The 282,955-nt window shown below is 45.4% G+C and overlaps 6 protein-coding genes and 5 long non-coding RNA genes across 31 annotated transcripts in view; 5 read left to right on the top strand and 6 right to left on the bottom strand.

The window, feature by feature from the left end:
* Positions 1-6,615, bottom strand: part of LOC135282942 (uncharacterized) — an 11,668-nt gene extending 5,053 nt beyond the window's left edge. The window contains exons 1-2 of the long non-coding RNA XR_010348906.1: positions 6,489-6,615; positions 1,796-2,581 (exon numbers count right to left, since the gene is read on the bottom strand). This is a non-coding gene — a long non-coding RNA (uncharacterized LOC135282942). The remainder of the gene's footprint in view (positions 1-1,795; positions 2,582-6,488) is intronic.
* MED27 (mediator complex subunit 27) lies at positions 6,611-91,233 on the top strand. 4 transcript variants are annotated; one of them, XM_064393174.1, is made up of 8 exons: positions 6,612-6,857; positions 9,368-9,512; positions 40,727-40,857; positions 64,792-64,885; positions 74,929-75,036; positions 81,233-81,274; positions 88,357-88,434; positions 90,799-91,233. In XM_064393174.1, the coding sequence occupies exons 1-8, from the start codon at positions 6,652-6,654 to the stop codon at positions 90,931-90,933; spliced, it is 939 nt and encodes a 312-aa protein (XP_064249244.1). In that variant the 5' UTR covers positions 6,612-6,651; the 3' UTR covers positions 90,934-91,233. The 4 variants fall into 4 exon arrangements, with proteins under 4 accessions (XP_064249246.1, XP_064249245.1, XP_064249247.1 ...); XM_064393176.1 differs by lacking the exon at positions 74,929-75,036 and having other exon boundaries at positions 6,611-6,857; XM_064393175.1 differs by lacking the exon at positions 81,233-81,274 and having other exon boundaries at positions 6,611-6,857.
* A 15,333-nt stretch (positions 91,234-106,566) lies between these two features.
* LOC135283104 (uncharacterized) lies at positions 106,567-114,497 on the top strand. Of its 2 annotated transcripts, none has more exons than XR_010348996.1 (3): positions 106,567-106,650; positions 106,812-106,971; positions 114,355-114,497. It is a non-coding gene; the product is annotated as an uncharacterized LOC135283104 (long non-coding RNA). The 2 variants fall into 2 exon arrangements; XR_010348995.1 differs by lacking the exon at positions 114,355-114,497 and adding an exon at positions 110,742-111,857.
* A 169-nt stretch (positions 114,498-114,666) lies between these two features.
* On the bottom strand, positions 114,667-122,828 carry LOC135283268 (uncharacterized). The gene is made up of 3 exons (XR_010349115.1): positions 122,657-122,828; positions 120,073-121,885; positions 114,667-116,153 (listed from the first exon to the last, which is right to left on the bottom strand). It is a non-coding gene; the product is annotated as an uncharacterized LOC135283268 (long non-coding RNA).
* Positions 122,829-127,928: 5,100 nt separating this feature from the next.
* Positions 127,929-212,161, top strand: RAPGEF1 (Rap guanine nucleotide exchange factor 1). 7 transcript variants are annotated; one of them, XM_064394081.1, is made up of 26 exons: positions 127,929-128,142; positions 159,478-159,617; positions 163,865-164,043; positions 166,701-166,857; positions 171,233-171,321; positions 171,695-171,847; positions 173,245-173,368; positions 174,564-174,747; positions 175,310-175,825; positions 182,428-182,630; positions 185,096-185,251; positions 194,376-194,657; positions 195,864-195,956; positions 197,566-197,648; positions 198,865-198,976; positions 200,565-200,640; positions 203,586-203,674; positions 205,099-205,187; positions 205,562-205,747; positions 205,903-205,987; positions 206,189-206,283; positions 206,721-206,799; positions 206,944-207,045; positions 207,469-207,566; positions 207,915-208,043; positions 208,570-212,161. In XM_064394081.1, exons 1-26 carry the CDS (start codon positions 128,118-128,120, stop codon positions 208,718-208,720), a joined length of 3,675 nt encoding a protein of 1,224 aa, XP_064250151.1. In that variant the 5' UTR covers positions 127,929-128,117; the 3' UTR covers positions 208,721-212,161. The 7 variants fall into 7 exon arrangements, with proteins under 7 accessions (XP_064250151.1, XP_064250150.1, XP_064250154.1 ...); XM_064394080.1 differs by having other exon boundaries at positions 185,093-185,251; XM_064394084.1 differs by lacking the exon at positions 185,096-185,251.
* LOC135283250 (uncharacterized) lies at positions 128,370-135,363 on the top strand. The gene is made up of 3 exons (XR_010349096.1): positions 128,370-130,340; positions 133,122-133,205; positions 135,301-135,363. It is a non-coding gene; the product is annotated as an uncharacterized LOC135283250 (long non-coding RNA).
* LOC135283365 (uncharacterized) lies at positions 199,303-201,772 on the bottom strand. The gene is made up of 3 exons (XR_010349163.1): positions 201,564-201,772; positions 199,465-199,527; positions 199,303-199,371 (listed from the first exon to the last, which is right to left on the bottom strand). It is a non-coding gene; the product is annotated as an uncharacterized LOC135283365 (long non-coding RNA).
* A 723-nt stretch (positions 212,162-212,884) lies between the features above and the next one.
* Positions 212,885-214,421, bottom strand: PRRT1B (proline rich transmembrane protein 1B). The gene is made up of 3 exons (XM_064394088.1): positions 213,953-214,421; positions 213,657-213,797; positions 212,885-213,570 (listed from the first exon to the last, which is right to left on the bottom strand). Exons 1-3 carry the CDS (start codon positions 214,295-214,297, stop codon positions 213,424-213,426), a joined length of 633 nt encoding a protein of 210 aa, XP_064250158.1. The 5' UTR covers positions 214,298-214,421; the 3' UTR covers positions 212,885-213,423.
* A 1,496-nt stretch (positions 214,422-215,917) lies between these two features.
* UCK1 (uridine-cytidine kinase 1) lies at positions 215,918-220,618 on the top strand. The gene is made up of 7 exons (XM_064393583.1): positions 215,918-216,041; positions 216,223-216,382; positions 217,149-217,245; positions 217,353-217,495; positions 217,575-217,669; positions 218,759-218,807; positions 219,114-220,618. The coding sequence occupies exons 1-7, from the start codon at positions 215,955-215,957 to the stop codon at positions 219,299-219,301; spliced, it is 819 nt and encodes a 272-aa protein (XP_064249653.1). The 5' UTR covers positions 215,918-215,954; the 3' UTR covers positions 219,302-220,618.
* Positions 220,537-235,130, bottom strand: POMT1 (protein O-mannosyltransferase 1). Of its 5 annotated transcripts, none has more exons than XM_064393578.1 (21): positions 235,096-235,130; positions 233,755-233,878; positions 233,021-233,164; positions 232,258-232,364; positions 231,649-231,699; positions 231,188-231,334; positions 230,123-230,234; positions 229,618-229,683; positions 229,402-229,495; positions 228,810-228,965; positions 228,111-228,241; positions 227,794-227,889; positions 226,382-226,474; positions 225,301-225,397; positions 225,121-225,213; positions 224,516-224,636; positions 224,177-224,274; positions 223,555-223,668; positions 222,964-223,090; positions 222,706-222,883; positions 220,537-222,480 (listed from the first exon to the last, which is right to left on the bottom strand). In XM_064393578.1, the coding sequence occupies exons 3-21, from the start codon at positions 233,140-233,142 to the stop codon at positions 222,306-222,308; spliced, it is 2,178 nt and encodes a 725-aa protein (XP_064249648.1). In that variant the 5' UTR covers positions 233,143-233,164; positions 233,755-233,878; positions 235,096-235,130; the 3' UTR covers positions 220,537-222,305. The 5 variants fall into 5 exon arrangements, with proteins under 5 accessions (XP_064249648.1, XP_064249649.1, XP_064249650.1 ...); XM_064393579.1 differs by lacking the exon at positions 235,096-235,130 and adding an exon at positions 233,996-235,025; XM_064393580.1 differs by lacking the exon at positions 235,096-235,130 and adding an exon at positions 234,143-235,025.
* A 297-nt stretch (positions 235,131-235,427) lies between these two features.
* PRRC2B (proline rich coiled-coil 2B) lies at positions 235,428-281,523 on the bottom strand. 7 transcript variants are annotated; one of them, XM_064393570.1, is made up of 32 exons: positions 281,367-281,523; positions 268,129-268,296; positions 267,043-267,220; positions 266,725-266,827; positions 265,733-265,805; positions 263,217-263,360; positions 262,333-262,574; positions 261,847-261,968; positions 261,249-261,391; positions 260,555-260,645; positions 259,963-260,155; positions 259,279-259,594; positions 258,467-258,663; positions 255,870-256,074; positions 254,916-255,135; positions 252,290-254,353; positions 251,964-252,163; positions 251,153-251,298; positions 250,564-250,705; positions 249,908-249,987; positions 249,030-249,221; positions 248,696-248,890; positions 248,185-248,271; positions 247,167-247,271; positions 246,416-246,608; positions 245,117-245,214; positions 244,362-244,489; positions 243,527-243,764; positions 241,965-242,141; positions 241,204-241,295; positions 240,572-240,692; positions 235,428-240,189 (listed from the first exon to the last, which is right to left on the bottom strand). In XM_064393570.1, exons 2-32 carry the CDS (start codon positions 268,241-268,243, stop codon positions 240,052-240,054), a joined length of 6,738 nt encoding a protein of 2,245 aa, XP_064249640.1. In that variant the 5' UTR covers positions 268,244-268,296; positions 281,367-281,523; the 3' UTR covers positions 235,428-240,051. The 7 variants fall into 7 exon arrangements, with proteins under 7 accessions (XP_064249640.1, XP_064249647.1, XP_064249646.1 ...); XM_064393577.1 differs by having other exon boundaries at positions 240,572-240,653; XM_064393576.1 differs by having other exon boundaries at positions 249,030-249,218.
* Between the last annotated feature and the right edge of the window lie 1,432 nt (positions 281,524-282,955).

Below are 282,955 nucleotides of genomic sequence, written 5' to 3'. Positions count from 1 at the left end.
GAAAACAGCAGGTTTCCATGCCCTCATTCAGCCTCCAGCATACTTGCCTATATTTATTTGTGTTGTTGGCTTCCTCTTTTGACAGGTAGAGAAGAAAAAGGGCCTGCAAGAAAAGCAGTAAAGAGCAAAAAACCCGACCTTATTGTTTCAGGATGGTTGGTGCTTTAAGGGGAAATCAGCCAAGTTTCATCTGTTAAAAATCCTGCTGAGATTGATTGGTGTATGGAGAGGTGATTATAAAAGCCAGCAAGTAGCTTAATTAGGATGGAGAGTTATGAGAAGTAGCTTGGCTTTTGTGAGAAGTACTGGAGCAAATGACTCTTGGCAAGTGGCTGGTGGAACAGGGAAGGCTAAGCTCAGGAGTTAGAGGATTGCTGCCTGGCATGTTGCATTTGTATTTAGAAGGAATAAAGCTGAGGATTGCCAAACACATGCTCGAATCTGGTTCGTGTCAGGCCTTATTGTCCTGAGATTACATTTTGCACAAATAATATTTACTAATCAGGGACTTGAGAACTCTCTGAACTTGTCTCAGGGATTTTTACTGTGTCAGGCATTTTAACAAGCCAGGAAAAGCAGCCTCGGCTATTCCAGGCTGCAGGTGAGAGTTTGCTCCTGGCAAGAAGAAAGGCCATGTACTGTACCATGAACTTCATCATGTTTACTCTCTTAACAGTGGGTACAATGCCATCTAAAACTTCCCTGTGCCTGTGCAATGAAGAGCAAGAGCTCCTGGATGTCTCAAGCAGGTATTGAAGGACCATCACGCTCCGAGCTTCCCCTCTCCTGCTGCAAAATCCCTCCACAAGAACCTGGTAAGGAGGAGAATGGAGCATTATGTATTCAACAAATTCTGCTGACTGCTGCTAGGCAGTGAGGCTGGAATGATTGTGCCAAATCCTGATCTTTCATGATAATGGAAGCGGAATTTTCCCCTAAGCAAGCCAGTATCAGAGAGAAAACCCAGGGGACAAGAGAGAGCATTTGAAAATACGGCCTAGGCATTAAAAAAGCCTCAAAACAAATAGGCTTTAACTAGTTAAATTGCAGAATGCACAAATATCCCAGAATTATGTAAAAGCCTGATCCTGCAGTCTTTGAGTGGGGAAAACAATGTTTAACTGACTCTAATACTGCAGAATCATCAGTATAGACAAGAAGAAACAACTGGGTCATTCTGTCTCAGCCACTTGCATATTGCAGAGCTACTTGTCTGTTCTTGCTATTATTTCATCCCTGCTAATGTCTTATTTAACCTGCTCAGGATAGTTGTGATTTTGCAAATATGCAGAATAGATTAAATTTTAACAGCATCATTAAAAAATACATGTTTGTGCAGATCTTTCAAAATGACTGGGATCTGAATGTGTAGGGCAACAGAACACGACTCAAAGCCCAATTTAAAGAAAGTACGTTTTGAGCAGGCATCAACAGAGAGACTGAAAAGGAAGGCAAAAGCATAGGGGTTTTTTTTAGATGTTGAGTGGACTAAATGCAATGTGAATTTATCTGCAAACCATCTGTGATTTCTGGTATTTTTTGGTGCCTTCACAGCTCTAATTTTAAGCAGTTCTGTAGCCTTTAAATAATGGTAGTTTCTTCCTATTCGGTTTTACAGCAGATTCCCCATTTGATCACTGAATGTTTAAAGAAAAGAAGTAACTGAGTTCTCTGCAGATTGCACACATACAGAATAAAACAGCAGCCTTTTTTTTGCAAGTAAAATTTGACATATTTTGGGACAGAATTCCTCATGCATAAAATAACACCACGGGTTTTGCTGGGTATGGTTTACTTTTTGTATTTTGCTTTACACTTCTCATGTAAATTGGGTGCTGGGATAAGGTGTTAAGTTGACATCTCCAAGAAACCAAGTTCCAGAAGCAGCACAACACAACAGCAGATCTCTTTCAATTTTCTTAAAACTGATGTCAAGAGCACCAGTTTCATCAGGCAAGAGGGAATTGAAGAGTCATAATCCAGCCAGCCCTTGGTGGTTCTGCAGACAAATCTGGATTCTCTCTGTGTCATGGGGACACTTTATAACCATAAACTGAAAGAAAACTCTCTGGATTGCTGAATAGCCACCCAAAAATTGTAGTTCCTACAGTTACAGAGACCCCCTAAGGGGACAGGGAGGCCTCCAGGTCTGTTTTCCATCCAGCATGATGTGGGAGAAGATCCTTTGGAATGTGAGCCTGGTCGCCTGAGAGCATGAAACAATAGGCAGCTAACTCTATTCATCCCACAGGAAATCTGATGATAACTACATCATTGTCAGCTCGGTTCATTATTTCACTGCTTCTTCTGGCAGGAGTGTTCAGATAAGATTTTTGCTCACTATTGTTGGATATAGTGGGGGATTCTGATTCAAGGAACAATAGGAAAGAAATAGCACTGAAGAGCAGGTCTCCTCCACATCAGAAAATGTCTTGCCATTCCAGCCTTCTCTGAAGGGAGGCAGGACTCATTCCCTTCCCTTGGCAGAAGCCTCAAACATGAGTCGATAACCCCTCAGCTCCTCTTCTGTTTCAATAATGCATCGTGTAGTAAACTCTGTGGCTAACTGAAGACTGAAAACCTGAAAGAAATTAATAGGAATGTAAAAATAGCAAGAACATCTTGCCAATTGCGTTATTGAGCATCACAATTATTTGAACAACAACAACAAGAAAATCAGTTTATAATATTTATCTGAAGTGCTGTCAAGAATGTAGCAATGAAGTATAAAGAAATGAAGAGGTTCTGGTGATGAATATCAGTCCAGCTTGCCATGGAATAAATATCAGCATTTATCTCTGTCAGAGGAAGATAAAGATAATTTCTTATGTTATAAGTTATTTCAAATATTGAGCCCTGTTCGGATGTTTTGTGAGAGATTATCTGCACTTGCTTTGAAACCCAATAGTGGCCATTAATTGTCTCTCCTGACAACAAAATTAATTTCTCTTAAATGAGAATGCATTTCTAATTTGACACTTTCTTCCCTAACAAATTGTTTACAGTACCTCTGCAAGGATTCTGAAGTCATCCCTTTGCTTTGATGTTGCTGATTAATTACAGCCCACGTGGTTCTTAGAAGCTGCAATTTGAGTAACATACTTTGCTGTGAAATGTTCATCTTAATTACACACTCCCCCAGCCAAGCTTCTTCTTGGGAAGGGAGCTGAACTTCTCTTGCTGCATGTGATGCCAGCCTGGATTGTTACTTTTTATCCCTCCCTTCTCTCCAAGTGAGTTCAGAGCTTCTGCATGTTCCGAGACTGACAGCACCCAAAATGAAATTCTCTCTTTAGCCACAGAACAGATCCAGAGCTGGCAGCTCAGAGCAGCTTTCCCTCTCCCATCTCGTAGTGTCCCTGCTCGGCATGGAGCAGCACTGATGGGGAGAACTGAGCTGGCTGGAGCATCACTGTGTTAGCACAGGGGTCTGCCACAGCTAATTAGCCAGGCTGAGACACAGGGTTAATTAGTGTGGGCACTAAGGGAGCACCTCTCCACATGACACCAAGTTGTGCCATGTGGATTTACCCCCTATGCTTTAAATGTGATTTTTTTTTTTTTTGTGGGAGTTCACCAGGTCCTTGAACTTCTGGTGGAGAGGATAAAAGACACCAGTTCTGCTGCTTGCTCAGGTGTGGAAACCTGCCCATATCGAGCCACCTATACAATTTTGCAGGAGCCCACTCAACAGCTGTCAGATAATAAGATTTTTGGATGTTCAGAACATCAGCTGGATTCTCGCTTTTATGTTTTATTAATGATTTTAAGGCAAGGAGATTTTTATCGGTACCTTGGAGATAATCTGGTTCCACATATTTTCTCTCCATAATGCCCCCTTACAATGCACCTATAATGAAGATGAAATGAACATTCTGCCTTGGCTTGGGCAAGCTGCCAGTTAAGGAATTTTGCTTAAAAGAAACGAGCAACTTCGGCACGGCAATGCCCTACAAATGAGCACACAAAATGATGCAGCCTTTTCCTTCTCGACGTGGCAAAACAGGAGGAGGAACAACAAGAGGAAAAGGAGCTCCTGCTCTCTTCTTCAGCCATTATCTGTAGGTGTTGAAGCAGCGCCTGCCTTAACTCCCCACGGAGCCAGTGGAGCTCTGAGTGCTCTGAATTGCCTGTTGTCTGGTCAGGAGGACTTGGCTCCTCATTTATGCAAGAAAAAGCAGATCCCTGGAGCAAAAAATTGTGAATGCCCTCCTTTGAGTTTCTAAGGCAAAGCTATGTGGTGCACTTTGTTCTATAGGGGCAAGTTCCAAATGGTTCCTTATATATTTATGGGTTTGTTTTTAGGCCACTGGTTTGTCATTTGTTTAAAAATAGTAAAACAACTGTCAAACCTTTTTTTTGCTGTTCCAGGTAGGATGTGAAATCAGAACTCCTTGCATTTGGGCACCACAATGACAGGGCTCTTGGAGATAATTAAAATAATTGCAGTATTGACATAAAAAACCCATATGTTTTAAAGTAGTAACTATTAAATAGAAAAGAATCATCCATTTCCAAGTAATAACACATAAAATAAGTTACAGACATCTGCAATGTGCACTGAGACTCTAAACTTTGTATTGGGAAGAAAAAACAATAATGTAATGCAGGAATGATCTCTCAGCCTGCAAGTATTCCCTTATAACACAATACTTTCTTGATCGATCTATTTCAGTCCAAAGAAAGGTATTTTATGTTTAAAATAACTAGCACTACCAATCCATAAACAGTTTGGGTTGCTGGTCTGGCTGAGATAGTCTTGTCCTTTCTGCCTCTGGCTGCTTTTCTTTGATTCAGTGTTTTTTAACACAAAGAATTATTCCTACCTTGTCCCTATTTACCTTATTATGTGTGCTCAGTCCATTACTGATTCTTTGAAGCACACTGCTGTGTATTTCACTGGCTGTGTAGGCTGAACTCCATTGCTTCAGCCTCTGTTGCTTCCAGGTTTGCTTTACCCCAGTGCTCACATAGAACAGCCTCCCTAAGCTCAAGAGGAACCGCAGCCCTTTCATTTTCTCATTCTTCATGCTAAGTAATAGGGTTTCACTTTCCAATACCTCACATGGTGTTCTGAGAACATTTAATTGATTGGATACAATTTTCAGAATCCATCACTTGACAGACAGAAAAGTGTCACAGAGTGGAGGGCGAAGCTTCGCTTCACTTGGCCACTGACACCTCAGCTGTTCCTTGTTGTATTCATTTCCATTTTACATACAGAAAAAGGAAAATCGCCCATGGCTAAAGAATCTGTGTGGATTTTGCTTACTGAATTTAATTAATACCTTTACAAAAGGGGTTGTTATTTACTTTAGAAGCTGAGAAAACAAAGGACCCATCCCTGTGCTGCAGTTTACTCTGTGTGGAGCGACTATTGGCCTGTGCAGTGCTTCATTTACTTTAGCTCTATTTATTTTAGCTGCATTCTGGGGTGAAAAGAGCTGGCAGTGGCATAGAAAACACAAGCAGCTCCTACAAAATCAAACCAGTGCTGTTCAGTGCTGTGAAAGCACTCCTGAACTTTGCAGTGCTTTGCAAAGGTTGGGCAATGAGGGCCTTGTTTCAGGAGTAATCACAACTGAAATATGGAAACACAGAATCACAGGCTGGGTTGGGTTAGAAGGGGCCTTAGAGGTCACCTCATTTCACCTCCTGCCATGGGCAGGGACACCTTTCACTGCACCAGGTGGCTCCATCACTAAGACAGGAACTATAAAATGGGACCTGCACATCTCTCATCTCCCCAGGAGCATCACGAGGATGGAAATGCTCTTGCCTGCATCATAATTAGTGCAGTTATTGCAGCAGGACTGGGGCCAATGCTTCCCATTCCAAATGGTTTTATTTCTGGTTCTGTGCCTGGGAAACACGCTACAGATGCACAGAACATCCAAGGGAGGGAATAAACCCTACAAATACCTCTTTGTGGTCTGCTGCTTCCACAAGAGGGGAAATGGAGGTGCAGGCACTGATTGCGTCTCTCTGGTGACCAGTGACAGGACCTGAGGGAATGATCTGGAGCTGTGCCAGAGGAGGTTTAGATTGGATTTAGGAAAAGGTTCTTCCCCAGAGGGTGCTGGCACTGCCCAGGCTCCCCAGGGATTGGGAACAGCCCCGAGGCTGCCAGAGCTCCAGGAGAGTTTGGATAACAGGGGACATGGAAGGGTTCTTGGAGTGTCCATGCAGGGCCAGGGGCTGGGCTGGATGGTCCTGGGGTCCCTTCCAGCTCAGCATATTCTGTGATTCCATCATTCTGTAATTTTGTGATTCCAGGCATCTGGACATGGCACTGGGTGATGTGGTTTAGGGGTTACGGCAGTGGTACTGGATGGTTAGAACTGATGATTCACAGATTCACAGAACATCCCGAACTGAAAGGGATCGAACTGACAGGGATCATCAAGTCCAAGTAAATGACCCACACACGAACCCAGTTATTAGCATCCAACTGAGCTAATCCCATTATTTCACAGGTCTCTTCCAACCTTTCCGACTCCGTCATTATTAACCTAACCGTCCAGGAAAAGAAGACAAAAGTTTCTCAAAAATCGCTTCATGGAGATCAACACCCGTCCCCCCACAGGCGCTCGGACTACATTTCCCAGCGTGCACCGCGGCGGCGCGGCGGGGCCGGCGGTGCCGGCCAAGATGGCGGACGGGGCGCTGAGCCCCGGCGTGAACCTGGAGGCGTTTTCGCAGGCCATCGCCGCCATCCAGGCGCTGCGCTCCAGCGTCACCAGGGTCTTCGACTGCCTCAAGGATGGGATGCGCAACAAGGAGACCCTGGAGGGCCGCGAGAAGGGCTTCGTGGCCGCCTTCCAGGAGAGCCTGCACTCCGTCAGCCGCGACCTGGGGTGAGCAGCGGCCCCGGCGGGGCAGCCCCCGGTGGGCAGGGAGGGGGTCCCGGGCTGTCCTGGCTCCTCTCAGCGCCCGGTGGGGCTCTTTTCACTCCAGGGCAAGGTTTTAGGCAAATAAATGCGAAAATGCTTCGTTTTGTTTCTCCCCCCAGCACTGTGCGCGTTAACCCCTTCGTGGTGCTCTGCTCCCGAGTCTCCAAAGGGTTGAATATGCCCAAAATATTTACCTGGCTTTTGTTCTCGTTTTGTTTTCACGAAGGACCTGTTGGTGGGATTGCGTTGACAAAGTGAAGGTGTTCGGCTGCAGGGAGATTTATCTCTATATTTGAAGTTTTATTGTTAAAAATTAAGACACTTTGTAGGTGCAGACTACTCAGTAGCATCACTAGGTGCACATTACTCAGTGGCATCTAAGGGGTTCAAGAATGATAATTTTATTACCAGAACTTGTCAGGCTGGAAAGTTATCCCAGGTAAGCGTAGTTGCTTGTACCAGCAGGTGTGTTTTGTGTGAGCAGAGACACACTGCTGAGGCTGAAGGTGTGGAGGCAGGTTGTGGGCAGAAGAGAGAGGCGGGCACACAGTTTCATTCAGCAATTTTGTGTATTTAAATTGAAAACCCCTACACAGACACAGGAACTGAGTTCTTCATGCACACTTAGGGACAAGGTTTAGTGGTGGACTTGGCAGTGTGAGGTTTATGGTTGGACTTAACGATCATAAAGGTGTTTTCCAGCCTAAGTCAGTGATTGTCCATGTTGATCCCACCACTGCTGGGTTTGGCTTTACCCTCCTGGAGCCATCAGTACTGTCCAGGGAGGTGTCCCCAGGTGCTTAACCACCCCTTCCCAGAACATCTTCTGCTTCGGAGTCTTGTGTACAAGAATTTATTTCTTGTCAATTAAAAGGCCTTGCTGATTTTTAGGGTAATGTAATTTTTACCCACTTCTCTTCTGTTGGGAAAGGTGGTGGATAACCCTTCTCATGAATGATGCTGTACCCAGCTCTAGGGGTAGGTGTTGTGTCCCTTTGGTTTTTAGTTTTCAAGCTGAGGAGGCCTCACAGTTTGCTCCATGGAAGATGAGCTGTTCCTTTGGTTTTCCCTTCTTGCCTGGCTCTGTGGCTTCCTAAAGAGTAATCAGGTATAACCCCAAAATCTCATTCCCAGACAATAACAGACAACAACTCAGGAGCTGGACTTGGATCCTTGTGGGTTCCTTCCAACCCAGGGTATTCCATGAACTGGCCTATTCAAGGAGCAAGGGAATACTCCAAGGTGTGCTGGAGTTAATATCTCCAGTGGACTTTTATGTAGTGAAAATACTGACTGGTATCTCTGTTCAACAAATCCTCAGTTATTATGCCTAGTCACACTTGTTTTATTGTGTTCTTCTGTCAAGGAGTATTAAGCAGATTTGCAAGTGTTCACAGCACCAGAGAATTGGAAAGAATGTAGGCCATGGAAACTTCAAGGAATGATGATTAATAAAGGAGAATTTTGTGTTAGTGAAGTCTGGAAGTCTTTTAACTGTCAGTTCTCTGATTGTTGGGAGTTTATTTTTGTAACCTTTCTTAAATGTAAATGGAGATATTTTGGATTTTTCTTTACAGATGTTTTCATAAGCTCCCTTTTGAGTGCTGCATTTAATTTAGTGGAGGTTCTGAAGTTCAGACTTGGGTGTAGCACTGGGCACTCAGAAGGAAAAGCTCTTGATTAGTCATGTCACTTGAAAAACTGCTTTTTATATCTGTGCAAAGTGGGCAGTCTTTCTTCTACAGTTGATTAATGCAAGTTTGAAAAATTGCTTAACTTTTGTTGTGATTAAATGTTGTGTTTGACAAATGAGATATGAAGCAATGATAGATCATTTCACAGTGAGGGATTTTTCATGGGAAAATGGTGCTTATTATGCTTCATTTGAGTATTTTACACTACAGATATACAAATTGCTCATGGAAATCGGAAGATCCTTCCTTGTCCTGAGAACTTGGAAGGCAGATACTTGATGAGAGTAATCACAGCCTTTGCAGGATTGTCTCCAGGCTTAGGACCAATGCCAGTTCTTGGGTATATTTATATGAGGACAATGTTAATTTGGAGTTCTCTAATGAAATGATGAGGCGTCTGCTTGCTTGGTGGGTAAAAAAATTACTTCTAGTATTGCAGGCAGTGCTGAAGTCAGAATTTTGTGGTTTCTGAGGGGCTGCTTTGCCCAGGAGGTGCCCTGGGCTGTGAGCAGGACCTGCCCCAGTCTGACTCTTTCCAGGTTGTTTTCAAAGACTCTGGACTTGAACTTTCTCTCCAAAGAAGAGCTGAGCTTAACAACCAACAGACTGCTTCACATTGTTTGGGTAATGGGAGGGATTATGTTTGAAATGAAATTTGGGACATATTTAAATCTCATTTAGCTACTAAAATGGAATTGGTGCATGCTGTGGTCCCTGGAGGATTGCACATCTGTGATTCCCAGCTCTGACTCTAAAAAATGCCCTTCTGCTTTGTGCCAGGGAACTGGAACGTCTGAGCAACCTCGTTGGGAAGCCCTCAGAGAACCACCCCCTGCACAACAGTGGGCTCCTGAGCCTGGACCCTGTGCAGGACAAAACCCCCCTGTACAGCCAGCTCCTCCAGGCCTACAAATGGTCAAACAAGGTAACCAAGCACATCTGTGGGATTTAGTTCTGTGTTCCCATTTGGGACTGCCAAAAAGGCTGACTTTTTTTTGGAATTGAGGGGCATAATGCATACCTAAATGTACAAATGTACTTTCAAGGATAAAATGTTGTTTTAATTAAGAGGAGACTTTGCTGTGATACCAAGGCCTGCCCTGGGTCTCAAAGGGGGTATTAACTCCCAAGCATTTCCACATTTAGCATCTTCTGTAGATATAAATTAAAAGTATGTTGTGTCCTTGCATCTGGCAGCAAACACTGCAGTGGGATATTAGAGCAGAGAATCAACAGCTTATGTCACCTCCAAACTATTTCTAGGAAAGAGTCCTTTGGGGAAGTTGTCATCATCAGAAATCTTGAAGCCTTTTCCCTACCATTTTCTGCCCATGGTCTCAAAAGCAGCTTTGTATTCAGCAGCTTTGGCATCCCTCCTGTTTTCATATCGTATATATGGCATTGAATTTTAAGTAGTGTAAAAGAAAAGGCAGATAGTATTAATGTAGTCTTTTACATTTAAAAATTTATTTGTTTTTCCTGAAAGAAACCTCTTTCCCAGCAGCATATTTCAATTTCATAAACCTGTGTGTTGAATATATGTAGGATTTGGATAGGTATGTTTCCTTTTCTACTCTGAACAATCTACTTGTGGGTCAAAAATACTCCTTTCCTCAACTAATTTTCTTAAGTAAGTAAAAGTGGCATTGCAGTTATTGCTGGCCTCTGAGCACTGTTATGTTTCAGGTTGCCTGTTCCCATCCTGTTTTTTTTGAGCATGCCTATTACTTTTTATAGAAATATGAAGATGAGTAAGTATTTAAAACCTTTCTTAAAGTTACATTTGAAATACCTATTAAGTAACTATTAAGAAATATAAAAGATGGATTAATTTCTGTTACAATAATTATCAGTAGTAAGTGTGTCTGGAGTTGTAGCTTTTAATACCCTTATGCAAGACAGCAGGAGTAAGCAGGAATAATAAATCTGAAAATATTTAGAGCATTAAAAGAAACAGTTCCACTTTAAATTATTTATTATGATACATGAGCCAGGAAGACTTTGAGAGTGCACAAATACTTTGTAGGCAAATTCTTGTTATACATTGAGCCAACCATTTTAATATTATTCAGATTTAAGATAGGATTGTGCAATAATGTTTGTATAAATACCACAATATATTTGTACAATAATGGGTCAGAATACAAATATGTGTTAATGGTTTTGAAAATCAGCAGAATTTGGCATTGAGAGAAATTTGGTATGGTTGGAAAATGGGGGGACAGAAAAGATTTTTAAGTGGAGATTTAGTAATTGAGAAAATATTTCATGTTTGCTTGTGTTCCTTGCTGTTAGCAGCAGATTATTGGCACTGAATAAAGAATAATTAATTTGCCACTTTCAGCAAAAGTAGAAGTAGGAGAACTTATAAACTTGTAAGGCAGTTAAGTCTTCAGGGATTTAATTACTTCTTTAGGTCATTATCAGTGTAAACTCAGGCAGTAATGAAATAGTTTTACAGAGCTGTTCTAATGTAGTTTTTTATTAACTTAGAGTGTTATGGAGCTTTGAAGAGCAATTTTTTGTAATCCTGGATTCTGATTTCAGAAAGCTGGAAGTTTCAGCATCCGAAATATTGCAGGAGAAGAAGAGTACCTTTGATTTTAGCTGTGAAACTGAAGTCAGAGACAACAGAGATAAAGAAAAACACTGGCTAAGTTGCAGGAAATGTGTTGCCTGTGTGAGAGTGTGAGCTGCTGGCTTTACCCCCACAGATCCTTCTGTTCCTGCTTAATTCTTCATTGCTAAATACACCTCTGGAATAAGAGTTATTTCATTACTTCTTCTGGCTGCCTTCTGTTCTTGTTATGTGTCTCCTGTTTCCAGCTGCTTCGCAGGGATGGTTTCGAAGTGATGGTCTGTCAATACACTTCAGATCTGCCTGCATTTAATTTTTAATTTGTGACCCCTTTGTGGCTTGCCTGCTTGTATTTTTGATGAGCTGAGATAAGGGCATTTTCCTCTGCCTTTGATTGTTCATGCATTACTGATGGCATGAACAGCCCCATGGCTGCCAGGGGAGGAGACTTCTGGGGCTGTGGTGCCATTCCAAAAGAACATTCACAAAACACAAGGAAAATGAGTGCACAGGCTGTGCTGCATGTCTCAGTGCATTCTGCTTCTTTTTAAGACATGAGGTGACTGTTAAAAGTCACTTTGAGGACAATAATAAGTAAGGTTGGTAATAACTGGGCTACCTGTGAGAAGCAAATGAGTGTTCAGTATATCAAAGCACTGTCCTGTGGTTCATGAGGTACTGGATGTTAGAATAGCTGGTTCTTTCTATTTGCAGCTTTGTTTTGATGTTGGGTCCAGCAAATGCCTGATTTTGTTTGGGTCTTGGATGCATGGACAAGTTTTTGGTTTAAGTAGCAGTGCTGGATGTGAAATGAAGATCATAATCACAGACATAAATGGAAAATGCTGTGTTTAAGATGTGAGTGTTGACAGTGGAGATGAGACTAAGCTGACACTGGTTTGGTTTGTTTACCATGATTAATACTTGTAGCTGTGCTTGGTTATGTATTTTGGAGAAGACCCTCTTTCAGGTGCAAATTTACTGACCCCTTTGGCTGAGTGCAGTAGAGATGAGTTGCATTTAACTGTGTGATTTCACAGCTACTTGCCCTGAACCTTTTTTCCTGCTCCTGTGAGTCACAGCACTGGTTCCTCCATTTCTAATTGTAAGTTTACCTGCTTCAGGAGTAAGAAGAAGTCCAGTGGGAAGAATGAAAACTTCCCTTACAGAAGTGTGTTATCTTGGCAGCGTTTGTTATTTATGAGCACCTGCTCTCCTGATATTTACTTACTGTAGTTTATCCAATAGTTCTGCAGATGGTGAAGTTGTCTGTGTAATGGAAGCAGCTGTTTGGGAACACAACAGCTTGTCAAATGCATTAATTGCATACACACACAGCTGTAAAGGAACTTTCTTTTTCAGGTGTTTAACAGCTCTCACCAAGCCATAACTGAAAAACACAGGAAGTTTATTTTATTGCAAGTAACAGCTAAGTGGTTTTTCTTCTTTGCTTTAACCTATTTTAAGTATCAGTAGAAATCGTGGAAGTCATTTGCTGCCTGTGGGGTGCATGGAGACATGCAGTAGCCATGGAACAGTATTTAGGTCTAGCTGATAAATTTCTTTCCCCCTCCTCTTCAATTTTATTTAAGAAAAGAAGTTATCTTTATTACAATTGAAGTGCTGCTTCCCAGAAGGATCCATATGTACCCTCTAATGTAATACTGAAGATATAATATTAGATAAGGTAAAAATGAGCTATCATTCTGCAAGGTTAATGCAGAGAGATTATTATGGGTAAGATAGGATGTGTGTAGATAACAGTAGTTGTTTTTCTCATGGGCTGTCTCTGTTGAGTCATTGCACTTGAATTCTGGGTTTAGTAGTTATGTACATCATGGCAGTTGATTTATTTTTTATTTTGTTATATACTGTTCTGTCTGAGCAGGTGCAATCTGAGATGACAGCAGCAGCCAGCAGGGCTCCTGGTCAGGGTGTGTGTGGCCTGATGCTGCCTGGAGCAGTCAGGACTGGGTCTGCAGAGGCTCTGCCTTACCCAGCTGCCTGCATCTTGCATTATCTTGGAATTCAAGGGGAATCACCATGGAGCAGAAGGCATCAGCTAAGCTTAGATTAAAGGAAGTTTTGGAAGTCACTTTCTAGACTGAAATACTGATTATTTGTTTTTCGGGTTTTTTTTAAGAGATGTGACCTCAGATTCGTGGTAGATGCTGCAAGAGCTCTCTTCTCTTGCTCTTCAGGATGGTTCTATGCCAGGGCCCTTGTGCCACCCTTCCCTGTTCCCACTGCTGCTTGTTTCCTGCACAAGATGACACCACCAACTCATGAATATCAGCTTCCTTTACTAAGCAACTGCCTGTTTCTCAATATTTATTCTCAATACTGGGTGACAAAGAGGTTTTGTAGGGGAAGAAAATACTTGTTGGTGCTGTGATTAATCCAATATCATACTTCCCCACACATGAAATGTTCAGTGAAGCTTTTGGTGGTGTGGTCACTTGATCCACCTACAGCAATGCTGGTGGTCAGAGCAGGTGCAGCTTTTTGGAAGCCAGGAGTGTCAGCTCGTTCTTTGAGTGGTGTAAACCTTGGGTTTCCATCTGCAGCTTCAGTGAGGTTATTTATGGCCTGCAGTGTGTACTTGCTCATCCTTTGCCCTTGGTGAAGTGTTCCATGCCCTCGCCCTGTGGGTGCCCGAGGCTGTGCCTGTTAAGGGGTTTCCACTGGAACAGAAAACAGTGTATTTTATGTCCACTGAGCAAGGAAAATGCTTTTTTGGGCAGGTTTCCTCTTTCTTGCTGGGATGCTGTTAAGTAGTTCATGCCCCACACTTGAGCTTTAACCCCTGTACAGGTTTTCTGCTTGTTTGTTGAGGTGAAGGGTGTGTGCAGGATGGGTCAACTCCCAAACCAGAATGACTTTCAGCCAGTGAAGGAAGGCTGTGTTTGTTGGAGAGCAGCAAACTCAGTCTCCCCTGCATTGCTGAGTGACAGCAGCATCAGCTGAGTTCACTTGTCAAGCAAAAATAGTCTTGTGCAAGTCATCTTTCCTTCTCCCCCTTCCTTTGCAGTGAAGGGTTTGTGTTCAGACCTTCAAGTAATTTTAACAGCAGTAGAAGTGGGGAAATTAAGAGCAGTTGTAGTCTTGAGCAGGTGATGTTATTTTTAATTTTTTCCTTGATTTTTAACTTCACTGAAGTGCAGTGTTGTATCCCCTGCTGTTTTCAGAGTTGCATTTATCCATGTGCTTTGCTCCAGTTCCAGCTCTTCTTGAACCCACGTGTGGGGGTGTGTAGGGGTGGTGGTATTGTTTTATCTTCATGAGATGCTGCTTACAAAACGTGATAACCATGGGATTGGGAAGGCTGTTTTCTACTGCTTCAAGCAGGAAGCAAAAAAATCAACTTTTCTGATTTAGTAACTTTTTGGAGAAGTAGGATTTATATCAAATTAGTTAATTTACTCATCTGTGAAAAAATTATTCTGGCACCTTGGATAAACTTTACAATATCTGTGAATTATAAGTTTTTTAAGTGAACAAAGCTGGACGGGAGTTGTCATAAATTTATTTGAAAGTAAGATACTGGGAATTACAAAATGAAAAAACATTACTGTTGATCTACATGTGGAAATAGGCTAAAAATATTTGGATTTAAATTTGTTGCTTCATAGCTTCCTCTTGTTTTTACATAAATTTAAAATCGAACTGTTAAGATTAACCATTAATGAGTTAAAATGATTTTCTGTCACATGACTGAAGAGAAAAGGTATAGATAGGATTTGTTTATTAAATTATTTTGATATGTTCCCTGATAAATTATTTGTATTAATTGTGTTTATTGTAGGGCTCAAAAAAAGCAATCAATAGAGCATGTAGAGAAAGACCAGACTTGCTACAGCTGCACTTGGTAGCTTAGTATTGATTAGACACAAATACTGAGTTTAATGACAATAAATGACATTAAATGTTAACCATGATAGTAGAGAAGCACTGCAGAACAGGAAAAAAAATCACTTCATCTTGATTGTAAAAGGATGTGTTCATCCCAAGGAACATTAATTTTGAATTTTGGGTGTGCTCAAACATTGTGACTTCATTGTAGTTTTACAGTAGCATGGACAATGTAACTGGATTTTTGTGTTGGTACTTCTTGGGAGTTTCAGGCAGGTGGCCAAAATGTCCTTTCAGGACTTTTTTTCCTACAAAAATGCAGCATTATAATACTGTGACATCCTGTTATGTGTTGATCCACAGATTCTGGTGCAGTCTGGTTTGTAAGAGCAGAATCAGATCTTCCTGGAGGGAGCTGCATTGGGAACTCCAGCTGTGGGCTCCTTTCCTGTGCACATCAGCCACAGGAATTTCTGTTCCTGTCAGTGGAGAAATGAGTGGCACAGACTGGTGGGTTTTGTACCCTGGACACAAAATAGGAGCTGGGCCACTTGGATTCTATTCCTGCTTTTCTCACTAATTGTTGTAACCTTGAACAGGACACACTAATTTTTACTGTGCCTCATTTTTGGTGCAGATAAAAGAGAATAATATCACTTAACCTACTTCTTGGGAGAGTTTCTAGTCTAAATGTGTCTCCAGTGCATTGGGTTTTTTGGACAGAAATGTTTTGTAGGTGCCAAGTATTATATAGCCAGTGACTAATGTTGTTTGCCTGGCAGTCTGGAAAAAAATGTCCTTTATGGGCTTTTAATTCTGTGTGCTTTTGGGTAAATATCTGGTGAAATGCCCTTGCTGTTCAGAATTACATTAATGTTCTGGTTTTTCTTTCTTTTTTTTTAGTATGACTGGGAAACAGGTGGTTACCTCTGTGCTTCCACCTGCTGCAGTTATTAATTACTGCTCAGTTGTCTGCCTGGAGAATACTGACTTTTTTTATTGCAGGGTTGATTTTAGTGACCAGCCATGGCAGGGATGGCAAATTCAGGTAGTGTGGAAATTATCCTCGATATTATAGTGATGGGGGGAAGAAGCACTGGAGAAGCTGTGATGAGGAAGAAAGTGCTTGTACCAAAATGTAATTTCAATAGTCCACATGTGCTTTAGTGGAGAAGGAAAAAGGTGGGATGTGAAATTTTTTCTGAGGGTCTTTGAGCTCTGCAATGATAGTTTAAAAAAAGGAAGTGAATATAGTGAGAAAATGGTGAAAACCATAAGGAAAACAGGGAAGCTTACAATAATAGCAACAGAAAAGGCAGAATCACCAGCTTGTGCTTGTTAGACAGGGTTTGTTTCCCCTGGAGATCCTGCCTCAAGCAGTGTCTGGGGCACGAGGGGTGGATAACATCAGTGATGTCTTCTCTTTGGAAAGGTATCTTCCCTCCTCAGCTGTGAGCTCCTGCAATCTTCAGCTCTTGGGCTCTCTCTTTCTTTGCCTTTGATGTTAATGTTGGTTTCTGACAAAAGTTCAAGCCAGGGCTATTGTAACTATTTTATTGTTAGCTATAAAAGTGGTTTTGACACCTGATAATGTGACTGAAAGGAATGAAAATTGCCAGTGTGTTTTTTTCCTTGCACTATGGAAAGTTATCGTGGCAGCTGAGAATTTCCTGCATCTGCTGACTTGTGCTACTAGGGAAGTTAGTTGAATTTATTTAACATTTTAGTAGACTGAGATTATTCTGGTTCTTCAGGAAGAGAAGAAGAGTTATGAGGAGTAACTTGTTGCTTAAAAAATGAGAAATAATTAGCCTTTTGTTCTGACTTATTTTTGCTGTGTAGTTTGAATGTTTTATGTCTGTGATCCTCCCAGAGTTATCATAGTAATAATTCACACCAGGATGCTGTTGTGAAATAAGGTTATGTGTCCAAACAGAATTGCCTTTCTTACTGAATTTTTTTTAGAATATTTTGTTTCTAATCTGAAGCAGCCTGAGAGCAATGTTATGGTGTTTTTTCTATTGTTGTGCCTAGTGTTTGTTATTATTCAACAGTATTTTTCAAGGCTCTGATCAAAATAATGCTGTAAGCAGTAGCAGTCTCAGTTTTCCTAATTATGGGAAGTGATCTATCAATAACACACTATTATAAATCACAGCCCCCTTGTCAGCTGGTGGGAATTATTTAATGCTTTGCAACACCTTTATTTGCTAATGAGTGGGTTTTTTCCCCTGTTTCTTTGATAAGTATTAATGTCCTAGCTGTTAGCCTATTTCAGGATGGAAATGATTTATGTGGCTCCCTTTTAACCAAAACACTTCTGCCCACTCCTGGTTCTTCCTCCTCTAACTCCTTCTTTCCCTCTGCAAGAACTCCTCATACATTTCATGCTGGATGGCTCAAATATGTAATTTATAAGACAGTGATCACTTTCCCTTTCTTAGTTGTGTAATGTGGTCATCAAATCAAATTAAAACTGCCTTGCTCTGTATTGAGTGCAGCTAAGCCAGGCACAGACACAGAAATGTGGCCTGGGTCTCTCACAGTACAGCCATCAGAGCAGCAGAAAGGGCTTTACTTGCAGAATCTGAGGAATGCAACAAAGTATAACTGGAAATCCGTGTTGTCTGGGGATTAATTGATGAATATGCAGGACTGCAGAGCAAGAACAGCTTTGAGAGAAAGCCAGCATTCCTTTGAATTTCCAGTTCTCTTCTGCCTCAGCTCTCCATGGCTCAGTCTGACTGCTGGTGAACAAGCCTGACCATCTCGTGGATGGTGCCACCATGAAAACACAAAGAATGTTTTCAGAGACTCAACGTCCTTTCTTGCTTTCTTTGAGGCAAATTAAAGATGTTTGTAGAGTATTCACTGACCTTCATATGAAGGACATTCAAGGAATATGAACACTAATATAAAATAACTGATGCAGGTGATAAAAATCCCACAGGTATTATTTGTATGGAAAAGATTTTTTTGTAGCTTCTAGAGGAAATCAAATAAAATGGAAAATTTAATGATGTCACCCTGTTGCTCTCTACTTTTGTTGTTGTCAGGTCTTTTATTGTGCCTGTTATTTGGGTTTTTTAATGCAGAAGTGTACTCATCTGTGTTCTTCTTTGAGTTCTCTTTTGAAGTTACTGAAGCTGCCCCCCCAGACAGTTCACAGTGGATTTATTTGTTTGAATTGCATATAAACAATGCTCAGTTCTTCCCCATTGTATCTTAATCTCATGCTGTTGATAATTGGGTAACAAAACATGGAGATGGTTTAACAGCTAATAAAATTGAGACTAGTCTGTGTAAGGAACTGTGTAAGCATATAATCAAAAGTGCATTTCTGACCACTGGTTGCTGCTTTGTGAAAATGTGCATTTGGCAGAAAGCTGCCAGCAGTTTTGTGTTCAGCAGGAGTTAATGCTGAGCTGCTGATGTTGAAGGTGTGTAAAGCAGAGGGTCTGTGGTGACCCTTGAAATCTCTTGGGGTCAATGCAAACTGGTTTCTATTTTCCTGGGAGGGAAAAGCAATCCTGCCCTGGGCAGAGGGTGGTGATTTGTGGCTGTGTGACAGCTGAAGAATGTGGATAAGAAATGACAGATGATTACAGACATCAGGACCATTACTGGAGAAGAGCTGTAGGCTGTGTAGCTCTGTGCCTGCTGCCAGGCTTCTTGAGCAGTTCCAGAACCATGTCTTGGCTCTCTGGAATCTCAGTGGTGCCATGGTTGGGCTGGTTTGGGGGTTAATAGGAAAAAGAGAAGAGACCAGAATATGATCATTACACTCAGAGCTGCTTCCTCCCAAACCCATTTGCTGCTGGTGTATTTTCTTGGTATGAGCTAGCATTTCAATCTACTAGAGCTGTCAAATCCTGAAGTTCTGGAAATAAAGACACTTATCAGTACATGTTATCATGTCCTTTGCTGATACAAGATTAGCCCAAGCATTTATAGCAGTTCATTTAATCTAATTTTAAAGTGCCTGAATGTAATGATTCTTGAAGAAGAAACAAAAAACATGAATAAATCTTTTAACCACTGACACTTGTTCAGTTACAGTATGTGTGGAAAAAGATGTCCTCTGAATTAATAAAAGAAGATTTAATGAAAGCTGATTGATTCTACCAGGTGCTAGTCATTCACATTTTTGATCTTTTCAAAGAAAGATCAAAAGTTTCTGTGTCCTGAGCAGCAGTTACCTTGTTGTGCTCTTTTGTGAATGTCTTGGCTTAGTATAAAGCATTCAGTCATGCTTTGGAGCTGCACTGAGTGTGCTGAAAACTTAAGCCCTTGAGTTAAAATGCCTAAATCTGGACTGGGTGAGCAATCTGAGAGGAGAAATGGCACATGGCTGCTGTTGCATGATTGCCTGGTCTTCTAGAGAGTTAAAAATGCGTTTCTTGGGGTGTACATTTTTTTATATGCTCATGAATTTGCTTCTTCTCAGATACCTCTTCTTCAAAAGCCCATCTGCTGAGAAGCTGACAGTAGTAACTAATATCCTTATTAGATGGAATTAGCATGAATCATCATTATGAGAAGTAATGACCATGTTGAAATGCTGAGGGTATTTTCAATATTACCTCAGACTTGGTTGGCAAGCAGGGTATAATGGCTACATCTTACAGCACATAATGAAATCACAGAGGTCTTTGATGTTCAGAGCTGTGCTTTACAACAAATGGTTCTATTCAAAACCAGCAGAGTCTTGATTAATTTGGTTGTTGTATCTGGATTCTCTAAGCTCCTCTAACTGGTAGTGGCAGAGTACTAAAGGTGCTCTGTGTACTGCATGGGCCATTAGACACAAAGGAATTGTATCTCGATGTGACATTTTGCAGTATATTCTAAAATAGATGTATTTACTTCTCATTACATGAAACTGCAATTCCTAGGGAAATCAATATTGAAAATACCCACTAAAAGCCTCCCAGGATCTGCAAGTATGCACAAAAAGGAGCTGGATGCATGTGCTATTACCCACAAGTGGTGGGTTAAAGTGAATTATTTTAATCTTTTCATGTCAACATCAATTCAGTGTATTTTCCTTATTGCACCAGCCCGTTACTGCTACAGAAGATGTAGAGGATGTGGACTGGAGCAGCAAGAGTCCTCAGGTGTCTTTAAACTGTTTTAAGCTGCCCATGGTTTGAAAATATTCAAGAATCTGTGATATGAGCTGTTTGACATTTTTCCTATTCCAAATGCTCAAAGGAATAAATCTACATAAAGAGTGTTAAAATGAGAGAGTCTTTGCGACAACGTCTGGATCTCAGAATGTTACTTTATTTCTCTTTTGGCTGACCACCATGATAAAACAGCTGAATCAAATACATTCTTTTATGTATAAAATACATTTTTTGGGTTTTGACAGCTTGTTTCCAGTTCTAGTCTAATTCAGTTTGAAACAGCTGTTCCTGATCTCTGCAAAACAGTTTTCTGATGGAAATCATGACATTCTCAACTACTGCAGCGTTACTGGGCTCTGTCTCATTTCAGATGGTGGCTTTTCTTTATGGAAAAAGAATTCCTCATTCAGAGAATATGTCACTTTTGTATCAAATAAGCTGCAGTTAAAAAGATAATGGTTTCCTCCTCCCTCCGAGGTTACCCCTCAGTGAGGGTGGATATATGTTTCTCTTTTGAGAAAAAACATCCCTGTGTGTTTTACCATTAGTTAGATTTTTATTCTGATGTTCCCTGCCCTACCCATCTGCTTTCAGTTGGGTTCTATTTAGAGTCTTCTCTGCAGTTGTCTCTGCACTCAGACTTAACAAGTTCTCTGCTTTGCCGTCTGCTTCAGTTTTACTCTGGAGTCAAATCTTGTATTTTCAGAATTTTCTGTGTAGCATTTTCAGTTTGCTCAGTGCCATCTTTTCCCACCCCCCCCCCTTTTTTGTTTTTTGGCTGCACTATTTGATGCTTCTTCCAAAGCTGTTTGTAGAAATTTCATAGATCACAGAGCTGATCAAGTCTGTAAGCTCTCTTGTGCCTGATGAAGCACCAGCTAACCTTTCATTTCCAATTTTCTGGTTCTTTTGGACACCCTGCATGTAATATGGAGTGAAGTTAAAAACTTTCAGCTTAAAAGAACTTGCTGTGTAGCTGACTCTGTGAACACGAGTGTGTGATGTGGACTTCCCAGAACGCTTCTGAAGGGGAGGATGAAGATTTTGGGAGCAGCAGCATTGCCAAGTTTGTCATGGGACTGGAGAGATCCATCCTCCTCTTTCCTCTGGCCTTAGCTTGCTGGATGAGTTTTCACAAGTGTCTTTGTTGTGTTTGTCTTTTTCCATCTGTAAAATATCTAACTCTAAAATAAGGGTTGTGCTACAGAGTGAGTGCTCAGAGAAATCTGAGGGAGATACTGCACATGAACATCTTACTGCACCGACAAACACCATCCTGAAGTCTCTTTTGGGTTGTTTTTTTATTTTAAAGGACAATTTATCAACTGAAATAAAACTCTCATCCAACACAACAGGAAAGCTTTAAAGCTTTACTTCCTAAAGAGCTGTTAAATATGTTTTCTGTTCCAAATTCAATGTTTTGCCTGGCAAATACTTTGGAGTGTTTGTAGTTTCCCTTGTATTTATTTTTTTCCCACAGTCTAAAAAAGCAGGCTTGGGGCTGCATTAGGATTAAGTGAGATTAGAAATATCTTCTTTCCATCTCTCTTGTGTACCTCATATGGATACATCCTGATTGTATTGATATTGCATTCATCCTGCAAGAATCTAAGACCTTTAGTGTCTGCTGATGCTGCAGTTTTGATAGTGTGTTTTTCTTGCAAGGAAAATCAATTCAGACAAATCTTGATAACTTTTACAACAAAATAAAATGACTGTGCCAGGCATGGGAAGTTTTTTCAGCATGGGCATGCTCTTAGATCACACACAGGGTTGTTCCAGCAGAATCGATTGGTTGATCTACTAGATTTAAAGGTCAACTGTAATCACATCTCAGGAAGATTGAAGAAGATATAAAATTGCTACTGTGCTTTTCTGGGTCACATACCCACTTGTGGTGCTCTTTGCTTTTCCCCTGTACATCTTCATTTACTCAGCCAGGGCATCAATACAGAAAGGGCACAAGTCAATGCGCTCGCTTTCTGCTGTCGATGAGGGAGATACTTAGTTGTTATTTCCTCCAAGCCAATACTTCCCTCTGGAAGAGCTGAAGCAGAGAGGATTTGGAAGGAACAAATCTCTCTTCCAGGGAGAAGCTGTGAGGAGAGCTGCAGTTTGGCTGTCTTTTTAGATAGTCCACACAATTGCTTGAGCTGATGCATCCCAGGGATGATTTTGTCCCTTCAAAGAGCAGCGCAGGTGCAGAGTCAGCAAAACTCCCTTTCATGTGTGGGACCTTCAAAAGAACTTCTCATTGCTCCTGTTTTATGCTGCACTTGGTGTCGTATAGATGTACATACAGACCAAGCAGCTGTGGAATATTCTGGTTTGTAAACATGGTGTTTCAAAGTGGCATTTCCATGTAATAGGCAACAATATCTGCGCGCACAGGTCAATAAATTTCCTGTTAATTTTTTTGCAAGAGCCCAAGTAAAACAACTGTCTTGCAATAGAACATTGCATGAATTAAAAGCAGCAGGGACATGGAATATTCACCTGCTTGGGTAAAATTAATTTTCCCTGCAAAGTAAAAGAGTCTTGAAATGAAAAGGGGGTTGATGGGGCGAAAGAAATTTAATTTAGGTTGATAAACCAAAACACATTACTGTTAAAGTTTGTTCCCTCATGTACCATATTCTTGCTATTTCAGTTTGATAGGACTTCATTAATGAAGTTTTGCTCTTTTCTGTACTGATAAACTTCTGTGGATCTTCCGTGGAATAAGAGAGAAGCTTAAAATGGAATAGACTTCAATGGCATGGGAACTGTTCCTGAATCAGAGAGCAGAGCATTGCAGATACTTTTAGCTAATCTTTAATCAAATTTCAAAGTAACTTTATGGGGTTTTTTTGGGGTTTTGTTTTGTTTTGTTTTGTTGTTTGGTTTTTTTTTTTTTTGTGGCTAGTAAATGCATGTTTGCTGATGGTCAGGCTATGAAAAGGGTTTTGTTGTGTTAGCAGAACACAGAAAAATTATTCTCTTTGAGAGTCACAATCCTTCAAAAAATCTGTTGTAGGTCATGTTAACTGTTTTACAAAGGTTATTTGCAGTAGAACTCTGTGAGCCTAAATGAACTCAGAGAGTACTGTCCTTAGTGCATTTTCATATGTGCTAACTTGCAAAATGTAGTAATTCCCAGATGGATGGAAATCAGGGTCTGTGGCTTTTCTCTAAGCATCCATGACCTGTTTTTAAAGCAGACATGGACATACAGCAGTGGCTGAAGGCTCTGCTTGAGTGGGCTGAGGAGACATTTATTGTGCATTTATTTAAGGTGCCCTTTTTCAGAGATTCTTGCTCTGCTGGCTGCCTAAATTCAGTCTGTGTTTTGCTTTGTCAGCCACTGTGAAGTCTGGAAAACTAATGTCTCATGTTCACTACTCTTATGGCAAAGATGGAAAAGGTTTTTTTCCTGAATAAATAATGGACCAGGGAAAGTTTTCAGAGACTTGCATGATCAAACTGGAGTAGCAGCACGTCCTTTGTGGTTTTCTCAGTGGCTGATAAAGTCAAACATGCCTTGACTGAGTGATTTGGTTTTTCTTTCCTTGCAAGTTGCTTAAATCTATTTATTTTTTTAACCTTTGCTGATGTTTGTTTGTCTTCATTAAAAGGGTACTTAGGGAAACAATGAATCTTGTAAAGGGCAGAAGTAGTTTAAGAAGGGTACTGCGAATGCACTTATTAATTTCATGTCTGCAGTTGGATGTCATCCTGACCAGTAGGTTAGAAAGATTTTGCAGGAACTTCAGAGAGGTTGAAAACAAAAATCTGTGACATGTTCATGAGGTTTTCAGGCTGCAGGGAATTGTCAGGTTATAAAAGAATGCTTCTATGTGAAAGGAAGTTTGCAAAGTCAGAAAAACCTGTCAGTGGGCTTGTTAGTGTCATGTAAACTTTATGCCTTTTTCTCTTCTTGTTTTTCCTTCAAATTACAGGACTTTATATCCCTTCTTTCTTCAATTTGGTAATTGTAGCAGCAGATGCTGCTTGGAATTGAAACAGTTTAATATATGATCCATCAGTTGCCAGAATAAAATACGCATTAGAAAAGGAGAAGAATAATCCCTTTATTATCAAGAGTACTTGAACAAAGGTGTTTAATCAATCTAAATGTTTGCTTTCTTGAGAAGAGCAATGCCAGTGGCCACAGTCCTGCCAGGAGGATGCTGGGACTGTGCACTGCAGGTTCTGTTCTAATTCTTGTACAATGTCTCAGGTTTAAGTCTGGAAAAAGAGAAATGTATTTGAAAGCATCTTCCTTAAAAAGAACTTGCTTTGATTTTCTATTTGATTATTACTTTAAAGAACAATAACATTTGGTTACTCCCTGAGAGTGATGATAAACTTGTGCTTTTGACTTTTACAAGCCTACCCCAAGTTCAGGCAGTTGTGTGCTCCTGCTGAATCCTAAACCATTTGTAAAACTGTGTGCAGAGGCCTTTTACCAACATCAGCAACTGTGTCAGTGGGTTTTGATTTAAGAAAAATAATAGACATATTCTACAGTAAAACACTCATTTTGGTGGATTTTTTTTTAAATTAAAACAATCCTCTAGGTGAAACAGGAATATGTCAGCATAATCTGTAGCTGAATAGCATCACCTGTCATGGTGTGCAAGGCAAGATGATATTTTCTCTGCTAAATCCAGCTACTGAGCTTGCCCTTTAAACAACCTGATTTATCACAGGAAACTTGCAGAGGAAGAAGGATCTTATGCTTGACTTTAAATTGAGGCTTTCACCTGTGTTCTGGTTCCATAGTGAGTATATATTTATTTTAAGAGGTTCTTACGGTCAAAGAGTTTATAATGTTTTGGCCTTTCTGAAAAGTTTTGTGCTAGATTTTTAGCTTATTTTAACTCCTTGCATAACTGGTATATTGCTTAGTCACGATGGCCTTGAAATGCAATATTTTAAAAAAATGAGTCTGAGGTCCTTACGCATTTGTCGAGAACTCCTTCGCCCTCTCTTCCTGTGTTGATGTGTTTGCTGATGAGTTCCCTGCCATTGCCTCTGGGTTTGTCCTCAAGCCTCAAACAGGGCCATTTCCATTTGGAAATTCTTGTCTCCTCCAACATGGAGTTGGAAACTTCCTTTGGCAAATTCTGGTTTTGTTCCATGTAAATAAGTGCCAGAAAGAAAAGCAAACCCTAAAACCCCCTCAGCTTGGTAATGCTGCCCGGTGCAGTCTGTGCCATCTCCATGGTTTTGAGCCTTCATTATGCAGCTTGCACTCCACACACTTTTATTTAAAGCAGAGCTAAAAGTAGAACTAAATAGCTGACGTTCGGAGCCGTTGGGTGTGATGCAGAATTCCTGGGAGGGGGCCGGGACAGGAAGAGGAGCTCTGCTCCTGCCGGGTGGATGGAGCTCAGTTATTTGCACAGATCTGTCTGTGCAGGACTCTTGGAAAAACTCTGAAGGAGCCCACGCTTTATCATGGAATATAGGCCAACTGTAATAAGAACTTCTGTTTTCTTTTACTCTCGTTTACTTATCTTTTGTTTTATCCTCTGAAATGATGGAATTTGCTTTGCTGTGGCTGTTACAGCCAGGCAAACTATTGCTGCTGAGCTCTTGCAGCATCCCTGTGCTGACTGCTTTTCATGGAGCCATCTCCATATTGCAGAGCCATCTGTTTTCCTTACTGTCCAGGCATTGGGCTCGGTAGTATAAATTACTGACTGCTCCTCAGCTTTCAATTGTTCCTGTTTGTTCAGTGTGCCTCCAGCAAGGTTTCAGCTCTCCAGCACCATTTTTTAAGTTTTTCATGCTCTTTTATGTTTTTGTGAATGCCTCAGGCAAAAACTATAGTTGAGTGAATTGTCAGTTGTTCATGTTGCTGAATTACTGGCTTGATAAAATAAACTTTGTGAGGTAGGTAGGTAGGTAGTGTCCTCATTAAAAAAGATTTTGTAGCTGGAGAAGTGATGGAAACAAGTTCAAAAATCATCATTTGTGAGAAGCAGTGTCTGGCTCCCCCACCGCCCCAGTTTCCTTAAATGCACACCAGTTTGTCATATTGCTGGTGCTCTGAGCTCATACAGAAAGATCCTTTTTGGTTGTGTAAGTACATGCACTGCTGAAGAGTTGAGAATACTTCTAGAAAACTTAATGCTGAATTTATCAGCTCATGTCTACTTCAAATTTGTATTTGTAATGGAAAATTCCAACTGTAACTGTGATGTAAGTTGCATTGGGTTTTTTTAATGTGATTTCCTCATCTGTTTTCAGGACCAAAAGATACAGGTTTGGGTTTTGTTTTCCTTTTTCTTACATGTGTGATGAATTTTTACATTCCCACTTGCAGTGGTTCTCCAGTGTCCTGCACCCACAGTGCTGCAGTGATAGGCCCCATCCTGTGCTCAGTTCCATAGGGAGTTTGCTTCTGGCCAGCTCAGAACTGTTGGAGAAGGAGTTACTTTAGGTTTTGAGATGAGGAAAAGAAGACTAAGTGAGAATATAAGGTATTCTGTGTCTGTTCAGGACTGGCAAGCTTTGGAAAGTGGCAGACCATATATATGGGATGCATTGAGGTTTTTATGGGAAGCAGTCAATAGGATGAATTTGAGACCAGTGCAGGGTGTTGCTGAAATTTTGGTACCACACAAACTATGTGTAGGGAGGTCAGTGCTGTTTCCCAGAGCCAGATATTGTGATGATTTTTTTTTTTATTTTCCTGCCTTTTATTTTTTCTTGATACTGGGGAACATTCAGAAAAAAATGCCCGTAGTATTCATTTCTTTTGTAGGGGCTTGTAGGCAGCATGGCCTTGAGCAGAGATGGGTGAAGTAATTAAAACAATCACAGATAGTTGTTTATCTTAAGACTGAGGGAGAAAACTCAGCCTTGGTTGAATGAAGCATTGTAAAAGCATTTTCTATTCAAATCCAATGTTATTCCCTCGCTTGTTGTGCTCTGGTCATTAGTGCTTTTAATTTACTTTCCAGTGAATGTGCCAGATGAGCCACTGTGAGCAGCCACATTCCTGTTTATTTTTCTGATGATGGCCATCTGAAGCAATAGATTGATGTCTGCAATTTTTACTTCATTAGTAATGAAGTCCACAAAACAGTGAGAGAAATGTCGGTTTACTTGGTGCCTTGAACTGAGGTACTGATAAACTGCTGGGCTTTGATCTGGTAGGATTTTCATAGTGATTATCAAGATACAGAAATAAGGTATGTCCAGGTTTAAATGAGGATCTGAAATGTCTGTGGGCTAGATGGCCAACATTTAAGTAGTAATTGGATTGTTGAAGAGTGCCTGCAAGACAGCCAGTGCATGGAAAATCAAATATATGTCAGTCTCCTTTGAAATCCATGAAAAATAATAATTTCTATTTTCCTGTAGCTTTAACTGTGTCCCACAGCAACATAAAAATGGCTCAGTCGCCAAGTCTTAAAACCCAGTGATAACACCAGTGCAAATTCCTGGCTAAGTAATGAATCCCTAATGTTTGTAATTTCCAGAAAGTATTTTCCCGATTCTGTAGTGGCAGTCAGTGTTAGGAATCCTGTAGGGCTCGTGTGGGTGGGGACATTTTTTGCTCAGTACAGTGACAGCTGCAAGTCTGGTCTTCAGAAACCTGGGTTTGGCCCTGAGTATGATTCTCCTTCCCCTCTGTTCCTATTTTGAGCCCAGTAAAAAGAAGCATATGTTTTCTTGCATCAGCTACCTCGGTGTTACCTTGTGAGGCATGACAAGGTCATGTGTTTGTATGGCAAAAGAGGAAATCTCAAATTGTCTTTGAGCTGTCTTAGAACTGCTTTTTTCTTGTGATATATTAAAGATTTCCATGATGTACATGGTTAAATTTTGATTCATGTAGGTATGCATGTGTTGATGCTACAGTGCTGCTCCTGAAATTGGTACTGTTATATTATTAATATTGCAGATCATGCCAAGGAGGTGTCTTGCATTTAATACAGAACATAAGAAGGTTTGCCTACCCCATATGAAAATCTCAAATTGGAACTGAAGATGCTATAAAAATTTAAAAGGAACAAGGTCAGCCTGAAAATTGCATATTTTAAAAAGCAGAAAATCATCTATTTTTAACAGCAAATTTCCTTACCTGTTAGTACCTTTACTAATAACATTTTCAGTTATTAACACTTGAAAATGGTTTAAAGCATCATTTTAATTGTAAAACTACCTAGTTACCATTTGTCTAGTGCTCATTAATATGGGATTTTCTAGTTGAGAGGTGTGAGAACTGAGCCAGAAGCATTTGGGTTCCTGTGCTCCTTCTGTATGATCAAACAATTCAATTTATTCCACTCATGAAAGAAAAGATAATGGTGGGGTCACCGGCTTTTTACCAACATCTACTGGGGGGAAAGTGGGTAAGAGGAATCTTCATTATAGCAAACAAACAAAAAAAATCAGTAATTGAAAATAAAAGTTTAACAAATTTGGACTGCTGCTGAGGTGGATGGTTTAAACACCTGTGGTAATTAAGCATGGGAAGAATTGGAGAGGAATAGTCTGGGATCTGTCTGAAAGTTCAGTAACTTTTAATTTTTTTAACTTGATTGTAGAGAATATCTGGCAGGATGTGCTTTGTTTCCAATTAGTGGCCGGTCCAGACAGAAAGTTACAATTAACTGCTCCAGACTAATCCTTTATTTCGAGTGATAGAAGTGGGGATAGAAATTCCAACATTGCCATGACCTGGCTGAAAGCCTCCTCTGGCTGCTTCAAAGACTTGCTCAGCACCTGACTGCAGTCATTATCTATGGAAACTCTACTACAAATATAGTAAATATGTAGTAAAAACATTTAGTGATCTTAAAAATCTGAGATTCCTCAGATCCACGCCCAGCATGAGTGGAATAAGAATTGTGAAGGTAAATTTAACAGTATTTGTAAAGAAGCAGAATAAAGCAGGAAAATATGGTAGAAGGCATCTGAGAGGAGAAGTGTGGGCATTGTGTGAGATCCTGCAAATAACATTCTGTGCATGAAAACGGTGCTGAGTAACTGCCTCTTCATCCATGAGATCCTGCAGACTGTTATAATTGGAGGTCTGGAAAGAAGCACATAATGAAAGTCTGAATCCTTAGCACAGGCAGACTGATTTAGATTGCACAGGCATTATGAAGCATTTCCTCGTTACGGAATTCTTCATTTGTAACCTTAATTTTAATGTAACTTTTTTAGCATACCTAAAAATACATGAAAAATACTACTTTTCTCCTCAAATACACAACGTTTCTTGGGTCAGCACAAAACCTCCCACCTCCCTGTAAAACGGTGTGTTATAAATACCTAAATAAATACAATCAACAGCTTTTGGAGAGGATATCTTCCTTTTGGTTCCAGCGAGAGAGGAGTAAATAAAGTAATTGATGTGCCCTGTTAGCTGTTGAGCAAATTTCACGTCCAAGTTTCGTGTGGTGTCTTTCCTTTGGCATGCAGAGAGAAGCAGAGGATTTTAACACCTCGCCCACAGCATCCACCTCCTGACAGCAAAACTTGTCAATAGAGAAGCATTCAGCACTTCATTATTTCTACAACCTGAGCGCATTTGCAAATTAATTGATGTGTGGGAGGAAAGGCATCTGCTATTGTAGAAGCCCTTAACTGTTGCAGCAAAACTAGAAATAAACTGGTTAGCTGTAGTGAGCTGATATGCTGCTGCAGGTGTTGGAGCCTCTAAAGTAGATCTTGTCCTTTTTTCTTTTTGCTTTTGATATTTAAAAAAACCCAAACAACCCAACCCCAAACTTCTCACTGAATTATGACCATGGAAACACCACCACAGTAAAGGTAATATCTTGTATACTTCTATATGGTTGCTAGTAAGTAATTTCATATTTCTTGCTGGCTCAGCACCAAAAGAGAGTTTTAATTAGGCCTGTAATGAATGACTGGGAGCGTTTTAAAGGCTATTAATCTTGTGGTGTAATTGAGTTAATTATAATATCATTATAAGCTCCCATGAAAATAGGATGAAGTGTATTCCATTTGTTTTACTCTTTAAGTTATTTCTGAGGTCCCCCAGCTTCGTCTCAAATGCTCCCACTGCAAGTCTCCAGCAGAGAAAACTGTAACAGCATTTCGTGTGTCATTGCACCAAACCTTCTGTTGTGCATCATCCCAGGCCTGGGCTCTCTGAGCTGCCCCTTTTCTGTAGCTGCAGGTATCTCCTTGCAGTGCAGAGTGTCTTTAATTTGCATTTCCCAGAGTAGTATTTCCTTGTTTTTCCAGTTTCCTATCAGTAACTCACCCGAGTGTGGCAGATGAGAGTAAGAATATGTGATCTATTTTCAGAAATAAAGATTACAGCAGCTTTCGAACTGTTACTCTTTGTGCTGTGGCAAAAAAATGTGTAGCAAAAGAGGTGTTTTTTTGCAAAGCATATGGCTCTTCACTCGTTCAGACTACTGTAAGTTTGGGATTTGGTTGTAAAACATCTCTGTGCTTTTTGCACTCTCTAGTCAGAGTGTGACATCTCCAACAGATGGACACATAAACTTTCCATAATCCACTTCTTTCCTTTCAGAAGAGGAGATGAGATTCTCATCTGTAAAAGTTGTGGAGGAAAACCTAATCTGTCGAAATCTGTTGTGTGCATAGATGTGGGGATGTGAAGATGTGGTGGATACACAGCTCAGCACGGGAGCTCCTGCTGTTCCTGGGGCTCTCTGTCTGCAGTGAGGTCAGCCCTGCTTTTGTACTTCAAACCTCCCTAGGGCGCTTTCCAGGGAGGTTCAGCTTGGACATGAGGAAGGATTTGTTCACAGAAAGGCTGCTCAGGCATTGGAAGGTGAAGTCACCATCCCTGGACACCTCTGGTTTAGTTGTCACCAGATTGGGCTGATAACACCATCCTGTTTTGCAACCCTGCATTGTCAGGATTGTCTTGGTTTAATGGTTTGAAAGCCTACAACCCAGAGTTTCCAACCTTTACCCTGCTGGGATGGTAGAACTACCTTTTTTCTTTCAGGAACTTTGCTGGTCACACTTTTATGTTTTCCATCCTCTTGACTATAACAGATTTTGTAAATAGTTTAGAAATGCCAACTTGTGATGTATGGGCCTCTTTAACATTTCTTTGATTTATGTGCACTATGCTGGAAAAAAGCAGAGGAAGCATATTATTCTGGAAAAGAATGTTGCCAGTCTTCCATTTTTTCAGTCTTAGTTAAAAGCTACACTTTTATCAATCAAACCTGATAGATTCTTTTTGCATTCCCAAAAACATTCATAACTTAATTCTTTGATGTCTGAAGAGGTAATTTGCCTAAGACTTTTATAAATGTCCACTTATTTTTTGGATGTCTGTCTTTTTAATCTGATTTTTCAGAATTTCCAGACACCTGTGGTGATTCCAGGGTTTGTCTCCGTAAAAGTCCCTAGTGTTACATGGGAAGGATGAGAGTTAAAACCTCTTACTTTAATTAGTGATAGCAATGACCTTAAATTTAAGATTTGCTCTTATTTGTGGATGAATATTTTCTGTGGGTTACTTCATAGTGTCTAGAAAAGATGGATAAATTAATCATGAATATCCTGCAGCTGTAGTGGGAATGTTCTTATAGGGGAATAGGCCTCGTGCATTCTGTTCCAGAATTCTCCAGCTTCAAGCTTTAATTGCTTGTCCCTGACAGGCTGGAAATCAGCATCCCCTGCAGCCTTGCTTCAGGATGCCTGCTGGATGTGAAGAAAGATATTAGCAAAAGTAACCATTTGAGGAAGAATTACCTCCTAATTTGGCAACTTCAGCTCAGTTTAAATATTCCTTCAGCCCCTTCTGCTGTGCTGGTGCAGTGGGGTGGTCACCTGGAGCAGAGGAGAGTGGTGATGTCTGGTGCAGCTTGGCAGAGCCTTGGGATGGACTGTGGAGTTGTGATCTTCCAATTTCCCTTCAGAAAAGCCACAGGAGGCTGAGGAAAGCCAGGTTTCCCTGTGCTGGCAGGAAAACCCTCAGCTGGGCTGTTGTCAGACACTCAGTATGGGTATCTGCCTGAAGTCTAAAGATATTGTGCTTTTTAATTATTGTGCAAGTTGCCAAAGCTAAGGAAGGCATTTAACAGAAGTTAAAATAATTAAATTGAACGGGTTAGGGAAAGAATAAATCAGCAGCACAAGTACTGGGTGTTGTTATTACTGTTCCACTGCTTACCCACTAATGGATTTCCCTCATCTCTGCTTTGGCTGCCCCTTTCTCATTGTGCACTGTGCTGGTTGGATTTACATGAGCTGCACCATGTAGACATTTTATTGAAGAGTATTAATTTCTTGATTTGTCTGTAAAGCATTTTACTGTAGTAAAGGCCCCCCTCAGAGCTGCAAATCATGGCATGGGGCTGGACAGTTTGGGGAGTGCTTCTGTGCCTGATTGCAGCCCTTTATTCTGCCATTTGAGCTTTATCTTCCCATTTTGTGTCTGAGCACCCGAGCACCCCCTGTCTCAGAGGCAGCAGGTCATTCTTCATACTGACACAGCTGCCACCTGAGCCCCTGACACCAAAGATTTAGTCTGGGGCTTTAGAAAATACTCATTTTAGCAGGAGAGCAGTGTCTCCAGAGTTCTGGTGGCTGTTTGAGGGAGCACGGAGCTCTGGGGGAAGGTACTAATTGTGTCCTTATCTTGGAGCTTAATGATGACTTTCCCCTGCTACGGATTGTTTGTTCTATACAAAGATAATGCTTCTGTCAAAAAGGAATTAGGATTTTCTGTCAGATATTGATCATGTGCACTTCTTGGGATTTTAGACTTTAATGAAGTCCATTAAAGGAACGCACAATTGTGAATACACCCCACAGAGTGACACTGAGACCATTTACCTGTTCTGGACAATCTCTGTACTCATCACCTGTCTTCAGCTCAGGGTTACTTGAAAATAACCTGCTGCTGTTGTTTGTTACTGCACCTGGGTTTATTTTGTCATTTAGATGCAGAACACAATGTAATAATTCTACTTTGCTTTTTCTAATTCTGTTCTGTGTTTATGTTGTAGCTGCATATACAATGAAATAAATGTCAGTTCATTTAGTTATCTTTCAGTAAATATGTATGTTCAAACCCTTCAGAATACCTGGAGATATAAACATTTTAAGCATAAAATACAGTTATTCTTCTAAAGAGTGCATAAAGTAGCTTGTAACCCCAGATTATGGTTACTCTGCCTCTTTATCAATTTCAAACACTAGATCCCTTTAAAATCCAGTCTGGTGGCTCTGTAGTGTCCCTTTATATTGACATTATCCAAAAAGCAAGAACATGACACTTCTGTAGCTATTAAACAGATTCCAGAACATTTTTTAAAAGTGTGGAGGAGGAATAGAGGCTTTTGCAGACTTTGACCAGTGCAGGTCATTTTATTGGCAGCAAGGATGCAGATGCTGAAATTTTGACCAATTCCTTGAAGAAAGTGCCATGAGATTTGCTATCTCTGCATGGTTAAAAGCCAAAGACTTGCAAGCAGTATTGGAGTGAGGGAGCATTCATCAGCAGTCATTCATCAGCAGAACTTCTGTGTTTTCGAAAGAAAAGTATGGGAAGAGCACACTTTAGGGCTGAAATCTGACACTAATTAAAACAGCACTCTCAGCAAAAATAGGAATTCAGAGACAATGGAAAAGAACCTGAAGCAAAGACAAGGCATTAAAAGAAACAGGGATGTGTATCAATGCATTTTTACTATCGTGTCATTATATAGAGAAATAAAAAAAAAGTCTCAGCTTGTTTTTGAACTCCCTAGGTCAGGAGGGAGGAAGGAGAGAGGCCTAAGAGAGAAGCCCTGTGCAGGGCTGATGTTCCCAGCCTGCTCCATGTCCCAGTTTATTGACCTGGCATCTCACAGCCCAGGCAGGAGAAGGGACACTTAAGAAAAATGTGAGCTTGTTATTGTCACTGTTTAGTCAGATCAGGGTGTTTGGCAAGAGGGGTAATAACTTTTCCACAGGGATTTAAAAAAGAATGGGATGGGAGCAGCCTTTGTTTCTCTAGGTGTCTCTTGCTTAAATATTCTTGTAAACTGAAAAGTGTTTGGAGGGCATAAACGCTTTAAAAAAATAGAATAAAGTGTCCTAATTAAATAAATAAAATTAAATAAAATAGAGCAAAGACATACTGTCTAGTTTTTCTATTAATTGAGAAGCCTGCAACCCAGCTCAACAAGAGGAAAACCAATGAGTAAAGAAATTGGAGACTCTCCTTTTGGCTTATTGATGCTGTTTTGGTCAAGTCAAGAATTCAGCTGTCCTGAAATGATCAAACGTTGTTCCGAGAAAAAGAGAATTTCCAAACAGGCCTCATTATCTGAAAAAAGCTTAAAAATATCAATTAAGGTAGTATAATTTCTCTCTTGCCTACTTTAGTCTGCAGAGATGAAACTGTGGGAGTGTCCTGCTTGCTTGCTCATTGCTCTTTCAAAAGAGCAAGTAGAGTTTTATCATAATAAACAAATCCCTTTTCATCTGCAAGGGAGAAGTTGTTTAATGATGAGGGGCAGAGCACTATGCATCCTAAGGGAGGCAAATGTGCATCACCAGAACTGCAGTGAACTCAGAAAATGCCACAGAGGGTGAGTATCAGTCAGCCACCTCTCTGAAAGTCATTCCTTGGAGGACTGGAAATAAACTTTACATTATCTGGATCTGAGAAAACATTTTTCAGCTTATATATATGATCACTAAGTATTTACATAAGAATGGAATAATAAATCAAGGTAATGTGATTACAAAGAAAACAATTCTTGTGATTTCACTTTTTAAAGTGTTGGTGTTTAGAAAGCTTTAATTAATGGCAAAATGTAAATGTAATGTGCAGCTGAGAGCTGATGTGATCAGTTACTAATGCTCCAATTGATTGGTTTTTTTTCTTTTTTTTCCTTGATTCTTACCTTCTTTCAACCAATTTTTGCAATGGCCTTGTCAGTAAGTGCAGTGTACTCACTTGTTTGGGCAGCAGTCAGCACATGCAAAATCTCCAGCCCATGAATTATGTAAACTAAAGACCTCTAGACCCAGCTTGATTCTAATGATGAAGCTTTAGTTTTCAAAGTTTTAAATGAGCACTGTGCCCGTGTTTGTGGTTTCGTAACATTCACTGCAAAGTACCCCTACAGGCTAAGATGGAAACCTGTCACAATCTGGTCAGTGCTTCTCAGCTGAACAAAGGGGCCTCTTCTGCAGGGTTCTGGTTGTAGCAGAAGTTTTCTGTCTGCTCCAAATCTTAAAGATCATCTGCACAAGACAGGATTTTTTGGGGCTGTAAAGGTTCTTTTTGGTTATTTTCATTGTTTTAGGAGATATGTTACCTTATTTCTGGTAAGAAGGGTCATTAGAATAGAGTGAGGAAAAGATATTATGTGATTAAGTTCTTTAAAAATATTAATGCTTTCAGTGCTAAATCAGCTCTGTCATTCTTTGCTACACCTTTTTTTGTTTCAATAGTTCCTGTGAAAGCCAAAGACATCTTGTGTAGAAGAAGAAATTGTCCTCCTTACAATTGCAGCTGTGACAAAAGTGACTCCCAAGTGCTCTCTGTTGATGCTTTTCACTTAGTGAGGAACATTAAGAGCTGTTAATATAGGAATATAATTTTCCTATACTCAGAAACACTGAAAATGTGAGATATTAGTGATAGCATTTTGTGTTAGAAAATCTAGCAATGTGGCCGTTAACATAGAAAAATAATTAATCTTGAAAAATAATTTAAAAGTACTCTAAGTTCTGTTTTTATTTAGCTTCATGTAGAGCTTTTGTATGTATTGAAGTGTTACTTTCAGTACCTTTCCTACATTCCTAAGAAGAGTCACTTGATTTTAAAATGTAGAATTCACACATCTACTTGGAACTGCAGTTTTAAGAAAAATATCAGCTATCATGAGATTCATCATAAACCTGTACAAGTTGGCACTGGGGGTATATCCTGGCTGCTAAATGTTGTAAATTGATTTTTGTTGTTGCTGGTTTTGATTTCTTGGTTTTCTGAAATAGATTTTCTGTTTCATCTGCATGTATTGGGGAAAATGGATCGATCTTATTGATATTATGCAGAGAAGTATTCCATTAGGGAAAGTTTAGCCTCACACAAGCCAGGTGGAATTCCCAAAGCTGGAAAACGTGGATATTTGCAGTAGTGATGGGGAATTCCTTTGATAGGGGAATGATTTCCACAACTGCCTAGCACTGCAGCAGTGCTCATTGCAGTGAGTATTTAGCATTGTGCTGGTGTAGCTGGGCACAGTGCAGGTGCAGAGGGAGGTTGTTGGATTTCAGTGAGTGTTCCCTGTGCTGGTGTAGCTGGGCACAGTGCAGGAGCAGGGGGAGGTTGTTGGATTGCAGTGAGTGTTCCCTGTGCTGGTGTAGCTGGGCACAGTGCAGGAGCACAGGGGAGGTTGTTGGATTTCAGTGAGTGTTCCCTGTGCTGGTGTAGCTGGGCACAGTGCAGGAGCACAGGGGAGGTTGTTGGATTTCAGTGAGTGTTCCCTGTGCTGATGTAGCTGGGCACAGTGCAGGAGCATTGGGGAGGTTGTTGGATTTCAGTGAGTGTTCCCTGTGCTGGTGTAGCTGGGCACAGTGCAGGAGCAGGGGGAGGTTGTTGGATTGCAGTGAGTGTTCCCTGTGCTGGTGTAGCTGGGCACAGTGCAGGAGCAGAGGGAGGTTGTTGGATTGCAGTGAGTGTTCCCTGTGCTGGTGTAGCTGGGCACAGTGCAGGAGCAGGGGGAGGTTGTTGGATTGCAGTGAGTGTTCCCTGTGCTGGTGTAGCTGGGCACAGTGCAGGAGCAGGGGGAGGTTGTTGGATTGCAGTGAGTGTTCATTGTGCTGATGTAGCTGGGCACAGTGCAGGAGCACAGGGGAGGTTGTTGGATTGCAGTGAGTGTTCATTGTGCTGGTGTAGCTGGGCACAGTGCAGGAGCAGGGGAGGTTGTTGGATTGCAGTGAGTGTTCCCTGTACTGGTGTAGCTGGGCACAGTGCAGGAGCAGGGGAGGTTGTTGGATTGCAGTGAGTGTTCCCTGTACTGGTGTAGCTGGGCACAGTGCAGGAGCAGGGGAGGTTGTTGGATTGCAGTGAGTGTTCCCTGTACTGGTGTAGCTGGGCACAGTGCAGGAGCAGGGGAGGTTGTTGGATTGCAGTGAGTGTTCCCTGTCTGGTGTAGCTGGGCACAGGTACAGTAGCATTGGGGAGGTTGTTGGATTTCAGTGAGTGTTCCCTGTGCTGGTGTAGCTGGGCACAGTGCAGGAGCACAGGGAGGTTGTTGGATTGCAGTGAGTGTTCCCTGTGCTGGTGTAGCTGGGCACAGGTACAGTAGCATTGGGGAGGTTGTTGGATTTCAGTGAGTGTTCCCTGTGCTGGTGTAGCTGGGCACAGTGCAGGAGCACAGGGGAGGTTGTTGGATTTCAGTGAGTGTTCCCTGTGCTGATGTAGCTGGGCACAGTGCAGGAGCATTGGGGAGGTTGTTGGATTTCAGTGAGTGTTCCCTGTGCTGGTGTAGCTGGGCACAGTGCAGGAGCAGGGGGAGGTTGTTGGATTGCAGTGAGTGTTCCCTGTGCTGGTGTAGCTGGGCACAGTGCAGGAGCAGAGGGAGGTTGTTGGATTGCAGTGAGTGTTCCCTGTGCTGGTGTAGCTGGGCACAGTGCAGGAGCAGGGGGAGGTTGTTGGATTGCAGTGAGTGTTCCCTGTGCTGGTGTAGCTGGGCACAGTGCAGGAGCAGGGGGAGGTTGTTGGATTGCAGTGAGTGTTCATTGTGCTGATGTAGCTGGGCACAGTGCAGGAGCACAGGGGAGGTTGTTGGATTGCAGTGAGTGTTCATTGTGCTGGTGTAGCTGGGCACAGTGCAGGAGCAGGGGAGGTTGTTGGATTGCAGTGAGTGTTCCCTGTACTGGTGTAGCTGGGCACAGTGCAGGAGCAGGGGAGGTTGTTGGATTGCAGTGAGTGTTCCCTGTACTGGTGTAGCTGGGCACAGTGCAGGAGCAGAGGGAGGTTGTTGGATTGCAGTGAATATTCACTGCTGGTGTAGCTGGGCACAGGTGCAGAAACGGGGAGGTTGTTGGGAATGTTGTTGGGAATGCCCTGGGCAAGGCAGGTTTGACCCTCAGCGATTCTGTGATTTTTGGCCATGGGATCTCAGACCCCCCAGAGGTGCTGGAACACAACAGCTCTGCAGGCTCTGTCACCCCCTGTGCCCACAGCCTTCTCCCCAATCTTCTTGCAGCCACCAGCATTCCCTGGATTCAGGATTCCTTGAGCTCCATGTGGTTTCTGTGTGCTCATTAACCCCAAAAAGGATTTGTGTCCCATGAGCTCATGTCAGCCTCCCTGCAGGAGCCTTTTAGCACCCACAACATCCTCTGACAGAGCATTTCAGCACTTTTCCCTAAAGTGGAGACAATGTGTTTGGAAATGGCATTCTCTTGTTAGTAAGCAAAAGTTGGGTGGGGTGTTGGTGTGTTTTTAGCTGACATTTCTCTCATGGTTGATGCTGGCAAAGGTGTTGATTTTTTAAGAACAGGGAACTGAATGGCACCTGTATTATCCATCAGACCATGAATCTCCTGGTCATAGTTCTGATACCTGCACTATTTTTATTCTTGCTTCTGCTCCTCAGAAAAATGATTAAGAAACAATTTCCTGGTCCCTTCAGTGAACACCCCCTGTCCCCAAAAAGGAGAGCACTCTGTGCAGTGCAGTGTGTGATGCTTTAATAATGTATAAATCAAGCTGGACAGAAGCTGCCTGTCAGTTTTATTAACTTTGACCTTTTCTCCCATTATAAAGATGGTTTGGTAAATATTTAATGGCCCTTACAGGTTTTGACAATTGGACCTGCATTCCTAAGAGCAAAGGTAGATTAGAAAGAAATACTTATAATTAATAAAAATAACTTAATCACTTGGGGGTCAACATTGAAGGACAAAATTTTGGTTTAAAATCTATTTCTTTTTTTTTCCTTTAGTAGTTTTTTTGTTGGTTTTTTAATACCTGACCACTAAATGTCACTAGCTGGGAGGTTATGAAATGTTTTTAAGAGGTTACCTTTAAAATCCATCTCTGATTAGTACCAGTGATTACCTCCATCTCTGAGCAAGTGTCCAAATAATGTTGTTTACCTGAAATACCTGCACAGGGAATATCAGTGGATGGTGTCACCAGCACAAAAAGATGCAGGAAGGAAAAGGAAAAGCATATTCCTGGAGTCAATGGCTCTTCTGCCAGAGCTGTCTTTGCCTTTAATTCCCTGCATATTGCACTCCCTGCACATTGAGGTAGTGAAGATTGAAAACTAAGCCCCTGACACTGAAACATGGCCTTTCAAACATGGAGCCTCCATTGCTCTCATTGATTTTTTTTCATTTCAGAAAACTGTCGGAGAAAAACAAATTTGAGCAGAATCCATTGGTTGGGGGAGTAAAATCCCCCCCTTCCCTGGTGGAGCACAGTTCTCTTCCCATTAGGAATGTGATGTGTCTTCATGTTGAGCTCACGTGGCACAAGGAGCAGCCAAGGGAAGCAGGAGCCTGTTAGAAATCCTTCTGGATGTGCTAAGCAGTGACATCTGAGTCAAACTGGCTCATGGACTGCTCCCCTCCTGTTCACAGGTGGTTTTGAGTACATCATTCCAAGCTTTGCTTCCCTCTTTTTCACTCAGCCCCTGCAGAACAGCTTGGTCTAAGACCACTTCATTTTCTGAACATTTTAAAGTCATACTTTCCTGACCGTAACCCTTTTTTTATGTGCAGACCATGGGGTTAGAGGGGTTAACTGTGAAACAATTCATCTTTTTCAGAACAAATCTTCAGACAATGTAATGAACACATAGATCCAGGTGCTGGAATGATGCAGAAAATCGCATTTGTCTGACAATGAATCTTTCTCCCCCTTCCAGTTCAAAAATGGTGAACTCAGAATGTAATTGAAAGTGTTCAGAGGAGAACTTGTTGCACTTGGAGGTGGTTGCAGGACAGGCAGAGCCCTGTAGTTCTTCTTAAATCTGAGAGCTGTGGGAGTGCACTCAAAATCCTGCCGATTCATGTTGTGTCCTTCAAAAATTTGTCTTTTATTGGCAAGGAAAAGAGAAGTTTTGAGGAGAAAGCTACTGAATGTGAATTGTTCTGCAGTGCTGTGGAGATGTACAAGCAGGTATTTTAAAAGCAAGATTTTTCTTTACAGTGATAGAAACTCCTTTGCAAATGTTTTGTGGTTTTATGTTTATGAAGAAAAAACCGAGTGTTATTTCTAAAAAGCTGGTTTATATTGTGAAAGGGTTGCATCTGTCTTCCTCTTATCTTCTTCCTGAAGTGAGAATGTTTAGTCCCTAGAGAGGACAAACAGTTTCAATGTTTAAAAGCAAGCCCAAGTTTCAAGAGAGAGTTGAGAGGAAGTCCTTGATTCACCATCTTACTTGCCCTGATGCATAACTTGCTCCTCATACCCATTCCACAGAGACTTTTTCCATGTCCCTATTGTCTTCCTCCGAGCAATCTATCTGAAATACCACACACTAACTTCCTGACTGGCTGTAACCTGAATCAGGTGCCACAGGTAGCAGAGCTCTGACACAGAGTATTGCAGTGGTGTGTATTTTAATATATATATATGTTTTTTTTCTTATCCAGTTGCAGTACCATGCTGGGCTGGCATCTGGCCTTTTGAATCAGCAGTCTCTGAAACGTTCGGCCAACCAGATGGGAGTCTCTGCAAAGCGCAGACCAAAAGCCCAGCCAACAACTCTTGTCCTGCCTCCTCAGTAAGTAATGGAATATTTGGAAGAGTTTCCATGCTGGGGGGTGAAATATTTCTTATTAACTTATTGGTTTTTTGGTTTAATTTTCAGTCATTGTAATAAGCGACCTCGTGCTTGTGTTTTTGTTCCGTACACGTTCTCTTTGTAGCAGGTCATTAAAAAACTTTTTGCAACACGAGCTTGTCATTGAGGAATGATGCTCACCTGATTGTTATGATTTGGAGCTTCAAGCAGGACTTTTCTGAAGGTCCTAAAAGACTGAAGCCAAAAAGTCTTTGGTGTGAGTACTTTCTCGGCAAACGTCTGTTCTGAGTCCATCTGTTCACCATATGTTAATTTTGCATCAGATCTAAACCTCTTTTACAGGTGACAAGCAATTATGAGGACACTTAGAAACTGTTTGAGGACAGAGAGTATCAACACTTTGAGCAGCCTCTGTGTAGCGATGCCAGAAACACAGAGATGTGCACAACAAAGCTTATAAATTCATAAACCACCTGAAATATATTTAGTTCCGTGTAAGAAAATGATTATTATGTAGAAAATGAAGTGCTAAGCAATTGTTCATTGTGCTGAGCATCCTTGTAGTTTGTGGAAATTGCCTGCTTTTCTTCACAAAGCAAGAGTCACTGATGTATAAACACTGTGCTACCAAAGACCTTGTAGCTGTAATAATAAAAGTCCCTGTTGTTGCCAGATTTCACAGGTCAACATGTAGAGGGTTTTTTCTTAAAGGAAATGTGAAAAAAAATCAGAGTCAATAGAGCTTTTCCCTTGTATATTAACTTTAAAGTGCTGGTAATTCAAGAATCCATAAAATGCTCTATTGTTTCACCAATATATCAGACAAAGGAGAGTGGTTTGAAGGGGGCTCCAGCAGTGGTTTGAAACCCAGATGTTGTTTTATGTGGGATGGAACAGGGGTATTTTGTGACAAACTGGCTGGTTAGTTTTCCTTCTTTGTTGGGGTATCTGCAGCTTCAAATGGACTTCTTTCTCCAGGAAGGCTATAAACTGGAGTACTGGTATATCAGTTATCACAGTTCTTTCAGAGGTCTTAAAGTATTTTGGTGGTTTTTTTGTTTTATTACTTAATCGCGGCATCTCTAGTTACTAGAAATATGTATAAAGAGCTAACTTGTACTTTTGCATAGAAAAATCTGTTCCTTAACAGCTGCAGCTGTATAAGTCTTAATGTGAGATACATAATATGCATATTCATAAGTATTATATGTCTTGTTATCTGTAGATGATTTTCCTTCAGTGGTGCATTTACCTAGGATCTGCACATAGACTGAAATTTTAGTGTGGTAGCTAAACTTTAAGCAGTAGTTGAATTATGTTTCAGTATCTTATTACCACTTCCAGCATTATTCACAGGGAAAATGTGATTCTGCTGAGCTGGCCCTTTATCTGTCACTGGTTGCCTCCTCTCTGGCTCCTCTTTGACCTTTCCATATTTGTTCTTCTTTGCTATCTCAGTGTGTCTTAAGAGAATAATAGTGATATTAAGGCAAATCAAATACCTGTTGGGCTCAGTATCTTGTTTCCAGCACAGGACAGAAGCAGATTATGAAAAGACTTATTGAAATAGGCTTATGAAAAGTATTTAGAGAAAAAAAAAGAAAAAAAAAAAGGTGTGACAAATGGATTTTAATATCTTGATTTTGCTGTAGTTTCATGCAAATAGTGATGAATCATGCAGTGGGGTTTTTTTCCCTTCTTGCTTTATAAAATACAAAAGAAGAAAATATCCAGATGCAAAACTACAGATCTCCTTGAAAGGACATCCTGCATCCTAATATTCCCATGGCAATTCAAGGATTTTTTTTTTTTTAAGCTTTATTAATTCATCAAGAAAGGGATAACTATTTCTTGGTCTATTTTTGCTTTGATGTATGCTATTAAAATTAAGTTCAGTGACAAGTCATTGGGCTGAGTAACAATGAGTCAAGTGTTTATTAAATTGTTCAGAGCAGCTATATTATCTTGAGCTTTTCTTAAACAGAAGTAGTTGAAACCAGCTGTATGCCAAAATGTCACTTCAGGAGAGCAGCTTGGAGTGAATATCAACACTGCAGTAAATCCTTTCTGCCAGCAAAGGAATGCAGGAAACACTTGCTCAGGAGGTAGCAGAGGTGATGATTTGGGCAAAGAATCTCCTAAAACCAATTTATTCTTATGCAGATTTTGCACATGGCTAGTTTAATGGTAAACATGTCTGTATTTGAGTTACAGGTATTATTAGAGGGCGGGTTACTATGTGTTTATTTATGGTCCTTGAAGAAACTGCATGAGTAACTTTTGCTTTTGCACTTCACATTCTCCATGGCAGTGGTGCAAGCTGAGCAATTTTCTTCTTCATCCAGGTCTTTGATCTGTGCTGCTGGGGTGAGACTTGGGTTGTAGTCCACAAACTAAAAAATCCCAAATGGTGTTTCGTCTCATAAAGGGAGTGATACAGCAGAAAAATCAAGTTTTGTTCAGTTCTCTGTTCACTTGAGCCTTCAGTCTCTATCCCTGCTCTGCTTTTCTTCTTTCCCCTCCAAAATGCCTTTTTATTTTTAAAGAAACCAACCAAACAAAGCAAACCCAAGCCTGTATTGGAGGCTCAGCCATCTCTTCCTATTTTATGCTTGCAGATGGAGCTGGAGAAAGGGTTTTAGTGATGGCAAAAGTGATTCTTGGCAGGTCCTCACACTTTTTCCTCCCCAATATTAGGCTGTCTTCTGATGTGCTGTGTTTTGGAGGTAAGAGCCTTTAGTTCTTCACTAGTAAATATCTGAAACAGCAGCAATTTTGAATCCAAAAGATGGTTTTGAAAATGGAAGTTCTCTGTCCTATGCAACTGCTGTGAGGAAAATCTGCATTTTCTCCCTGTTTATTTGAGTAGTTGTAAGGGTGCTGAGCAGTTTTGAAGAGAGGCCTTTTGGCGTTGGGTTTTGCTTTTCAGTATTGGTTTTCCCTGGCTCTGAAAGCGCAGAAAGGAAGATTGGATTGATGTGTGTCTCATTCCCAGCCAAATGATCTGTGTGAGAAAATGACTAACTGCTGGCTGCTTGCTCTGCCTGCTTTGTCCCTCCTTCTGTCTTCTATTAACAAGACATCTCCTGTACGTGCTAATGGATGCGTTCCCTCACATGCCTCTCATCTGGCTGCTGCTTCCTTCCTTCTGTTAAGGAATCTCAAGGCAGTGTTTGCTGAAGTGCTGAGAGCTGTCAGCTCCTCTCAGTGCCTGGGGAAGTGTCTGTGTGCAGCCCTGCTGAAAACCATGGTGGCTGCTCCTGCTTGGGAATCAATAAATAAAGGCAATAGGAAACGATGGCGTGGCTTTTCTTTTCCTCTTGAAATGTAGTAATTGGTGCAGTTAATTAATCTGGTGTTATTTTGCTTGGCACCACATGTCAAAAGCAAATTTGCATTTAGGAAGTTGTCTCTTGAGACCCTGAGGCAGGAGAATTCTTTCAGGGAGTGCTGAGAGCAGGGTGTCCACAGGGGAATTCCTGCTCCTGGACCACCCTGCTGGTGTGACACTGTCCAGCTGGAGAACAACAGCAGGGAGCCACTGTGAGCTGGGGCAGGAGGAAAAGAGGAAGCCCAGGATGCTCTCTGTATTCTTGCAGTGGAGTTCAGTGGCACACACAAGAGTCAGTCAGTTTTAATGGGAATTTTTAGGGGTCTCAGTTGGAAACCCTGTGATTTTGATAGCTGTGTTGTGTGGGGCTTTCTCAGTGCTCCCAGATTGATTGTCTGTCTTCACTGTCTGGAAGAAAATTGCCAGAACAAGAACTTGATCACCGCAGAAGGTACTGAGACTCTTGCCCTTTATGGTGCCTTTTAGGGTCATTTGTTGTCACTTAGTGGTTTTGAAGAAATAAGCACACTATAAACAATAAACAAGTGGAAGTCTTGTTCTTTTTGACAACTTCAGGCTCAATGAACAGAGGTTTGAATAAAAGAAAGTCCAGTTTCTTTGTTTTAAGGCTCTTCAACTTGTCTTGTAAATCTCTTGTGGGCTGATGTATGCCCTGACTTGACAGTGAAAATACTGTAATAGATTGAGTAAAAATCTCTGTAAATTTGTACTCTATTGCTAGGAGCACACCAGCAAAATTACTTTTTTTTTTTTTTTAATAAAGGAAAAGACAGTGCTGCCCATGATACTGTTCTAGATGAATGAGCAAAAAAAATCTGTGGAGATAACTTTTCTTTTAGGAGATAACAAGGACTGGAGGATATAGAGACTCTGGATGGCCACTTTGTTTCTACTTTTTCTGGGTGAGATGGAGGAGGTTTCTGATCTGCTCTCTACCCCTCAGGATTCATCTGGATAACTCTTCTAGAGGAGAAGGATGTATTCAAAAGAAAATTATATATTCAAAAGAAGTCCATATTTTCTGCATCCTTTGGAACTGCATTAGCTAAAGATGCTGCATAGTGAGTGGATTCCATAAAAAGTTAATTTCCTGGCTCAGCAGGTATTTGTGCATCTGGATTTGGAACAGAACTGTACAGATATCCCAAACTCTGTGTTTATTGGAGCTTAATTTAATACCAGCATACTTAGAGTGTTGTTCTGTCACAGCATTAATGTCTTACCTGTTCCATGGTTGTGTCATATAATTAGTACTGTCAGATTCCATTGGCTTTGGTCAAGAGCTTTCTTCAGGATTCTCAAATTGACTTTTAAGGAAGGATTTATTATTAAATTAAATAGTTGCTGGTTTTAACAGCTTTTTTAATATAGATATATATATATATATATAAAACTATACACCCAGTTATCAGATGTGCCAGAATAAATTCTCTGGAACCTAACTTGTATAATTTATCATTTTTGCATTAAGGAAAAATCCTGAACCCTTTGCCAAGAGTTTTTTGGAGGAAAGCATTTTTTCAGCATTTTGTTTTATAAACAGCATCATCTAATTGCTTCTTAATTTCAGGGATGTATGTAAGAAAGGGGCAGATTTTTCTAAAGGTAATGGCAGGACATGCTTAAGCCAATAAAGGTTTGTAAGTTTTGTAATTTTTAAGAGAACTTGTTTAAATTATGCTGTGTTAGTCCTTTCCAACCCAAATTCTGTGGTGAATCTGATTGAGTTCAGTGTGACACCAGGAGTAGGGGTGGGGTTATTTAACAGCCAGTGTTGTTATTGCAGTAATTCAGTGTCAGGACTCCAAGCTTTGGGCCTCTTCCTGGAGTGTTCAGGAGTAGAAGAGTGAAGTGTCTGGCTGTATTTTCTGTTTTGAGAAAAGTCATCAGAAGTTTTGTGCAGTTCTGAAATTCTTCTTTGCCTGTACTGGCAAAGCTGCATTAAGTATCAATATTCATTAAATACCACGGAGATGATAATGTAATAAAGCAATAATCCTCAGACCCACATCTGTACTTCTCTCCAGAAGAGCTGAGGTTGAGAATATAATTAAAGATTAAAACTCTGTTTGCATTCTGGAACATGGAGATATATTTTGTACATGATGGGGAATTGTATTAATAAGGAAGAGATCAGTTTCCAATAACTTTCAAGACTGGGAGCTCATTTCATATCCCTGTTCATGTTTAAGTTTCTCACAGAATTCTTTAGCTTGATTTTAGCCAGACAGTGCAACAGGAACTGTAAAAGAACATGTTGCTGAAACATGTGACCCTTTTGCTCCATAAATTAATCCCCTTTTATATGAAAGGAAAAAAAGATTAAAAATTAGTTCTTTATATTGTAAGACAATAATATTTACAAGAATAAGTTTAATTACTTTGCAGCCATGTACCATGCCAATCGAACATTAATTTTAGTATTTGATGTCTTGTGCACGGTCTGGATCACATCACTGTGCTGTTTTCTTTTTATTTTGAGTAAATTGTTGAACTCCTGTTGCAGAGCTCTTCAGTGAAGCTGTTCCAGTGGGAGTTGCAGTTTATTGCCATTTACCCCTGACTGCCACACTGATTTCAGGGGTTGTAGAGCCAGGTTTTGGGATCCCAAAGCTGGGGAAGCATCTCCCTTGAGTGAACCCATCTGTGTAACAAATGATCAGGGACAGTTCCAGGGTGATGACACATCATTAACCTGTCTTGAGCTGAGTTTTCCCAGAGAACAGCCCTTGGGTGGGTGTTTGTCCTGTCTGGATTTCAGGTGTGACACGAGTGAGTTACCCAGTCCTTGTCATTTGGGTGAGAGATGATTCTGAGCTTTTAAAGGCAGATATTTTTCCTTCCCAGTTGCCCATGTCAGCAGCAGGGACAAATGTATTGTTCCAGAGCTCTGTGACTGGGTGTTGTTTTGTCCTGTTGCTTTGGGTGTGTTTTGTTTAAATGTGGTGAGGGGGAAAGGGTCTGCTGTTAAATGTAATGGCAATCTGTCTCAGTTAAGTGGTATTTACTGTTGAGCACTCAGGATGATGCAGCTGGAAAGAAAAACCTCCACAGTACAGTTTTAATTCATGAAGGGCTTAATGAGGCAACTCCAGTGAGATCAAATCCAGTAACATACCAGGGATATAACAGTGGTCATCTCACAGCTTGTAGCCAAAGCTTTCTGCTCCAGAAAAGAGAGAAGGGGGTAATCCACTTAAAATTTTATTTCAGTGCAACAGGTAAATTTTAAAATAGGTGTTCTTAAATTGTTTGGTATGTTTTCAGTGCTGTTCATTTGGGTTATGTATCATGTTAACTTTGGGACTTCACAGATGCTTTGTAACCTGTGTAGATACCAAAGATGCAGAACATGAGCTTTGCTGCTCTGTGCAGCTTTAGAAACACAATTCTTTTAAACATTCTAATCTTGATTTAATCTTCTAATATGTTGATATATCTGACAGCAGGGGTTTCTGCAGTAATCTTCTTTGTTTTGTTATGCCAAATCAGTGCTTTTTTTTTTTTTGGCTGCAGTTATATGCTGAATTTAATTTAATTCCATTAAGTACTATACAGCTGCATATTTTCTTACAAAGTAATTACAAAAAACCAGCAGGCATTGATCAACATAGATTGTCCAAAGGAAATACTTTGACTGAAACTAAATGTTCCTTATGATATTCATTAACTGCAGAATAATTTCTACCCATACAATACAAAAGGATCTTGGATGTTGCTTTATCTGTAATAAATTACTGAAATATGCATTAAAGAATGACAGAATGGTTTGAATGGGAAGGGACCTTAAAGCTGATCCCATTCCACCCCCTGCCATGGCAGGGACACCTTGCACTGTCCCAGGCTGCTCCAAGCCCTGTCCATCCTGGCCTTGGGCACTGCCAGGGGTCCAGGGGCAGCCACAGCTTCTCTGGGCAGCAAACATTGCTTAGGAGATAAAACTTCACAGTCTGTTTTAACATGGAGAAAAAATCTATTCTATTTATTTACTTTTCAACAGCTCTTACAACCAAGTACTGTGGAAAGACTGCATGCAATTAAGATTTCACAATTTATTGTGTATAGAGCTTTCTCTGCAAGTGTGTTGTGAGCCACTGTGGACTGATGTGATGAGCTCTGTGCATGTGCCTGTCATGGAGCCACGAGCCAAAAAAGCACCTGGGGCTGGTGCTGTTGATATTTTGTTGTCAAATTCCACAAATAATCCCCAGTACAGGATTGTTGTGTGATGTGGAGCCCTGTGTGACCGAGCAGAGCGATTTGAAATCATTCCCATCCACTTTGGGGAAGATTAACTGGAGCAGTGTGTTTGGGAAGAGAAAAAGATGAATCTTTCTGGAGACTCTGGGCCATGTAGCTGTGTTGATCTGCTGTTTCCAAACCATGCACAGATCCAGAGCAGAAGACCCTTAGCGAGTTTAAAATTACTGGGGACCTCAGCTCTGTTGTAAAAGAGCAAATTTCTGACTCTTTGATGTATGTTTGCCTTAAAGGTAATGTTTGTGTGAGAACCGTGCCATTAAAAGGTGGCAATTAATTAAAAGTTGTTCCACAGTCCCTACCATTAGAAGATGCCCTTGCAGCATTTAGAGCAGAACATTAATATTGCACTGTAGGGAATCCCTGTACTTTCAGTAAAAAAGAAAGTCAAGGATGAAGATTTTAATGTGTAATTAAAGATTGCAAATACTAGTTTAACTGCTTGTTTCTGTGTCAAAAAAAGTTAAAAAGAACACAAACTACGTGTGGTTGAACTAATTAAGACAATGAAGAACAAACTAGATAAGAGAGGAAATTTGTATGAACCTAATAATGATATCAAAGCTTTTGCTAAAGCTGTGATTTTATAATAAGATTGCTTTAAACCCCCCCATTTCCTTTTTTTTTTTTTTAGCTTTGCTATTGGGGGGTTGGGAGTTCAATGCTGCTTTACTGCAGCAGACAGTCAGTCTGAAAAGAATAAATTAAAACTGCCTCTTGCCAAATTCAAAAATTATTACAGCAAGTGTTTCCATCTGCATTGGTTGTATATTCCCTTGTCAGAGAGGAGGAGCAGAGCTGGAATAAGGTGGATTGAAAAGGTCTTTATATTTTGGTGGCTTAGCCAGACCAGCTTTATTGTATAATTGCATTGTGTAGGGTGGTATAAGCCCATTGTGAATGCATTAATTAATAACTTTATTTCTGCATCTCTACAAAATAACCTTTGTCTGTCTGAGAGGAAAACTAAACAGCTGCACTGGCAGGGGGATAAAAGTGCTTTCAAATGGGACCCTTGAGGAGAAGGAAGCTCTAGGTGTGTATCACAGTAAAAAAAACTTCAAAAATGCAAATTTTACCTGGAAATAAAGACAATTAAAGTAGATTCAGCAGTAACTCTACAAAGCGGAAGGTTTTCCCAAGTGATGAGCTGCACCATGGAGGTGTCCTGGGAGCTCAGGGGGCTCTTCCCATCCCTGGGACCATGGTGGTGCCAGGCTCTGGCCCTGCTCCTGACATGCAGGGTCTGAGAGGATGCCTGGCTGTCCTTTCTAACTACAGAAAAGAACTGCTTTGCTCTGCTTTCTTTACCTGCTGTTAAAAATAAATGTTATTACTTTTTAATTTCACTGTAGGGCATTCTCTGGGTATTCATGTGTTTACAAGGAATCCTGTGGATGGGTTAAGTGAAAAAAGCTTGAGGTGGCAAATTCCAGCTGATGACTTCATGGTTTTCTCCTCTAAATATAATCTTCACTTAAAATGATTTGAAGTATTTTGGTGCACTTATTTTCTAGTCCCACTTTCCCAACACACAGTGGGAAAAAATAAATAAAATGGAACCATTATAAGTTTCACTGGGTGAAGTTGACTCAGTTTTCATCTCTTTATAGATGCTGCTTTACTGTTATTTCCATTCTTGATGGGTTAATTTTGGAAGGCATTTCTCTGTGCTGTGTAGGTTTTACCTATACAGGAGTAACATCATCCTTTCAATTTCACTGATGTCACTCAGCAGTATGTGTATGTTATTGTGAAAATAACTGTATTAATAATGTGATGCACATTGCTGATTGATATACATTCACCTCATTATTATTATTATTATCTGATTCTTACCTTTGCATGGGTAACACGGAGCAAAACTGCACAGGGAAGACCTTGTTAACATTGGAGACTTGGGTTGTTTTTTTTCTGTGGCTGCACACTGTCTTTATTGTCTGTGAGTCATGGCCAGGGGAATCCTGTAGTAAGCCCTCTAATTTTAGCAACCAAAAGCACCTCCATGCAGCAGGTTTTGCATTGAAATTAAATTTGTGCTTTAGTGTTGCTCAGGATTGTTCTTTGAAACTCAGTTTTGGGAAAGAAAGTAAGAGTTTGGCACGGAGTTGGTGGTAGTGAATCACTTATTTAACGTTTGCTGAGCTTACCTGGAAGGAAATGAAATAAAGTTGTATTCTGTGTAGGATCATCATGTTCCTCTGTTGCCTGTAATGCTTTGACTCCATCCCTCACTAAATGTGATTGTGGAATAGTGTTCAGCCTTTTCATTCTGTGCCATGTGTGTTTGAAAGCACTTCAAGATACAGAGACTCCTAAACAAGTTCTTGCAGAGCAGATTACTGTTTTCTTGAGTTGTTCTGTGCCTCAGTTTCCCCATGGGAATGGTGAGAATTTTATCATCTGGAAGCTGTGCAGGAATGTGGGAGTGAATGGAGCAAGAAGGCATTAACCACAAAGGAGATGCCTCCATCCAGGGGGAGAGTCTGGACTTTTACCTTTTATTTTTGCTTGTTCAAGACCAGGAAATATTTTTTAAAATCCACAGTCTGGGAATGACACATTGTGAGGAATGAAGGAATGACCAGATAATTCCTGCTTGCAGGGCCTGATAGGAAGCTCTCAGTATCCACTGCCAGCATTTGTGATAAGTGAGTGGTGATGTATTATCCTGTATCCTTTGTGTTCTTGCCTTTAGGTGCTCATTTCAGTGATGGAAGGCAAAGTGCCAGCACATGAAATAATTCCACACAAGCCTGGCTGGAGCCTGTCAGTCTGTGTCAAGCTGCCTAAACTTCTGTGGCCTCAAATTGTTGAACTCTTTTGCTGATTGTGGTATTCAGTGTTTGGTATTAAAATCAAATGTGCTCTAGGAGTGGCAAAAAAATACTCTGTGGTTTTGATGTGTTTTAAGTCAGAATGTAATATCTGTGTCCAAAATAGCCCTGTAAAGCTGAGCTCCCCTGAAGCCAAACCCAGGCTTTTCTACTTCCCTATTTTACATGCAGAACCTTCTTTCATTTTGGCTTTTGCATTTTGACAGTTGCTCAGCAAAGATGATGCCTTTGCTCATGACAGATTTGTGTGTGCCATGTAGACACGTCTTGAAAAGAGCTGAGCCCACTTCTTGTGAACCCTTGAGAAGGACAGTTTGAGGGCAGTGGCTGATGGAAGGAGAAAACAGATTTTTTTAAGAAATTACTTTAAGTAATAATGTGGATTGTAGTAGCCTGCTTAAAAATCCCACAGTGAAAAGCTGAGTTAATTGAAAGGAGTGCTACAAGGAGGAGTGCTTGGCATTTAAAATAATAATTGCATGTTTTATTTTAAATCTGAAATTTGGCTTAAAAACAGTTTCTATGTTGATGCTTCCATGATCTTTTCTAGTTTGAAAGTTGCTCTTCATTTAAACAAAAGGTTCCATCTTCAACAAGCTGATTTTACAGCATAGCAGATGATAAGCAAATTTAATGCTTTCTAATCTTAGGTATTCCTAGGGAAGTGAAATGGATTTCTTGACATGACAGAGCAATGGTGGCTCTTGAATCCTTCTTGTAAAATGAGCTTGTGGACAGAAAAATGCCAGGTAGAACTATTTTAACATGTGATTGTGCTTTTAAAATTAAAATTTATTTTCAGAGCAAAGATAGCAACTTTAACACCACAGACAGAAAATCAATTATAATTTTTGCTAGTACAACTAAAATATTATCTGCTGCTGCTAATTTCTTTTTGTTGTTCCACAATTGCTGCCTTCCCTCAGTTTTTTATTAAGTCATCAATAGGGATAAAGATTCTGATATTGAAGCCTGAGTGTTGTAATATCCTTCTTTCTGTCCTGCTCTTTTGCATCTCTCATCAGTGCCATGATTGAATCATCTCTTTCTGTGCTGGTATGTATTAAAGCCAGTTAATTTTTGGTGCCTTAGGCATCACCCTCCATCAAAGAACTCTTAATTCCAGTGAACAGTTTGCTTTTGCATGAATTGCTTTGTTAAAGTGTCAGTAAATAAATACTGGATCTTAAAGGTCTGCATTTTGCAAGTCTTTCAAATACATTCTGCTGAAATTCTCAAGATACCTGAAAATTCTGGTGGGAGGAAGGTACACAGAGAACCTGGTTATTGGATGGTCCTTAGATTTTCAGGTTGTTTCAAATATTTCCTTATCTCTTAACCTGCTCTGGTTTGTTTTGGAGAGTTTCAAGGATGAAATTGTTTTCTCTCACATAAGGTCTCTCCACTGTTGACTCCTGGTGTTTTTAGATCCTAAATAAATAGTTCATTCCTGTCTCCTGAGTGTGAAGGAGAGGATGTACTGAGGAAAGTTCAGCTCTGAGTGAGCAGAGCCTCTCCAGGTGTCAGGGAGCACTAACTGCTGAAATACTGGGTAATGTTTGTACTCACGTGTCCTTTGGGTTTTTTTTTAAACCCATGAAAAGAATAAAATGAAAGATTTGTTTTGTTTCCCGTGTTTGTTTTTATTTTGCTGTTGCTGACTTCTCACCACTTGACTCAGCTGGTGGGATGGGGTGCAGGACACCAGTCAGAGCAGGGAACTTCTCAGTGGTGGATGCAATTCCATTTGTTTTGTTCTCAGTTAAGCATTCTCTTCCAGCTTTCCCATCATCCTTTTCAGAGTTGTTGTGCAGTGTTTGTCTCATTGTGTCTTTTGCCAGATTGCCAAAGGAGGCAAATATTTTGTCTCCTTTTTAAAAATGCCTGTGAAGTGCTCTTAAGAATGGGTTCCATTAGACAAATGCCAGTGTAGTTCATGTTTTGAATCTACAGGAAACTTGATGAAAGCAATTAGGCAAAAAAGTGAAAATAACTAAATGGTGAAAGAAAAATCAAATACAGAAATGCACATCTGTACACTGAGTAGTGAATACAAAGTGGGCATGGCTGGGGAGCTCCTTTAAAACATCTGCAAATTCACTGATGTTTGGGAGTGTAACTGCAGGAAGATTGCACAGCCAGTAGCCACCATTGGGTGATATTTTATCTGCTTCTGTAGGGCATCAGTTTCAACTGGTTGACTCACAGTAGCTATGTGGGAGCTAATTAATCATATAATTTGCTGTCATGTTACTGGGTGAACCTGTATCCTGGTAGCAGCATGAATTGGAGATAATGGTTTCCTAATGATTGAAACAGCCCTAATAGCTCTGGCCCTCGTGCTTGACTTCAGCGTTCCTCTGGTGGCTTTTAGAAAGATCTTTGATGTGAGGTTACCCTTAATGAACATTCTGTCTGCTCATACAGGTAGTTTGCAGCTGTGTGGATCAGATACAGCTGAGCCTCTTTCTCTTCTTTATCCAGTATATTTTTAATTGAAACAGCATATTAATAGCAATAATGCATTGGTATGTAATGTGCATGTATTCAGTATCAATCTGTTCTGCAGGTTTTACTGTGTGCTGAAGAAAATTTGGGTTGTTTTGTTGGGTTTTTCTAATTTTTAATTGGGTATGGGTTTTTAGACATTTTCCTAGGAAATTATAGAGCTCTGTATTGGGTGGAATACTTTGCCCAGAGAGTTTTTAATCAGAAAATTATTGAACTCTTTCACAAGAAACCTTTAAGCTTGGACACTGTAACTGTAATGTAAACAGCTAGCTCAAGAAAAGGAAAAATAGAAACAGGGAGTTTGAAACAGAAAGAAAACAAAAGTAACCTTGCCTTAAAAGACACTGTCATTTATCTCATATTTAAAATTTTGTGTGTGTGCAGGGAATGTCTTTAGTCAGTGTAAAAATCTAATTAAATCTTCTCATGGCAGTGATTCAGAGCTGACCCTCTCTTCATTGGAGCATCTTATTGGAATAATAAACCACTCCCTGCTGAGAGCCACTGGCATTGACAGACAGGCCAGACACTGGGGCTGCTGATCAGAAAGGGTTCAGCAGCCTCGTGTTGTCTGCAGGGTCTGCAAGAAATCTTTTATTGGCCCTTCTCTAGCAGCACTTCCGAGATGTTTGGCACAGCACAAACCCTGGCTTTTGACCAAGTACAGACCCTGGGACAGGTGGGTTATTTTGTACCACTCACTCACATTACAGTGGACAGGATTTAGTTTTTCTTTATTTTTAAATAAAGGACTGTGGATGCATAGACTGTCCTTTTTTTTTCTTTTTTTTTCTTTTTTTTCTTTTTTAATCTGTATCTATTTACTATTAGAAATTATCTAGCACCTTGGAATTTCTTTACTTTGAATAACCAACTTGACATGCCTTAAAGGAATTTGTTCTTCACAAGTTTAGAGCTCGATATTTGTGAAGAGGATTGGGAAACTTATTTGGAACTAAGCTAGGCAGTGTTAATGATAATATTTGTGTTTACCTTGGGAGATCTTCATTCCTTGGATTTCACTTGGGCACTTTCCTCTCTTAGTCTGCCTACATAAACAAAATCATATTATATTTTAGTAGGTTGAGCTTTTCTCCCAAATTGCACCAGACATCATAATTTTGCAGGCTTATTCTACTTTAGATATATTTGGCATTAATCCTAGCTTAGGTTTTATTTTTTAGGGAAGCTCTGCAAGTGATGTCAAGCAGTGCAGCTACAGGACTACACTTCTGAATTTCTGTATTTCTTACTCTGATACTTGGCTTTAGTCCAGCTCTCAGCCCCATGAAAGACTTTAAACTCCAGCTCAGAGGCTCCAACATTTCAAAAGCCACAGTGAACTTAAAACCTGTGTGATCTCTGCTGGGGCTGCACATGATCCTTGTGTGAGTGGAAATAAATAAATGAGAGGGACTCTGCTTACAGGAGTGGGCATTGGCCAGAAAGGAGCAGTGAATTTCTGCTGTCACTTCGTCTGCACTGTGCTCACCAAGCCCAGGAGTTACAGCCATGATGAGCCCTTTCCTTAACCAACTTTCTTGTTCAAGGAGAGTTTTTCTCAGAGAGTTTCCCCAGGGGAATTCGCCCTCCTCCCCCACGCTGACTTTCAGCGGAAGCCACGCAATTAATTTCCATAAGCCCTATAAAAAATCTCAACCTAAGGAACAGCTTGTCATGCTGGAGGAAGAAGTGATGAAAGCATATTTTTTATAAAATAGTGTTTTGAAGGGCTTCTCTCTCCTAAATGTTTGTACTGGAGAGTCTTGAGTTTATAAATGCCTAATTGTTCTTGTTATCTCCAGTTTTTCTACTGAAGTATGAAGATGACCTTGAAGGAGCCTTTTGATAAACCTCTGAGTTGTAAGATAGATTTTTATCTCTGTAGTATCACAGACAGATCGAAGTACTTGGTCAGATCATAATTCTGAAGAGCTAAAAACCAGGACTAATTATGAAATTCCCTCAAGAAAACTTAAAGTAAGTGATCACAAAAGTTGAAATGGGTAGAAGCTTGTGTAATAAATTGCAGTGGGCTGTAGCAACGTTTATATCTCATCTTTTCTGCTTTTTTCTTCACCTTTGCTTCCCTCTTAATTACAGAACAAATTGATCTTAAGGATCCTTAAAGGCTGATATCAAGTATCTTAAGTACCCTTAGAAGTAGTGATGTTAAGACTTGCCTGTTTCTACCACAATTTATAATTTTAACAAAAGCTCTAGACCTTGAAGTGGATGATTTTTTGGAGTGGCTGTTTGAACTCTATTGATGAGGCCTAAAATTTGAGTCTTCACATGCTAATTCTGTGTATTTTTAGTGAAATGGTCTGCTCTGCTCTCCTGTTTTGATATATTAGCTTTTCTCCAGTGGGTTAGATCCCTTCCTCCCAGCCTCTGGAACTTGTGATGCCTTCACTAAGTTCAGGGAGTTGATGTGCCTAACAGAAGTGATCACTGAGATCTCTTCCTGGCAGCAGTGCCTGTCATGGTCAAGCCCAGTGTGTGAAAAGGTCTAACTGGGCACAACATCCTGTGTTTCCTGTTCATCACTCACTGCACCCAAAGGTAACATCTCTCTGCTTCCCATAAGTATGGAATAAATAATAGGTATCATGCATCATCTGTTGCTGTTCATAAAAGGAGGTAAGTACTGTAATTTCTGCTCTGTTGAGGGAGAAATAAAGCACAAAGAAAGAGAGTGAGAAGGCTTTGCTGTTGCAGTAAATCTTCAATAACAGAGCTGAAAATAACATGTTATAAAATAATGAATTCTAGCTTGAGGAGACTGAACTCAAGTTCAGTGACAGTGTGGAGTAATGCATGTGTCAGGGTCCCATCAGGGGGTCAGTGCACACAGTGGGGCCTTTCCCAGATGGGAAACAGCCCCACTCATTTCCCTTGGGAATCTGGCTGGGCAAGAAACCATCCCAGCCCCTCACATTTCCTCGAGGCAGGGCTGAACTCTGCATCAGCTGAACCCCCTGGTCCTCCCTGCAGGGCTGGGGGTGCAGGAGAGGGGGCTTCACCTGCCAGCACTGACCCTGCAGCCCCAGGTGAGCCCCGAGAGGGTGGGGGCATTATCCAGCTTTGGAACACTGTGGGGACAGCTCTGTGTGTGTGCAAGTGCTGTTTTTCCTTTTTAAAGGGCTCTGAGTTTTTCCTGAGGAATTCTGACACAGCTCTGCTGTATGGAAATATGTGTGCATGTGCAAATTTAGGCTGATGTGTGGAGCACAAATTGCTTAAAAAGTTAGGAATAATTCAAGAACCATCTTTGTAGATAAACATTAATGTACTAATTCTGATTCTTACTGAGGCCCCTGAAAATGACTCCTTTTAGCATTTGTTGTTAATAATAACAATATTATTATTGTTGTGATGCAACGTCATGTTTCATGAAGTGGAAATATAAACAAGGCATTTGTGCTGTGGGATTTTGGATCTGAAATTATTTTACCACTGATGCTGAATGGTTATGGGAGGGCTGGTTTTCCTCTCAAGGTGTGTATAAAGGAGTTAATGCTTTTCTTTTTCATAAAGCACAGACCCCAGTGCAGGCTCAGGCAGGATCCTGGTGATGACTGTAAAGTAGATGCATGCTTGTTTTGTTAACCAGTTTTCACACATTCTAATATCCATATTCCTCCCGTGATTACTGCTGTGAATTAAAGGCATTTTGAAGAGCATTCCACATAAGTACAAAGAAAGCTATTTCACTACTATAATAAAATAGCCCTGGGAATTGGACTGCAAGGTCTCTATTTGTAACTTAAAGTTTTCCTTATTAAAGTTCTGCTTTTTAAGGTGGTGCACTGGAATTCAGCATTGTGAAGAGATGTCTTTTTGCTCTGTATTAAAAAACAAAGTATGCACTGACAATGTGTGTTTTCAGAGTGTGTTACAGAGCTGTTTGTTCATATTTAATGTAAATGTGCAGATGCCCAGAGACTGTTTGATCCAGCAGCAGGTTTGCATTCCAGCAGGAGAACCTGTGCTCATTTGTGCCATGGCTGTCAGCTCAGACCTTTGAGGACATTCCAGGCAGGTCTGCACCACGTCACTTAGCAGTGGGCTCACGGTGGCACTGAAGAATTCTGAATTGTGTTTGCTGTATAAACAATGCTGCTTAAGTAACAGCATTTTACCATAAACCAATATTTTATTGTTGTAATAGGACGACCCCAGTGTGCAGCAGTCCTGGCCCGTGGTGTGTGGTGCCAGGAATTGTGCTGGCACACTGTCTGTGCAGCCACACAGGGAGTTGAATCATGAAACTGCTTTAGATTTAAACCAATACTTCTATTTTTTTTTTTTTTTCAAGCCAGCTCAGTTTTGAGCTCCAGCTCCTCCAGCACAGCACAGCTGAGGGGGCTGAATGCTGTGCAGGAGGGGATGTGTCAGTGCCTTATGTCACTATTGCTGCTGAAGCCTGAAAATTGTTGAATCACAGCCTCAGATTTCTAAATTTCTTTGTAAATCCAACCCTTAAACACTCTGTCTTGGCTTCTGGAGAGCTGTCCAAATGATTCCACATGTGTCCTTAAGTGCTGTACCAGGTTTGGCCTTTTGTGAGTGAGAAGTGCAGATGGTGAGTGTTTGATACAGCTCTGTGTGCATATGCTTTTGCAGCAGACCACCCTGTGTTTATATGTAAACACTGCTAGACTATTTAAGCACTTAACTTAATCTTTTGCATCCACTCAGTAATAAAGCATAATTCCTCTGTGACCAAAATAACATCCATAGCAAAGTTGAAAACAGGAGGATTTTTAAGAATCAGTGGAAGTCTGCCTTCTCTCAGGTTTGGATCTTGCATTGCTTCCACTCCTCTGAAGCTGGAGTGGAGTTGGGCAAGAATTTTAGCAAATTTGTTCCATAGGACCTTTGTTCAAGGTGTCTTAGCAAATCAATTCCTTGCAGCCCACACATCCTGACTTCTTCCCACACCTGTGGATTCATACTGCCAAGACTCTCCAGTGCTGAAACTCCTTCCTGCTCACTCTGTGGTTTAGCCCCAAGACTGAAGAAATGTGCACAACTCAGATTTGCTCCTTCTGCCCTCACCTCACCCCCTGGCAGTTAGGAGTCAGTTAGTTATTTGAAAGAACATTTTTCCTTTCTGATGTGTCACGAATGAAGATTTTGCAGCAGGAACAGAGGCATTGCAGGAGTAGCAGAGAATCAATGTGCAGATGAGAAGGGAAGAGAAAGATGAGCCAAGAGGATCCTGGCTGGAATCTTCCACCAGCGAAACTTGGAAATTGGGTGAGAAGAGAGAGGAAACTGCTGAAGCAGTTTGTTCAGAAAGGACAAGAGAACGGTGTTAACAACTGGATGAGAAAACAGCCTGGCAGGGAAACTCATAGCTGGAGGAGAAGTTGCTCAAAACAAGAGAATTCAGTACGGGAGCCAGGAAACCATGAGCATTTTATAGAGGTTCTGCAGAAATGAAAAGCAAGAGCTTGTGTTAACAATAATAATTTTTAAAAAGCCAAGAGAACCTGTGGAATTTGGGGGAGGAGGCAGAGACTTCCAGGATTGTTGTACAGATGTCAGGGATGGTGCCAGCTGTCTCATTTAGTCTTGAGACGTGAAGTCGCTTTCTCAGCGTGAGTGGTGTTGGATTTTTTTTCACGCTCTTCATTGCCTATCCAAGCAGGAAGTGTCATCTCACCAGAGCTGGCAGAGGTCACTGTTTTAATAACTGTTGTTAATTGATGCTTCTGAAAAGCCTTCTATCAACTTGAATTTGCTACCTGCAGAGACTTGCCTAGCAGGTAGCTGAATCAAATTAAAACTTAAATTCCATGATGAATAAATCGCACTAGAACTGTGATTACCCTGTATGTGTTAAAACACACTATTTCTCCAGTCAGGCTGCCTGAAAACTATTAAATCTCTTTGAAAGTCTGTAATATTTTAAATTCTGCTGCTGCTAAAATGTTTAAGTTGTATATTGAGTCTTGGTTCTGACAAAAATAGCTGTTCCATAGGTCTTGGAATGAGTGCAGGCAAATGCTGTCCCCCAGTGCCTCCATCAACCAACCCAACATGTGCAGCAGGGCCAGCTCATGCTTCTGAAATATCACACATGTGAAAAGAAATTATTAACTGGGTTGAAAATATTAGCTGAAAGCCAAAAGAAAAAAAAATTGTGAGCAAGTAAATACTGTGCTAGTAAGTGAGAGGATGTGTGGAGAGTTTCCCCTGTTGCTCTCCAAAATATCATGAATCCAGATTTGACAGAATTGTAGAGTTTATTTTTGTCTTATGTGTGGTGTTTTCTGCTAAGTGTACAGGAAAGATTAACTTCTTTCATGTTACAAATGTGTATTTTTACCCCTTTTCTCTTTATCTCCATCTTCCCAAGATCACTTAGCAAAATGTTCTTTCTTCCAAAAGAAAATTACTATTAATACCTATATTTCTAATTTTTAAATTGTTGTATTGTGTGGAAAAAAAGAACAGCATGCAAGTGAAACACTGTGTGGGAAAAATGCTATTTAAGTCTTGTCTAAGCTGTTAAACATCACACTAACACTGGATTGCTGGATCTAATCCAGTAAAAATAAAAAAAATTAAAAAGAGAGGTCACATTAGAGAGTGAAGCCATCTGTCCAGTGTGGAATTGAAAGGCATTTATAATGAATTACTTTGCTATATTGCTGTCTTTTGGGGGGCCTTTATGTGAATCAAAGAGATGGTACAAGACCATTTATCTACAGAAATGGTTCCTGAATTATTTCTACATTGGCAACCTGATGTTTTAGCATGAAATTTCTCAGTGAGTGTTTTGCATAGCTAATTAGGCCTTTCTAAACAGTATTTTCTAACTGGCTTCAAAGTGTCTTCTACATGTCCCAGGCATTGTTTTTCTAATAAGGACTAAAGGAGTTTTGTGGACACTTACTGGCAAAACAGCAGAGAGATTTTTCAACTAATATATCTACTACTTTATTCTATTTTTTTTCTGCATGTTCATAGCAAGGCTTCATTTGAAGTGTAATATTTTGAATTAATTTTAGTCATTGCTGATGTTCATGAAGTAGATTTGTTTTGACTTTTGTAGTATTAATCTGGCATGTTTGTGGAAAAAAATAACTCTTCTACATTAAAATAAAAATACTGATTTATAGTGTTGACAGCCTTTGAGAGCATCTGACTGGCTGGCTCTGCACATTCAGATGCAAACCCCTGAGTGATAATATTGGGGTTTTTTAAGTAAAGATTTTGTATCTAAAACACAATTTTAATACCTCCTGAAAAATCATGAACCTGTGTCATGAAGGAAAGAAGGAGAAAAAATGGGAGGGGGAAGTTGGTACAAACCTGCTGTTGAAGATGTTTTAAAAATCTCTCCCCCAGACCACGAAAATTACATTGGGGAAAATGTTTTAGTACTTGATGAGGTTTAATGAGATGAAGACCTGTTGGTTGAGTCTTGTTCTTTTCTGAGGAGGATGTTCAGGGATCTGGATTAGAAGGCACTTATAGATCTGGATTAGGAGGTAAATATGGATCTGCATTAGGAGAAACATATGGATCTGGATGAGGAGAAACATGGATCTGGATGAGGGGAAACATGGATCTGGATTAGGAGGCACTTATGGATCTGGATGAGGAGAAACATGGATCTGCATTAGGGTGCAGGTGTTGATGAAGTTACTTAAAGCTTTTTTAAACAGAATGGGACTGACTCAGGATGTTGCAATGTTTTAACTTCTTCTTGCCTAAAAGTTGTTAAATGTTTTTGAGACCTAGGATGGTTCATAATATGAAATTCTGTCTACGAAGAGTTAAAACTCTGTGCTGTAAAATGGGGGTTATTGGGTACAATCTTCAGCAGTCTGGCTTCAGACCTTTTTGAACAACCTTTGCATCCCACAGAAGCAGTAGGGAATTTGTCTAGACGCTCTCTTCAGCCCTTTGTAGGTGGAACAATGCCTGTTCTAGGACATGAAATTTCAGCTTGTATTTAATTCTGAGAATTCCATTAATTTCTTAAGATTAAAATAAGCCAAATGTCTGAACAAATCTATTGCCATTTGCTTTTCCCCGCTTTGCGTAATTTCATCTGGGTTTGTAAATGCTCCTTCCAACCATCATCTTTTGTATGTAGGAGAAAACTGAGATGTGCAGAGGATGTCAGAAGTTAGAAGTGCTTTTTGGCAAAGCAAAATTAGATTTTTCTCCATCCTCAAGTGCTTTGCTTCTCTGAGACTGGGCAAGAGGTTCTGTAACATAAATAGGAACTATCGTATTTTTGAGCTAAAACTGGACAGAGATGTGTAAATTTTGTAAGTGCTTATTTTGGCAGTAAATGTATGTATTTCAGTTCTACAAAACAAGTTCCAGATAGCAGCTTTTTCTCTGACCCTCTTTCCAAACAGCCTCAGGAGTGCACTTTATCTCTTCTTCAACGTGTTCCTCAGTTTTCTCTGAAGTTATCACCACTTACACTTCTACATTACTTCACTGCACCTGATTTCTCATGTCCATCCCTTCACAAGATGTTTTAGCAGATGTCCTCTCAGAAGGACAAATCTACAGAATTTTTCCTCATATAAGGTTGTTTGTAATTTTGTATTTGATACAATACACAATCTAGTCAGGCTAATTGAGTAATTATATATGTATTTTTGAAGAATCTTTGTTCTGATGAGTGCTCAGGAAAGCCTGATGACTACTTGAAAAAAGGCATAGGGGCACAAAACAATGCTGCAAAACAATGCTCCCTGTGTGATGGTCCTGACAGAGCTGCCAAAGTAAAACATCACATTTCCTGGAGCACGTGGTTTTCATTTTCCTTCTTCTATCAACTGATCTGTGAAAAGTGGTACAAAATTAACAGGCATCTAAGCCCAAAAAGTCACAGTAATTCACCTTTACGTGCTTTCAGAAGGTGGTTAATGCAAATTAGGAGGTTTCTGGTTTGCTGTATGTGTGATTTCCTTTAAATGAAAGATTCCACTACCCCGTGAATTCCCTGTTCTGCCTTACACTGCTCACTCAGTACAAGGTGACAGTTGGGTTTGAGTCAGATTTTAAGCCTCGTGGTCAATACAAGTTTTACATTTAAAAATAATCTTTTCTAAGAAAGACTTTGAAGAATTGATTACCTCCAGCCAGCCTGGATCCCATTTTCAAAGGATGAGTGTGCATGTCCACTGGGATTTTCAGAAGGACGTAAGCAGATTGAGTGCCCACGTCCAACTGTTGTTCACATGATTCTAAATTACTTCAATTTTCCTTCCTTAATGCATTGACTATGCCAGTGTCTTGTTTTCTACAACTTCTTATTTTGCTTTAACTTCTTCTTGCCTAAAGCTTGGCAAATTGGAAAATTTAAGCTATGCAAAAATCTGCATCACAACATTTTCAGAACCACAGAATCTCTCCTTGCCTGCACCACAGCCAGTCATCCCTGGTCCCCCACAAGCAAGAGATTAATTTATTTGCAGAGCCTGGAGTAATGGCATTTATGAAGCAGTATAAAGTCTCCTGCTGTATGAAATCAGTCTGGGATTCAGCAGGGTTTGAAATGAGCTGGGTTTGTGCCGTCCATGTGTGGTTGATTGCTCCTGGAGCAGGGTCTGCTGTGCCTCCTCTTTCCCAGTTCTGGATGGTCTTGGCTTTTCTGATCAGCAGCAAGTGTTAATGAGTCATTGCAGTGAATGGGGGAACTTTCTTCTGCACTATGACAAGTGTGGATCAAGGTTTTTGTGCAAAATTGTCATAACTCATTTCATTCTTTGGTTACTTTTAAAAGCTGACTTTACCAGCTGAGGAGGTGTAGCTTTCCTGATTTGATTTTATTTTTTTTCTGTTTTAATCCTTTGCAAAGTAGCAACTGGAGCATAGCACCTCATTGTTGTTCAGGTGATTTTAGCACTAATATTAGAAATTAATTACTTTGAAGAGCAAGAATTCGACTTTTTTTTTTTAATCTGTTAAGCAGATTAAAGGGAAATAATTAGCGCTTTTTTTGAGTTTTACTGTTAATCTAACTTTTTTTCAGAGCGCATATGTAGATTTACATAAAAGCAGTTTTATTTACAAATTCATTCATGGATCTGCTCAAGTTGTAGAGTTTGTAAATGAGGACAGATCAGTGCACAGATGAAACTCTTCTAAAGCAAATATTTGGATTTTAATGGGTCCAAAGGAGTGGCTGAAGTGGCATGTCCATGGCTTGGGGCGATGTGTCCTGGGAAACAAGGTCTCTGCAAGGCTCTTTTTCAGTGTTAATGGAGCTCAGTTCTTAATTTGATCCCAGGGAACAGGACAACTGTGTGCCAGCTCACCTTGGCCTGCAGAAACAGGGATTACACCCAGCAGAAAGCATGTTGTTTTATCTTTGTGTTTGATTGCTCCAGAGAAACATCTGGAATTTACCAGCCAATTTCAGAGTCACCAGTGCATGAAATAAATTGGAAAGATTCAGGGGAAAAAAAAACCACCCCTAAGAATCATCCAAAGACTTTGATAAAACCTTTATCTGTTAAGTTTATCAAAGAGAGAGTAAGGACATGACAGCCTGTGAATTCCTGCACTGGAAGAGTAATTGTAATCATGTGTCCTTGAACCCTGCTGAGGAGAAAGTACAGAAGTACCATGGCAGGACTTTGAAGCTGACAGATTTGGACTAAAATTTAAGTCAGTGCATGTTTTTAAGGGCAGAGTAATTGATTTTCAAAACAACTTGCAGAGGGCTTTGGTTTGTTTCCTCTTATCAACAACTTTTTGAATTGTTGCTTGCATGTGGTTTTGAAGAATATGCAGGTATCAGAGAGAAATTGATTCAGGAAAGTCCCATGAACAGGGTTAAAAAGGATAATTTTTAAAAGGATAATTCCTAAAAAGGATAAATGCTTTTTAAAAGCATAATTTTTAAAATCTGAGTGTGTGTGAGAGAGCCCCTGTGCTGATGCTGCTGTGTGCTTTGGTTGGCAGGTACGTTGATGATGTGATCAGTCGGATTGATAGGATGTTCCCTGAAATGTCCATCCAGCTCTCCCGGCCAAATGGAACCTCTGCAATGCTTCTGGTGAGTTGGAACATCTCATCCCTTGAGTTTATTTTCTTCACAGGCTGAATTACTGTCCCAAAAACGCAGGGTATTAAAGATTTTTGTTTCCCAGAAACATATCATTCTTCATTTGCCACAGCAATGCAGCATCTTTCTTGCTCTTAGGCAAATAAGTGATAAAAATAATTTCCCCTTTAAACAGAAGATCTATTGCTTTATTGTTAAATGTGATTGTAGAAATATGAGCACAAAACTCAAATATTCACTGTGGTTTTTGGCAGACTTGGCAATGAGTGAATCTTAATCATGATAATTAAGAAGGAAGAGAATGTTGTCAAGAAGAAAAGAAGAAGGAAACCAATATGATTTAAATTTGTTCACATTGCTCTTGGGTCAGTGAATTTCTGTTATATGATGAAGTTAGGAATTTGCCTTTGAAGTAAATGAGCAGTTTGAGATAAACAAGTCCAATACATTCTTTTTCAGGCAGACTTATTTCTGCCTGACCAAGCAAGATTTCATTGCAGAGGAACCTATTGTTCACATCCATTTTTACAGGCAGCTGTTGTGCTTACAGCAAAAGAAGTCTTCAAAGCTCTAAGGCTTTAGGTGGAAGAAGAGCCCATGGTGTGGCAGCTGGATGCTGATTTCCTTCTAGGGAAAGGCAGAAGTCACATATTTTGCCAAATTTTAAATAAAACTAGAAGATACACCACATGCACAGATGAAGAACTGAGGCCAGTTCAGTCTTTTCCATCTCACATTTCTCATGGAAATTTCCCTATACAACTATTGCTGTGATTATGTTTAATTTTAAAATATTTTAGTAGTATTTAGTTGTAATTAATCAACTGTCTAACATCTCATTATTAACTTTCTTTGAACAGCCACAAATTCAGAAGAGATTAACTGAGTCAGAGGTTAAAATAAACAGCTGGCATTAAAACATTTAATCTGCAATTGTTGGGTTCACCAAGTGGAAAAATATATTCCAGAAAAGAATGGAATTCATCAGTGCAGTCTTAAGAAGTTATAAGTCTTAGAAATTTTTGTGTTTCCTCTTAAGCTGACTTTGTGTTTTATCTATTTTGCTGTAAAAAAAAAAAAGTCTGGTTTTGCTTCCTTACTTTGAAATGCTTTCCATTCTCCTGGAGCCCTTCTTTGCATACTGAAGTACCTTCCACTTTTGGTGGCTTTTTGAGGTGGTCAGGAAATAGATGATGTTTTTCAAGACTCAGGCACAATTAGGAAATAAGGTAAATTATCTTGGATGTGACTTCCAAGGAGCAAGGTTGGGTGGTAACTAAAGGAAGTGCCTTTCACCAGCAGCAGTAACAGTAATTCCATGTGGCAGTTGCTCTCTAAATCAAGGACATTTTTGCTCCTACAAGATCCCAGCCCCATGTTGAACCAGTGGTGTGCATATTTCCCTTGGATCAGAGATCAAAAAGATTGTTTTTAAAGTATTTTTGTGTGTGATTGTGTGATGGGTTTATCATTTTTGCTTTTAGCCAGGTTTTCCCTCTTCCCCATCTGTCTCAGTTGATGTTGCCAATATGGCACTTTCCATCTGGCCCTGACTGCTACAAAAGCTTTTGCTGTTTTCAGCCACAGATCCTTCAGTGAAAAAGGTGCTGAGGGATGGGCAGTGTGAAGAGCACCTCCCCCAGAAGGAGGGAGCTTTCTCCAGCACTTGTGATTTCTCACTCTGAACTTAGCCCAAGCTACATCTGGAGCTGCTCCCCTGCAGCAGCGTGGTTTACCTCAGAGCCAAAGGCTCCAGATAATGCTCATTTTATCAAAATATTTCACAGCCAAACTGTTTGCCCAGAGTTAATTAACTAACTTTATAATCTCAACCATGCTCATCCTTGGGCTGTTATAGCACACCTGGTGTCTTAGGAAGGTCCTTGATGCAAAGGTCTGGTTTTTATAGCATCTTTAAATACAATTACTCCATCTACCAGAGAAAACCCATGCATTCATCCTCAAAGGCACTGGTAAGCACTATACATACCTTAAAATTGTGTAAATGATTGAAGGGAGATGGGAAAGAAGGGGAAAGGAGGTCTGGGTGACTCTTTGAAACTCAAGAAGCTTTGGGGCCTTTGCCAAACAGATTAGGAGAAAGACCCAAGCGAGAAAGTTTCATCCCCAGACTCTACAACTTCATGAGCACATGGAAATCTGTTTATGTCCTTAGCTGTAGGTGGGACTTGCACCACCAAGATTCATCTGGTGGTTCAAGAAGATGTCTTTCCCTTCAAGAAGAACAAGGAGCTGCTGGAGAGGCTCCTGTGGGAGCACCCAGAGGATCTGGGGCTGGAGCAGCTCTCCGGTGAGGAGACACTGCGGGAGCTGGGCCGGGTCAGTCTGGAGAAGGGATCTCAGCAATCCATGTCAGTGTCTCCAAGAGGTGTCAAGTCAGTGCCAGACTCTCTTGAGTGGTGCCCAGTGACAGGAGAAGGAGTTAGAGCCATAAACTAAAAGAAACCACAAAAAGTTTCACTTCAGCTTGAGGAAGAACCCTGAGATGAGCACCCTTGGTTAGGGCATGGTGCCAGTGATGCCAGGTTTGTGGGTTTCATCTCCTTATCCTTGTGGGTCCCTTCCAACTCAGAATAAACTTCTTTCCATGGAGGGTGGCAGAGCTCTGGAAGAGGAACCCAGGGAGGGTGTGGAGTCTCCCTCCCTGGAGACATTCCAAACCCACCTGGGTGTGTTCCTGTGTCACCAGCTCCAGGCGACCCTGCCTTGGGCAGAAGGTTGCATGAGATGATCTCCACAAGTCCCTTCCAACCCCAGCAATTCTGGAATTCTGTAATAATTAGGAGCTGTGTGAGCCTGTTGGTCAAACTCTGCTGGCAAATAATCCTCGTGCTCAGCTGGGCTTTCCCTGACCAGAAGCTGCAAACTCCTGTGAGAAGAATGAACTGCTGCCTCCAGACAATGAGGAGGTTTTTTATGCTTCAGATTTATACACAGCAATTGTACCTCATTAGTCTGGATTTATGCTACACAGGCCAAACACATAAATAATTGAAACCTTTCAGAGCTGTGTGAGATCCTCAGCTGATTTTAAAAGCGGTTTATTGTGGCATTTCAAGGTGCTGTTTAATCCCAGTCTTCACCAGTGATTTTTCAATTAATCTTTTAATAGCACTATGTAGAAAATAGACTAAACATAGAATTATATCAGCTCTAATAACTGTGTAATGCAAAATTAATTTCCAGCAGCAGCACAGGGAAATGTGGACTCCTTAAGGTTTTTGTGAGATTTTGTTGGTCAGATGCCAGGAATTGTAAATAGATAAACCTTATCTTGTGTATTAAGAAAACATTAACTAATTTTTAATGAATGAAAATACCTAGATTTTTTTTCTTGAATGGTTAGTCGTATCCTAGATACATTGTTTTTCCTACTATAATAATCAAATTATTTTGTGATTGTTTCACATACCTTGTTTCCATTATCAAAATTCAGAATATTTTTGTGTGAAACAAGTCCTGTGTACAATTTACTCATTAATAACAGAAAGATTTTAGAAGGCAGTAAACTTCAGCCCTACTTTTCCAGCTGAGAAATCTGAGTTCCTTAGTACCCAGCCAATCTACTGAGGGAAGAAGCTTATTTTCTTATCTACATCTGGGAATTACTTTGTCTTTAAATTATTTTTGTCCTCAATATTTGTAAAGAACTACTGCAGAAATTACAAGCACTGGTAAATATTTTTGCAGATAATGGAACTGTTTCATGTAATTTGTGTTTCTAAATCATAATGAAATGTATAAGTAACTTCCAACCCAAAAAACTGAATTGTTCTGCCAAACTCAGGTCAGAAATCATGATTTTTTCTTTCCAGGTTATCTTACAAATTTTTGCTTTTAATTTTTTTTTTATAAATTTACACTGCTGCCTAGTTTTTTAATAGATCTGTCATACAAAAATATGAAGCAGGTTTCTATAGAGTTTTATTCATTCTCCTTAAAACCAGACACATTTGCATTTGAACTTTCAGATCTTGTTCCCGGCATTTGCAGCAGTCTGATTGTGTGGCAGTGGGTTGTATTAATTGCAAATAGGCCAGACATCTGTTCCCTGAATCTGAATAATTCCTTGTGTCTCACTGTTGTTTATTAGTGTTTTACATAAAACCTTTATTATTTTTGTTGGGGAAATGGATGCTGAAATGTATTATTTGCTCATTGAGAAAGGCACCAGACTGATTTCTGTGCATGAGAACCTGATGTTGGAGAACTGGGAGGAATGGGGAGGAATTTGCAAAGTGATTTAAAATCAGTATTGATGGTTTATTGATTGGAAACAACTCAGTGCTGTTATTTCCAAAACAATTTCATATTTGAAAGTGCTTTGCAGTGTAAACCTTCCTTCCTTCTTCCCTGTTGGGTGGTTTATCAGGAGAGCAGTGCTCAGGGATGAAAGCAGGCAGGTTCATGGGAGGGGTGTAGCTCTGGTGGTCACCTGTGGTGGCTTGGGCACCTGATTTTTGGGGCTGTAGGATGAATATTCATTTAGGGATTTACTGCCTTGGAGGCAATACTTGGATTTGGTGTTGAAGGGAATTCCTGGAATGGTGTTTAAGGAATCCCTCCTGAGCTCACAGTGACTGCAGTGGCTTCACAGTTTGTGCCTTAAGGTGGAGAACCAGCATTTAAAAGGCATTAAAATCAGCATTTAAAGGGCATTAAGTCAGTGTTTGAGGTGACATGGGCAGGGGGAGGATGTCTTGAATTAACAAAGTACATGAGCAGGGGTTGGCAAGTAAATTGGAAAGTGTTCTCTGCTTGTCTAATGAAGAATGAGGAAGATGAGGAAGAGTCATTTCCATTGGGAAAAGGGAACAAGAATAGAAAAAAGTAGATAAAGACTTGTGAGAAATGTCCTCAGCTTTGCTCCCTCCACAGGGTTACTGTGCCCAAAGCTCTCAGGTGTGTATTGATATTCCCATAGATTTGTAGTGTGGAAGATCACACATCATTTTCATCCCTGTAAAATTCCTGGTATGCTTTAATTTAGAAAGGAAAAAAGAGACAAAATCCATTTCATCTTCTGTAGCAATGCTGGACTGGTGTGAGTGTTCCCAAAGTGTGACTGGCCACTGGCAAAATCTGCCCTTGAACCTCGGAACAAAATTCCTGTGCCAGTTTTTTTGCTTTTTTAAGAGAATAGGGAATGTTAGTGAGGGAGAAGAGCCAGCTCATCCTTCATATGGTGGGAGCATTTAAAGTCCTTCATTTATGTTGACTTTTTATCAGGCACTATTGCAATTAGGTTAGACTAATGAAAGGTAAATTCCAGCCCTTGCATAAAAAAAGAAATCCTTGTAAAGAACCTAATTAGTATGTTTGTTTATTTAGACTCTAATGGCTTAATTGCATCTTATCTTGCTATTTACAAATAGGCATCATTAAAGAATAATGAGCATGTGAGGGAAAACGCAGCCATACCAGCAGCAGATGAGACATAAAAAATGAGAGGAAAAAAATCTAGTTGAAAGTCTGTGTGTTGGGGTTTTTTTTAAACTTTATTTTTAATGCAAAACCTTTTTTTTCCAGCATATATAAATACCATTTCCATGCATTGTACTGATTAGTAAGAAGGATCTGTGAGTGGGAGGCTGAGCTTATGGCTGGTTCCATGGCAAGGAGCAGGTGTCTGGCCTTTTGCTGGAAATCTGTAGCTTGGTTACATCTTTGGTTGGATGTTGCCTTATTTCTGAGGTGAATAAAAACCACACACACACTTGTGCTCCTTTTTATAGAAGCGGGGAGGTGCCCATGTTAACTGAAAATAATGTTTTCTTTCTTTTAGCTCTGCATTGCAGAGCATCTGCAGCTCAAATCAGCAGCAAATTCCCTGGAATGCTGAGGGGAAATCTGCAGCTTTGGGAATTTTTCATTTCACAAAATATGGGAGCTCAGTGGTGTCAGCATACATTTTCCTGATATCAAACTTCAATAAATTTTAAGAAAGAGCATTTGTTAATGTGTTGTTTCAATGGTTGATAAAAGGGCTTTTCACTTGATATTAGTTTCAGTGAGGAGGCAGAATTAAAGGGGGGATTTCAAACTGTTTCCTCCAGGCAGAGTTCTGGCATGGTAAATTAATTTTGATCCTTTTCATTTTGTAAAGTCATGTGGACCCTGATTTTGACTTACTTGGAAAGGTACTTTCTTCTTTGATAATTAGAATTGGTGTTAAATGGGAACTTTCTTTAGCAGTCTTACAAGAAATTATCTAAGTCATTCTCCCTGATTATTCTGTTTCCCCCTCTCCCTTTCTTGGCATACTGTGTCTGTCAGATGCTCCTTGAGATTTATCTTGGTGATAGACAAAATATTTTTAAAACTGGGATATTTCAAGAAGATTTTTATTTTATATGTCTTTGTCAGAAAAGCTGCATAATATTGCAGATTTCAATCAGCTGCCTGTCCTACCTTCTTCTGGGCTTGCCATTTTGGGAAGCAGGGGATTTATGAATAACTTAACTGTCTGAATTTAGTCTACTTTAGTTAAAAGGAAGTTAGATGTACATTGTTATTACACAGCCCAAAACAGAAGCTACAGAAGTATTTAACTTGCAACTGTTCCATTTTCAGCTCACAGAACTGTGGGGCATATTTTTTCATTCATATTAATTGAATTTTAAAGTGACCTTGTACATGTATTGATTTGAATTAAAATTTTCTACATCAAGGACGAGTTGGCATATATCCTTCAGGCAAAATATTAAAAAGCCAAGTGCTGTCTTAACAGGATATCGACAGGAGAAGTTGAAATTTAATAGGAAAACTTGGCTTAGAAGGGAAATTGGTGCCATTTTGTCACAATTGAAAGGTATCTTTTCTGAACAAGGAAGGAAATTTCTCTCAGTTGGTACCTGTGGAAATGCAGGGACATTTCAGTGCCCATTAAATAGGGACCATCTGGGTGAGTCTGGACCTCCAGGAGAGATCTGCACTTTTGGAGCTGGGAGTAGAACTATCAAATTACTGGTTTACCAAAGGCATTAGTGCTTTATTACCTGCTTTCAGGTGATCTGCAGGGACACAGCTGCATGGCTGTAAGTGTAAATTATGTTCCATACATAGATCTGTTCTGAACACAGCCTCCAAGCAGCCAAGTTGAGCAAGGATTGGAATAAAATGATCTGCTGAAAAACATGATTTGTAAAATACAGCAGAGCTGAGCAAAAACATTAAGCCCTGGAAATAGTTATGAATCTTGATTACTGGAGGAAAAAAATAAAGGCTATTGCATTTGCTGTATGTACAATGTGGAATGTGTTTCACCCTGAAAATAGCTGTGGAGCAGAGTTGTGGCTTCCACGTCTCTCAGCATCCTCCAGTCTGGTGACAGGCTGTTGTTCATTCTTTGTGCTACTACCCTCATTCTTTCAGTGCTCTCAAAACCATGAACTGCAATTTCTCTGAGCTGCTCTTTTACTAAATTCTTGCTTCTGTCAGACTTAACTAATGATACAGTCCTACAGAAATCATCTCAGTGACTCCATCTCCAGAGTAAAATCTGCAGGAATCTCTTGTCAAAACAAGAGTGGTACAAAAGAGGGAAATATTTTGTTTCAGTACCAGAGCACTGTAAGAGCTAATTTAGACAACCCAGCCCAAGTTTGGATTTACAAAAAAATCCTGTAAAGGGGGAGTTCAGCTGCTGGACCTTTCTCAGGGAGCTCGCTGAGGTACCCAGCTAGAGCTGGGTTTCCACAGCTCCTTACCCATGTGGAAGACAGGAATTCTGAATTTCTGTGGTCAGGTAAGTGGGTGAGCAAGGTCCTGTCCTGGACATTGTGCAGGATGTGACATTCCAATGCTGTGATGGATTCTGGAAGTGGGGAGTGAGCCACTGGAAGGGTGTGAAGTCAGATCACCTGGAAAAGGGCAGGGAGCATCTGTGCAGGTAAATCATGTGGGGAGGAGGTTTGAGGCCAGCAGGGAGTTCACTCCAGCAAGCTGGAGTGCCACACACAGGATTTTTCACTGCATTATGTTCCACTGTTCACTCTGAGGATTTTCAGGAACATCACACACAGGCTTCAGATCAACCTCAGATTTATTTCTACCTGGCAGCAATGGGAGGTGCTGTGAATGCACAATGGAAAGAGAAAGAGATCATCAACTAAAGTGTGTGAAGGCAATAGGGATAGGAAATATTATACAGAAAGCTGGGTCTGGGTGTTTGTAGGGCAGCCTTATCCTTCTTCCATTAAGATTTCTTTTTCTTTAAAATGTCTTCTTTTCCTCCTTTTAATTTTGTTATGTGTGGTTGATGCCTAGTGTGAAGTTATAAATAAGAGTCCATTCTCTCAGCAGACCAATATCCCACTGAAGTGTCAGTTTTGATAAAGCAGAAAAATAAATTGAAAATTGTTAACTCTTAATGTGCTGGCAACTTTTCTCAAAGTTTATTCATTTGCTTCTCTTAGCAATTATGACAAAACTGTGATTGCAGTGGGTGATCAGCATCATAGCTTGGGCACCTCTGGGTAATGACTTTGCATTTCCAACTTAATTAATACAGTGCCAGGTGCTGAAATAACTCTGCCAGTTTTTTGTATATGAGGGCCAACTAGACCTTATTTATGAGTACCCTGGCAAGATACTGCATTTAAACCAAAATTCACAGCACCTGATGGCACAACATGGTGTTTCCTTACATGTTCATGGTGCCTGGTGTGTGCATGGCTCAGGCCCTGATACAAGTTCCTGTCCTTCAGCCTTTCACATTTTTTTCTTCACAAATTACCCGTTCTTCTGACCCACTTTTTATGTTCTTGCAGCATTATGCCTGGCAGCCTGTCTGCTTGATGGCTGTCATTGTCTCCCCTTCCTGTTCCCCTGTCTTTTCTCTTGTCCTGCCCTGTTGTTCAGACTCTTCCCTGCTGGAGTTCTCCCTGTGCTGTGCCAGAGGCTTGGCATCAGTTCTGTCCAGGGTTTGTGGCTCTGTCCTGATTAAATCAGCTCAGGCTGGGGCTGCTGGTGTTGGAACAGGGTGATGGGCAGCAGTCATTAACAGAAGTTACAAAGGAATAACATCCAACAGATCAATAAAGGTGCATATTGACTGGTTTCTTTAGGTGTGGATCTGTCTGCTGAGGTCAGCAGTAAGAACACATTTGTTTTAGTGGGTGTTAATCTATGCAGGATGAAATGTTGGAACACTGGCAGAAAATGAGCTGCTGCTGGTTGGGAAATATTAAAATGAACTAATTGTTTCTTTTTTATCTCAGTTTTATGTTTTTGTGGGTGAGGAAAAACTCTAATAATCTCTGCATAACAAAATACAAAGAGGAGATTCTTGTTAGACACACATCTTAACTGTATTGAAGTACAACTTCATCTTTGAAATGTAAATTGATTTTTAGATTAAAATGCCTTCATTATTGCATTTTTGTCAATAATATAATTTGGGCTTGTTTCTGTTGTTATACTCTGACTGACCCTCTGTATTTTCCATTATACTAGTTTTATTCTTTGCACTTTAACACTTTCACAGAAGGAAATGAAACCTTTGAAAATGTAACATTTTTACTTTAAGCTGTAGTTTCCTTTGAAATAATTTTACATTTTTATTGGACAGAAAATGTTTTCCATTAAACTCATGGTATGCTTTTACAAGCCAGCATTAGGAGAGTCCAATTCTTCTTTCAAGTTGTTTTTCTCTAAGTGGACTTATATTGGTGAATATCAAATTCATCGAAAATAATCACATTTGCCCATTGTTTTTGACAAGTTACTGAGTTGTGGTGTTAATAAAATGGAGAGAATTGCTTGGCAGTGTCATGTCTGCACAAGGGAATTCTGTGAACTCATACATTTTCAGTTGCAAATGAATGTTTGTTTGTTCTGCACTTTATAGCAGCTCTCCTCCTCAGAACACACACTGCTTTTAGATCTTTTATTTTGGTCTCTCTATAAAATATTGAAAACTGAAATCGCATCAGCTTAGGCTGTTAACTCGATGGTCTTATGGATTCAGAGACACCATGAGCCCGTTTGTGTCCTTGTCGTGCCCTTGCCAGGTGACCTTGGGGAAGGTGCTGAAGGTGATCGTGGTGATGCGCAGCCTCTTCATCGACCGCACCATCGTCAAGGGCTACAACGAGAACGTCTACACCGAGGATGGCAAGGTGGGTCACGGCCTCTCCAGCAGCCCTGCACTCCATCTGTTCATCTGCACTTCATCTTTATCATCTGCACTTCATCTTTATCTCTTTACATGGCAAGAAACTGGGATGCCACTGCGGGCACCCTGGAAATGCAAAACTGGCAAAAGACTCGGAATGTCGGAAGAACGTTCCAGTTTAAATCTGTCTTGTTTTGCTTGGGTTTTGCATCCCTAAAATCTCTGAGTTCTTTCTAAGCTCTGAAGCCTTAGCTTGAATTTCTGATTTATCACCTTAGACCTCAGTTGCTGTGTTTGTGTAGTGTCTGCTGAGAAAACATTTTTGCAGTGTACCAGCACATCAGCAGCCCAAGGTTCAGCTTTCTCTCTTCTGAGAGCCATTGAGAAACCTTGGGCTGGTTTTTTTTGGCTTGGTAAACACAACCGAGAGGATCACTGGTAGGTGCTCCTCAAGAATTTGCTTCCCAGCAGCAGCACATCTTGAACAGCAGCTACTACAGCAAGCATTACCTGATTCCACAAGTGATTTATTTTGTGAACAGCTCACCCTGCTTGAACCCTGAGATTTCCTGTTCCTGCACACACTCCATATGGCTCTCCTCAGCACATCAGGAGATGTTAACAGGACCTGACGGCCTTAGCTCAGCTCAGGTCTCTTTCCAGGGTGGAAGAATCTCTGTTCCCAAGAAATCTGCCAGGACTCTCCATTCTACTAACAGCACTAAATACCTCCATGTTTCACTTTGTCTCTCTGGAGCTTTCTCTTCTGCTTATGAAGCCTATTAAAATAAGAAGTTCATTATATCAAGATGAATATTTGGCACCCATAGGCCATGTTATAATGAGGTGAGACTTCTATTCCTTTCAAAAGTGATAACTGTGTTTCAGCACACAGAAGCACGTTGTGTGCTGACCCAGAGTTCAGCAGCTCTGGGTCTGAACCTCTGTTCTCTGGGAAAGGCCAGGAGCTGAGCTGCTGAAGGAAATAGTGCAGCTCCATTTCCCAGGTGAGACATTCTTCCTCAAAGGGCGGAGGATTGGCCTAAGAAGTCGTAAAATAAAAATTGCTTAATTTTGATTTGCCTTTTTCAGATAGGCAGGTTTAAATACCAGTTTGCCACAGAAGCAGCTGCTCTCTACTCCCTGTATATTTGCATATAAATACAGAGCTCCAGCACCAGCCCCTCTTCACCCCAAGTTCTGCATGGAAGTGAAATGATGGTCTGCTGAGAGAGCACTGACAATGTGTGATGGATTCCCATGTCACACTTCATTTGGGTGTGCTCGTTTTCTCTGATGAATCCAGTTTCCTTTGAAGCTCCCTTGAAATACAATAATGCTATATGTGCTGAAAAGCTAAGTAAGGAGTTCCTTTCTGAAACTCAGCATCTGGCACTGGGATTCTGTTCAGCTCAAGGTGAACTCTCCTGGGAGCTGCACATTGTTCCTCTGCCATCGTTTGCTGCCAGGGGACAGCAGGACTTGCCAAGGCCAGCTCTGGGCACGGGGCACTAACCTTTGCCTGTGTCAGTGGGGAGCAGTTCTGCTCCTCCAGAGCATTGCTGTTAACACCTGGCTTATTTCTTGCTTTAAGCCAGTCTGCAGGGGAGTCTGTTCTTTACTCATTTAGCTTTGTGTCCAACCCTGGGCTGTGTGACTGCTCCTGCAAGGCTGCACCAACCTGTGACCTTTACGTGGCACTTTGCTATTCCAGTGGGCATCCCAGAGATTTTGCAAACCTGAAGGTCTCTGTTTTAGGTATAAATAGGAACATTTCATTTGACTGAAGTAGAATTGGAGTTGGAGCCACTTAAATCATGAGCAAATTTGGCTTGGAAGATTAAATAAATGCGTAGTTTGCTAGTTTTGCCAACTGGAGCACATATTGACAAACAGTGAGCTCCTTTTTCTTCTGTCACTAATTAACTACTCTGGTAATTGGAGAATAAGAATTAAGATTGTGCTCTCACAATGATTTGCTTTCCTTATTGTGCCTGCTGGGAATGAGTGATTGCAGTCAGTTAAGAACAGAGTCCATTGCAATTCCTTCCCTGTCACAACAGATGCTGTTGGGAAGGTGCTTCAGTGAGGTTTCTACACCATTCTGGCTTCTCAGTTGCTAGCCTGATAGCATGAAAAATGCACCAGAATTAAGGAGAAACACACACAAAAAAGTAAGAAAAATATCAGTGAGTATGATCCTTATTAAATAACAGAAATATGGAGAACCCTCAGGAACACAGTAGGCGGTGATAATTTTTCCAGGGAGCAGTTTACACAGTCATTGTTGATTTGGGACTTAGCTTGTGTATTCCTAGGAAACATTTAATATTTGTAAACAAGAGGGAGATGAGGAATTAGGTGCTAACATGCAATATGGCAATGCTGAAGTGCCTCTTTTCTGTAAGGCACGCTGAAGAAGGGACACTGGATAAATCTCCTTTGCACTTAAATAACTGGATGAGGCTCTGTTGAGTTACCCTCCAAACTGCACACACTGGAAAGTACAAAAAGTGAAATTCAGTGGAAGAAGACTTTTTATAAGTAGAGAGGATGTATTCAGTGGTATTTAAAAAAGAGGAACTGGCCATCACTGGGAGACTGGTCACACAGACACTGTGAGAAATGAGCTGTGCACAGAAGAGGCCAAAGATTGCTCTGATCAGAGCAGTCCTCATTTATTACTGAAAATACACTGGGTTTTAGCAAATTCTGCATTGCTGGGAAGAAAAAAGGAAGAGAGAAGTGCTAGCAGCAGAGCTGTTGAGACTCTCTGGTCCTTCAGACTGGCAAGTCTGGCAAAAAAACCCCAAATCTGGGTTTTCTCCTGGTTGTGGAGCTGCACAGTGACACACCAGCAGTTACCCAGGAAAGCTGACATTGCATTTTCCAGGTTGCTTTATCTTGCTGTGTGCTCACACATTGAGCTGTGCAGGTTGACAGGTGATTACATGACAGCCTCACGTGGTCTCTGCTGAGGTCTCCCTAAATTGGGTTCTCCCTCTTACTCATTTAAATACTTTCGAAATTAAGGTGAAAGAGCAGAAGTTTTAAGCTTGCAGTGAGTAAAACAAGACCAGCCATTCTGAGGTTTTATTTTCAAGCTTTGCTTATACAGAGAATCATTGCATTTCTTAAGTGCCTCGTGTACCTCTCTCGTGAATTATTCACAGACCCTGCAGAATGTCTTTGCCAAGCTGCCAGCTGCATAACTTGGACATTTTTGGTGCCACTTTGCAAAAACAATAAGTGAGATCTGGCAGGCTCTGACATGTCGTGGGTGCTGGACCTGCTCACAGTTGATATTGCTCACCATCCTAACCCTTCATGTCCACCACAGACTGATGCATTTTAATTACCCTCATGATTTTAGTGGTGGCACAGTGCCACCCTTAATTTCAGCCTGTGACATGCTTGTTGTGCATTGAAATTTAACCATGGATGGTAATTAATTACTAGTGTTTTCCTGATTCCTGACTAAATGAAGCTATGCAGCTCATCTTCACAGGGCAGCTGAGTCATTGGCCTGCCAACAAAAAAAAAATCATATTGGGATTTTTTGGCATGATAATGCCATGCTTTTCTTTGGATGCAGAGACCAAGAACCACCTTGACAGGGCATGTGGGCACTTCACATCACTGCCTAGCCAAATTCCTATTTTGCATCCCTTAGACTTAACTAACGAAACATAAGTGTCTCTGTTGAATTCTCATGTTCAGGAACTTGGGTTATGTTAATGCTATGGCTTCATTAATTACCCCATATCAATAAGAAAAGGCAGCTTTTAGCCTCCTAGCGTAAGAGAGGAGAAGAAATAGTAGTATCAAAGGAAAGCTTCAAAGACAGGCAGAGCTGTCTCTGGGGTAATTTCTGATCCCTGCATTCTCACCACTTCAAAGCTGGCTCTGTGTGTGTTTGGGTGAAGGGGGGGTTGAATCTGATTTCTCTAATAAGTGTTGGCACCGGACCTGTTTGATATGGGATGCAGGGAACATTCTGGTTTGTTATCGCCTTTGAAATCGCTCTGCGACCTTCAGAAAACGGCCTCTTGTTCCAGCTGCTGGGGCTGGCTGGGGAGAGGGGCACTGGGGAGAGAAAGCCCCTGTTTAATTCACATGCAGAGGATGCCCTGAAATTGTGCTTTCAGCAGTTTTTTAGTTACAAATGTGTGTCTTGATTGAAAGTGAAAAGTTGAAGAATAATAGACCTATAACGATGCATTCTTTAATCTGCCTCTGCCTTAATCCTCAATTTCAGGAGGGAAAGGTGGGCACTCATTTAGGATGTATGCGTGGAGCAGGGGCTAGTGGCTTTTTCTTTCTTTCTTTTTCTTTCTTCCTTTTTTAACATGGATAACATCATGTCTGTAAGACAGACATTCATTACTTTTTCAGCTTTCCCATCTCCATGCCAACTAATGAACATTCAGAACCTGTTGGACTCATCTTAAAGCAGCATCTGAAGTGGACTTTTTTTTGAGCCTAACTAGAGAGGATCACATACTTGGTTTGATCACTGGAGATTAGCAAACCATCTATACATTCCAATTACAGCAACTCTGCAGTCAAAGAAAACCTGTAAATTACATTAAAACAGGAGGGTATTTTAAATATACATTAATTTTTTATTTTCACATGTAGGCTTTTCTAATCTGGAAGTGCAGTGCTGCCTTCCCAGCAGGCCCAGGTGGGATAATAAATCAAGCCTGGGTCAAGGTCTGGGCTGCACCCTGAGCGTTCACAGAGGTTCTTGATCTCACCCCAAGAGCCAGGCAATGTTACAAGGTTTGCAGGGAGGTGCCTCAGGGTACTCCTGTCTCCATCCAGCCTGCAGAAGGCATTGAGACATCAGCTGCCTCTTGTCTCACGGCAAGGTCAGCGGTGCTGAGCCGTGAAACATCGATCCTGGAGCAGCTTTGGAAGTTTTAGCAGCACGTCCTGTCCACTCTGAGCACTGGGGACTCAGGAGTCACTGCTGGGCAGGATTTGGACGTGGGCCACTTCACACTGCTGCTCCTAAAAGAGTGAGAGCTTTTAGCATTCTGACCATTTTTAGCATGGTGAATTAATCACTTGGACTCAGCATCCTTCCCCCTCGCTTCCCTCACCTCCCTCTAATGTGTTTTACTCACTTCATATGACTTCCTTCATTTCAGCCTCTTTTGATGCCTTTGGAGAGGCTTGTACTGTCAGTTAGAAGGGATGGGCACCTAAGGCAGAACTGAAATAATCAGTTGTACCAGAAAAAGAGAGAACCCCCCTTGTGAGAGCACGTGTGTCCAACCATGGTATCAGGCACTAGAGGAGCTAACCCTGCTTCATAAATTCACTCAGAAGTTCTTCTGTCTAGACTAAGACTCCTGAGATTAATGCTTTATCAAACACCTTTCCCATGACAAGTTCTGTGCATACAGAATTGTTGAGTACACTGGGATCTGTTGGAAAAAAAAGTGATTTGCAAGTCTGGGGTTGATGGAAGCTGCTCTTGTTTTTCCCTGCTGCTTTTTCTTGACAGAGTCTGAGATGTTCCACAGGGCTGGCTAAGAGAGCATTAACATGTCAGTAGGAATTGTTAAACACCAGAGCCACTGGGCTAATAAATCTTAAATTTCAATTTTGTACTTCTAGTTTGTGTGTAGCTGAGCACACATTGAAGTCATGGATGTATGCAGTTATCTACAACCTTAAATCTCTCGTAGTGTGATTTTTGTCTGCAAATGTAAATGCAGTTTCCTGAGGGATGTTTTATTTAGCCCCAGTAGACCCAAAACTTTGGCTTAATTCAGCTAAATGCTCTTTGTGTCGTTGGTAACTGAATCACTTATTCAACACAAGACAAGCATAAACTTAATAAAAATGCCCTCATTTTAGAAACACACTCAAGCTGATGAATATTTGCATAGATCAGCCACAACCCCATACAAATGAAGATTTTGCTTTTTTAAAGAGAACTCATTAATTCAACAGGTCTTGTATGTATAATTTTTTTATTGAAACTCTGCTGAACTATGTTCATTCTTCATTGCAATACAAAGGAAATCTTATGTTATTAATTCCCTTTCTTGGACTGCAGCAGGTGAGGGCAAGGGGTCAAAAGAGTGAGCTCAGAGATGCATCTTTGTTGATCCCTTTTCTCTCCAAAGCTGCTTCTTTATCTGTAGTAATAGATAACTTTTTTCTTTTTTTTTTCCCTACTGTAGCTTGACATATGGTCTAAATCCAACTATCAAGTTTTTCAGAAGGTAAGCCTCACCTAATTTCTCTCTACCTAAGGCACATCTGTGGAATTGATTTTAAATATCTGGGCTCTTATGTTAAATAATTCAGAATTTGTTCTTTGTCATCACAACTTGCAAATAGCAAACAATAATCTGTAATGATGGAAAACTGTGAGTAGAAAAGAAGATCACTTCTAGTGTTATTTAATTTGGATTTATTTCCCATCACAGTTCCAGTCCATGGTTTGGAATAGGAAATCAGAGATTATACTACAGTAGACTTAAAATTTCATGAGAAATCTTCGAGCATTCCCTTCTTCAGTTTAAATCTTTTTGGGGAGAAAGGGCTGTTTCAGGTTCATTTGGATCTTGCTTTGTTGTTTTCATTGGGGTTGGTTGCCTCGCATTCCTGTGAGCTTGAGTTTAATAAACCAGTGGAACCCCTTTCCAAAATGAGTTTGGAAATATTTTCCATGACATTATTTTTGCCTGCCCTTTCTCCCACGATGGTGTAAGCAAGAGGAGGGACTTACTGGAATGAATGTTATGCCATAAAGTAAGAGCAGCCTGATGAGAGAATGGCAGCAATAAAAATAAAACTGCTAAGAAGGTTAAAGTGTATTTTAGAAAGATCTATATCTTGCCATTTTCAAGGAAGGGAAGATTTCTCTTTGAAGGCCTCTTGTCAGAATGCTGTAAGTTCAGATTGATCCAAGTTTAAATTCCAGTTTCCCTACCCTCAAGCCCCAGTTCAAGGAGCTGGAGCCTCCAGCTGCTGCTCTGGCTCCTTTCATCCTCCTTTGGAGTTTGTGAAGCAAATGGGGGTCAGGGACTCGAAAGGGCTTAAAAACAGGGGTCAAAACTCTGGCATCTTGGCTGTGCTTGTGCAGCTCCCTTCCAGGATTTCAGAGGCACTCAGGAGGGGAGGATGTTGACCTGGGATGTTTCCCTGCTGCAGATCAAAGGACAGCTTTTGGGGAGCTTGGTTGCTCTCCCTTCTCTGCCTGGCATTAAAGTGAATTTTTGCTGCAGTTGATTCTTTACCCCGGAGATTAGTGGTTTAAATATTCTTTCTATTTTAGCATCAAGTAGGGTAATAGAGCAGGAAGTAAAACAGCATTTGTTTTCAAATGATAAGCTTTAAAGTGATTTTTTGCAGTGGAGTAAATGTAAGGTTCTGGAATGACCTGCATCATCTCAATTTCCCAATGTGCGTGTTTGGTTGTACACTCATTTGGGCATAAAATTGTCCTCCTGGATGTTTTGGTTTAGAATAACTTGAAAGGGTAAAGTCATATTGCTGAAATTTGTGTTAAATGATAATAAATAATCAGGTTTTGATGATAAAATTGTCTGTAGCAAGATAACAGAGTTCAGTAAATGTCCAGTTTGCTTAGATGTCCATGTTAAGGGCTCAGGGTGCATAAATAAGTGGAATAAATTTCCCTTCATGTCCAGGTGATGCTTTAGAGCAAAAGCTGGAAGAGATCAGTGAGAAAACATAAAATACCCCTCTTCCTGCTGCCTCTGTGGCTGCAGTATGGATAAATGAGAATCTTTGTTCTCTTCCTAAGTTCCTGTTGTTCAGTTTTCTCTAAATTAGTAATATTAAACAAAAATTAAATCCAACCCAGAAAGACTTGAGGGAAAGGGTGTTCTGTAACCAGCAGAACAACTGTCTGTGGGGGGTTTTTATAGTAGTTTCATAGATTTTGTTGCTGGCTCTGTCTCTGTGTTACCTTGGACACCTTCACCTCTCTTTGGCTGAGTTTCTCATCCCTCAGGCTGGGGTAATATTTGCTGACTTCACAGGAGCTCTCACTGAATTGGTTGCATGGAGCTCTCAGATTCTTGCCTGAGAAATGTGATAAAAATGCAAGGTGATGGCAGCTTCTAATCAATAGGTGCTGTAGATTGAGCTGATAGTTGAAGAAGTTAAGGCTGGGACCCACGTCAGGTTTTCAAACAGGTGATAGAAAGTGCTGTGGCTCAGCATAGTAAATTCTCTGTGGTGCAGTGCTTGGTTTGATTTCCTCTTTATTCTCTAAAGCTGCACTTGTGTCTATTTGCAATACCCAGGAGTAGTGATTTAGGAGTAGCAAAATGAAGGAAATAGATAAAATAGTGTTACAGAAACTATTACACTCTGTTAGCAGGGTAGGATCTGTACTGCAGGATTTTCTGAACAAATGTTTTCATGCCACTAAAAAATCATGAGTAAATGTGTCAGAGCACATCTGAATGTTCTTGAAATGTGTTTCTCATGGCAGTCACCAGCATGGCAATGTGGAAGAAGGAAAAACAGGGATGAGTAACTGCTGCCCCCGTGGAGGAGGCTGGGCAGCCCTTTCTGCTGCCTTTAAATGTACAGGGCTGTTCCTCTTTAAAACCCCAACCAAAGTTCCCAAAATCTGTCTTTAACGATAACACAGCAACATCTGGAGCTCCCCAGGTCCCTGCCTGGGGGAGCTGCAGTCCTGTCAAATCCCCACAGGGTTGCAGCACGAATTTCTAGGTTAAGGACCAGAGACCTCTGATCTTCAATCCAACCCTGTCAAACCAAGCTAAATTTGTCCTGACTTTTTGTTTGCAAACGTTGGCTGTGTCAGCAAGGCTTTTCTCTCTCCTTCTTATTAGGCAGGGCACCTGGGTGTGTGTGATTTGATGGGGGCCAGCTCCTGGAGGGCCCATTACTGTTCCAGTGTACAGTTATTTTCCCAGTTCCCTGGAGATTTCCTGAATCTGGTCCTGGGGTGAAGAAACCTTACAGGCACTGAATGCAGCAGCAGGGTTAGATCCAGAGAATGGAGCTGGGAAATAAGAGAGGGGAATGCTGAAAGGGCAGAAGCACAAGGAGCAAAGAAAAGGTTTTTCAGGCTTCCATGTTGGTGTGACATTTAAACTCCACAGGAGCAGCAAATGTTTTCATCTTAAACCTCCTAATTTTAACACCTTGTGCCTCTTGATCCACTAAAGCAAGAGGAGGAATAAAACAGGAAATCAGGAAAGATTTTGAGGCTTAAATCCTGGTGTACATGAAGGCTGCATAATTCCAGAAGGTTCAAAATTCTAATTGTAAAGAATGGTGTGCAATGTTCCTAACTTTGCATTCAAAAAAAGAGGGAAGAACAGAATTTTGGAGCTGCTGTGAGGGGATCAGACTGGGAGATGGTGTCAAACAGCTGCTCAGTTAAGAGCAGCATAGCTGGTGTTGCTGGGTTCTATGAGGAGGTTGGCTGTTTAAGTCATATTCAGAGGCTTTAAACCCATATATTTCATTGTGATCTCAGAGTCCCATCCTTATTTTCACCTAAACAGTCTCACCAGTTCTAGCAGTGCCACAAATTGGTTGTGTTTTTGCTTGATCTGCTTCTCCCCCAGGCAGATTTCCACCAGAACTTGGAGAAGCTGTTTGTGAGCTGTGTGATCCCAAAGTGCTGCCATTTTCACCACCACAAGGGCACATAAGTATTGTAATGTATGAAGATGTATTCTTGTCAATAATCTCAGAGTGAGATCACATGCAGGATGAATGCATGCATGAGACAAAGCGTGGGCTGTGCTGCTGCTGCTGCTCAAGGAGAGGAGCTGGGCTGCTCCAGGGTCACCTGCACGGCTGCTCCTGGGCAGGATCAGCCCCTGGCTCTCCTCAGAGACCTCCCTGAGTGAAATAAAACCTCTGTGACCCAGTCCAAGTAAGCAGAACAAGCAAAATAATAGCTAAACTCTGTGAGCTCTGAAAAGAATGGGTAAATCCTGTGTGTCAGAGGAGTGGGGTTTTCCTGAACTGGGAGTGGGGAAGGGTGTGTAAAGATCTGTGTGAGTTCCTCAGTGCCTGTTCCATCCATCATCCTTCCCAGCACCTCTCAGGCACCACGTTCTGTGCTCCACATTCCCTCCAGAGAGGCTCTGATGTGTTCCTGGAGAGAAGATTGAGTGATGGGAATCCTTGGAAATGAACAAAGGCATTCGTGCAGTTTTCCACGCTATGAAAGATCTAAACACTAATAAAACAACTTCCTTCTTTTTCTTTCCCTCAGTGCTGTGATCAGCCTTCACAGCTCATTGCTACAGGCTACTGTTAAGGCCATGAACTTACAAGGGTTTGGGAAAAAAAAGTTTAAAACCTTCCAGGGGATTTAAAAAATCCCTTTGTATTAGATGGAGTTGTCAATGCCATGCTTGAGGGGATAAACCAGTAAGTGGCAGGGAAAGTTGTGGCTCTTAAAGGAAGTTCTGCACTCACTTCTGAGAAGGATATTTCCTGGCAGTGGGATGAATACTTGGGGAGAGCTTTTATAATTCAGTCATGGGATGGTTTTTGTTAAGCCAGGTGTAGCTGCATTCACCTGGTCTGTGGTGGAGCAAAGCTGTGCCTTAGGTCTTTGCTTTTGTGCTGCTTCTCCCAGTTACAGGAAGCACTTGCTCAGCCTTCTCCCCCTGTAAATTGTATAATTTATTTTTATAAATGGATTTTCCAGCTTTGGGAATGCTGTATGACTAACCAGTGTCATCAAAGCCCAATAAAGCCATTTTTGGATGTGTCACCTTTGGAAAACTCACTACTGTTCCAAAGCATTACAACTCTTCTTGTGAAAAATTGAGACTTTTTGCCAAATTTGTTTTTTCCATGTCACTGAAGTCTCTTTTCCTCAGTCTCCAAGTGCTTGGTTAAACAATGGCTATTTTATTTAGCAGAATTTTGCTGCAGGAGATTGCCTTGTTTTTCCTTTTTTTTTAGACAAGAAACACAAGTGCTTTTCAATAGATGAATTGTGAAATATTGAGCTCTTCTGCAAGATCTCTTGAAAATCCATTTCAAGGTCCAGAGCAGAGCTGTCCCAATCGATGTATGCTCCCCTGAATATGCTTCCCTATAAAAAAAAAATACAGAAATTAGAAAGTGACTGATAACTTAGACAGCAGTAGGTAAGGCACAATGATAAAAGTGGAGTTAATAAAATAAAACCCTGAGATGAACAAAATATCATCCTACACCCAGAATAAATTAGTTTCTGATTCCAGCTTGGCTGGGAGAAAAAGTGTGTCCCTTAAGTGAGCTGGCACATCCACAGTTTGTTTTGCTTTGCTTTGCTTTGGTGTGAAATTGTATTGCCATTAGGAAAGCTGGGTATTGATCTTTTGGGATTTTTTTTTTCTTTTCCCCCTCCTCTTTTTTTTTCCTTTTTCCTCTTCTTTTTTAATCTTTTTCAGTTTGTGTTTTCTCTCATTGTCTGTAATCCTGGGGGGGTTAAATTCTCACTCCCATGCCCTGGGCAGTTTTTCCATGGCCCAGCTCTTTTCTGTTTGACATCACGTTCTTTGCTGGCTTGGGAAGGGGTGAGGAGTCATTCCTTGACTTTTCCTCCTCAAATGTGACACCCACTTTGATCTTTTTTAGCTACCAGCTCTTGCTTAGGGTAGAAATTGCCTTTTTTTCAGTGCAGAAGGCATTATTAGTGTTCCAGCAATGCTGGGATGGCTTTCATCTCCCCCAGGAATCTCATTATCTTTACATTACAATAGCAACAGCATATGGGCAACTTTGCCAAAGTGGCCAGTCAATTTAAATTTGTTAATAGCAGTATTTTTTAAGCAACTTCCTTCGGTGCCAAGAGAAAACAACTTTGTTGTTCAGGAGGGAAAAAAAAAAAAACAAACCACAGTTTGTTAGAAGTAGGAATACAGCAGAAGGAGAACGGCTGCTCATAAATATCTTCAGAACTTCCTATTCTTTGACATGTCTGCTACTATCCTGTAAAAGCACCACCTCAAAAAAAATTCAGATAACTGGTGGGGCTTCTGAGCACTGCATGAGATGTGTTTGGAAGAAATGGCTGGTTTGAGTTATGCTGTGCTATTAATGCACAGTTCATCACATTATTTCTCATATTTATTTTTACATGGTAACGTAGAAATGGCTAAAACAGGCCGAGGTCCTTTTTGTGAATATTTTTGCAAACTCACCAGGATGTGCAAAGTCCTGAAAGTTTTCCCTTCCAAATGTCAGAATCCCATGTGAGTCCCTGCTGTGAGGGAGCTGGGTGTGTGAGAATGGTGGGGAGCAGATCCTGGGTCTGAAATAGCAGGAAAACTCAGAACTGGATTCAGACAGGCTGATGTGATGGAGAGCTCTGTGGAGGAAGTTTGTGTGGTGTGAATGAGAGCCTGGCTATGCATGGATTTATTCAGGGATGTATCTTTGGCAGAACCACCTCCCTGAATAGCTTCAAGCACGAGCCTCTCTTGTCTCCAGTGAAACTTGGAGAGCTGCAACTCCCCTTGCTGAATTGGACTTGACTGCAAATGGGAGCAACTGGAGCTAGCTGGGAATAGCAGTGGGAATTTCAGTGGGAATTTCAGTTCTCACATCCTCTTGCTCAAAGTTTGCTTTAGTCTGTGGACTGGCCCTGAGAAGAGTTCCATTTCCCCATGCCAGAACTAGAAAATACAATTAAATCACTCTCTATAAAGTCATGTGTTTTGTTGGAAGCTTTGACATTACTGATGAGGACCATTGAGATTCATGAGTTGAAATCTGTGAAAGAGCTCTTGTGGTTGTGCTGTTGTTTTGAATTCTTTATTGTCCAGCATAAAGAGTTTTTCCAATAATTTCTTGCATTCAACATGGAATTTCTAAGAAGCAGTAAGCTGTTGACTGTGCTTAACAACTGACAGGCTGAATACTGCTAGAAAATTGTATCATAACTGTCAGAAACTGTCCCTTTCAGAATAATTTGAAAAACTGTACTTATTAAAAAATATATATATCTGTCAGCATTGGTTAGTTTTCCTGATTTTTCTTTAATTATTCTTGTTATTATAAATACACATTTTATATGTATTGTGTGCATGTGCAATTCCCAGATGTGTGATCTTGTTATGGCTCTGTCTGGGAAATTAAAAAGCTTTTTATCAGAAATCTTTTAGTAATGCACGTATTTATAAACCATAATCATATTAATTGATTCCTGATGTCAGAGGAAATGAAACTGAGTAATTCTTGTACTCCCTGCTTTGCTACCTCCCTGTGGAATTCATAGTTTTCCTGCTCTGTGTGAAATGGGGAGTGAATAAAGGCATTTTTTCCCTTTGGTCTGCTGCAGGTGACAGATCATGCAACCACTGCCCTGCTGCACTACCAGCTGCCCCAGATGCCAGATGTGGTGGTCAGGTCTTTCATGGTAAGTGTGTTGGAAAACACCTTTTTCCAGCCCATTTTGTGTTTGCAGTGATTGACACCAGGCAGTTCTGGTGCAGTTGGAATTTCCCCAGATCAAACAAGCTGGAGACTCTGATGCTTTGTGTCTCCTACCTTGGAGAATATGTGTTGGAAAACTGAGCTGGGAATGTCTCCTCTGTCCAGGCCTCAGTATTGGCCTGATGATTCCTGTCTGCAAAGGTCTGGGTGATCTGGCACAACAGGAGGAAAAACTCCCTCAACCAAACTCTGTCCTTGGCCCAGCCCTGGATGTACAAAATCTGCTCCACTGGCAGCGCCCTGGTAAAAGAAAATTGAAATTCCCAGTATTAGTAACCCAGCTGGGGAGCTCGCCCAGTATGGGAAGGGATGGGCATTATTTACAGAAGGTTCCATTTTTATCCAGACTTTGTTCCTGTGCAGCAGCAGCTGCTTGGAGAAGCAAGGAAATACAGGAGTATTCAGATCTTCTCTGACTGAATAAAATTAATCCAGTGCAATTCTACCTTGATGTACAGATTTAAGTTTATCCCCTTTAATTCTTTTTGTATTTAGAATCCTGTTTGTGATATAAACTTGCATAAGAAGCAGCCGTGTTAATCAGAGGCTGAATACAAGGAATTAAGGTTTAGAATTCCTTCTACCAAGATGAATTTTGGCAGTGGAGGCTCTTGCAGTTCTCTCTGCTACAGTCAGAGGAGGATTGGGGGAGAGATTTTCTTTACAATTCAGGCTTTTTCCTCCACTTCCTTCCTTTATGTTGCCCCTTCACCTGGAGCAATGCAGCTGAGACTTTGGGAAACAGAAATCTCATTTTGCCATTCGCTGTCTTTAGGAGTGTCTAGCACCATTTCTCTTACATCCTTAATTTCCAGTTGTAATTTCAGAGCAGTCAGGCTCTCCTCCCTGCTGTGCTGGATTGGTTATTTAATAAAAAGGCCACTAAGATGAGACGTTTGCAAAGTGCATCTTAAAATAATAGGTTTTGAAAGGTGAAAGCAACCATTACTGGTCAGATCCATGTTCAACATGGTCCTGAAAATGAATGTTGAGTAGAACAAGTGCTTTGTGTGAGCCAAGGACCTGCTGTATTGATCAGAGAAAACACCACAGCTTCCAACAAAGCAAAACCAGCACAAGTGTCAATATGTTGGGCCTTTCAGCTGTCACTTGTGCAGTCCACATGACAGGATCTTCTGGAGCCCTAATTTTCTGATGGGAATGAAGAACCCATTCCTTTCTTTTCTGTCAACACATGTCTCAAGTGCACTATTTAACTTCATTTACCTATTTTTGTATTATGGCTCAGAAAATTCGATTTCTCGACAGTGCAAGCAAAACCCATCCAGGCTGAAGTAAATAACAGCAATTTACTTGTAGAGTTGTGTTGCCCTTGTCCCCACGTTTACTGCTCAACCCAGACAAGATCTAGTTCTTCTGGAGGAGAGTTATTGACAGCCCAAGGTTTGGTTGCTATAGAGAAGACTCTGATGAAGATGGAAGGATTTGTTTCAATAAACTCAGCTGACCTCTTCTTTAGAGAACAATTTTCTCTTATCGATGTAACTCAATAGGACTTTAAATGACAAGATTCATGTGCATCCTTCACAGTATAAATCTGCTGGTCTAGGGCTTTTTTACTAGTGTATCTCCTTGAGTGGGGAATTGGGTTATGCAATGCTCATTGCTGCGTGTGACGATGGCAACAACCCATTTCAGAGCAGGAACTTTGTGAGGGAACATCTGAACTGACCCTGTGCTGTTCAGCACTACTGGCCTTTTATTTATTTTATATATATGTAGTCATCAGTGTAATCAGGTTTAAAATGGCTCAGTATTTTTATGACCAGGGAGTATTGATCCTGAAATCGCATTAGAGAGGAAGTTCATTAGCTGGATGTGGGAGTCCTTCTGTCTTCAGAGAGCCCAGCCTGCAGTGGGAGTGCAGCAGGGGGTGATAGATGCTCATGGCAAGAGACAAACCAGTGCTCAGCTGGAGAAGGCACCACCAGGAGGAACAATTATATCCCAGTAAAAACGTGAGGCACGGCAGCACTCGCCTCCCCTCACAGTTCTGCAAATGCCTCCTGCTCACAGGGCAGGAATTTCTATTAACAAATTTGCTTAAGTGACTAAAAAAGAAAGAGATGATTAATAAGGTGGGAATTCAGCTCTATAATGGTTCTTGTAGTCTTCAGTGTGCTTGTGTTGATAAAATCACCCTGCACCTCACTGGGGCCTGGCCAAAGCACATCCTCTGTCCTTGCTGCTCCTGTTTGACAAGAGTGATGCCAAAGTGGAACATCCCCATCCAGTTTTCTTTACTTTCTCTCCCTTTTCCTTTTAGACCTGGTTAAGGAGTTACATAAAGCTGTTCCAGGCTCCGTGCCAGCGCTGTGGGAAGTTCCTGCAGGATGGCCTGCCACCCACGTGGAGGGACTTCCGAACCCTGGAGGCTTTCCACGACACCTGCAGGCAGTAGGAGCCCAGAGGAGTCAGCACTGGGGGTGTGGGACAGCCCTGATGCCTGCACCCTGAACCTCCCTGTCCTGAGCAGTGAGGTTGCCCTGAAACATTTGACTCTGGAACATCCAGCTGAGACTGATGCATCTTGGAGGAGAGGCTGTGTGTGATCTGAAATGATCTGCCTGCAAAGACCTGGCAGTAATTACCATTACTCCAAAATTTAATGAAAATATCCACTGTACAGTTTGCGTTTTGTGACAGAATTTGCAATGCTGGGGACTTTTATACGCTTGAAATAAATTTTGTATTCTCAAAATTTGTGCTGTTTGTTTCGTTGTTTGGTCAGCAAAACCTTTGGGTTTGGTGTGGAATTTTCAGTGCTGCTCTTTTCTTTGGGAGAACTGGAAACATTTAAACATGCTGAAATGTTGGGGGGAGGGAATTGTTGCAAGGCTGCTTATCTGAGTGCTGGGGTATTTTTGTGGGAGAGCAGATTATGGAGTTGATTAAACACAGAATTTCAAAGGCGTGTGGCAGCTTGGAAGATGCAGTGTAACTTTCTAATGCGGGGGGGAACAGATGTTTCTCTTTACTGAAATTGTAATGAGAAACGTTAACAAAATCTGCATGTATTAAGTGGTTAGGAAACGTGTGATGAGCAGTGACAGTCGTGTTCTACAACTGAAATAATTCAGCCCTAAAGCAGAGTTTCTGCAGCACAGATACCCAGCGTGTTTCCTAAATGATTTAAAATGTACATGGAACACGCTGGAGAGAAGCAGGATCCCTCCCAGCAATCCCTGAGCTTGGGAGGGATGGCAGAGTTCCATCCTGTGAGCCTTGCCTGGTTTTCCTTTCCCCAGACACAGGGAAAGGTCCCTGGTCCTGTCCCAGGGGGTGTCGTGGGTGAAGTCTCTCCTCTGGTATTTTGCTGACTCCACACCTCCTGTGTCACCCCTACAGCCAATTTGATTAATTCCACTCTCATTCCCAACTTTTGCTGCTACAAACCACCAAGGCTTCAGTAATCAGCTGATTTGGGAGCTGGGAAGGGGAGCTCTGGAGGACTCTTGTCCCTCCATTAATTGTCAAATAAATTGACAGTGCTGCAGAGTCATTTTTGAGGTTCCTTCTGCCTTTGGACACGCTTCTGTTGCAGGACTGGCTTGTATGAAGGAGAGAGAAATTGAAATAAAATGCATGTTTACGACTGTGGAGGCACAACATAGGGTGTGAAGCATGAGAGTGTGTGTTTGAGGATGTTAATAGTGAGATCTATATTTTTTTCACATTAATAATAACATTCCCAGTCACCAAACAGAAGAATTACCATAGCAGTGGGATAATGGCCATTTCAAACCCAGCTGCAGTTGAATTACCTAATGAAAACTTTTTGTGCTGTTACTTGACCCAAGCAGCCTTCTCAGTCCAAAGATCAGCCAAGACAGAACAATGTTTGCATCTTGGATGAGCCCAAGCCTTGGAAATAATCAGCCCCACTCTCCATCCTGTTCCTGTGCTAATTAGAAGGCCTGGCTTTCTGATAGCATAAGCATTTTTTTTTGTTACCATAAAGGTCATAATATGATATCCAACCTGCTTTAGGCACTGCTGGCTGCTCCCTTCTGTTTATGCTTAAATAATGGTGTAGAAAGCAAATCCTGAGGTTCACAAAAGTGTGTGGAATCGTGTCTTGGCATTTGGACATAATTAGTTGCAGAAAACAGCGTTGTCCAAGTCTGTTAATTGAGCCTGAAATTTTAAACCTGTAACTGGGGAGTCTGATGGAGAGTCACACAATTCACTGTAAGCACCTCAGTACAAAAATAATTTGTCTTACTGAAGTGCAGCCCAAACCCCTTTGTCACATCCCTTCCCCTGAGCTGCAGCAGGGGGATCAGGAGGGGCCCTGGGGGGAGCAGGGAGCTCTGTCCCTGCAAGCCCTGAAGGGCAGCAGGGTGGAATATTCTCATGATGGGCACTGGAACTCAGCTCAGGAGCTGCAGCAGTTTGGATTCAGTCTGTGCCTGTCCCTGCTCGCTGTCCTGGCAGTCCAGAGCCTGGTGGCAGGGCCTGGTTATCCCTGGGATGTGGATTCCCAAGGAAAGCAGAGCCCTGGCATGTGGATTCCCAAGGAAAGCAGAGCCCTGGGATGTGGATTCCCGAGGAAAGCAGAGCCCTGGGATGTGGATTCCCAAGGAAAGCAGAGCCTGCTCTGAGCGTGAGGGCTGGAAACTGGGAGGTACAGAGCCATTCTCACAGAATTTCTGTGGTTTTTCTCAGCTTTGCAAACTGGGCATCATTATTTTTGTCACCCTTAGAAAGGATGGGTGACCAAAGGCAGTTTAGTTGAAGAATGAGTGACTTTGCTCTTTACCACTGGAGTTTGTTGCAGTTACCAAAGCAGTCCCAATCTCTAAGGCAAACACCAAGGACTGTGATCCTGGGATGTGGATTCCCAAGGAAAGCAGAGCCCTGGGATGTGGATTAGATTCCCAAGGAAAGCAAAGCCTGCTCTGAGTGTGAGGGCTGGAAACTGGCAGGTCCCTCCTAAGCACAGAGCCATCCTCACTGTTACAGAATTCCTGTGGTTTTTCTCAGCTTTTGATAATTATTTTTGTCACCCTTAGAAAAGATGGGTGACCAAAGGCAGTTCAGTTGAAGAATGAGTGACTTTGCTCTTTACCACTGGAGTTTTTTACAGGTATTAAAGCAGTCCCAATCTCCAAGGCAAACACCAAGGACCGTGATCCACAAGGAGTGGCTGGCTCTCACCTCTTCCAGAGCATCTTCCAGGCCTGCACTTGTCCTTCTCCTCATTTCTGCAAGGCCAGCAGAATCAGGAGTGGCCAAACTGAGCAGAGAGAGAAAAGGAAAGTGATGCACACGCAGAAACGAGAGCTGCAGTGGTGGCTCTGGCTGTGGCAGAGCTGAATCATCCCGGTGTGGTTGTTTCTGTGCAGGATCCATCCAGCTCCTCCTGCAGGACAGGTGCAGCCCCTCGCCCTGGGCACTGTCACTCGGTGTCACCTCCCTGAGCCCAGCCTGCTCCTCTGGCAAGAAATCCCTTCTATTTTCCCTGTGCAACCTCCTCCCGCTGTGCTCGTGGTGCTGGCGAGTGCTAAAGGTTACAAAATCCATCTTTTTGCTAAGAAAGCAACTTAATTAATGCCCACGTTCCTCTGGTTAAAGGAACCCGCAGCAGATTCGCAGCCGCTCCCCTTTCCCTCCCCGCACCCCTCCCCAAACTGCTTTAATTTCTCTGCCAATATTGGACAAATGTAACAGGCTGACTTTTTAATTTTCTACTCCCAGGTCTCCCTTGTCCCCTCATGCATTTTTCATCACAGCTCATGGCTCCCTCCCTGCCTGCCCTGTGAACAATATTGATCGACTGATTAAGCCATCAAGCCATGGCAAACAACTTTAATTTTCTAACCAAAGCCTTTTAGTTCTCTTTCCTTTCTTGTATATTTGTTGCCTTTTCCCAAAGTTTTTAACGTCTGCTCAGAAACAAATACATTTTTTGAATTAGGCCCTGGGTTAATTGGTGCTGTGCAGCAGCCAGAGGGATCCACAGGGAAGTGTTTCCCCAGGAATGCAGTAAGAGAGTGAGTGCTGTTGCTGTGGTCCCATTTCAAAGCTAAACCTTTTGGAGAAAGGCTCGAAGAACACGTGAGAAAGGTTTCCTTTTTCTCTTTGGCCTCTCCCAACAGCTTTAAATGTTAAGAGTGAGTGGAATCCCATCAGCAGTGCAGCAGCCTGGCCACACCAACAGCTCTTGGGCTCTGGGTACCTGACAGGGCTCCTGCAGCTTCTTCAACCCCAAATTCACATCCTTGGCTAAGTCCCCTGAGGGCTCACGGGTTTCACTGCTGGAATTGTGCAAATGTGAGAGCTGGCTTGCCTTGTAGAGCACTTTGAAGGCCTGATGATGATGAATCCCAGGGCTGGCAGGTGGGTGAAAGCATCTTTCTTGCAAACTCAAACGTGGTTTCAGTGAGGCTTGGCAGAATCGCTCCGTGGGTTTGCAAATTGCTTTTCAAGGTAGAAATGCAGCTTAAATATGAGGATATTTGTCTCTCAGTGGCAGCCTCTGGGCTCTGTGTTGTGCTGTGGGGCTGCAGCCCTGGCTGGGGTGAGCAGGACTGGGGGTTCTGGTGTGTGGCAGGATCCCCATCCTGAGCCTTGTCTCCACAGCTTGTGTCTCCAGAGCTGCAAATTCTAAAGATGAGGCAAAACCATCCAAAAGTCCCCTGTCATGGAGGGTTTGCACGAGGGCAGTGCAGGACTGGGCCCTTCACACCCCTGTGCCTGGACAATCCACCAGCATCTACCTGGAATCCCTCACTCCGTGCCAGGACACCCAGAGCTGAGCCCCTGCAGGTGGCAGGTGCTGGCAGGGAGGGGGTGAAGCAGGAGGCTCAGGGTCCCCTTCCAGCTGTCACCCACAATTGCAGGGAAACCTCAAAAGTTCCTCCTGCCCCCCTCACCTCCACTGGTGTGACCCCAGCACGGATCCCTGCATGGGTTTAGTTCACACCCGTGCAAGAGGGGGGCAGATCAGCCTCAAGCTGGCTGAACACAGGTTTCCTCAGAGAGTTTGGCCTTCAGGCCATGTCCTGGTGTGTTGTCCTCCTCCCCAGCACTGAGCAGGAGCTGAATCCCAAGGTCTCCAATGCCCTGGTTCATCACGAATGTTCCACTGCAAGTCAGAGCTTCTGTTCTAAACTCACCTGGTGTCCTTCAGAACAGGAGATTTGCTGCAGGTAAACACAGGAAGGGGTGGCTTCAGCTGGGATTCTGCACATCAGACAGCAGCTGTTTTTCCTGTGGTTATTCCCTGGTTGGAAGGAGGGAATTGGTTGTTTTGTGAGCAGCAGCCCCAAAACAAAGCTGGCTCCGAGTCACTGGGGTTTGTGTCTCCTCTCTTGCTTTGAGGGACAGTGACTGCAATATCAGGTAATTAGTTCCTATAAAGACGTGTGTGTGTCATGAACTTGTTGGAATTTGTGAGGTTGTCTTTCTTCTTCCCTTTTAAAAGCAAAATTATCAAAACCAGACATCTGCAGACTTGCTCCTTGTTAACACAAGGAGAGCAGTGACCCTCTGGAAGAGCAGGGGTGTGTCCCTGCAGCAACCAGGATTTTTTATCAGCTGGCATTTCATCCTCTGTAAAGTTCAACAGCAGCACTAATATTGCTGGGTTTGTGTCATAAAAATGAAAGGGAGATTAAAAAAAAATGAAGTATGGCATAAGAATGTAAATGGCTTTTATTGTCTTTTGATTTGGGAGAACCCAGGGACAGCTGAGCATTTCACATTTTATTTACTTTTTTATGTTAATAAGGAGGCTAATTTAAAATGGGAGTCCTTGCAATAGACAGGATTGTGCTGATTAAAAAGTTGCTCTGAAAACCAGAGGACCAGGATCAAGGACAGAGAAGTTTTGTTATTCAGGTGCTGAGACTGAGCATTTTGGGTCTAAAGTGCCCCACTCTGGTCTTCAACATCTCCAACAGTCCTGCAAATCAGCTCAGGAGTATTGCCAGAAAACAACAAATATGTGAAAAATATTAATGGTGAGATCATTTCGAATTCATGAGAACAAATATTTGCGTCGAGAACGTGATTCCAAGGGACAGTAATGCAGGCTGGGATTTATGTACCCAATTACAATTAACCCGTGCTACCAACGTCTCAGCTGCTGAGTTTCACAACAAGCTGCTCCTTCGGCATCTGCAGGTGAAGAATTATGAGCAGGAAATTTCGGTGTAGCCTTGGTATAAAAATAAAGCTGATGGAGGGGAGCAGCAGCTTGTGCCTGTGCCCTTGTCTCTCACCGTCTGCAATTCCTCCCTGCATTTTGGGTTTATTACAGTATTTTTAGCCCTTTTTCTTTCCTTACTGTTGACAATCCCTCTTTAAAATGCTGAAAAGAAGGCAGGAGTGGTTTTTTGAAGTGTCACCAGCCGTGGCTCGGGGGTGACAATGGGCTGTGGGCTCCCCTCGGTTGGGAACAATCCGGAGAGCAGCCACAGGCAGAGGTGACCCGTGGGCACTGCTCATTTTCTGCTGGATGAAAAACTCTGCCAGCCATCAGTTCCTGGAGCTGGCGAGGCTGGAACCTGCTGGGGGAGCTGAGGAGAAGGGAAATGTCAGAGGAGAATGGGAGCTGGGGGGGCTCTGGCTGGGAGGGAATAAAGGCAGTGCTGGAGGGGGACAGAGCATCCCGCCCGGGCAGGGCGAGCCAGAGCTGGGTGATGTCCTGAGATGCTGAATTTGAGCAAAAATTGCTAAACCACGGCCCTAACAGGAGGCTTAATTAGATTTTGTTTTCTTTCTCCGAGGTTTTACCCAGCTCTCCTATAAATCCTGCTCTCGTGATGAATTCCTCCTGAGCCAGGAGGTGACTCTGATGAAATGCTCGCGCGCGCTTCCAAAACCCTTCTTCCTGAGCTTCCCAAACCTCGGTTTTCTGACAGAAATGTGCTCCCAGCTAAGGGGAGGGAGAGAAACCATGCTGCTCCTTCACATCAAGGTCTGCTCTGCTCAGGCCCCGTGTGGTTCCCTGAGCTTTTGGGTGTTTTTTCTCCCCTGGATCTGTGGATGAAGCAGCTGATGCTGCTGCAGGATGTGCTGCTCAGGTGCCACCTGGGTCTGAGCCCCTGGAAGGTTACAGCCAAATTAGATTCATTGTATTAAGTACTTTTCTCCTACAGAAAAACATGAGGAATTTAATCCCAGAGTATTCAACAGAACACGCCAAGAAGCGAAGCTGCCAAGCTCTCCTGGTTTGCTTTTTGCTTTCACTGAGCCCCTCGCTGTAATTACAAACATCCGTGAAATTAAAACTGCAAATTGCTGAGGCAGGAGAGTGGAAAGGCCGGGCTGGGAAACATTTAAATTGCTGTGACAGGACATTCTTCCATCCTTAAAGCAGCGGTGGGGGAGCAGGAAGGAAGTCCTGCCAAACTCACCTGACAACCGTGTGGATTGTGCTGGGAAAATCCAGGTGAGCTCTCCAATATCAGCACAGCTCATCCCTGGAGAGTTTTTGCAGGTGTGCAAGGTAGAAATTCCCAAACTTCTTCAAGAAGCTTTAAACCCATGCATTTCCTCACAAATCTTTGGGTATCATTCCACACTGGACACCTCAGTTTCCTGTTAAATCAGTTAAACTGGTTTATTTTCTTCTGTTAAAAATCCTTTTGATTGTTTTACTGTTAATGGACTACTACAAAACTCAGCAGAAAGGCTGGCATTTAGTTTTCATCTGTGAATATTTTTAAGGATTTTCTTGGGGGAGAAAGGGTGGCTCACCACTGCTTAAAAATACAGTCAAACATGGGCAAGCTCTGAACTAGAAAACAGCTGAGTTATCTCTTTTTTAATACAAGCCACCTTATAGCACAAGGTGGAGAAATCAATACACCCTCACCCTGGTTATCAGAAGGGCTGAAAATATTCAACATTAAATAGTGGTGATATAAACAAAACCTAACACCTTCAGCCCTTGAGACTAAAAGTGGATTTACTTTATTTTTCCCAAGTCTGGTGCCACCAGGGCTCTGCACGAGTACAGTGTGAGAATTGCTGGATAGAGAAAGCAAAGCTTTTGAAGAGCATTCAAAAGGCAAAGTAATTAAGTTTTTAAAAAATGAAACAGAACAGAAACAAAAAACCCACCTTGAAGTCTCTGGTTTTTAAGCTGCATTTAAATTGGTGCTGCCAACCAGAACTTTTCTCCTGTAAGGCTCCTAGCACCAAGTAATGTGCTTTTGGTCTTCTTGGATGCCATTTGGGTTCTGTTGTTTTATCACCTTTAGATAAAACTGGTCCTTTTAAGGCTCCTATTTCAAAGAAATAACTTTGGGATACCTAGAATTTTATTCTCTTCTCCTGTTATTTCAAGGAAGCTGCAAAAAATGAGAGTTTCTTGTCTTTTCTGTATTGCACTCAAAGGCCACTGGGGCTGGAGAGTCTCCTGGCTTGCAGCATCCTTCAGCCTGAGTTCTGAGGTGCTTCTGGCACACGTGCTCCTCTCTGTCCTCCAGGTTTGTACTCAGATTTCAGCAGCTTTCCCCCTGTGCTCAGTGTCTCCTGAAATCAGCAGAACAAGCTCCTGAGTTTCACCACAACAAGCAGTGCTGGGTTTTTACTGATTGTGGAAAACTGCGTTTCTTTAAAATGTAAATTTTGCAAAGGAGTTGTATTTCTATCTCTCATCCCTCAGGTATCACAGGCTTTACAGCCTCTGTTTAATCCTGGATTGATTGATGCCAATGGGAGTTTTCCACGGGCTTCCATGGATCTTGGACAGGTCCCAGGGTGCAGCAGTGCAACGGGGGATGCAGCAGCTGTTAAACCTCACGGGGTGATGCTGTAGAACAAGTGGAGATGCTTTGTCAGCGTGAATAAAACACAGGGAGATTTTGGGCTGGGTCTGACCCCTGGAGCAGCAGGAGGGCAGAGGTGGGTCTGGGCAAAGAGCCTGGATTCCAATATTGATTTAATGACCCCTCCAAGGGTGTCCTGCAGCCTCTGGCTGAGCTTGGGACGTTCTGAAGACAGAGGGGAGCTGGAGGGTGGCACAGGGACAGGGGTGTGCTCCAGGGGTGTCCATGGGGCTGGGGTGCTGGCTGACAAGGGAGGAGCTGTTTGATGCTCCTCTCAGTCGTTGTGTCGGAAGGGGAAATGAAGCCTGATGTTTCTGAGGGGAGAGAGAAGGGATCCAGACTGATGCCTGAAGCTGTAGCTTTTCTATTTTTCAGCTCAGTACTGCTGTAGTGTGTAACCCTAAAACTCCACAGCCTGTCAGCCACTGTTCTCCCATTTTAATCCACATGAACAGTTCCTCTCTAGCCTGAAACCCAAGGACACCTCACTGTCTCAGGCCCTGAGAAATGTAAACAGTGAATTGGGGGCACAAACTGGGGGAATGGGACTCCATGACCTGAAGCTGTAATTGGACAATTAACAACTTACATGCAAATAAACCAAACTTTTATCTGTCAAAAAACCCCGTGACAGTCCTTCATGGGTGTCATCTCTGCAGGACTCCTGCACTGCCTAAGGTGTACCCTTTGAAAGCTTTTCAGTAAATACCTCCCTTTATCTTTTAACTCTGTCTAGCCTCTGTTTTAGGCACTAAGACCTCCAGAAGAGGGAATTGGGTGATCCATGGGGACACCCACCAGTCTGTGCACTGTCCCATGGACAAGGAGGTGCCGTTCCCCAGAGCAGGCTGGAGGAGCTCTGGCCCATCCTCTTCTCCAGCCAATCTTTGTAGGAAGCTGTTTCTCCCACCAGGATCTGGTTACAGATTTCCCCTAAATGCCTCCACTCTGTGTCACACAGCTCGTTGTGTGGGGATGCCTGGGTTTGCCTATAGAAATATCCATACATGGACATAAATCACATCACTTTTTTGTGACTTGATCAATCTGTGCTGCAGATCCCCCACTCCCCCCATCCATAATGACCCATCCATCTGCAGCACAAGATTAATAGCAGCCCGTTGGAGAGCATTAAGATGACATTATCTGGAAAGAGAGCAAACACCATCTGAAATTAGGATTGCAGTGGGATTGACAGCCCCAGTTTCTGTGGGAAAAGGTGAGTGACTGTTTGTTCCCATCAAAAAGCCCCCAGTGCACAGGTTGGCAGGAATGTGTGGGCAAAGTTTTGCTCAGGGTGGCTCAGCCTCAGGGCCAGGATGGGGTTGAAGGAGCCAAACAGTGGCACAGCTCCACAAAATGCTGGAAATTATCCAGAGCATCACCCAAGGATTTCTGAACACCAGGATTTCACACACATGGGACTAGCAGGTACCTTCTCACGCACAGCCCTGCATGAAGAACTGATGATTTTCTTCCAGAGATCTAAAATCCAAGGGGTGAGGCCTCAAGAGAGGCTTCAAAGCCACCACCCTCCTGTCACACGTGTTCCAGAAGCTCAGTGCAAGGAGTAGATGGAATTGTCAAAACCTTCCCCCCTCTCCATTCCCAGCTCTGCTCCAGGACCCGTGCACAAAGGCAATTCCTCCACGTCCTCTACTCATCCTGCTCTCAACTACTCAGTTGCAGCTTTTTCTTCTGAGCTCGGTGCTAAAAATACTTTAAAGGTAAACCCTGGGGTGGCTCCTTCCACTGGTTCATTCTGCTCCTGCCTCCTCCTTCCCCAGCAATTTCCCCACAGCCGAGCTGGCCCTTTTATCCCGGTGGAAACGTGGAATTGATCTCACCACTTGACAAAGGGAGGGCAGGCACGGCCCCTTTCATCCTCTCCTTGCACAGACTGATCTCCTTGTCCTCTCTGCGTCTGATGACGGGCGGGTTTTAATCCAAAAGGATTGGAAATCTTTGCCTTATCAAAGAATCCCCCAGCTCAGCCGTAGATGGGGGCTGCAGCTGCAGCGAGCAGGTGGAAAATGAGGGAAGCAAAGGGGATGCCCAGCTCAGGAGCCAGCCCCAGCTGTTTGTGGGGATGGCACTGCACACCCAGCCTGGCCTGGCGGGGGATGCTCCAGGTGAAACCCAAACTTTATCTTTGTGTAATGCCCCCCTCCCTCCTGGTTCTTCATTAACTGAGTTGTTTTTAAGCGTGAACAGCGGGGCTGTAAATCTGAGGCCATTTCGCAGGTTAGGTGAACTGTGAAAAGCAGATTTGCACAATTTGCAGATTGCTTGTTGAGGTGAGAGCTAATGCTGCTGACTCACGAGCTGAGCTGATGCTCTTGGCAATCCTTCCCCACTCTCCAGCTATTTCTATGCAGCCCTTCACCCCTCTCGGGCTTTGGCAGCATCCAAAGTTTACTCCAGGAGCAGAACTTTTCTGAATCCAGCAAAACCACCTGTTTTTCCCCGGAATGATGCAAATGCACTGCAGTCTCTTCCAGACCCTGGCCCCGAACATGCTTTTAAGCAGTCTCAGTTCAGACCAGCAATTAGTATTCAGGCAGGAGAGCCCTGGGAGCGGCAGGAATGCCTCTTCTCCATCTTTATTCATAATCCAAGGGCGTGTTTGCTCTCCGGGCTGGGGCTGCTGCAGTGCTGGAGCAGCCGACCCGCCTGAACCCCACAGGACCTCTCAGGTGCTCCAAGGCTCTGTTGGTTTTTAGCATTTCTGGATCATTTCCTGAGCTCAGGCTCTCACCCTGAGAGGAGCAGAAATCCCTCCTGACTCAGGGCTGGGGGAGCTCACAGGGGAAATGCTCGGGCTGAGGGGCAGCAGAACCTCCTGCTGTGTCTGCTTGGTTTTCTCTGCCCATCACACCCACCTCCTGTGCTCCTCATCTCCTCTGCTGGCACAGGGCTGCTTCCAGGTACGGGCTGTGTTTCCATGGATCACTTGGAATTCTGCAGCAGGGCAGGGGAGAAAGGTTTTGCTGTCCTGAGCATTGCTCCCATGGACCCTGCAGCTCCAGGGCCTCCAAAACTGGGCAAAACCATTTGTTCTTCCAGGGCTTGTAGACTGGTATTTGTGCAGAAATGGGGATTTCTTTAATCTTGGCTTCTCACTGTGGTTTGCATCCTCCTCCCAGTGGGTAACGAGCTCTGGAAGTTTAGCAGCATCTCCCAGCACCTGCTGTGTCCTTGGGCTGGGATTTTCTGGGAGGAAAGATGTGATGCTTTTGAGGAGCAAGTTTTGATCTCTCTGGCTGGGCCACCACGGTGTCCTGAGCTGCCACGAGACAAACACCTCACAAACTCCATCCTCACACTGCCCGGGGAGAGGCAGTGATAGATTAATGTGAACAAAGATTGATCAATAATTTATGCTGCTGTTTTCACTCACCTGGGGCTTAGACAGACTTTGATATGATTTGATGGGGTCGGACCCACCCCGCTTTAATTAAACATGATGCTGAAAATTAAAAGGAAAACCTATTGGCTACTGGAACTGAAATCAATCTGTGATCAGTAACAAGAGACTGATTAAAGAGGTGATGCCCAGCAAGGAACAGGCAGGTCCAGCAGACGCTTCCTGAAGGCGAGATTAGCGGGACATATTGAATGTAAATACAGCTATTGGCATTTTGTCACGGCGTGGCCTTTAGCAGCCGAGCTGTTTGTGTGCCTTGATGAATGGCTTTGCACCAGGGGAGGTGCTGCGGGAATTCAGGATGCTGGAGGCTCTCCCGGAGCATCCCGGGGGGGTGGGATGGGGATGGGGAGAGGGGGGAGCAGCAGAGCTGAGCCCCCCTGTGCCCACCACCCCTGCCCTGCAGCAGGGAACACAATTTGGGGTTTTGGGTGTGCAGAGGCAAAGCCGAGCGGGCACGGCAGGGACCTGGTGTCCCGGGTGTGCCCCTGCCCGTCCCTGGGCAGGGCTGGGCTGTGCCGGAGCGGAGCTGCAGGTTAATGAGGAGCAGAGGGTTAATGAGGAGCCGGCGCTAATTGAGCAGCGCTGCATTCACGCAGGGACACGGTGATGCTCCAGGAGGAGCGGTGATACAGGAGCAGGAGCTGACAGCACGAAACTCGGGAAAAAGAGAGATTGAACCCAGTGAGAGCCCTCTGAGAGATTCCCACCCTGGAAGGGGACAGCGCTTCAGGTGCCCCAGCCCCGGGTCAGCCCTGCTGCTCTCCCTGGGGTGATGGGGACAGAGCCCGGAGCACTCCCGGGCACAGCTCCGAGCCTGGAGCAGCCCTGGCTGCGGGGACATTGCCACCTCTCCTTGCAGGGCTCATTTTTCACCTGAAAAGCAAAGAGGAAAAGAAGCTGAAATGTTCCCTCTGTTTCCAACCCACCCTCTCTGCCTGTTCCACACCAGACAGGGTGGACAAACAAGAGCTTTTCCAGCCCCTTGTGTCCCTGTCCTTTGCTCTCCTCTGAACATGCAGCTCCTGACAGAGCCTGGAGAGACGGGACAGTGGGGACAGGGATGGGGACAGGGATGGGGACAGGGACAGGGATAGGGATGGGAACAGAGACATGGACAGGGATGGGAGCAGGGATAGGGACACGGATGGTTCCTTCCCTCAGCTGCTGCAAATACTCTTTTTTCAACTTCCCTGCCCGTTTTACAAGAGGAAAGAGGCTGTGGAGGAGAAATCCAGGATTTTCAGAGTTTCAGAGGGTGCGGGCAGGAGATGGAGTCCCTTGGGGGAGGCAGAGCTGGGGGTAAAGCACCCTTGGGCTGTGCTCTGAGAAATGGCTGCACTTGGGGGAGAAGCCTCCCCGTGTTCCTTGGAATAAACCTTTACCATCAATTATTCCAGGGCCGTGGAAGGAGCTCAGGGATGGGGGTTTTGTGTGATGGGCACCAGGGCCGCAGGGGGACAGGGATGGGGCAGGTGAGGGGCAGCACCAGAGCTGAGGGAGCTGCTGGTCACTCAGGGAGTTTGGAGCTGCTTCCTCACCTGCCTGCCTCGTTGGGGCTTTGATTCCTCACTGACAGCACGCTGAAGGATTGATCTGAGCGGGGATAAATAATTCATGAGCTTTTTTGGGTTTTTTTGAGCAGCTGTGAATTCTGAGACGTGCGCTCTGCACAGCAGACGCTGTTGGGACTAAAAGAACAGTTTGAGGAGAAAGCTGTATATTTTTGTTGTTGTTGTTGTTGTTGTTGTCTGTTGCCGTTTATAATTTTTAATCTCCTTTCTCTTTTTCTCCTTTATTTTTTTTTTCCTTTTGGTTCATTATTTTCTTCCCACACACACAAGGCTGCTCTGTTCCTCAGGCTCTCAGCAGGCTGTGGCAGAGGCAGCGTCCCAGAGTGAGGGGATGGCTCCACCAGCCGAAGGCTCTGGGTGGATCTGCAGCCTCTGCCTGCAGGGAGATGCTGCCCCAGGCTGTTCCCTGCTCACAGGGGCACCTCAGATCCCCCTCTGGAGTCCGTGCTGCTCCAGCCCTGAAGTTCAGGGGGGCTGGATGATGCCTTGGTTCCTGTCTCACCATCAGGTGAGAAAATGAGAGTGGGAGCAGAGCCTGGAGGGCAGAGGGGCTGAGGAGCTTTCTCTGGGGGTGTTTGGGCACGGGGCTAGAAAAGCTGGTTGGCAAAACAGCATCTGCCCAGCCTGGGCTGCCAAAACTGCCCCCAGCCCTGGGTGACACTTCTGTGACAGCAGACAGGTGATTAAATGGTATTTAATGTTTCCCAAGTTATCTGGTAGCATTTGTTAGCTGAGAACCCTCCTAAATCTTTACATCAGTTTAAAATCAACCATGCAAAGATGTGAAGGAAGGAGAATTTCCAGCTTAACCCCCCTCATTCCACTGAACACCCACAGGCTGGCTCCAAGAGATCCCAGGAAGGGAGAATGGGGTTCAAAAGATTTCACAAGGCAAAATTAATGATAAAAATATTCTCTTGCAAGTCAGCCAGAAGTTTCATAGCTGGGCTCCCAGCAGAGGCAGGCAGTGCAGGGAGGCAGCTGCAGCCACATCTGGGGGGATCTGCTAATGCCAGTACGAGTCAGGGTGGAAAAATCTTGGCTGTGGAGAAGTTTATTTAGGAAAACAAGAACAAGAGGCAGCCCCTGCAGTGCTGAGGGCTCTGTGAAGCTGCCTGGGAGCCCCTGAGAGCAGCAGGCACTGCTGCTGCCATCAGCCTGGCACGGAGGGGAGAAGGGAGGTGAAGCAGGAGCTCTTTGCCTTTCTGCCCCCCAAACCACCCCGAGTGCTGCTGTCTGAGCCCAGAAAGCCCTTCCTGGGTGCAGGGTTTGTGGCTGAGCTGCTGGGGGGATTCTGCAGCCCTTGGGGAGAGAAAAGCTGAGACTGGACACGTGTCCCTCATGCTCTGCATGGCCAAGATCTTCTCCAGGGTGCAGGATCAGACCCTCACCCTGCCCTGGAAAGGCCACCTTGGTGGCAGTTTTATGGCTTTCACTCCCCATGAACTTTTCTTTGATGGGCTTTTCTTTTTCCCTACAAACAGCTCTTGCTGGCCAGAGCAGCAAAAGTGGTGCAAGGCGTTGGTGGGGATGTGGCCATGCCCCAGGGAGGGGAGGAAGGTGCCTTGGAGGGTTCTCACCACATCACCTGATCCTGCAGGGTTTCATTTGTTTGCTGTAGCAAACATTGGACCTGGGAGGAAATTTCAGGGACTTTGGGGTCACCATTCCCAGAAGGTGCTGGGATTCCAGGAGCTGATGGAAATCTCACTGCTGGGAGGGAGAGGATCCCACCCTGATGGGCACTTTGGCCTGAGTCTCATCAGCCACAAGTGGTTTCAGGCTGATGAAAATTATTCATGAACTTGTGCTGAATTAGATGAGGACTTGATGAATGGGGGGGTTGGGTTTTGTGTCAAAATGTTTCTTCATAATCCTTAAAAGATGGAGTATCTTGACTCTTTGTTTTGAAATGATGTGAAAATAACTAAATTTGGCCAACACTAATTTCATAGAGAAAGGAGAACACCTACACAGCGTGAAGCATTAGGTTTGGTGGCAAAACATTCTCCATATTTTTTTTCATTTGCTTATTTTGACAAGGGAAGGAAAGAGGAAGCTTGGGGGGATTTGGTTTGAGTTTTTTTTATTTTTCCTGAAGGCCACAGCAGTTTTTCTATCCCTGCCTTTTGCTGGGTGGGTGGAGATGCTCGGGAACAGTAAAGCAATATTTGTTATTTAATTCTTGGCCTGTTACAGAGAGGAGGAGGAAGATACTTCAGCAACAGTAAGTTATCTCCACCATGCCAGGCACACAGGGGCTGTTCTCCTTGATCTCTGCACCTCAGTGAGCACATCTGCCACCTTCCTGCAGACCCAGGCTCCCTTCACTGGTGAGAAAAGCAGCAGAGGAGCCCCTTGGGTTGGACACATAGATAGTTAATCGGCCAATTAATTAATCAGTCTCTGGGATCCAGCTGCCAACGCAGTTTGCTGGGTTTTGTTTCTCTTTGGTGGCTTAATGATGCTCACAAGACCTTTTCCTTTGGACCAGGCTATGGACCTGCAGCAGCAAAAACTTGGTGTCAAGAGCTTGATCTGCCCATTCCCACGTGGCTGCCATGGAGGAGGAGCAGCTGTGCCAAGCAGAGGAGATAAACACTTGAAATGTGGGATGAAGGAGGCTTCAAACATCTCTGCTGCCTGCAAAATAGGTTTGTGTTTCCAGCTCCCTTCCTGAAAGCCACAGAGATCACAGGGAGACGCTGGGAACAGGTGGAAATCTGCAGTGAGACATTACTTATTGATGGCATCACGTGTAATGACCCTGTGAAGAGCTGGCGTGGGGAGGGTCACTGAAATTCGGGTGGATCCTGCTCACAGGATTTTCTCATTTTCCATGTTTGGGTGGATCCTGCTCACAGGATTTTCTCATTTTCCATGTTGGGGTGGGGAGGGTCACTGTAATTCAGGTGGATCCTGCTCACAGGATTTTCTCATTTTTCATGTTTGGGTGGATCCTGCTCACAGGATTTTCTCATTTTCCATGCTGGGGTGGGGAGGGTCACTGAAATTCGGGTGGATCCTGCTCACAGGATTTTCTCATTTTTCATGTTTGGGTGGATCCTGCTCACAGGATTTTCTCATTTTCCATGTTTGGGTGGATCCTGCTCACAGGATTTTCTCATTTTCCATGTTGGGGTGGGGAGGGTCACTGAAATTCGGGTGGATCCTGCTCACAGGATTTTCTCATTTTTCATGTTTGGGTGGATCCTGCTCACAGGATTTTCTCATTTTCCATGCTGGGGTGGGGAGGGTCACTGAAATTCGGGTGGATCCTGCTCACAGGATTTTCTCATTTTCCATGTTTGGGTGGATCCTGCTCACAGGATTTTCTCATTTTCCGTGCTGGGGTGGTGGAGCCTGGCACTGAGCAGGAGGGGGAGTGGGACACTCACGTTTATCGAAGTTGGAAAAACACAGGGAAAGCTCAGGAGGGGTTTTTGTTGGAAAACGCTGCTCGGAACGTGGTTCCTGTGGAAGAGCAGCAGAGGGGTGAAGTGAGCACTCGGAGCCGTGTCCCTGAGGGAGGTGCAGCATCTCCCCATGCTGGCTGTGACCGGGATGCCCCAGAGAGGCTCAGCAGCCAAAAAGCAGGAGGGAGCTCTGTCCCACAGGCTCGGTCCCACATTTCCAGGGCTGCTGTGGGAGCTGAGGGATGCTGCAGGATGCACACATCCCTGGATGTGCTCCTCTCCCCTCTACCGCTCCTCATCCATCCCGCTGCCATTCCCGGGCTCCGGCTCCTCCTCGGACAAGTTGTTCCTCTCCAGAAATGGCACAAAAAACACGGGAAAGGAGTGGGGGGAAAGTGGGAAAGGAGGCCTGAGGTGGGAAGGGGAAAAGGGGGAAAGGAGGCCTGATGTGGGAAGGGGAAAAGTGGGAAAGGAGGCCTGATGTGGGAAGGGGAAAAGTGGGAAAGGAGGCCTGATGTGGGAAGGGAAGAATGGGAAAGGAGGCCTGATGTGGGAAGGGGAAAAGGGGGAAAGGAGGCCTGATGTGGGAAGGGGAGAAGGAGGAAAGGAGGCCTGATGTGGGAAGGGGAAAGGAGACAAGTGGGAAAGGAGGCCTGATGTGGGAGGGGAAAAAGGGGGAAAGGAGGCCTGATGTGGGAAGGGGGAGCCGGCTCTGTTCATCCACAGAGATCCAATGCTCCCGGCCGGAGCGGTGCAATTACGGTGATGAGATTCGCGGGTAGTTAGCACATCGCTGCTAATTAATTCGCTGTGTTACACGAGCTGGCAAAGGGCTGCCGGCGCCGAGGCTGCTGCAATAATTCACCCGACAGAGAAAATGAACCGTAATGAGAGCTGATGGACAGGGAAGGAAGGAAAGGAAGGAAGACCTTTTTTTTTCTTTTTTTTTTTTAGCCAAATCTGTGCTGATTTTTTGGGGAAACCAGCATTTATTTGCTCTTAGCACCTTTTACTTTAAAAATGCCCCATGAACCAACCACCCACAGCACAGCTGTCAATCAGGGACACCTCCACCCTGCAGGTGGGCAGGAATGGTGCTGGAGGTGGCATCCCCACATCCCAAACACCACAGGGACAGGGCCTGTGGGGCACCCTGTCTCCTCTTGGTGTTGCCCAGGCAATATCAACATGTGAAGTTGGATGGACAACATGTGAAGTTCCTGATGTGGTCAGCAGAGATGAGCACAGGGTGTCCATGCCTGAATGTCACCTGAGCTGTGTAAGGTCACCTGTGGTCCTCGAGCATCCTGCAGCTGTCACATCAAATAATTTAAATTTAAAGAAAAAAAAAAAGGAGAGATCTGATCCTAGAATCCTAGATGCTCAAAGGATGTTTAGGAGCAGACAAGCTGCACCTGCATGCCTGGCCATGACCTCTCTGGGGCTCCTGTCCTGGCTGGGACCTGGGGCTGGCTGCTGGCTCTGCCTCCTCTGGAATGGCTCAGGGCCTTGGCCAAGTGCCCAGGCTGCTCCTGCCTGGAGCCAGGATCCCATTAGCTCACAGTCCTACCACGGGCTGGTGCTGCATGTCTGATTGCATTTGTAGTGCTGCTGCCCTCCCTGGGCCTGGGAATTTCTTCTCCACCCAAAAGCAGAGGATGCTCAGGAGCTCCTGTGTGAATCAGTCCAGAGAAGTCCCTAGGTGCTTCCAGGGATGGGACTGGAGCTGGTTTTGGGTGAATGTCACCTTGGGGCAGTGGGCAGCAGCTATCCCAGCTGTCTGGGAGCAGCTGCTCCTTGCCCCCACTCCCAGAGGCTCATCCTTGCTCCTTTGATCAGTTTGAACAGGGAAAAGCTGTGTCCCCATGTGCTGAGCAGAGCTGTGACAGAGCCCAGGTGTGCAGGACAAACCCAGATCCCTGCACAGTTGGGTGCTGGGCCTCTCCATCCCCATGGGATACCGTGGGTCAGGCTGTCCCCTGACCTCAGGTAAAGTCACTCACAAGGGAAATTCAGGCTGGACAGGGCCTCTGGAACAGCCCAGGCTCCTCTCCCCTTCTTTTGTGTGCAAAACTGATACAGAAAAAAATAATCAAACCCCAACCATAAAACCAAATCAAACCCAACCAGTTCTTCAGCTTTATTTGGATGGAGGCCCAAAGCACAGTCTGGCATGGCACAGATGGAAATCCTATCTGGGGCTACTGACTCACGGCACTAAAAAAAAACCTGTTAGTCAACGTTCAAAAGGGCTGGAGCTCCTGAAGAAACCCTCCATGGTCCCCAGGGGGATGCTCCACTGGGGCTGCCATGGGCAGGGCACTGTTCCCTGGAGCTGCATCCCCCTGGGATGCTCCAGGGTGTGTGGAGCACTCCAGGGCTCAGCAGGGCAATGATGTGGATGTTATCGACCAGGATCTTCTCCTCCCCCTCTCCTGTTTACTGATTTCCCATCCCTCCCCAGTGCACTGCGTGTTTTAATCCATCCAGGTCGTGGCCTGCTTGAGTGGGGCCAGCCGTGGGGTCAGTGCTAACGATATGCTAATGAGGCTGGGGCAATCAATTCCTCCTAATCAGGCAATCGATCCCCACTGCAGGTGCATCTGATCCTGGGCTGTGCAGGAGCAGCATTTGATTTTGTTATTGAGGGGTTCTTTCACACTGTTTGTCACAGCAGAAACAGACTTGGAGGAGACTTATAATAAAAAAAATTCAAAAAATTAAAAAGAAGTTTTGGGGATTGGAACATCCTTTTGAATCCAAGAGCTGTTTTGCTGGAGGTGTCTGCTACAAAATCATGGGGTTTTAGAGGGTTTTTGGTCTCCTGTCTGCTGTAGTAGCCACAAGCAGATGCACAGAAGCGAGCAGGAACAGGATTTTTGATCCCCTGTAATATGTTTGAGCCCTCTGATAGATTTTAGTGTCAACTATTTTTAGCTCAGGGAATTTCCTGAGCCTGGTGTTGTTTGCCCCATCTCATTGAGCTCCTCATTCACTCTCCTCTTCAGGTTTTTCCCCACCCTTGAATAAGAATTTCAGCAGCTCAGATGATATGGGGAAAGCCATTTGACCACCTCCAGTCCTTGCACTAGGAAAGGGGAATTAAAATCCCCTGGTGACCTGTGCACCCAGAAAAGGAGGAGCTCTTGGGGAAGGTGACTGCAAAGCCTCCACACACTTCCCACTCCTTGGCTTTCAGTGTCTCATTGCAACTGGAAAGGTTGGAATTAAAGTTGCATGTGCATAATGTCACACAGTCCTCATGTGGGAATAGGGATGTGCATCCACCCCAGGCCTCCAGCACGTGGATTTAATGGGAAACACTCTCACACCAAACCCAAGTGCTCCTCCCTGGACTCATGGTGATGCTCAGCCCCTGGCACAGCCCTGCTCAGCCAGGATGGCACCAGGACCTATTCCTCACCCCAGCAGGAGCTGCAGCACTGCCACCCAGCAGGCTTACTAGATTAATTAGAGGTGTTGGGATTTATGCTTTTGCTTGGGGCAAAACCCTCTCTCCAAAGCAGCCCTGCCTGAATTAAGCTGGGGGGCACCCAGAGCCCTCCATGGATCCTCACAGACAACTTCAGTGGGGCTGGGATCCTGTGTGCTCCCTCTGACATGCCCACTTACTCCCAGGGAAATAAAATAAAGAGCCAAACAGCAAAAAAAAAAATGCACCTCAAAACTGACCAGTGCCTCTGAAGTGACAGCACGTGGGAGCAGGAGGAGCAAACAAATCCCTGGGAGGGAAAAGCTCTGGCACCACCAGAGCTGGGGAGCAGGGGGTGGCCAGAGGTCCTGCAAAGGTGATGGAGTGGGTAATGTAATGTGGTGACAGAGAAGGAGGCAGCTCTGGAAGTCACAGGATTGCCCACGGTGCCAGCGTGGGGCTCCCCAGCAGCGTGTGCCCTGCCTGGGGGCAGATGGGCAGGGAGAGGTTTGTGTTACGGGAGGTGACTCTTGTTGGACACGTCTGCTGGCAGGTCAATTAATTCTGCACCTTTTCTCCCCTGATCAACCTGTCAGTTCCAATATTATCATTAATTAGAGCACATGTCCAGAGTCAGCTAATGCAGCGTGAGCTGGGAGCTGTGAGCTGTGCCATCTTGAGCTGATCCAGCCGTGCCATCCCAGGCTGATCCATCCATGCATCCCGCTGCTACCGGGCACACATCCCGAGTGCCAGCAGTGCTCAGGTAGCCAGGGGCTGCTCCTTGTCCTGCCCGTGTGACACAGCAGCTCCTGCCAGCGCTGCTGAGTCAGCAGGATGCTCGCTCCAGCTGAGTCAGCAAAAGCAAGGTCGGTGCCGGGCTGTGCCCCAGGGAAAGCATCCGGGGGGAGCAGCCACAAACGAGCTCTGGCAAATGAAGCAGTGGCAGCATTGAGATGTTTCTGCCAGCCCGGTGTCACCTGTGGCCACACGGTGACCCCAGCACCAGCACAGAGGGGACCAGACAAGGATTTGGCCCCGCAGGCACTGGGTGACAGGTGATGTTACAGGTGAGGGCAGGGCAGTTTTGGTCCCACAGTCACCCCAGGACTGATTTGCCACGCTGGGCTCTGACTTCCCCACCAGACTGAGTGGTGCCACCCCAGCAGCAGCTGCAGGGCTTCTCAGGCCAAAGCCACCCCCGGGTGGGGCAGGGGGCTCCCCAGACATGGGGTCACTGCAGGCACTGAGCTTTGCACAGAGCAGCCCCTGCCCTGGCCAGAAAGCAATGGGGTTTTTGGGATGCTGAGCTGGGCACAGTCACCTCCCCTCCAGCACTCCCTGTGCCAGCCCTTCCTTATGTCCATGCCCTCCTACTTCCCTCCAGCACCCTTCTCCTGGGACTGGCATGGCCCTGGTCTCTCTGCAGCTTGTCATTGTCACCAGTTCCAGCCAGAGTTGGCATCGCACCTCTCAAGGTCGGCAGGAGCTTTGGGGTTATCTCTGTGCTCTCCCCAGGCTCCACTTTCCCACCACCAGGCTCCCTTCATCAGCAAGAAAACTGTCTTTTCCTAACACTTATTAAGCCCTAATTTTCATCTTATTCATTACTACCAAGTCATTAAGCTGGCAAGGAATTAAATGAGGTGAAATTAAAAGAATTGAAAGAGACCAAAGAGTTTGGGGTGGTTGGGTTATTTTTTAAAAGAGACCAGAAAATAATCTCCCAGGATTAAGCAGGTGAGAGCAACTAACCCTGTGGAAGGGCATGTAAAGACTCTGAGAAGAGGTTTCTAATTAAAAAGAGGCATTGGAGAACCCCGGGGGGTATCTGGCTGCTCCTCCCTGCTCCACGAGGTGACAATGAGGACACCGGGCTCCAGGACAGTGAAACAACTCCTCCTTAACTTCAGTGAAGCTCAAATAAAAGACGAAGAAATGGGGATTTCAGGGGACATTGTGAGGCTTCCAAAATCAGCCTCTGCTAAAACCTGTCAGTGCCAGACTACGACCCTGAGCTTTTATGTGTATATACACACACGTGCATATGGGGGGGAACATTTAGGGATTTTATATATATTATAAATAAAATATATAATAAAATATATTAATGTATTTTAATATATTAATATGGAAAAATAGATTTAATTATATGTAAATAGATTTAATTATATGTCTGTATGTATAAAGCCATTGCTTCCAGGAAACAATCTTCTTCCTCCAGGGCTATTGACTGGCCCTTGCTGGGTGCTTGCTCCAAGGATGGCTCTGGAGGGTGCACGTGGCATTTATGGAATGCTTTGAAATCCAGTGTGGGAAGTGTCCGTCTCTCTGTCCTGTGTGCCCCCAGGGCTCCTGGCACAGACCTGGATCATCCAGGAGGTGCTCACAGCCCAGCTCTGAGGAGAGCTGAGCATCCCACCCCTCGATGGGTCCACACCCCCCCATTCCCCCCATCTCCCACCCAGACTCCCCAGCTGCCAGCCAAACCAGAGGCATCGGCTGCTGCCTGGGCTTGCCACGCCAGTCTGTGGCTTTTTTTTTTCTGTTTTGTTGTTGTTTCCTCAGACTGGATTAAAATAACAGTTCTACAGAGCAATGTCAGAGCTGCCAGAGGAATCCCATCTCTCTGGTGACTTCATTAGCACCAGTGCCTGCAGTCAGCAAAGTCACGGGGCTTTATTAGTGCCTGGTGGCTTTTTTCTCTTGCCCTCACATGCAGAACCCTCATTAGTGGGAAGATGGAGCACTAAAGAGTCCCGTTAAGTTTCCATCCAGATTTGTTTCATCTCCTCCTTTCCTGACACCGAGGCCCTGCCACCTCCATCTCCAGCAGCAGCAGCAGCAGCAGCATGTGCACATCTCTCACCAGCACACCTCTCTTCCCGGCCTGCACTGGTGTCACTGGTTTTAAACACACCTGGGCAGGAAGGTTGGAGTTCCTGAGTCCTGATTCATCCACTGCCCAGCAGGCTGGGGGCTGTTTCCAGCCCTGCTTCACATTCCACACAGCCCTGGGTGAATTGTGGCCCTGCCGGTCTCTCGTTCATTTTTGATGCATTCAGGATCGTAAGGAGCTGTTATTTTATGATGGATTAACGATGCTGTATTTGCTTTTAGCCTGTTTTATGGTGCCCCAAGTGCCTCGGCTGTAACTCTCCTGTTTATTTGTTTTATTATCCCAACAGGCTGCTCATGGGGATCGCTGTGGAAACACCCAGTGTCCCCACACGGGCTGGGGAGATGTCCCACCCCAGGGGAGGCTCAGCTCACCTGGGCTGGGGAATGTGGCTTTGGAGCTGCACTTGGGGATCAGGTGTGCTGGTTGTGAGGTGGGGGCTGCCAGGGAAGGGCAAGGGCAGGAAAGGAGAAAGGAAAGGGAAGGGGGAAAAGAAAGGGAAAAAGGAAGGAGGAAAAGGAAAGGGGTCAAGCAGGAAAGGGGAAGGGGAAGGGGAAGGGGAAGAAAAAGGAAAGGAAAGGAAAGGAAAGGAAAGGAAAGGAAAGGAAAGGAAAGGAAAGGAAAGGAAAGGAAAGGAAAGGAAAGGAAAGGAAAGGAAAGGAAAGGAAAGGAAAGGAAAGGAAAGGAAAGGAAAGGAAAGGAAAGGAAAGGAAAGGAAAGGAAAGGAAAGGAAAGGAAAGGACGCAATAGCTGCTTTAATTCAGTGACTCTCTTGGTGCATCCCCCCACCATGTGCAGTACCCTGGAGCCAGAGGAGCTGCAGCAAGGCGCCAAAGGCTGAGCAGAGGAAGAGAGGAGCTGCCACTGCAGGTCACATCCTCTGTCATCCCCACAGCTGGAGCCCTTCTCCACGCTGGCCTGGGTGCAGGTGAGCTGCTCCTGACACAGGCTGTGCAGCCAGGTGAGGTTTGAAAGGCAAACAAGGCTCGGGGCTCTCCCCATCTTTGGGGATGTCCTTGGGGCTCATCCTATCAAAAATGGGACCACACTCCCAGTAGAGTTTCCAACCTATTTTTAACAATCCCATTGTCCCACCTTCCCTTCCTGGCCACCTCCCCTCTACCTGCCCTGCCCTCTCCTCCCCTCCCCAGGGGCTGGGGGGTATCCAGTGCTGATAACCCACATTACCACCTCAGGCTGGTGGATGCCAGCACCAAGGGCCAGACTGCATTTCACCTAAAAGCCTGGAAATTTCCAGTAGCAATTTCTAGCAATTTTCCTCCTAATTTCCAGTAGCAAAGATCAGTTGGGAGCTTCAGAGATTAGAGCAGTGGGCTGGAGGGGGAAATGAGAAATGAAAGAGGAAAATAAACATAAAAGTCAAACAAAACAAATAGCTGGCAGTAATTCCATTAAATCAGATGTTTTTAAAAGGAAATATTAAAATATTAACTAGGTAATTAAGTATTTATTAATTAAAAGAGGAGCCAAGCCACATTAAGCTGAGCAAGGCCCAAATCATGTGCAAGCTCTTGTTTAGCTCAGCTGCCACCTCAAGGGACATGGGCTCTGTCTCCCAGGGCTTTGAGCTCAGGTCTGTGGAAGGGACAGGGAACCAGATTCCTGAAGTTAGAAGGCCAAATTTTCCATTTTCCTGCTCTCCCAAGGTAAGAGCTGCCCATGTTGGCTTTTTCACTGGTTCCTTTCTGCAGATCCCCAGAGCTGCCCATGGAGCTGGGCTGGCAGAGGGCTCCAGGAGAGGCCAGGACTGCTTCCCCTGGCTGGGCATGGCTGCCACCCCTCCTCTGGTGACATCCAAGTGTTCTGGGACCCCTGTGCTGCTGTCCTTGAGCTGCTGGACTGCAGGAGCTGGGTGTGGAGGTGATCACTGAGGCACAGACTGGGATGTCCCAGCATCTGGTCTGGGAGAGACCTGGGTGTCCCCCTGCCAGGAGCTGGTGTCACCAGGCCTGGAGCTGGTGCCAGGGTCACATTGAGCTCTCCCAGCCCAGTGCTGGGGAGCATGAGCTGTCTGGTGCCTGTGACAAACTCATCTGTCACCGAGTGAGGGCCACGGGCTGCGAGACACTGCAGAAGAGAGAGAATTAAAGAGGGAGAGAGAAAGAGCAATCAATACATTATTTAGCAGCAGGAATGCAAATGACAAAAAATTAATGAGGCCTCTCCCCCCACCAGCACCCTTCCCCCAGCCCTCCTTTGCTGTAAGATTGCTGACAAATTCTCTGGAAAATATCAAAACAGCCGGAGGGTGTAACCTGCCAGAGTGATGCACCATTATCTATTATTGATGGAAACCTTGACAAGTTCCCTTTAAAAAAGGAGAGAGAAAGGCAGGGAGAGATGGGGGGAAAAAATTGCATCTAATCTTTGTTTTAAAGCTACAGTTGCTCATTTTCTCTTCCCTGAGGGTGGCTGAGGAACAGAAGTGGTGTCACCGTGGTGATGCTCCCTGAGCCCCAGCGTGGCCGGGAGCCTCCGGGCTGGGCTGGGCTGGCAGGGAATCCACAGGGTGCATATGGAGGAGGAATATTTGTTTCTTCCCCTGTAAAGAGTCTTTTAAGGCTCATTTAAAGATGAAATAGGGCTGAGCTGGCAGAGACAGCACTGGGGATTGTGTCTGGGGAGAAGTTGGGGGCTTGGGGTAAGAGGAAGGCAGAAGATGATCAAAGCAAACCGTGTGGTAAATCCAGGAGGAGAGAGCAGCTGTGGGACAGGAGGAAGAGAAGGTAGAAAAAGTGACTGGGGAAAAATACCCAGCAAGACCCTGAAGGATAGCAAACCCTGTCCTGAGCAGCAGAGAGGTGAGAAACCATGGTAGCCAGCACAGAGGCACTATCAAACAGGCTGGCGAGTGACACACTGCAGGGATTAATACTTAATAAATGTCACTGGCCTCCTGACAGCTCCTCAAACCAGCACAGCCCTCCAAATGAGCCATGAGGAGCAGGTGACCACAGGGGACATTGGGCTGCAATGGCTGCAGACCCCCCTGTCCCACTCAGCCCTGGGGATGCTGCCAGCTGCAGGGCAGGGGGACAAGCCAACCCAGCTGATGCTACAGGAGCCCCCCAGCATCCTTCCCTCCGTCCCCCTGACCCTCCTTGAGCACCCACCCTGAATTTGGAACCTGCTTTCCTTTCCCTGCTGTGCCCCTGCTGCCAAGGTGTGCAGCTCTGGGAGGGAGAGCTGTTGTTGCAATGTGGGCAGGAGCTGTGGGCTCCCACCTGTGTCGTCGTGCCTCAGTTTCCCCAGGCACAGGCTCTCACTTTGAGGTCCAAGATGAAGGACACCTTGTAGATGGCAGTGATTATTCACTGTTGCTTTTTTTTATAGGTTCTCTAAAGAGTTTCTCTCATTTCACAGCCCAGTCCCTCAAGGATGCTTATGGGATCTATTCCAGGCAGATGCTGAGATCCAGCTCCTGTTTCCCCATCAGTAGCTCTAGGCCTGTCCTCGGGCTATTTAACACTGAAGGTACAGGAATTACCCCCAGAGGTTTATATCCCCACCTCACTGTCTTGTCTTCAGCAGAGTCCATGCCACAGACCCCAGAGGTACAAAATCCTGGGCAAGACAGTTTGTAGCTTATTAAATTTAGTCCTGGCAAACACCAGTTTGTGCCCAGTGGCATTGGGGATCTGCTGAACTCCACGTTCCTGTGACTCTTCATGGCAGGGCACCCTGCAGCTCTGCCTGTTCTTGGTTTGGAAGGTACCCTCCTCTAGCTGCATTGAATGTCTCCTGTTTTGGTGCTGCAGGGGCAAATTTGTGCTCCCAGCCACCTCCTGTGCCTCAGTCAGTGCTTTGTATGCCTCTGCCTTGCCTTCCTTGTCTTCACCTCTATCCCATCCCCTAAAACTAAATAGCCCTAAGTCCTTTTAATCTCTTCTCATGGATTATTGATACTATTTGTTGCAATTCTCTGGATCTTTTCCATTTCTGCTCTGTGCTGGCTGGGGTGATGAGCAGACTCTGCTGAAGGTGAAGTTTATAAAGTCACAGCAGCTCCACTGCTCTGCCCAAACCCGCTTTGGGAAGGGGCAGCTCCTGCCCATCCCATTCCCTGCTCCTGGACCTCCCTGCAGCAGTGCCAGGCTGCTTCCCTGTGGTTTTGTCTCTCAGGAAGAGCCCCCATCCAGCAGCAGAAGGATCTGTGGTTTTCTCTCTGTGTTTTGTTGCAGCAGTTGAGATCCGCAGTTGCGTTTCCCCGGCTCCTTTTTGAGTTCTTGACTGCTCAGCCACTGCTGGGACCCACAGAGCTGTTCTGAGTCCCTCCAGGCCTTGTTGCTGCATGGTCCAGAGCTTCTCTGGACCCCCAGGCACAGAGGTGCTGCTGCTGCTCCCCATGGTCCCTTAGCAGCATCCCTGTGTAAGGAGGAACAACCGTGTTCCCCTTCCTGACCCCCTCCAGCACATCCACAGCCTCAGCAGCTCCTTGTGTTCGCAATTCCAAACCCACCAGGGGCTGATGCAGGCACTGCACAGGCTCCTGTTTAGCTGGGGAGGTGGCCCAATTTATACAAAATTGTTTGTGCCCAAGGGGTGGCAGGCAGGGCTCCCCACTGCCTTCTCTTTGTGTCCTGCTCTTGGGGGGAGAAATCCCCGTTATCAAAGGGTTCTCCCCACTCATCCAGCTCACCTGGATACTTATTAGTTAAATATTATTAGCCAAATATTATTTTTCATTAAATCAGTTTGGTTGGGGTTTTTTTGTTTGGGTTTTTTGGGTTTTTTGTTATTGGAAGGTAACCAGGCTGAATCCCTGATTTCATCCCTTGGGTTTCCTTCAAGTTTGGCTTTTACTGCTTTTCCAGCTTGCTGAGGGGTTAGCTCACTCCTGTTTCAGCCACAAGGAAATGAATCTTGATGTCCATCTGAGATGTGCTGCATGCTGGGTTTTCTGCCATCCTGACCACAGCAGTGTCAATTTTATCAGAAGCTGAGCTAAACCCTGTCCACCTTTAAGCTGGGGAGAAAAGAGGATTTGGTCCCATGTTAATTGTACTGAAGGCTGAGTGACTTTTTTACTCTTTTCTTATTCCTTGGTTAACTCCAGCTGCCCCTAAGCATTCAGGAACCATCCCCCAAATACCTGCAGGGAAGCACTGAAGGCCAAAGCAAGGCAACAAAGCTGCTAAGAGCATTTGGAGAGGAGATTGCTGAGATGGGGCTGCCAAAGAATTGAGAGGCTCCAGCTCCTGCAGTGGGACCCCCCCAGCCCAGGCAGACAAGCTCTCAGCTGACAAGGAAATCAGCATTTCATGGAGCTGAAGGTCACCCTTGGGCCAGCTGTGGGGGGACAGAGAGCAGCCACCGTGGTCACCATGGTTCTGGAAATGTCATGTCCAGCCAGAGCATTCGTTTTGCTTTCCTATTGTCTGTTGTGCTAAAGAAAGCTTTGTTGGCAAATAGACTTCATGGGAAGTTTATCTCCCTGCTGCTGACTTTGTGCAAAACAAAACAAAAAAATAAAAAAGAAAGGAAGAAAGTAATAATAAAAAGAATCCAACATAAATTCCCAGGAGGAATCAGGAGGTCAAGTTTAAAAATAAAATAAAGGAAGGAAGAAAAAAACTGCACCAAACAACACATCAGCAGCAGCTTGAGGATGAAGAGAAGTGCTGTGGGCTGAGGAATAATGGTTTGAAGTTTGCATGATTATCAGAGGGACGTGTCCCACATTTACAATGCTCTCTGAAAGGTATCAGGGCTTGTGTATCAGCATAATGGGAGCAAGGTGGGGGTCAGTCAGTCCCTCCTTCGAGACCAGGAGGGCCAAAATGAGGATTTGCATGAGGCATTGCAGCTTGTCACCCTGCACAAGAGAGACCTTGGCTGGGTGAGAATTGCTGGTTCATGCTCATACCTGTGCTCATTAATGAGGTCCAGAGGTGTCTGTGCCTCTCCTGTCTAATTGCAAAGGTGAAAGGGCCGTTTTACAAAAGGGGAAACTGAGGCACACAGAGGCTGCCCTTGCCCAAGTTACCTTTTTCCACTGGAAGCAAACACGTTCCCTCTCCTCTGTGCACATCCCTGTGCTGGTGCCACTCTGCTCAGAGGCAGTGCTGCCTTTCCCAAGGCTGGATCTCCTGCAGCCCTCAGGATTCAGCACATCTCACTCCTGAGCTGGCCAGGCTCCTTTATTCCCTGCTGGGCTCCCCAGGTGGATTTGCCAGCACAGCTCATTGCTGCCCTGCAAGACCTCTGCTATTTCAGACCAGCTGCCCCAGGTTTCTCTCCTCCATCCTTCCTGCAGCTGCTGACAGCTGTACAGACCGTGTGGAGCTTCAGCAACATGGCCAGGTGACACTTTGGCTTGGGCACAAGGTCTCCCCACCTGGGATTGGCAGGGAGGGGAAATCTAGGCTGTCATGTCCAATTACATTTTTCCCTGGGTGACCTTTGTTTCCATAACGCAATTTTTATTATTTGACTTTGTAATATTGATTTTGATTTCCTTTTTTGATTCATTTTCCTTTCACTCTTTCCTGCAGGGAGTGACTTGGTTCACCTTCAGCATCTGCTTGCTCTGTAGTGTGAGGCAGGAAGGGTCACTTGTCCATGGAAAATGACCTGGAAGAAAAGCAAGGTTTTAAAGAGGGCTTGTGTATGAGCTGGGCTTGCTTCTGGTGCTCTAAATTGGGCCCCTCCATCCTGTCCTTGCTGAACACCCCTTGGCTTTGTGGTGAGTTGTCTCCCTCATCCAGAGGTGGATGGGAACTGCACTGCAATGAAGCTGGGCTGGATGTGGAGCTCCTCCAGTCTTTGCTGGCAGCAGGAGCAGCAGGACCATCTTCAGCTTGGAAAGGAGAGTTTTCCACAGAAAGGTGTCCATCTCCTTGTGCTCCATCTTCAGCAGTGACCAGTAATGATGCTTCAGGTGAAGGAAGAGTTCTGTTGCAGCAGAGCCTAAAGCACATTTCCCACAGTCCTGGTGTCTCCAGCAGCCTGGGCCATGAGAAAATAAATCTTCATCTGCCCTGCCTGCTCAGTGCCCAAAGCTCTGTGATGCAGTGTGGCACTAGGTGATGTCCAAGCCATCCAAAGGGGATGGGACCATCTGTGTCTCTGGGAAGATGTCCTCATTATCTGCAGGTGGAAAGGACTGCCCCAGGTACCCTGTTCCATTATCTGCAGGTGGAAAGGACTGCCCCAGGTACCCTGTTCCATTATCTGCAGGTGGAAAGGACTGCCCCGGGTACCCTGTTCCATTATCTGCAGGTGGAAAGGACTGTCCCAGGTACCCTGTTCCATTATCTGCAGGTGGAAAGGACTGTCCCAGGTACCCTGTTCCATTATCTGCAGGTGGAAAGGACTGTCCCAGGGATCCTGTTCCATTATCTGCAGGTGGAAAGGACTGCCCCAGGTACCCTGTTCCATTATCTGCAGGTGGAAAGGACTGCCCCAGGTATCCTGTTCCTCTAAAGGAGCAGGGTCTTCCCTCCAGTTCTGTCCTCAGCAACACAAACCCCAGAGCCAGAAGGGTCAGGACAGGCTTCAGAGACCCTGCTCAGAGCTGCTTTTGCTCTTCAGGGACAGCACAGATGGACCATGATGTGGCCAGCAAAGTCAGCAGCTGAGCTCCAGCCATGCACAGCAAAGATCTTTATTCAATTATCTGCCACGGTGCCAATAAACCCCGGGAGGGTGAGCCATCGACATGAAGCTCCACGTGTGGGGAGGTGAAAGGACAGCCAGACGTCTGACCACGGGGAAGTGCTGACAGGAACACCCGGGAGTGCCAGACACCTCGTTAGCCAGTGCATCTTGTGCGGGTGATTCACACGCTTGTGTTTCCACTGTGAAATATAGTCCCCAGTAGAGGGAAAAGATTAAACCAGAGAAAGAACCGTCACAGCCTTTTCTCCTTCCACCCTCACCTTCCTAATTACTTTAAATGTACAAAGGGTTTGTCATAAGCTGTTTAATCTCCCTCTCAGTTTTTCTTTTTAATAATCCCAGGGCCTGGGGTTCTCCTCAGATCCACCTCATCCTCCTGAGGCAGCGTGAGGCCAACAATTTTTTTTCCCCCTATTTACTTCTTTTCACAAAGACTAAGAAAAAGACATCAAAAAGCTTTACTTTAAGCTGCCACTTTAACAGATATATGTGAAAGTGCAATTTATTTATTTTTTTGACTAATCCCCCAGTCCCAGTGACCTGATTCTCTGCCCTCCTGCCCACCTGGCTGTTGGTGTTTTACAAGATGGGGAACCCTGAAACATTGAGTGACCCACTCCAGAGATCCAATGGCTTTTTTGGTCTTGTACTGGAGATTTGTCTGGGCAACAAAACAAAACAACAATCCAAAGGTCTGTGACCAAGCAGGGAAGGGACCGAGGTGTTTCAGGGGTGGGATGATGCAATAGGACAAGGGGTAATGGCTATAAACTGAAAGAGAGTCAATTAAATGACATATAAGGAAGGAATTCTTTACAATGAGGGTGGGCACAAGCACAGGGTGCCCCTGGATCCCTGGCAGTGCCCAAGCCAGGCTGGACAGGGTTGGAGCACCCTGGGACAGCGGAAGGTGTCCCTACAACATTTCAGGGGGTTTGGAACTAAATTACCTTTGAGGGTCCCTTCCAACCCTGCCCATTCTGTGATTCCACCTCTCCTTGTCCCACCTGCAGGCAGAGCTCAGCACCCAAGGGATGGCCACTGCTCTCTCCTCTTCCTCACCCCGAGGTTTTCCTTGGCTGGGGCTGCGCAGGGCGGGGTGGCCCCCAGCCCCATGTGCCGGCAGATGCTGCCCTCTAGAGCCAGCACCCAAATCTCGCCTTTTTCAAGGAAAAAGCTGAGAGAAAGCGAGTCAGAAATCCTGTGTCAGAATGGGAGAAGCAGTGGAAACTCCCCTCGGGGTGAGAGTCCTCAGGGGGACCAGCCCCAAGGCCACGGGGGATGCACAGGGCAGCCTTGACAATCTGCCCAGACCAGCAGGTCTCAAAATAAAAAATTTTTAAAAATAAATAAATTTTAAAAATAAAACCACCACCACCAAACAAAAAAACAATAACAGCAGCATTAATAATAACAGTAATAATAATAATAATAATAATAATAATAGTAGTAGTAGTAGTAGTAGTAGTAGTAGTAGTAGTAGTAGTGGCGTCTCTCCCCCAGCACACAGAGTACCAGGGTCTGGCACACACAGCTGGGACCACCATCCAGGTACCATCAGCTGCTGTGCCAAAAAATCCTGAGCACTGACCCTTCCTCCAGGAGGTGAAAGTGGGGATTTCTCCCCAAATGGGAGACATTTGCCCAAAAAAGGCAAATGTCTCCCATTTGCCTTTTTTTCTTTTTCCTCATATAAACTTCGATGCAGATTGCATCAGGTGTATTTTCCAGGGCACTGACACAGAGCTCTGTCCCTTTCTGAGTTTCTCACCCAGAGTGTATCCCCCATGATTTTGCTGTTTTCTCCTTCCCCAAACAATTTCTCTCCTCCACCTCACACTGGGATCCCACTCCTATTTTTTCCACCCCTGAAGACCTCAGAGGATTTGCAGCCATTAACAGCAGATTATAATCTTGTCCTTCAGCTTTAGTTGCTTCCAACACATTTTTTTCCCACCACTTCCCAGTGGCAAAACTTTCCACCCCACAGGTGTGGGGCACATCGGGTCACTGTGGTGTGTTTGTCACTTGGGATAAGTGTTTGTCACACTGGATAAGGTATTTCAGTGAGCTTTTGGAGTCTTAATCAAACTGCAACTATCCTGAGCAGTGATGCTATCAAGGCCAGTGCTGGTGCAGAAGGCATTGTGCAAGAGGCCATTTGGCTAAACTGCATTTCCTTAAATAATTTCCCTGTTAAAATAATAAATTCCCCCCCCCCCCAAATAATTTCCCAGTTATTCCATGCTACTAAAGCCCACTCGGAGAGCTTTTTTGGGGGTGAATAGCTGCTGCCCCCTGGGATTTCTGCAGGGACAGACACAGCAGTGTAGCTATGATATTTTATGAAAAATCCTTTTGCTAGGATTTTTCCCTCCTGAGGAGCTGAAGGCCTCAGGAAAGAAATGTAAACAATAACTATCTGCTGTTGTGGAATGCACCAGGTGAATCTGTGATTGGTAGATGTTAGTTGTTTCTAATTAAAGGCCAATCACAGATGCAGCTGGCTCGGACTCTCGGTTACAAGATTTTGTTATGTATTCTATTTTTGGTTTTTTTAGCCTTCTGATCAATCTTTTCTTTCTATTATTTTAGTATAGTTTTAATGTAGTATTTTAATATAATATATATCATAATATAATAAACCAACCTTGTGAAAACATAGAGTCAAGCCTCGCATCTGCACACTCGGGGTGTTCCCAGCACTGCAGGACCTGAGCCCTGGTGCCACAAACCGGAGGGGAACAGGAGAGCAGGGCTGGGACTGGGGCTGAGCCCTCACTAGAGGGCAGGAGCGCTCTGTAGCTGCAGCTCCAGCCTGGCTGGCACTTCTTGCACAATTTCCCCCGTTCAGTGGGTCAGTTGTACAGCCCAGTGACTCAGAGCAGGAAATGACCCTGTGGGGCTACAGTTTGTGGCTCTGGCTTTCCCCGGGTGCTGCCTCCGGAGAGGGGTTCCACCATCTGCTGAGCAGCTTTTGCTGCCAGGGAGTTTCTCCCAGCGAAGAAATATTTGGGGAAGGAGGCTCCAGATGTTGCCCCCACATCTGGTAAGGTGAACCTTAGCACTGTGCTCTCATCTGATAACAAAGCAGGTACCCAACATATTCTTAATCACCCAACATATTCTTGATTTCTTCTTCCTGATGTAGCATCAGCACCTGAAAAATTGGCTCTTTGTAGGGTGTTCCAGCATTGCTCCCTCTTCAAGACAACCAGCTACTGCCATCCCTTTCCCTGCATCCAAATGTGCTGCAAGAACCATCCCTGTGGGTCTCACACCACTCTGTAACAGCCTGAAAAGTGACATCTCTCTTCACAGATCTCCTCCTGCTCTCCTGGCCACAGCTCTGCCCTTAACAGCACGCTCAGATGGACACAATCAGCTCTGAGGCGTTTTTCCCCAGCTGACTCCAGGGGATATTTAGAAGCATCAAGTTTTCCCAGCGTTGTGAGTTACATCTCAATGCAGAAACCACAAGAGAAACTCCAGCATCCCCCGGAAGGCAACACATCATGGGCACAACGGGGCTTTTTATATCAGAGACTATGAAAAGACCTTCCAATTTAGTAGCTGTTCTGTTCATATCTCACATTATTGCACGCACGCTCCTTCTCCCTTGCCCAAGTCTGAAAACGGGAGGGTGTAAGAATAGCAGCTTGTTACTTCATCTGTCTGCTTCCTGTGTGTACTCCCAGTCGGGTCTGCTCTCATTAGCATCACCCGCTGCAGCTCCTTGTTACTACTGCTCACTAATCCCAGTGAGTCAGCACAGCTCAGCGTGCCTGCAGCAGCCACCATTTACATCTGTGCGAGCCAGAGGAAAGCCTCCACCTAAATCTTTATTTTTTTTTTTATTGGATTTATTAAGCAAATGCGCTCAGGAACTCTCCACGAGCCTCTCAACGAAAAAAATTAATGAGAGAAAAATGCATGCTCTGCCTGTTAGACATTTCCTGCTATACCTTCTGCCCAGCCCTGGGTGTGTGAGATGTTTGAACAGGCTCATGGAGTCACTTTCAAAGTTGTGGGGAATGCTTACAAAAATAGCAGCCTCGTGAATGATTTATTTGATAAGGGAAGTAAACAGCCTCTGACAGCTCACCAGCCTTCAGATTTATTGGCCCACAGCACAGGGCTACCTGTAAGTCATTGTTGAGGTGTTTGCCCCTAATTAAGTTGTAGAAATGAGTTCATTTCCAAATAGGACCATAATTATTTTATGATTGCCTGCAGCCCTCCCCGTGGGCTCTGCTGTCACTTCCCTGTGGAGTGAAGCCACTTGTCCCCAGGGAGCTGCCACTGCTCCCTGGGCTCAGATTGAAGCCAGTGTGTGGTTGGGGTGGCAGACACAGAGTTGAGGGTGCCAGGGAGCAGGAGCAGGATCACAGGGCTGGCTGTGGCTGCTCTGGGGCTTCCAGCAGCCCTGCTGGGCAGCCTGGGCTCACGTTTGGGGTGTCTGTGGATGCTCTGGGGCAGCAGCACTGGTGTCCTGTTGCAGTCAGCTTTGCACAAATCCCACCTTTGCTCCCTTTTCATAGGGTCACAGAATCATTAAGGTTGGAAAAGATCTCCAGTATCATCAAGTCCAACCTTCTAGTGAGGTTGGACTGGCCACTAAACCATTTCTATTCATTTTTTGAACACTTCCAGGGACAGTGACACCACAACTGCCCTGGGCAGCCTCTTCCACTGCTTAACCACTCTTTCCATGAAGACATTTTTCCTAATATCCAATCTGGACCTTCTGGCATAACTGGAAGCCATTTCCCCTTGTTCTGTTGGTGATTGCCTGGGCTGCCCCTCACCTTGCTAAACCTTCTTGCTGACAGTTGTAGAGAGTAAATTGTAATTAATTGATTTTAATTTTGCTGTTGACTGCTCCAAAAGAAAGATTCTGCCACGGCAGTGAATTTGGAAAAAGGCAGAACCTGTGAGGCCTGAGGAGATGCTGAAGGGTCAGGAGCATCAGCAAGACATCCCTGGACAGCTCAGGGTGGGGGTCCCTGCTCCTTCCAGCCGTGCATCCCAAGGATTGTATTTTGGGGGGAAAACCAACTGAGTTCCTAGGAAAAGACTGAGGGAGTTGGGGCTGTTCAGCCTCAAGAAGAGACCACATTAATGTGTGTAAGTATTTAAAAGGGGATGCCAAGAAGATACAGCCAGGCTCTTCCTGGCGGTGCCAACCACTCGGATATGAGGAAACGGGCAGAAACTGATGCACACCAAGTTCCACCTGGACACGAGGAAGGATTTCCTTCACGTGCAATGATCACACACTGGAACAGAGACAAGGAAGGGTGTGCAATGTCCCTCAGCACTGTCCCAGACCCGTCCTGTGCCATGTGCTGACATGACCCTCCTTGAGCAGGAGGTCGGATCTGCTGTGCTCCTTCCCAGCCAGACACATCCCTGGATCCTGATGCCCATCCTGGGATTCCAACCCCATCCCAAGATCCCGACACCCATCCCAACATTCTGATCCTCATCCCAGGATTCTAGTCCTCATCCCTGGATCCTGATGCCTATTCGGGATTCTGATCCTATTCTACGATCCTGATGCCCATCCTGGAATTCTGATCCTCATCCCAGGATCCCAATGTCCATCCCAGGATCCTGATGCCCATTCCTCAATCCCAATGCCCATTCCTCAATCCAAATGCCCAAGCCAGGATTCCATCCCTCTATTCCAATGCCCATCCTGGGCTTCCATCCCTCAATCCTGATGCCCATGCTGGGATCCCAATGCCCATCCCGGGGTTCCATCCCAGAATCCCAATGCCCATGCCGCGATCCCGATGCCCATCCCAGGGTTCCATCCCTCGATCTCGATACCCATCCCAGGATCCCGATGCCCATCCCGGGGTTCCATCCCTCGATCCCGATGCCCATCCCGGGATCCCGATGCCCATCCCGAGGTTCCATCCCTCGAGCCCGATGCCCATCCCTCCATCCCGATGCCCATCCCGGGGTTCCATCCCCGGATCCCGATGCCCATCCCGGGGGTCCATCCCTCGATCCCGATGCCCATCCCGGGGGTCCATCCCTCGATCCCGATGCCCATCCCGGGGTTCCATCCCTCGATCCCAATGCCTATCCCTTGATCCCGGGGTTCCATCCCTCGATCCCGATGCCCATCCCGGGATGCCGGCAGTCCTGCCCGCCCCGCCGCCGGCCCCGCCCCGCGGTTCCCTTTGTGGCCGGGAGGCGGCGCGGGCGCTGGGCGTGCGCGGCGGGAGCCCCGGGCCGCCCCTTCCCGTCGCGGCCCCGCGGAGCGGGCAGGGGGCGGGCGCAGCTCCACGGCCGCCGCTGGAGCCGCTCCCGCACCGCGCCCGGCAGCAGCGGGAGCCCGGCAGCCCCTCGGCCGGCTCCGTGCGCCGCCGGGCCTGAGCGCCGAGCGCCGGCTCCGACATGTCCGGCAAGATCGAGAAAGCAGGTGAGCGCCGGCAGGCCCGCGGGCAGCGCGGGAGGCGGGGACGCGCCGGGCGGCCGCCCTCGCCGCCCGCCCCGCGGAGGAGCCGGAGCCGCCGGCGCTGCGGGAGCTGCGGGAGCTGCCGGCGGTGCCGCGGGCCTGGCGCGGCCCGGCGGGGCGGGGGAGCCGGGCAGGGACCCCCGCGCCCCGGAGGATCCCCGGGGCTCCTGACAGCGCGGGCGGCAGCGGGGCCCGCGCCGGGGCTGGGCCCGGGGCCGCGGGGGATGCTCTGCGCGTCCCCCCGGGGCTGCTCCTGCCGTGCCCCGGCGCTGTTTGGCTCGGGCTTTGTGTCTGCTCCGCGTTTTCCTTTTTCCTCGCTGTTGTCCTCTTTTCCCCCCCTAGTGCGTTTATTTTAATTTTTACGTTCTCGCACCCGTTCCGTCCTTGCCGAGCATCAGCCCAGCCGGGCGCTGCAGCGCTTTGGGGCCTACGCGCAATGGTTGCATTTCAACTTCTCCCAACTTTCCTCTCCTGGTGTTTGTGCAGGGCGAGAAAAGATGAGTCCGTGGGCAAATGTCAGAGGGAACTTGCAGGTTTTTTCCTCCCTCTTCCCCTTTGCCTGGGGTGCTCACAGGAGCCGGAGCCAGGGGAGGCTGCTGAGGTTCCTCCAGCTCTCACAAGGAAACGCTCCAGCACGGATCATATTGTCTCTCTGCGCTTCTGGAGTCGTGCCTGCTTCTCAGTTGTCACTTTAGATGCTTGAATGACCCTGTTTTTCTCTGTAGTGGGAGTAGTACGCTTAAAGATTCAATTAGTGTTGTGCAAATCAAGCAGCGAAGTTACGTAGTTTAATTATGTTGCATTTAATTAGCAGAGAGAAATCGATGCTGCTTTGTATATTTCATGGTGGGGAATAGCTCGGCTGTCTGCTCCTGGGCAGCGCAGGGCAGCAGCCCTGGTGGGGCTGTGCGGAGCATCCAGGCTGTGCGGAGCATCCAGCCTTCCCAGGACAGCAGCCAGGGATGCGGGAGGGATCCCCGGTTCCAAGGATGCGGTCGGTGGCATCGCCTTCTGGCCGTGCTCCTCGCAGCCTGGTGCGCTCCGTGCGTTCTGCAGCGGCCCCGGGGGATGAGCAGCCTGCCAGCAGCGCGGCACCTCGGCGTGCTTCCAGCTCTTCGCGCCGAGTTCCCGTCTAACAAGTGTGCCCCGCATCAGGGGACAAATGTGACTCCAGAAATATCGCAGGTTCATCCCCTGCTCCATCCCTTTCAGAGGATCCCAGCGTAGCTTTGCTCCTGCAGAGTTTTTCCATGCTGGTCCCTTACTCCAGCGAGCAGGGAAGGTGTTAGCAGAGTACACAGACCTCGGGCCAGCTCTGGAATAATTGCCACTTGTTTATGCTGGAGGTGAATTTGGCTTGGGATTTAGTAACTGTAGACAGTAATTACAGACGTATAAATAAGTGATCACGTTTTGTTTATTCGCGTGCAGTAAATAACCCTGGGAGAATAGTAAATAGAGCTCCACACCAGAGAGGCAGCGTGAGGAGTTCAGGCACAGGAAGATGACTCTGGAGACACACACAAACTCAGCACGGTTCCATAAACAATAGAACAGAGAGGCCAAGAAATACCATATAAATATAAATACCATATAAAATGCCATATAAAATACCATATAATAGCAATAAAATACCATATAAAAGTCATACCCTGCACAACCTAGAGACCAGCCACACTGAGCTCCCACTGAAGAATTCAAGGATCGTGCAAGATCCATCCCCAGGTCAGTGCTGTGAGTGCACTTGGAAGATGCAGTGGGAGAAGCACTGCTGCAGGGATATTTGTTCCAGTGGAAGTCTATCACAGTGATGATTTGCTGAACAGAAGAAACTATAAATCTGGGAATCTGTCGTCTTTCAACTGCTTGTACTTTCATTTCTTTAGGAAGGATATTAAAAAAAAAAAATCCAGTCCAAATATAAATGGGAGGAGAAGAGGCAGGAAAGGAGGGCTGGGAGCCAGCTGTTCCAGAGCAGGAGTGTCTCCATCTCTGCTTCTGAGTGTTTGAACTTCTGATTGACACAAACAGTTTGGTTAATAGCGTCACCGAATAAACACAGCCTGTGACACCACAGCCACTCAGGGGTAATGTTTGTCAAAACGTGTACAGTAGCAGAACAAAGGATACACACTCATGAAACAAATGCTGTGAGGTCCAAGGTCTGTGCATTCATGTACATTTGAATTTATTTTTCTCACGAGGACAGAAATTCATGCAATATGTTATAAATAAAAGACTATTGCCTGGTCACAAGCCATGGTGCCAAACTTTGGAGTGGGCTTTGGTTTAACTTGTGTGTCCGTCTAGACAGGCTGCTGGAAAAAATGTGTTAACCCCTTGCAGGGTTAGACCCCCAGAGACCCTCATACATCTGCTCCCTGGGTCCTTAACTGAAACACCTTGTTGTCACTCAATAAAAAACAATAAGAAATGATTAGAGATAACAGCTTCCATCCTGTCCATGAGGGAAGAGCAGACAAAGCTCCCTCTGGAGCCTCTCAGTGCTGCTGTTCAATCAACAGAAGGGTCACTGTAGAGCAATTCAGAGCTCTGCTTCAGAGTGAAGGGCAGCCATCTGGTAGTGCAGGAGAGGATGGTGTATTTGGGGTTTGGTAGTGTTAGAGCCCCTGCTTTGTTAGGCTCCCATCAGGAGACTCCCAGACACTTTTCCACAGCAGAGCCCTCCTTGGCTTGAAGAGCAGGAATGGCCATTGGCTTCTCTTTACTCCAGAACTGTGACTTTTTGTCTTCACTTTCAGAAAATATTTGCTCTCTCCCTTTTTGATGTGAAATCCAAAATAGAGATGCCAAGAAAGAGCAGAGAAGGTCACAGATTCTGCTTTGGTTTCCTGTTACCATGGCGATGCACGAATTCCTGTTTTTATTTACCTGATGGATTACGTGCTGCAGGGAATTCTCCATCACTCAGGGAGAGTAAGGGAGGAATTGGACACCATCAGCTCTGAACCAAAAGCTTGTCGTGAAACAAGTCAAAAAATGCCCTTTTATTGAAACCAAAGAACATATGGGTGCCATATTTTGAAGGTTTATTCTACTTGGTGTTTTCACTCTTAGTCTTGTTATTTCTTTCAGGGTTTTCATTTCCCTTGTGAACCTGCTTTTCCAATAGCTGTCTGCTAAAGGGTGTTTGAGAGAGCTGTTTCAGGTGTTAGCTACCTGGAGTGCAGGCAGTCATCTCTGTTCTGCTCAGGACTCAATGGGATGTGTTTATTCCCAGTAGACCAAAAACACTGTTGGCTTTACTTTTTACTCATAGGCACTTGCCTGATAAGCAAATTCACCTCAAATTCTCACCCTTTAGTACTGGTGGGATAAACATCTAGGGGTAATTCCAGGAGAACTCTGTTCTTAAGAAAATGACAAAATTGAAGAAACGATTCAGGAGGTGACATTATTCCCATCTTTGTAGGAATTTAATGTTCCATCTGGAGTCCTTCATGCCAATTTATGTGATCCTGAATTGTTCATCTACTAATGTTTTTGTACAAATGTGAAGTTTCCTGGAGATTTTGTTTTTGCAGAGGGTATATTTTGAACTGTCATCATGCCTTGGATCATTTTATGGAAATTAGCCTGCCTGTTTTATGTACCTGTACAGTTTGATGCAGTTTCTCTCTGTCTGTCATGCTTAGGTGGGTTACTAGGCAGGACTCTCTCAGTTCTGTTGTGCATTCACAGCTGTACCATATTTCTCAATACTAAGTGAGGGGTTTCAGGTTAGAAAATTTTGCAGTTGACCAGCTTAAGTGCTTCTCTGCTGGTGGTTTTCAAGCAAAGTAGGAATTACCTGCAAATCTGAAAATGAGACCCTTCAAAAAACTTAGTTCTCAACCCCAAAGGCAGTTCAGTTCCAATTCTTCCTTAGTCAGGTTTTAGCACCTCCTGTTTCCTCCTGTGTGCTGCTCCCATAGAAACATCCCACGTGTGTTTTACTGTGACTTCTTTAAACAGCATCAACCATTCAGGCTGGTTTTGGGTAGAGGTAAAATACAGGTACAAGACGATCGCTGGTTTCTACAAAGTGGCACAAGGAGCAGAATTTGACATCTTTTGTAAGCCATTGTAGGTTGACAGGTGGTGTGTTCCAAAATGTAGCCTGTGGGATAACTGCTGCAGGATTGAGATGGTCTTAGCAGTTGTAAGAAGGAAGTGGGCAAGGAGTGGAGGAAAAAGACAGCTGAAGACTGCTGGAATGTGAAGCAGCTGGGCTGTGCCTTAGTCAGTGAAAATCAGAAACTGGAAACAATTGTTAGATTTATTTTCAGTGTAAGCAATCGTTTTCCTTGAACCACAGTGACTAAATATATCTCTTGGTTGTGATTTTTATGTGGTGGTAACTCACTGGCTCTTGCTGACCTCCTGGCAGGCGGAGGGAGGAGTGGAAGTTCACTGTCAGTCAAGATGGTAAAACAAATATCCCTCATTTAGATCTCTTGATTCACTTGTGTGGCTTTGCTTGCTGCAATGTGTTACCTGAGTGGAAGAAACCTGGGTGTTTGTTTCCAGGGAAGGGAGTCAATCTGTAACTTCTCTTTCAGGTTTCCCTGGGGTTTTGTTCATATTTTTGGAAGTTTTGAATTGCAGTTGTTGCTCTAGTAACTCTGTTGAAGGTGCAGATAGATTCTAATGCAAAGGTGTGGTCTTTTTTTTAAAAAGAAATATACATTAAGACTTTCTTTATTCCAAAGTGGAAAACGTGAGGGTGGAATTGGCAAAATGAGCTTTGCTGTTGACTTAAAAATCCTTGGAAGGAGAGCATTCCATCCAGAATCTCAACAGCATTTGCAAGTGAAGGAACACAAAGAGTTAATTTTCTAGACTTCATTTTAAAGAAGCTGGAGAGATGTTGTCCCTTCCTTGGCAGAGGCATCTGATGGCTAATCAGGTTTAATTCAGTCAGTCATTTATGTGTATTATAGGTAGCTCTCAGTTGAGCTAGTGGGAGCTGGAGTTGTTTGTTACCGTAGCACCCAGTTTGGAAGATCCCTTGTACCCCAGCAAAGGTAAGATGATAAAGAACATTTTCTGTCTTTGTGCCAGATAAAACACCTGAAACTATGTTGTATATTAAAAATAACAAATTACATGTCAGAATTACAGGTAAGGTGATTTAATAGCCTCCTTCCTCTCTCCCCCTCCTCACCACACCCATCATTTTGCATAGTTTGAATACATGGAGTGGATATAACTTGTTCAGTTTTCCAAAGCATACAGTCACAACATTTTTTCTACTGGAACTGGAGATTTGGGATCTTTTGCTACTTTGGGAAGCTCTTGTCCTCTGTGTACTGTTATTTAGCATGAAATGAATCCTTCCAGCTTGTGTTCTGCCTGTGGACACATTACATTATCTGCAGAAAAATCCTATGCATGGAGAGGGGTCCTTCACCGTCTCAGATTTGTGACAGAATAGGCTTTTCTCTCTGAAAAGAATTGAAAATTTATTACGCTGTAAGTGCCTGAATACTTGAAAAATTCTGCTTTGGAGTTACATTTTCCCTTTTTGTTTGTTAGCATATGACTAAGGGATTCAGCCAGTGTCTTGGAAAGAGTATTAAAATCACAAAGCTATTGCAAGGATATTAGCTTTGTTATTTGTAATTTTTTTTTCTAAATAACTAAAATTTGGTTACAGTTGAGAAATATTGTAGAACATAATAGGATGAGGGGATGGTAAGGGAGAACAGTGTGTCATTTTCAGGGCTTGAAGTCAAAGGGAGAACAGGTTGAAGGAAAACCAGATTTATTGTCTTTGCAAGTTTGAATTTGCAGCCTCAGCACTCCGAGGTGTATAAAAAGGTGGCCAGAGAAGGAAAAAGGAGCATCACACGTTGATGGAATGGGTTGAAAGATGAGAAAATTGAGAGGATGCCCAACCCACTGGTGATGGGAGAGGAGGGAGCAGGGCTGAGTTGCGTGCGAGGAGAGCAGAGAGGAGAGGACAAGACGGATGGCAGAGGGGGAAATCAGGCAAGGAGGACGTTCCCAACGGCTTTCGTGGGGTCTGTTCCAAGGCAAAGAGACAGAAGATGAATTTCAGCAATCCGGAAAAGCTGCAGGAATCCTGCAGGTTGGGACGTGCTGCCAAAGGAATGTTCTGCAGTTGTGCTGTTCACGTTTTACTGCATCCTGACAAATTACGGCTTTATTCCCTGACCCACACCATCCACTCTTAAAAATACATTTCCAATCTCTTTTTAAGGTGTCTGACACTGGCAGTGACAGAGCAAACAATTTCATCTGTGTGAGAGAGAAATGATGTCCTCACATGTTCTGTGAAGCAGCCTGAGAAGGCTGATGGATCACGTTATTGATCTGCTTTTATTTGGGTTGCATATTTCAGTGAAAGCTCTCCAGCTTGGAAACAGTCTCTTCATGTTAAATCCCTTTGAGCAGCTCACCTTTTGTGGGGTTTGTAAGATAATGTTTCCTTGTGAAAGCAAGGGAGAGGTGAACAGAGACAAGCAGAGGGAAGAGCCTGTATCAGGGTGTTCACTTGGTGCTGTGGGAGGTACAATATTCACAGTATTTGGGAGGGCTGGTTCTCCTACACCTCTTTTCTATTGTATCATATTTAGGAAAGTATCTAAAAGATCTGAGAATTGAAAAGAGCTATATTCTAAATAATTTTTTTGTTCCCGTTTTATAACCACTCTGAGGGTCGAATGAGCATGGGTAGGACTAAAGAAGAGATTTCTTAATTATAGAAATTAGGCTTTTTGAATTGAAAAAAACCACATGTTTTGCATTATATTACTTTACCTGGGTGACAGTGTGCTGCTTGGGTAGAGTTTTTCTGGTGCCATGAAAATCCTGTGCACTTTGTGATGTAAGTTAACATCTTGGCATGGCCATCAGTTCCTCTGAGGAAATCCTAATCCATTATTCTGCCCAGGGAGAGAGGTTAAAGCTTGCTTGCACTCTCATGCTCTCATTCTTTCTCTCTGAAGGCTTCATGGGGGGATGCCCTTTGTTGAGTACTTAACATATTCACTGAACCAGTCCCATTTATATTCTAAACAAGATCTTTAATTTCATCCCTGACGTGTACAAAATCTTGGGGTTTGAAAGAAAATTCATGAGAATTTTCTTTTTTAGGCTTCTGGAAAGAAAGGAAAGAATCAGCGGAGGTTAAAATCAAAGAATAGCTACTCACAGCTGGTAAGGTTGAAGGAAGCAGATACTGCAGCTTGGCTGGTTGATTAAACCTTGATAGAATTTTACTGGGAGACTGAATAAATAGTTCTGTATCCATTCAGCTGTACTTTGCAGGGAGTCTTTAATAATTAAAATGGGAGCCAAAACAATGTGTTCCAAATGCACAGCACATATTGTTTTATCCCTTACCTTTAGATGGGTTTTTTTGGGTCCTGTCTGTGCTGCCCAAGAGATTCTGCAGTAGCCTCAGGAATTAATTCCATTTTTAGAAAGTTTCCTTTACGAACCAAACATCACAAAGGGCACCCAGGGAGATCAATATTGCAGTTCTGGTTGTAGAGTACATTCCAATCAATTGTGGAGAGCAGAGCTCAGTGAATCCATCTGACAATGGGTTCAGTTAGCAGGACAATACTGTTTAAACACAGTTTTTCTTGGGTGTTTTATGATTCTTTCAGTGGTGCTCTAACTATATTAACTTTGTCAGTTTGAGCATTTAGCCCCTTTTTTTTTTCCTTTGTAATGCTTAATGCAGCTTTGCATTTCACAGTTGACAGTGATGTGTGCTGCAGCTTTCATGTATAAGAAAATGAAATATCCCTTTTTGGATATATATTTTCCATTTTAATTTTTTAAGTCTACATTTTCTACTTTTCTTAGTAGAATTATATATAAGAATAATACATTTGAGGAACTAGGGAATTCTGCCAAAAGGTTTAGTTAGAACTCATCTATGAATTTCCAGGGATTTGCAGAAAATGTAGAGCACTGGTTTGTGCAGGAGGTGGTTTGTTTGTATAAATACCCTTGAAAGGTCACATGAAATCAGATGTTAAGGCTGAAGCCAGATTTTTGACAGAGCATGGTAAGAGCAGTGCAGGGCTTGAGTTTAACTTTTACTGCTTGGAATTGCTTCTCCAGAGCTGCTGTGTGGGAAAAAATTGTAGTACCCAAAAGCATGGTGCATCTGAAAGTCACATAACTTTAAAAAACCCCAAAATGTTGTATCGTTATAAGCAATACCTAGAACATAACTGACAAACTGAGGTGGGGCATTTCTCTGTTTTCAGCTTAGTTTTTCAGTTGTTTTTATGTGTGGAGCTGTTTGCTCTTTGTCATTGGAGTCAGTGGCACTTTTGTCCCTGCTCTATCTGGGATGTTGTTTTACAGGAGAAACACTTTGGAGCATTGTGGAACCAGTTAAAATGATGGAGTGAATTTAAGGAATGGTGTTTGAAGTACATTTGGCACTCTCAACTCTGGCCAGTTTTGTGCTATTCAGGTGCACAAAATCCCTTTAAAGAAGAACCAGTGAGTCTTCATGCATAACTTGGCACATCTCTCAGAGATAAGTTTGCTCCTTGTCTGCACCTCTCTTCCTTAATCTGTAACATCCTTACATAAGGCAGTGTGATAGCTCATCCATCCTCTGTTACAGCTCTCAGACAAACTGGCCAATTTCTGTCAAACTTCGTGGAGGAATGGATATTGAAATTTATTTAAATTTCTGCACATTTTCTGAAGAAGGCTGAAGAGATCAAGAGGCTGCAAATAGGGCCTTCATTATGGCAAAATTGAAAATGTAGCTGTCCCAAGTTTGTAGCCATTTGGCAAACGTGACTCGTGAATGGCCTGGAATGGGGAATGCAAAGAAAAAGCAAAATCTCTGGGGAAGAAAGCAAATATGTGTGTTTTGGAGACAGTTCAGAGGAGCCAGTCAAGGGCAGTGAAGGGTGGGTTGCCAATAAAAGCCAGGTAACAATTGCAGGGCAAAGAAACACTTAAAAACCATGCCAGGAGAGAATTTGGTTCTTGTTAACTCTCTATGTCTATTTCCAGGTAGGCATTAAACAAAGATGGTTTTGTTCCTGTGTGTCTCGGGTGAAAGCCCTTGTATAAATTCCCTAAATATTCATTGGCAGCACTTACTCTTAGATTTTTTCCTGAAATACAAGCTGCTTCATTAGACCTCAAAGGTGAGGTGTGTGTTTCACTCGGAGGGCTCCCTGGGGACATCAGGTGCACCACAAGTGATACCCAGGAGAGTTTCCCTGAGCTTCCATTTGGCTGGCAGCCTGGTGAGTGCCAAGCTGCAGGCTCCAAACCCTCCTTTGCCCTGGGCAGAGGAATTTATCTGTAAATCCTGAGGGTCTTTTGGCAACAAGCTGTGTAAGAGTGTTAGTAGCACTAAAAAGGATGTTGGAAGGTTGTTGATTGCTCATGTCATTGTTTGGATACTTCTCAGGCTCCGTGAGGACTTGGGACTGGTATAAATAATTGCACCTAAGGTTAGAACCATTGGTTATCCACTCTGTTGGAGCTCCAGTGGTAATATCACCAAAAAATTCCCCCGTCCACAGTGGGCACAGCTGCTGCTGGAATCATTCCCAGCGTGCATGAGCTGTGGGTCAGCATCCTGATCCAAGCCTGCAGTGCCTGCAGAACACCCTTCTCACCCTCCTCACTGCCAGGCCAGTGCTGTGAGAGGGCTCAGATTTTCCACTGAAAGAGAGGTCAGGCCTTGGAATAAGCTGCCCAGAGAAGTGGTGGAGTCACTGTCTCTGGAAGTGTTCAGGAGATGTCTGGATGTGGCTCTTGGGAATGTGGTTTTGGGGAGATTATGGCTGGCAGTTGGATCAGATCATCTGGAAGGGTCTCTTCCAGCCTTGATGCTCCTGTGGTTCTGACAGCTAACAGGCTGTTAGTTTTATTATTACTGTTAATTTGTTTTTGCCATTTAATTCTTTTCGGATGAGATAATTCACATCTAAAAGCTTTGGCAACATAGTACACTAAGTTTCAAATATTATCATAATGGAAAAGAGTCATACTAGAAATATTAGTACCCAGTTGTATACATTTAATGAAATTGTTATTCAAAGCTTTTATGTCCAAAACAGTAACACTGGTTTGTGTTGATGCTGCATGCTCTGATCTTAACCTTTGGGATGATAACAAAGCTCAAAAACTGGCTCCTCCTGCAATCCTTTGCCCTTGAAGGAGTTGTTTAGTTAAATTCCTTAATATTTTTGCAGCTGTGGTTGTGGTTTATTAACTGATGCTGCCTTGAAGAACAGTCTGTGTCTGCAGCAAAGTTTTCATTACTCATCTGTCAATACTTGCAGAGTAAAACAAATGGGTCTGAGTAGAGGTTTCTCCTCTTCAGTCTAAATAGTTTCTTTCCCTCTATCCCTGCTATTTTACCCAGGACAGGGTAGAGAATAGTTTTGAGGCAGTGAGTGCAGAGTTGTACTCTATTGGAGAAGAAGGTCTGGCCTGCTTTGTCTGTCAGGATTATTTTAAGCCATGATGTTTAGAATTTATTAAATGAACTAGAGGGAATTAAAAACATCTCTTTTTCCCAAAATATTCTCACTTCTACAGCTGTGAAATGCCTTTTATCCTGACTCATACCAGCTGAAGAATCTCCTGAATTCCTCTTTTGCAGTTGGTAAAATATGATTTTGGGCCAGTTTAACAATTTGCTTGTCAGGAGAAATCCAAGTGAGTTTGGTTTGGTTTTGTTTTAACATAGCCCTCAAAATTGAAAATCAGATAACCCAAGACTATTACATCTGTGTTTACTGATGCAAACTACACGTTCTGCAGTAATTGCCTTGGCCTTTGGGTGAAATGCACAAAGCAGTTTATCTGCCTGGGTTTTTATGGGGGTATTTTTGCATGATAACTGCAGATGAAGAGCACATCTTATTTGGAAGGCCCTACAGAACAGGGATGTCACCTCTGGGAGGTGATGGACATGAATTTCGTGCTGGTGAGTGGAGGGAACTGGAGGAACTGCTGTGATTGAGCAGTGGATAGAAAATGCTTTGGTGTCCCAGGGCAGAGCTGAAGGATGAGCTATAATAAGCAGGGGAGAAGCACTTGCAGAATTCAGGGGTCTGACTCACTTGACCACGTGCTTCTCTTGAATTTCACACTTGGCTGTGACAAATATCAAGGGGAGTAGCAGCCAGGCTAGTGAGCAAGTGTGCTGAGAGCAGAGGTCTGTGCTGACCTCTCTGCATGTGGTTTTTTGGGGGGAAAAACCAGAGTCCTTGTGTCCTTCTGTTGTGCAGTGTGGTTTTGTGCTTCTCTCCCACTTCAGAAAATCAGGGTGTGTGAAACCTCACATGGCAGTTCCCTGGGCATGAAGGTGTAAAGAGCTAACCCCAGACCAGTAAAGGTGACTCATAACTGGAGCATTGCTTTCTACCTTTGTACCATGAGCTGTCATCAACTGCATTTTAAAATCTGTCCAGTGGGACAAACTGCTCTGAGTGGAAGGAACCTAAACCTCTGCCAGACCATGCTGGAAGCGTGAGGACCTAGATTGGAGATAAAAACTGATTAGTGGATAATTCCCCCAGAATGAATAATCTCTGCCTTAAAAGATGAGTTGCAGATGGTTTTGGACGAGAGAGGGAGAGAGATCGGGTTTTAAATGTCATTCTTTCAGTAACCTGAATCTCCTGACCTTACGTGACACTTCAGAGATGATTTCAGCCGAGTAAGACCAGGAGAGGCTGGCTGGGGTTGGGTGGCCAGTGCTTCCTGCCTTGGGCTGACCCCGAGCCCCAGTGTTATATTTACCTAGCAGTTTGAGAGATCTTTCACTCCACAAGGTCAAGGAAGGCTTCCAAAATAGAGGGAAGAGCCATTTGTAACTCCCCAAGTGAGGATTAGTATCTGACATGGCTTCTTGAACTATTTTCAGATTAGTTATGTGTCTACTGATCTTTCACCTTTGCAAAGGTGGCAGTACTTGTGTGTTTGCCTGTCCTTGACTGGAAAGGCTGCAGAAAACAAAACTGAAACTTAAAACTAGGTTAAGGACTATTATGAGCAAGCTGTGTCAATAAACGCCATCATTTTGTGTGGCTGTGCAGCTTTTCAAATTACTCCAGCAAGACTCTCTTCACAAATGCTTTTGTATTTTGTCTGTTGACTCATCCATCTCAACACTCACAGTAACATTTCAGTGCAGTCTTACAAAGCCAGTGATTGAAACAAGGCAGTTCTTGGGCTGGTTCATCAACAGATGCAATTAATACAATGATGTTTGCTTTGACACCCTGGCTCACTGGCAGCATTGTGAGCAGCATTGCCACGCGAGGAGATCGCTGTGGTTGAGGACTCCGTGTACAGGCAGCTCACTCAATATTTGTATTCAGCTTAAAGTCAACATTGAAGGAGTTTCAGACCTCTCCTAAGCTGGCAAACAGGCTCACTGGTGCTACCAGTGATGTTAACAAAAGGGCAAATCATAATCTGCAGCACTTCTAATTTATTTACAGTCTTATAAAACCCTGGGTTTTCATTCTGTGGGAGAGCACCAGAAGTATAAAAGGAAGGCTTGGAGGGATTTTCTCCTTGTGCAAGTCTGGGAAGGTGGTGAAGGAAATACGATTTGGACTCAGATATTTATTCTTTCAATAGAACAATGTCAGTCCCAGACCAGTGCTTCTCAGATGTGTTTTACCCTGGGAACTCATGTAAAATGTCTTCCTTTTCAGCTATTTCTTTTTTAGCTGTATACAGGGTGTAACCATTGTTTAAGGGAGTGTCTGTGGCATGGAGCCAGTTGATATCTAAACCCTATCATGAATTGTTTTAAAGAGAGTATGATTTTCTCTACTGAGATATATTGATGACTGTTTTTCAGGGCAGGAAGTACCTGCTGACTCCAGCAGTTGCCAGAGCAGCTGTTCATTATGAGTGAGCCACAGAAAAAATCTTGTGAATATCTCTAGGAAGCAGCTCAAGCTTAAATGATCAGTCTAGTTAATCTGTATGAAGAACTGCTTTCATATTTTCACTTGCCTGGAATTTTATATTGGGAAAAAAAATTCTGGTTCTTAGGGTATCAAAGTCTGTAGGACAGTTTACAGAGAAGTATTTAACTTCAGGCTAGTTAATATTTGTTAAGGCTTGTCTGGACACTCCCCAGACTCTTGCTCCAGGGTACAGATTTAATTGATTTATTCCATGTTGAGTTAATGCAGCAGTTTCTGTTTCTGCAGGTAGGCATCTCTGCTGGCTGCATGGCTTTGAGCATTCTCTGGCATTGCAGCATCCTGTGACCCAGCCTGGGTTTTCACCAGGACCTGTGTTAGGCCAGGCACTCGCTGGAAATGCAGTCAACTCCCTGTCCTGAGCTTCCTAATGAGCAAGTTGGGACTTTTTTTGTTATATTCTCTGTTTTTAATCACAGAGCTGACTTCTGATGAGATTATATACGGATTTCCATAGGTTTCTGCCAAAAGATTTGTTTTGAATTAATGTACATTTTTGTGAATTTCTGTAATTGACATTTTCTGGAAAAATAAGTCCTGATTTTGGTCCAGACCCCTCTGATCAGTGCCAGGTGTGAGCAGCAGGCTCCAGAGAGCTCATCCAGGGTATGGGAGCTTGTAGCAGCACTGCTGACCTTTGGCTCACGGAAAAAACAACGAGCAAGGAGTACAGTGCTCCAGATGTGAACCTGTGTGGAAAGCTGAGCGTGCAGAGATAAGCTGCTGATGGAAACACCCTCTCTCCTACAGCTTCTGCATTGTCCAGGTGAACCCAGTGTCATAGCTCAGTCTCTGAGATACCTCCAGCCCAAGTTCAGTCACTTCCTTCATTCTCCATTTGAGCTCTGGGTTTGAATTGCTTTTCATTTTGTTTTGTCTGTTGCTGTCTTTGATACCAGGATATGATTTCTTCTCTGTCAGCTCTCCCTCCCCTTTGTTTCTCTTAGTTTGCAGGTTTTTTGGATGGTAACACCCACGTTGCTTGTAGTGCATCCTCTGTATCACAAGGTTTTGACTCAGTAGTGTTGTCTTGGAGATGTACAGGGATGTGCCAGCCAGCAGTGATACATGGGTCACAGCAAAAGATCATCCTTGCACATCTTGCCCAAGCAGCAGAGCTCCTCTAGCTGCTGAATGTGATTCTGGGGTCATGGCTCATGAGAGTGGTAACAATGGGAAGCGTGGGATGTTCCGGCTTATTTTGAGATCAAGATTTCATTTCCCTTGCAATAATTTCATGAATCGAAAAGGAAAATGTGTAATGCTTAGTGTTCACCTAGAGCTTTACATTTTTAGAGCATTGTACAAACATTTCTTCTGTACTTCTGGCTTCATGACGAGTGATGATGGAAAGTTCTGTCAGTAGTGAGGTAAGGACAGTGAGTACAACTCCTGCCCTCCTTTCATTTTCTGCTGTGATTCTACTTGGTCCTGTGGTCAGATGATCTCTACTTCTCCAAGAGCTTCTGTGGGCTTTCCAGTCATCCCTGGAGCTGTGTAGCCTGTGAGTGGGTTGTTAGTTCATGCTTTTAGGATGTCATTGGGTAGTGAGAGTGTCAGTCTAGTGCTGTGCAGTGGTGACACCTCTGTTTGGAAGATCCAGGTGATGCATGCACAGATCATGCCACCTAGAGGAATGGAGCTGGCAAGCCTGCAGCCATTGCTGTGCTGCCAAAATTTTGGTGGTTGTGCCAGTGACTTTGTTGAGACCCTCTCCAAGCCATGCCCTTTGTGGCCTCACCTCACAGTCCATCATGAAGTCAAGTGAGAGAAGGTCCCTTCACAGGCAGCTCTCCATCAACTCAACAAACATTTCTCAGCTTTTTACACGAGACTGCTTTTCCCAATTTACCCTCCTAAATGTTGACCCTCATCTTTCCTGATGGCTGAAGAACCTGAAATTAAGTTGTGGATCTCACTTTGCATTCTCCAGGAATTAGGCTGAGGAATCTAGTACAAGGTGTGATTTGATGGGATAACATTCTCCAAGCTCTGTGCTTTTTTTGGCTTGGGTGTTGCAATTTCTTTTGTGGGAGACTGTTAAATTTCCCAGAAGATTATCCTAATTTCCAGAGTCTCAAAGTCTGAATTGTAATTAAGCACTTAATTTGATGAGGGCTTTTAGATGTCTTGCTAGTCTACTGGCAGCTTGGGGAAATACTTCCATCTTCCTCCCAGCTTCCTTTGCATAGATTCAAGCTCAGAAAGCTGGGATATATTTAGAACTGGCAGAACTGCCAGCCAGGCCTCAGAAAATTGCTCCAGATCTCTGCTTTTTGGGTAGGATAAAGCCAAATTCAAAAGAAGCCTGGCTTTTCTGAAGAAGTTGGGGTGATGACAATTTATCAGTAACAAATGGGCAGTGGGGAATTTTAATAATACATTTTATTGCTTGCAATTGCATTGAGTTCCCTATTGCCACAAATGACAGTAATCAGGACATCCAACAGGGAAGCAATTACTTTATTTCTTGATCATCCAGGCAGTCAGTGAGTTTTGCTACGAGATAAGCACATGGTTTGACCAGAGGGTGTCACCTCTTTGGGACTGAATTTTCTTTTTGACCCACTTTAGTGTAATATGTGGTGCAGTAAGGTCAAGACTGATGACTTGGACTGGATGACTTGGATTTAATACACAGACAATAATGACTGAGTAGAGTCTTTTTCTTTTGTGCTATTTGAGGTTAGGGCTTCTAGATTAAGTTTCTATCTTCTGCTAAAGTTTCTATCTACTGTTTAAGTAAAACATCCTACTGTTTACGTAAATCATCCTTTCTCCCCCCTCTCTCCTGTGCTTCAACTTTTATGCCTAAAATCTCTGAAACAATCTTGAAGCCTTTATTCTGCTCTGCCTTTGAATTGACCCCCATGTATTTTCATCAAGACATTAGGATAGCCTTCCCATTTCCTTCTATTCTCAGTTTAAATTTTCCTGTTACGGGAATACTAAAAAAAAAAAAAAAAAGGTAAAAGACTGAATTACAGTTAGTCATATGTTAAAATAACCAGGCTAAAGCCAGCAGGAAGAGCATCCTCTCAGTGTCAGTGGATGAGGCCATGCCCATGGCAGGGTTTTGGAATGAGATGATCTTTAGGGTCCCTTCCAACCCAAAGCATTCCATGTTGGCTGTGGATGGATCTCTTGCCTGTATTGACCACTGGTGCATTTAAAGCCCCGTTCTGTGTCTCTCTCCCTTTTTGCTGATAACTTTCTGGCCTCCAGGCTATTGACAGCTGTTGTCCACTTGCTGCTAATTAAGAAAGCAGCGTGAGCGATGGGAATGTGGATTGGAGAGATGGAGCCCCCCTCTCCACAGCCAAGCGTTTCAACCTGATTAAAGAGAGTCTGACTGACGACTGGGCGGCCTCTTTTTTCCTGCTGTCTCTCTGCAATAGCCTGGTTTTTATCAGAACTCCCAGGTCAGGTGCTCTCTGTGGCTCTGGATTTTTTAGATCCCGTAACAATGGGCAGAGGCAGAACAGATTTGCTGTTCAAAAGATGGGGACGTGTGAAATCTGAGCCACTATAAAGCCACATCTTTAGCATGCAAAGCGTTGTGTACGTCTGTGATCTTGCTCAGAAATTCAAATGTAGGTCGTGTTTTTTAAATAAGGTGACACATACTACGTTGAAAATTTCAGACTAGCTATTGGAATCAAGATAATTACGAATTAACAGCACTTAAGTGGATGGGCCAGTGATTTAAAGATTTTCTTTCTTTGTTTAAGGATTTTTCCTTGTTTGCTTTGTTTCCTTGTTTTGGTTTGCCTTGTTTTGCATCCAGTCCCAGTGGGAGACCTTTTGTGTGATACAGTAATGCTGGGATTTTTATGATCCAGCAGAAGAATGGACTTGAACTCTGAGATTCCCTTCCTCTGTGGGGGTAAAATGATTGACTGAGGTTAATATAATACAAGATTATTGTGTTAATACACAACCAGGAGGTGTGAATTCAAGTAAGAGTGGTGGTAATTTGGCAGAAGAAGCCTCCTGTAATGCTGATGCTCTCTGGAGCTGTTTACCTCCAGGAATATTATGACTGTATTTCAGATTAGACTCCGAAATTCAATCTGAATGGTTACCTGTGATAAGTGGGCTTTGTATAGCCCTGCATAGCCCCTAGCAAGCTTTCAAATCCATGTAATTTGCTCTTTTTTTCTGGAATTTAATTTCTCTTCTTCCTTGTGATTTTTCTCATGTTTGACTGTTACCTTTTACCCCGGAGTTGAATGTTTTTTGATGTTTTTTGGAGGTTCTCTTTAAAGGCACTATGTAAATATAGGTGTAAATGTTTATTTAAATAAATAAAGAAATCACTGCTAGACATGGCTCCTTAGGTGTGTGAAAATCCTTTAATAAGCCATGTCTACCACAGTGTAATTGAACAGTAGGAACATGTCTAGGGAGAGGAGGGTGTACTTTGATTGTACTTATTGGTGTTCACCTTATTATGCCCATGATCACTTTGTGAAAGGAGCCTTGGAGCATGTGACTGCAGCTTTTGTAATGAAGAAGTGTCTTATATTTGTTTGAAGTTGAACAAGAGCTGCTTTACCAGTGTTATCCTATATTCACTAAACACTTATTAGAGTAGTAGGAAATGCAAAGTGTGGTGTGCTCCTAACGAGCTGAACTAGGCAGACTGTTTGGGACCTGGGTGATCCAGGGTGTGAAAGTGCCATAATCTCCTTGGGCAGCTTTTTGTTTTCACATGAAGAGAGCAGATGCTGACACGGTGCAAACAGAAGAGAAATCCTATCAGTAGATTGGCCCTGAGTCCCCAAGCTGTGGTCTGTAAATACAGTGATTTATGGGTATTAGAGATGAAAACAGCATTTCTTTCTTTCCTCCAAGCAAAATATTATTTCCAAATAGATCATCTCATTATTGGACTTTGGTTTGGCTAGTAATTTTATAAAATAAACCTAGTTGCCTTAATGTTAGAAAATTAATGGGTTGATTTCTCTACTACTGAGAATTTATGGAGGCTCCAAATCCCTGTCTGTCTTGCTGTGGGAGGTAATTAAGAATACGAGGGAGCGGTTTCTTGGTTTGAAATATTGAAAATGACTGTCAGCATTCGTGCTCTTACGTCTGGAGAGCTTGTTAGGGGTGGTGAGATTGGTTCTGCTGGGTCATTTGCTGTGAGCATTGGTCATTTCTTTCACAGTAACCTGCTTATTGCTTGGGCAGCTTGGCCAAACTGTTTACTGTGTGCTGCCTGTGACTGGCAGCGTGTTTCAAGCCCATTATAGGAATATTATGTGGCTTCAGGATCACAATTATTCCATTTGTCCTTTAAAGCTGCTCCTGGTGACTTCAGGAGCGGAGCTGCCATCACCCAGGTAGGTCATCTGCCAGTGCTGATGTGGTTTTGCATCTGTTCTGGGTGAGCTTTCCATGTGACTGACGCTGTCACCTGCTCTGGATCCCCACCTCAGCAATTTGTGCCATGAATTTCTGGCTTGTAAAACGAAAAACCATCCCACGGTCATTTTGGTGGCGCAGAGATGGCAGTTTTCTCATTCAAGGGGCAAAAGTAACATTCTGCGAATTTCTGTGTGCAAACCTGTTTGGTGCTAGGCCAGGCTTTGTTTAGACTATTGATCAAATGTAAGCCTAGAGCTTTGCTGCTGGGTCTGGAGCTGACTTTCCCAGCCCTGAGCTCCTGAATGACAGAGCATTGCAGTGGAGCTGGCACTTCTTTGTTGGGTTGTTTTGCAAATGCAGACCCAGTTCTTAACAGGAGAGCACAAACCAGGGATTTCTGCTTTACAATGGAAAATGTTGAAGTTATGTTGTCCTGATTTCTTATAATACAGGAGTGTCCTTTAAATAAAAAAAAATGACAGTTCATACAAGAAAAATCTCTTCCTTTGAGGTTTGTTATCTACTTCTGTTCAACAAAGCTAGACTTTATCTTTGAGAAACAACTTCCCATATATATGAGAACTATCTCTAAATATTGCCCTTTTGCCTTTTAATTAGCAAAGTTCATTCTGCAAGTGAAGAGTCATACTCCAAAATAAAACTATGTAGGGAGTTAATTGGGAATAATATATGTGAGTTTCCAGCTTTCACCTTGATTTAAGCTACCTTTTCAGGATGGAGAAGCCCTCTCATTATAAAGTCTGAGCTACTGGGTTCTTGTGGTTTTGAATGTTGCCTGTTTTATCATGATAAATTCTGGTGTGTTATAGTTTGAAACGATTTCCCTAAAAGTAGATTTGTACAATTGCCAGAAAACCAGCTCAGCTCTTCACCTGCTCTGCCAATAAATAACAAATTTACTTGACTGTACTTGAAGAAGCATTTTCTACATATTTTTAAACTCTCTATTTTTATAAGTGATTTGAATCCCTGTTGAAAGTATCTTCTGTGAGGGCCGTCTTTCAAAGTTCCCATATGGGTTCAGTTTCATAATTATGATTGTGACTGCTATATATGATGTTGGTTTTTTATCAAATAGCAGCAATCAAACCTTGAGGGGTGTTTTATACCTATGGTGTGTCATATCAGGACAGACATGGAAATGGTGCTGGTTAAAGTCATACAAAGCTGCAGGAGCCTTTTGCAGATGGACTTGGGAGTTTCAATACATTTTAATGAAGCAGCTTTTCCCAAACCAACTGCCTTTTTCAAGATTTTCAGCCATATTCCAGTTCTGCACTTTTGCAGCAGATACATAAGTGGCTCTCAGGTTAATGAGGAATGAGGGCACATTTGAGTGTATTCAGACTTCTGGCTGCAGAGTTGCCAAAAATGAAGCAGGAGAGCTCTCTTCCATCTGTCATTCCTCTACAGAAATCAGCAGTTTAGAAGTGGATGTAGCTGAGAGTTTATTTGCTGAGCTTCACAGTTCATGAGTACAGAGAGGAGAAAAAAGGCAAAATGTATGTGTTTGTTTGGGGAGGAAGGCAAAGTGAGTTTGCTGTGTAAATTTGTAAACAGGGTGGAAAGGAAAGGGAAGTTTCAGGAAAACATGTGCTGAAATAAATGAAGTCCAAGCTGAGATTGCAAATCTTGTGAAGTCGTGCAGGGCGTTGTAGGAGAGTGGTCCTTGTGTGGAGCAGATGTTCCTGCAGGTCCTGCAGTCAATTACTGCAGTGTCTGATTCCCCTAAGCCCCTTCCCCACAACACAAGGTTGTTTCCACTGAGCAGAAAAAAAAATATTTATGCTTTTTTACTACATTGACACAAAGCTCAGTGCTAGATTCTTACACTAAAGTGATGTTAATAAACGTGGATCATATATACAAAGTCAGTTCTGTGCTTGCAACATTACAGGTTGTTGGTTTTTTAGTTGAAAGATGGTTTATAGTGTTTCTTGTTGCTTTACTGCAGTGTAATTTTTTGTACTCATTGGCTGGGTCCAGGTGAAGACTCAAAATCCAGTTGGGGTGAAGTTTTTGCAGGCAGGTTGAGCATTACCAGTTGTTAATATAGATCCCAGGAGATCTGGGAAGTGTTCACCCTTCTAGTAACAGTACCACAGGTATTTCTATAAACATCTGATGTCTCTCTGAACCCAGCTGTGTGACACACTGAATGGTACAGAAATCACTGGGGTTTTGCCTGTTTTTCACAGTGAAGGAGCATGAAGTTAATCACAGAGAAGCTCTGACAAGGCACCGGGCTCAGCCTGACCGAAGGACCGTGCTCTCGGGGCCGTGGAGCAGAGCCTGGCCTGACCCTGCTCCACATGGCTCCAGGCCTGCTGGAGCTGAAGTTTCCTGTTACAAACTGGCTGCTGTTTTCCAAACAGACCTCCTAAAGCTCCAGAGCATTGCTCAACGGACCACAGACTGAAATTGGTATTGATTCACCTTTCAGGGCTGATGGCAGGATGGCCACACAGTCGCGCGTTGTGTTGCACAGGCTTAAATAGCTCCTGGCAGTTGTGGGTTTGCTGTTTTGTCAAAACCAAATTAAATAGAAATACTGTACAAAATTATTTCTTATTTATGGAATCCCAAGGTCTCTCAACCACAGAATCTGGGCACTGGCTTTTAAAGCATGTTTTTTTTCTTCGAGTGGGTCATGGTCTTTCAGTGCATTTGTGTGTCTTCATGGCTGGCTCGTGGGTAAGATCTCACTTTTGAAACCTGATGCCGTGCCCTGAATGGGATGGGATATGATCAGGAAATTTTTTTTGGTAAAAACATCACTCAAGTAGCTATTAATTCACCAAGATTTATTCTGTGATAAGAGAATAGTTTCAGCAAGATTGTAAAGAGATGCTGAGATAAGGTTCTGCTTTGGTTTTTGTGAAATCCAGCCTGAGCTGGGTTCCCTTTGGCTGTTGGGTTGTTGTATATGAGTGTGGAAGGTGTTTCTTGAAATTCAGGCCAGCTTCCAGTGTGAGCAAACTGAAGGTTATTCGAAAAATTGAAACTGATTCTTAGTGGGGCCCCCTTTTGGGAATTTCCATTAAAGATGACAGTAACTGTTAAACACAGATAGGGTGATACAAGATACGCCAGCAAAGAGTGATGTGCCAAAGAAATCAGGCTCAGGTATCCTCTTAAGTGGGTTTTCAGACTTGTCACTGCATTAGGCTGAGTGATATTCTGAAGCAGCTGGGGAATAGCTGATTTTTCTTCAAAATTAAATTAACAAGTAAAATTCTAGTGGCTGTTTCCCGCTTCTGAAACCTCAAGTCTTTAGTAGGCTGAGATGAGTTAGAGATGGGATGGATTCCTTCAGACTGCCTTCATGTTGTTGTTGATGTTTGGGCAAATCTGCTGGGGTTTGCTGCTGCAGAAGTTGTCTTGTGTATCTTTCAAAGTCAGGATTTGCCAAAAAGAGTGGGGAGAATTGCAGGTGTTGGTGTCAGCGTGTCTTTACCTTGAAACCTGTTGTCCATAGACCAGTGTAACCAGGAGATTTTAATTCAGGCATGAGGACATGGGATAAAATAGAAAGCTGACACAAATAATTGTTTACTGTTAAAGTAACTTTAATGTTTATGTGCAGCATAGTGAAAGACAAGGCATCCCACTTAGATTCCCTGAGGTGCTTCATGTTTCCTGCCATGGTGGTGTAGGGATGTGTGTAGGGATGTGTTAATCCTCCAGCTAAGGAAGGGAAGAGGGAGCTCCCTCCTGGGCTGCTCAGTTCAATTAACATCTCAGTTTCCCCTTGCTGGAGGCACTGATGTTTCAAATCATGCTTATAGAAGACTAATATTTTCTCCTGCCCGTAGGCAGGCAATAAAGCTGGTGGTTTGGTTGCAGATCCTATCAGGTATAGAACAGAGTATGGAATTGAGGATATGGCCTGCAGCTTGTTAACCCTTTACAGAGCAGCACAACAGTGATGTCAAAGCAGCTTCTGACCTGATTACATCAGAAATTTCACACCTGCGGTGCCGCTGTATCTCTTCACACACACACACTTGTCTGGGTGTGTGGAGATAGAGAGCTGGTCCTTTGGGGCAACAGGAGAGCAGTACTTCAAAGTTGAGGGATTTGCATAGCCCTCCTGTGATGCCTTGTTTTATTGAGTAAGCAATATTAGGGAAGTTTACACTGGTATTGCAGTGCCTCTAGGAGATAGTGCTGGCTTGGTTCCTGAAATTCATTTTTTCTCTCTCGTGCAGAGATGTGAGCCCCCAGCATGGTGCACTGGAGTTGTGCAGACATGTTTAATCTCACTGAAGTGAATATCTGCTTTTCAGCATCTGAGCCCCGAGGATACAGTGCTAGTCAGAACAGTGAGAAATGAGGCTCCTGTGCGGAGCAGTTAGCTCATCTCGGGACATGCATGGAAAAGAGCTTACATCACACTCTCACCTGGACTGCTGCCCTTGATCTGTGGCACTTGCTAAAGAAGGAAGTAAAACCGAGCATGTTTAAGCAAATGCTTTCCATGTTTTCATCTTATTTCTTGTGCTCAGCTCGGATGAGTGTGGGCGGTGACTTTTGGGCAGGGTATAAGGTTCCTCCCAAGCCTACTAGAAAAGAGGGGTTATCTTTGCCATTCAGACTCAATGTGCAAAGCGTCTGTAATCAGAGGTCAAAAATAAAGATGACTATAATTAGTAATGTCCAAAGCAACTGGAAATTGTGTCAGGCAGATCTGAGCCAGCTTCTCTTTTTTTTTTTTTTTTTTTTTCCTTTTTCCATTGCCTAATGAATGAGAGCAGAGGTTACTCTCCAAGGATGAAAGAGAGTTGAGTTTTTCCCATTCAGAGCCGGTGCTGTGGGGCAGACAAGAAGCCAAGGCTCCATTTACAACCTTGTTTGTAGGCTGCTGAACCTATGGCCAGGTTGTGAGCAATAAGGCTTCTCCCTAAAGCATCTGAAATAATGCCTTTCTGCTTGGTGTCCTGCCGAGTGCCTGTGACGACATCCTGTCACCTTGGAGATGAATAAACAGCTTCAGCAACATTGGGTTATAATCTTTCAGCTCTGAGTTTCAAAGCTGACGGCCGCAGGACTGAAACCCAAGCCCAGCAAAGATTTTTCAGGAAGGACTTAAATGTGTTTGAGAAAATGAAAGGAGGGGAAAAGGAGTTGAAGCAGAGCTCAGTGATGAGGTTTTCAGCTTGGCCATGGCAGTGGTGTCAGTGAAACAGATGAGCCTTGGCTCCTGGGCTCCGGCAGCCCGGAGTGACTCAGGTGCTGCGCACGCACTTGTGCCTGCAGGGCTTTATTTTTAGATGTCTGAATCACTGTCATGACCATATCCTCCAAAAGCTGCTAGACAAGTGGGGATGCCCACGGACCCCATATTAAGTCATGTTTGGTGAGCAGGGAAATTCAGCAGATTCCCTCTCAGCCGTTGCAATTTCTGTGTTAGGAGCTGTTCGCTGAAGTAATGCAGATGCTATGCCTGGTAGCTGGATTATTTTTCTCATTTAAAACTAGATGTTTAGTTAACATCCTTGGTGGCTTTCATGGGTAGAATAGGGTGAGCAAGGACCACATTGTTCAGTTGGTTTTGGAGGCTACTTGAGTCTCTTGTTGTTCTAGTGCTGTTGGCACTGAGGGAGTTACGAGTCACATTACCAATGTTGTAATCCCATCAGTTCTCTGGGGCTTGCAGGGCTGTGCAAAATCAGTTCTTAGATGGGAAATTACCAGAGACTCGCCAGATGCTGCACAAAGGTTTGCTGGTGATTGCTGGTGTTTCTGCTTGGGGGTTGATATGGCACCAGTCTGCTGGAGCAGCTTTCGATAAACCACAGCAGAACTCCTGTCTGCTGCTTATCAATAAATTACAGTATCTGGTTCAACAAGAAATCTCAAAGCCAGCTTTGGTGTGCTGCAGGAAACTGAACTTGGAGCAGTTTTACTTCCTTAAATCTCTCTTTATTTGATTTATTTTAGCTTTTTGCCTTTTTATTTTCTTTTTCCCCCTGTAAATCACTTGAGTGCGGTTTTCAGCAGGTGAAGGATTCCTGGTTTATCTGCATACAAGGAGATTTCTCTATTCTGAAATACCAGGCAAAAAGACGAGCAGAGGGGAGTCTGGTCAGCTGCTCTGAACTTGCTACTTGATGATGTGCATCTTCCTTGCAACCTGAAGATTTGCTTCCAGATATGATACTGGAAGAAAGAAGAGCTGTACTGCTAATGTACCATAAAATTAATGTCGTTGACTAACGCAGTCCTTTTCAGTGCAGTTGGGAGACGTGGCTGAATTGATAAGTTACCCTCTCTGCCTTCCAATTCCCTTGCAAACACTGCGAGCTCTTTCCACGTGAGGTTGCTGCAGCTGGAGATCTCTCATTCATGGCTGCTTAGAAAGAAAAAAAAAATCAAAATAAAAATGTGCTCTCTGACAAATAAAAATGTTTTGCTTCCTCTGGAGGCCCCAGAGGGCGGCATAAAAATAATGAAGCCTGTGAGTCAGTGAGCATTGCCTGGCCAGCTGAGAGGGAACTGAGCCTCCCTTTTCCAGAGAAGTTTGTGTGCTGTCATTGCACATCATTAATGCTCACTGGTTTATGCTCATTCACTGTAATGTTGCCAGAAAAGAAAAAGGGCAGTCGGTCTTTCCGCTCCCAAAAGCTGGCTGCTTCCAAGGTGACGTGATATTAGAGGAAAAGTTTCTTTAGCACTCGAGAACGATTGTTTGATTCTCAGCTGCCCTTCCTCCATCGTTTTCCTCTAAAACCTGGCGGCTCTCCTAGCAATTGGATTCCCTGGAGAAGGACTTGGGAGCAGCTTACAAACAACTCCACCTAAGGTACAAAGGTTAGGGTGGGCAAACTTCCTGATTGACACCAGACCCTCCCTTTTTTTTTTCCTTTCCAGGTTCCCTACCAGGTCTTTTTTTTTGTTTCTGCTTTAATTCACTTGCTTCAGTCTCTGGGGATAATGGCAAAGTTGAGGAAAGCAAACTCACAGAGCTGGGAGTAGTAGGTCTGAGGCTTTTGAGCACCCATGATGCGGCAGTGATATGCTGATGCATTTAAAAGGGATATTTTAATTCTGTTCTGTCACTTTCTGTCTTTTCTGTACTCAGGATGCCAGTTCATCCTTTTGGGAACACACACCATTGCACAAGTGCTGCATATCAGCATTTTTAGGTTTCTAAACATCCTCAGGACTTCTGGAGAAAGAGGGTGTGAAAAGTAGCTGAAGGCTGCTTGCAGTGTAATGGGAGAGCTGGCAGCACACTGCAGGTGTGAAAGGGTGGAGAATTTATCTGGGGTCCTCCTCATCTGTTTCTTCAGCCCTCCTTGAAGCTTCGTGCTTTCTCTTCACCTTCATTGCTACGCTTTGGCAGGCTCAAACATTTTGTCACAAGACAGGATTATTAAAATTTATTTTTACAAGTGCCCCTGCAGTCGTTTTCTGTTGCCCACAGCTCACTGGTGAGCATCACACTGTGCCTCCTGTGCCAGCTCTTCTGCAGAGGAACTTGGCTGTTTCCTGCAAAGCTCAAAGGCTTGGATTTTCTGTCAGTCACTGATTTTAATATTTCCATTACAAGAGAGTCCAAAAGCTTTAGCCAGGGCACAGTCACCCACGTCTGTGAGCTTACAGATACGTAAAATGTACAGCCCTTGCCCTGAGGAAGATGTTGAGAATTCTAGTAATACCCATGTACAATCTGGGAAGACCTTTGCTTTGCAGAATGTTTCATGATTATCGTGGTAAGCTCTCGTGTGCCTGTCTGCCCTTCCTGAATCCCCTGTTTTCCTGTGTTTCTGAGAGCAGAATTGCATCTGGAGTAGCCCCAGAGCCTCTCGCTGGGTGCTGCATCGCAGCACAGACATCCTCAGCAGAAGGGTTGTTTTGAACTCTGCCTCGTTATTTTTGCCTTTTGCTTCAGAACCCTTAAAGTCCCTGTCAGCTAGGGTTTAGCTGAAGCCTTGCAACTTGCCTTTTGTCTTCCCAAATGATGGAGCTGAGCCCAAGGGAACAAATGCCATTTTAATGGGCATCGTTGTGTAACTCATTACATAAGTCACTGCTGCCTTCAAAGGACTCGTGGCAAAAGTGGCAGGAGCAGTTGATTAAAAATGTGCACAATAGCTTCATTATGACATGGGGAGAGATGTCCGCTGTTATTTTTAATCTGATAGCTTTTAAATATGTGCATCCAGCAGAGACCTAAATGGCCTTTGAAAAGGGAACCATTTGTGGAATAAGATTTTTAGACTCCACTTTATTCTTTCTAACAAGCTGCAAGAGTCAGGACAAGCTGGAAAATGAACTATAACCCTTTTTGAAGGTTGTGTCCCCTCTAAAGCTGCAGGGTTTTGGTGACTGAACACACAGAGAGTGAGGGAAGATGGAGGGTTTAGTTTTTCAGGTGAAGGAAAGAAAAGGTACCTGTATTCTAAAGTTTGTGAGGTTTTAATTAAAAATAAGTCTATTTTCAATTAGTTTTATATGATCCAAGCATTAGACAGGCTGAGCTGGAACCTCCCTGCCATGGAATAGTAGTGACAAAAACAGGACCAGGAGGTGCAGAAGCAGGCAGGGCATTATTTCCCATTTCTGAAGGCTCCCCTGTGCTGGGTACAGGAGGCTGGTGAGTGGGACCCAGCAGATGGAAACTCTGCTGTGACTGAGCTGTGTAAAAGGCTGAACTTTCACTTTGACATTAAAACAGATACTTTGCTACTGGCTTAGCTTGGTGGAATTCACCAGCTTGTGTGTGTTTTGACATATTCTGGCCTTCATTTGAACCCAACTGGAGAGTAACCATTTGACTGTGGCAGAGGTGGATGTTGGGCTTTGACTTGCAGGCTTTCTCCTAAGCAGCCTTAGTTTCTTCTCCCACAGGCACATGAGCTGATTTATCTGCCTTCCCTTTCAATCCACTGTTGTTCTAAACCTGCAGCTCTTTCCTCACCAGATTTGGCTCTCTGTTGGCAAACTGGCAGCAGCAATTGCTGGAGCTTGGGCAGCTGGTGGGGAATCAGGTTGCTCTTGGCTGGCCGTGGTCTCCTTAGCCATGGCCTGCCTGGCCCGAGGGCTGCAGGGATGCTGAAAACCCCTCTGGCCACACCTGGAGCAGGGCTGGCTGGAGCAGGCGTGTCGGGGGAGCTCTGTGTGGTGTGTGTGTGGTCAGAGCCCAGACACGTGCCGGGGCAGACGAGCCTGGGAGCTGAGCAGGGCCCTGACTCAACAGCTGGAGCACGTTCAAGCACGGCCTCGCTGGGATTAGCTATGAAACCAGTGACGTCGTGAAGCTTCCAGTCAGAAATCAAGAAGCTCAGATCCATAATAAAGTCATTTTGAAGGGCTTTTTTTTTTCCAGTTGTGTGCAGCAGCAGAGAGCATCCAGACAGATGAAATATGAGGGGATGGAAAGTCAGCGGTTCCTTTGAGACAGGAACACTTTGATACAATTTTTTTCTTTCCCCCTTCCAGTTGAAATCACTTCATTGAGTTTATTACCCTGACTTTTCCCATTCATCTCACAAATATTTGGACACTTCATAGAAGTAAGTGTGGGGTACCCTCCTCCTGCACACCAGAGGGGAGAACGCCAGTGCTGAGACTCCAGCTAAACACTGCTGGCTATTCATCAACGAGAGGAGAGGGTAATATGATAGAATAATTTCCAGTGGGCAAACTCCCAAGCTAAGAACAATCTCAATGCTGCATTAAGGGGTTTGGTTACTGTAGATAGGCAGAAAGGAGCACAGGGACAGAAGTGGTTTGAGCCCTGGCGTGGCTCTGTTTTCTGCCTCTGTGTATGTTATCAAATTATTTAATCTGTAAAGGCATGCTGTGCTATTTGAACTTTTTAACTGGACAGACCCACAGGACGTGTAAGCTATTTCAATTAGGATATAGTATAGAAAAAGTTACATTTTCAAAGCAGACCAGTGCTGTGGTAACCAGTGTAGGAAATCTTGCTCAGCTGTGCTCTTTGGAGGAGAGTTTCAGGCTTCATCTGTAAAAGCTTAGGTCCCTTACACCTGTGAGCTGGAATCCCTTCCTGCTCAAGTGTCACTTCTCTTTTATACCACTTCATCCAGATTCATTACAAAGCAAATTCTGTTTATAATGCTTGAATGATGTATCAGCTTGCAAACTGTAAAGCCCAGTGTGCCGAATAATTCTGTTGGCATTCACTGGACATAATCACAGGAGCTCCACAGCTTGATCCCTGAACAGGGGGAGAGGCCGAGGGCCTGCAGAGTGATGGAGATGCTGTACCAGAGCCACTGACTCACCCTCTGCTCTGTTTAGACAAGTTGCTTCACCTCTGTGCCTGCTTCCCATCTGCAGAGGGAGGTTAAGGCCTGACTGTTTAAGGATGAGAACGATGTGTTTGTAATGTGCTTGGAACAAGAAAAGCGCTATTTTAAGTGCTAAGTGTAATTGAGTGTGAGAGAATATTGGTTTGTGACTCATTTGTTTAACTGCAAATGCATCAGAAACTTGTGAGCAGATGAGAGCTGGAAAGTGCTTGGTGTAGACAGAAAGCCATGGCAGTAAAAAGCTGCATTAATTTGTGATCTTCAAAGCAGGTCTTAGCAGGGCTGTTCAAACAATAACGTTTATTATTTTTGCAAATGTCAGCTGGTTTACTTCAATACTATTTTAAGCAGTTCCTATTCTGCTCAAGCCACTTGCTTCTGTCCTTGCTCTGTGTGTCTATCTCCCCTCAGAGCATGGCACACAAATGATTTGGTGTTTGGTGTGACCAAAGGATAAAAAGAGCAAAGGAGCAGTGGTTGGCTGCTGGTGATGGTGAAGAGGATTTGCTGCCAGCACAAAAGGAATTTTCTCTGTTGGCATCTCCTTTTGGAGGTTCCTCACCACCCAGGCACAGTGACTTAGCCATTCACGTGCTTGCCCCATGAAGGTAGATAGAGATGTCTGGTGGCAAGGAGAAAAGGAAATGTTAATCTTTTGAAATCTTTCTCCCTTCCAAACATCTTGTCCGTGCAATGCAAAATTATCACTGTAGGTGACCAAGGGTTTTGTAGGCACTGAGTGTTTTCTTACTGAGACCAGCAGTTTGCATCTCACTGCCGCCTGTGGAGGAGCCAGACACAATTTGTTGCTGTCACCATTACTTCCCTGTAGATTAATTATTGTAATTGTTTGCCAGTTCTCGAAAAATTAATTCAGTGCCATGACTTTTCATGGCAAGCATGCATATGCCTGCAAATATGGAAATTCTCATATGGGGTATGGAATAAATACAAATTATTTTCTGCAGAGGAGCTCAAGAGTGTTATCACAGCAGCCAGGAACTCTCTTCAGTGGTGACCTTCAGCACCCTGTGGAGACAGAGAGGTTTTAAAGGTTTGGAGATCCTCTTGTGGATGTAAAGCACTGACGTAAATTGTTGCTAAGTTGGGGTGCCAGCTGCTGTAAGTGATTCTTCAGAGGCCAACTGATATGCCTGGATTTATCTGCAGTGGCCAAGGTTTTTAGTGCCTCCCTCCTCAGAGCACTAAACAGGACTTTAGGATACAAAGAAAACCTGGGAAAACATTTACTCCTGTAAGTGGAGAGCAGGTCTGCAGCCAGCCTAGATTAGGATCAGTGCTCACCAGCTTCCATTTGTAGGATGCCTGCAAAACCTTGGTCTGGAGGATATAGTATATATATCCTATACCTAACCAGAGTGCTGTCACTGTGCTCTGAGGGTCATTACATGCTACCAGGAAACCAGGTTTAAAGGGAGCCAGGTTCCTGTCTTTAGGCTGTGGTGAGGTGGTTTCTGAGTACTAGGAGCAGCTCTGCTCTGTGATATTTAGCTGCTGGGTGCTAGATTTGACTCAGCAGCCTTTGCTGTTTGCATGCTAACGAGGTGCTGCAGTGCTGCATGCATGGGGCCGTCCTCTGGACTCCTTACAGCCAGTGCAGTTAATGCTCAAATAATCTAAAAGAAAAATGAAACATACAGCAAAACTGTCTGCTTTTCTTCATAATGTAGTTAGAGACAAGTTGGGTAACTTCAGCTGAATTATCTGGGTCACTAGAGAGCAACTCAGACCTTCATTTATTAAAGTGCTCTTTGCTCAAAATACTTTCTAAATTGCTCTCTACAAGGCAGCTTAGTTTTATTTAGCTTCATGGTTAAACAGATAAAAATATATTTCAATGGTAAGTCTGCATATGGCATGATTGCAGACCTTTGAGACTTCTTCTTTTAGGTATTCAAAAAACAACAAAAATACAATTTTTAAAAGGACTGAGCTTTTCTGCAGTTCAGTTCCTTGAAGGATGCCCTGGTATCAAACGGGTTCCTCTGGTTTTTTTGGTACATTGGAAGTAAAATCCATTGCAGATGACAAGGGCTGGCATTTTTGTTCAGATTATCCATGGGGATAAACATTCAGAATTGTTGCTGCATCCTGGGAAGGGCATGAGCTGGGATTGTGTTCTCCATCCCTGAAGCAGCCAGGTCCCAGTACCAGGCAGAGCCCTGCCTGCACTGACCCACAGCCAAGGGCTCTGCTCTGCCAGAGGGCTGTGAACCAGTCCCTTCATCCCCTGGACTCATCTGCCAAAGAGGCACGATGATTGCCTCCTTTGTAAAGCACTTCAGGACCTTCTGGAGATAAGTGCTTTGAAGAGAGGTGTTTTCCTCTTCCCTTCAAGGCACAGAGCAGTAGCAGTCCCACTGTCCCTGTCTCTGCCTTGCAGTGTTCCTGCCTTCAAGGGAAGGCAGGAAATGATGGTGATATTGTGGCTGATGAAAGCAGGAAATTATGATGGTGTTGTGGTTTGAAACATAATATAGAGCAGCAGCTTACTAGTTTTCTTTATTGTGTTCCACTCAATAAATTTACGTGGTGCAAGTGTCTTCCAGATAATGCTGTAACACGTCCCTGGTTTCAACATATTTGCCCTAATCCAGTAATTCTTTTCTGTGTCTTTCTAGATTCTGAGCGTTCCCATCTCTCCTCGTTCACGATGAAGTTGAAGGGCAAGTTTCATTCACCAAAAATAAAGAGAACTCCCTCCAAGAAAGGAAAGCAAGCTGACCTGACAGTGAAAACACCAGAGAAGTCAGTGAACAAAGTAAGCAAAGGCCATGTTCTGTTATCCTGATGGTTTCTTGCTTTCTGGTACTCAGTTGATCATAATCTGGTGTGTGACTTTGTCCTCTGCATAATTCTGCAGCTGAGGGATCCTCAGGGTCACTTTATGGTTACCTATAACCAGCACTGTGTAATATTAAATCAAGACATGTTGATTGCAGTGCGTGATGAGACCTCCTTCCACAAGCATTTAAATCTCTCATCATGGAACGTGGTGTATGGCCTGACACATCCTCCCCACACGCACACCCTGTGGGTTGTGCTCACAGCTTCCAAAGAGCTGCCTGGTTTTGGGGTGTGATCCTTTTAAAAACCCCAGACCCAGGCGAGCACGTCCTTGAAGCTGGTCCAAAGATGTGCTCAATCTCTGGTGACAGCAGCAGGGAGAGTCACACAGAAGTGTTTGAGCAGCTGCTGATCCAGCACAACGTTCCTCAGACCAAATGTACTCCAGGTCCTCTAAGAAATGAGGTCACAAACTGATCTGTGTTATCTCCTCTCCTGTTGTGACCTGATTGTGTAGCTGGAGCCTTTCTCTGTGACAGCACTGTTGCAGTCAGTTTTCAAGTACAAATCAAAGCCAGGAGTTAAGAACAGTTGAGGTTGTTTAGGATAATTAAACATCATTCTCAGCTGTTAAACGTCTCATCCAGTGCTCAGTGCCAGACATGCAGAGTTTTTCAGATTATCTCTGCTGAGAGTTGTTGCAGAGTTACTGAGAGCAGCCAGCAAGATAAAGTTTTGTTAGGCTGTGTGGCTTGCTTAACACCCAAAGAAGCCTCTGCAGCTTTCCTCATCCTGTTTTGCCCCATCAGGTGGAAGATGATGAGGGTTTTTTCCCCAGGTTTAGGTTTTTTCCTCAGGAGGCTGTGGAAATGCTTTCTAGGGAGCCCAACACCTTGCATTGCTGAGTACTATTTAAAAATGAAACTAAACAAACTCCCAAAACAGCAGTGAGAATACTCCTTGAAGGCTTTTAATTCCAATGATGTTTCAGGATGGTATCTTTAGATAATTTAGTGGCCTTCCTTTAAATTGATGTTTGACCACATTAAACTCATGAGAAAATTAAGAGCCCTTTTCAAAATGTGGTCTATAGCAAATGCATATTAATAATAGATGAAGTTTTTGCTTTTCTATTTTTCCCCTAAAAACAGTGCAAGAGGATTTACTAATAAGCCATGCTGGACATTAAAATATTTTTTATGTAGAGATTGGGATTTTTTAAATTGGAAAACAAAACACTTGCAATATTTTTTATTACTGTACATGATTATTTAAGCTGCATTCATTTTTATACCGTGAAATATTGTTGATTTCTGGCTCATTCCTTACCTATTTTAATAGCTACTGCCCAACTAATCAATTGTAGTGAGCTCATTAGCTTTAGTGGAGGGAGTGAGGAAGAGAATGTGCCTGGATTGTCGCCAGGTTTTCTCACTGGAACATAGACATCAGTAGACAAATGGGACATCTTCTGTCAGAAGGCTCACTTGATAAACCAAATATCATCCTTTTCTCCCTCTTAAGTACTTAAGATGCTATTTTTGTGCTCTTGAAGTAGATAATCACTGTAGAGCAGAAATAGCAATACTAAAAATTAATGTAAAATCACGATGTGTAAGCTGAAGGATGTGCTCAGCTCATGCAAACATCATCATCTCCTGCTCCCCTTTATATCAGGATGGAGGCAACATTGGGGGTGTTCTTTTCAGAACCTCCTTTTGTCCCCTGAACCCTGTCTGTGATTCTTATCCTATTGTAGGAACAAGAGTGTCCTTCAGTGCTATATACAGACTTATGATAGGTTTTACACTGCCAAAATGTCAGGAAAAAAAGGATGATTCCAGCTTTTGTAATTGGGTGTATTCTGTACAGCTCACTGTGACCCTTTCTGGGTTAGCTGTGTCTCATACATGATGCATTTGCAATTTGATTATGAAGGGAAATTTTCTGAAATCATCCAAAAACATCTATATGTGTCAGGCAGGGAGTGGAGAGGAGATGCTGTTTTGCCTGAGTTGTAACTTTTTCCCATTTAATGCCCAAAAGAGAAATGGGTGGCTGCCCTATCCCTGGGAGTGTTCCAGGGCAGGTTGGACAGACTTGGGGCAGTCTGGTCTGGTGGAAGCTGTGGCAGGGGTGGAATGAGATGAGACTTAAGGTCCCTTCCAACCCAAACCATTCCATGGCTCTGTGCACACCCATGTATGATCCTTTGGACCTTGGAAGAGGATTCATTACAAAGTGCTCCTGGGGAATGTCACCTAAAGAACTAGCAGGGGAAAAAAAAAATTTAAAAAGAAAGAAAAGGGCTGTGTCCCAGACAGTGTCCGGTGGCTGGATTCACATCCCTTGGTGTGCTCAGCGGAAGGATTTGTGTTTCCAGTTGTCATTCTCAGCCCTGAACTCTGTCAGGCCCATCCCTTCTGTGCACCAGGAGAGTGTTTAAGCTATTAAGTCACAAGCCTTTCTACAGGAAACAGTTGTTGAATGAAACCCATAAACAGCCATGGGAGCAGGAACTGCAGTGCGCATTTTTTCACTTCTGTTTGAGAGCTTTGACTGCTGGACCATGGTTGTACTTACCCAGGGAATTTACAGACTCTCTGGTCCCTAAAATGTGTGATCATTCCATATGAAGTGCAAAACCTTGGAGGAGGCTGAGGCTCTCCATAGATTAATGGTTGGACTCAATGATCCTGGAGGTCATTTCCAACCTAAATGTTTTTAAGATTCTGTATCCTGGAATAAACTCTGCAGTGGTGAGGGCACATCCCTGCAGAATGGGAAATGTCATTTTTTATCCCAGTGAGTTGCCAGGCTGCTCCTGAGCAAGGCAGTTCAGGGCACTGTGGGCTGTAGATCAGAACTTGAGGTTCCTGGCAAGAAGTGTTGTCCAAAGGAGAAGCAGCAGCAGATTTTGGGCACTGCCCAGACAAGATGGAAAATGACAGGGTGGTTTGCAGTTCTTGGATTGGGACTTAGACTTCTGAAGTTGGAGCTAGATGGAACTTGGGATTCTAACCCTTTTATGTAGCTGGCCCCAAATTACTAACCAGTGCTGCCTTTAAATTCTTCCTAAAACCTTTTGGGCTGCTGGCCTGATTTTGCAGAAAAGCAGCAGTTTAACAGCTGACAAGAATATGGGGAGCACACAATGCCCATAGGTCATTAATTCCTGAAGCTGAATTTACAGAGGAGATAATGGATGAAATCTGACTCTGCTAAGCTCTCTACTCCTTTTCTAGCAGTGTTCAGTAGTTAATTTAAATCTCACTTAGAAACTACTTGTGGCATTAAAAGTCCTCCAGGCATACTGTTGTAAGCTTCTAAAAAATATCCCTGTCCAGAATGCCATTGAGGTATCATGTATCACTCCTGAATTTCTTCCTTTTGTGTTTGTGGTGGCACAGAAATTAGTGACCACAACTCAGCTTTATTCCAGTGAATTGCTCCCTTTTGCAACATTGATTCACCAATGCCAAAACTTAGCTTTTGCAGTTGGTCCTCATGGAAATTGTGTGAGTTCTCTTGTTCCAGCAGCATCACAAAATGATTTGGGTTGGAGGCTCATCAGAGTGGAGTTTATTTGGGTGTTTTCATGTGTTTTACAAGGACATGTAGTAATTGGGCAAGGGGTGTTGCCTTTAAATTGACAGAGGGCAGGGGTTTAGGTTAGATATTAAGAATAAATTCTTCCCTGTGAGGGTGGTAGGGCCCTGGCAAAGGTTGCCCAGAGCAACTTTGGCTGCTCCATCCCTGGAGGTGTCCCAGGCCAGGTTGGATGGGGTTTGGACAGCCTGGGATAGTGAAAGGTGTTCCTGCCTATGGCAGGGGGTGGAGATGGGCTTTAAGGTCCTCCCTTCCAACCCAAACCATTCTGGGAAATGTTTTTTCTTTCACTGTCCCAGTTTAGGGTATGGGTTTCAAAGCAGTGTCCTTGATGTCATCAGTGGTGCTAATCTTAGCCTAAAACTGATCAAGATCAGCCTTCAGTTTGGAATGCAGGTAATTCTGAAGGCTAAAGTGGGGGTGTAATCTTGCACTGACTATTCCTTTGAAAGAGTAGTAATTAAATTTAAAAGTGTTTGTGGTAAAAGGAGGTTTTTCCACTCCTCCTGGAGCACACCTCAGTGTCACCAAACTTTGGGTTTGTTAAAGGAACCCTACCCTTAAAAATACTGAAGTTTTAACAAATCTCTCCTTTTCTTCCCTCCTCTTCAGAATGTATCATGGCTAGAGGAGAAGGAGAAGGAGGTTGTCAGTGCATTGCGCTACTTTAAGACTATTGTGGACAAAATGGCAATTGATAACAAAGTACTGGAGATGCTGCCAGGCTCAGCAAGTAAAGTGCTGGAAGCCATCCTGCCCTTGGTGCAAACTGACCCACGCATCCAGCAGAGGTGAGTTTCCTTCTTGGATTTTGGGACCATGACAGACCAGCAGGCTCCTGCTTTATCTGAGGAACCACATCACAGGAGAAGCTGGTTAAGTGATTCCTGGTTTTACTAATTACGTGGTGGTTTTCAGACATCATTTAAAAGCAGATTCCCTGCTGTGAAGAAGCTCATGCCATGGAAAGATAAAGCAAATCAGGCTGCTTTCAGAGTGGAGGAAGGGATGGTTCTTAGCATAAACTTGGAAATTTATTGTTTTCCAGAGGGAGATTCTCTTCAGATGCTATTCCCGTTTCTGCAGTCCATGGTGGTATCCTAAAAGCTAACAAATCCAATAGCTTCACCTGAAAAAAGAGTTTATCTTCAGAGTAATCCTTTTTTGTGCTCTGTTTATCCACCCTGATATTACAGAAGTCTGAGCCTGCACTCTTAACTGCTTTTTTTGGATTTTGCTGGATCAGATACAGAAGTAAATAGATGTACTTCAGCAGATTAACCAGTCCAAGTTCATTCCTGCCTCACTCAACAGATTATTGTTTTATGTTTTAACAGATTATGCGTATTACATTTTTACCAGTTAGGCAGTGGGTTTGAAGCCAGGAAAGAAGCAGAAATTTGCCAAAGCCAAGCTCAGCATGGTTTATAAGAATTCGTGGTGTTGCCAAGCCACAGAGATATTGTTGGTGTTCATCGCATGGATGCTGGAGCAATTGATTTACAGAAAACAAACAAACATTGTTGAATAATACTGAAAGGGCAAAGTTAACACAGAGAAAAGCACAGAACTAAGCAGACAAATGCAGGTGTTTGGTTCCTGAAATCCTGCCAGTTTTGTGCTGTTCCTGTTTGTTTTCCCATTCAATATCTCCAATTTTTTTTTTTTTTTCTTTCGAGATGCTTATTTCAGTGCTGGCACAGGGAAGGTTTTTAATGTAGTTGGGGTAGCACTGGGTGCCAAATACTTTGCAAACAGAGATGCTCAGTGCTGAGGCCAGGGCTGTTCCTGGCAAAAGGATGGGTGAGTATCAGACCTGTGCCTGGGACAGGTGAGATCCACTTGAGGTTGGATCTGTTGAACCATAGTGAGCAAATCTGTTGGAATGGGAATGTCCTCTGCACAGTGGTAAATCTCTCTTTCTGGAATCACTATGCATTAAAGCACAGATCCCATGCACATGCCCTGCCTTGCTTAGCCTCCCAAAAAACCTAAAAGGGGCTCTGGCTTTCTCAAAAAGCCGTGTCCTTCTCTCCCCACCTGTGTACTTTAGTGGGAGGACACAAAGGGGTGACTCTGATGGCAAGAAAAGTGAGCAAGACTTGTGTCAGTGATGAAGAAAGCCCTACAATTTTTGTTGGACTTCTTTTTGCTTTAGGGGAAGCATTTGCATCAAGGAAAAGAGTAATTAAATCTTGCACAAAATGGGCTTTCAATTACTGCCTCTTTAGAAGGAAGCAGACTGAAGATTAATGGCAAAGAAATCAAAGCCTTAGAAAGAGATGAGGCAGGGCCCTGTTTAGGAAATATCTTCTACCAGGCTAATTTCATTTGAAATAAGAACAAATGGCAAGCAACAAACCTTAAAAAAAACCCAAACAACAACCAAACAATCAAGTCCTTGCCATTGTTTGTTGAAACTTGACAGTAGTTCTTTCCCCAGTCCTGCAAACCTCATTCACCTAAATAAACTCATTGGAGCTCGTGGGCTTGGTTCTTTTCTCACAGATAATGAAGTTACTGGAGTTAAGCCAGTGCAGAATGGATACCAGAGAGAAATGGGAAGATTTGGAACAACTTGTATCAGTAATGATTGCAAGATTACACCTTCTCTTATCTGTTTATGGTTTTGATGCAGTTTGAAATTGATTTAACGTGACAAAGAATTGCTGAAGCGTTGCCATCAGCAGTGCTGTTAACACACCTTGTTTAGTAATGAAGTCAGTGTTTTCAGAATGGCCAGGAAAATGCCTGGGAGCACTGTTGTTACAGTTAACTTTTATTTAAAGTTGTCATCCTTCCAAAACTCTTTTTTTTTCCCCTTCAGAACAATAGATTCAATTCTGTTTCTCATTAAAAACAAAACAAAGCAACACCCTTCCTCTTTCAAACCTGAAATTCATTCAGTTCAGTTTCTCTAAAGAAGTAATTTTAATTACATGTTTTCAGGCATTATAAACAGCAAGGCAGTGATTTGTAAAGGAATTAACAGAGTCAGCTCTCAGTGGTCCAGGATGGTTTTGGGGAGAGCTAATAAGGAAGAAGGATAATACTGAAATAATATAGCTTAAACTTAAATGTAGGGCTTGAATACTTATTTTTAACACTAAAGCATAGGATAGAGCTGTAAATTAAGATGGAAAGATTTTTTTTTTAGCATTGCTGTGTTAACCTGAATCCTAGATAATTCCTTTTGATACTTGGGAATGAGCTGTTGGTGGTTTGTACCTTCAAACTGTCTTCATTGGGTGCTAGAGAACGGGAGAGCAGCTGCCCTGGAGGAGCAGCCTGGGCTTTGTCACCTGCTCAACACAAATTCTGAGTGTCAGGGAGCAAAGCAGTGAAATGCACGGTGTGAAACTCACTCTCCTAACATTTGATAACATCTCCAAAATTTCTTTTTGTTCTTTTTTTTTTTCCCTCAACTGCTCTCTCTCCTGCTGTGCAGTTCTGCCATCTCATCCTGCTACAGCAGAGTGTACCAGAGCCTGGCCAACCTCATCCGCTGGTCTGACCAGGTGATGCTGGAGGGGGTGAATTCAGAGGACAAGGAGATGGTGACAACAGTGAAGGATGTCATAAAAGCTGTTCTGGATGGAGTCAAGGTACGTGAGACATTGTAAATTTTATTATAAAGAGCATATAATAATGTGTTTTAGAAGAGGTCCAGGTAAACTAGACCTCTTGTAGTGTAAGCTAGACCTCTTCTAGTTAATTTATTCTAGGTTTTTAAGTGCAGGTAAAATATGAAGATCCTATTTCTGCTTTCAGTAAACTACCCCTTAAATCAACTGTTCCATAAGTTAAATGTTCCTCTTTGGAGTGCTGGTTAAAGACTAGCACAGTTTGGCTCTGAATGTGAACTTCTGGCATGCTCACCCTGGCATTTGGATGAATTGGAAGAAGAAATGGATCTTTCTTCAGTATTGCATTAAAATTTCAGCAAGTCATTCCCAGTCTCCCATGCAGATTACAAGACGTGGTTTGCACATTTTCTGTCTCAGCAAAATGAAATGAAAATGCTCCCTGTCAATGCCCACAGAGAATGAAAGACTCCAGCTCCATCTTCTAAGAGAAATTTCAAGGGATTTGTCAGTGATACATCACCACTCTAAGCAGCTGGATTAGGGTGTGGAACAGGTGATGATCTAAACTCAGTTTTCTGGAGATTAGTTTTACATTGCTAATGGAAACGTTTAACAGGAACCTTTGTATCCATTGTCAGACCTGCTTGTAGCATTCCCTCCCTGTTCCACCCTGGAAAAGCTGCGAGCTTTCCTCCTTCCTTCTGGGAAGGTTCTTGTGCCCATTATTTCTGTGTCCCAGGCTGTCTCTGGGCTGATCTCTCACCTGCCCCAGCACTGTTGGTAAAAGTTTGGTTGATCTAGGCTTAGGGCACCAGTGGACAGACTGTTTTATCTCCTGGGAATTTCATTTTGGAAACTGTAGAGGAAGTTAAATCTCTTTGAAGAGCAAGGCTGGATTTAAAGGGGAATGTTTAAATCAACTACACAAGGAATGTTGGGATAGAATTTAAGAACTGCAGCAGGTGCTTCACCTGGAGTTATGAATCAGGAACCTTTCACTGTACTCAGAGTCAGTTTTATTAAGTGGAGCCAAATGTAAAAATGAAGTGGATCTCCCAGGCTTTGACTGTCACATTTTCAGGCCTCTTGGTTTGGTGTCTGCATCATCTGGATATCTCTTTAATGTTACTCAAACACAGATACTAAAATCTGCTATTACTTTATGAGCCTTTTAAATAAATATCTTCGAAACAAATCATTTCTAGCACCTAAAGAAGATGGATTTTCTAGGATTATTTTGCACAATATGCTCTTTAACTTTAAGCTACACATTTTAAAAGTAAATCTGGTCTTAAATTTGCACAGCAGGAGAGAGGAAAAGAGTTTAGCCTAAAATCTCAGCTGCTGTTAGTCTGGAATTCAGCAGCAATTTGGAGAATGTGAAAATCTGTGCTGTAATTCCCCAGAAATGGTGAGTTATCACTGACTGAATCTGCCCAGTCCCAGGGAGAGACGTGTTATCCCCAGATCTGGAACAGAGCTGTGTGGTCTCATTGCAGGAGACTTGGACACACAACTTGGGAGTTGTTCTTTAACTTCAAGCAATTTTTAAACCCTGGGTACCTGTTGCCTTTCAGCCAGAGCTGTGTCCTCTGCAGATGGGGAGATTGAAAAGGTCTTGGATGTCTGTTGATGAGCCAGCCCAGACTGGGAGCAGCATGGACATGTCCATGCAGTGCTGAGCCTGAGCCCTGCTCAGCACCACGGCTATATCAGTCTCTGCTTTGTTTTTAGACTGAGTTATTTTGGCCTTCCAGTTGGAGCAGGCTCATGTCTGGTCAGCCTTAGAGCAGATGTGTGGCTGTCTGGGGAGGTGGGAGAGTATTTGCCCATCAAGAGGTCAGCATTTGGAAGCAGCATGCTTTCACCTCCTGCACAGCCAAGGAACAGGGTTTATTTTAGAGAGGCCAAGCCACATTTGGTGGAAGCAGAACTGAGAAGATGGGCACTTCTCTCCACAGCAGAGCCTGTTTTGTTTTTCTGGCAGATCACACAAGATCCACTTCCACATTTCAATGCTTACTTCTTTATTTTCAGAATTAAACACAAAGGAGACACTTGTTCACCTCTGTTACTTGATATTTTGATCTCAGGTTTTAGGGCTTTGCTAGGCAGGAAAAAAAAAATCCTTGCTTTGATTATATAACTTCTCAAAAATCCATGTCATTGTGGAATTTTCAGCTTGCTGAAGTAGCATAGTTTGGAGAGAGGCTTTAATTATCTCTAATTACTGCTGCAGGAATCTCCTTACTGATAAGGAGTAGCATAATGTGCATCTGGCTCAGTTGTGTGCACATTACCTCTGTGTGTATGTTAATGATTTTGGCTTGATTTCCAAATGCTAGTTCTCATCTGGGGATAGCAGAGGAGAAACATTGAGGGCCTGGTGATGTTTGTCGAAGTTGGAAGGGAAAGTGATCCTCTCAGTCATTGCAGTCATCCCTTGGTGTCTCCACTGGAAGGTGCTTGGGTTTTTTTCCCCCAGTCCCAATGGTTTGAATAATTCTGAAGATACTTTTGAGCCAAATTGAATTGGTTTTCTCCCATTTTAACCTACATTCCCATGTGGAAGAGAATTGTGTGTCCATTATGTCTGGCAAAATAGGAAAACTTCAGCCCTGAGTATCCAGGGCTCCTCAGTGCTGCTGTGGCACAGCCACCACCACAGTCTGCAGTGTTGGCCTGCCTTTGGTTTAAGGTGGTAAAGAAAGGTCAGGAAAAGAAAACATTACATTTTCCCTTCCACAGCCTTCTCAGGGGGATTTTTAAGGAGTATTTTGGCTTTTGGTTTGAATGCCCATAGATTTTATTTCCCATTGTGTTCCTGCCAGTCCTCGCTGGCCACTACCCCAGAGGCCCACAGGGTCCAACGGGATCCACCCCTGAGTCTGTTAAAGTGCATGAGGGTCTCCAAAAACCTTTCCAGCAGTGGAATTTTGTCCAGAGGGCAGAAAGGTGGCAATCCATTGAGTCATCACTCAGCCCCATTGTGCCAAATGCAGCCAAGAGTCAAGTGATGTTACTCATGAGGACACTTCTCAGAACAGACTGTTCCTCACCAGGGCTCTCTGTCCCAGCAGGGACATCTTCATAGTTTTAGTCCCCATGGACATCTGTTTGTGCTCCCTCTTCCTCCCCTCTGTGTGGGATGTTCCAGGACAGCTTGTGCAGAGCTGAGTTTTTGGGTAACACTGGGTATGTTCTGTTGGAGCACCAGCAGTGTAAGTAGAGCATGGAGTCCTGAGTCAGCTGGTGGACTCTTGGGTGGTGTTTGCACCTCATTCCTCTTGTTGTGTGTGTGTTAACCCATGGAATTTCAGCTTTCAGCAGAGCCTTATGTTAAAGTGCCAGAACTGGAGTATTTTCCTCGCTCAGAGGGATGATGGCAATGACATCCCAGCTGCTGCACTGAGGGAGCAATGCCAGTTGTTTCCAAGCTCCACAGACAAGGACACAAAGATGAAACTGGAATGATGACACTGTACTTCAGGCTGCTTTAAAATAAATAAAATTAAAATTGATCCCTTACAGTTTCCTTTGTGTAATATGCTGGGAAGCCAATAGTGGCAGGAAGCACTGCCAGTTTTCCAGCCTGCCTGTAAGAGGGGCATGTGTTTGTATCTGTGAGCAGGAGATCTCTTTGTCAGACATCCATAAAATGTTCTCTCTGTCTTTCTGGCTTGAATGATTGTTGCTTTGACTGCTGGCAGACTTAGAGTTCAGGATTATCATGCCCTTATCTCTTTATCCAGAGCCTTATCTGCCTATAACAGATACACTACAGTAGCTTCTTGAATGATTAAGTCTTCTATTGCTAATGTGTTAAAAGATGGCTTCAGGGGAAGCAGACCTTTTAATGAAGGTGTTCTCTGTTTAATTTTTGGTTGGGCATTTTACAGAAAACTTGCTTTTTGAAACAAATACATTCTTATTTATAAAATAGAAAGCAATTATTTAATGTTGGTTTTGGCTAGATGAAGTACTCCACTGGGTAAGAATGTTTTGTACTTAGATTTATGAATGTAAAGCAAATTTACCATTATCTAGGGTGTTGTGTGGACTGGAACACATTTGTGAGACAGAGAAAAGAGGAAGCATAGCAAAAAGACACACATATGGGTTTGTGCAGAATCCCCATCCAGTCAGGGTAATGAACTTCACTCAAATACTGCCAAAACTTCCTCTGGGTGCAGGCTGCTCCTTAGCAGCTGTTCTGCATCATTTGTGTGGCTCTGGACCAGACTTAAACCCAGCTCAGCTCTCTCTTTGTCCACACCATCATTAAACCATAACCAAAAGTTTACTGCAGGAGCATCTCTTTGTGTTCTGGGATGTTTGAGTGCAGCACTCAGCAAATAGTGATTATTCTCTTTTTCTTCTCTCCATCCATCAGGAGCTGGTCAGACTCACGATTGAAAAGCAGGAGCATCCCTCTCCCACAAGCCCAGTCAAACCCAGTTTACCAGCATGTAAATCTGACAGGTGGGTCACTGATTTCCTCTGTGGGCAGGACTGATATAGAAGGGATGATTTCTGACTGCTGACAGTTAAATCATTCAGCTGTTCTTCACAGGGGGGTTGTGTAGTGTTCTTTATGTAGCCCCCATCCATTTCAGTAGGATCACTAAAAGAAAATATGCTATGATAGGAAAGACACCAAAATCTGGCAGTGAAACAGCCTTTGAGTCACATGCACACTGAGCTCTGCATATACATGGAATTCCACCTGCAGATGCAAATTCTGCCTTCTCTAGGTGTCTGTGTGATAGCACATGATTTAAAATAGGTTTGAATCTGTCAGGGCTCTGTTCCAGCTGTGGTTTATGATCTACAATCTGTGTTTTGCATGTTGCAGCCCTTCAGAACTTCCCCTTACAGACCGAGAAATGGAGATCCTCAACAAAACAACAAATATGACTCAATCCAACGAGCTGCTGACTGACTCCATGGATGAAGAAGTTGCACCTCCCAAACCCCCTCTGCCCAGCATTCGTGTGGCAGAGAACAGGTAATTCTGCCCAGCCAGCTGACCAAAGAGCACCAGTGCCTCTTAACAGCCTGTTGGTTTTTAAACAATCTTGCAAAATGTGCACAATAGAGGAGGGTTAGTGTTGCTTTTGAATTTCCAGTCCTCCAGAGCAATTTTTCCCTGCTCCTGGACTTTGCTTTGTGTTCTGTCTCTTATTTTTTTTTAGTGTCTTTTCCTTCCCTTGTTTTTTATGTGAGGACAGTGCCATGCCCTGATATCCACGCATGAGAAGCATCACATAAATCTGTAGAAACCTCACATAAAACTGTGTGATTTCCACACTGTGCAAGTGTCTTGGGCTGTTGTATCCCATGGGAAATGTTCCTTTAACCTCAGGGGGCAGTTACCAATCTGTCCTGCACAGCCAGGTTGTTCAGCTTTGCCTGTCAGCTTAAGAGTGAAAGCCAAGTATGTGTGAAAAAAAAACCTTGTGCTAAGTTGTTCTTACCCTGTTCTAAGAGTAACCACATGAAAGTTTCTGAGTTCTATTTTGAGAAGGAAGAGAAAACCCCCAATTTGCAGGTTTGTGTGTGTGTGTGTGTGTGTGTGTGTGTGTGTGTGTGTTGTTTTTCTTCTCTAGTACTGGTGTTAATGGCTGGTGTGAAATATACGTGTTGTGGTAATTTGAAAATGCAGCATCGAGGGCTGTGGCTGACAAAAAGAATCACATTTCTGTGTATTTTATGAATTCTCAAAGGTTATATAAAAATTTCGTGGTATGTTCCAAGAACAGACTGTGTTTGCTCTTGGGAACTTCTCAGGCTTGATGACTACCAGAATTACATGTCATTAGAAGCAAAAACTAAAAGTCAAAGGGTTAAACTCTCACAAGTTACTGTAAATGTGGGTCTGACACAGATTCATGCCAAAGCAGGGGGCCCTCACAGTGCACAGTGAGAGCAGATCTGACCCTTTTGTTCCCTGAAGTTCACCAAAAAAGCAGAGAACAAAAAAGATAATTTTCCTGTCCTGTAAATCTGTGAAAATTTGATCTGAAAATTTTTCAGATCTGTAAGGTTTGAGGAGGGGGAGGGGCTTCTGTGAATGGAAACAATATTTGGGTCAACCAAAAACATTTAATTTGGATTTTCACTGCTTGTATTAAGAAATAATTACCATGCTAATTAGCTCCATTAAAAATACTTTTTACAACAGCATTTGTTTTTGTTTGAGAAATACCAGCCTTAAAAAATAAATCACTTAACAGGGCCTTACCTGTGAGAGTATTCTTAAATCGATATTTTTAGTGGATACATTTTGCTGAATAGCTCCTGGCTGACAAAACCTTTCTGGAAAACATCTTGTGAAGCCTCTAAAAATCTTTTTTTTTTTTCTGGAAGAGTGGTGGAAACATCAATTCCTGTTGTGTCTTGCAGCCCTCCACCAGCACTGCCCCCTAAAAAACGTCAGTCGGCGCCTTCCCCCACCAGAGTGGCTGTTGTGGCCCCCATGAGCAGAGCTACCAGTGGGTCCAGTTTACCTGTTGGGATCAACAGACAGGTAATGGCACACCCCCTTTGTGAGAGCCAAGGGAAACGTGCTGTGAGCTGGAGGAAAAGCTCAGGGAGATGCTGAGAGCTGCAGGTCCCTGCTTGTCCCAAGCAGCACAGGCAGCCTGCAGTGGGAGTGGCAGTGGCAGCAACAGCAGTGTCGTAAATAATGTGGACAGCTTAATTTTTATTTTTTTTACAGTGTTGTTGTGTTTAATTAACAAATTGCTACAAACTTCGTTGCCTTGAGGGGTGGCAGAGTGTGAGGATGGGAGGGGCTGAGTGTTGCCATGTCCAACAGATCAGGGGACAGCAGCTGGCTGAGCTCCCTGAGATCTCACCAGGGTTTACTGAGTGAGGTCAGACTGTCTTCATCCAGTCACAATTTAAAACATCTTTTAACTCAAGCAGTAGTTTGAGCTGCTGCTCTGACCGCTCCTGGTGCTTTGGGGGAATTTGTACATTTTCTGGTAGAAAAATGGGAAAGTTGTATGTGTGTTAATCACATTCCATTTCTTGTGCTTGTCTGGGGTTTATGAGGTTGTAAATGGCTGGGTTTCTTTACCCATTCAGGAACTTATTAGCTCAGCAGTGAGGACCTGAATCATATCAAATTGCACAAAAATCAAATCTTGTCCTCATCCCCAAAGCCTCAGCTCTGGCTTAGGGAGCCTCTGCAGTAATTTGGCTGACTCAGATAAAGCTGTGGCCATTTTTCAATTGAAACTACAGTCACACTAAGGTTGTTCTGACAGACTGGGAATAGTGAGGGGTTCAGTCATAGGTTAATGAGCTTGAGGTAATTTCTGAAATGGGACCATAGGCTCACAAAGTTGTATCTCACTGTAATTTATTTTCCCTTTGCATGCACCTGAGGTAACCAAGTATTTGCTAAAGGCCCAGGTACATCATGAGAGATCTTGCAGTGTCATTCCCTTGTCTCAGTGTCGTGACAAGCAGTCATCAGACACACGTAGCTGTGAAGAGCTGGGTCATCTTCTCAGCATCTGTAGGGTCCAGTGTGGGCCAGAGCTCCCTGGCATGGGCTGTTTACCACATCAGAGAGTTTCTGTGTTCTCCCTGAGCTTAGAGAGGGCCAGCAGCACTGATCCTCTCCCCTCCTGTGAGGTCTTTGCTCCTCACTAGCGAGCTGCCGAGAGTGATGGTGATCTGATGTTTTTTATTGTTTTATTTTTGTCCTGAAGGATTTTGATGTTGACTGCTATGCCCAGAGGAGGCTGTCAGGTGGAAGCCACTCCTATGGGGGGGAGTCTCCTCGGCTCTCTCCGTGCAGCAGCATTGGCAAACTGAGCAAGTCTGACGAGCAGCTCTCCTCTCTGGACCGCGACAGCGGGCAGTGCTCCCGCAACACAAGCTGTGAAACCCTGGGTAAGAGGGGCTGCTGGGGCCCTGCCCTGTGCCCTGGCAGCTCAGCTGCAGGAGGTGATGTAGGAAGTGCACTGCACGTGCAGCTGCTGTCTGGGAGTTGCTGCAGGCAGTTCGGTGCAGAGCTGTTCTGTCAGAGAGGAAAAAACCCAGGGGAATGTGTTTGCCTTGCTGTAGGTGATGGTTCTCAAACTCAATTCAGCTCTCAAGTGGAATGTTTTCTTCATTTCAGGCCTGTCTGCAGAAATTACAGTCCTGGTAGACTAAAGCAGTGTGGTTTCTACATGCTAGGAAAGAAAATAAAAATATAAATATCAGACAAATTATGTCTGCAGATGTTCTGCCTACTGAATTTCTATTATTTGTTTGCTAGTGTAAAGAATTAATTATGAGTTGTATGAAGTCTGGATGTTACAGAAGGTGTAAAAAGATGGTCCCAGCTGCAAGGAAGTTCCACTCTGATTAAAATGAGCTGATTAATTAACTGATAGAATGGGAGGGACAGAACTGAGAAGGGCTAAACAGTAAAAGAGAGAAACTAATCCATCATCCTCTGTTCACCCAGATCAATCGGATCACTATGATCCAGACTATGAATTCCTGCAGCAGGACCTCTCCAACACTGATCAGATACCTCCTCAGGGGCCCAGTGTCCTCAGCCCATTGCCAGAGTCCTTGGGCGAGTCCGGCTCCCCTTTCCATGGACACGCTTTCCAGCTCCCGCAGGGCACCTCTCCTCCACTGGAATTCTGCAACCTCTCAGGAGCAGCGCAGCCGACAGAGACTCCCCCAGCTCTGCCAGAGAAGAAGAGGAGGAGTGCAGCCTCCCAGACCTCGGATGGCTCGGGCTGCAGGGTGTCCTACGAGAGGCACCCGTCCCAGTACGACAACATCTCCGAGGACGACCTGCACAACGCCGTCGTTGTCCCCTCCATGCCCTTCACGCCCTTTGCTGCTGTCCTGCCTTTCCAGCAAGGAAACTCTTCAGCACCAGTGGAATTCATTGCTGATTTTGCTGCTCCAGATTCGAACAGTGACCCAGAAAAGCCGCCACCTCTGCCAGAGAAGAAAAACAAACACAGTAAGCGAGTTCCTGTTTGGCTTTTATTTTTTACCTTGCAGTTGTCATGCTCCTGATCATCACTAAGTAATGGTGATCATGGTGATGCTGTTGTTTGAGTCTGAGTGTCAAAAGCAGTTGGTCAATGTCAAAGAGGAGGGGAAATCTCATGGAGGGGAAATCTCAGTGCTGTGGTGGGCAGGGAGTGATTCCCGGGGCCAAGATCAATCCAGGCCCAGGGGATCTGCAGTCACACAGCATCTTCATTGCTGTAGTGAGACCATTTACTTCTCTGTTCACCTGAATGTGAGTCTTTGAGGCACTCTGCCTTGCAGATCTTTCTGGTCTGTCCTCCGTTTTTAAGTCAGTTCCCTCCCCCCTTCCCCAATTCCCCAATTCCCACTGCAGAGGAGAGTTGGGTCCTCTCCAGGGGCTCGGAGAAAGGAGTGCTTTTCTGTCCAAAACCCAGCCTTGCCAGAGCAGTTCCTTGGCAATGGGAGCACAGTCACCCACATAGCTGTGCAAGACAACACTATTAACTAGACTCCAGTACTGCTGTTTTGCTACAGGATCTCATTTCCTTTGGATGCCTGAGAATTTCCCACATCATTAAAACAAGCAGCCTCTAAAAGCAAAAGCTCCTGTCCCCAGCCAGACTCCTGGCACACCAGGGCTGACCACATCTCAAGCTCACAACCTTCTTCTGATTTCCTTAATGTTCATGGCTGAAAAATGTCAAACCTCTTGCCAAACAGGCAGCCACAGTGCTGTGCCAGGGAAGGCTGTGGACTGCACAGTGAGGCCCAGCAGATATTGGTTTGCTGGTCACTGGCTGGCTTTGCAGCTGTGTGCTGCATGAGGAGGTAATGTATACAAGCTCTGGAGGAACAGCATTACATTGCATGGCTGGCAGCCCAAGAGAAGAGCTGATTTCAAAGAGCTGAGTTGGCCTTCTGGCTCCTTTCTGCAGTTTATAGACTTCTCACTGAGAATAGTTTTTGTCCAGAGAGGTTGTGGACTCCCTGTCCCTGGAGGTGTTCCAGGGCAGGCTGGATGGCACTCTGAGCAACCTGGCCTAGTGGAAGGTGTCCCTGTCCATGGCAGGGGGGTTGAAACTGGCTTCTTCAAGGTGCCTTCCAACCCAAACCAGTCTAAGATGCTGCAATTCTGTGGATAAGGTGGGAGTGAGAGGGGTGTGTGTGTCAGGGTGTATTCTCTCCATTCCTGTGCAGTGCACTCTGCCAGTCACTTCTTTAAAAATATGCCTTGTCTAAAAGCGTGTCCATTATCCCTAAGTGACCATCCACATGAGGTACCCTCAGGGATTTTACTCAGAGGCTTGACCCACCTGAGAGTGAGGGCCATCCAAGTGTCCCCATATGCAGGAAATCTCTTTTGTTCCTCTCTGGTAATCAAGCAGTTAAAGACACTAAAATCAGCTAAAAAACAGGCTGAGATGGTTGGTTGTGGACAACAGAGAGGAAACAAATGGGCACAGGCAAAGGTGTTACAGCTTGTGCTGTTCAAAATCCTCTCCTGAAGCGTGAGCTGCCAGGGGCTGTGATGCAGAGCACGTTAGTGCAGGATCAGATCCTTGAAGATGAGGGATGTTTGTTACACCACTCAGGCTGGGATGGAGGCAGGGAAATGCCCCTCTGTGCACGTAGGCAGCTTCAGTGGAGAGGAGATTCCTGGGTGGATCTTGGGTAAGAGGAAGTTTGACGTTTGAGAGAGATGTGAGCTGTTTGCTTGTGTCTTTAAGCCCCATGTCTTTGTTTTCTGGTGTCACACAAGATGCCAAAGAGTTGACAACAACTTTAAAAGCAATGTGTATTATTGCTTGAGCACAACTTTAACCTCAGTACCAAGGCCTTGTGTGAATTTTCTTTGATGTTGGATTAGAGTTAATTGTACTATGGCACTATCAGAAATATTGTGAGGATTGATCAGATTGCATTGTTAGGAGAGGTAGGAGCTGTTACCTAATGCATTGTCAATTCTGATGATTTGATAAAGCATCCTTGCTGCAAAACTTGTAGGTAGTCCTGGGGCTGATACCTGACCATTGCAAATTTTTTAGTTGCATTTGTGTGACACTGAGAACTTGTTTTAAGTTGTTTTTACCTCACAGTATATCACACCGTGGATTTGTGGTTGCTAGTTTTACTTTTTCAGCATTTAAAAGTCCAGTCAAACATTACTCAGCCTCTGTGGTGACACCCAGGATATTTTTTGCCCAGAGGCTGATGCATGTTGATATTCTTGTGTAATCACCCAGGGCTGCTTCCACAACCTCAGCAAGCTCCTGGGATCTGGAGGAGATGCATGGATTTGTTAAAAAGCTCACACAGATGGGACTTGGTTGTAGTGCCTTTGTTGTGGGTGATCTTTTGGTAGCTGGCAGTAAGTGTTACAGCAGAGACACTGATGGTCTTTGCTGGTAATACACAGAAGATCTGCTTGAGTTAACCTTGTGTATTGCTGTGAGCTGAGCTCAGAGGGACCTCCAAGAGTTGACTTCTGTATAATTTACACAGAGCAGTGATAGGGCTTTTAGTCTGGCATGAGTTATAGTTATTTTACTGTGCTGTAGGAGCACATGTTACTGTGCTAAGGGCAAATTACTCCAGACTTCTGCTTGAGCACCAGCACCGTGCTCCTGCTGAACAAGACACAGACACGGAACAGCTTCTGCCATTAGGAGCCCAGAGTCAGAATTAACAAGATCCTTTCCCCAAACAGCTTGGGAACTACTGGTGAGGCACTTATTCATGTTTCCCTCCCTGTCAGTGGGAACAAAACGCAGCCTGGTGCCCAGTGAGCAGCTGGTATTTAACTGCAGGAGCCACGCTGAGGGCAGGCTGGGCTCAGCCAGCGGATAATGCCAGCTCTGTGAGGAGCAGCCCTCCTCCCAGAGGTGACAGCAGCCACTGCCTCGTTGACCTTGACTTCTCCAGTGAGTTGCTGTGTGGTATAGCTTAAGAATGTCCATTATTTTGGCTCTTGCCCATGCAGACAGATCTGTTGTGCCTGTGCAGAGCTGAGCTGTCAGGGAGTCCTCCAAGGGGATGCTCACCTTATTGCAGGTGTGCCTTAGAGCTGATCATCTCCTAATAACCCCTCTGGACTCCAGCAACCTCTGGTCCTCTCCTGCAGATGAGTGCTGCTTCCAGGAGAGCTGGCCCTGGGAGAGCAGTACCTGTGATTTCTGCCATATGGGCAGAGCTGGTGTGTGCTGGAAATCCCTGAGCAGCTTCAGCTCCTTCAGAAATGACAGCCAAGGCACTGCAAGCAGATTGCTGGGAAGGTGTTCTAGCCTCAGTCTGAGATTTCATGGCTTTTTTAATTTCACATGTTTTCTGTCTGGGTTAAGAACTGACATAAACTGGGCATGTGGTGGGAGAGGTTTCTCTCTCACGCCTCCCTTCTCTCCTGGGGTGCTGCCTTGAGACTGTCACTCCACCCCAGCTGCTCACTGGGGAGTTGCAGCCCCCATCCCTCCCTCTGCACAGTTGCTGCAGGGCGTGCAGCCTGAGCTGAGCTGCTGATGTAATTTCCCATCTGCTTTTAAATTTCTGCCTTGTTAAAAACCACAGTGGAGAAGACCCTTTGCAATCAGGAGTCATGGGCGTGCTCTTGCTCTCTTACTCTCCTGTTCAAGATTGGCAGGATTTTAACAATGCCTATTTTGATTTGCACTCTGCACTGCCAGGTTTGTATTTCACCATCCCAACTGTTTTTCACTTTGCCTAAAAACAAAGATGACAAAGTAGAGGCAGAGACATGCTCACCTGCCCAGGACCAGTTGTAACAAGCCAGGCAGGGGAGCTGCCATGACAATGGGATGCATTAGCCCCATAAAGAGCTGAGATAAAAGAGCTCTTCATTATTCCCTTGCAGATTGAGTTAAGGCAGATTGAGCATTCAGGCTCACTGCCCTGAGTTGCAGTGATTTAATTTTACACAAGTGTCTGATGTGGTGCCCTTTTCACCAACACTTCTGAGCTGTGGTGTCATTGCAGTGTTTGGTGCTGTTCCAGGAGCTCCCAGCTATGGATCCCCAGTGTCTGCAGGTCTGGCTGTTCAGTGAAGCACTGCTTTTGGGTGACTCAACACCAAGGGTTGGTCTGGATTCAGCAGTGCCTGCTGCATTGTGCCAGCACTGCCAGGCCTGCCTTCTTGGCTTTTGTCCTGCTCAGTTGATGAGCTCTCAAAATGTGGTCTTTCCCTCAAGCTCTTGTCCTCTGCACTTCTGCAAGGACTCCTGATCCTTAGTTCAGTTTTGCTGCTAAAGAAATATCTTTCACAAGCGTTCTTTAGATCTTGTCCCCTGAAGCTGTTGTGTGATACCAGGGCATTTTCCAGGGCACAGGAGCACCTCACCAGCTGAACCACTGATACTTGAAAAGACTATTTTAGCAATTCTGTATTTCCTGCACCATCACCATGATTCCAAATCAGACAGCATTTCCAGAACATGCTTCTTTTCACTGTGAGGTTGTTCTGGGAAGGAGCAGGGAGTCTGAGGGAGGAAGAGGAGCAAGGCTCAGGTGTCAGGGAGAGCTGGAGGTCAGAATTGCAGCAGCTTTGGCAGAGCTGTGCAGGACTGGCTGTACTGCAGGGCATGAGCAGGTTGTCCCCTGGCAGGACTGTGGGGTCACAGGATGGGGACAGCAGGTGTTGCCGGTCAGGACTGAAATCCATCAGCTCCATTTCCTGTGCTCCCATTGCCTCGACCTGGTTTTTTTCATTATTTCTTTTTTTCTTTATTCTATTTTTTGGAAGAGGGTTATAATTCTTTTGGGGAAGGGCAGCTGTGTTAGCTCCATTTCTAAATGGAGTTTAAAATATTAGAGGAAATCTGAAAAAAGGTGCCCAAGACAGGTGCAAAGCAAGTCCTTCCTGCTGACACATTTGCAGGGCTGTATCCTGTTTAAAGGCTGGCCCAGGGGTCTGCCTTGGCAGGTGAACAGAGGACTCTGCCTTGCAGCCAGTGTGGGAACCAACTTCATGATGTGCAAATCCTGCATTGTGCTCGTTGTATTTATAGCTTTCACTGAAGTCATCCACTCCTTTCAGCTGTACAACTGAAATGCCAGCAGAAGAGGAAAAATTGCCACCAAATGACCAGATTTACAAAAAGTAACAACTGCTTGTTTATCAGGAGGAAGGGAGGGATGATCACAGTGCCTTGTGCGTGACAGCATGTTTACAAGAAGGCCTTGGTTACTCCTTCCCATGACACTTAAATACATCTGTTTCTCCTGCTCTCAGGTGTGCAGAAGGGGGTTCTTTCTTTGTTTTACATTATTCAGTACACTTGTGATCCTTAATAATGGGGGTGGGTTTGAAGTAGTCTTTCTATGGCACTGGATGTCATCCTCCCTCTCCAACACTAAAATATTGCAGCAGTAACTAATCCTCTGTCAGAGCTGCCTAGGCTCACCTCTGTGGGTTTTTTATAGATTTTGGAAGGAATATTGTACAGATGGAAAGGTCCTCTAGACCAGGTTTGATCCCATTTAAATTTCCATTGAGCCACATCTCACAAAAGCTTGTGAATCAGTTGAATTTGAAAATTTGAAATGGTAAGTTGGTTTAAAAAGGGATGGGAGGAAAGGGTGTTGGAATTGAGCTAAGGAGGTAGGAACATGTGATCAGTGGCACTTTTAGAAGTGTTTTGTAAGTATTTTGTACCAGGATTGGCAGTGGCATTTAAAGAGCTGAGGGAGAGGCACACCCAGTCTCACAGGTAGGTGTTCTGTGATAACAGTTTTATCAGCTTGCTAGAATGGGGGAACACTGCATGCCTCCTGCTTCTAGAAATCTTGCTGACTGCAGACATGAGACTTACTGTAGGCACAAGAATTATTACAGATTTATTGTCCAGGTTGCATTGTTACACTCCTAAAAAGCAGATTTATGCTATTCTGGTGTTTTTGGTGACTTCCTGTTGAGGAATACTCTCAGAATTGCCGTGGATTATGTGAGGATTTGGGTTAAGCATCAGTGAATGGCACTTCTCAAGTTGCTGTTTGGAGACCTCACTGGTTCCAGAGTATTCCCAGCTGTGTTTGTGGCCTGGGATGGTGTTGGTTGTGTGCTGGCTGGCAGGATGGGTATCTGGATTTGCAAGGTGCATGGCAGCTGTGGGTGCCCTTCTGAGGACAAGCAGCTGCCTGCTTGTCAAAGCACGGGCAACTCAGACGTTGGAAAGAGAAAATGATGCATCTGACTCCATCATCAGAAGGCTAAATAATTACTTTATTATTCTATACTATATATATTGCATCTGAAGCGAATCTGCCTTGCACTCACCCAGCTGCACAGAACTGCACTCATCTCTGATTCTCTCGTGACTGTCTCGTGACAATCCAGACTCACACACACAACTCTTGGCCCCGATAGGCCAAGGGAACAAAACATCCTCACTTCAGGTAAAACACCTCAATATTGCCATTCTACTTTAGCACAACACAGGCACAGCAAGAGAGATAAGAACTATGTTTTCCTCCTTCTCTGCTTGTCTCACAGCTTCTCTCTGTGGTGAATAGCACACCTGCTGACCCTCAGCTGGGGTTTGCAGAGCAGGACAGTGAGTGCCTCCTCTCTTTGCCTTGCAGTGATGGCCTACATGCAGTTTGTGGAAGACTACTCAGAGCCACAGCCCTCCATGTTCTACCAGACCCCCCAGAACGAGCACATCTACCAGAAGAAGAACAAGTACCTCAGGGAAGTCTACGGGATCAACGACTCCTTTATCAGCCTGGACTCCTCTCAAGATCTGGCACCTCCTCCTGCTCTCCCACCCAAGCAGAGGCAGCTGGTGAGTGACACCTCAGGGACACCTGGCAGGGCCACCAGGCTCCCAGGAACAGCTCTGCTCTTCCTGCTCCTGCTCCTGACAGGCAGAGGTGGTGGGAGGCTGTCTCACTGGTGTAACCACGTCGTGCTCCTTGGCAGCTTGTGAACATGGTTTTAGGCATTTTGCATTATGTGAATTTTTTGCTGCTTTCCAACCCCACGTTCAGACCATTCCCTGTAAGCTTTGAAAGTCCTAAAATGCCCTAAAAATGAAACGTTTGTCTTCCACATGGCAGGGCTGAATCTGTGCCAGGCTTGTGTAACGACAACTGCTTGGAAGATTTTGGCACACTGAGCAACACTATTTTTTCAAGAGATTGCTGCACTGTTGTTCCCACTGCTGTTTTGAAACTGTTGTCAGAGATGCCACTAATAATAACTGTTTGAACACAATAACTGCTGTTATGTTGTTGTGCACAGACCTTTGGTAGAGCCACTGCTTCCCTCTGCATGTTTCCTTCACGTTAGTCCCCTTGTGTGAGTGAGGATTTTACCTGTTCCTCAGTGTTCTGCTGGCCCCCCAGGCTGTTCCCACATCCACATGTGTGTGGGTGGTGGGTTTAACAGCACAGAAAGGGCCATTTTCCATGTGGGGGATGAAATCCTGACCTCACTGATGGCAGCAGCAGTTCTGTTTCCGACCTCAGTGGAGGAGTGGGATTTTGTCCCATTTCCTTTTAAGTTTTCATTTCTTTTCTTGCTCTCTTTTTTTTTTTCCCAACTCCAACCTAAGGTATTTTGTTTATATTAATTACCTTATTTGTTCTGTTAAAAAATAATTTTGTTCTGATGTAGCTTACTTAAATTGGCCATGGCATTAACAAAATGGGAGGAAATGTGGGAACAGAGCCATGGTCTTACCATTGTGAGGGTGACTCTTGCAATATTTCTTCATGTTTTGTGTGCTAAAGTTTGGCTGTCCCAGAGTGTTACTTTTTAACTCTAATTTTGGGATTTGCATAACTACATTCCTGTGATGCAAGTAGGAATCCTAAAATGATAAAGTGACATTTTTGGCTAAGCTGAGCTGATTTTATTATTATTATTATTATTAATTCTTTGTGGGGACTAGACTTTAAATGCTGACATCCCATTTGCTTTTCAGGGATACTAAAGAGTCTACAGGCCTCATCTCTGGAGGATCAGGCAGTTCTCCAGGGTCTGTGGTCCCCATCAGTGTGACCCTTGCACTGACACTTGTACCTTGCAGTGCCTTGCCTGCCTTCCCCTCCTGGAGGTGGCTGCACTTCAGGGATGTTTCTAGAGGTGACTTGGGCTGCACAGTCATGAGCAGAGTTTGCAAAGCACAGATCTACTGCAGCCATTGTGCAGAAGGGAGATTCTTCTCCTGTCCTGAATTTGATGGCTGAAGCAAAGCATTTCTTTGCTTCCCTTTAATAATTTTCTGGACAGCCAAGATGTCACGGCTTTGCCTGCTGGCTATTCTTGTCATTTTACAAGTTGACACCATCAAGGTGTTGCTTGCAGTTCCCCTGAAGCAAAGGTTTCTTCAAGTGCAGCCTCCCACCCTTCATCCCTCTGTTGGAAAAGAGGTGCAAGCAGGTGATGGCTTATTCAACAGTGCCTGTAAAAGCCACCAGACTCTTGTTCCTCTGCTCCTGCTGCCCTGGGAGTTTTTGATTTGGCTAATCAAATGGGCATCAGCTGCTCTAGCAGCAACAAGTTTTGCTGGATGGACTCTTCTGTAATATAATAATGAGGAAGTCCTTTCTTGTCAGCTTCAGATCTTAATCAAAAACAAGATTGTATGCTTATATTGTATGTTTTATTCAACAAGTCTGAGAATATACCTTATCCTCTCTCAGTCTCTTTTCCATAGGGGAATTCAGGAGAAATTCCTTGCTAGGATTTGTCACTTGCAGTGTAAAGCTGCCTCCTGTGCAAATGATTATTACCTTGGGCTGGACAGAGAAGTGGCAGCATGTCACTGTCAGCAGTCTCACAGCAGTACCAGTGAGGATCCACAGCTCACGCTGGAGAGGCCAAGTTCCCAATCTGCAGGTTGCCAGACAAAAATAGCAATGTGCAAGAAGTGTGTGCTTGGAGGCAGTTCCTCCTTTGGGGGCCTGCCCCCACGGCAGGGGGACAAAAGGGCAGCGAGGAGCAGCTTGTCTGTGCCAGCAGCAGCTGTCCACGGGTGAGAGGGGAGGGGGAGGCAGGAGTTCATTTTTTCAGGGATTTGTGAAACAAAGAAGATTTGAATTGTGATTTTTGTCGTGCCCCTTGAACTCAAGAAGGGCATATTGGTGTGTCTGGCTCCGATGAGCTGTATGAATAGCTGTTTGTTTAGCCAGCCATTATATGCATTGTTTTACAGTTAGCCTTTCTTGCCCTTTATTCACCGCCTTTTCTGTGCTCTCTTTCTCTGTGTCTTGTGTCTCCTGCTTTCTCCCCCCTCCTCAGCAGGCCTCCTATGCTGCCTCTTCTTTCTCTTCTGTCTCCTACTGTGTCCAGCAACCCAAAGTGCCCTTCACCCCCGAGGACTGCGGTGCCACTCAGGGCCTCACTATGTCAGTCTCTAACTCCTTTCTCAGCCGGCACAGCTCCTTCCCTGTGCACTCGGTGAGTTCTCTGCTCTGGAACACGTGGGTATGCTCTGACTGCTGAGCCCTGCTGGGCCACTCCTGTGCTTCCCTCTCAGGTGAGCGTGGAGGTTCCTTTGGGGGCTTTTGAGCTCCTGTAGTCGCCAGCCAGGTGGGAGAAACAGTGTGTGAGTCTCACCAAGTGTGAGTCTCACAAATTGTAAATCTCACCAAGTGTAAGTCTCTCCAATTGTAAATCTCACCAAGTGTAAGTCTCACCAAGTGTAAGTCTCACCAATTGCAAATCTCACCAAGTGTAAGTCTCACCAATTGTAAGTCTCGCCAAGTGGAGCCAAGGGGAGGTGTAGCTTTCTTCCCACGTTGACATTTGTGGCAGGGGACTGAGGAAGGAGAGCTGGCCTGTGTGCCCAGGCACACTCCTGTGGCCTCTGCCCACCCCAGGCTGCACGTTGGAGCTGCAAAGTCTTTTTGTCCCATTGCATAATGCCAGTGATGTGGATGAGTCAATTAAAGGTTGCTCTGTGAGCCTGGCCTTGGGAGAAATAACAAAATCCCCAAAATCCATGAATTTAGTCAAACATGTGAAACGGGCTGCAGCTCCTTATTTTTATTTTTTTTTTCTAGAAAAAGGCCTCTACTAGATCTTCCATCTCATTTTTTCCTGTCTGCTTCCCTTCACGTCTCCATGGTCCCAAACAAGCTCAGTTTGCTTGTATGATTTGCTGATGGATGAGCAGGGTTTTCTCTCCTACAGCACTTGTGAGCAGCCTGAAGAGAAGATGGCAGGAGGAGCTGGAAATCATTTAAATCAAAATAGTATTAGAGCACTGCTTAAGTCTCTGATCAGCTGCTTAAATTAAATGGTAGTAATAACAAAGTATTAATATAATGAAATTAAATTCAACTGTGGGATTCTAGCAGCTCATCAGTGTGGGGCTCATTTCCATGTAAAACTGTGTGGTTATGCTCTGATTGCCATGTGATGACAACTGAGAATACACTATTTTTTGACAGTGACCTGGATGTTTAGTAAATTAGGCTTCTTCTGGAGAAGAAATTATCAGACAAGACTTGAGAAGATTCCGAAGTGTTCAATTAGTTGAATATGAAATGTTTGAAAACAGTATCCTCCCACTGTGCTATCTTCCCATTTCAGCACTTACTCATTCTTTAAAAATTAGTGATAATCACTGGTCCAAAGAAGAAAGTATTCAAGTGCTTCACAAGCCATGAATGAAAGCTTTTGGCTTCCACTTGTGTGAGAGAGAGCAGTATCACAGCTCTGCTGCACAGATGAAAAGGCTGAGGGGTGGCAAGGTTAGTGTTTGCATAAATTTGTGGTAAACAGTTCTAAAATTTGAAGTAAAAGTCCTGAATTGTACAGCTCTCTTACTTGGTAGTGGTCCTCGCTAGCAAAACATGGAACTGTAGGACTAGATAAAAGTACTTGACTATTTTTGATTTAATTGAGAGGCTATAAATATGATTCTATAATGTTCTAAAAATACGTGGGCACTTTGATTTAAAAAACGTCCTTATTGGATTAAATGGTTACTGCCTATTAAATTGCTCTGACCCATTCTCATCTTACTTTGGACTACATTACTGTGAATATATTATTTTAAGAAATGTTAAAACTTCATTAAAAATCCTTACTCATTTTTGCAAGGATTTGGTGAGGGTAAATTAAATGGCTGGAGCATGAGGAGCAATGAGACAGGGAACTGTCAAATGAAATAAGCCGAATTAAAAATGGTGATTTTTCCATTAGTGCCTTTAAATTAGGATAATTTCATAGTTTCTCATTATCTGTTCTATTTTTTCACAGCCAAAAATGAGATTTTCACTACGAAAGTGTCTCTTTGAGCTACAGAATACCAATGTCCTTACGTGCATCATAGCTGACCCATGTAATACCATAACCACAGTTTATCCTGTTTCCCCTATCCCTAATAAGACAGAGATGTGAAACAGCTGTGGGGGTTTGGATGCCTCCCAGGGTGACACCCTGCATCAGCCCTGGAAGGAGCAGAGCCCCTCCTGCAATCTGCCCTGGGAGGTTTCACCCTAGGGATGCCACGAGCTGCACCAGGAGCACTTCAGCATGCTGCTCTGCTCCTCATATCCTCATCTTCATTTCTCCTCTCTCCCTAGGGAAAGGGCACTCAGGTGAAAAATAAACTGGCAAAAATCAGCATAAGCAGCCACCAGCCCCAGCCAAGGTGTGCCAGGGAGAGCACACCTTTCAGACACTGCCAGCTGAGCACTTGGCCTCTTGTGTACCCAGATAGCAGTGGTGACTATCAGATCTCCTAAAATTATATGTTTCCTACATAAATTGTTACTCATTCTGCACAGGAATCACAATCCTCCTTGGATCAATAGCAGGAAGTCCGAGCTGCTGAACTCGATGGCTGTCCACTGACCCCATGTCAGCAAGGCCCTGCAAGTGTAGCCAGTTTTCAGAAAGTGCCCTGTGCTTATTTTCCTTCCCTGGAGGCTGGCTAGGGAGGCCACAGGAGTCACTCCCAGGGAGGACCTGTCCCTGTCCCCATCTGTTCACGTGCCAGCAGTGGGGAGGCTGAGCCTGCACCACGTTCTGCTTGTCATCCCCTTAGCTCTGTGCTCCAGGTGAAGGATTAGTGCCTTACTCCTGATTTACATGGCTTAACAAGACTGTCTTCAGACAGCAGAAAAGAGGTGAAGTTGTTCAGAGCATCTTTTAATTTTTAATGGATGAATTTTTCTAGAGCCATGACTCCTTTCTCTCCAGTCAGCACTGCAGGGGCTGCTGCAGCCCAGCTGCCACTGCTGCTCTGTCAGCCCACTAATTGTGCTTTTCCCTCCTTTGCAGGAAATTGTGTCAGAGGTAATAACTTTTACTGGATAGAGGCAGATCTTGAGCAACTGCATCAGACCTCATAGGTTTGGCAAGTTGAGCTGTTTTTTGTCCGAGTCTGACTCGTGTCTGGCCTCTGTGCCAGCAGGGGTTGTGTTGGTCGTGTGGGCTGGTGTTGTAAGGAACTGCATCATGTTCCCCATCCCATGGACAGCTGGGCCATTAAATCCCACACTGGGGGGACAACTGGATTGTGCTGTCAAGAATCATTCAAGGGATTCCCACCTCTTTTGAAAGTTCTGAGCAGTGGGGAAGGAGCTTTGCAACAAGGAGGCATCATCCTTGGTTCTGGTTGGCAGTAGTTTCTCTCCAGCTCATCCCCTCTCTCCCTTCCTGTGAGCACAGAGCTGCTGTCCCTTGGTTTGATCAATCCTTGTGCTGTTTGCCTGGAAATGGGTGGGCAGGCAGCAGGAATAATCAGGTCTTGGAACCTCGTTCCTTCCTGGCAGCTGGAGAACTCTGCACTGGTAGAGGAAATTCCCAGTGACGAGCTCCACTGCTGCCCATCCCCAGGTTTCCCACCAAGGCTGCAGAAAGTCCTCTGGAAGCTTTTCCTTGCTGAAACAAGGAACATTTGTATCTCCAAGGCATGTACATGCCATTAGTGGAAATTTGGCTGCATCCTTCACTGTGGAGAAATAAGTTGCCTTTCTCAAAATGTTGGGGTTTTTTCTTATGTTTTCTTTTTAATTAAGGAACATTTCCAGTAATTTACCAGAAACCAATTGGCTGTCAGATTCCAGCAGAAGGCGCAAGTGATTTCCTTATGAAAGCTCCAGTTCAGCACTTCTGTTCTCACTTGTTCTCACCATTCTTGAGCAAATTGAGCAAGTGCACAGAAAATTCACAGCAACTGTTCTTCTTCCTTGTGTGCATGCTAACGTCTGTTCAGGAAAAGGGGGGTCAGAGAAGCGGTTAAAGGCGTGCACGACGCAGCCATGTGCTCCCCACGTTTTCCCTGCCTTGTTCCTGTTCCTGGAGCTCACTTCCAGCCTGCAGCACACCCCAGGCTCTGGCCCTCAGCAGAGACCCAGCTCTTTTCATTCACATGGTGGGAGCCTCAGTCAAACCACGGCTGGGAAGTCATGATGTGTTTGCTCATTTCTGTCCTAAGGCTTTGGCTCCTTAATTTGGAGCAGAGGGAAGGGGGATTGAAAAGATTTGCATCCCTCTAACCAGCTGCTCTGACTTAGGTATTGTTTTGTCTTTCCTGTTTAGCATTCCTTCTGTGTTTGTGTTCATTTCCACTGCCTGTGGCAGGCTTGGACATTGGTATTAATAGTGCTGTTCCCTGCTGGCATCACTGGATCCTCTGAGGTGATGAAAACCACTTCCTCTGGGGGTTTGTACATTTTCCTTGCAGTTGGAACACTGCAGGTCTCTGTAGGTCTTTCTGACCAGTCCCACGTTGACTTCACAGGCCACACACCCCATGTTTTTCGTGTGACTGATCTTTTAGAAGTCTTGTCTTGGTCTCTAGACAGAGTCTAGAGATCTGGAGTTTGCAGATCTGCCACCTTGGTCTGGGGACTTTGTCCACAAGCTAAAGAGTTGTTGCTGTAGGTGGAACTGAATTGAATTCTGATATTTTCCAAAGAGGGATGCATGGTTAATAAATCTTACAAATCTTTTCTTCCCCTGCTGCCCCCTTATTTGTTCTGTTGCAAAGATGTGCAGGAATCTCCACGAGGAAAATTTTGGATTTTGTGTTTTCTTGTGCAGAAGCCAGGAGACACAAAAAGCCCCATCCATGCCTGTACTGTGCTAACCATCAATTAAAACCAGGGAGGTCAGCTCTGCAGCCAGGTCAGAGGCCTTGCTGAGAAACATTCCAGCCTGAGGAGTTGCTGCCTTTCCTGTGGCAGTGCTTGAAGCCATTCTGTTGGCAGCTTGTGTTTCCAGCCATTCATTGCAGGAGCATTTCCTTCCTCATTAGCAAAAGTACCTGGAAGCCCAGCATTGTGTTATGAGATAGGAAGTCTTTTCAAATCGTTGTCTGTGCAATTATATTCTTAGGGTCTAATGACTTTGCAACACCCAGTATTTTGTGAACATAATTCTGTACTGTTACAATTTGGGCATCCAGTTCTGGCACGTTGCCCACATAGTTCCCTTAATAACATTAGCAGAGGAGATCTAAAAGATTGATCCTTTCCTCTGATAGCTTCATACTTTGGGAGTCTGATGCTCTACCCGAGCTGGGAGTGTCTGGCAGGATGGCAGATTAATTTGGCAGAAGTCCATGGGGTAACTGAGAAGGCTGTGCTTAAAAGGTAAAGACTGTGTCTGCTGGTGCTGCAGATGCTCTGTCAGCCATATAATTGAATTCAGCTTTGGATTTGGGCTGGAGACTGCTGTAACTTGGAACCACTGACTCTCTGCATGTATACCCCTGCCTCCCTGTTAGCTGTGGGCAGCCATGCCTAGTGAGTGTGAAGAAGCATCTCTCCTAAATAAGTTTTAATAGAAAAAAGTGCTTATCTCCTGCCATCTAATCCAAATAAACAGCCAGAATGTCACTGACCTTTGGGACATCCTGGAACAAGGCTTCTAATGATGGAAAGCTGTTCTGAAATATTCACAGTTGCAAAAAATCAAAGGCAGCAGATTGAAAAGGTTGAAAGATGCTGTCTGTGGGAGACCTCTGTGCCACAGTGTGTGGTAAATGTTCAGGGCCAGGCACGTTGGCTTCCTGCTGCTCCCAGGAGATGAGACTGCTCCCAGCTCAAAGCTGGCTTTGTGCAAGCACTTCCCAAGTGGCAGAGAGGTTTTTTTTAAAGCCACTGCACTGGTGAGAGGAGAGGGAGCTCTCTCTTCTGCCTGTCTCAGCTGTTTGCTGTCACAGGTCAGGTTATTCATGCTGGGAGCCCCTCTTCTGGTCCTGTGGTGGGAGCTGGCAGTGTGGCCAGAGCTGGGATACAGGAGAGCATCCTTCCCCATAGATTCCTGTTGCAGCCTCTTTTGTAGCTTTCCCAGAAGTTATTTGGAAGCACTTCACTTAAAGCAGGGCCATAGAGTAGGAGGCTGTGTCCGTGAAGCCATAACCTGACTGACTGACCCTGCAGGAAACCTCTGAGAAGCTGATTAAAACAAGCACTGATTGCTTTCCAAGATAAACTGCTGCCTCTTGGGGGGAGCACTAAAGGATGGCTTGTTTCCTTGTGACACTTGTGTTGAATGGACTGTCCCCTCCCAAAAAAAGTATTTATTCTAGAGGATGACAAGGACAACACCCAGATCCCATGGAAGCCATTGCTGCAATTCCTGGGGCAGCTGCTGGCTGGGCTGGGTCCGACTGGGGAGCAGCAGGAATGGGTGCCATATGGACATCATCTCCACTGCAGGGTGGGATTTTTTCCCTTTGAAAAGTATGCCTCACTCTTGGCTCTTGTCCCAGCACGGCTGCATAACTGGAATTCCAGAGCTGCTTGCAGGCTCCGGAGGAAGGAGGGGGCTCCCTTTCTGCAAGATGCAACTTTACAACAAGATTGGAAGTTGAGAGCAGGCTGACTAATTAATGCCAGCACACCAAAGGCTTCTCTGCACTGTTCCCTTTGTTAACAGCATGCTGAGAGCCTGTCTGCATCCTTAAATGATTGTTCACGGATCACATAATGAAGATTAATGCATTTTCATGGGTACCTGGGCCTTAAGCTGGCATTTTCAACATAACTCATGCCAAGTTGTTCTGAAGGTGTATTATGAGACCAGGGAGAGAGAAACACACAGTGATTGTCAATACTGACTTGTCTGCATTCAAACTTCTAAAATTCCTTCAATGTTATTTTATATTTAGGTCTAAATTGCCTTCAAATTAGGATTAATGTGCGTGAAGCTCCTCGAGGCAGGATCTGCGCAAGTGTTCCTGCCCCAGAAGCAGTAACTCCCCTCCCTGAGCTGCTGGTCCAGGCTGCAGGCAGGGAAGCAGAGCCTGCCCTGAGCTAACCCTGCCAGCACCTCACGCAGGGCTTGTCCCAGAGTGACTTGGCTGAGGACAGTCATTTCCTTTCACTCCTGCCCTGCGTGAGCTCCACTGCTGCTTTGCTAAAGCCTGCCTGTTCCTCTGGGTTCAGCAGGTCAGGGACAAAGCCCCCTGGACCTCCTGGGTGGAAGATGTCCATCAACTACAAAGTGAAGGACAGCGAGTGCCGCCCGTGTCATGTGGGTGCAGGAAGTCCAGCAATGGGGAGCTGGCACAGAGCTTTGCTGGAGCTAATTATTTCCTCTGCAGGAGCAAAGGATCTTGCTGTCGTCACAGCAGTTTTTTGAGTGCTTTCTTGAGGTGTTGAGCAGTGGTTTGGGGTCTAGGCTGGGACTTGGGGTGATCATTGGAATATTAGTGCCAGTGAGATCATGAAATACCAGGCAGGCATAATGAATCTGCTGAGCCAAGATGATGTCATGAGCCCGGCGTCTTACGAGGGATTTAGTGGTTTGTGCTGTGCAAGTGAAAATGAATAAATGTAGAGCATTTATCCAGGCAGAAAGTAAATACAGAGATTAGACTTGTCATTGTTACTGAGGCAGCTCCAAAAGCTGACAGTGTCCCTGGAGCCAGCGCTGCTCATCCGGGCAGGAAGAGAGAGGAGCCTGTCCTAGAGCCAGTCTCCTTTTAGCCACGGGCACATGGTGGGGATTTGCATTTTAATTATTTTTCAGTAGTCTTTTAAGCTCTCTTTCCAAAGCATCCCCCTCCTCTCCTCTGTATTATGGCCTGCAATTTGTTTTGGGCCCTACTTTGAGAATACACCGGAGCACTGCTGGACTCCACACAAGGCACAAGGCACAGCCACTCAAGGATTAAGGTGGTGGAAGGTAAAGCCTAGTCATTGACCTTTACATTTCCTTTCCTTTGTAGTGGAAAAGCTTTTTTGACCAGGCTTCTGGCCTGAGGCTGTTCTCAGTTTAGATTTTTTAAGCCCACATCTTTCCTAGGTAGAAACAAAAATACCACTGCTGAGCTGGGTGCTGCTGCTGGGGCTCAGGTGATGGACTAAGCTTTGCTTTTCCTTAACTGCTCAACTCTCCTGAGGAAATATAGCCTGAATTCTCCAATTCCTGCCTTTGATTCCTTTTCTTTTCACATCACAGTGGTGTCACTTTTCAGCCTGGTTTGAGCAAGTTGTGTCAGTGCTTCTTGAGGGCTCTGTGCTGCACTGTCCTGCAGCAGATCCCTCCATGGAGCAGCACCACAACTGTGTTCCAGCCTGAGTTTTTTGAATGATGTGATTTTTCTTTTAGTCCATTTGACTATGACCAGCTTTGCAAGTTTTAGAATAAACTCCTCTCCAGCAGATTTAGCATTATTGTCTTTTTTTTTTTTAATGGTAGTCAGCTTTGTTTTGGACTTACCCTGATGGCAAATCTTACTAGCACCAGATGTTAAAAGACAGAGGGTTGCTCTTGTTTTTCTTGGCACAATATATTCCCACTGCACCCTGTTTAATATTATCTGAACAGTAATCTGATGATTAGGAGAGATAGTGAAATAAAGCTTTACGCAGATGATCTCTTTTCATCTCTTCAGCTGACTCTTCAAGGCACTGCATTAAAGGATTGGTTTGATAAGGAATTCATCACTCCTGAGGGCAATTACCATTTTTGCTCCCTGTTTTTCACGAATGGGAAGGAGTAGCTGCATAATCTCCTTTATCCTTCAGTGTAACTTTGAAGGCAGTATCCAGCCACTCCTCCCTGGGAGCTGTGTGTTCTGGAACAGACTTGACACAGTAGCTGTTAAATTACAGGGCTGGAGCAAAAAGCATCTTAAATTTGGATCCTGTGGAAAATCCCAGAAAAGCAATAAGCACTTGAAGTAGTTTTCTCTATGTAGATGCTTCCAGCATGCTCAGAGTTGTGCTTTCTGTGTGCCTTCCCATCCTTTCCTCCACTCAGGTGATTTTCGGGGGCACTGCATTAGCAGTTCTGAGCTGTGCAGGTTTTCCCGTGCCTAGCAAAGGCTGGATACCTGCAGGTCCCACCTTGCTGCTCACTTTCCACCTCTGAGATGAGCAGCCAGGCTGCTGCTGCTGCAAGAACACACCTCTCCAGGAAAAGCCTGGCTGATGTGTCCCAGGTAGCAATTCCTGCTCTAGCATGTGGATGGTGAAATAGTGCTGCCTGTGTTAGAAATGCCTTGTGCTGTCACTGCTATGCTGCTGCCAATCTAATTACTTTTTCTTTTGTCTGTCTCTTTCCTTTCCCCATCTTCCTTGTTTTTGTGTTGTGTCTCTGCGTCCTGCAGTACAAATCTGTGTTTAGGTCCTACTCCCAGGACTTTGTGCCTCACAACCAAGTCTCCATACCTCCTTTCCTCTCTTCTACCTCCTCCTCCTGCTCCACCCCGCCTTTTCCGCCCGTCCATCTGTCCCAGAGCCCCGACCTAGCGGTGCCCGCTGCAGCCAGCCAGTCACCCAGCACTGTGGATGTGCCAAACTCCTCTTCTCAGGAGAGCAGCTTTAACGGGAATGCTCCTGTCTGCCTTCCTTCTGAAAGCTCTTTCACTGATTCTCTCCAGACGCCTTCGGTGAGACTTTCCAAAGAGATGATAACGCAAGGCTGCCTTTGTTGGGGTTTTTCTTTTAAAAATAATGTCTCTTGTGTTAATATATGCTAAATTGTGGTCTGGTCTGGTTTCCAAATGTGTGCGAATTGCAGAGAGGAAATTTCATATAAAAACGGCTAGAAAAAAAATGGACAACCTCAGCAGGTTTTAGAAAATGTTACACAGATGTAGGAAACACAAAATGTCAGATGCTGGTAAAGGGGAGAGTTGGCTGTAGCTTCCTGCAATTGTAAGACAAAGCTGAGGGAGGTAAGGGAGTGTTCTGTGAGGTTGGTAGTTACTAAATGCAGGCTCCTAACAGCAGTTCACATCCTGCAGTTGCCACCTGCTCCCTCCTGAGTCACCAGGAGCAGTGGGTACAGTCCAGCTCTGTCTCTCCTGTGCATAAAACCTATTGTTCTCCCCAGGTTCCTGCTCTTGGCAGTTCCCATCAGCCCCGGCTGTGTGCTGGGTGGCAGGTTGTCACATGTTGGTGAAGTGAGGCTAACACTGTTCCCACTCTGCTAGTTTGAGGTCCCACATCACTTTGCACATCACTGAGCAGGTCTGTCCATTACGGATACTTTTTTGAACACCTCATTTTCAAGACAGTTCCTCTTTGGTCTGCTGCAAAGCCGAGAGTTGATGGGATTAGAGCTGTCAGCACAGGGCATGCTAGTGCTGCCTCTCTGCCAAGTTTGGAAGAGGGTCACTGATTAGAGAGTAAATGTGCAGCTTTTCACGCTTCGGACGTGACCTTGCTTTGCATCTTCCTTGCACCAGGTCCTTGTTGTATCCCAGAAGGCCTCAGGTTTGGTTTATTCTGGGTCTAGTCCATGCTTGTAGCCTAGTTGGGGGGATGCCTTTGATGCCTGTGGGGCTGAGGGCTGGTCTGCACTCAGCAGGACTGCCCGGGGTAGGACAGGAGCTCTGTGTCCAGCTCTGAACATTCTGCTTCCAGCACCTTGAAATCCGCCCGCTGCACCTTGGCACTCTCACCTGGAGTCCACAGCTCTTGCAAAGCAGTGCCTGCTGCTGCCCAGGGCCTTCAGGATAGTCCTCCAGAGCCAGAAATAATGATCCCCAGCATGGTACAGCCTCAGTGGCCGCTGTTGGCCACAGAGACAGAGGGAGGTGACAGCAGCTGGGGGCACCGTCACGTATTTCCTTTCATCCTGTCTCCCTCAGAGTGAAAACGCCAGTGAGGAGGCTGGTGAGGGTGAATATGTCAATCTGTATTCCTCTGGCCAGAGCAACGGGGAACTCCCAGGCTCTGAAGGAGTAAGTAACAGCCCTGAGAGGCCAGCCCTGGGAGGGGCTGTCTGGTGCATGCCAGCTCACACCGGGGCTCACGCGCTTGGCACCGGCCTCTTCTGCACACCCTGCAGCTCCCTGTCCATCCTGCTGCCCCAGCTCCCCAGCCATCCCTCTGCTTGCCCACTCCTGGCTGCAGGTTTGGGGACCCTCTTGGTGCAGGTGCAGAGCAGGAGATGCTTTTGGGGTCAAGGGTGGCTTCTCCTGCTGCGCCGTTTCCTTTGCGCTTCGCTGCCTGTTTGGAGCTGCTTGCGTGAAGTTCCCTTCCAGAGAGCTGCACCCTGAGCCATCCTGCAGCCACATCTTTTCTTGTAACTGCTTTGCCTTCCCTGTTTTAATACAGAAAGCTTAAATACTAGCACTAAATACTTACTTTTTCCTTCACTGTTTGGTTGCAGTAAATGACTGATTTAGCATTGTGCTCACATGCTGTTTCTTCCTTTACCCAAGCCTTGTATCTTTGATATTTCCTAGAGGAGCCAGGGCGTTTTCCATTCCAGGGAGGTCCCATCTTCCTGTTGGGTCATAGGAAGCTGGCAGCAGTCCGTGGTGATTCTTTTGCCTGCCCTTCTCTTGGAAGGCACATCTCCTGCAGGATGTCTCCAGGACCTTTATCCATGGTGGTGTTAAATACGCCAAGAGATAGTGCTCCCATCGCTTCCCCTCAGGAGACACATCTGGGCAGGCCCATCCTTTTGGGCAGCTCTGAGCAGGTTCCCAACTTTGAAGCACAGGCCTTTACAGATAGAGTCTGGAAAAATCCTGCAGACACCAAGAAACCCAGGCTCAGCAGGGTGTTTCCATGCTGAGTGGATAGCATGGAGGTGCTTGCAGTCCTGTCTGTTCACTAGGTTGCATTTTCCAAGCTTCACTCTGCATGATGTTAAATAATTCTGAACTCCGACACTGCTGGATTAATATTCCCATTTGCTGTTCATGGCTATTTGTCTCCTTAATAAATGGCTAATTTAAAATGCTGTATCTTTGCTCTGAGCTCTCTACCTGCTGTTCCGTGCCGCGGGTTCAGCTGGTTCTGCTTTTTTGCATTAGCCTCATTTCCACAGCCCTGAGTCGTGGAGTGGAAACGTTGCATCATTGCAAAACCTCTTCTGATGGGAGAGAAGGGAGGTAGGGAGCAGTGAGCATCCACCCCCTGAGGCAGGGGGGCTGTGATCAGGAGGGGAACTGAAACGGGAGAGCTTAGAGCTGATTGTGTCTGTTTGGATTAAAGCAGGAGGCAAAGTGTATTTCAGCAGGAAGGGCTGGAGGAAAAATAAAAGGTCATGAGAGGGTTAAAATCCAAGACAACAGCTGACTTGTGTTGTAACTTTCAGCATCATTTCACAATGTTAAAAGCAAACAGTACTAATTACACTAGTCTCCAGAGATGGTCCCAAATTTCCTGTCTGATTAACTTCTGTGTTTTCCTGGCATTTGGCATTAACTTGCATCAATCTTTAACTGCTCTGTAGGAATTTACAGTAAAGGGCCACTTAGAGGCAGGCAGACTGTAAATGCAAGGCTGGCTGGGCTCAAGGACCCCGTGTAATGCTGAAAAACTCCTTTCTCTTGGCAGGAATCTCCCCCTGTCAAAGACTCCAAAGACTCGGCCTCGAACAGCAGTGCCGTGGGGAAGGAGGGCAAAGATGGTGCTGAAAGGTGAGCCTTGACCCCTGGTGTCCTCCTTCCAGGTTCAAAAGAGCCCCAACCTCCCCTCTGCCAAATCATCCTTGGGGCTGCCTGGTCTGCCCTAACCCTCCATGTTGTCTAAACTTCTAAGCCCACTTTTTTTGCACAGCCAGTGCCTGGTGGGATCCTGCTGAATGAGGAGAGCCCTGGCAAGATGTCAAGGAGCCCAAGGGGGTTAATGCAGCCTGTGTTAGCATCCTCAGTCCATCTCAGTGGCTGTGCTGTCCCTGACACTGGCTGCTCCCTCCTGCTTCCAGGGAAATGTGTGAAAAGAGTCTGTATTGCTGTTTGGAATAGTCTTCCAGAGGGAAATTTCTTCCTAACCCTGCTAGTTAGAGGCTGGCTGAGGCCCCGGAGCAGGAGGCTTTATATCCCTCCTAATGCTCTTAGCTGTCATTTGCCTATGTAAATGAAGAGGTGCAAGCTGTAACAGATGGGCTTCAGGAGGAGTGGAGTGAGTGCTTCCCTGCTGCTCGAGATTGCTCTGCAATTGCATTTCTAAAGCAAAAACAAGAACAGCCTTGATTTGTGTGTGACAGTCAATTTCCCTCCCCCATTTTCCTGCAGTTGGTTTGAGGGTTTTAATCCCTGCAGTGAAGGAGACAACCCAAGAGTGCTCTGCAAAGCTCACTATCTGCCCAAAATACTGACTGGTGCACGGGATTTTGGCCTGGGGAAAGTTATGAGGAACATGAGTACTTTGTTTTGTTTTTTTTAGAAATACAGGCACAGAGAGGACATGTCCTGGCACAAGACTACCAACCAATTCTAGAGGGGGATGTGGACCACAAAAATGGTCCTGATTTTCTGCTCTATTTTCCTGCAGCACAAGAGCCTGTCATCTCCCCTTGTCTCAGCACAGCGGGTCATGAACTGACTAAGATGTGCATGAGTAGAGTGTGCTCAGTCTCTATACACTTGAGAAAGGGCTTAGATTTGTGTGCACTAAAAATTTGGTGGATTAAGGAGACATGGAAGTGTGTACTTATAGTAAAATCCTGTCTGCCAGAAATGCAGACAGACAAGTGTTCACGTCCTAAGGGTTTATCTTTCTCTTTTTCAAGAGATGCACAAAACAGCAGAGTTAGAGACAGACATTTGGGCTTGTTTGCAAAAGATTTACCTCCAGAGTGTCTGTGTACTTACTGTCATTTGATGAAGGTTATTTCCCTTTTCTTTGTCACAGGCAGCCACAGTCACCAGATGCTTTGGAGTCATCACAGCTGGAGGAAGAGGTAGATGAGCTGTCCCTTATTGACCACAGTGAAATCATGTCTAGATTAACACTGAAGCAAGAGGTAGGTGCATTCAGGGTTTGTTTTCATACTCTTTGGTTTACTCTGAGTTGAAATCTGATTCTCTGCATGCACGAACAAAGGCATCAACTTTTATTAGATGGGAAAAACTAGGTTGCAGCAGAAGTGGGGTGTTGTGAAGGCTGCTGTTTTAAGTATGAGATGCTGGTACAGGCAGGGAGCACCAGCAATGAGTGAGGGTTTAACAAAAGGTGAGATGTCTCCCTAAAAGCCAGCACATCCTGTGCCCTTTTCCCAATCTGCCCCTTCCACCTCTTCAGCCTCTGACAGTCTGAAATGAATCACCTGAGAGCCTGAGCACAATCCATCCAGGTGTGGGTGATGCTGCTGGCCTTTCAGGGCAGGTTCAGCAGGTGAATGAGCAGGACATGATGTTACTGATGTGGAGAAGCAGCCAAAAGAATTGTTTCAGTGTTTGAGAAATAGCTTTGTGTCTAGCCTTGGGTGCACTCCCAGCCAGCTCTGCTCACTCTGACGTGCAGCTGGAGGGAGCATGCAGGCTTTTGAAGCTTTCAGGCTGTCAGGGGGCTGGGCTGGAAAACACAGAGAATGGATCATTTACTGGCACTTCAGGGGTGTTCTTTGGTCAGCTGAGATGTGCAGGAGAGAGTGAGAAGCTTTTACATGTTCTCTAAGTAGTATTTCATGGGTCTTGCCAGAGGGTCACCTGAAAAATTCACATCTTGGACAGAGCTGCTCCATGAGTGTAATGCATGATTGTTTCACTGTTTTGTATGTTGAAATGATAAAGGCACTCCTAAGAGATGCCAGACAGAACTCCAGCCTCCTCTGATGGATTGTTTCCTTTTAAAAACATTTAAAAACCAGTGATTTCTGAACATTTGGGACTAGCAGATCTGTGTCTTAGTGTCCTTTTTCTTTCTTTTCTTTTTGATCTACATGTCTGAAGCAGTATAGAACTGTCACTGTGAGCTTCTTCCTGCAGTGTGGGAACTGCTGGCTGAGTGGTGGATCAGTTTTGCATATTTTAAGTTGTGAAATGCAGTAGCTAAAAGAAAGATGTGTTTTAGAGAGTGGTAATTCAGGGGTCAAGCAATTAGCAGGGCTGTTTTCTTCTGCCAGTTACTGGATCATTTCAGGTGACCTCCGGCCAAATGGCTCCAGATTAGGGCATGAGCTGGCTAGGTTTTGATGTTCCAGGAACATGCAGGTTGAATGCATGACCTCCCACCCCACAGCCACTGTGCTACGTGACCCTGCACTTTGAGACAGTTCACACAGTGCTGCTGCCCTGTTAATGGAGTATTGGTGGCATTTCTGCTCATTCTCCTGTGGCCAAAGGTTCAGCCTTCCCTGAGCTTCACAACCTGGCCTCAGGGAGTCAGGGACCCCGAGCAAGGCTCGGCCCACTCCTCATCTGGGACACCAAATGCTCTGTTCAGATTCCAGGACTATCCCAGCTCTGAAGTCCATGTCCCAGCTTGTGCTGCGAGCAGTGCCAGGAACATTTTGTGCGCTGCCAGTTGTCGCCGAGCTGGAATCACAGCAGTGTTAAGCCAGGCCTAAGGCAGCTTGGGCCGTGCCTAACGTGGTTGTGTTGCCCTTGCAGGGGGATGATGGGCCAGATGTCCGTGGTGGATCTGGAGACATTCTGTTGGTGCACGCCACAGAGACCGACAGGAAAGGTAGGAGCAGCAGGGCAGAGCTGGGCACAGCCTGGCACGGCCTTGGCTGCCTGTCCCCTGCCCCACGGCCACTGACAGCTGGGCTGGGGGACTCTGCAGGGATCCTCTGAGCCTGGGGGGTTGTGTTTATCTCTGGGAGATGGAGGTAAGCTGGATAAGCCCCTGGTGGTTCCATTTAGCAGCAGGGATGGGATTAACTCCTCCCAGCCCTTGCCTGGATGTGGAGGATGAGGCAGGGACAGTGCTGTGTTGTGTCCCTGTACCTGCTGAGCTGGGCCACTGCCTGCTGTGAGAGCAGGTGTGACCAGCATGGATCTTGTTTCCAGAGGTGCTCCTGGTCCTTTGAATGTCAGGGCAGTGGTGATGTGGAGTTACTGGAATGTTGTGCATCAATGGGGATGTTGGTTTGGGTCTAATGCAGTACCCGTGGGCACTGGGAAGCTGCTCAGGTGCTGCTCTGCTGGCACCCGTATTTTCAATTTTCTGTGCCACCTCCTGTCCCACTCTGTACCACTTGTGTCCTGGCAGCCACCCAAGCCAGTTCAGAGAGGGAATCCACAGTACAAAAGAAGAGATGAGGGGCAGGAAAAGGCACATCAGCGACCCTGAGCTCCAGATTTGTTAAAACCCCTCTTCATCTGTCCAAACCTAGGCACCACACACATGAAGCAGCTCCTTTCCAAGACCTGTGGCACAGACAGCCTTTGCAGTGTTTCCAGAGAGTGATTTGAACCTGCCAAACACATTTGTGCTGATGGCCTTAACCAGGATTGATCTCCTTATCTCTTGGGAGGCAAAACACGAGCCCTCAGAATCACTCAGCACTCAGTTTAGAGGTTGATAGTCAAAGGGGAAATATCTTTCATGTACATTTTTAAGTGACAGGGGTTTTGCTGTAGCATAAGATGTTTGCAATTACTTACCAGCACCATTCAGCTAGCCAGAAAATCCTTCCCCTGACAGCTGTGTTTCCCAGTCTGCATGGGCACAGAATCCAGGCAGAAAGGACCAAAGTTAGGAGCACACCAGAGAGGCTGGAAATCTATAATAAAGAAAATAGTCTAAATGAAATGGTGGAAATACCCCTCATAAACATGCTGAAAGTGGGACAGAGAAACTGCTCTGTTCTTTCGAACAAGTGTTAGCACAAAAAAACTTCCCTACTCTTCCTGCTGAAAGACAGCTGCTTGATAAGGGGTGAGTGCTGGACCTCCAGTTGATGAACAGGGGGTTCTGAGGGTTCTGCAAGCTGTGGGGTGAGAGCTGTGCAGAACCTTTCAGAGCTGGGAGAAGCTGGAGCAGGGTTTTGTGTGCCCAGTGGTGCAGCTGTGGAGAGCTGGGTGGAGGGAGCTGGGGCAGCAACAGTTCCAGAGCTCAGCCTGCCAAGCCAGGGAGCTGAATGGAGCACAGAGGAATTTGTGCTATGCTAACCCACTGCTTGGGTGACTGAGAGGGTTAATGAATTAAGCTTACAATGAGAAGAATTCCAGGCTTGTAAATCAATCAGCCAAACGGCACAGAGGGGTAGAGTTAAGAGGCTTTCCTTTAAAGATGAATTTCTTGGCAGCTTCAAGTGCCAGAGCAGACCAGCTGTATTACCTCACGTTGCCTTTTGGGCAGATGGGAACCCAGAATAAATGTAACTCCACGCCCTATTGCATGATGCTTCTTGTCCATTTGAGTTTTCTGAAAAAGCTAAATGGCATAAGGAATAAAGAGAGACCTGTGGCCTTCAGGAATAAAATCCCTGGTCAGTTTAGTGCTCAGAGCCACACACACTTGCTGTGAGTGCAGGGTTAGAGCTGGACAAGGCCTGGGCTCAGCCCTGCTGTGACCACCCAGCCTCTGTTGTCTGTAACCCAGAGGCAGCAGCACTCCCTGATTTCAGAGCAGGAGGAAGGTGAGGTTCCTGCCAAGAGAAACACAGCAGGTAGAGAGACACAGCTCTGTCTCTGTGCCCTGCTCCTTCCAGCTCCCAGCAGTGGCTGGCTGTTACAGCACGTGGGCATGGGGTGATGCCTGTTCTGGCTGGAACAAGCTCTGCATGCACAGCCCAGCCTGGGCAGGCACAGAGGAGCTCTTCCTCTCTCTGCCCTGGTGCAGTGCTCCTGGCAGGGGCAGGGTGCCATCCGCTGCCCACCCTGCTGCCCTGCCCTGCTCTGTACTGGCACTAATGCCTGATGCTCCCATTTTGGCACTGCTGTCCACAGGGACCAGGCATTGGGACTGCAATCTTGACCTGACATCTGCATTCCTGTTTGCAGTTTGTGCTTTCTTCAAATTCCATCCTCTGTGCCCATGATAATGCCCAAATCCTTTGCAATTCCAGGCCTACAGCACCTTGTCCTGCAGATGAATTAGCACAGCCTGATTGCAGGCACCACATCTCTGTTGGGGCAGCATCAGTTTTTGTAGTGCAATTTGCTTTTCTTTTGGCTAGAAATAATCTTCTATTTACACTGTCCTGGGATGGATTTCCTGGAACTCAGCAAGGGCAGAGGATCTGCAGCACCACAGCATGTGTTGAAACATGTGTGTTCCTCATTGGGAGGGCAGAGTGACCTGCCTGAGCAGCAAAGACAGAGCAGGCATCACCTCTTGCCATCAGATCTTTTTTAAGCGTCCTCAAGGTCCAAACTGTGTTTTCCCTTGACACATTATTGATAGCTCCTGTCCCACAAGCAGGTGTTTTTCACTGACCCTTTTATGAGGCTGAGTGCTGCAAGTGGGAGCCAGGGCCGGGCCGGTGGGGACAGGGCAGTGTCACTGCTGCTCTTGTGCCAAAGGGTCCATCTGCTGGTAAGGACCAACAGCACAGCATTTCTGGAAGTTCACTCACACCAAAATGTGTCCATGTTCTCCTCTGTACATCTGCATTCAACCTCACAAGAAGCTTCTTTTTCTGAAAGCAGGGTTGACTGAGGCTTTCTTGCTTTTTTGCCTAGATCTGGTGCTGTACTGTGAAGCCTTTCTGACTACATACAGGACATTTATTACCCCTGAAGAGCTCATCAAGAAGCTGCAGTACAGATATCCTTTCATGAGTGGCAGTTCACTGCCATCTGGAATCAGAGCTGGATGGTCAGTGTGGAGGGAGCTGGTGGCAAGTTTTTTGGTGAAAAGCCTGCTGGTCAGTGATGTGTCCTGATGGTGTCCCAGGCAGGAATCCCTTCACCTCCACTCTATCCAGTGGGAATTGCTGCAGGGCAGGTTCAGTCACAGTGGATACTGGACCTGAGTTGTCTCCTGAGGGTCCTGGCAAGCTTTAGGGGCAAATCAGCTTTTTTGTATGTCACTGGGGAACTGGTCTTTTATTTGGGACATCTCGTTTGTGGCGTGGGGACCAGAGAACCTTCTTCCTTCCAGAGGGGCCATGGGCATTGCCTGCATGGGAAAGTGTAGTTTAATATTAGAGATGATTAAGCCATCAAGGCTTTCTCTCTCTTACTGTAATAAATTCAGCCCTGAAGATGCTCTTGGCCTCCCAGTCCTGAGCTGAGCTGGTCACTGGTAACGAGGCAGGGCCCTGATGTGCAGGGTGAGCGTTCCTGGCAGAGGATGGAGAGGGTCACTCCCTGAGCACCCTGCTGCCTTCCCTTGCCCTTGGCTGGGTTCCCTGCCAGCAGAGCAGGGCAGGGTCTGGCTGTGGTGGCTGTAGTGGCTGTGGTGGCTGTGGTGCTGTGCAGCCACGTCAGAGGGAGCCTGACGTCACCGTGTCCTGCCGCAGCTCGTCAGTGCCATCTGCAGCAGAGCTGCTGCTCTGGGATCAGCAGCCAGGGACACAGCACGGCTCAGCCAGGTGACAATCCTGCCTGGGGTGTCCCTGCAGGCCCTGCCAGTGCTGCCTTACCGACAGCCTTGTTCTCTGTCCCTTTGTCCACCTGGCAGAAGGTTTTTCAGCCTGTGCTGTCACCCCATCAGTGTCCTCCTTGCAGCAGATTGGGCAGCCAGGAAGGTAGAGGTGACATCTGAGATCTGTTGAGACCAGATGTCACAGATCAGTGGGGGAGATCACTGTAGGGAAGTGCTGCTCATTAAATTTCACCTTAGAGAGAACAGTTTCAGGGTACACCTGCTCTCAGTTCTATGAGGTGTCAGTACCTCCTCACACCCCCTGCTACCAGCAGCTGGTGTCAGTTTAATGCCATCTTAGAGCCATATCAGTGTCCCTTATCTCCTAGAGATCAAACACCAGTTTCCATCAGGACAGAACAGTGTTGTGTTCTTATGTGGCTTCCCCATCCCTGGAAGTGTCCAAGGCAAGGCTGGATGGAGCTCTGAGTGACCTGGGACAGTGGAAGGCGTCTCTGCCCATGGTAGGGAGTGGAACTGGATGATTATTAAGGTCCCTTCCACCCCAAATCATTCAATGACTTTATGATTCCTTGAGGAGTTGGGAATTGCACTGATGCTGGTCTGGCTACACTGAGTTGATTCTTTAATTTGCAACCAACATATGAGAAGTTTTGCCACTTCCCGGACACGTTCAAGAAGCGAGTCAGTAAGAACACCTTCTTCGTGCTGGTGCGAGTGGTGGATGAGCTGTGGTGAGTTGTCTTCTTCATTTTGGGATGCAGGGTCAGTAACTCACAGAAATCTGGCAGCTGGGAAGATGTGATTTTTGGGGAAGATGTATTTTTTTAACCCCATCTGCAATGACAGCTGAAATCCCACAACCCTGACCAGTTGTAGTGCTGAACTCTCTTGGAAGAACAGATTCTTCCTGTGAGTCCTAACTGGGTCAGTGGTTTGAAAATAACTAGTAAAATGGAATCTCTGGTAAACAAAGAGCTGGGAAAAGGAATTTCAGTCACCCAATTCTGCTGGTAGGAAAGAGCAGTGAGACTCAGTACACATACAAACCCCAGAGCTCAGTGTCTCAGCTCTGATGCTTTCCCCGCATTTTCCACCTTCCTCTCAGCTTGGTGGAATTGACAGAGGAGATCCTCAAGCTGCTGATGGACCTGGTGTTCAGGCTGGTCTGCAGCGGGGAGCTGAGCCTGGCCAGAGTGCTGCGCAAGAACATCCTGGATAAAGTGGATCAGAAGAAAATGCTGAGCTACGCCAACTCCATCAAACCTCTCGCGGCCAGAGGGGTGGCAGCCAGGTGAGAGAGTTGCACCTGACCATATCTGTGTCCTCTGAGAGCCAGGACACCCCTTCCCTGGGAACACAAAGAGTTTCCTCAGTTCAAAATACAAGAAAGATAAGAAAACAGGTCACGTTTTCTGAGCCTTTGTACTTCCTGGTTGTTTTACACAGGCCAGGGACACTGCATGATTTCCACAGTCATGAAATAGCCGAGCAGCTGACCCTGCTGGATGCTGAACTCTTCTATAAAATCGAGGTACAGAGATGAGGATGGGCTGAGGGCAGTGGGAGGGTTTGTTCCCTGTCAGCTCTCCCAGACACCTGCTGGATTGTAGGACACAGCTGATCTTGTGCCAGCAAGTGGCTGTGAACAAAGGCTGCAGCTGGGAATCTTGGGGTAGAAATCCTATTTTAATGTGTGGTATTTTCCCACCCCTCTCCTCTCCTTCCTTGGCAGATCCCAGAAGTTCTGCTTTGGGCAAAGGAACAAAATGAAGAGAAGAGTCCCAACCTGACACAGTTCACAGAGCACTTTAATAACATGTCCTACTGGTAAGGAGCTCAGAACAGCCATGGCACTGAACTGTGCCTAACCTCCAATGCCTTGCAAATATTCCAAATATTCCTCGTAGACTTGGGTTCCTTCATTACAAATGGGATAATGTGTATTTTTGGCCAGGAAGTAGCTCCAGAGCACTCGTCTTAAGACCCCAGAGCACAGCGGAAATAAAATAAGGAGGGTCTTGTAATCCAGAGGAATTAATTATTAGTATCACTGAGCTCTTGAAAGAAACATTCCCCTTGCAAATAAATGCACTCTGTGAAAGTATCCTGTCTTTGCTGTGGATTAGAGTGCTCCATTTGAGTTGGAGTTATTGTGAACTTTTTTGCATTGGCCCATCCCCATTAGTGATCAGTTTTCTTAATGAAATGAGGAAATCTGATCTCTGCTTAAGTAGGTTTATCTTTTATTCTGTCTGTTCTTCCAGGGTCCGTTCAATAATTATGCTACAAGAGAAAGCCCAGGACCGAGAGAGGCTGCTCCTTAAATTTATAAAGATTATGAAGGTATTGGCTTGTTTTTTTCCTGTGAATCACACACACTGCTGCTTGAAGGAGCAAGGGAGTGGGGCTCTCTGCTTGGTAGAGCTGTTTGATGCTAGAAGGCTTTTCAGAGCTCTCAAGTAACTGGAATATTCTCCCTCTTCACAGCACTTACGAAAGCTGAATAATTTTAATTCCTATCTGGCCATTCTTTCTGCACTGGATTCTGCACCCATCCGAAGGCTGGAGTGGCAGAAGCAAACCTCAGAGGTGAGGAGCAGTGGGAGCTGTGATCTCTGGGGGAAGGTTAAGTGTGGTTATGTATGAAACAGCTGAGTGGTTTTACATCCCAGCAGTGTCCCAGGGTGGAGGCATGGTGCATAACTCCTCTCCAGTGGGTAAAATGCCACAGTGCTGGAAGCCTTCAGTGTGGCTGGGCATTCTGACAGCTGCAGGAGTGCCAGCACAGTCGCAGGGGAGAACAGCCTCCTCCTCCTCCTCCTGCAGTCCAAGCCTTGGGGAGGCTGAAGGCAGCAATGTTCCACGTGAACACCCCATGGTCAGGCTGAGTAAATCAGCCGGAGGTGTTTGCAGCATGGCATTAACTCCCTGCTCTGTGTGGCTCTCTGGGGGGAGGTGACAAGGAACATGGGCTTGCAGCAGGGGTGTCAGCAGGGGATTTGTGTGCTGCAGGGCCTGGCTGAGTACTGCACCCTGATCGACAGCTCCTCGTCCTTCCGCGCCTACCGAGCGGCCCTGGCCGACGTGGAGCCCCCCTGCATCCCCTACCTGTGAGTGCCAGCTCCTTCCCCGACACTGCTTCTGCACATCAAAATGGCTCCTCCAAGGACTTCTCAGCAGCTGCTGCTGGGCTCAGCCCTTGCCTTTTGCCCAGCACCCAGGGTCAGGCAGCACCGTGCCACATCAGCCCCCAGGCCCTTTCTGGGGCAGGGTGGCCAGCTGGGGCTGTTTGCAAATAAACACCTTTGGCTCTGCTGCTGGGGAATGTTTCCCTCTGGATAAGGTTGCCATTCTGGTGGCAGTGGGAGGCTGTTGGATTTTGTTGGGCTGCCTTTTGTGACTAACCTCTGTGTCTGTTTGCCTACTCCCTTGGCCTGCTGCCTCTTTCCCTCTTTCAGAGGCCTGATTCTGCAGGACCTGACCTTTGTCCATCTGGGAAACCCTGATTACATTGACAGCAAAGTGAACTTTTCCAAGCGCTGGCAGCAGTTTAACATCCTGGACAGCATGAGGTGCTTCCAGCAAGTGTAAGTGCAGCAGTGGGGCTCAGAGGTGGCTTTGGGGACCACGCTGGGGACTGGGACAGGGGCTTGGACATGTGGAAGCCCCTGTGCAAGCAGAAGGGTCTGAAGGGGAAGGGAGTTGGAAGGAGAGCTGGGAGCAGCAGGGCTCTAATCAGTCTCCTTCCCTCTCTCGGTTAGATAAACATTGTAAGGACATTTTTCTGATATTAGTTTTAAGATCCAGACAAGTTTTGCTTTCAGGTTTTGCCGTTGCTGGTGCCTGTGTTCTCTGGGATATTCAGGGTTTTTTTCAGTGCTGTCTTGCAGCAGAGGCAGCAGATCTAACTGCTGATTTCTGTGTGATAAGTGCCTTTTTCCCCTCAATTCAGCAGCAGGTTTTCCCCTTTGTGGTGCGACACCACTGCCATGAGTACAGGGCACAGCCCACAGTGCTGGGTGTCCTGAGAGCAGGACAGGGGTGGGTGGCCCAAAGCCAGGAGAGGACCCCAGGTAGCCCTTGTGTAACTGCAGCTCCTCTGTGGTTTTCCAGACATTACGACATCAAAAGGAACGACGACATAGTGTCATTCTTCAACGACTTCAGCGACCACCTGGCTGAGGAGGCCCTGTGGGAACTGTCCCTGAAAATCAAACCTCGGAACATCACGAGGCGGAAAACAGATCGGGAAGAGAAAACCTAGGAGGAGGGGTTGTGCGAGGAGAATTGCTCCGCAGAGGCGCCGAGGGCAGCTATGAGACTGGAGTTCAATGTTTGTACCTGTCACTGGATGACACACCCTCCCTCCCAGCTGGCAGCCATCCCTGGGGGTGGGAATGCCGGGCGCGAGGCGCCGGCGCAGCCGCCGAGGGCAGAGATCGGCCGGTGCTCGCTGCACTCGCCCTCCTCCTCCTCCCGTCCCTCTGTGCCATGAACCAGCTTTAACCCCGGGGACAGAGCTGTGTGGAAGGAGTGTCCCACGCGAGCGTGTGGCTGGTTTGCTGGCCTGTTGCATTCAGGTGTTCCCTGGCTCTTGTTCCCATCCAGAGCAGGGGCAGCAGGAGCTCAGCACCCACTGACTCATCTCCGGAGCGGCGTCGGGCAGCAGCGGCCGTGGAAGCCAAGGGTTGGAGTCTCCCCTGCAATGCCACCTTCCCAACATGTTCGTGAGGATGGAAGTGTCTCCTGCTGCCTGCCAGAGGAGCTCTGCTTCCAGAGAGCTGCTTGTGTTTACAGGGGTCTCGGCTCACCCCAGATCTCTGGCGCCTTCTTCGCGGGAGGAAGGCACCGGTCGTGGATACGGAAGAGGCACTGAAAATGTGGGCAGGGACCCGCCATCTCCAGTCATCACACCCCCCTCCTCCTCTCAGATCTCATTATTTAAGCAACAGTAAATCCCTCTGTACCTGGGAACACGGACTGCCCAGGTGCTGGGGTCACCTGCCTGTGACCCCGTTGTCTCTTAGCGATGGTACTTAGCTTTTGCACAGGAAATGCTGTAGGACACAGACTGTACATACCTAGTGTTTAGAACCCCATGAGGTTTTTTTGATGCATGTCTGAATACCGATGAGTTTATAGGAAAAAAAAAAAAAGACAAGTGCAAACCAGTCTGTATAAAATCCACAACCAGTGACAATGTTGTTCCGAGTGCTGGATAAAGGAGGCTCGGGGCAGCCAGGTGGGCACTGGCTGCAGAGCAGGGGCAGGAGCCTCGTGAAGGAGCCATGTCTGGGTTGGAAGTGGGAGCCAGGAAGGAGCCCTGTGCCCAGCTGAGCCACCCTGTCCTCCCACCCACTCCTCTCTCCTCTCTCTGTTGCCAAATGTTTTTCTCTGGGGGTCCCTGTTGGGACCCTCAGTGCTGTCCTTTGAGAGCTGTGCTTTGGCAAGTCCCTGTCCCCAGTCCCACCATGCTGGTGCCAGCAGGGCAGGGACAGCCCAGCGTGGAAGGGCAAGGCAGGGGTGTAATTTCCCACACACACAGTGTTAACCCCAATCTGTTCAGTGTGCCTTATTCAGCCCTTCTGTCCCCTCTGTGTCCCACCCAGGCCGTCTCACATCCCTCCTCTCTGTCCTGCTCCAGTGGTTTGCAGTTGGATGGCGGGTGTTGAGTGTGCCCTGCGGGTTTCAGCAGCCTTGCCAAGCCCTCCTCAGCTCCCTGTCACGTGGTCACAGGTTTTTACAGGGTTTTGACAAAATCCTGCAGGTTTAGGGCAGGATTCCCAAGGAATACAGACATGGAGTTTCACAGAGCATCCTTAACTTATTTCTCAATGGCAGCTCTGTGCCTGCTAAAGCCCCTGTTTGTTCTGGGTGAATCAGAGCTGCACTCCTTTCCTTCTCCAAACAGATTGCAGAGCCTTGGCCAGCTCTGCCTGGCTCTCAGGAGGGAGGGACAGCCCGGGGTTTTACCCTGCTTGGTTATTTTCCTGAAGACTCAGGCACGAGGCTCACACAGTGGCCAAGCACAGAGAGACCCCCTGCCCATGAGGGCATCTGGGAGAGGGGAGTGTGGGTCCAGCACAGTTTTTGTGCAACCCCAGAGCAGGAGGAGCAGGAATTTTTCATGCTGAACCACGGTGTCTGAGCCACAACACTTCAAAAGTGGTTTATTTTCATGGCACTGAGGGCATTGGAGCTGTGTGTTTTGTCCAGCCAAGGCTTTGCAATCCCCAAAGGCTTCCCAGGAAGCAATATCCATGTTTCCTTTGTAAATAAGATCTTTTAAGAGCCCAGCATGGCGAGGTGGTGAAAAGGGCAATGAACACACCCAGGATGTGGTGTGGGCTTCACCCTGGTGGCTCTGAGCAGCCCTTGGGTGCCGTGGCCAGGCTGTGCTGGGAGGGCTGTGTGTGCTCTGCAATCACAGCCCTGGGGGTTCAGAGGGACGGGGGGGGCAGCTTGTCTTCATCCAGCTGAGTGACCGTGTGACATGAGGGGTGAGCAAGTGGCTCGTGGCTTGGGCAGCAGGACACCCCAAAAATGGCAGTGACTGGGGTTCCACGGGGCTCCACCTTGGCCCTGTGCTCTTCAACATCTTCGCTGACAGCCTGGACACAGGACTGGAAGGGATACTAAGGAACTTTGCTGACAACACTAAATTTGGGCACTACTATATAAAAGAAGATATTAAGCTATTGGAGGGTGTCCAAAGGAGGCCACAAGGATGGGGAAGGGTCTGGAGGGGCCTCATGAGGAGCAGCTGAGGGTGCTTGGTTTGTTCAGCCTGGAGGAGACTGAGGGGAGATGTTGTGGTCTTCAGCAGCCTCAGGAGGGGCAGGTGCAGATCTCTTCACTTGTGAGCAGTGACAGGACCCGAGGGAACAGCTGCAGCTGTGTCAGGGAGGTTTAGGTTGGAAATCGGGAAAAAGTTCTTGCCCCAGAGGGTGGTGGGGCACAGCACCAAGCCTGTGTGAGATCAAGAAGTGTTTGGACAGTGCTCTCACATGTGCGGTGCCAGGAGTTGGACTCAGTGACCCTGGGGGGTACCTTTCAAGTCAGGAAATTCTGTGATCCCCAACCAGTGGGAGCTGTTTCCAGGTTCTTCCCTGCACTTGAGCCCACAAGCCCAGTTGGCACCAAAGGAGGTCTCGCTCTCTTGCCAAGCCCCCAGAGCCAAAGGCTCAGCCTGTGGTGTGGGGATGGGAGGTCTCAGTGCCCCCCAGCTTTCCTCCCCCTTCACCCCTTCCTCTGCTGAGCAGTGTCCCCGCCACAGCTCCTGGCTCGTATCCCACCCTCAGGCCAGGCTCTCAGGGCTGGAGGGACCCTAAAGGAGCGTCCCCTTGCCTGGAGCAGCTTCAGGTTTGCTGACCAGAGACCCCCCTCCACTCCAGGAGCAGTCCCTGGGGAGCAGAAACCCAGAACATGTGCAAGACTGGCCATGAGCGTGTTCCCATCTTGCAGGCAGCATCCTCAAGGCCATCACGTCTTTTTGGGGAGAGGGAAGAGTGTGAGTGCCCTCTCCACACGGGGCAGGGAGTGGGGCGAAGCGATGTCCCCAGTCACCAGCCCCCTGCCCCAGGCCCCTCCCCACAAGCAGTTCCGTTGTATTATAGATTTACCACTAACCCCCATGGTGGCATCTTCTGCAAACATTTCAGACCTGTAACTTTTATATTAAAGACAAATAAAACACCAGTAACGAGCCTGCCTGCTGATCCTGTTTACAGTGCATGCACAGTCTGTGGATTAAAGTGACAATCGAATCCGCCTCTGGCGCTGGTGTGGCCTCGTGTTTTCTCATGTGCCCCCCGTGGTTTTCCTCTTCCCCTGCCTCTTTCCCCTTTATATTTTCACTATAAATTTCTTCCCTCTCTGCGCCAAGATGGCTTTGCCCCCATACAAGCCATACACTTGGGAAATCTGTCACCCTCTCTGGGCACCGTTGTCCCCGTGTCAGGGGTTTTGGCCCCGGCGTGTGCCCAGCCCGTGCAGTGGCCGTGTGCCCGCAGCCAGGGCTATAAATAACCCCTGCAGCGGCCGAGCTGCTCCACGCTGCTATTTCAGTCCTGGACGGGGTTCAAAATTCCTCTGGAAATAATTGTCACGGGCTGGCTCAGGAGGAGAGTGCCCAGACAGTGACCGAGCACGTGCCCCCCGCGCCAGGGCTGGAATGTGGGGCTGCATCCCAGGGAACCAGCTCAGCAGGAGGGGAGTGCCCACAGCCCAGTGTCCCCCCAAGGTGCTCGGCCAGTGACCCCCCAGGCCAGGGCCATGTGGAGATTCCCCTTCCCTGGGGTCCTGCATGGGCTGGTGCCCACCTGCTCTTGGGAAAAGCCTGATTTCAGCTGTTGCAGGAGAACTTACCCTGAATTTTGTGGTGGGCAAAGGGAGATGCAGGTCCTTGGTGTGCAGAGAAAACGGAAGCTTTGGCTACAGCTGAATTTTATTTCAATCTGGAAGCAGCAAGAGGTGGCAATACAGGGGAGGTGTTGTGTGGTGGGGTGGGTGTGTGCAGAATTACTGTAGAACTGCATGCATGGGTTTGTATCTTCTCCCACTATTAATGACCAGTGAGGGCTTCCCATGCACCTGTTACTTCTGCTCCACCTCCGACCCCAATCCTACAAGATGCTCCCACTGGCAGCTCCAAGGGACAGCCCACAGCAATGGGATTCAGCATCCTGCAGCAGAGCCCGATCCTGCCCATGGATCCCACACAGCTCCCTGCCCAGAGCTGGATCCAGCAGGATGCAGCATCTCCCTGCCCTGGGCTGAGCAGATGGCTGAAGGCTCCGGGGCAGCTCCTCGCCCTGCCGGGAAGGATGGACGCTGCCCCGCAGCCTCAAAAACTCTCCGTTGTAACCCGTTTCCACACAAAGCTGTGGCCACTTCACCTGCCCGTGCCCCACACACCCGCCTCAGGCGGCGAGCCTTGGAGTCCTTGGCACACGCCCAGGGTCCTTGTCACAGGTACAGGGACACCAGGACGTAGATGATCCAGCTGATGGAGGCGAACAACCCGAAGAGGAGGCTGATGAGGACCAGTGACTGCGCCTTTCGGGATGCCACGTACGCCTGGGCCATGTCCCCACGGGCGAGCGCAGCCCGGGTCTGGGCCAGGGGGAGAAGGGGAAGGTTTAGAAGAGACCCGCAGCACCATGAGGGGCTTCTAGGCCGCCAGGTGAATCTTTGCTTACCTCGTGGGAGTAGACGAGGGCCATGACCCCGGTGAGCACGCAGCAGAAGAGGGTCACCAGCACCGACTCCACCGTGTAGTCCTTGGGCCGCTGGTGCCCGCGGCCCGCGGGTGAGGGCCCCGCGGCCGGCTGCGCGGTGTGCTGCGGCACGGGCTGCTCAGAGCGGCCCGAGCCCGCCGTGCTCCCGCCGGGCCGCGCCCCTCAGGGCCCCGCGGGAACCCCGAAACCCGGCGGGGGAGACACGGGGGAGCCCCGCTGCAGAGCGGGGCCGGAACATCGGGGTGGGCGATACGTACCGGGCTGTAGGGCAGCGGGCCGGGGGGAAAGCCCGGGGCTGGGAAGGGCCGCGGTCCCGACGGGTAAAAGACGGGCCCTTGCTGGGAGCAGCCGGCTGGGAAGGGCGGGTACAGGGGGTGAAAGCTCTTGGGGTCCGGCGGCGAGTAGGGTGGAGGGGCCCCCTCGAAGGCTGAGTTGGTGACCACCGACACGGCCACGGGCCTGTCCCCGGGGGCCGCGGGCGCGTCGCTGCGGGTGCCGGGGCTGGGCAGCCCCCCGGCCGGCCCGCCGCCGTCCCCCGGCTCCGCTCCCCGCGCGGCAGCGGGGCCGCGGGGCTGGGGCCCGGCTGGCGGCTCACCGTCCATCCGCGGAGACGCCTGCGGGGACAGCGAGCTTCTGACGGGACGGGACGCCCAGCCGAGCGGTCAGCGCGGGTGCGGGGTGCGATGGGGCCGCCCTCGTGCTCCCCCCCGGCGCCCCATCCCCGCCGCACTCACGCCGTGCCCGCGGGGTCCCAACTGCCGCCGCTCGGGCCCGGCCCCGCCGCCCCCCGAGCCCCGCGTGGCCCCGCGCGGCGGCGGGAGCGCGGCCGGGCCGGTTAATCATTGACCCGCTGTTTGCCCGGGCCTGCACCGCGGGCTCCGCCGCCCCGGCAGGCAAACCGGGCTGGCCATGGCTCCGGGGTCTGTCCGGCCCGTGCAGCGCAGAGCAGTCAAGAACCTTCCATTTCTTCCTGTTTAAACATATGATTTGTGTTTATTTTATTTTTTTTTTCTATTTTATTGTATTGACATGTAGAGTGTGGTGTGTGTTCCAGATCTATTTATACACAAAATTTATGTAAAATTCTGTATATTGTAGCTGCAGCTATTAATGTTTAAAATGTGTGTGTGTGGATATCTCTGTCGCACCCACGCAGAGGATGTGTGCGCACACAGTGTGTACGTGTCTTACCATATGGGTATGGATGTGTCCTGGTGTCTCTGTGTTGTACCTTCAGGTGTTTCTTCACAGCTCCCATGTACCGCGCTCTGCACGCACCTGTACTCGTCAACAGGGGTACAACACACATGGGAACAGGTGTAAAACACACATGGGTACAGGTGTAAAACACACATGGGAACAGGTGTAAAACACACATGGGTACAGGTGTAAAACACACATGGGAACAGGTGTAAAACACACGAGTTCGGGTGTAAAACACACATGGGAACAGGTGTCAAACACGGGTACAGGTGTAAAACACACACAGGTACAGGTGTAAAACACACGGGTACAGGTGTAAAACACACAGGAACAGGTGTAAAACATGGGAGCAGGTGTCAAACACACAGAGGGAAGGGGTGTACACATGCACATGGGAATAGGTGTCAAACGCACACTGGTACAGGTGTAAAACTCAAGGGAACAGGTGCACACATGCACATGGGTACAGGTGTAAAACACATTGAACAAGTGTAAAACACATGGAGCAGGTGTGTACACATGCACGTGGGTACAGGTGTAAAACACGCCCGGAACAGGTGTACACACGGGTGCAGGTGTAAAACACACGGGTACAGGTGTACATATGCACATGTGTACAGGTGTAAAACGCACCCGGAACAGGTGTACACATGTGCACAGGTGTAAAACACACGGGTACAGGTGTACATATGCACATGTGTACAGGTGTAAAACGCACCCGGAACAGGTGTACACATGTGCACAGGTGTAAAACACACCCGGAATAGGTGTACACACGGGTACAGGTGTCACACACACAGCCGGGGACAGGCGCGCACTCACACACACGCTCACAACAAGGGACTGGGTAGGACAGCGTTGTCTGTAACAAGGCAGAGCCGCCCGGCTGTCCGTCTGTCCGTCTGTCCGTCTGTCCGTGCCGGTGCTCCGTGCCCGGCGCTGAGGCCGGACGCGCTCAGCGCACGTGGCCACGCCCCCTCATGGCCACGCCCCTCTCCACGCCCCGCCCCCCGCCCCGCTCCGCCTCGGGCCCCGCCCCCCGCCGTCCATCCCGCCATGGCGTCCGCGGGCGGCCCGGACGCGGAGCGGCCGCACCCCAAGCCCTTCCTCATCGGCGTCAGCGGCGGCACCGCCAGCGGCAAGGTGAGCCCGCCGTGCCGGGGCCGTGCCGGGGCCGTGCCGGGGCTCGCCCCCCGCAGCCCGCGCGGCGCGGGACCCGCGCGGCGCCCGCAGGGGCATCGCCGGTGGCTGGGGGCCGGGCCGCGCCGGGCGCCGCGGGAGCGGCCGGGGACCCCCGGCCCGGCTGAGCCCCCGTCCCGCTCAGTCCACAGTGTGCGAGAAGATCATGGAGCTGCTGGGGCAGAACGAGGTGGAGCAGCGGCAGCGCAAGGTGCTGATCCTCAGCCAGGACAGCTTCTACAAGGTGCTGACGGCCGAGCAGCAGGCCAAGGCGCTGAAGGGACAGTACAACTTCGACCACCCGGGTGAGCCGCACACCGGCCCGGCCCCTGCGGGGCTCAGCCGGTGCCTGGGGAGCAGCTGGGTCTCACGGGAGGCACCTGTAGGAAAGGGGAAGTGTTGGAGAACAGACACGTGCTTTCCCGCACCATAACATCCATTTGTCCTTCCCTTGTGCTGGTTGTCACTGACGGTGCTTCTGGAGCTGTGGAGAGGTGCAGAGCATCCCAGCCTGCTGCACTCCCTGCTCTTCAGAGGTTCCTTAATGAACCACATCATTCCCCGAATCCTTTCCTGTTAGTTCTTGTCCACACAAACAGCTGCTCCCCTTGCCCGGGGGAGTGCTGTGGATTGTAGGCGGGACAGGGAGCTGCCCTTGGCTGAAGTCTGGTGCCTCTGGGGTGGGTAATGGAAACCATGAAAGATGCCTGGGGTTTTCCAATTGGCTCCTGACTAACAGCTGAACAAAGTTGCACAAAATTATGCAATTACTAAGCGGGCTGATAAAATTATAAAATGACCAGCTTCACCTTTGAGCTCTTAATTTCACTGTATTGTAGTTGCTTGTGAACAGCAAACTGTCTCTTCCTTATCTCTGAAACCAAACACAGCCATTCTCACTTGGGCTGAGAGTGCTGTGTTGCTAGTGGTAGGAAGGAGCAGGCTGCAAGTTCCTTTTTTCCTGGGGAAATACTGGGCAGAGGGTTTTTCCTTTGGGTCTGGAAAAATCTGAGCAGATCATTTGATACAGCAGCGTCTGAAAGTCGTTCTCTTTGAACTTTCCTCTGGCAGATGCCTTTGATAACGATTTGATGCATTCAACCCTGAAAAACATCGTTGAGGGCAAAACGGTTGAGGTGCCAACGTACGACTTCGTGACACATTCTAGGTAGGTCTGCCTTTGTCCAGAGTCCTGCCTTGTCTGGGGTGTCCCCACAGCTCCCTTGGCGGTGGCACGAGGCCTGTGTAACAGGCTCTGGGTGTCTCTCCCTGCAGGCTGGCAGAGACCACGGTGGTGTATCCTGCTGACGTTGTCCTCTTTGAGGGCATCCTGGTTTTCTACAACCAGGACATTCGGGACATGTTCCACCTGCGGCTCTTTGTGGACACGGACTCCGACGTGCGGCTGTCGCGCCGAGGTGAAGCCCCGCCGTGCCCCCGCTCCTTATCCATCCCCACCAGGGGACAGCACTCAGGGCTTTTATCTCCCCTCCCCAGTTCTGCGAGATATGAAGCGTGGGAGGGACCTGGAGCAGATCCTCACGCAGTACACCACGTTTGTCAAGCCTGCCTTTGAGGAGTTCTGCTTACCGGTACGAAGCCTCTTGCTGATGTCATTTGTGGGGTCTTCTTTTTTGGGGAGGGGTAGAGGAGCAGGGTTGTTTGGGATTTAGCTGCTGTAGGGGCAGCAGTGGTGACTTTTGGTATTTGTATTTCACAAATCCCACGTTCTCTGCCTCATGCCTTCAACCATTTCAAGCTGGTTGTTAAGGAACTGAAATGGTCCCTTCTGCTGGCAGAGCACCATGGAAATGCCTCAAGCACGTTTTCTCCCTGCTGGCTGCTGGGGCTATTTAAGTATGGGTCTCTCTGAATGAAAGACTCCCACTCTCAGTTTATTCTTAAGCCTTGTAGGAAGAAAGAAAAGCTTGGTTTCCAGCAGCCTTTCTCAAAGGGAACACTGGTGAAAACCTGGGCAGGCCATTCTAGCTCTGCTTGCTACACCATGTAGTGGGAGGCCAATTTAGGTACTCAAATAATCAAATTAATTTGTAAAAAAACCCTATGAGAACAAAATCCTGTATGTGGATTAAATAAATTGGAAAAGGCTAACTCAGGTACCTCTTGCTCCAGATCAAAGGAATTCTGGGATTCTAAAACTACTCATTAGAAATGCTGAATTTGCCAGCTTTTTTTCAGCTGTGGAGGGAAAGAAAAAGCAGGAGTGCTGTGGTGGTAAAGATCAATAAAGTGTTATCAGAGGCAGGCAGGAATTTCACATGCACGTTGGATACCTTGGCTCTCAGCAGAGATTTAGCAATGGCTTGCGAAATGCTGATTAAAACCAGCTCTTGGCAAACAGACCCTGCCTGACGTGGGCAATGTTTGAAGGCAGCTCCAAATGGGTAAAAGCAAAGGACTCCACACCTGACCTCCTGTTTCTGCCTGGTGATTCTCTGCAAAGGGACAGTAAGAAGAATCCCTGAGCTTAAATCCAGTGCACATTTGCCAGTGTAATATTGGAATTTATTTATGTTGTTACCATGAGAGAGAGAGCTTTAACTTACAACCCTGGAGCACTTCCATCTTTGCCCAGTTTTCTGGCCTTTGGTTGCTTCTTCGTGGAATGAAGCTGACTTTTCCCATTAACAGCCTCCTCCACCACTGTTTCTGTTTTGCAGACAAAGAAGTATGCGGATGTGATCATCCCCAGAGGCGTTGACAACATGGGTAAAAGGGAGCTGGGTTCCCTGATGTCCCTGGGGAGACACCTTTGGGGTTGGGAATAGAGCAGGAGGCTCCCTGCTGCCTGGGATGCCTGCTCCTGAGGAAGGGGTTTTGGCTGGAGGGGAGGGAGCTGCTCAGCCTGTGGAGGGCTGGACAAGTGACCTGTTGAGGTCTGACCTCTCTGCAGACAGCAGGCAGAGTTTCATTTAGGGGCTTGTTAAAACTTGAGCAGAGCTGGATGCTCCGCATTTTCTAGATAACTCAACCAGGAGATCCTTCATGCCCTCCATTCCCCGTTCCTCTCTGCAGTTGCCATAAACCTCATCGTGCAGCACATCCAGGACATCCTGAACGGGGACATCTGCAAGTGGCAGCGAGGGGCGCTGAACGGGCACGGCCGCACCTACAAGCGGCCGTTCCCGGAGCAGGCGGAGAGCGCCGCTGTGCTGGCGGCCGGCAAGCGCTCCCACCTCGAGTCCAGCAGCCGCCCGCACTAGCCCGGCACGGCCCCAGGGTTTGCCTCTGGTCCACGCCGACACTGAAGACAACTTTGGGAAAGGACTTCCACGGAATGGTTGGTGAAGTGCCCCTTAAGTCGTGCTAGCAGCGGAGGGGATCCTGGTGGGGATCTTGTCACAGAGGGGAGAGGAAGGGGTTGGCATTCCATCCTGCTTCCCTCCAAAGCCCTCCCTGTTCTCTCTGAGATGTCTGGAGTTGTTACTTGGTGAACTGGTTAAAGGCAGTGTTACTTGCCTTTTTTTAATTTTCAGAATGAGATCTAATGCTGAAGATTCCCCTGAAAATTAAGCACTATCAGGTGACTAGCAAGACACCCCATTTCCCTGATGATGGCTGTCTGTAGCAGGAAAACCATCTGCCTCTTGGGTGTTATTCTCTCTATCCAAGACTAGCTCACATGCTGTTAATTTTAACAGGCTCCTACTCTTCTCCACCTTGTTGGCACCTTGAGTTGTGGCCATGCTCTGCTGCTGGCCAGCCTGTGGGGTCAGAGGAACTGACCTGCAGAGGCCCCTCTCCCTTGAGAGAGGGGTGAGACAGAACTGACTGGGACAGATGGGAACTTGCAGTTCACCAGGGGACAGGCCCAAGAAGTTTAGTGGTTCTAGTGATTCCTAATTTATTCCTTTCCAAGCTCCTGGATCTTGCTACACCTTTTGGTTATTTTTTGTACCCAGCGTGCTTTACCACAGTTACTGAATGTGTGAGCTCCAACTGGATTGAGTTGCTCATGGAGACAGAAACCTGACCTGGTCAGTATTAGTGTCTTTTAGTGCATTTCTGTACTGCTGGTTGCAAATTCTGCTGGGCAGAATCCGTCCAATTCCAGAGATGGCTGGTGAGGTCAGCAAGGGGGGAAACTGGGAATTGCAGGACCTTCCTCCTGCTGGCACAAGCAGCTGCCTGGACACCCTCAGACAGGGTCAGAGCACTTGCCTTGCACTCCAGCAGCTTCAACTCAAGAATGTCTGGCTTTCTAAAAAGAGCAGACAAGAAGTACAAACAGTGATATCCCAGTTTCTGTAGTTTACCCCAGATAAGTGATACTGCAGCAGCATGAAGTGTCTGTTTGGAAAAAAACTGCAATGAAGTGCTGGTTGGACCTTTGAAAATGTCCTTGTGATACTGTTCTTGAGTCTGGACTTAAGGTGTAATTTTGAGAATGAGGGTGGGAGGAAAATGTTACTAAGAGGAACTTTTTCATATTTGCTAATTTTCTAAAAGCAGGGCTTGGCTGTGTTGGTTGTGGGTGTGTTACTTTGGCTAATAAATAAATTAAAAGTGATCAGAAATGACCATTTTTATAAAAGGTAATTTTGGTACATTCACTATGCCAGCAAAAAGGCACAGAAAGGAACACTGCTGGAGGGCCTCTTATACTCAGTTCTTTCCTTAACTCAGAATTGTTACCTTTGGTTTTGTTGTGGCTGAAAATTTAGAGAAAAAAAAACCCCAAACTTAAGAAATGCAGTCTGCACTTCCATCCCTGTAGTCTTTTCAGCCTTGGAAGGGGGTGAAGGCTTGGTGTCTCTGGTACTTCTGCAGTGCCCAGGAGAAGGCAGAGCATTTCCTGACTGCTGCTGGGTGCTCTCTAGCTCAGGGTGACAGACTTAGAGCATGAGCTACTGCACTGAAGCATTAGCTCTCAGGGCTGATTCCAGCAGGAGCAAAATAGTCACTAAAACCTACTTTGAATGACTGTGGTGTTGGATCATACCTTCCTCAGGGGGTGGGGGAGCCTTGAATAGAATTGTTTAGAGCAGTGAGGAACTGCACAGCCCCTGGGGTGAGGGAATGCTGCTCTGGCAGCTTTGTGCTGCCCTGCAGGACCTGCTGCTGCAGCCACGTGGAGATACAGCAATGGAATGTGGCCCAGGTACTACAGCCCTGCCCAGACACCTGGACAGAGCCATCACAAACTCCCCACTGAGTCCCCAGTGCTTTACCTCTGCCTTCTCTGCTGGTGCAGGCCAGGCCATGGGCTGGTTTCAGTGTTTTCACCCTGAACCCATGTGCACAAGCTGGAGCAGGTTTCCCTGTCAGCAGGATCAGTCCTATCCTGCCCAGAGTTCTTTTCCCATGGGATGTGAGGTGTAATGGCAATACTGCCACTGCTGGTAGCAGGCCTCAGGCTTCACATTAGTGCCACATGGCCAAAGGATTATTCTGGCTTTGGCTCAGTTCCTGGCTTGCCTGAAGCCTTCTTTAGCTGTAACAGCAACTTTTAATATCTTTTTATTTTGCTTATCTTCTTAAAAGTGATGCTTATGTCAGATGATTATAAATAGATAATAGTAACAAGTCATTATTCTATGCAGAATGAACTATTTATAAATGTAGCTTAATGCTGTATTTACAGAAATAGAAATGATAGCAGAGCATTGGAAGTTGGGGGCAAATAATGCATTGTTGAGGAACAGAGTCATGGAATGATGCTGTAAGGCCGCAGGGCCAGTTACTGATTGTTAAAGATGAGCAAGCTTTAGAAAGGGAAAACCTGGGTTTCAGGCATAACAAAGAAAACAGAAAAAAAGTATCTGATGTGTTGGTGAGAGTCCATTTTTAGTAAGTCTATAATGGGATTGTAGACCACAGTGATAGGAAACACATGAAATAGCCCTAAGTGCAGTGGAGTGCCAGAAGGAAGAAACCACCACTGTATTTCCAGGAAAGAGAAGAAATTGTTGCAGCTCTTCCCAGCAAAGGAGTTGGGATGCTGTTGACTGAAGTCAGCAGCCTTCACACCCTGAGGGGCAGTGAGGGGTGAATGCAAGAGGGGCAGAAACTGGGAGCTGTGCTCACAACAGCTGTATTACTGTTGAGTCCTTTTCTGTAACAGCGTTCCTTTATTTTCTCCTGTAACCATTAGACCTGGACTACTACAAAATACCTGAAGTGACTGTTAAGATTTCCATGATTCTAACAATAAATCCTTGGCTTTGCACAAGAGGTGTTTCCCTTTGCTGTACCAGGCTGGAGTGGTCACTGCTTTCTGATCAGGATGTTCCAGGTGTCCTTCCAGCGCAGGGCCTTGAGCTCAGGGAGGGACAGTGCAGGCTGCCCGTAGGTCACGGGGCTGAAGGTGCAGTACACAAAGTACACCGAGGAGAACCAGCCTGCAACCAGGGCACTGAACATGCTCTTGAGCAGCACAGATCTGGGAGCAGACAGGGAAAGAGCACTCAAGTTACATCAAGGCTGGCCAAACACTTCATCCAAAAGACCTGTGCCTGGCCTGGCTTCCCTAAAGGCAAATGACAGAGTTTGGCCACCACTGGAAAAACCACTGCTGTTAAAACACTGCTTTCCCTGCAGCAGCTTGCCCAGGAGACAGCCCTGGATAAGAACTGTGCCAGAGAACTATTCTGCTGAAGCCAAATACCTGCAGAGATGATCGCTGAGATGCTGCAGTACCACAGGAATCAGGAGAATCTGGAATGTGACAGCAGGCAGGTAGTGGTACAGGAAAAGTGTTTTCTCCATCAGGAAGAAGGGCAGGTAATTCACAGCCCAGCCTCCACCACAAATGCCTCCCGCTGACATCCAGAGCTGCCAGGCATCTGCAGGAGACAGGAGATGGCACCTGAGAGCAGAGCAAGGCACAGGCCTCCACCTGGGCACACACAGAGTGCAGTCAGACCTTCAGGGATGTCGTAGATCTTCCTCCTTCGCCGCAGCAAGTACCACAGGGACAGACACAGGTAAAGCAGAGCAGCAGCATTAGCTGAAACCCAGGTGGCAACATTCCCAAGGAGGTGGATCTGGGCCTGCAGGACAGATGATGGTCTAAGCCAGAAGCAGGAACATGCTGTGGTTCTTTTCTTTTCACAAACTTGCTAAATTAAGCTCCGGAATGAGCCTGCCTAGTAACCTGGAACCAAGCTGGTTGATAAACTTTGCTGCTTTAGGACTCTTGTGTAATGGAAAGCATTTAAAGGATGCTATTGGAGATGAACTCATCTTCTAAATGAAATCAATAATGGAAACTATTAAACTGCAATTTACCTTAAAAAAAAGGCACAAGCAAACATGATTTAATTAAAAGCAACTACTGTCAAAGCTGTATCTCATGCTAAAACAAATACCTCACCCCTCATGGAAAATATATTAATAGAGGAAAAGTCCTTGGCTGGAAGCTGCAGCCCTGCTCTGACTCCTACACCTGGGGCTCACATCTGAGCTGTTCTGCTTTCTCAACAGCTTCACAGCTACTTCTACATGTAGTACTTACCCCCGAGGTGGGGTGGAGCCAGTAGGCAATATTGGTGTCCATTGTGATCCAGTCCAGGGCAGAGGAGCTGTATTTATGTTCTGTGTCTTCATTTTTTAATGTAAGTATTTTCCACTAGAAAAAAAAAGGTAAGCAGAAGGCTTTCAGATTGGAACAGGTGGGACAGCAGGCATGGGTGAACAGCTCCAGATATAAGATGGTAAGTCCCTAAGCTGGGAGTGGAGAAATATTTTACATATCTCTATGGATACTGATCAATACAATTTTTAAATTTTGTTATGAAATAATGCACTTTCCTTAATGGATTTCTACAAAGATAGTAAGGGGCATCACCACTACTCACTGCATGTACCACACATTACAGTTCAGTTTCAGGCAGCTTCTGGGTGCCCAACCAACTTTCCTCCCCCTTTTTTGTTACACAATCACTTGGGTATTCATTACTGGACAGCCCAGGTCTTTAATGCCCTTATAAGTGCATTCAGAAACATTTTTTTACAGTGAGGAAGCCAAACTATCAGCAAGGATTAAACAATGAATCCTCAGGCTCAGAGTCTGCAGAAATGCTCAGGTTCCTGCTCTGCAGCAGAAGGAAGAATGAAGGGAATAACAAGACACTCACCTGCAATTCTGTGAACTTTGCCATGAAGCTGAGGTTTTTACTGATGTCCATCTGTGTGGGAGAGTGGAGTTCCACTTCCCTCTCTTTTTGCTCTTGGCCTGGAAGAAAACAGCAAAGCTCAGAAATAAGCACATAACAGGCAGAAAGCTAGAAAGGAGAGAGAGCACACAGGCTCCTCACTGTCCCAGGAGCCCTTCTCCAGTACATCATCCAACTGCAAGAGCACTTGAAGGGACTTTGTAAGGATTCTGACTCCACGGCAGAGCCAACTGAGCACACACACACAGTACCACCTTCCCACCACTACAAAGTGAAACCTGGAACATGGCTGAGACATACTTTTCCCATATCTGTGCTCTTCCACATTCCACACCATGCTCTGGTGGTAGCCTTTGGACAGCTTCTCTCCAACCACCTCCAGCTGCCGGTATCCCCACTCAGGCAGAGATGCTCCACTGAGCTGAAAGAGAAAGACAACTGTCAACTTTTAAATGCCAAGTTCTACCAATCTGAACTTCAGGCTCTGCCTGAGCACTGGATGACAGCAAGGGACTGCCAGAAAATGTGTGAAGAGTCACCACACAAAACTGTCTCAATAAATGCTACAGACATAAAATCAGTGATTCTGACAAACTTTGTGAAGAAAAAGATCCTTAATTATTGCAGCTGCTCTCACAGGCACCCAGACTCAGCATCAGTTTGTAAGCCCCAGTTGTGTAGAGTGGTCACAGCCTCTTGAGAAGCAGGACAGCTTTGATGTGAAAGGGATGAAGTACCAGTGTGACAACCCAAAATATGCTCTTTTGTCACACTGAGCGATTGCTTCCTTTAATTTCTTACCTTGTTATTCGTTATAGTGGTGCAGCTATTTTGGAGCAGAGTTTTTGAGATTATAAGAACTGCATGAAGCAAAATCTACAGGCAAATAAACATAACCCACTTGCCTTTAGCACTGCAGAGGTGTTCACGTGAACAAACCTCACTTCTGACAGAATTGTCTTCCACACATCCGTGTCAGACTCACGATTTACAATTTCCTACAACAGAAAGATGATTTTGATCCATGTTGTCTCAGCTGTTCTGCTGGAGCATGATCAGCTCCTCCCCTCCCTCTGACCACTCACCACTCTCCAGAGGTTCTGTGCTGGCATGGAGATGTTATAATCAATATAGCAGGAAACTTCTTGGGAGTGGGGGCTAAGAGGAGCAGCAACATCATGCCTAGAAGAGAAATAAAGGAAGGTCCTCCACCACCACTTCCCAAATACATATAAAAAGCAAATCCATAAGGAATTGGCTTAGACTGGATTCAGTAATGAAGCAAAAAGTAACTCACTTAGCAGGATTGCACTGTTTACTCTGAGAGAGAGCATTCCCCACAACCAAGGGCTGCCAGGAACAGGCTCAGAGGAAGCCAGTGCAGATGCCTGTGATGCCAGGCTGAAGAACAAGCACTGATTGTGACAAACAGAGACGCTGTTCACTGAGGTTTCCAATAATGAACAAATTAGATTTGGAAGGGACATAGCAAAAACCCAAGCTCAGAACAACCTCCTTCCTAATCTGAGGGATATTCAAGTACACACAGATGCCCTCTGGGAAGCAGTCAGGAGGCAACTTCATACTGCAGGCTTTCAAAACAGGCAAGAATCTCTGGCAATCAGCCACAGCACACCGGATTCTCCAGCACATCTTCCCAATTCCCAGAGCACGTCCTTCAGGTAGGAGCATGCCATCAAAGTCAGTGGAGTTGGATTTGGGTTAAGTCACACAAAATACTGAATACCTGTACCTGTCCAGAGTGGGGGCAATGAAGGGGTGAGGATGAAGACTGACAGAGGGGACTCTGTATTTAGGAAATTGCAGAACTACCATGAAATGTGAACAACTGTGAAATCCTCTAAAGGCCACTAGTAGGGAAGAACAGAAGCAGTAAGCAACTATTAAGAAGTTTGTGATTAGGATCAAATCCCACTGCCAAGTCAATCAGAAAAAAATAAATAAGCATACAGCATCCTTCCTCTGGGCCACAGGGATGGCATATGGAACTAACCACATGAGGTCCCTCCAAGGCTCACCGGTGTAAAAATCCAAAATAACAGGCAGCTTATGGCATATCTGAATGCAAGGTCACCTATTCTGAGAGCCAACCCAGCAGAATGAGCCAGCAGGCTTGGCAGAGCAGAGCAGGAGGAAAGGACTTACGTGTTGAGGTAGCGAGTTGTGATGCCATGGACCAGCTGCACGATGTGGCCGTGCCTGACGGGCCGTGGGGGGTTACTCACCACCAGCTGCTGCCTGGGGAAGGCACACCCAAATGGTTAAATTGGAAATGGTTAAACTATATGCATCTCTATATATACCACAATCTTGTCATGCCCAAGTTGTTAGGTCAGGAAGCTGCAGGCGGGGACAGATATTTGGGCAAGAAAATGAGAAATTAAAGCAATATATAGGCTGTACCAGAATGGAAACAAAGCTCATCAAGGCAAAGGTGAGTTAAGGGCAGAATGAGTCAGAGGATCAGTAATGGGATACTGACACTCCAGGCATTAGGTCAGTGCTCTGAATCCAGGTCAGTCAGGAGTGAATTAAGGTTATTACTGTCACACAGCTGTTTGGTGGCTCGTGTGAAACACTGAGTGCTGCACTGAGTCTGAGGGGTGCTGCACTACAGCTGGTGTCACTTTGGCAGGATTATAGGAGATCAATGGCTTTTGCACCTTATAAAATAAACTCTCACCTGGCTTCTGGACAGGGCCATGGCAAGGGGGAACTGCAATTCACTGAACTGCTGCCTGTATTTTACTGTTCCACAGAAGAATTTCACATCCTCCAATGCTCATAGGAGTCTTCTGAGTTTGAAGAATTTTAAGAATATATTTGGGGTCTTTGGTCCTGTTAGAGTCCCTACTTGAAAGGTTTGCACCATGGACAAACTTTCCCAATGTGGATATGACTTCTAATGGCACACAGTCCTTCTGATAGGACTCTTTATACAGTTCTCAGAACAACATAAGAAACCTACAAAAGCAACTTTTTGATCAGTATGAAATTATGTCACTCAAAAGCTTTTACTGGCAAAACAAGGACAGAGAGTCCTGCTCTGCACTGCCAGTGACAAAACACTTCAGCACAAACCAGGCCCCAGGTACAGGCACCACTTGGAATCCTTCCCTATGTGGCAGATCTTACAGCTCATGCCATACTTCTAATACAAAGAACTACTCATTTTTCAAAAGTGTTTTCTACTCTTTTCTGAGACTCATTCAAGTTTGATAAAACTCATCAACACACTCCAACACCATGGCTCACACTTCAAAAGCAGAGCTTCCCTTTCATGCAAAACACCCCAAGAATCTCCAATAGTCTTGTGAGTCTTTCAAGCTCCACTTGTGCACAGCATAGCCCATGTTCTGGCAGGAGCAGTTCAGACAGGATTTTAGAGTCCTCAGTAATGCTTTTACCACATTGAGAAGGATTGTGCAAAGGGCTGCAATCACAGATCACACCAGGCTTCTGCACCCATAAGCAGAGAAGAGTTATGTCCAATCCAGTCCAGCCCTGGTTGGGTTTTGGAAGCCTATAGGTTGAAGTTAAATCTCTTGCATACTCACATTCCAGGATCTTTGACAATCCACCAGTTGTTCACATCCTTGAAGGGATAGCAGGTCACCTGCTGCTGATGGGAACTCCCTCGGCCATTCTCATACCTGCACAGGAAATAACAAAACCCCACAGAGGTGTACAGGCACATCTCTGTGCTCACCAGTGCCAGCAGTACAAACCAGCACACATCACTGATCATTCCACAGAGCACAGGGACTCTGAAGGACTAATGAAGACACTGCCAGGACCCAAACTGCTACACTTGGACTGGCAGGTGAAGAAGCAGAGCTGACCCTCCCCACAGAGACCCAGGCAGATTGCTCACCTGATGGGGTAAGTGTTGGTGTGAGAGTGGAGCCAGCACTGCATGGGCTTGCCCAGCACGTTCCTCAGGGTGATCTGAGAGCCATAGGCCACCTCTAAGGGCTGACCCTGAGTGATCCGAGCCAGCCCACCCTGAGAAGGGTAAGGACAGGGTAAGTACAAAGAAGGAACGACCCAGAAGCTGTTTAAATTCTATTGAGTCACATCCCACTTCAACACAGCAGTATCTTCACACAGCGCCTTCTCGTTTGGTTTTATCTACCAAAATCAAGTCTTGCAGCACCATACTCAATAGACAGTAAATACAGCAACACCTAAAAAACTAAAAGACTACAGGGTCTCAGGAAATATCCCTAAAGCCATATTCTAAAAGGCTAAGCACTGCTATAGTACACCATGTCACCACAAGAGAGTTCAGTACTGTATCTAATTCTGTGGAGTTTTCTGTAGGAAGGGACAAACCTTCAGCAGAAGAGTGAATATATTGTTTTGGTTTCATTGGGAAAAGGTTTTCATATGTTATTAGGATTTCAGTCATTATTGCTTCATCTTAAATCAGTACTAGAGCAGCAAAATCGTTAAATGACATAAAAGGGACAACACAGGCAGGATCAAAGGAACAGGATTAAACACCACCTAATAGTGAACATTTTCCCCTCTTGTCTCTAATAAACCAGTTCCAAGACCACATTTCCTTTACCTCTAGGCTGGCTTGGAAAGCACTTGTCATGATCTGGTCATGAGGCCCAGAGCGATAGAGCAAAGCCAAGTGAACGTAGAAGAAGGAGAGGTACAGCCCCATGGGGATGATGATGAGGGCCAGAGCCCGGGCTAGAAAATGGCACAGCAAGGAAACCTGCAAGAACAGAGGAAGCTCACTTGTTTCATGCTCTAGATATTAAAAATTCCAGAGCACTTTGCTTGTTTTGTTTGTATTTTCTAAGTTTTCCCCACTGCTGTCATTCAGCTGTAACTTTGTGGACAACTGGGTAACTTCCAGCAAGGGTTTCAAGTGGAGCTGGCAGGAGTGTGTGAGACAAGTGCATGTTCTGAGTTACACATCACCAAAACATGGATAACAGCAGAAAAGACAGTCACACACACATATTTTTCTTAAACTTAATTCCATCTTCCCCAGCAACTGAGCTGGGAACTCTACTATGACAGGAGGGTTTCCAGACAAGGAATTTTAGTGCCAAAGCCAGCTACAGACTGCACTGTTACCTGTGGGCTTAAAAGGCTCCTGCAATGAAAAGTGACAAATAATATCTTTTGCATGCTGTTCTACATACGTTTGACAAGGTCTGGTCTCCTATCATGTGCCAGAAGTGGAGTCCTGCAGCAGCCAAGAGCAGCATATAGGTAAACAGGCCCATATATTTCACTCTGAAAGTGCATAAAAAATGAACATGGTTAAAAACTACACAATTACCTAATACAAGACGTAAATATTGTAACATTCTCTTGAACAGCAGGCATTAAAGTCCAGGTAAGACATCATCACTTACCCAACTGCACAAGAACAGGCTACTCCAGTCAGCAAGAGCCAAAACCACCAGCTTCCAGAGAAGGCACTTAAAGATAAATGTATTCAATCACTTGCTAGGCTCAATTTAAAGATAATTTTACTTTACTAAGGATTACTTCATCCTCTAAATTCAGTGTCTGTAAACAGTTACAAAGGAGAATTAAGTGACCTGTCACCATTAGCGTTTCTTGCACAGAAGGAAACCTTCCAGTAAAAAATCTGAGTGGGCAAAGAAATACTCCCAAGAGATTTTATTTATATTTTAAAATTTAAAAAGACAACCCTGCTAATAGTAAAAGCAGTCTTTAACCCTGCTCAGGAGAAAAATTCTGGGGCAACCATATGAGAGGATGAAGCATTGGATTTAACAGACAGGTGAAGTGAGTTTCAGACTGGTTAAGAGGCACAGAAAAACACAGCCTGTGACAAAAAAAATAAAGTCACCATGACAATATCCAAAAGGGTGGGAGACAATCCAGCTTTACCTGTGCTTTTGCAAATTGTAGAACTTCAGGTAGGACAAAACTGCAAGCAGGATAAAAAAAATCAGTATTGATTCCAGAAGCATGAACCTTGATTGAGTGATCAGAGAGTTCTCTGTTGGAAAAGAGAAACAGACACAAAATTAGAGAAACTTGTCTATAGGCAAGTGCTACCTCAGACAATCACACTGTTATCCAACAGAGGGACCTTCTCTTTTAGGAACAGACAGCTCCTACTGGCTGTAATGGGCAAGTGCTGGGTTTAGAGGGACAAAAACCTTCCAGCAGGAGCAAATTACATGGACATAACCGTTTCCAAGACAAAGAGGTGGGCAAGCAGTGAAGTCTATCAGGAGGCAGATAAAGCTGCTGCACTCCTACAAAGGCAAAGAAAATCAGTCCTGAGAACTCCAGAGAGGTGTTTCTCAAAGCAAAGAGTCCAGGCAGCAAGCACAGCAAGCAATGAGCACCACAACAGATCTGCAGGAAAGGGAGCTGCAGTGAGCCAGAACCAGAGCAGCTGGTAGCTAGGAGAGGTTTCTCTTATCAGGCTGCTAAAGAGCTGCTGAGAGGCTCTTTCCCTTTCAGGCAGCTGCCAGCAGCCCCTCAGAGAAAACAAAACCAGCTGAGTTGTACACACCAGAACCGTGTCAAATCACAGTGCTAAGGACACAGGCTGGTTTGCTGCAGCTTGGAGATGAAGACATTTGATGGGTTCTGACTGCAGTTGAGCTGTCCTGCTGTTAAAAGCCACAAGTTGTAACTCCCCCTGTAAACCTCTGAGGAAGGGAGTACAGGCCTCCTTGGATACAAGAAATGTGGTTTCCTGTGAGGCTGTTAAGGCTGCCTACTTTGGTTAATATTGAAAAGAACTTGTATAAAGCCCAGAAGGGCAGGCTGCTGCACAGCTGTGAGGATGGAGGAGACCAGGGAGGCTCAGCACAGACTGACACAGGCCAGGGCTGTTGATGTTGTCTGGGGAGATGCTGCTCCACCCTAAACATTCCTAAGGGAAAAGGGACTCTTCTCCCCATGTATAAAGAACAGGGCTCAATTGAACAATCTTACCCAAGAGAATCAGAAGAGCAGCTCCAAGTGCAGCACAGTGGGAGAAGTGCAGTTCAACCAAAATCTGGTAGGCTAAAGGCACACAGAGAGCACCAGCCAGGGCTGGCAGGAGTCGCAGGGACCACACAGGAACATTCATGCTGTATTCTGAAACAGGAAACAGTGACCCACCAGACTTAACTGCAGAGAGGACAGACCAACACAGAATTTCTTGATAGAGGAATCTAACTCCTACTTGCACTGATTTGTCCATCTTGTATTGCTTAAACTGTTCAGCTGATTTAGAAAGCCTGTGTTATGAATTCATAGTGCTTTTAACTTGTGCTAGAGACCTGCAGAAGAATTATTTTAAAAGAGAAGTGAAGGTGTTGGAAAAGTGTTATTTCCACTAGACAGGCAAAAGGAATCTGAAATTCTGCTTATTTTCTGTAAAGAATGAAACAGTTAAAAGCAACTCTTACCAGCTCCAATCCTGTTCCACAGAAAGTTTCCATCAAATCCTCCTAAGTAACCTACAACATAAACAAGAGTTTTTCCAGTCTCAAAGCACACACAAAACCTGGTGCTAAAATGGGAATCCTTTTCCACACACACAGCTTTTCCTTGCATGAAGGCCCTCTTTCCCAAAAAGGTTTTCTTTGACACTGTTCTGTCTGCAGCAATACTTGACAATGTGCAGAGGCACAAAAACTATAAATTGGGAACAAGGGATTCTCAGTGACAAAGTCAGATGTATATTTAATCCTCCCAACCATACAGACACTTTGATGTTGTGGTGTCTCAGCTACAGAAAGGAACTGAGGCTATTTCTTGCACTAACAGTTCTCATCTTACTTTTCTCTTTATCCAAAGGATTGGATAACAGTGAGGTGATGGATACACGGCTTCATCATCCCCCCTCTATTCATGCAACATCCCCTAACAATCCTAAATAAAACTCAGTTCTCTCTACACCAGAGTTTCTCATCTGCCTTGTGCTTTCCCCCATAAGTGGATTTAATAATTCATTTCTAACCAGCACCTCTCTCTTGCACAAGCAACAGGCACTTCCCAGTTCCAGGAGACCCTACCTCCCAAGGCCAGCAGCATGTGGCCAAAGGGTGGGCCACTGTCATCCACAAAGAAGATCCTCTTCATGTAGAGTGAAACAAATTGGCCATAATAAACTTCATCGAAACTGAAACACCAGAGGCAGAAAAATGTCAAATCTAACAGCAATTCTGCAGGGATACTCAGAAAGCAAACACCAACTTGTTGGCAGATAGCTAAGAATGCAAGGAAGCACTGAGGCTTTGCCCCTTCTCCTCAGGGGGTTTTGTTAGGGAAAGATTATCACTGTATTGGCATTTTTCAGCCTGGAAAACAGAAGGCCCACAGAGGTGGCCTGATTGTGGCTTTGTGGTACCTGAAGGAAGCCTACAGGAAAGATGGGGAGAGACTGTAAGAGCCTGGATGGCAGCACAAGGGGGAAAGGCTTCACTCTGACAGAGAGTGGGTTGAGATGAATTTTAGGAAAGAATTCTTCCCTGTGAGGATGGGCAGGCCCTGGCACAGGGTGCCCAGAGCAGCTGTGGCTGCCCCTGGATCCCTGGAAGTGTCCAGGGCCAGGCTGGAGCACCTGGGATAGTGGAAGGTGTCCCTGCCCACGGCAGGAGGCAGAATAAAATGAGCTTTAAGATCCCTTCCAACCCAAACCAGTCTGGGATTTTGTGATTCTGTGATTTACAGAGGCTGACATCAGTCAAGCTGTGATCTTCTGCTCCTGCATTCTTGCTCACAAATGTTTGAAAAACAAGTTGTGTCATTCAGGAATAAAATAAACTCATTACTCACACCACAGCCCGTGGGTAGCAAAGCCCCCAGAGACGACTGATCAATCCCATCACAGTCAGTGCCACAAGGCTCACATTGATCCTTGCAGTGACCACAACGGGCTCCTTCAGGAATCCCAGCATCCTGTCAAAGGTTTGTCTGACCCTTCGAGAGCAGAAGAGAACAGCAGTCACCCTTTGGCCCACAGAGAGCATCAAGCCTGATTTCTGCTACAAGCAGCTCATGGTAATTAATTTCCCAAAATTCTCTTGCTTTTCATGTTTTTGTGTTTCTAGTCCATCTACAAGACTAGTTGTAAAAATAAAGTTACTGAACTGACACACTTTTCATCTGCCCTGCTTCTGCCTGCAGTAGTAAGCTAGAAACCTTGTTTATTCTTACACTGGTTCTGCAGGAGCACAGCAGCTTCATCCTCCAGCCTGTACTCTGCTTTGAGCAAAGCAAACCTCACAGTCCAAATTCTGATGCTACTGATGGACAACCCACGTGCTCAGGCACCAGGTGACCTCACTAACTGAGCTATTTAGAGCCCAGGTAGCTTAAAAAAAAAACCACTCAAACAAGTTACTTCCTTACAAATGGAGGTATTTCTTTGGGAGTAGGGAAGGGAAGGGCAAATCCCCCAAACGCCCTCTGCATTAGAAAGCTGGTTACTGGAGCACAGGTGCTGTTTAAGCAGAAGTGCTAAAAGCTAGGTCAGAAAATAGCAGAGAATCCGTGCCGTGCCTCCTCACCTCAACACAACGGAAAGTCACCGGAACAAATCCATCTGCGTGGCTTTGATCAGGGCAGAACAAAGCGAGACGCGAGCACATCACCGCCGCCCAGAGCCGTGCCACCGGCCTGGCTTCTCTCTGCCTACAAAACACAAGCACGGCGTGGAGCAGAGGTTTTCAGAAGCCCCTGGCAGAGCTGTGCTCCCGCCGGGGCTCTGTCACCTCCTGATGGAGCCCCTGGGCAGGTGAGCAGCAGCACCTTGGGACACCTCAAACCTCTGCACCCCTCATGAGCGGGGACCACGGCCAGCGTCCCCACCCTGTTATGAATAAAAAAGTTATCAATTTTTTTTAAGGTTGCAAAGTTAAAAGAAGTTGAACCAATTGCTGTTAAGTTGAAGGTTACCTGCATGTTGCAGCCACCTATTAAGAGTTCATCTTCAATTACCTGTTAATTGTTGGTGATTAGCCATCCTCCCCTCTAATGCTTGCCAGGGGTGATACCAGACCCCGCAGGCAGCAGGGGAAGGGGAGTGACACCAGAGTTAGTATGCAGATGAGAATGCATTTCACCTGTAAGTTTCAGGGAAAAAAACCCTAAAAACAACGAGCCAGCATGGAATTAAGAGACCTAAGTGACATCTAAGGATGAGGAACTTAATCCAGTATCTACTAAGATCCTTTTACTTCTCACCCTAACCTAAAGGTCTTAACTAGAAAGAGGACCTGGAATGTTCGGCCGAAAAAGGGGAATTTCCTAATCTCTCGTGAGGAATCCCCAGCTCTGCCTGCAGACCAGCGGACAAAGCTATATCATCCTCCTCCTCCTCCGTGCCATTCCCGGGAGCACCGGCGGCGTGGGCGCGATCCGTCGGCTGCTCCCCAACTGAGCTGATTCTTTCTAATAAAGGCATTGAAAAGGAGAAAGATCTCCTGCCCCATTTATCTCCCCCTTTAAGCTCTCGGGGGGCACCACTGACCGCACAGGCGGCCCTCAGAGGGTCACTAATCCCCACGATCCAGCCCTGGATGCTCCCTTGGGTGTTTTTGGGGGGCAGAGGAGCACCAGCCCACCCAGGGGCTCGCCCGCCGCCCTCAGCTGTACGGGGGTGAAGGGGGCGAGCGACCAGCGGGACGGGAAACACGCCCGGGACCAGCACTAGGACCGGAACTGGGATCGGGGCTAGGACTGGGATCGAGCAAGACGGGGATCGCGAGCAGGACCAGGACTAAGACCGGGTCCAGGCTCGGGGCCGGGATGGGGATCAGAGCGGGACCCCCGCCCCACACGGCCCCACACGGCCCCACACGGCCCGGGGGGCGTGGCCTTCCCGCGCGCCGCGCTCCACCCGCCCCTACCTGCCGATACCGGATGTGGCGTCAGACGCACGGAGGCGGAACCAGGAAGTGTTTCTATGGCAACGCCGTGTGTGGCGAGCGGGCCCGGCCTCCCCGGCTCCATGGAAATAACCACGGACCCGGCCGCTGGGGGTTTTGTGTCATGTGTTTAGTTTGTTTCTTTGGGGTTTTTTAAATTTTTTTGTGTTTTTTGTGGTTTTTTAAAATTTTCTATTTTTTAATTTTTTTATTTTTGGGGGGATGTTGTTTTCATTTTGTCTTCGTTTTGGATTTATTTTTGTGGGTTTTTTTTTTTATTATTAACTAAAATAACCAGACAAGGGACTGGGGAATTTGAGAAAAGCATAATCTGCTTTATTTTTTTAATTTTTTTTTTTATTTAAATAAGGAGAATTCTTTCATATGGAAAGAGCTAATACAATCACATATTTGAAAGGAGAAACAATAGGTACTGAAACGAGGAGAAGGGCAATAAAGAGTGTGCCGCAACTGGCCTGGTGATTCCGTGATTCGAATTCCGGTCCGAGTTAAAGTTTCCAAAAAATATAAACAGGTTGCACGTTACACAATTATCCATCGTCTGCCCTTTCAAATATCTGGTCTACATGAAAAGACAAAGAGAGGAAAGGCCAAAAAAAATTTTACTATACAGGTCATGAAGTTAAAAGCTTTAAGGAGGACAGTATCCCCTTGAGAAACAACAAATGCAATTTTTACAGAACCAGAGGGGGATTCCAGCTAAGGACAATGCCTCGAGACATGCTAAAGGGTGAGCGCCTCACTGCTGCAGCTGCCATTCCTGGGGACAGCCAAGGACCTCTGGAGCAGCCAGAACAAGCCACTAAACCCAAGGGAGTGGCTATGGCCACTGCAAAACCTGGTGGTCTTCGGGTTAAAATAAAACAAAAATAGCTGATTCTACTGTCTCTCTTTTGCTTCAGCAAAATGCACTTTTTCTGTCCGTGTGCCACAACTAAGCACGCTGGTGGCTGCCGTAAATGAAGTTTTATTCACAAATGTAACTTTTTTATGAAGAAACTGGGCTGCTGAATAAAAAATAACCAGTGCTACAAGGATTTAACCTGTGCTTAACCAGCCTGGAGCAAAAGGGAGGGTTAAGAAAATGCAACAGAAGGAGGTCCTGGCATGCAGGGGTGCTGGCTGCAATGACTGGCGTAGCCAAGAGGAGAGACACAGCAAAAACACCCAGCTCATCTGGAATGCCTACCTACAGATACACAGGAACCACAGGGCAGCTTGTGGCTTTGCAGCTTGCTGCAAGGAAGGTGTTGGTGCAGTGAGTGCCTCTACACACGGGAGTGCAATGGCAGCAAACACAGCCAGAGGTGCAGGCACTGCACAGCCAGGAGCAAGCCATGGAGCATCAACAGCACGACCTGTGCCACTGGTGACTGTGCTGCTTCTGCTTCTTTTAGAATATACTGGAGTGCCTTTTTATTAACCCTTTTTAAATTTTTTTTTGTTTTTTTTTTATTCCTAGACTTCAATGTTGATTTGTTTTTAAATTAAGAGCTACCACAGAAGGGGTGAGGGCAGCAGCACTGACTGGAGCTGCTGGCCAGGAGTCACTGTGTGACAGGGAACTGATCACACAGCTGCTTCACACCCTCTGCTGAACTAGGGCAGCAGTCAGCCTCTGAACATTCCTGCTTGCTGCTGGAAAGATGGCATCCACCTTTCCCTCCCACTGCACCCTGCACCTTTCTTTCCCAGCAGAAGGAGACTGCAGTGTGGTAGCTGACTTCCAGTCAAAGCAAAAACAACTCACAAAGGAATAAATCAGCAATAAATCAACCCTTCAATAGTGCAGACAGCAAGCAGAAGGACCCTCTACCACACAGACACATTCTGTGCACCTCCATCCTCCTCTCCACGCTGGATTTTTATCAGCATTCCAGCTCCCTTGGCTTTTCTGCTCCTTTGAGGATCAGAGGCTTTTCCTTTTGACTCCAGAGCACCACAAACTGCACTAACCTTGGACTAGCTTTAAACAAACAAACAAACAAACAAGCAAAAATATATGCCAGAGAAGGATATTGCACCGAAGAAATTTGAGCTCTAAAACTGCTTTCCATCACACAAAACTCCACTAAGTGAGAGAGTCTTGCCAACTGCAGCTGACAGTCACGCAAAGTTGAGAAATGGAATGAAGCTCACATGCATTTCTTGGCCTTTCCTGCACAGAATAATTCAGACATAATATATAAATAGAGCAGTGAAACAATTACTTTTTCACCTAGACCTACAACATCAAATACGTATAAATAAATTCTAGTGTTTTATTCTGTTGGGGGAAGGAATGGAGGGATTAAAAGAGAAAGAAGGGTGACCTTTTTCAACAGGAAGTTTTGTAGTTCTGATGGCATGTACACCAGAGGGACTGCAGTAACTTGGATCTTGCAATAACCCAGTTTCTCCAACACGTTTGACCATTTTGGAGTCACACAGGTGGGAGGAAGGAGGTTAGTGTCTTTGTAAAGCTGAAGTAGTGTGTCTAGAGTAGGGAAGAGATGAGAGAAGGGGGCTCAGGTAAGTCTCTTTAGCCATTAGTTAGATTCTGGGCTTGTATTAGCTAGGGCCAGCTGGGCAGAAGGATAATAAAAAAAATCCTGAACAGACAATTCTGCTGTTAATGGTATTTCAAGGGAGAAAATAGAAACAAGGGTGGGATGACTTACTGGAGGTGCAATCTTTGGAAAACACTGGGAGCAGGACTAGCAGATGAGGATGCACATCTGGGAGATGTCTGAAGGTTGGGGAAGTATTTGTCACTAAATCTCAAACCCTGTACTTTAAGGAGGACGCTAGAGAGATGCTGGCACACTCTGCTCTGAAATTAAAATCCATAAAACCTAAGAAAAAAAGAGCTCTTATTTTTTCTTAAAGTACCATCCTATCCCTTTCCCTTCGGCTTCTCTGCCATGTTCCATGGGGACACCTATGGAGAGGGGACATTACTATGCCTAAGTTAGTTTAGGTTTCTAAGCTCTTTAAAGCTACTGTATAAAAATCATATTTATGCCTAGCTTAAAACTTCAAATGCATCCTTACAAAGTTACAAAGGAACTTTTTCCAGAAAGGGGAGGGGGGTGGAAATAAGCAAACGAAGAAACAAGAACACCTTTCAGATCCCTTCCCCAATACATTCTTTGTTCAAAATATCTTCTTTGGAACCACCACCAAATGACTTTCTGCCACCCAGCAGAGGCTGACACACAGCCCGTGAGCAAGCAACCATCTCCAAAAACGGTTCTGTCCCTCACTTCAGAGTGACCAGCCTACTTTACATTTGAAAGAGCTAAACAACACAAACCAAGTTAGCTGAAAGTAGTTTTTACTTTAGACTACCGTCAGGTGAAGGACTCAATGCCCTTTCAGGAACTTTTAGGTCTATCCTAAAAAAAATCTACGTACACACACGCACACACACACACGCACGCTCACATAAACCAAAACCAAACAGCCAAAGAAACAAAACCCAACCTCTCCCACTGGGATCTTCCTTGTGTAGATCATCAAACACTGGAGAGGAGTGGTGAGGTGATGATGCTGTACACACACTGTATGTAACTGCATCAGAGTAAAGAACCCTTTGCTGTTCACCTGGGGAAGGAGAGGAGGAGAAGGATGATTCCAATCTGCCTCTGTAACCACGCGCTTCCAACCCAAAACAGGAGGTTCCAAGTGTGCCTTGCAGAGGGGCTCCCTTGCCAACGTATCTCTATGCAAATTTTACAAAAGGCCATGGAATAGAGGAATAGAAAGCAAGACTCAGGGAAAAGAGCAAAGCTTAGGAGAGCAGCCCCGAGGGATGAACGCAATATAGGACAAGTCTCAGGAGACACGAAGAATTCGAGCAGCCAAGGCAGGGAGCATGAGAGAGCATCACAACTACAAAAAGTAGTCCATACAGACCCGTTGGCTCTAGCCAACTCTTCTGACCCATGTGCTGTGAGAATTTTTTTCTTCCTAGCAAATGTTACATTTTGTAAATCTATGATTTACATTTTGGCGTGTGTTTTGCAGTCACTAAAAAAATCCGAAACGCACAAAAAGGAAAAATTAAACACCTAGATCTGCATGAACTTGCAACAGAAATCTGGTGGTTTGGATTTTTTTCCTTAAAACGAAAATGCAAAATTTTGTTGCGCACAAAGCACCCCAAAGCTGTGTTGAAGTGGTGCAAGTTTCAGGATTTATGCACTAATGTACTATATGTCTTTAGTACAGTTTCTTCCTACTGCAAGCACTACTTCTAGCTTAAAACAAAAATACTGAAAAATTAACAAATGTCGTATCTGTCCTGTTTTTTTTAATCAAGTAGTCTGAAAGGCTAAATCATCTGGGGAAATACACCCAAACAAACTCGAACTCTCAACATAGCACAGAACCATATACAAAACTAAGCAGAGTTTTGTCAGAACATCATTTTAGCTGAAGGGAATCTTTTCTGAAAGGAATGAGGAAAGCAGAAAGAAGGAGGGGAATGAGAGAACATATAAAAGTTCTGCTATAAACAAAGATACAGCTTTTTTGTAAAAACCTCAGCTGCCTTTAAAATGAAAAACCTCAAACTAAACCCCTCTCCCCCAGTTGCCACTCTGCTGAGACAGAAGTAGGGAAGGAGAAGGATGGGCTTTGCCAAGTGAGCGATCACAGCTACCTGTGGATGGGGCATGGGGAGGGGGGAAATAAAAAAAAAATGGCTAAAGCCACTTAAAAGTCACATGATTGGTTTGTTTTAAAGCAAGCAGGTCAATGTCACATCCACTGTTTCAAACTGCTTTGTTGGGAGAGGGGCTTGAATGATGTTGCTGTAGTCAGTCAGTGTGGGGTGGGGATAGATCTGGTGAGATTTTCAGGAGATCCAGTGGGGTCCAGTCTAAGCTGTGGTGCCTCTCAGGCAGCAGGACCAGCTGGGCATCAGAGGTGCTCCTAGGCCTTGCTCTCCTCCACTTTGACTGCCTGAGGTTTGATCGCTCCTGTGCGCACTGGCTTCATCTGGTTTGTGGAGGTTTCTTGCAGCTTCACTGCTCCCAGACTGGCTTTATTATCATCCACCCGCTGCTTTGCCTTTTGACACAAAAACCAAAGCATTAGCTAGGACAGACACCTCTAGGCAGGCAGAACAAGCAAACTGTGATCATCATTCATGCAGGACACTCAATTTGCTCCTGTAACACCTCACATTTCAGGATCTCAGCATCTCACATATCTGGCAGTGGCAGTAATTTACAAAAATTCCACAGCAAAACTTAGTAGAACTAATCTCTCCTGACTTCCAAATCACACAGAATTACTCCTGGGCACAGTAAAACACCCGCTACCCAGGGGAAAACACCAATTCCCACACGGAGCTTCAGTTACACAGGCCTTTCCTCTACAGCCCAAGGCACAACACAACAGAGTACAAGAGAGGTATTTTTGGGCTGTGCAAAGAACTCAGGTACACTACCTGCTGTACGTAGTGTCCTTGCACAGAGCCCATGCTCACTGCTGGTCCCGACGGCTTCCCGCTGGGGCTGGCAGAGCTAGGCCTGGAAATCGAAGAGTCGACAACATTCATGGAGTAAATTCTACAATGGAATGAGAGCCTTATTCATGTGTGAAAGAAAAAGAGACAGCAAAGCAGCAATAGACAGGGCACAAGTCTGTTGTCTGGATCAGTGAGCTCCACAGCCCAAATGACAACACTTTTGGTTTGGTTAAGGAAAAAAAAAATTAGTCTCCCAAAAGCCTCAATGACCTGATGTGTCTAGACATGAGCGCTCCCATCTTCAGGACCAAAAACACTTATTCAATGATTCTCTTTCCCACCTTCACAAGGAACAAAAGCACACACCAATTCCAACCTGTCTTTGAGATTCAGTGAACAAGTAACTTCATGCACTTCCCACAAAGCTCCAGGTCAGATACACACACTGGTGCACACCCAAAATGAAAGCCATGACCATGCATTTTGACACATGTACTTGGACTGAAGTGAGCACGTTCTAGACATGAAAAGCCAGGTGGATCTCGTGCAGGGATGATGGGTGCACATGTGCTCTCCCATCCTAAGGAGCCCGAGCTGTGTGCAGGTCTCACCTGTACGTGTGTGGGGACGGGACTGACCCTCCGGAGGACATGCTCTGTTTACCATCGGAGAAATGAAACCCTTTCATTTCCATCTGGGAGGACTACAGAGGAAAATGAGTGAGACAGAGTATCATCTTTGCATTCACAAATCACTCATTACTTCATAGAAAAACTTAAGCCAAATGTCTGCCCTTCTCCCCATCATGCCCATTAAAAGAAGAAATATTTTTCAGGTGAAGAAAGTGGGCTTGTAAGTGAAATAATCTGCTTGTATTAAAGCACCAAGCCAGGAGCACAAGCAAATACAGAAGCTGGAAGTTAACTGCTGTGCTCTCTCTCCCCTATAGTAAGACCAACTCATGATATGAATCCATCAAACCAGACATGACATTAATATACCTACTCAAATGGACAAGCTTCACAACAGAGTGAAATATCTGGGCAGTATTCCAACTGTGTCTGGAGCTCACCACCCCTCAAGCACTCTGGGGAAACCTGTGTAAACATGTAATAAAACTGGAGACTCCAAACTGGATCAAGGCAGATGTGGCTCCCTGGAAACAGAATGATGACCAGCAGCAAAACCTGAAAGCTGCTGGCTTGCACTTGGAGATGAGGGGAAAAGGGTTCCCTCATTTTAACAGCAATCCTTGGCTTGGATATTTAAGGATCCCAAACAAGCCATTCTCCCCTTCAAAACGCAAGGAGTACAACTTCAACGCAGGAGGGGTTACTGAATGCCATGAGCAGCACCAGGAGTTAATCCTTACCTCCCTGCTGGCAGCAAGAACAGAAGGCTGGGATCCAGGAGGGAGGATTCTTCGGGGAGCTCCTACAGGCAGGTTTTGCCCCTGGGGAAGCTGGATGGACTGTGGCAGAAGCAGGGGCTGCTGGCCAGAGCCGTAGCGGGGCAGAGGCAGCTGGGAGCCAGGCACAGGCATTGTCAGCTGTGTGACAAGGACATGTAGTTACCTTAAAGGCAGTAACAGTCTCGTGTTTGACATGCTGCCTCCCAATACCCTGAAAGCACAGCCTTGCCAAAAGGAAGCTCCCAAACAGTGCAGTCTGGCACGGAATAAACGCAAATGACTGTAACAGAGGGACTTTCACACTGAAATGGATGTTCTGGCAGTGCTGCCAACACTCTGATCAGCTGGGTTTTTACATGCCATCAAGTTAACCTAACTGCCCATGGATGGGGGCTGTTCTCCATTCCTAGAGCCCAGTTTTCCAGTCTTCCTCATGGTCACTTCATGGGTCTGGTTTTCCCTTCATACAATGGCAGTGTCAGTGCAGTGTCAGGTGCTTTGTTTTCACCTTTGAAAATCTCCTACACTCTCCAGAACATTCTGAGGACTGGATCTCCAGAGAAAGCGATGGGGACCTCACTTCCATGTTTCACAGTGAGCTTCAAACCAATGATGGACATAATTAAGAGCAATTACAAAAAAATATTGTAGCTCGGGGCTGAGGCACCTCCTGTTCCCTCTGATTTTCTCACAATTGCTGGATTTGGGAGGTTCTATCAACACTTTAGGATAAATAAATAAACCAATCTAAGGCTGGCAAAAGAAACTAAGTTACTCGCTTATGATGGATAAAGCATGTCTTCAAATATTTTGTTTGCCAGTGTTCTCTGCATTTTCCTCACCTAAGTTACTTTCAGGATTAACTCTTTACGTCAGTCACAACATAAAAATCCCTCTGAAACAAAAAATAAACCTTAACAAGTTGCACAAGATAAACGTAAGATGAGTTTAATAAAATTATCAAATTTCTCCAGAGAATCAGAGCACATGCCCACAAACACAGCTATGGTCACAGTAGAATTCAATGTTTTTATGTGAACCATGCTTTATTAAAACATTTTCACACATTGAAACTCCTGTTAGGATTCTGCCAAACAGATCAGCTGAAGCTGTAAATAAGACTTGGACGACAAATGAACTGAGAAGACGGATGAGCCTTTAATACAAGTTCCTAGTTGCCCTGGAAGCTGAGGTGATGGGAGAGATGACTGGGATTTGGCTCTCAGAAGAGGTGCTTTTAGGACAACCATTGCATCATGGCCTCCTATGCATGCAGCACTGGAAGGTCTGACTTCCAAGTGACAAAATGACGTCTCAGCAGGGACAGACAAGGTATGAGCAACCATCTCATTAAATAAGGTGCTGCATATGTGAAACCATGGTTCACAGAACAGTGTCTCGGGGAAATCTTCCGCCTCTTTACAAAGTTTAGTTCACACAGACATGTTACAACCCATCCTCAGAAACAAGTGGCTGTGAATTAGCCTGGACCAAAGGAGTGGCTCGCCAGTCCTGCTCCTAACCTGTGTGAGCTGAGAGTCCATCATCTGGGAGGCTCCCATACCAGCCTGGTTTATTTGCCCCTCATAAACCAGTGCCTGGCTTCCGTTCATGGGCTGATAGGGGGACCCAGACTGGGTTTTCACCACCTCCAAGGGCTGCATGCCTGGGAAGGCGGAATATGGAGGCTTCAGAGCAGTGCCTCCTGTCAGGACCATGGTGCTGGGCTGGGACAGACTGGGGTGCATGTACACCTGAGACCTGCAGGAAAAAAACATGCTTCAGTCATGATGCACAAAACCTTTGGAGACTGTACAAGCACACCCTGCCAAACCATATCTGGTCTGCCATCAGTTGTCAGACAACTAAACTGACAGTTTAGAAATAAGCTGTGATGCCACCTTCCATTTTAGTTACCAGGATTTTTTACTTCCACTCTTAAGCTTTTACAACCATGTCCTTATGTTGCCAGAATATTCAACAGAACAACATTGTGTAATATCTAATATTTATGTTTCAATATCCCACATAACAACCTGTGCATTAGCAGTTTAAGGGAGGATTCAGGTTACCTAAAGTCTGCAGCAGTTTTGCAAAGCAGGAAAAAATCAGAAGTTATAGATTCCAACATCTCCAGCAAATAAGAAGGGTTTTTTTTAAACCTCAGTGTTTAGGCTTTAGTACTAATTCAGACTGTTCACTCTCATGCTCCCTACACTGGCACTGTTCTTAGGGGAAGGAAACAGCATTTGAACAAAGAGGGAAGGTAAGGTGAGTGTGGGGTACCTGACCAATGTACACAGACAGCAGGAACTTAAGAGAGCAAGCCACAAGGAAAGGAAAACAGGAAGCAGTTACCTGAAGGGCTGTATGGAGCTGTACATCTCCTGGGACTGGGAAACAGGCAGACCACCCCTCAGTCCAAGCTGAGCTTGGGCCTGTAAGGATGTGTGCAGGGAAATGGGAATCTGTTGAGCAGCAGCAGCCTGCAGAAGAAATTAATATGACTGAGAAGTACAAAAAGAGCCAGAAACTCTTCAGGGCTGTTAAAAACCCCTGTTCCCTGCATGAGTCAAATCTGCAGTGACAATTACCTACACTGGGCCTTTACCCAACCCTGCATCATTCCCCAGAACTGCAGCACTGCCAGGGAAGACACTGCACAGGCACCCCGAGGTTGATGCCTGCAAGGGGCATTTGATGGACATGAGGGAGCCAACATGCTCTTCACACAGAGCAGGTAGTGACAATCCCAGCTCTCACCTGCCTGTACTCTACCTTGAAAGAGCTCTCCCCAGCCCTATCAACAGCCAATTTACTAGTCAAGTTACTCATTATTATTGACTGGCTGGGGAATTCACTGGAAGTCACTTCAGCTCACACAGGTCTCAGCATCTGCTTCAGTTAAAATCAGTCCAAGGGCACTGGTACAGAAGGGGAAGAACTCCTCAATTCCCTCCCTTCAGTTCCACTAACCTCTGACACCCACTGGGAAACAGCATTCAAGGAACCTAAAGGAAGCCTTTGGGCTATGAAAGTGAAAAATTACTCCTTGTTTCTTGAATGCCACCATGAAGAACCCTTGAAATTTGCAAGCTGTACTGCTCCCTTACCTGCTGGTAGCTTTGCTGCTGAGGTATTGTCTGAGGGACCAGGCGGGGCTGACTTGCAAACACATGGCCATCCAGATACAGGGGTGGAATATGGTTACCTGGACATCAGAAAAGGCAGGCTGTAACTCAAGGTACAGGAGAGATGCAGGCACAGCAGACTGCAGAGATCTGCAGGTCAAGATTATTTCCCACCTCTCAGCAAGTTAACACAAACATAGTACCCATTCAGAAGAGTCTAAATAAAGTAAAGTAAAGTAAAGCTCCTAAATCCACATAACATCAGCAGTAGCACGATTGCTGAGAATTAATCATACCTTCCTGTCAGAGGCTAAATGTAAACCCAGGTTTCCCACCTCCACAAAAGAGTCAGACACTAGCAGCTCAGAAGCTGGTAACCTGTACTCTGAACTAAATGCCAGAAATCTGCTCAGCAATCATCTCATCTCTGCAGCTAAGACAGACAGAAGAGCAAACACAGCATTTAAGGCCTTGACACATGAGATCTAAAAGCCATATTCACCCCAGGGGTGGCACCAATCAGTAACTGCTGTGCCACTCCTGTGCTTTTGTGCAGATATGAACCACAGGATTAAGCAGCAAGATTAGGGTGGGTGAGGAAGGAAATCACCTGACTTGGAACAATCTGTTTACCAAGTGAAAGCTAGTAACAGAGTCACCACACATTTCACTCTGTTCTTGAAGTGAGACATGAGAAAGACAGTGCATACATGAGAAGCCCTCTGGGACCCAGGAGTCATCCCATGGAGAGAATCCCAGTACATTTCCTCTTTCCAGATGCTCTCCCTAATTACACACACTAACACTGAGTTAAGCTTCTCCTTTAACTAAAAGACAGCAACACCTTCTCCCCTCCCAGAGTTCAGTGAGCTATAAGCCAGTTGCTGTTTTGCTAAAAGCAAAAGGTGCTCAGAACCTGTGGCTTCAAAGGCAAAACAAGCAGAGAATGGCTGACAATGATACTGGGACTGTTGAAGCCTCTCAGCCATAGGTCGTTTCCCTTCTATTCTACTGGGCACACTGTAAAGGGTAAAGCAAGATCTACTGAGACATCAGAGACTTGCCACTACACAGGGAAAGCTGTCTATTAAACTTCCACCAGTCACAATCTTCTAAGTGGGGAGACAGTCCCCCTTTCTGCCTTGCCTGAGTTGTTGAGGATCTGTCAAACACCAGCTACTCTACAGAAGCTCTTCTCACCATGCTCTCATCTAAGAGAACCAGAGGATGACTCCCAGATAACAATCAGACAATGCAAATGCTGCTGCAGGTTGCAGGTACCTGGAATAGATGCAGAAGGTGCTACAGATGCCACAGGCATAGGAGGCATAGAAACTCCACCAAAAGAGCTGTAGCTGACACCATTGGAAGCTCCAACACTGGAAGGAGGCTGGATGCCTGAGCCTGCACCTCCTGGGGAGTTCTGTTCTGGTAAACTCGGAGAGTTTTCCCAAGCTTTACGAGCAGACTCCATCTATGGAAACAAAGAACAATAACTACAGACAGTTCAAACGGGGAGGACATTACCAAAGCCTACAGCTGCTCATCTGTGTCCTATGAGCTCAAATTCCCTGCACTCTAGGCATAGTGGAAAGCTGACAGGTCTGAGGTCAGGGGGTTCTACAACAATTTCTAATGGACAAGAATCCTTCACAAATATTCAAATCTCTTGGTATTTGCTGAGCTTCTCGGGTTTGGGATGGAGGTGAGTTTTGGTTTGGTTTATTTGGTTTTGTTGTTGCTCTTGTTTGTACACTTGGGTGGGTTTTGTTTGGATTTTCCCTCTTGCTTCCCAGGATCCCTGAGCAGCCAACTTGCTCAGTACTGAAATAGGAAAGCTCTGTTGCACTTGGTTTTACAACTGGCAAAGACTTACTGTGTTCAGGACTTAAAACATACACCTCTGCACTCATGTTGAACACCACATAGGCACAACTTCTACAAAAGCTAATTAAAATTTAGCAATACCTAACACAATACTCTGGGAAAGATGTCCCCACAGAAGGTATCCACACACCTTCAGCTTCCTTACCTTAAGAGTAAGGTCTGCAGTGGGGAAGGACATGGGGTTCAGGCCGATGCAGCGCTGGAGGTGATGATCCCTTCTCAGGATGGGAATGGACTGTGTTAACCCTGCCTGAGGGGAGAGTCAGAAAAGGTGAATATTTGTGAACTCTTAGGAGAATGGTATGAGCCACTAAGGCTGACAGAGCTCCAGTAAGTCCACATCAAAGAATTCAGTCCCCAATGGTACTACAGGAGCCAAGTACCATGTTCATCTAGGGCTCATTCTGCTCTTGCAATAAAGGAAGCTTTGGTTATGTGCAGACACACTCCTCCATGCTGAACTATACCAGCTTCCTCCTAAACATCAGTTTGATCCAATAACTTCCATTTGCAGAAGAGTTCTCCTTCCTGTCCCATATATAGAAACTACTTAAGTTTCAGACAAAATCTGTTTCTGAAAAAAACACCCTATAAGACAAATCTCCAAAATCAAAACCAGACACCCTACAAACTTGAAGACATTTCAAAAGCAGCTTTGTGTGTGTCTCACTTTGCTGTCTACAGCTGAGCTACCAGCTGGGCTTTCAGTGTGCTCAGTCTTTCAGAGAATAATGAAATACCCAGATGGCTGGAATAAGCTGAGAAACCTCCAAAAAGCCTGACCACCATGTTACAGTTTTCTGCCTTGCTAGGACAGGTGAAACCTTCTGAGGAAGCTGGGCACTCTGGGTCTAAATATGCCACCATCTGGACCATGGCCATGTCCAACACTAGTGTGTCTCAGGGGAAGAGACTGGCCATCTCAGAGATGGCTTCACACAGGTCACAATGCCAATGAACCTGCTCTCTACATCACTTCTGAGTTTGTGACACTCATTTTACCACAGTATCTTGAGATTTCCATTTTGGATTTCAGTGACATGTGCTGCCTAAGCATGAAATATGAAGTCAGATGCAAACATGCTTGCTCTCTTTGGAAGCACCTGAGGTTTACCTAAGGAGTATCTCCACTGAATCAATGTCAAAAGAAAAAAAATACTTACATTACTGGCCAAGGCATCCTGCAATTTGGTGACAGGGTTAGCTGCAGTGCCAGAGGCAGAACCAGGTGGCAAGCTGAAGTCAGAGTCCTGAAAAAGCAAAACACAAAATTTAAATCCAGGTCCATGGGCCACCCCTCTGCTTTTCATGGTTAATGACTCTTGCCTGAATTATGACACTACAAACTAAAGACTGATCTCCAGTAAGCCTTGCTGGAAACAGAAAACACTTCTCAGCACTCAGCAGCAGGCAACCCCCAGAGGCACACAAAAGCTTGGCCATGATTTTGTCCCTCACCTCTGTTACCACCCCAGCTGGTCCTTGGGACAGTATTTCCAAGTGGATACTAAATGTTTGCCAGGACATCCTGAGTACCTGGTCTGTGTCAGTAATGAAATCTAAGGCAAACCTACAGCTGGAAGCTTCCTCTAAATAATCCTTCTTCCTCAAACCACTTTTCATGCCTCAACAAGATCAAATCACCAAGAAGATAAAATTAAATTCAATCCTCACTTTAGGATTTACTCCAAATTCAATGGGTGGCACAGGAAGTACAGAATCCACGTGAATTTCCACCCCATTAACAGGGGGAATATTCCCTTCCAGCCGTTCCGTTCCCTCCGAACCCTTTCTGTTTTTCAGGGAGCGTTCGTTGCCGATTGGTCCGGGCTTGTGTTCCTTGTTCTGTCCTGAGCCTTGATCTGAATCCTTAACAGGAAAGCAGAGAGGCTGAGACACAAAGACCGAATAACCCAACCTCAAGCCTTAAAAATGCTATCAAGAACAACACAACCACTTCACAACGTCTCTCACTCTGTGCTCTGGCTTGGCTGCGAATCCAGATTACCTTTTTATCAGTTTGCTTCTGCACTTGCTCCTTCTGGCAGTCAGGCTTTGAGTCCACCAGGCCAGCCCCATTCATCTCCTCTGGTTTGAGGGTGCCATATGGAGAACTGCGCTGAGAGGAGGTCGCGGAGGATTCCCGAGACTCCGCGCTCAAGTCAATGCCACTATCCCCCTGGCTGCCTTTAAAGCCCTGCTATGCAAAGCACGAAATGTGTTAAAGCCCCGGACTCCGACCCAGCACCACCGAGGAAAAAACAGCCCAGAAAACAGCAAGACCACGTCCCTTTTCAAATCACCATCCTGGTTAACTGCAAAGGAGTTGGGCCTGACCTGCAGCACCCCTTGGCTGCTCCTTCAGCTCTACACAGCCCTGAGAGAGGTGAACTGATGCACCAACCAATGCTTCAGAGTAAGGAAATGTGTCCATAGAACAACTAGGCTAAGATTGCCAAACTCACTTCACATGGAACCCAAACCAAATTTGATCTCTTGGTGTCCAGAGATGAACTATTCAGGAACTCCTCTGCCTTCCCTGCGTTAAGGCTACACGCTGCCCACATGCACAAGGCACAAACAGCACCTAAGGGATTCCACCCTCCTCAACCACAGTGTGCACCCAGTGATGAGCATAACCCTGGAACAGCTCTATCACACAGTTACTCCAGATTTATACCCACACACACCAAGCACTGCTTGGTTCTTTTGGTCAAGATTTGAACAACGTCAAGCTCAAATTAAAACTGCAAAGAGACAGTTTAAAATGGCACAAGCAGAGCTGAGAGTCACTAAGCACAGATGGAGCAATGAGAAGCATAAAAGCCACCTGCATTAATACTTTATACATACAATACCTTGAAGAGCACCTTAGGAGCCACTTACCTCAGTGCTGGACTCAGTACCATTAAAGGTATTTACAGGCTTGCTCCAGGAATCACTGCCAGGAGACTGAACGGAAAGTGCTGGAAGAGAATGGAGGGCAGGGTTCAGCTGCTTGAAACACAGCTATGAGCACACCCTGTGCACATTACACCACCAACCTTCCATTTCTAGACATGAGAAAGAGTATTTTCACCACCTCAGAATATGTTGCCCAGACATCTGAGACATGATGCAGCAGAGAACACAGGGTATGAGGAGTGAGAGTAGAGAACAGGGAGGAGATTTCTTAGGCAACATAACAGAGAAAGACAGGTCAGAGAGAAACAAGGGAGGCACTAGCTGTTCAGGATTAGAGATGAGAAAATGAAGGAAAGCAAAATAAGAAAGAGTCTCAAGTAGATCCAGCCCAAGCAGCTATAAGATGCTGTATAGTAGGACCTTGATGTGAAACAAAGACCCAAGAAGCAGATTAGGAGACTGACATGGCCAGCAACAGGAGAACAGAGGCTACTCCACATGTGTGCCAGCTCCCCTCCCACTCCCAGCATCAGACAGGAGAGGGTTGCCTGCTCTGAACCATGGACCCCATCCTTGCTGCACATCCCAGAGGACTCCAGCTCTGCAAAACCCTTTGGAACAAACAGACTCAAGCCTACCTGGGCTGTTGCTCTCCCAGATCTCTGTGCCCAGGCTGTTTCCAGACACTGTTACATCACCCTGCTCCAAGCACAGGCTGTTCTGCTTCTTAGCAAACCGTGGTGGAATGCGCGACTGAAGGACGCGGGCCTTGGCTGGTGCCTGTGACAGGAAAGGCACAGGTGTCAGGCTGGGAGGTTCCCCCAGTCTAACAAGGCTGGAGAGAGCTGCTTTTTGCAGTGTGAGGTTTTCTTCTGGCAACAACACAGTCAGAGTGCAGAGTCCTGCACTGCTCCTGCTGCCCAATATCCCACCAACTACAGCCAGCAGCTGGCTTAGAGAGCTAAGCTGCTTTGGATGAAGACCACTCTAGAAACTTAACTCCCAATTAGCAATTCTGCTGCAAGCCAAGAACAGTCAGAAATCAAACTCTGCTTTTCAGACCAGCGGCCCTAAATACGTTTCTGGGGCCCAAGACAGGATCTGTACTACTTTGGCACTGTCAACTATACGTTTTTCTGTTCATACAAACACTTTCTGGGGCCCTGTTTCTCTGACTGCAACCCAAACCATGGAACAGGTCCAACTTTTCTGCCTCCCATTCCTCACCTGAGCAGCCTGTTCCTTCTTCCTTCGCTCCTCTTCCAGCAAACGACGTTGCTTTTTGGTAAGAACCTCAATGAAGCCTTCCCCTGCCATGGAACCAACTTCATTCTCTTCTGCTGTGTTCGACACCCGATTATCAATGATGGTACCTGAACAAAGCACACAGAGAATACAGTGCACATGTGTGTGCATATAAAGCCTTGCAATTGCAATAATTTCAACAGTGCAGTCCAAAGAGGATCCATGCCACAATAAGTTCACCTAGCAACATAGCAGCTACCTTCAGAAAACAAAATCACGTAGTCTGCTGACATCTACCAGCCACTTTATCTCGCAGAACTTTGCTGTCTCCTCTGTTTCAAGATGAGCACACTTCAGCCAGAGAAGCTGTGTGATAACTCGGGTAACTGTCTTTTCAGATATATTAATTTCTTGCCTCTTTGCCATTAGCTCAGCCTTAAATTCTCCACTCTGGATGCTCCCTCAACTTCCTTCACACAACATAAATTTTAAGCTTAAAATACATTAGCATCTTAGAGAGAAATACAGAAATATTCTCCTAAACACAAACTTTCTATAGAAGAAACATAAGAGACACTGTCAGATCAGGCTGAGAAGTTTGCGTTTAAAATTTAACAATTTTACCTTCCATTTTTGTATTTAGATACACAAGAATTTTCTTGTTTCTTTAAATAAATGGAAAAAAAAAGTCCCTAACCTGATATTAAAAATTACACTGGATAGAATCAGTCTGGCTTTAATCAGTCAGCCATATGTTATCCTCTTAAAGAAACAAATGAATCAAGATACTCACTTCCATAACTCAGTTCAAACTGTGACAAGGCTTCTCCCTTCTCACTTGCTCTTTGTGCAGTGGATTTGTGCTCCTTCTCTGGCTTTTTACCTGGCCCCTCAGCATTCTCTGAGTTCACGTGGGAGGCCCTATCCAAGCTATAAATGGAGTGGCTGCTCCCACCACTGGTGTTGCCAAGGCCTCCTCCTTCTTCTGGAGACCTACACAGAAAGAAGGGAAAGGATTTAGTTTTGTCAGAATGCAAATAGGAGTGACAAGAAGAAAATGCATGGGGTGCATGTCCACTCCAACATCTGCATATACCACAGATGAGAAAACAACTTTACCTTTTGCTCTTTATCAGGGTCCCATTCTGCTGGCTCTCGTATCTGGAAGCTGCTCCCACACCAGTCCTGACAGACTGCTCTGCAAACCCTGCTGGCTCAGCCTTGCGGCTCTGCCTGTCCACCAGCGGCCTCTGGCTTGAGAAGCTCCTCTTTGCCAGCTCCCGCTTCTCTCCCAAGCTCCCAGTGCCAAGGCCACCTTCCAGCTGGCCCTCACTCTCTGGAGCTCCATCTCTTCTCTCCCTCCGCTCGCTGAAGTCACTGCTCTCAGACGCTGTTTCCCACTCCTCATTGGCATGGTCTGAAGAGTTTTGGTAGGACAGCTCAGGAGAGCGTCTGCCCGACATGCTGTTCTTCTCTGCAGTGCCCAGTTTGGGTCTGCCTGGCCACTGGCTGGGCAGCAGATTATTGCCTCCCTCCTCGGGGTTCCACTGCCCGACTGATTCCCGCTCCTGCCTGAGGCGCCTGAACCGTGGGGGTTTGTCCTGGCGAGGAGGACGCCGCCTCCTGAAGGGCCTGTTCTCTATGTTCTCCTGATCTGCTGAGTAATCCTCCTGGAAAAAGTGCCTTTTGTCATCCAGATGACTCTCATCAAAAACCCGGCTGGAGAAGGAATCCGTGTGTTTGTAAGAATCCTGAATGTAGTCCCTGTCAGACTGCTGCCTGCTCCCAAAAGTGTCTGATGGAGATGTGTGGCTGTACTCTTGCCACCCTCCTCCCCCACTCCTGCCTTGCCACTGGGTGGGCTCCTTACCCATGAACCCCCTTCGCCCATAGCCAGAGTTGCTCAGTCTTGGTGGCAGTGATCTCCCAAAGGCTCTTGGAGCCCTCATCTTAGGATCCAGGCTATTGTGATCATCTGAATAGATTTTGTTGGACCTCCAAGACTCTTTGAAGTCTCCCTTTTTCAAATCACTGTCCTCCCTGTCCAGCACAGAGCCTTCATTGCTGTTCTCAGAGCCCCTCTGCCGGCGACGCTTGGGGAGCTCCTCGTACTCTGACCCTTCACTGTGTGTCTCGCTGGCAATCCGGCGCCTTGGCTTGCCTCTGGGGAAGTCCTCTGGCTGGTTGAACTCCCGGAGCCCTCGGCCCCGGCTGCTCCTCTGGTTGTTGTTGTAGACCCCCCTGCTGCTCACAACCGTGCCTCGGCCTCTGAAGGTGAACTCTCTGAAGCCTCTCCCTCGCCCACGCCCTTGACCTCTCCCACCAAAGGCTTGCTCCTCATCAATGAAGATCCAGTTGTTTCTTTTTGTGGGAGGGAGATCACTGCTCTCCCTGGATAGTTTGCTCTCCCAGGTTCTTTCTGGCTTCTCTTCTTCTTCCTCCTCCTCTTCTTCCTCTTGAGACTTCTCAGCCTCTCGTGCAAGGCTGGCTTGGGAAGAACCTTTGTCATCCAGCAGGTAACGCGTGGAGTTCAGCAAGGCAGCAGAGTCATCTGACTCATTTTCTACCTTCTGAACAGCTGCCTTCTCCTTCAGCGGGCGTGAGCTGTCCTCTCCCTCCAGTTTAACCTTCTCCATCTCCTTCTCCTTCTCTTCCACCTTGAGGGCTTTCAGGACTGGTTTTTTAATGGGACCTGACCTCCGTGTCCTCCCCATTTGCTCCTGGGGCTGCCCGCTGGTGTTGCGGCTCTCAGGAGCCCACTCTGCTGTCTCCTCAGGGGCCTGCTTGGTACTGGCTCCTTCTTTCTTCCAGGGGTCAGCACTGAAGGATTGCTCATCCCGGGGTACTTCTTCAGCAACTTCTGCTGCTGTCTCTGCAGGTTTCTGATGGTGGCTGATATCCCAACCGTTATATTCAGGCTTCTTCTCTGCTTGGATAAAATCAGGCTCCAGGGGTGAACACCTCAGGTTTGGATGGCGGCTGCCAGCAGGACAGGCTTCCTGCACACTCTCCTGGTGCTGGAACAAGAGATCCTGGCCTATCCTCTGAGAAGACAGGCAGCTGTCAAAGTCTGCTTGGGCCTTCTTGTCAAAAGCATTCAAGTACTCCTCCCCTCTCTCCTCAAAGAGATCGCGCTGAGTGCTCAGACTCTCCGGCCTTCCAGAAGCAGAGTAACTTTCGTTCCTGAGAATGAAACAAAGGAAAGTCAGGTAATGCAGAACACAGGACATCTCCAAGGGCCCAGGCTGGATACAAGAGGTGAAAAGAAATAAACTGAGGTTTATGGTAAATTATGAGGCAATTAACCTATAAATACCAAAATGCTAGGCAGAGGCTGTGGCCCCAGTCTGTACTGCCTGGTTTGTTAAATCAATGCATGATAAAGAAAACAGTTCCTGTGATGGGCAGCAAACTTAAGAAATGAAGGGAGATTTAACCTACAATGTGGAGATCAAAAAACAAATAATTGGTTTTAGAATGTCCAAAAAAGTAGGAGACAAACTAGCAAGCATCAGAATTTTGCACTCATTGTTTTTTATATAGGGCCCCCTCTCCCTCCAAACAGCTGGTCAGATAGAAAACTTCTGAATAACCTAGTCTGTAAACGCTCAGGAGTGTAAGGGTGCTCCCAGATCAGTACCTGGGCCTGTCTTTCAGACCAGCTCTACACCTGCTTTTCAGCAGATGGCTTATAAGAGCACCTCCCATCCCAGCATGCATGAGGACAGGGGAATTCTGCACTCACCTGGCATGCAGCCCCTCCATGCTCATGTTGTCAGCCTGTTTCTGATGTGACAAGGAGTATCCTTTGCTTTGCAGGGAGGTGTAGCTGTCCTGGCCCCACACTGGCACAGGATCCAAGGGAGCAGTCTTCCTCTCTGCCTGCCCTGCCTGACAGTTCTGATCTTCAGACCGACAGCTGCTCGCACTGATGGAGTCCTGCTGAATCATGGGCTTCATAATTCCTGCTCACAACAGAGTTCATGCCATTAGCACCAGGATTTCACAGACAAGAAGAATTTAACAATTCCCTAGCTTGACTCCCCTTCCTTCTCAGGCAGCAGGCAACTGCAGCCATGGAAACCTCCCTTGTAAAGGGGAGTCTGTGCTTGGAAAATGCACAGCTGGGAAATGCACCTGGAGTGACACAGAAGATGACACAGCTCTCAGAGCCCAGCCCACACAGACACTACACAGCATCACTGGCTTGGGATCAAGCAATTCACCAACTCCAGGGAATGATTTATACATCCTCATGTTTACACCTCTGTAGATTAGGACAAGAGAGGAAGGTGCAAAGTGCAAACAGTTTAGGAACTACAGGGTTTCCCTATCCCATTGCCTCAAAGAGGTCTATTAAGATTTCACATGATTACAATATCTCCAAAACTTATCCTTCTCCTCCAACAGGCAAGATCAGTGGATCTGCTACCCTCTCATCCAAGGGGCAAGATCAGTCACATCCACCAAGGTCACAAAGCAGTCAGGGAAGGTCTCCCACTGCAGTGCAGAGAATGGATAGACACCTGTCTACACGTCCTCCCTGCCAGTCTCCCACCACTTCCCACTGCAATCCCTTCTCATCCCCAGAGAAGGGATGCCAGCCAGAACGCAAAGTGTGCACAGAGGTTAAGACACACAGCGAATTTCCAGATGTGAACCAACTCAACAGCCAAGATAAACACAGAGAACACCTCACCTGAAGGGTGAAGGGCTGAAGGGTAGAAATCCACGGGGGTGCGACTCTGGGCCATGCGAGGGTCCATGTAGGATGGCATCATCATCCAGCGGGGATCGAAGCCGAGCATCTGCGGGTGCGGCGGGTAGAACGTCCTCTGGGGGTGGGAGTGGGATGGGGGAGGATAGACCTGCTGCTGCCAGTGCTGCATCTTGTACAGCTGCTCCTGCAGGGAACAGGATGGGCCATTGGACACGGCTGTGGTGCCAGCAATCACACTGATGTACTGGTCAGCCAAAGGAAAACGCACGCCATCCATCAAAAGATCAATCTCTAATCAGATGGGAGGGTGGAGCAGACAGGGGTAATTCACTACCAGTGGGAATGTGGCAGTTGTTATTCTGTAAATACCGAGCAGCCAGACTTCCACACCACTGTGGGCCAGGCTATGTGGTCAAACAAAACTGATCAGCTTTAAGACCACAATTTGCATCTTCTCAGCACTCCTACGAATACAGGACAACTTCCTGTCAAACACCACTTCATAACTGGAACCAAACACTTTAGAAGATGTTGCATTTTTCAGGAAATGCATCTCTAATTTATTTAGTGTGTAGATATATTAGTTCCAACCCTGTCAGCTTAACAGATTAGATAAAAACAACCTAAATCACATTAAGAGAGCTATTAATATTTTACAGTGTTTCCTGGGCGTCCCTCAGAGACAGGCTGGCACTTGCAGGTTGTTTCCCCATCTCCCACACAGCCAGTTCACCTTCCCTCAGCCGAGGACTGTCATGATGTTAATTTGATTTGACATTTAACTTTTGCTGAAGGTCCAAAAAGAATATATATTTGAAAGGAGTTTTGCATTCTGAAGAAAGTTTTCAAACACTGAACAGCTCCAATTAACATCCAATGCATCTACTTACTTGTCAAACGTGCCACCATATTTTTTTGCTAAACTTACAACAGTGTCAGATACTGTAACTGTTATTAAAAAAGCCAATCCCCAACTGCAGAGCAAAAGAAACACCTTTAAATCTGAATCTGACACATCATTACAACAGGGAAGGCTCTGATAAATGCAGATTATATCTACATTACCTAGTCCTCTGGTACCTTAGAGAAAATATTTCCTTCACAATACCAATACTTTTGCACTTTATTCTTTTCATGGAGCTACCAAAGCAGCAATACAAGCCAGCCAAAACATGCACTGCCTCATACATACTAACATCACAGAGAATAAGAGGAAAATAAAATAAAACTTCATGTTCTTCCACTAGTGATGACCTGTGGTATTATTAGCATGACAGCAAAGACAACCAATTCTTTTTAGTTTAAGAGCATCTCTTTTCAAGAGCAACATTAGGCAGCATTTGCTGCTGTACATCTGAATCATGAAAATGTCAACTGCAGAGCAATGAGCACGGGGAGCATCCATAAAAGAGCAATTACTGAGCAAAAGCCAATTGTGAGCTCTTCACTAAGATCTGCAGCAGCATTGATGATATCCCATTTCAAGTGGTTATTTTATGAAGAATGGCAATTAACTCTGCATTATCTGAAGCCTGAATACTCTGTCCCTGGGTTTGGCTCTGCTGCTACAGAGGCTCACTGCATCTGGCAGCAAAGCTGCACGGCACGTATGGCACATACAGCACTGAAAGGTCAGGCAAGAGCCAAGAAGCACAAAGCAGCTCAGCTGATGTCTCAGTGCCCCAGAAGAGTTTTCAATGCCACAAAAATGAAACATTTAAGACCAAACATTTTTATGGTGCGATGAAAACAATGATCTCAAAGAGCCTCACAGAAAAAATCCAAGTAGGTTTTAGATGAGAGCACAGCAAAGGACCAGCCCTCTGCAAAGGCAGGAGGTGGAATGAGAAGTGTGCCACTCCAGAACTCCCTCCAAGCCCAGAAGCAGGAGCTTGCCAAACTAAGCACAGTTTGCCCCTGGCAAGCAAATGGCTGCTCATATCTACAATTTAAGGACACAGCAAGCGCTGAGTGAAATGGAAGCAGCTGAACCCCAAGAGTTTCCCTTTCCTCTTCCCCTGTCCTGTGTATTCAGGCACTGCAGCAGTGCTGAAGAACAGCAGCTCATCTTGTGCCAAAGAGTAAAAAGACATGTTCATTAGGTTCAAGGAAGAGAACCTCCCCTGGGCCAGGCCAAGGGAGGTTGAGAGAGTCACTCACACGCTCATGGTTTTGGATGTGGGAACATGCGCAGCTTCTCCTGCTCATGAACATTTGCAAACCAGAGCTCTGCCACAAACCACACAGTCCTAAGAGTTCCAGCTGTCAGGAGATGCCCAGACAACCGTGCAAGAAAAGTCAACATTTCTGACAGCAGTGTATTTTTCTCCCAGGCAAGTGACAAACCTGGCAGAGCCCTATTCCTTGTACCTATCACAGGGTACAAGGAAAACTCATGTAGCCCACAGAGAGCCTTTTTACCCAATTAGACAGGACATTTCCATGATCAGAAGTACTGAAAAAGGCCAAGGTAAAACCTCATTTATCTCCTCCCAGCCCAAAGACTGAGGGTGTTGAGAACTGAGCAAACACAATGGTTCACTGGGGGTTCAGGAAATGGGTTGTGAGCCATTTACCTGCTGCTGTTGCTGCTGCTGCTGCCTCTGGAATCGTGGGGGAAGAGACTTCTGGTATTTGTTGAATTCTTGTGCTGGCGAGGGAGCTTCTCTGAGCTCCTCCTCACTGCTGCTTTGGGCTGCTGCTGCTGCTGGAGCAGGACTCTCCTCTTCCAGATAGCCAACAGAGGCATCCTGCGTGTGAAACTCAGGGGTTGCTGCAGAGAAGAAAACAAGCCCTCAGGAGCCTGCTCATGGCAGAGCTGGGAGTGCACCATCACCACACAACATACACAGCTGTGGGCATGTCCTGACTGTAATACATGGCTGAACCTTACTACAGTCAAATACAGCATATCCTTTACCTAAACAGCCCTATAGAGGGTTTTGTCTATCTTATTTTAATGATAAATTCTGATATCTTCCTTTGCTATCAGCCTTCTGCTTAAGCACTGTGGAGAAAGTCCTTTTCCCCATCAGTTCTTAAATCTGGCAGCACTTACTGGTTTTCTGATAGCACTTAATATTATCATCCAATCATGAGAAGCCCACAAGGCCCATTCTAACAGGCCCTCTGCTAGCACAGCTCACTGAGCACAGATAAAGGCAACTGAAGAAGTCTGCATTTGTTTTAATAGCTTTTTTTTTATTTAACCAACCTTTGTCAACAATGCAAAATACTCTGCAGAATACAAGCAGCAGCTGATCCCTCAAGGGCAGCTGAAGGACCCTCTGAACACTCCCTCCCAGGAACTCCCCCACTCCAGCTAAAAGATCAGCACAATAGCAAAAAAAGCAATTTTTACAGGGTGAGGCAGGCAGTGCTTCTGTACCTTTACGGAAAGCAGGGCCATTTTCTTGTGCAGTGCTTTTCTCTGTGCTGGCAGGTCGCACATCTTCATTCTCTGTGTGTTTCTGTGTCTCCCCACTCTTCTGAGCCAGTTTGCATTTCTGATCAAGTTGCTTGAGCTTTGCAGCACAGGCTGCCAGGCGCTCCTCCCTGGCTCGCCGCTCCTCCTCCTCCCGTCGCCTCCTGGCTCTCTCGACAGCCTCAGAGATCTCAGAGTGCACAAACTTCTGTCTCACAGGCACCTTTTCTTCTTTATCCTCGAGGGACTGCTGTCTGAGAACACTTCCCATTGCAGGCTTCTACCAGAGAAAAAACATTCCTCCATAAGCGTGACCCAACCAGTTCCTCTATCTTGAGATCTGCATCCCATGGTGACAATATCCCCTTCTGACTCCCTCCCCTCTATCCTCAAACACAAATTCCCCAGTTACTGGAAAGAGTTATTGATATTTGGTTCAGTAACTTCATTTTCTCACTGACAACCCCACTGTTCTGGACCAGCTTCAATTTCTTTTCCCTAGTGGAAGTTATGCAGATAGATTTCTCTCCAGGTGGATATAAACTAAGAATAGAGAAATTCATCAGCATCCCATTTCCAATAAAATGTCAAACTGGCCTCTTAGGGACAGTGATGGGCTTCCAGCTCACCCTCATGAGTTCAACCTACCTGGTATTCTGAGGCAGAGCTCCAGCCATTCAGCTTCCTTGGAGGCTGCTGGGAATCCTGTGCTTTCCGGACTGGCCGGGACAAGCCAACTGAATCATTCCAGTTCTTTCCTTCCTCCAAGGTGTGCTTGGCATCTGCACTGTCTGCAGAGCTCAGGGACAACTGTCGCTGCCTTCTGGGATCCCAGCTGTTCCTGTCACATAAACAGCTTTATTATTGCATTTGATACTTGCTTCAAAAAGCACTTGGAGCCTAATGAAGTGGCAAAGGCAGCGGACTCTAATAAAAAGGAAAGATCACAAAAAAACAGCAGAACAGTGATGTGCTTCTCTTAAGGTGCACAAGGATCAACTCCACTATTGTGCAGCACGATAAAGGTGAGAAAAGAGGAGGAAAAAAGCCTGGCAAACTGGCAGTCAGCTGCTAGACCTACACATATCCTTGAAGACCATTCAAACAATGCCCAGTAAAATCAGAAGTCACAGTAACAATCAGAGGGATCAACACTCCACATTTACAAATTTTTTAAGATCCTGGTATTGCTCACTTTTACTAAAGGTAAACTGTAGGTGCAAACACAGTGACTTCTTACCACTTCTGTCGTCCATCTTTAAGAGTTTCTTCCTCTTCTTCATCTTCACTAAACTTTAGTTTCTCAGAATAATCCACTTCATCATGAATGCCTACAAAGGCAGCAAGGGATAACAGATTTTGAGAGCAGAGAAATAGGTCTGAGATCTCTTGTCCTGAGATAAAGGTTATGCCCCCCTTTAGCACTAAATTACAGGACACACAGGCTTGGCATGAACTACTCACAAAACCAAATGTCCAGCACTGGTCCTGGAAATCACAGAATAGCTTGGGTTGGAAGGGACCTTTAATGCCATCTACCAACCTCCCTCAATGAGCAGGGACAACTTCAGCTAGATCAGGCAAGAAATTATGTGAGCAGTGTGGACACACACTAGTGAACAGCTGGACTGCTCCCAGAGGAGGAGCAGCAAACAGCCTGGGTGGGAGTGGGGGTTGCAAATGAGCAGGCAGCCCCCAAGCCAGACTGTGTGCAATTGAATACTGAATACCACAACTGTAAAGGTAGGACTAACCCTCTTTCCCAGCACCCACAGTACTATCCCTCCTGCTGTGCTTGGTGTTTTCAGATTTTAAGGAGTCTTCAGATCCAGTTCCTTGAGCACAATGTGATGGAAGGATCAGAAGGATCCATTGTGTCATCATTTACACCAATTTCACAACTACACAAAGCTAGAGCATTGAAGGCACTTTACCTGCCCATCCATCATCTGCATCATTGTCCAGCTCATCCAGCCCCTTCAGGTTCTCTGCATTGATGATGGTGGGCCGAGGCACTCGCTCCAGCTGCTGCCGAACTGGGCGTGCTGGGCGAGACAGGCTGAGCCTGTTCTCTTTTCTGCAGGAAAACACAGAATGGGTCAGAAACAGCAAAAAGAAAATCAAAGAATGCAGAGCTGAGCTTGTAACACCACATCAGTCCTTTTCTACTACATGCTTATATACAATATATTCATGTTTCTCTCCCTGTCCAGCAGTTTCTTCCCCTTGTCTACCTGGTACCCACTTAGTACAACTTACAGATCAGAGCTTGCAACCCCTCCAGTCTAGGATCACACCCCAAATTCCATGTCTGCCTGCTCTTCAGACACACAATGCCCATAATCTTGCAACACTTCAGCTGCTGTTGTAGCTGGAGAAAAGCACTGCTGCTTTGGGTAAAAACAGGGTTCACCTTTGGTGCCTGCAGCTTCACGCATGCAGCTTGATCCCTGCCCCAAATTCTTGCCTAGTTTAAGGTTCATGTCACACCCTGAACCTGCCTCTCAAGTAGGAAAGTGATGGCAGCCTTACCCATCCTGGTCATTCATCTGGAATTGTCTGAAAGGTACCCGGGGCTCAAGCCGAAGCTGAGGAACGGGGAAAGACCCTCGGTCCAGCGACGCAGGGGTCTCAGACGGCTGCTGTGGACACATCTGGAACGAGGCAAAGCACAACAGCCTGGTTTTTCTCCTTGCCACAGGAAGGTTTACCCAGATTAGGTTACAACATGTGCATGGTAGCTGCACCCACACAAAGGGGAAACAAACATTTCACATCTGGCTGCCCAACAGGCCACGTGCTAATGGCTCCTTCTCCAGCTCCAGAGGGAAAGAGACAAGTTCTCTTCACACTGAGCAAGGCTGTGCTACACAAACTAAAAACATGTCAAGAGAAGGATCCCTGAGCAAACCCTAGCAGCCAACTGAGAGTCCAGAAAACACATCCCACCTGCCTTCAACTCCCCCCTTCTCTTAAGAATGAAGGTCGCCACAAAGACACGCAGAAAGGGTCACTCACAAAAGCAGGCAGCATGTCATGGTAGGTGGGTGGCTGGTAGACGTTGCCCATGAACTGCGAGGCCCCTTTGCGGGCGGGCTGAGCTGGGCGCAGAGACGGCTCCTTGGCATCGCCGGCGCTCGCTGAGGAGGGGGCCCCGTCTCCAGTGCTGGAGGTTTTGCTGCCCAGCTCAGCAGGGGAGGCGGTCAGAGATGTGGCAGAGGTGACGTTCCTCCCACCGCCCTCCCTCCAACTGGTGACATCTGGAAAGGAGGTCATAATTATGTTAATATTTGTAAATGCAGGCAGCCACTCTGCCAGAAAGTCTCGAAACCTCAAGTACTCTGGTCAAGACCTAATTACCCTAAGGTTGTAGAAAAATATCAAGGACCAAGAAGAATTTCCAACTGTGTTTATTTTCTTAAGAGAGGAGCAGCATCAGCTGTTACTACTAAGTAATTGCTGCACCAGTGGTGTCCTTATTTGCCAATAAACCTGAACTCCTACCAGAGTGCTCCCCATCTCCACAGTCCTTACCCTGAAGAATTAAGGCCAATTAGATGCAGAAACAGTGAAAGAGAAGCCACATTACACCACACACTGATTTCACTGTGGCTCCCCCAGCCTGGGAAGGAGCCTGCTTTGCAACATCACACAGCAATTTTTATAAAACAGTGTAGTAGATGACAGTCCATACTTGGCTGTCTGGACCACAGAACATCAGCACTGCATGCCAATCTGTGATCACCAGCTAAGCAGCCAGACACATGTAAGATCATAAAAAGATAAAAGGAAATGCAAGGATGAAGTTCTTGGTACTACAGTGAACTGGCACCCCCTGCCCACAACAGGGCCAGTGGGGTTATGGGCTGGGATAAGGCAGACAGACACAACCCTGCACTCACTCTGGGGGCGGAGGCTTGGTCCTGGCCCATACGACGGATCTAAGGCGCCCTTTTCTTTGCCAACCTTGTCCTGCTCTCCAGCTGCTTTCAGCGTCGGAAATTCCTCGGGAGAGAAGGATAACAGTCGGCTTGAGGCCCTTGAACCTGTCAGACAAATAAGTGTGGGACTCAGAGAAGATCTTTCCACTGCTTCAACCCCTTATGAGATCAGCCTGGAAATGTGTTTCCTGGGAATCTGGGCCTCTGGCACATTTAAACCCAAATTACTATCGTACCAGCACCTCACTTCACATCCCCAACACTCTCAGACATTGTCACCAACACAACAACACATGTCCTCACCCAGCACTCCCACACTCGGGATCTTTATTTAAAGTCTCACATTCAACGAAGTCAGTGAACTTTCTCAGCTTCCAATTATTTTTGTGAAGTACAGAATTCAGACAGAGGCAGAGATATAAATTCTGCAAGATCACTCATAAATGATACCCTGCTATCAAGTGTTTGACATCTCTATTCAGACTCGTTTTGCTCAGACCTCACTCTGCCAGGGAAGTCTATTGTTAAAATTTCTGTCGATGTATCAGTGAAACACCACAGGTAAGGACAGATGTGCTGTGCTCTCCTCCCTGCTGCAGCATTTTCATGATGCAGATCACCAGACAGACCAGGCCAGGCTCATTTCTAGTCCCTGGCAAATTGTCTTGCTGAGTCATCAGTCACTCCAGAACAACAGTTCTCTGTCAATTCTAAAGATCTGCCAGTGACTGGAACACGAAACACAGCAATTCTCCTAAATCTGTTGGCAAGATAACACTGAATAAAAGGAAATTACAAGCATTATTGTACTATTACACATTAAAAGAATTGCTTTTTTGAGAATTGTTTCTTAGTGTTACTTGGCTAAAGCTCTCTTAAAATGATATTTCAGAATTACATTAGGAGTATCAGCCATGAGTACTGAAGACTTGACAAGAGTCTCATCTATCTTTCTCCTCCCTTGCCCTGAAGAATCAAAACAGACTGGCTTAAGTAATTTCAATTTTTTCCCAGTTTTCTGGAACTTGCACACTGCACAAGACCTCCCATGTGGAATTTGCAGGGAAGACTCTGCAACAGCTGCACGAAACACCTTAAATTTTAGACAGATGAAAAAAGAGATTTTAGAGCTCTAAGACTTAAAAAGAGCAAAAAGCAAGAGATTCTCCTCTTTGTCTGTAATACCTGAATTGCTAAGAAGGAAAAGCAATTGTTCAGTGCCACTAGAGAAGAGGTGCAAGCATGGGATGGCCTAAGAAATCCTTTCAGACAGATTTCTGATGCTTCTGTGATTCAATTACCTTCTAATTAAGCTGCTCTTAGCCACATAGGCAACTGTTTTCTTGGGTTGAGAACTCTATGTTAAGTGTGACCTAGAATGAGTTTTCAAAAAATCCTTTAAGAACATTGTTAGATGATCAGACTTCAAAATGACTGTACAGGAGGTGTACACAGAAAGAGTCAAAAAAGTACCAATTAACCAAACATGACAGTCTCTGCACTGGCCACCAGCCTCAGACAATAGAAGTTTCTGCTTTAACATTTAGCCTTTGAGAAACACCCTCTCATTAAGGGCCTCATTTAATTTAGGATAAATTTGTCCCCTCTGTTTCTACAATCAGCAGCTGTCTCATTTCTTTTAAATATCCCTGCAATTTCACTTGACAAGTGAATGGTCCCAGGTCTGTTCACATTAGACCAGTGGAACTGAGCTGTTATTCTCACTATGGTTTTAATGGCACTACTCAGTGCAGCTGGAAACCACCTCCTGTGTGGAAATGGATGCATCTGAACACAACTAAACTCCCAATTCACGTTAACACTGCTTCAGGATTCTCAGTCAAGCAGAAGCCATTAGCAGCACAGTTACTCAGGGAGACTTAATAGCAAGGCCTCAGCCAATGTGTAGGCGAGTGCACCCTGCAGCAGCTCCACTGCCACTTCCACCCACTGCCACTGCAATTCCCCTGGCTCACAGATACAGGAGCATTCCAGCCTCACTTCTGACTACCCAGTTAGGTGAAGATCCCCTTGCTACCGCCCATGGGGATACCGAGATTTCCCCTCTCCAATGTCCCTTTCTTCTCTTCTAAATCAATCTCCCCCCTATTTCACAGTGTTTATTGCACCTTTGTTACACACTGCTCTGGGCTGACTGAAGATGCTCATGATGGGGGAAAATGTATCCTTTCTCCTTCAGAGAGACTTCCCTCCCAGAAGTCCCTGCTGCATCCCAAGAGCATGACTTGCTTTGGTTGAATGTGGCCATGAGACATATTCTGCTCAAGCCATGTCTTGCACTGGCAGCCCTGAACTGATTCAGCTGCATCATTCCAGCCAACACAGCACACAGACTGAAGCAGGACTCAGAAGGTCTCACTCCCATTCTGCACCAGGCTGACAGGGAGGGCTGGAAGAAATGGAGCTCATCCCATCTCATGAATGTCTGGGAAAATCAGGCTGTTTATCATACTCACCACCTTCTTGTCCTGCTGGCTTTCCATTCAGCTGTGCCCATGACTTTGGTCCACCTGGCACTGAATTTGTACTCTGAAAACAAAACAAAGCAAAAAGAAACCCCAACATGGATCAGTTAAGATTCATGACTGTTTCTCATGTCCTGGCTGGCACCTGCTATGGTTCAGGCCTGCAGATCACCCAGATACCACAGCTTCAAGCTGGGACTAGAGTCAGCTGTTCCCCACTCCAGCACATTACAATGCTACAGTAAAAATCCTCTGCTCTGCCCTAATGTCTCCTCTGCTCATTTTCACCAACTATTTCCTCAACTTGTACTCCCATCAAGCTTTCCTTGTGTTCCGCTGCATTTTCCCAAATGATCTCCTTAATCTTCCAGATTTGTTCCATGCTATACCTCAGCTTGAAGGCTACCCTACTTTCTCATGCATTAACCACTCTTCTCTTCAAAACATAACTTCTGTCCTGATTTCCCTGAAGCTCAAGGGCTAGGAATTCTTTTAAAACCAGAAGTGTGAAATCTACAACACATAGGGGGGTCAGGTCCTTGCACTCTCTGGGACACCTTCTTAGTTGCCAGTAGCTTTTTCAGGTCCTACCACTGGCTACTTCTCCCACATGATCAGATCTCTTCCTATCAAGTCTCATCAGACTGGAAGCAAGAGCTGGATCTGCTGTCACCAAGCAATGTCTGAATTACAACCAAAACTTAGAAGTGCTAACCAGCCATCCCACATTCCAGCCATTTTTTCCTAGACTGCCACTAGACTCTACTGCACACATCTGAGAAATATAGTTCTGTGTATTTTACTTCTGTAACTGCAGCACAACCTCCTGGTGCACAGCAGCTTGAACTCAAGAGAGTCACTTCCACAATAACTGATTATACAGGAGCTTTTTCTTAAGTGCAAGGCAACACAGGCAATTAAAGTCCTCAGGCTGCCTGGGGAGAGGGGAAACAGGGTGGCATTCAGAGACTGCTGGCACCTACCTCCTGACTGATTGACTGTGTCGGCTTCTGTAAATTGGAGACAGATTTCTGCAAACCCTGCTGCGGCAGCGACTCCTGCAGCTGTGCAGCCGTCGCACTGGAACTGAGCAGAGACAGCAGAGGTGAGACCAAAGGGAAGGAAGGCAGGAAAACAACTCCTGGCAATATGGCAGTTGCTAAAAGATGGAGCCAAAACAATGGCTCTACGTTGGCATGGACAACAGAGAACTGAACCCTGTAAGGTCTGACACCATGCACAGCAGTGCACAACCACTGCTGCCTGCCTGACAAAACTCACCACAGATTCACTCTACCCACCTCTTTTGGTCTGGCTGATCCTGCTTGTTTGCCCATCCTGTACCGTCCTTGGGTACTATAATGATGTTGGGGTCGTTTCCTTTGTTCTCAGACTTCAAGCTAGGCAAATTTGCAGGAGGTGGCATGCGCCGGGCAGCAGCAACTTTCCCAAGACTCTGTAAGCCATGTCTAGGAATAACTGGTGAGAAAGGAACAGCAGCAGGTCAGAGGGCTGTATCCTGCTAGATAAGTAACCTTAATTAGGAAGCTGTGGCTGGGCACAGCCCCAGCAGAAGTGCTGCTGCTATGTCAACACACAGGTTGTTTCCCACAGGACCACAGATGCAGCACTCTGTTGTAGCAGCTGGCAAACAGCTCCTACAGTGGGAGGGAGAAAAATCCTTCTCCCCAACAAAGTGCTCACAGAGTCTTTTAGGAAGATTTGCACAGGTAGCTCTTTCCTTTCACCAAGGAGAAGCAGCAGCACCTTTTTACAGCTTGGGGAAATGGCCACCCAAGTCTACCTTTTAGCAGACAAACAGGTGATCTAACCTGGGAATCCTGAGGTCTCAATCTTCCAGCTCTACACACCAGACCACATTTATTAACAATGTATTTTATTTTTTGTTTTCTACTCTCACACCAAATCCAGGGCCAGTCCAGGCAAGGTCATTTTTTTAACCCACTATCTACTTTTGGTCATATTCCCATTGCAAAACCAACTCAGGTTCTTTCCCAGTGGCCTTCAGCCCTTGACTCTCACCTCACACAAGGTCTGATCAGCTTAAGGCACTTCAGTCAGCTCAGGTGCCCTGCCCTGGCACAGCCTAAGGCCGTGGCAAGGCCTCCACTCAAGTTTGCTACCTGCCCACTCTGCAGAAGGCTAAATGAAAGGGCCAAGAGCCCCCATCTGTCCTGTGTAATTCCTCTATGTCTCCACAATAAAAAAGCCATGGATATTTTCCTCTAGATCTTAATGAAACACAGGCTTTGACACCTGCACCAACAGTGCAACCCAGCTGTGTCCCACAGACTGAACAACATGAACAAGCTCTGCAACAACACCAGTGTAGACATCAAAAGGAGCCTTCTGGAGGTGTTTCTTACCTGTAGTTCTGATAGCTTCTATTGACTTTCCTTTATACTTATCAAACAGGCTGAGAGTCGAGTACTTGCTTTTCCCATCCTTTCCCTTGGTTATTTGCCCCAAACGATCGGACATTGCGATGAAATGTCATCTAGTAAGGAAATTTCTCTGCGCCGCTCCCGATCTGCCTTTTAATGGAAGAGAACCAGGAAAACCCCATCAAATGGACTGTTCAACCAGCAAAACACAGAACACACCCCACAGCAAGAACTGAACATACAAGTGAGCACACACCACGATACAAGTTTTAACTTCCTCCTCTTTAGTCACAAGAAGCTTTTGGGCTTTAAGATTCACAAACTGAATGAAAAGAACTGCAGGAATACAATTCTCATTGCTTCTTTTTTTTCTGCCACTCCAGTGCTGAAGGAAGTGAGAATACTCTTTAAGTATGAGAACACAAGAGAGGGGGTCAACAAGTCCTTGCATTAAAAGAGTAAGGCTGACAATAAACAGCTAAACACAAGGATTCCTTAACATAAATGCCAGAAAAGCACGGTATCATTGTATCTTATACCACACTGGAATTTATCATTGCATTTCCCCTGAAGCACTGGGTTTGTAATGTTTAGATTGTGGTTCCACACTGGCCACAGTTATACCAGCAATTAATGCTTTGACAGTATTACTGGAAGACAACAGAACTATTTCTCCAAATCCCCTTTTCTCATCGGCTGGCCATGAAAGAGAGTTATGGAGTCAGAAAAAACCTGCTCAACTGTAACAGATTCAGATTCTTGAGCCTGTGAATTCAGCTGTTCTACTATGAGTTCTCCAAACACATTACCAAAAAATTGTATTCCTCTGTTGCTGGCATCTTGAACTTAATTTTTAGCTTGAAATACACTTTCCGTAACGGATGTGGTTTGTTAATTTTTCAATCTGATCTTTGCTGTAACACCCATCATGCAGGCAGTCTCCTTACTTTGACTTTTTGGCTCTTAGAGCCTGGGATAAAGTTGAAACATGCAGTGCTCACACTGTACATCAAACTTTTATGTCAGAAAAGACACTTTGCTTACTTTCAATGGACCTATCTTACATTTTTTTAAAAGCATCATTCTGTTCTAAATTTTCTCAAATCTAGGAGCTTCATGTAACCTTTTCTCACATAATTTAGATTTCCAGATTTCTTGTTGTAAAGCCTCTACTTCAAGCCCAAAACTGCTGGCAGTTTCATTTCACCATCTGTTAGGGTAAAATGAAACCATTCTAGGGTTTCAACTCTGTGTTGGGAGTAACAAAACACTATATACATGTGCATGTGTATATATACACACATACACATATCTCTGATCTTCCCACACCTCACACTTTCTGAAACTCACCCAGCTGAAAGCCTTTTCCAACACAGACAGCAATCACTCTTTCTGAAACAAACTGTATCTGACCAAAGGCTACAATTCCCATCAGCAGTGCCTTACAAATACGATTTGCAGGTAAGAGGATTAGTCCATCACACATTATGTACAAATTAAAGCACAGACTGTGAACATGCTGGACAGAGCCAGGCTGGGAATGCAGTGCCAACTGCAACTGGCCCAGTAAAGCCCATGGGGCAGGTGTCTGACCAATAAGCCTGGCATTACACAGCATTTGTTCTTGCACTGCAGGATTTAAACCACGTCTGTCAGGAGCAAGAAGCCACGGACTGTGCTAGGTGTTTAAGGAGAGAAGGAAAAGTGTTTTCTGTCACTCAACAGCAGCATCCACAGGATGCTCAGGAAAAACATCAGGGTTCCCAAGAAGCCCCTCACAGCATTTCTGCTGGACCACCACACAGGGCTGCAGTATGAAGGTTTTGTGGAGGCAAAAGGGCTGGCTGGCAGTCTTGAGGCACCTCTTCCTGCAGAGTAGCAAACAGATCTTTGGCTCCAGTCTGGTTCATCTTTGCTCAGATGTGCCAAAGAAAACAACAGCTACTCCCTCACTTGCCCATTTGCACTGTATTTTATTAGTAGGACAGACATAAAAGAGAGGGAGAAAACACACTGATTAGCATACACTTGGCAGGAAAGCACAAGTTGGACTGAGAACAATGAGCTTTTTGAAGGGGCAGAGCTGTGGGGAGCCCCAGAGCAGAACAAAGAGCAGAGGGTGCTGTGCTGGCAAGAGCACAACCACCTGCCTTTACAGGTATATTGAGCCTTGCAGAGGGAGCCTGGCTCAGGGCCTATCCACACCATGTCAACCCTGTACCAACCTCACAATAAAAGCAGTAAAATCTACTCTGAAGTTTAGAAAGCTCAAAGCAGACAAAATTAGAAGTGTTTAAAAATAACCCAACAACAACAAACCACCTACCCAGATCAGATTCAGGAGTTACCTGTTAACAGAAAAGCCATGAGTTCCTGAAAGTCAGTGTGCAAACAGCACACAGGGCAATGCTGCCAAAGAGAAACCCTGACAACAGTTATGTAACCAGGTCTCAGTTGCCTCTTGATTACATCTTCTATCATTAAAAGGATACAGGAAGAATAAACAACCACTTCATCACAACAGAGAAGCTGGGGACATGTCAGGATAAAGCCCCTTGTGAAACGTTTTGGGACAGACAAAACTGCTGTCTGGATAAATGGAATTTACTTTCAACTCCTTCAATGCTCTGAAGACTCGAAGCACAGCTTTGTTTCTGTGACATGTGAGTGCTCCAAAGGGGAAAACGAGACCATGGAGAGGTGAAGCAATTTCCACAGTCACTGTGCAAAGAGGCTGCAGCAGCATGAGCTGGGTCAGAGCTGTTGGACTGGCAGGACCTTGCTGCCTTGCCCCTCCTGCAGATCCCAGCTACTCCAAGGGTGTTATCAGCCAGGGAGATCACTCAGCACCCAGTTCACCCACAGCACTTCAAAGAGGCCACAGAGCCTCCCAAGGCTGGCACAACACTGTACTATCTTCCCATCACACAGGGAATCCAGGTAAGGATCATAAAGGCCTTCTAGTTTTGAAGAGCAAAGCCATTTCTGATAAAAATCGTGGTTCATGTAGAACTGAACTGCCAGCCTGCATGCTCATTATTATCAGAGCTGGAACTAGAAGGCACATGCTGATGCTGACAAGTGAAAACTGACAGCCTCGGCAGAGCCTCTGACCTGTGCTCAGGGCTCCCGTGCCCAACAGCTGACCCTGAAGAAAGCAATATCCCCTGTTACAGAGAAATCATAAAAAATCAATCACCAGCATTTCTGCAAGGTTTCTCTCTGGGTTTACAGAGGTCTGTGGGGGAAGGCTTGCTATCAGTTTCAGCATGGAGGATAGCTCTTCTCATTCTCCTGCTATATTCAGGGACAGCACCAGACAGCGAAACACTGAGTGTCTGAGCAATCACAAAACACTGCAGTATGACCAGTTCCATTAGAGATCCCAGGATACAAATAACTGCACTGAAGCACTTAGGCAGAGAGCTCCAGTGTCCAGGCATAGTCATGTTCACATCATACTACCCTGGATGCAATTTTTGAGTATTGACCCTGTCTAACTGCCTTTAAAGGGGTAAATTCTAATCCAGAAAGCAACAGTGACATTTTAATGTCTTTGAGACCTTAGACTTACAAGCATGCAAGTCTTGGAGCTACAGTCTGTCCTGCAAAAAACATGAAAACCTTGAGTTACTGGCACTGGTAACAACTGGAAACTCCTGAGCTGAAAACCCAGCCAAACAGAGGGACTCCTGACAAACAGGATTGTCTGCAAAGCTCTTTGCAAATCTATGTATGCAGGAGGCTGGGCTGCTGCTGTTTTATTCACAAGACTTCAATGGAGCTTGAGTATCTGGAAGTCAGCCAGCCTTAGCTGAGCAGGGCAAACAGATTTATGAAAGGTAACACACATACTAAAAAGAATAATTTCAGCTACTCACACACCACTGAGCTCTACACCGAGCACAGTCCTGACTACTGCAGATCTTCACTCCTTGCTCACTTCACAGCAGCAGTCACCAACACAAAAAGCAACAGAAAGGAGATTAACGGGGAAAAGGTTTTTCTCCACAAGCAGGAAAATTTCTGATGTAATTTTATACAAATTGTTCAGAAATTCACAGGTTGAAAAAGCTAAACAGTACTTTCAGAAGAGAGAAGTGTCTGGAATTAGGTTAAACTGAAATACATTGTGGTTCCTAATGTTACCAGCAATGTGAAACCTTTTAAAAAACACAGTATAGTTTTACAGGAGATTAATGATGTTCACTCTTCTTTAAATACACACACAGGTCAATTTTACTTCTATTTCCATGGCTGAACATTTATCTGTCAACACAGAGATACCACTACCTCTGGAACATGTTCCACCAAGAACCACCTATTTGTGAAACACTCACCACCTGCCTCAGCAATGAAAGTCACCACTGGCTGCCCTTGGGAGGGCTCTGGTGAGACACTGTCATCACCTGCCCAGGACTTGCTGTCAGATGCACTTATATCCTGCAGAAGCCCTGTTTGGGCCATGCAGGGACCATGGCCCAAGGAAGGGACCAGATGAGCACTCAGTTCCCAGCAGAGATTGCTTAGTAAGGCAGGGAGCAACAGGAGAATATCAGCATCCAAGTACAAAGTCAATGGGATCAATGCAGAAGAGCTGTGCAGCAGGCAGAGGCTGTAGCAAGAGTCTAAGGCACAAAAAAAACCTTCTTGCTCTCATTCTACTGCATCACTTCTAGAGGGAGATGCCAAGATTTGCTGGTACACCTGAAAAAGGCCCTGCCAAGATCTGGATGTAACACCAAACATAGTGCCAGAAAACTGCACCAAATCCTGCCAGACAGGGAGAAGCAAGTCAGGAGTCTGCAGTGCAGAGAAGAGATAACAAACCTCCATCACTGAGCTCCTGATTCACAAGAGGGACCCTCCTTGCTCAGCTCAATGAGCATATTTGGTGATACCAGTTCTTTTAATCCTGCACAACTCCAGCTTCTCTCCATCTCCCACGAACCTTGGCTCAGGAAATGGGAGACCAGGATAGTATCTGCCATGATTTGTTGCAGAGGTATGCTGTTAGCCAAGCAATACTGCTGGAAGCTGTCTGCCAGAGGACTTGCCTGCTGTCCAGCCCCATCCTCAGACCTCAAAGTCAAGCCTCCCAGGATTTGAAACATGGAGCAGGAATATGAAGAGAGGCAGAGTCTTCTGGACAGTAGATCTGTCATTAACTCCACATTGTGGAGCTCTACAGACAGTGGTAAAACCTGACAAAAGGGAAGGGAGACAGAAAGGGCATGTCCTGTCTGATGACCTGACCTCATTTTCTCAGTTCTGCCTTCACCAAACTCACCTGCTGCCCCCTCTTCTGAATGGGCCAACAGGTTGGGAATCACAACTACTGTCAGTGACTCACTGCACATTCTACAGAAAACAAGTCTTTGCAATGTCAGGTTTGGCCTTAAAATACAGAAGCTTCACCTCTCTGCTAAACAGCTTTTCCAGTGCTGGGAAGGCAGGCAAGGCAAAGGCAGCCAGAGAGGCTGGAATTGTAACTTACTGTAAAATAGATAAAGCAGACTGGAGTCTGGAGAATAGCTCAATTGTATTTACACAAAAACATTAATGAGTCCTGTGGTCCTTTCTGTGAGAGCTGGACAGACAATACCACACCCTGGAAAGGAGCCCTGACCTCCAGTAATTGAGGATGCAGACAAAGAAATAGTTCATCCTGAGTATGCAAGACTATGGTACAGAGCAAAAAAAAGCCCAGTCAGAAGGCTGGTCCACAGCCCACAGCAAGTACTTATGAGATCCTGTGCTCATGAAACTCCCCCTCTTTTTCAAGCAACAGAAGACCCAAGGTGTGCAGGTAATTCTTTCCTTGAAAGGAGTGTCTGTTTACAACAGCTCACCAAAGAAACAGCCAGTTTCACCCATCTGCCCCACCATGCTGTAGAGAAGGAACTGACACACTGGTGCCAGCTTGTCAGGAAGGTATAACCTTATCTCCCACCCAAGAGGAAGTGCTGCAGGGCTTTCATAACCTGCAGGGAAGCAGGAAGGTGTCTCATGTGGAACAACCTGGAGGCACCAGCTACCAACATTACACTCCTTAACCTCTCATCCGGGCCTGGAAGATGTTAAAGGAGACAAGGCTCAGCATAAACAGAAGTAAAAGAGCTTATTTCTTTGCTGTTACATATTTCAGAGGCAAAACCCAGGGAGGACAAACAGCTCAGTTCAACAAGGATCACCTGTGGCCTCAACAGATCCAGATGCCTCTCTGGTACAAGAGGAAAGAGAAGCAACCTCGTGATCTCCACAAGCTGCCTCTGCCCAAGAAGGCTCACATTCAAGTGCAAACCTGTACCCTTAACAGTTGTACTTTTCCTCTGACTCCCCTACAACCAAGGGTCAGAGTTAAAACACACGACCCCCAGCCTCCAACACAGATTCTGCCTTCCACTCTGCCCTGCTGAGATCTCAGTGTCCAGGGGGAACACACAGACACAACACCCTGTTCTCTCAACACCAAAACAGGGAGGCTGATCACGAGCAAGCAATTTAAATCCAAATACAAAAAAAAATACCTGGCGTAATGCTCTGCTGGCAAAACTTGTTCAGAAAGCTCCTGGCAACATTCAGCTGAACTGTAAGGTAAACTGGGCATTTAGATACCTGAGCAACAATAACAGACTGTGAGTAGCTGGTGGGGATCTCCTGATGGGTAACAGGACTGGCACTATCAGTCCAAGTCAGAGGAACAGTGTGCTCAACTAAGATTGCAGACAGCAAGAAGTCCCAGAACTCTTCAGCCTGCTTCAGCCACCCAAACCTGTGCACCAAGACCCCAGAGAAAATGTCAAACGAGGAGGAAATGCACTGCAGCAGCCCCTGCCATGCCCAGAACACTCCCTTTCCAGTGCAAAAAGCTGTCCACTGGCACAGAAAGTGCACCCAATCCTGCCTACTGCTCCCGAGGAGCCTGCAAGGGCAGGACGCACCCACACAAGCACAAATTGTTCTCAGGCACTGCACAACACCTTAGGTCTGACAGGTGGAAGCAAAGACTCTTCCCTCACTACAAATAAACACCACTGCATGTAAAGGTTGTGAAAGTCCCTTAGTCCTGATACTTCTGCCTACACAGACTTTTAAAAGTCATCACAGCCATGACACCCATATAACCAGGTGAGACACAGCAAGAGCAGCATAGCTGAAATACCTGTGCTGCCAGTAGCTTATCTTGGAGAGCACTACCCATCCAAGGCCACCACTGGCCACTGGAGAATGCTCCTCTGTCAAACATTTCACAAATCCATCACCAGGACCCAAGCTCAGCAACTTACTCAATCTCTCAGCAGTGAACATAAATTTTATTGCAAGCAAGCAGAGAGAAAAGCAGAGATGTCACAGCTCCAAGAGATGAAATCAGAGCAAAGCGGGCAGTCCTTTGGGTTAACAGTCCTTTTTTCAGGAACAGAAACAGCTCTTTCCACACAAATACCATCAGCTGTTGAGTAAGCTGCTCTGTTTTCTCTGCAGTCTCAGGAAGGATCACACTGGAATGGGGATGTGGATGTTTACCCTCCGCCTGATGAGCCACACAACAAAATCTGGACTTTGGCAACACCTCTCCACTCTCTCAGGTGGTCTGCTGACTTCAGGGCCTGAGCTCCCACTCAGGTTATGCACAGAAGGTTTTCTTTATGAAGAGAGAAAACCCAATGCTACTGATCAGCAGGCAGCAAATGTCAATCCCTCAATGCACAAGGAAGGGAGAGGTTCCTTTACATCCCTGCTGAGCAGATCCTTCCGGCCTTGTTCCTCCCCCAGGCACTGCTGGGAGCTCCCCTGGCAGGTACGTGCTGCAGGGTACAAAGCTGCCCTGGCAAGAGCTGAATAGCTCTATCAGATTTCTCCCAATTCCCACAGGCACCAAGACTGATGCAGCTGGTTCAAGCCATTAATAAGATGACAAGCAGTCCGGACAATCCTGCAGCTCATAAACACTGCAGAGGCTGAAGCTTCCAAGGAAGTCTTCCTCCAGGTTTCCCAATCTGAACAGCACTAGGGCAATGCAGCATTGCACAGCAATTCTCCTTACAGGAAGCCCATTCATGGAAGCCATTTGCACCACAAATGAGCGCCAAGGATGTTAAGAGAAACGTGATGGGAAAGGGACACAGGTACAAAGTGGTAAGAAAGCACCTAATATGTGTTGTGACTCAGGACTCTGAAGAAAGAAGCTTCAGACATCTTTAGGTTTTCCGGAGAGCAAAGCAACTCGGACTATGCCCAGGACATCTGGACTACTCCGAGCCAGACAGGAAGTGAAAACATTTCACAGATGCTTTCATAGATATTTGCAGTGCATAACTGACAAGGTGTGTAAGCGTCACCACTTCTATTTTCCAGATAGGAAAACGACACCACAGAACTCTGCTGCTATGCTAAGTGGCAGAGCAAGAAATAGAGCCTTCATCTCCCACTTTCTGGGGCTGAAAAGCACCCTCTGAATCACTCTGCCTGCCTGACGCTGTGGGGCCAGCAGCAGCATGAAGCCCTGCTCCAGAGAAGTTCTGGGAGGAGCAGGTCCTTGCACGCCGAGATGGGGAATGCTGCAAACACCTCCTAAATGAACAACCCCATACACTGCTTACACTACAACAGGATCACAGGCATCATTAGAGGCAACACTCAGCTCAGATGCAGAACATTAACACCATAACAACACTCAAGAGCACATCAATCTGGTTCTGAATGACGGTTCTTGAAGCTTGGTTATTTCAATAAAAGATAAAACCATAGTTATTATTGTAGCCAAAGAAGGAGCACCTCTTGAACATGTCCCTACTCCCCTGCCTGCTTCACAGCCCACTCCCAACTCTGAACAAGATCACTCGAGGCTTTTGTGCAGCCTCCCAGCCCACATGCAGGTAGGAAGAGCTGAAGAACTCACCCAGCAAAAGAACTCTTCCAAAAAAATCACTATATTCCCACACATTAAGTGCCTGGGGGAGGGAAAGTCCCAGTGCAAGCTCTTCAAATCTGTCTCTATTCACTCCTTGGAATACCATCGCTACAATTCCCGTCTAAATGTTTCAATGGCTACCTGGGAAGGATTCCTCCACCAAAACTCTTCAGTTAGGCTGTTAACTGCAAAGACTCGGTAGTTTACTCCTCTTAGGTGCTACCCACCCCAACAGCTAATTGAAGCCTGGCAGACACCTGAGACACTACAGTCCAACAGAGTGGGCATCTTGGCCAGATCCTAGAGGGTTAGCAAATCCTCTTCCCATTTTTCTTCACAGTCATTTTTCCCGTATTTCTTCACACCTGGCTCAGCTGCCCATTTCAAACATGGTCATTATCTCTTCCCTTTGACCCAGGGTATGACTTTTCATCAGTCCCCCCAAATTAATACCTGCAGTCTCCTAAAGATGGACCAGTGAGCTCACCCCTCACTTCCACCCCTTCCAGCCTACTAACACTCTCCTGAAAATTTAAGCGCTGGAATCAAACCACAGACATTGCACTTTGGCTGCAAGTTAAATAACCCCCCTGCAGAGCTGCATATACACCTTTTTACACCTTCTGTCCCCATACACCCCACAGCACAAGCAGCTTCACAATCAACCAGCGCCACAGGCAATTACAGAACAGCACAGGACCACTAAAGCAGCCTCCAGTCCACTTCAGTTATTGTCCAAATGCTCCCAGATAAAAAAACATATCAGGATTAAACAGTTATACACATCAATATCTGAATAGCCTTGCTCTGAAATAAACAGCTCAGAAGCTCCAACTGCTCTGTTACTTTTGCACAAGAAGCACACGTGCATGCAGGGAACATCCTGAATTCTAGTACAACTTACTAGTAGAACATGAGCCCAAGCTATGCTTCAGTGAAGCTGGATATAATGCAATGTCCTGTTCTAGCCCCATTTCATCATTTTGGGGGAAGGAAAAACTCTTTTAACCAATCCAGATGTGTGCAAAACCCACCTTCCAAGGGTGTTTTCCCTTTAGGAACCAAGTCAATGTCAGAAGTTAGAAAAGGCTGTTGTGTGATGGAGAGAGCTGCAGCTTCCCAGCCTTTACCTGTTCTCTGTGCTCTCACCTCCTTGTCTGGTACCTGACAGAACCACCGTTCTATTTCTTCTGCTCCAAATGAAAAATTAGTGATAAGGAGCTGTGAAATTATCGACCTATTAGGAGAATGAGTCAGTGACACATGAAAAACAAAACCCACTTAACAAGGCAGGATCAGCTTAGGAGCAAAGCCTGATACTGAGACAACAGCTCAGTGCCAAGTTGCAGAATAAATGAGGAATGTAGTAAAAAGAAACGGGGAACCAGAGAGGTCCAGCTCTTGGAATAAACCCTCTCCTAAAGTTACCATCCTGCATCACTAAGTTTCTCCTGCTCATACTGCTTTTATTCCTCCAACATGAAAATACACAGTTTAAAGTGAAAATGCCACAAGAGCAAAATCTCTTTGTAGACTACCATCATAAATGAAAAAAAAAAAAAAAAACAAAACCAAAAGGTTTACTATTATTTTCAACAACACTTACACCCAGCCTGGCTTGCTCTTAAACACTTTCAATTACCCAGGTAAGCACAATGAAGGCCTTGAGCAAGAAGCACTCTTGCACAGCAGGTAATTCTGACCTGGATCATCTCACACCTGCAGAGCAGAGCTCGGGGTCCTCGTTCTCCTCAGCCACACCTCAGGTGTGACCCCAGCAGGACGAGGCCACACACGGGCACTGAGCATGGTCTGTCCCGTGCCATGGCCCAGGCAGTCACACAAACACAGCCTCTAATGCCACCACTACCTTCAGGTTGCTCAAATAAATCAGCCTTTGAAGTCAGGCTTTATTAAAAGGCTTTATTAAGATGTCACTATAAAGGGAAATAATTTAAATACAAAATATTTAGGAATATTACTCACTTATTGAAATAAAAATACTTTTAAACCCTGCATATCCCCTCCAGCATCTTTATGGACTATTTACTCACTTTCCCAGTTTCAGCCAGCTGGCTGAGCTGCCCTTTTAAGCTCTCATGCACACACAGAAAAAAGAAAAAGAGCTCAGAGTGCATCCAAAAAATGCACTGTGAGACCAAAGAAAAAAATCTCCGCATTTAGAAAAAATAAGGCACCAAGGCACTATATAATGACAAATTTGGAAACCCATACCAAACACGTGGTTTAGTTTCTCTTTTTTTTTTTTTTTAAGAAAGGTATCTGTCAAATCATGTAAAAATTTGTTTTCTTAACAGTGAAGACTGCTGAAAGTATCCTCAAATGTGTGATACCTAGTTTACTCAGCCATGCAGAAAAGCATACCAGACTAATGAACAAAAAAAAAAAAAAAAAGAATCAACTTGAACTCAAGGCACTCAACAAATTAAGCACAAAATCAAAATACAGCTAACAGCAGATGTACTCACACTGGCTTGCAAAAAACAACAAAGCAGCAACTCCAAACAGTATCTGCAATTTTTCTGAGTATGATTTTTACCTAAACTTTTAAATTTTTACAAGAAAAAAATTATGGGAGATGTGTTGCTTATTGTAACTCCAAAATATTCTGCTAACTAGGAAAAACTTCTTAAGCCAGAGACCCAGAAGAAAGAGCATCACCCACGATGAGCCCACAAAGATCTCATGGACCACAGATGAGCTCCTGATAAAACCTAGGCTCATTTACAATGCTTCACTGGGACTGAAAAATGCATGTAAGTATTTAATATTTTCAGTCAGAAATCAGCCTGAAAACATCACTTTCCATCCTCTCTTTAAATTCCACTCTCAGAATATGGCCTTACCTTCCCTACCTCTTCCAGGTGACTTTACTCCCAGTCTCTGGCTCAGAGCACTAATTTTACTGAACATGGAAAAGGCAAGTACAAAAGTAATGTCCTGGCCAGTTTATATCTGATAAACCTACTCATCAGGAGTTGATTATCCAAACTTGGGCTCTCCAAGACAGGGAGCAGCTACGTATCCATCATGGAAGAGCCCATTCCAGTGGAGGCGTCAAGTGAATCTGTAAGACAAGGCTTAACAAAACCAAAACTCCCACTGTAAACCTGGATTCAGTGCTAGAATGGGGGGGATGCCTTTCCCCCAAGAGATGATGCAGACACCGCAATGTGCTTACACTTTATACCTGTTCCTAGAAAGAAACAAAACTACTAAATCCCTAAACGTTTATGTTTATTGTACCGTATCACCCCAAACACCAGTAACATCAATATATGAACATTTATCTGATGAGTAGATACTCAATATGTATCATACCCTTTGCACATCCAGAACACAGAAACCAAACAAAACAACTTTCCTAACAAACCCCACAATTTCCAGCTCATTCAAACCCCTTACGTCAGCTTTGAATTTGGAGATTCGGGGGGGTTTTGTAAAGAAAAAAAAATCCTAAATTCACAACCAACACACCTAAAATCACCCCCCGGAGAAGATGTTCAGCACGTGTCCCAGGACCCGCATTAGGGTTTCCCCAGCTTGCACCACAGCTGCTCCCACACAGAAATTAGAAACTCCTTCTTGAACAAAAAAAAAAAATTAAAAAAAAAAAAAAGGCCCTAAAACATCTTTCCAAACCTACCAAACGAGCTCGCCCAGCGCACAAACTCCATCGTCGCTCCCCCCCGCCCCAGCCGCATTTCGGCCTCAGCGGCCCTTTTGTAGCTCCCGCACAATAACAAACCGGCCGAGCCTTCTGGATGCCACCCCCCCCTTGTTTTGCTGAGACACACACACACGGCGCGACAAAAATATCTTTGTGTCACACTCCAGACGACGAAAAAATAACAACCTGCCTTTGCGGCGGGGAGCCCCCCGCCCCGGCTGCGGCCGCCGGGGAGCGCAGCGGGGCGGGGGCGGCTCGGCCCGGGGGCCGGAGCCCGGACAAGGGGCCCCGAGCCCGGGCGGCCCCGCCAGCGCCACCGGGGATGGGCCCGGCCAGGCCCCGCGGCGGCCCCGTCCCCGCAGGGAGAAGGGGGGCGGCTCGCACAATAAACACCGGCGGCTACAGCAGCGAGAAACCCGGCTGAGTCTCCCCCCAACCCGCCCGGGGGACCCGCCCGAGCCGGGAGGCCGCGGGGTGCCGCAGCCGCTGGCTCCGGCTCCATTTTAGCGCTGCCTCGTCCCACCTTCCCTCTCCCTCCCCTTCCTCCTCCCCCCCGGCCCCACTCACCGCCCCGAATATCCGCGGCCGCCGCCGCCGCCGGCCCCCGATACCCACCTGTGGTGGTGGCGGGGAGCCGGGGGTGCCTGCGGAGCCGGGTGCGGAGGGGCGATGGGCGCGGGGCGCGGCGGATGGCGGCGGATTGCGCGGGGCGGCGGCGGCGGCTGCGGCCGATCCGGGCACTCGCTGCCTCCTCCTCCTCCCCCTCCTCCCGTGCCGGCCCGGCCCCGCCGCGCAGCGCCGCCTGCAGGGCGCCGCCGGCAGCGCGGGGGCGGCGCTGAGGGGGAGCTCCCTCAGGGGGACAGGGAGCGGCTGGAGAGGCTCCTGTGGGGGCACACAGGGGATTTGGGGCTGCAGCAGCTCTCCGGTGAGGAGACACTGCGGGAGCTGGGCCGGGTCAGTCTGGAGAAGGGATCTCAGCAATCCATGTCAGTGTCTCCCCGGTGCCGGACTCTCTTCAGTGGTGCTCGGGGACAGGATGAGGAGCAATGGCCATAAACTAAACCACAGAAAGTTTCCCCTCATAAAGAGAGGGGAAGTTCTTTATGAGTTTCCCCTCATAAAGAGAGAAAGTTTCCCCTCATAAGAGAGAATTTCTTTAGGTGGAGGGTGGCAGAGCTCTGGAACAGCTACCCAGGGAGAGCATGGAGTTTCCCTCTCCAGAAACATTCCAAACCCACCTGAGCACATTCCTGTGTCACCTGCTCCAGGTGACCCTGCACTGATCTCCAGAGGTCCCTTCCAACCTCAGTTAATGTGTGATTCTGTGAGTTCCCCTCAGAGGGACACCGAGCTGCTGGTGTGTGTCCAGAGGATGGCAACAGGAGGATTGGGGGACTGGAGCATCCCTCTCATGAGGCGAGGGTTGTCATTGCAGGGTTCATTGCTACAACCACCCCAGCCTGAACCCTCTGTGCCAGGGACGATGTCTCCGAGGGGGTACTGGAAATTTTTCCCTCACATTTTTATGACCCCAGAGCCGTAGGGCAATGACAGGGACGTGGGGTGATGACAGGACCATGAGGATTCCTGTCCAGCCTGAAAGGGACCAGAAAACACCACTGAGGGCTGCCTGCTGTTCCCCCATGGTTTCATGGGCAGCAGGTTCAAAGGCATCCTGGAGGAGCTGCCCCTTGGAAGGACATCAGTCCAGAAATATCTTTTAATTTGTTCTGTCATCAAGGATGATGGAAATGAATGCAGTAGAGCAAGGCAGTCACTCCTCTCCCAAAACACTCTACAGAGCCATAAAATACCAACAGCCTCACCAGCAAACACAGTCCCTGCTTCAGACAAAAAGAGCTTCAGGTCAACACAACCTGAGCAGCAGCAGCAGCACTGGCAAGAAATTGGCACTAAAGAGAGTGTTGTAAAAGTTACTGCAAATTGCACTTCCTCTGCCCAGTGGATCTTTTATAGCTTTGGAGATGCGGTCTCCTTGCACCCAAGGACAGAGCAGCCTCTTGCTAATTCTCCTTCCCTGTCAGACACACAGGTGTCTGTCAGTGTGACATTTGGTGACAGAAGGCCAAACTGCAGGTACACACATCCATTTATTTCTTAGGGACTGTCCAGCAGTTCAGAAAAATTGTGTACACACACACACATATATATTTATATATGGGACAAGCACCTGGGCAATTGCT

Source organism: Passer domesticus, chromosome 18 (genome assembly GCF_036417665.1).
Source record: "Passer domesticus isolate bPasDom1 chromosome 18, bPasDom1.hap1, whole genome shotgun sequence".
In the NCBI taxonomy this organism is placed as follows: domain Eukaryota; kingdom Metazoa; phylum Chordata; class Aves; order Passeriformes; family Passeridae; genus Passer; species Passer domesticus.
Note: the sequence above shows the minus strand (reverse complement) of the source record. Positions and strands in the feature narration are given on the sequence as shown.

Bases quoted from the DNA above. Each gene is read 5' to 3' on its own strand.
- MED27 (XM_064393174.1), top strand. From the start codon at position 6,652: ATGGCGGACGGGGCGCTGAGCCCCGGCGTGAACCTGGAGGCGTTTTCG. The intron at 6,858-9,367 runs GTGAGCAGCGGC...GCTTTGTGCCAG, and splicing joins TCCGTCAGCCGCGACCTGGG to GGAACTGGAACGTCTGAGCA. The intron at 75,037-81,232 runs GTGGGTCACGGC...TCCCTACTGTAG, and splicing joins TCTACACCGAGGATGGCAAG to CTTGACATATGGTCTAAATC.
- RAPGEF1 (XM_064394080.1), top strand. From the start codon at position 128,118: ATGTCCGGCAAGATCGAGAAAGCAG. The intron at 203,675-205,098 runs CCTTTCATGAGT...CAACCAACATAT, and splicing joins AGAAGCTGCAGTACAGATAT to GAGAAGTTTTGCCACTTCCC. The intron at 205,988-206,188 runs GTACAGAGATGA...CTTCCTTGGCAG, and splicing joins AACTCTTCTATAAAATCGAG to ATCCCAGAAGTTCTGCTTTG.
- PRRT1B (XM_064394088.1), bottom strand. From the start codon at position 214,297: ATGGACGGTGAGCCGCCAGCCGGGCCCCAGCCCCGCGGCCCCGCTGCC. The intron at 213,798-213,952 runs GTACGTATCGCC...CCCGTGCCGCAG, and splicing joins GCCCGCTGCCCTACAGCCCG to CACACCGCGCAGCCGGCCGC. The intron at 213,571-213,656 runs GTAAGCAAAGAT...CCCCTGGCCCAG, and splicing joins CCCTCGTCTACTCCCACGAG to ACCCGGGCTGCGCTCGCCCG.
- UCK1 (XM_064393583.1), top strand. From the start codon at position 215,955: ATGGCGTCCGCGGGCGGCCCGGACGCGGAGCGGCCGCACCCCAAGCCC. The intron at 216,042-216,222 runs GTGAGCCCGCCG...CGTCCCGCTCAG, and splicing joins GCGGCACCGCCAGCGGCAAG to TCCACAGTGTGCGAGAAGAT. The intron at 217,496-217,574 runs GTGAAGCCCCGC...TCCCCTCCCCAG, and splicing joins CGTGCGGCTGTCGCGCCGAG to TTCTGCGAGATATGAAGCGT.
- POMT1 (XM_064393578.1), bottom strand. From the start codon at position 233,142: ATGCTGGGATTCCTGAAGGAGCCCGTTGTGGTCACTGCAAGGATCAAT. The intron at 229,684-230,122 runs GTAAAGCTGGAT...TTTATCTTTAAG, and splicing joins TACAATTTGCAAAAGCACAG to TGCCTTCTCTGGAAGCTGGT. The intron at 229,496-229,617 runs GTAAGTGATGAT...ATGCACTTTCAG, and splicing joins GCCTGTTCTTGTGCAGTTGG to AGTGAAATATATGGGCCTGT.
- PRRC2B (XM_064393570.1), bottom strand. From the start codon at position 268,243: ATGTCCGATCGTTTGGGGCAAATAACCAAGGGAAAGGATGGGAAAAGC. The intron at 259,595-259,962 runs GTAGGTTGAACT...TTTCTCTGGTAG, and splicing joins GCTCTGCCTCAGAATACCAG to AAGCCTGCAATGGGAAGTGT. The intron at 246,609-247,166 runs GTAAGGAAGCTG...TTGTTTCCATAG, and splicing joins CTGCAGACCTTACTCTTAAG to ATGGAGTCTGCTCGTAAAGC.